At 35.3% G+C, this 286,012-nt stretch overlaps 32 protein-coding genes, 4 long non-coding RNA genes and 2 other non-coding genes across 47 annotated transcripts; 20 read left to right on the top strand and 18 right to left on the bottom strand.

Moving 5' to 3' along the window:
- Window positions 1-9,717: 9,717 nt before the first annotated feature.
- On the top strand, window positions 9,718-11,212 carry LOC105964920 (uncharacterized; the record flags this gene model as incomplete). The annotated part of the gene is made up of 1 exon (XM_088817561.1): window positions 9,718-11,212. A coding segment is annotated over exon 1 (1,368 nt), but the record flags the coding sequence as incomplete, so codon positions are not given.
- Window positions 11,213-14,471: 3,259 nt separating this feature from the next.
- Window positions 14,472-17,803, top strand: LOC105976308 (uncharacterized). Its single transcript, XM_088817005.1, has 2 exons — window positions 14,472-15,874; window positions 16,179-17,803. The coding sequence occupies exon 2, from the start codon at window positions 16,309-16,311 to the stop codon at window positions 17,698-17,700; it is 1,392 nt and encodes a 463-aa protein (XP_088673131.1). The 5' UTR covers window positions 14,472-15,874; window positions 16,179-16,308; the 3' UTR covers window positions 17,701-17,803.
- A 2,739-nt stretch (window positions 17,804-20,542) lies between these two features.
- LOC148771253 (uncharacterized) lies at window positions 20,543-23,005 on the top strand. Its single transcript, XM_088817560.1, has 5 exons — window positions 20,543-21,072; window positions 21,156-21,272; window positions 21,375-22,228; window positions 22,306-22,572; window positions 22,727-23,005. The coding sequence occupies exons 3-5, from the start codon at window positions 22,100-22,102 to the stop codon at window positions 23,003-23,005; spliced, it is 675 nt and encodes a 224-aa protein (XP_088673686.1). The 5' UTR covers window positions 20,543-21,072; window positions 21,156-21,272; window positions 21,375-22,099.
- Window positions 23,006-33,685: 10,680 nt separating this feature from the next.
- LOC105972524 (protein NUCLEAR FUSION DEFECTIVE 4) lies at window positions 33,686-38,132 on the top strand. The gene is made up of 2 exons (XM_088817004.1): window positions 33,686-34,445; window positions 36,901-38,132. Exons 1-2 carry the CDS (start codon window positions 34,329-34,331, stop codon window positions 38,029-38,031), a joined length of 1,248 nt encoding a protein of 415 aa, XP_088673130.1. The 5' UTR covers window positions 33,686-34,328; the 3' UTR covers window positions 38,032-38,132.
- A 4,021-nt stretch (window positions 38,133-42,153) lies between these two features.
- On the top strand, window positions 42,154-44,802 carry LOC105972574 (protein NUCLEAR FUSION DEFECTIVE 4). Its single transcript, XM_012997537.2, has 2 exons — window positions 42,154-42,782; window positions 43,608-44,802. The coding sequence occupies exons 1-2, from the start codon at window positions 42,318-42,320 to the stop codon at window positions 44,712-44,714; spliced, it is 1,572 nt and encodes a 523-aa protein (XP_012852991.1). The 5' UTR covers window positions 42,154-42,317; the 3' UTR covers window positions 44,715-44,802.
- Window positions 44,803-45,146: 344 nt separating this feature from the next.
- Window positions 45,147-48,250, bottom strand: LOC105972523 (putative late blight resistance protein homolog R1B-16). The gene has a single exon (XM_012997484.2). The coding sequence runs from the start codon at window positions 48,105-48,107 to the stop codon at window positions 45,429-45,431; it is 2,679 nt and encodes an 892-aa protein (XP_012852938.2). The 5' UTR covers window positions 48,108-48,250; the 3' UTR covers window positions 45,147-45,428.
- A 3,439-nt stretch (window positions 48,251-51,689) lies between these two features.
- On the bottom strand, window positions 51,690-54,267 carry LOC105972620 (uncharacterized). Its single transcript, XM_012997590.2, has 2 exons — window positions 53,165-54,267; window positions 51,690-53,018 (listed from the first exon to the last, which is right to left on the bottom strand). The coding sequence occupies exons 1-2, from the start codon at window positions 54,207-54,209 to the stop codon at window positions 51,925-51,927; spliced, it is 2,139 nt and encodes a 712-aa protein (XP_012853044.1). The 5' UTR covers window positions 54,210-54,267; the 3' UTR covers window positions 51,690-51,924.
- A 1,420-nt stretch (window positions 54,268-55,687) lies between these two features.
- LOC105972540 (LOB domain-containing protein 27) lies at window positions 55,688-57,101 on the bottom strand. Its single transcript, XM_088817675.1, has 2 exons — window positions 56,163-57,101; window positions 55,688-56,032 (listed from the first exon to the last, which is right to left on the bottom strand). The coding sequence occupies exons 1-2, from the start codon at window positions 56,987-56,989 to the stop codon at window positions 55,924-55,926; spliced, it is 936 nt and encodes a 311-aa protein (XP_088673801.1). The 5' UTR covers window positions 56,990-57,101; the 3' UTR covers window positions 55,688-55,923.
- A 3,248-nt stretch (window positions 57,102-60,349) lies between these two features.
- LOC105972522 (putative late blight resistance protein homolog R1B-16) lies at window positions 60,350-63,189 on the top strand. The gene has a single exon (XM_012997483.2). The coding sequence runs from the start codon at window positions 60,390-60,392 to the stop codon at window positions 63,030-63,032; it is 2,643 nt and encodes an 880-aa protein (XP_012852937.1). The 5' UTR covers window positions 60,350-60,389; the 3' UTR covers window positions 63,033-63,189.
- A 14,757-nt stretch (window positions 63,190-77,946) lies between these two features.
- Window positions 77,947-81,993, top strand: LOC105972561 (calcium-dependent protein kinase 10). Its single transcript, XM_012997523.2, has 7 exons — window positions 77,947-78,849; window positions 79,114-79,257; window positions 79,355-79,507; window positions 79,794-79,909; window positions 80,004-80,171; window positions 80,426-80,656; window positions 81,440-81,993. Exons 1-7 carry the CDS (start codon window positions 78,207-78,209, stop codon window positions 81,611-81,613), a joined length of 1,629 nt encoding a protein of 542 aa, XP_012852977.1. The 5' UTR covers window positions 77,947-78,206; the 3' UTR covers window positions 81,614-81,993.
- A 190-nt stretch (window positions 81,994-82,183) lies between these two features.
- Window positions 82,184-83,306, bottom strand: LOC105972562 (Nitrilase/cyanide hydratase and apolipoprotein N-acyltransferase family protein). The gene has a single exon (XM_012997524.2). The coding sequence runs from the start codon at window positions 83,193-83,195 to the stop codon at window positions 82,341-82,343; it is 855 nt and encodes a 284-aa protein (XP_012852978.1). The 5' UTR covers window positions 83,196-83,306; the 3' UTR covers window positions 82,184-82,340.
- A 1,460-nt stretch (window positions 83,307-84,766) lies between these two features.
- LOC105972612 (protein NRT1/ PTR FAMILY 2.11-like) lies at window positions 84,767-88,260 on the bottom strand. The gene is made up of 5 exons (XM_012997580.2): window positions 87,748-88,260; window positions 87,183-87,317; window positions 86,861-87,078; window positions 85,874-86,427; window positions 84,767-85,790 (listed from the first exon to the last, which is right to left on the bottom strand). Exons 2-5 carry the CDS (start codon window positions 87,304-87,306, stop codon window positions 84,932-84,934), a joined length of 1,755 nt encoding a protein of 584 aa, XP_012853034.2. The 5' UTR covers window positions 87,307-87,317; window positions 87,748-88,260; the 3' UTR covers window positions 84,767-84,931.
- A 3,658-nt stretch (window positions 88,261-91,918) lies between these two features.
- Window positions 91,919-95,681, bottom strand: LOC105972594 (protein NRT1/ PTR FAMILY 2.11). Its single transcript, XM_012997558.2, has 4 exons — window positions 95,389-95,681; window positions 95,040-95,257; window positions 93,912-94,465; window positions 91,919-92,897 (listed from the first exon to the last, which is right to left on the bottom strand). Exons 1-4 carry the CDS (start codon window positions 95,519-95,521, stop codon window positions 92,027-92,029), a joined length of 1,776 nt encoding a protein of 591 aa, XP_012853012.2. The 5' UTR covers window positions 95,522-95,681; the 3' UTR covers window positions 91,919-92,026.
- A 4,870-nt stretch (window positions 95,682-100,551) lies between these two features.
- On the bottom strand, window positions 100,552-103,740 carry LOC105972578 (protein NRT1/ PTR FAMILY 2.11). The gene is made up of 4 exons (XM_012997541.2): window positions 103,303-103,740; window positions 102,930-103,147; window positions 101,762-102,321; window positions 100,552-101,669 (listed from the first exon to the last, which is right to left on the bottom strand). Exons 1-4 carry the CDS (start codon window positions 103,376-103,378, stop codon window positions 100,763-100,765), a joined length of 1,761 nt encoding a protein of 586 aa, XP_012852995.2. The 5' UTR covers window positions 103,379-103,740; the 3' UTR covers window positions 100,552-100,762.
- A 9,138-nt stretch (window positions 103,741-112,878) lies between these two features.
- Window positions 112,879-115,654, bottom strand: LOC105972622 (Major facilitator superfamily protein). Its single transcript, XM_012997592.2, has 3 exons — window positions 115,303-115,654; window positions 114,955-115,172; window positions 112,879-114,538 (listed from the first exon to the last, which is right to left on the bottom strand). Exons 1-3 carry the CDS (start codon window positions 115,409-115,411, stop codon window positions 113,123-113,125), a joined length of 1,743 nt encoding a protein of 580 aa, XP_012853046.2. The 5' UTR covers window positions 115,412-115,654; the 3' UTR covers window positions 112,879-113,122.
- Window positions 115,655-119,353: 3,699 nt separating this feature from the next.
- Window positions 119,354-119,427, bottom strand: TRNAI-AAU (transfer RNA isoleucine (anticodon AAU)). The gene has a single exon. It is a non-coding gene; the product is annotated as a tRNA-Ile (tRNA).
- Window positions 119,428-121,011: 1,584 nt separating this feature from the next.
- Window positions 121,012-124,038, top strand: LOC105972560 (uncharacterized). The gene is made up of 5 exons (XM_012997522.2): window positions 121,012-121,567; window positions 122,247-122,380; window positions 123,089-123,236; window positions 123,329-123,435; window positions 123,800-124,038. Exons 1-5 carry the CDS (start codon window positions 121,276-121,278, stop codon window positions 123,839-123,841), a joined length of 723 nt encoding a protein of 240 aa, XP_012852976.2. The 5' UTR covers window positions 121,012-121,275; the 3' UTR covers window positions 123,842-124,038.
- A 4,294-nt stretch (window positions 124,039-128,332) lies between these two features.
- Window positions 128,333-131,639, bottom strand: LOC105972558 (homeobox-leucine zipper protein ATHB-20). The gene is made up of 3 exons (XM_012997521.2): window positions 130,835-131,639; window positions 129,695-130,086; window positions 128,333-129,136 (listed from the first exon to the last, which is right to left on the bottom strand). Exons 1-3 carry the CDS (start codon window positions 130,965-130,967, stop codon window positions 128,753-128,755), a joined length of 909 nt encoding a protein of 302 aa, XP_012852975.2. The 5' UTR covers window positions 130,968-131,639; the 3' UTR covers window positions 128,333-128,752.
- Window positions 131,640-143,835: 12,196 nt separating this feature from the next.
- Window positions 143,836-146,832, bottom strand: LOC148771251 (uncharacterized). The gene is made up of 2 exons (XR_016030890.1): window positions 146,675-146,832; window positions 143,836-146,289 (listed from the first exon to the last, which is right to left on the bottom strand). It is a non-coding gene; the product is annotated as an uncharacterized LOC148771251 (long non-coding RNA).
- Window positions 146,129-150,777, top strand: LOC105972520 (protein NRT1/ PTR FAMILY 4.6). Its single transcript, XM_088817003.1, has 5 exons — window positions 146,129-146,362; window positions 146,460-146,565; window positions 146,646-146,863; window positions 148,305-148,745; window positions 149,511-150,777. Exons 1-5 carry the CDS (start codon window positions 146,360-146,362, stop codon window positions 150,492-150,494), a joined length of 1,752 nt encoding a protein of 583 aa, XP_088673129.1. The 5' UTR covers window positions 146,129-146,359; the 3' UTR covers window positions 150,495-150,777.
- Window positions 150,778-151,035: 258 nt separating this feature from the next.
- TRNAA-AGC (transfer RNA alanine (anticodon AGC)) lies at window positions 151,036-151,108 on the top strand. The gene has a single exon. It is a non-coding gene; the product is annotated as a tRNA-Ala (tRNA).
- Window positions 151,109-158,776: 7,668 nt separating this feature from the next.
- LOC105972556 (transmembrane protein, putative (DUF1118)) lies at window positions 158,777-160,262 on the bottom strand. Its single transcript, XM_012997520.2, has 2 exons — window positions 159,934-160,262; window positions 158,777-159,332 (listed from the first exon to the last, which is right to left on the bottom strand). The coding sequence occupies exons 1-2, from the start codon at window positions 160,054-160,056 to the stop codon at window positions 158,889-158,891; spliced, it is 567 nt and encodes a 188-aa protein (XP_012852974.2). The 5' UTR covers window positions 160,057-160,262; the 3' UTR covers window positions 158,777-158,888.
- Window positions 160,263-160,913: 651 nt separating this feature from the next.
- LOC148771249 (uncharacterized) lies at window positions 160,914-162,483 on the bottom strand. Its single transcript, XM_088817674.1, has 2 exons — window positions 162,314-162,483; window positions 160,914-161,482 (listed from the first exon to the last, which is right to left on the bottom strand). The coding sequence occupies exons 1-2, from the start codon at window positions 162,432-162,434 to the stop codon at window positions 161,016-161,018; spliced, it is 588 nt and encodes a 195-aa protein (XP_088673800.1). The 5' UTR covers window positions 162,435-162,483; the 3' UTR covers window positions 160,914-161,015.
- Window positions 162,484-174,312: 11,829 nt separating this feature from the next.
- LOC105972519 (pectate lyase) lies at window positions 174,313-177,263 on the top strand. Its single transcript, XM_088817000.1, has 4 exons — window positions 174,313-174,669; window positions 175,105-175,759; window positions 176,008-176,250; window positions 176,658-177,263. Exons 1-4 carry the CDS (start codon window positions 174,482-174,484, stop codon window positions 176,877-176,879), a joined length of 1,308 nt encoding a protein of 435 aa, XP_088673126.1. The 5' UTR covers window positions 174,313-174,481; the 3' UTR covers window positions 176,880-177,263.
- A 489-nt stretch (window positions 177,264-177,752) lies between these two features.
- On the top strand, window positions 177,753-179,282 carry LOC105972554 (ubiquitin-conjugating enzyme E2 2). Of its 2 annotated transcripts, none has more exons than XM_088817002.1 (6): window positions 177,753-177,854; window positions 177,948-178,087; window positions 178,406-178,431; window positions 178,523-178,612; window positions 178,698-178,786; window positions 178,927-179,282. In XM_088817002.1, exons 2-6 carry the CDS (start codon window positions 177,975-177,977, stop codon window positions 179,053-179,055), a joined length of 447 nt encoding a protein of 148 aa, XP_088673128.1. In that variant the 5' UTR covers window positions 177,753-177,854; window positions 177,948-177,974; the 3' UTR covers window positions 179,056-179,282. The 2 variants fall into 2 exon arrangements, with proteins under 2 accessions (XP_088673128.1, XP_012852972.2); XM_012997518.2 differs by having other exon boundaries at window positions 177,772-177,854; window positions 177,966-178,087.
- A 116-nt stretch (window positions 179,283-179,398) lies between these two features.
- Window positions 179,399-187,824, bottom strand: LOC105972550 (putative late blight resistance protein homolog R1A-10). 2 transcript variants are annotated; one of them, XM_088816999.1, is made up of 3 exons: window positions 187,165-187,824; window positions 179,927-181,708; window positions 179,399-179,816 (listed from the first exon to the last, which is right to left on the bottom strand). In XM_088816999.1, exon 2 carries the CDS (start codon window positions 181,645-181,647, stop codon window positions 179,947-179,949), a length of 1,701 nt encoding a protein of 566 aa, XP_088673125.1. In that variant the 5' UTR covers window positions 181,648-181,708; window positions 187,165-187,824; the 3' UTR covers window positions 179,399-179,816; window positions 179,927-179,946. The 2 variants fall into 2 exon arrangements, with proteins under 2 accessions (XP_088673125.1, XP_088673124.1); XM_088816998.1 differs by having other exon boundaries at window positions 179,399-179,800.
- A 2,137-nt stretch (window positions 187,825-189,961) lies between these two features.
- Window positions 189,962-190,984, top strand: LOC148771248 (uncharacterized). Of its 2 annotated transcripts, XR_016031054.1 has the most exons (4): window positions 189,962-190,311; window positions 190,400-190,489; window positions 190,578-190,666; window positions 190,915-190,984. It is a non-coding gene; the product is annotated as an uncharacterized LOC148771248 (long non-coding RNA). The 2 variants fall into 2 exon arrangements; XR_016031053.1 differs by lacking the exon at window positions 189,962-190,311 and having other exon boundaries at window positions 190,324-190,489.
- A 2,856-nt stretch (window positions 190,985-193,840) lies between these two features.
- LOC105972553 (ubiquitin-conjugating enzyme E2 2) lies at window positions 193,841-197,421 on the top strand. Its single transcript, XM_088817001.1, has 6 exons — window positions 193,841-194,013; window positions 195,045-195,178; window positions 195,996-196,021; window positions 196,541-196,630; window positions 196,721-196,812; window positions 197,115-197,421. The coding sequence occupies exons 2-6, from the start codon at window positions 195,054-195,056 to the stop codon at window positions 197,241-197,243; spliced, it is 462 nt and encodes a 153-aa protein (XP_088673127.1). The 5' UTR covers window positions 193,841-194,013; window positions 195,045-195,053; the 3' UTR covers window positions 197,244-197,421.
- Window positions 197,422-197,445: 24 nt separating this feature from the next.
- Window positions 197,446-200,339, bottom strand: LOC105972518 (putative late blight resistance protein homolog R1A-10). The gene has a single exon (XM_012997478.2). It carries the CDS (start codon window positions 200,106-200,108, stop codon window positions 197,685-197,687), a length of 2,424 nt encoding a protein of 807 aa, XP_012852932.2. The 5' UTR covers window positions 200,109-200,339; the 3' UTR covers window positions 197,446-197,684.
- A 2,097-nt stretch (window positions 200,340-202,436) lies between these two features.
- On the top strand, window positions 202,437-203,892 carry LOC105972552 (ubiquitin-conjugating enzyme E2 2). The gene is made up of 6 exons (XM_088817559.1): window positions 202,437-202,452; window positions 202,591-202,705; window positions 203,075-203,100; window positions 203,252-203,341; window positions 203,442-203,533; window positions 203,639-203,892. Exons 1-6 carry the CDS (start codon window positions 202,437-202,439, stop codon window positions 203,765-203,767), a joined length of 468 nt encoding a protein of 155 aa, XP_088673685.1. The 3' UTR covers window positions 203,768-203,892.
- A 5,454-nt stretch (window positions 203,893-209,346) lies between these two features.
- LOC105972535 (cytochrome P450 94A2) lies at window positions 209,347-212,090 on the top strand. The gene is made up of 2 exons (XM_088816997.1): window positions 209,347-210,993; window positions 211,796-212,090. Exon 1 carries the CDS (start codon window positions 209,441-209,443, stop codon window positions 210,971-210,973), a length of 1,533 nt encoding a protein of 510 aa, XP_088673123.1. The 5' UTR covers window positions 209,347-209,440; the 3' UTR covers window positions 210,974-210,993; window positions 211,796-212,090.
- A 6,943-nt stretch (window positions 212,091-219,033) lies between these two features.
- On the bottom strand, window positions 219,034-220,152 carry LOC105972546 (transcription factor PRE3). Its single transcript, XM_012997506.2, has 2 exons — window positions 219,944-220,152; window positions 219,034-219,373 (listed from the first exon to the last, which is right to left on the bottom strand). The coding sequence occupies exons 1-2, from the start codon at window positions 220,067-220,069 to the stop codon at window positions 219,224-219,226; spliced, it is 276 nt and encodes a 91-aa protein (XP_012852960.1). The 5' UTR covers window positions 220,070-220,152; the 3' UTR covers window positions 219,034-219,223.
- A 19,699-nt stretch (window positions 220,153-239,851) lies between these two features.
- LOC148771247 (transcription factor PRE6-like) lies at window positions 239,852-241,025 on the top strand. Its single transcript, XM_088816996.1, has 2 exons — window positions 239,852-240,072; window positions 240,509-241,025. Exons 1-2 carry the CDS (start codon window positions 239,959-239,961, stop codon window positions 240,662-240,664), a joined length of 270 nt encoding a protein of 89 aa, XP_088673122.1. The 5' UTR covers window positions 239,852-239,958; the 3' UTR covers window positions 240,665-241,025.
- A 10,846-nt stretch (window positions 241,026-251,871) lies between these two features.
- Window positions 251,872-253,750, top strand: LOC105972514 (uncharacterized). The gene is made up of 5 exons (XM_088817558.1): window positions 251,872-251,986; window positions 252,915-252,983; window positions 253,093-253,164; window positions 253,309-253,380; window positions 253,513-253,750. Exons 1-5 carry the CDS (start codon window positions 251,901-251,903, stop codon window positions 253,748-253,750), a joined length of 537 nt encoding a protein of 178 aa, XP_088673684.1. The 5' UTR covers window positions 251,872-251,900.
- A 13,495-nt stretch (window positions 253,751-267,245) lies between these two features.
- Window positions 267,246-275,655, top strand: LOC105953568 (uncharacterized). Of its 7 annotated transcripts, none has more exons than XR_016030887.1 (4): window positions 267,246-270,089; window positions 271,797-271,929; window positions 273,244-273,626; window positions 275,030-275,655. It is a non-coding gene; the product is annotated as an uncharacterized LOC105953568 (long non-coding RNA). The 7 variants fall into 7 exon arrangements; XR_016030886.1 differs by having other exon boundaries at window positions 267,247-270,089; window positions 275,035-275,655; XR_016030888.1 differs by having other exon boundaries at window positions 267,267-267,821; window positions 269,230-270,089; window positions 273,244-275,655.
- On the bottom strand, window positions 267,726-271,827 carry LOC148771246 (uncharacterized). Its single transcript, XR_016030889.1, has 2 exons — window positions 271,014-271,827; window positions 267,726-270,860 (listed from the first exon to the last, which is right to left on the bottom strand). It is a non-coding gene; the product is annotated as an uncharacterized LOC148771246 (long non-coding RNA).
- A 932-nt stretch (window positions 275,656-276,587) lies between the features above and the next one.
- LOC148771245 (uncharacterized) lies at window positions 276,588-279,940 on the top strand. The gene is made up of 8 exons (XM_088816995.1): window positions 276,588-276,781; window positions 276,975-277,115; window positions 277,252-277,378; window positions 278,001-278,069; window positions 278,171-278,242; window positions 278,979-279,050; window positions 279,150-279,403; window positions 279,665-279,940. Exons 1-8 carry the CDS (start codon window positions 276,724-276,726, stop codon window positions 279,742-279,744), a joined length of 873 nt encoding a protein of 290 aa, XP_088673121.1. The 5' UTR covers window positions 276,588-276,723; the 3' UTR covers window positions 279,745-279,940.
- Window positions 279,941-284,293: 4,353 nt separating this feature from the next.
- Window positions 284,294-285,144, bottom strand: LOC148771244 (uncharacterized). Its single transcript, XM_088816994.1, has one exon. It carries the CDS (start codon window positions 285,086-285,088, stop codon window positions 284,330-284,332), a length of 759 nt encoding a protein of 252 aa, XP_088673120.1. The 5' UTR covers window positions 285,089-285,144; the 3' UTR covers window positions 284,294-284,329.
- Window positions 285,145-286,012: the final 868 nt, after the last annotated feature.

Genomic DNA, 286,012 nt, shown 5'->3' with positions numbered 1-286,012 from the left:
GGTCATTACAAGATTGCAATCTAGTCCATGATATGATTGCAAAGTATGTATCAAGACTGATGGATGGATGCGCAATCTACAAGGTTTTGGATTGGACATAATCCGTCCAAATTGTGTCGAGCCGTCGACAGTAAAACAGGCGTTGGATGGGAGGCAACCCATTATTTATTTTCGTCATTTATTTTGTTAGTTTTCTTTTATTTTTGCATTTTTTGGTTTAAAGCTAGATTTCACCCTTTTTTCTTGATTTTTGCCGGTATTTCGTCTCCAAGGAAAGAAGAGTAAGAAGTCGGGAAGTCTAGACAATTCCGGCAATTCACCCTCGGTGCCAAAATTCACGGCACCCCGTGCAATCAAAGAACACTTTCGCAACCGTAGAACACTGATCAATTTGCGGCACGACTGTTCAGGGTGTATTTCTTTCTCATTTCTTTTATTTTTCGCATTGAGGGCAATGCATGATTTAAGTTTGGGGGTGAGTTTAGCTTATTTTGATTTGGTCTTTTGCATGCATATCATATAATTTAGTTTCATTTATGTATTTCGATTTCCGTAATTGTGTTATGTTTGTCACATGCATTTCATTTAAGATCGAGTATAAGTTGCATTTCTGGATTCTATTGAAGCAAAGCAATTAATGAATTAGTAGATGGGCTAGTTGATTTTAAATTGAAATTATGGATAACCGGCTCATTATAGATGTACCTTCCGACTGCGTTTTTGCAACTTGTGTGGATAGCCTTTCGAATCCTTTCCGATTAAGCTTGAGCGCACTTTTATGAGGGGTATAATAGTCTGAGGTTTGGGGGGCGAGTTAGAATTGAATTATGTGTTCACGATTTCCAGTTGTTGGCTAAAATTTCTATCAATGGTCTTTACGTTTTTATTTTATGTTTTATGTTAAAAAAAAAAAAGGAGAAAAAGAATAAAAAGAGAAAAATAATAATTTGTGGTATTGTTGTGATTCACGCTCTGATTTCCCCGCCTTTCTGACTCGAGCTTAACCCGTTGGGTGCACCTCGTCGCCTAAGTCTCTCGAGCTGTCGAGCTTGGGGGTTTCTTGGACTAAAGTTCGATACATGGGTCAGGGAGATAACACAGTGGTGTCGATCGAGCCTTGCACGAGTCACAATTATGCCCGTTTCAAAAAAAATGAAAAAAGGAAAAAATTGTGATGAAAATCACCAAAAATATTGTTGTTGTCAAATCTGTTTGAATAAATAGACCTTCTTATGCCCAACTCGAGTTTTTGAATTTCAGAATCAAAACTTGCTTTTCACCCACATTTCTACTCAAAACCCTCGATGATTGTGTTTATTGTTTAATTACGGATTCTTGAGTCTATCTTTCATTTTGGTGTAGAAACAACTAATTGCGTCGGTAGGAAAGTCGAATACCTGAAGCCGTATGCCATTCTAAGATTTTAAGTTATCTAGCTCGTTTTATCTTTGGAATTAATTGCAATGCTTTGACCAATCTGGCAACTTTGTGGGTGTGTTGTCTGAAAACCCTCACGAGACACAACTCGTCCTTTGGGGGTACCCAGGGGTTCAACGGCTTGTTGCATATGCTAAATGCAATCGTGTTTCCCTACGTTAGTGGCCTAGTTTAGATTGTTGCTTTTGTTCCTTTTTGTTTTTAGTTTCGTTTTGATTTACTCGGGACGAGTAAAGATCTAAGTTTGAGGGTGTGATAAGTGTTCGTTTTGCATGATTTTTGCTTATCAAATCTTCGAGTTTTGGTCTTCGTTCGTCCGAGTTTCGGCTTTATTTGTATATATTATTGTGTTTCTTGTTTTATTTCTTTTTTTTAGGTTTTGTTAACTATTTTTGCCGATTCGAAACGATTTTGAAAGCGAAGCCGAGAACCAACCAAACAAGTGCAAAATTGCATTCAAGTTGAAGATGGAAGCGTTCGGTATTTCATGCATAACTCTCTCATATGACCTCCGATTGAGCTGATTCAAGTGGAGTTAGAAAGCCAACTGCAAGGGCTACAACTTTTGTGAAATGCATGTTTGTCGAATTCGTCCTGAAAAAGGGTCAACACGGAGTTTCAAGTTCAGACAGTCACCATATCGCGATATGGCCATCCTGTATAGCGATATGGGGAGAAATGAAACAGAGAGATTGGGCTTTTGCCATATCGCGCAATATCACCTCCCATATCGCGATATGGCGGAAAACGAAACAGAGAGCTTGTAATTTTACCATATCGCCCGATATTGCCGCTCATATCGCGATATGGGCCTTGGGATGCGTAAAAAATATCTTAAAAGGCAAAGCATACTATAAATAGATCCCTTGTGTCATTTAACAAGGAGGGACTTCTTCGTCGAATTCACTCTTCGACTTCTTCTTCGGTTTTCTCTTCGGTTCTCGCCAGTTCTTCGCGGGAAGCTTCGACGAGGGTTTCGACTCGGGTTTTTCATAAGCTTTTTCTTTACATTTAGTTTATGATTTCTCGTGTTCTTCATTTTGATGCTATGTTTGTAATGAACTAAGCATTTTCTTTTAGGGGAAATGAAACCGTGTATATATTGATTTTGATTTCCAGATCTGTGATCTATTTGTCGTTCTTTGATTCTGTTTATGTTTTCCTGTATTAAATGCTTTCGATTGTTTGGCCAACAGTTGAATTGATTGTAAATGGGAATGAACTCGAGAGAGGATTTCTCGTTTGATTTTAGAAAAACATAGCTCGGGTTGTGGAAACGGAGACGTGATGCACCTCGGGTAGCTCTTAAGGACTTGACCTAAATGCTCTCTTAATATCAGGTTCTGAACGGAGACGTCGGACCTGTGGGTAGACTCTAACTACACTGGAGACGGGGGTTAGAGTATTTTAGTGTCTGGGTTAGCGAACATAGAATCGACATTAGATTCGGATTTGTAGATCTTTATCGATAGTACACTGGTGGATTTTACCCTAGAAGCCATCACACGTCGGAATTCCTCGCTTCTACTGATGGACCGTTGTTTTTATTATTGTTGTTTTTCCTTTTAGCTTCATTTCATCCCCCACCATTTCGATTGTCTAGATAAAGTGTAGGATAGTATAATTACGGTACTTGGTAGATTTAGGAACTTAATTCACTGTGGATCGATATCTGGAATTCACTATTCTACAAAATGCGATACTGTACACTTGCGGTTTTTCATACGTAGGTTTTACGCGTATCAGTATTGTTTGAACTCTGCTCCATTATTTTTGTTTAATTTTTTATATCATTATTTCCACGCAATTCTTGTATTTTTGTCATGTCTATATAGTTTATTAAATACGTATCTGTGTGTAGATGTAATTATAATGGTTGGGAAAAGTTTATTTAATTTCTCATAATACATAGAAAGGCGTAAATAAATTAGATGGAATGTAAGACTAAAATTCAATCGAGAGAAAAATAAGACCAAAATTCAATCAAGATAAAAATAAAAGACAAAAATTCAATCAAGAGAAAAAATACGAAACTAAAATTCAATCAAGAGAAAAACATAAACGAAATTGGAAAGTAATGAAAACGAAAAAATAACGGTAGCACGCATAACAACATGCAGATGGCCGATCGTTGAGTTAATAATCCTAGTCGCGTTCTACCAAACAAGAAAGGTTGATAATGACAGAAATCAAGACGCATACGGCGTAAATAAGCGGATAGTTGATTAAAAAATTCTTCAATTTCCATCCGTTGAGCGCATTCAGCAAGTGGAACGTGCTGCTTACTATGTGCAGCACAGAGAAGCCAACCGTCATAGCATAACCAAACCACGTCATCATCGGGTTATTGTCAACTCGATAACGACACAAAACCAAACACACCGAGATAGTTGATGTGAACGGCGCCACCCACAACAAACTTGTTCGATGCTTTGCCCCACCTACTCCCATTACCAATAAGATCTCCACACCCATTGTCACACATGCCACAATCACCTGATGATTCATATAAATAATAAATAATTTTTTTTTACAAAATTATTGAATATAAATATATATCGATGGAATTTTTTTTTTTTTTGATAAGTAATTACCTGCAATAAACTAAGTAAGAACATGGCTCGTCCTCCGACTTGTGCTCCGGCAACCATCTGTGGACGCTCCCAACCAGCTTCTTCATCTCCCTCTCCCGCCATCTCTTCAACCATATGTGGACGCTCTTCTTCATCTCCCTCTCCCGCCATCTCTTCAACCATATGTGGACGCTCCCATCCCGCCATTTCAACCATATGTGGACGCTCCCAACCCGCCATTTCAACCATATATGGACGCTCCCAACCCGCTTCTTCGTTCTCTTCAACCATATGTGGACGCTCCCATCCCGCCATTTCAACCATATGTGGACGCTCCCAACCCGCCATTTCAACCATATGTGGACGCTCGTCTCCCTCTCCCGCCATCTCTTTTCGTGGACACTACCGAAGATGTTGAGGGATCCTCTCTTCTATTTTGATTTCATTTTCCTAATTGCAACTCTTTTCTTACTCTTTGATCATTTTTGCTTCATGGACACCTAATTATCAATTTGTACCTATAGAATACTAAATCCACCAATTAAAACAGAAATATAAATTAATCCATAAAAAAATCCACGTAAACTTAAACGTTGAGTGTTATTTCTACACTCCACTGTGTCTTTTGTATCTTGTGTTTTTGCTGTTGTTTGGTTATGCGCATTAAAGTCCTAGTGTTGTACTTCGTGTTTTTAAGAACGTTGTTGCGAATGCACTTTTGCGCATGTTCTTTTACATGTACGGTTGTGCATGTCCATTTGAGCGAGTGTGTTTGTGCATGTTTGTTGATTTGTATTAATGTCCTAGGATTGTAGTTTGTGTTTTCATGATCCTTTTTGCGAATGCAGTTTTGCGTGAGTAATTTTGTGCATGATTTTGTACCTTTACTTATGTGCGTATCTTTTGTAGCGAGTGTTTTTGTGCACGTTTCTTGATGCGCATTCGTGTCCTCGAACTATAGCGGGTATTTTCATGATCGCTGTTGGTATCCAATTTTGGCCATGTTCGAGTCCGAATTTGGAAATTTGACATTAGACAGGAATTGTAGCCAGCTGAAATAGCTTTCTAATGCCACCGGAAATAGTCGATTTGGAGTCCGGATGAGAAAGTTATGCTCGACTTCGTGGACACTACCGAAGATGTTGAGGGATCCTCTCTTCTATTTTGATTTTATTTTCCTAATTGCAACTCTTTTCTTACTCTTTGATCATTTTTGCTTCATGGACACCTAATTATCAATTTGTACCTATAGAATACTAAATCCACCAATTAAAACAGAAATATAAATTAATCCACGGTAATGAGAAATCAAATTTTAATCCACAATTTGAGAATTTATTAAAAAAGGCCGAAATGCTCAATCATCTGCTGCCAACTCAGCGCCAGCTCACCCATACCACCACGTGGCGACACGTCAGCTGAGGCTCTAACTTTTGAGTCGGTCCCAAATTCAATATTGCCACGTGTCGGCAGCTAAATTTGTTTCCAAATCACCGGCATTGATCCCAAATCTGATTAAGCAACCAGTTTTCTGAGCCCAATGGGCTTTGGATACTCAAAATTCATTATTTTAAAGCCCAAAATGCAGGTTTTTTTTCTTTTATTCTAGAACTTTGTTTAATATATTTTTTTTTTCCGAGTACATTCAAGTCCATTTTTTACAAGGGTAATTTTTTTGTTTAATATTTACAAGGGAAAGTAGGGGAGGGGGACTCGAATCCTAGACCGTTACTCTATTGGTAAAGGCTATGTACCAACTCTCCTAATGAGGGTTGGTTGTTTAATATTTAATTTCACCTCGATGATTTTTTGTTTATTTTTTTTGTAGGATAATTATTTCAATATGGTAAAAATTATACAAAGATGAAATTTTATTTGAAAATTCCAAAAATTCAAATAACTTCCAAATATTTTCAATTAAATTTTTGAAAATTGTTCCAATTGTGATTTTTTTTGGAATTTCGATATATTCAGAGTATTTCCGAGTTGGAATTAGAATTGTTATTTGATTTTTTTTTTTAAATGGATTTTTTTTCGTAAGACATATTTTCGATTTGATCCATTTGACTTTCAGCCGTATTACAGAGGAACAGTTTAAGCAAGCATTTACAAAATAACAAGAGCACTATAACACACAACATTTATTCATTTATAATAGTATTTTTCTCACACATTAAAATTTGGATATTCTTACTATATTGTTGTAATTTCACAATCATATATACATCTTCGTTAAGTTCATTAGGGGTAAATCGCCGGCGAAATAAATACCATCAGTTCTCGTTTCGCAATAACATATACCACCAACCAGTTCAATACATTGCTCTCGATGTTTGGATCATTGGATGTATAAAAATCGAAAACAACTTCCACATTATCCCACCAAATATGATAGAAGTATAAAGTGTTGCCAAGATATAACTATCACCAAAAATCCAATAAAAATCGTAATTTTAAGTAGTATTGGAATATTCAAGATCGTCATTTTTCGATTATTTGATTATCGAATTTTGTTTTGATTTATATTCAATTATTTATTTATTTTTTTCAACAAAGGAAAACAATAAAGCAATTTATGTCTCCGCCATCCTCCCCTCCCTCCCGCCGCACCTCTCTTACTCCGAAACCCCCGCCACCTCCCTCCTCCTCCGGCGGCGCCAACGACAACCTCTGCGCCTGGCTCTACGACACCTTCCACTCCTCCGAGCCAAGAACGGCTCCACCTCGCCGTCATCTCCCCAAACCTCGAGCCCCACGGCACCGTCCGATCCACGCGCCGCCCAAGAATCGTCGGAGTCGCCCTCGAGCTCTACTACACCAAAATCTCCCGAATTCTGCGAGTTCTGCAAGATATGGTCCGGTCAAAACTCCGACCAAAACCTTAAACGAAAACAACCCTCCTCAAGATTCCGACAACCCCGAAAAAACGACGCCGTCCTCCAAATATGCCATGGGAGCTTCTTCAGCGGGTTCTGAGAAATATTTATTGAACTTTTTATTTTTAAAAATATTCCATTGGCTTATTAATAAGGGGCAAATGCTGATAAATCCCTAAACCCAAACATAAAGTGCGGGTCAGTCCCCAACAACATATTTTAAGCGTATTGGAGCCTAAATCAAACATAAATATGCACTTAACTCCCTAACTGGTGTGCAAAGACCGAAAAACCCTTCACTTTATTTTAAAATTACCTGCAAATTCTGACACAACTTTTCACCTACTTTTCACGCGCCGGTTGAGAATCACGCTCCATACCTTTCAACAATCCGTTGTCATTCAATTTTCGAACCATTTCCTCAGCGGTTTCGGACAGTTTTTCTTCGTGCAAGCGATTCTTCAGATTTTTCGGTTTTTGTTTGCTTGTATAAATAACTCCAAAAAGGCGGAAAGTAGACAGGAAACTAAAGTAATAATTTTCGAAGTAGAAGAATGGTGAAGACAAACAAGGGGAAGGAGAAGCAAGGTTTTTTTTTTTTTTTTTTTTCAGGAATCGATAATGAAATTTGTTGTTGTTTTTTGTTGCTGTTAGCAAAAAACAAACTGCATGTTCTCATATTGAATGATTTTGAACATTTTCAGTAGTGGGTAGTATCCAACGGCGAGATTGGGGTTTTCTGAAATAAAAAAATTGAACAACTGGTTCCAATAAAATGTTGTTTTCTTGTTTATGCTTGCAAAAATTGTTCATTTTCTGTGGAATTGCATGATTTTGAACACTTTCGCTCTTGGGTATCATTCGTCTGAAATATTAGTATTTTCCCAAATCACTTTTTGTCATAACAAGGGTTTGGTTTTGGACATTAGATGTGTTTAAATAATATAAGTCTTACTACACAACGGTAGTGCTATTGTAGTTAGAAGGTATAAAAAAAGGTAATGGCAGTTCTTCTGATGTAATTAAATAGTATATGTCGTATTGCCCAATAGTATAAGTACTGTAGGTGTATGGTATTGATACAATATACTGACGGTATAATTACAATACCTACATAGTACCATTGTTATCTTACAATTGTATTTTTTCTGATTATTGTTTTTCCTTTATAATCGTAATACATTTGCAGATGATGACGCCCAACAAGCATGCAGGTGCTCTCCTAGCGCCTTCAAAGAACAAATGGACATAATTAAACCTATGATGACGGCCAGACACTATGCTGCATTGGAGGAAAATCCTTTCGGGCATTTCTTAAACATGCCTAAGATATACCATAGTTTCTTAAAGGTGTCTGTTATGTTGAAGAAGACATACAACGTGGAGACACGTACGTTCTGGTTTGGAGGTAAAACTATCACTGTCGTCTTTTGATAAGTGTTCGTTTTGCACGATTTTTGCTTATCGAATCTTCGAGTTTTGGTCTTCGTTCGTCCGAGTTTCGGCTTTATTTGTATATATTATTGCGTTTCTTGTTTTATTTCTTTTTTTAGGTTTTGTTAGCTTTTGTTGCCAAGTCGAAGCCATTTGGAAGCGAAACCGATTTTTCAAGCCGAGAAAGTGGTCAATAAGACCCAGATCGCGATCCAGGAAAGTCGGATCGCGATCTGGGGGCAAATTCCAGTAGCAAGCAAAGTTCAGACCCAGATCGCGATCCAGGAAAGTCGGATCGCGATCTGGTGACAAATTCCAGTGGCAATCAATATTCAGACCCAGATCGCGATCCGCACTTCCTGGATCGCGATCTGGGAGGCGGTTCACGTTTTTTTTGAGAAGCCAGATCGCGATCTGACTTTATTGGATCGCGATCTGGCACGATTTTCAAGGGCAGATATTTTAAATTGCAAAGCTTCTTGAGGAAGCTTTGCAATTTACTATAAATAGAAGCAAGCCCTCACTCTTCATTCTTCTTCGACTTTTTACGGTTTTCAACGGTTCTTCGCGGGAATCATCAACGGGGGTTCCGACTTGGGTTTTTCTTACGCAATTTCTTTACGTTTTGTTCTTCATTTCCTTTGTACATTCTTTTGATACTATGTTTGTTATGAACTAAGAACATTTTCTTCTGGGGTAATGAAGCCTTGTATATATTGATTTCGATCGTCATTTCTGCTATCTATTTGTCGTGTTTTGATTTCGTTTATGTTTTCCTGTATTAAATGCTTCTGATTGTGTTGATCAGCTCTCAGACTGATATTAAATAGGAATGAACTCGAGAGAGGATTTCTTGTTTGAAGTTAGGAGAACATAGCTCGGGGTGTGGAAACGGAGACGTGATGCACTTCGGGTAGCCCTTAAGGACTTGACCTAAATGCTCTCTTAATAGCAGGTTCTGAACGGAGACGTCGGACCTGTGGGTAGACTCTAGCTACACTGGAGACGGGGGTTAGAGTATATTAGCGTCTGGGTTAACGAATAGGAACGTGATTTTAAATAGCGGATTTGTCGATCGTTGTTGATTATACCTAGGTGGATTTGGCCCTAGAAGTCCCCTTTAAATCGAAGTCCCCCGCGTTGATTTGTCGTTACTTTATTTTACGTACATTCTATATTTGCATGTTTACGTTCTTGCATGCTTTTAAATTAGGGTTTCTCACCAATCCACTTATTTACGATCGGCTAGATAATATAACGATAATATAATTACACTACTCAGCAATTGAATCTACAAGGTCCCTGTGGATCGATATCCGGAACCACTGTTCTGCAAAATGCGATACCGTATACTTGCGGTAATTTATACGTGAGGAAAACGCGTATGAAGTTTTTGGCGCCGTTGCCGGGGACCAATTTGATTTTATCTTTGCTGATAGTGTTACCAATTATCTGAGTATTACTTTAGCCATTTACTTGTTTTATTTTCGATTTTTACCTTGATCTTAACCACTCACTTTGTTTATGCCCAGGCGTCGAAATTTGGAAATCATACCTTACGATCCCGAGATTGAAAGGACATTACGTAGACTAAGGGCCACGCGCAACCAACAAAGTGAACCAATGGCCGAAGATCAAGGAAATCCAGAGCACCTGGCCTTTGAGTACGATCAAGAGCCAGGACGAGATCACGAGCAGCCAAGACCGAACCTGCCACCCGAGCGAACAATGCGAGAATACCGAACTCCAGCTATGAATGAGAACTATTCGGGAATCAGGAAACCGACGATAGCCGCAAACAACTTCGAGCTGAAAACGGGGCTAATCAACATGGTCATGGCGAACCAATTCTCCGGAGCAGCCACTGCGGATCCGAATCTCCATCTTGCCAATTTTTTGGAAATTTGTGACACGATCAAAGTTAACGGCGTTTCTGATGATGCCATTCGGTTGAAGCTATTCTCATTTTCTGTCAGAGACAAAGCGAAGAGTTGGCTTCTGAGTCTTAATCCAGGATCACTCACCTGTTGGGAAGAATTATCACAAGCCTTTCTGGCACGATTCTTTCCACCCTCGAAGACCGCACAACTACGAAGAGATGTAGGCAACTTCAGACAGATGAGCCAAGAGCCGATGCACGAGTCTTGGGAGAGATTCAAGGACTTATTACGACAATGCCCTCAACACGGATTCAACCCGTGGGATCAAATGGAGTTATTCTACAATGGGCTCGATCAACCAGCCCGATCTCTAGTCGATGCTGCTTCAGGTGGATCATTACAAAACAAGACTCCCACAGACGCTCGAGACATTGTCGAGCGAATGTGTGAGAATGCGTACCATTGGCCGTCCGAACGGAGTGGTGTACAAAAGGTGGCCGGAGTCCATCAACTCGAACCTTTAGCCGCAGTTTCAGCACAATTAGCGATCCTATCAAATCAGGTCGCCCAAATTTCAGTTCGAGGGCCACAGACCGAACGAGTAGCAGCAGCAAGTACCTCACAAGCCACAAACGACGATTGGGAGCAGGCACACTTTATGAACCACCGATTCAACAATTTCCGAGGAACCAACAATCAGAACCAAAACCCTACTCATTACCACCCGGGAATTCGGAATCACGAGAACTTCTCCTATGCCAATCCGAAGAATGCTCTACAACCACCTCCCGATTTCAACCATCAAAGAGAGCAACGAGGGCCAACGTATGACGAGCGTCTTCACCGACAAGAACAGGAAATGGAGGGGCTGAAATCAACAATGAAGAACATGGAAAAGCAAATAGGGCAAATCGCCCAATCCATGTCCACAATGGCAAAGGGTGGATTCCCGAGCAATACCGAAGTCAATCAAAAAGAAAGCTGTCAAGCCATAACCACCCGAAGTGGTCTGCAAATGACCGATCCTCCTTATCTGACAGACGAATCACCAAGGCCAGCTGTACAACCGACCCCGGTCGAGCCGGAAATCACCGTTTCAGGGAGTAATACAAAAGAGGCTAGTAAGCCCAATAACATTTCTTTTCCTGATAATCCCCCTCTTATGGTAACTCCTATTCCTTTTCCAGAAAGACAGAAGAAGAAGAAGTTCAAGGATCAATTGAAGAAGTTCATTGAAAAGATCAAGCAGATTCGAATCAACATCCCTTTTGCAGAAGCCTTGGAGGTAATGCCAAACTACACCAAGTTCATGAGGGAAGTCCTATCCAAGAAAATTCGAATCGAAGAAGACACACCAGTGACACTCACGGCAACTTGCAGTGCCATTCTTCAGTCGAATCTGCCACCAAAAATGAAAGATCCAGGGAGTTACACTATTCCTTGCATTATTGGCAATTCTACTTTCGATAAAGCTTTATGTGATTTGGGGGCAAGTATTAATTTGATGCCTATGTCTGTGTTTCTAAAACTGGGCTTAGGAAATTTGAACCGCACTCGCATGACTTTACAGCTAGCTGATCGCTCATTGAAATATCCCGATGGGATTGTAGAAGATGTGCTAGTTAAAGTAGATAAATTCATTTTGCCTGTTGATTTTGTGGTACTTGAAATGCCTGAAGATGATGAAGCACCAATCATTTTAGGTCGTCCATTCTTAGCCACTGGTAAGGCGATGATTGATATGGAATTAGGATCTTTAATGCTTAGGGTAAATGGGGAAGAAGTTGTTTTTAATTTGACAGATGCATTTAAACACTCTGAGCATGTTGAGCATTGCAGTAGAATAGACGTGATCGAGGACTGTGTTTCCTCCTTTTTTGATTTGTGTGAATTATGTGATTCTGTTGAGCACTGCATTGTTAATTCTATTGATTTGCATTCTGCCTCCCCTGAAACCCCTATTGAAAATGATGTGCTTGATTGTGTGTTGTTTCTTGAGTGTGCCGAGATTTTAGGTATAGACAAGGTAGGGATCGTCCCCGAGATACCAGTTAGTGTGAAAACGGCCCCCGTACTGGAATTGAAGCAATTACCGGATTATCTTTGTTATGCTTTTCTTGGAGCAGACCAGACTTATCCGGTGATTATTTCTTCTAGTTTGAGCGAGGCCGAAACAAACACACTGCTGGAGGTCCTTAGAGAATATAGGTCAGCTATAGGTTGGTCTATTGAGGATATTATGGGAATTAGCCCATCTATTGTTCAACACAAAATTCTAATGGAAGACGTCTATAAACCGAGAGTCCAACCTCAGAGGCGGTTAAACCCGTCAATGAAAGAGGTAGTCAAAAAAGAAGTCTTGAAATTGTTAGGCGCTGGTATGATTTATGCAATTTCTGACAGTCCGTGGGTCAGTCCGGTGCAGGTTGTGCCAAAAAGGGGTGGGATGACGGTTATTGTGAATGATAAAAATGAACTTATTCCGTCTAGAACAGTCACTGGGTGGCGTGTGTGTTTCGATTACAGATTATTGAATGCAGCCACTAGAAAAGACCATTTCCCCCTTCCCTTTATCGATCAAATGCTAGACAGGCTAGGAGGTTTCGAGTATTACTGTTTTCTTGATGGTTATTCGGGGTACAATCAAATTTCAATCGCCCCGGAAGACCAAGAGAAAACTACTTTTACTTGCCCCTACGGTACTTTTGCATTTCGTAGGATGCCTTTCGGTTTGTGTAATGCGCCTGCTACCTTTCAACGTTGTATGATGTCTATATTTCACGATATGGTAGAAGAGTTTCTTGAGGTGTTTATGGATGATTTTTCTGTGTTTGGATCGTCTTTCGATCATTGTGTGCACAATCTAGAACTTGTTTTGAAAAGATGTACAGAAACGAACCTTGTTTTAAATTGGGAAAAATGTCATTTTATGGTTCGTGAAGGTATTGTTCTAGGCCACAAGGTCTCGAAAAAGGGTCTTGAGGTGGATAGGGCAAAAATCGAAACGATTGAAAAATTGCCTCCACCGAAGGATGTGAAGGGAGTTAGAAGTTTTTTAGGGCATGCTGGGTTTTACCGTAGATTCATTAAAGATTTTTCGAAAATAGTAAAACCATTATGTCATTTGCTTGAGAAGGAAGTTGTCTTTGATTTTGATTCTGCTTGTTTGCAGGCTTTCACGTTTCTCAAGGAGAAGCTAACCCAATCACCGATTATGATTACTCCCAATTGGGAGGAACCATTCGAGATCATGTGCGATGCGAGCGACTATGCTGTAGGTGCTGTATTGGGACAAAGGAGGGACAAAATCTTCAAAGCCATCTACTATTCGAGTCGTACACTTGACCAGGCACAGAAGAACTATTCAACGACCGAAAAGGAAATGCTTGCAGTCGTTTATGCTGTTGACAAGTTCAGACCGTATATTTTGGGGTCTCAGGTGATCATTTACACCGACCACGCAGCTATTCGATACTTGTTCGCGAAGAAGGACGCCAAGCCCAGACTCATCAGATGGGTACTACTACTCCAGGAGTTCGACTTGGAAATCAGAGACAAAAAAGGGAGCGAGAATGTGGTAGCAGATCATCTTTCCAGACTCATACTAGAAGAAGTTCCAGCCGAAGGAAATATTCAGGAATCCTTCCCAGACGAGCAACTGCTCGCCATTAGTACTCACACTCCGTGGTATGCTGATGTGGCCAACTTCTTGGCCAGTGGAATCATTCCTGACGATCTATCGTATCACCAAAAGAAAAAATTCCTTCACGACAGTCGTTTCTATCTTTGGGACGAGCCATTGCTTTTCAGAACCGGCCCCGATCGAGTCATCCGAAGATGTGTTCCGGAAACAGAAGTACGTGAGATTCTCACACATTGCCACTCTTCACCCTGTGGCGGGCATCACGGGGAATCTCGCACTGCCGCCAAGGTTCTGCAGTCAGGCTTCTTTTGGCCAACCCTTTTCCGTGATAGTTACGAGTTCGTGAAACGGTGTGATCGGTGCCAACGAACAGGGAACCTATCCAACAAAAGCCAAATGCCTTTGAACAACATGCAAGAGGTGGAGCTTTTCGATGTTTGGGGCATAGACTTCATGGGACCATTCCCTTCTTCGAACGGAAAGTTATACATTCTGCTTGCCGTGGACTACGTGTCCAAATGGGTCGAAGCGATTGCCACCACGGCCAACGATGCTCGTACGGTCCTCAAATTATTCCACAAGAACATATTCTCAAGGTTTGGGACACCCAGGGCGATCATTAGCGATGAAGGATCTCACTTCTGCAACAAACTGCTCACTAATCTCACGAACAAGTTGGGAATCCGACACAAAATTGCGCTTGCCTATCATCCACAGACAAATGGCCTTGCTGAGTTGTCAAATCGAGAAATCAAACAGATTCTGGAGAAGACCGTGAGCACGAACCGAAAAGATTGGGCATTGAAGCTCGATGATGCACTTTGGGCCTATCGAACCGCATTCAAAACACCGATTGGTATGTCTCCGTACAAACTCGTGTATGGGAAAGCGTGCCACCTGCCAGTGGAATTGGAGCACCGAGCATATTGGGCAGTCAAAAAGCTCAATTTCGATCAAACAGCTACCGGCGATCGTCGATTGCTTCAACTCAACGAAATGGAGGAGTTCAGAAATGATGCTTACGAAAATGCCAAGATTTACAAAGAAAAGACGAAAAAGTGGCATGACAAAAGAATTACGAAGCGAGAGTTCCGGGCAGGTGACCAAGTCCTGCTATTCAATTCTCGGCTACGACTATTTCCGGGAAAGCTCAAGTCCCGTTGGTCGGGACCATTCGTAGTCCTAAGCGCAACCCCACAAGGAGTTATCGAAATACGAGGACGAGACGGTCCGTCGTTCAAAGTGAATGGGCAACGAGTTAAGCATTACTACCCGAATGGTGCTCCCGAGGAAGTGGAGCGTGTCGCACTAATTTTCTCCCAATAAATCCAAAAGAAGTCGAGCCGTCGACTGTAAAACAGGCGCTAAATGGGAGGCAACCCATTGTTGCTCATATTCTGTCATTTTCCTTTTTTCTTGTTTTCGTTTTTAATTTTTTAGCCTTTTTCGTGCATCTTTATAATTTAGGGTTCAACACCTCTATCTCACCCATTTAAATTTTCGTTTTGCCAGGTTTTAGGTGTCCCGGATCGCGATCCAGGTAAGTCGGATCGCGATCTGGGGTGTTTTTCCAGTAGCAGCCAGTTTTGGGCCCGGATCGCGATCCAGGTATGTCGGATCGCGATCTGGGACGTTTTTCCAGAAGCGGCGGATTTTGGGCCCGGATCGCGATCCAGGTATGTCGGATCGCGATCTGGGACGTTTTTCCAGAAGCTGAAATTTTAAGGACCAGATCGCGATCCAGGAACGCCGGATCGCGATCTGGGGCCTTTTTCCAGAAGCTGCAAGGTGAGACCCAGATCGCGATCCGGGTATTGTGGATCGCGATCTGGGGACGAAAAACAGTTCAAATTCACAAATCCCCTTTCATTTCCTCATTCCCCCTTTTCTAAATTCCAAACCCTAACCCCTCCCCAACTTCAAAATCTTCAATTTCTTTCATAAAAAGCACATCAATCACACACTTGATCATCACAAATTCACGATTTGCACATTTATTCCAAGAATTTGTGGGTGAATCTTCAAGAAAAGGTAAATTTTCAATCTAATCCTCATTTCTTTTATTTTCTTCAATTTTTTTCGAATTTCACCAAAATTTCATGTTTTTTCCCCTTGTTTGTTAATTGTGTATGCTTGTCCGTGAATTTGTACTTGGTGTTGGGATTCAAAACATGAATTTGCGGGTGAACCAATGTTTAGATATAGGAATTGCCCTATTGTTCTTAATTTCGAAATAAAGGATAAAATAAAGATTTGAATGACTTGGGTTGATTGTTTAGCTACCTATTGTTGATTGTGGTGGTGGATTCTCACTTGGGTGTTGTGATTGATGTAGGAGGGATAGGTACCAAACAACCGGGGGAAATCAAAAGGATTACCAAGTTGGGCACGCCAAGTGTTCGACAAAATTCCCGAACCAACTTCCAAAGGCTTTCGACCCTCCATCTCGCACAAAGTCGAACGAAATGACGTCGCCGGCCAAGAAACTCTTAAAGACGGGCGAAACCACCAAAAAAGCCCAACCCAAGGAGAAGGCTCCGGCAAAGGGAAAAGCCGCACCGAAGAAAAAGGCAGCTTCTCGAGGCACGGGAAGCCAAGAGGGCACTTCGAGCGCACCACCACCATCTCAGGTGCCGGAAGAGCAACAAACCCCACGCACGGGAAACGTGCAACTTGAGATGGGATCCCGGGCTAATCAACACACCATCCTTGACCACGTAGTCCTCGAGCCGGGAGATGAGTTTTTGTACCTGAACGTCGAGGCCAAGAGAGAGTTTATACGTCGCCATAGCCGACCGTTTGTTCCAGAAAGAGAATTAGATATCTATGGCATGGAAAAAGAATCGATTCGAACAAACTTTGATCGTCGGAAATGGGAGTACTTGGCCAGACGACCGGACGACTACAACGAGAATCTCGTGAGGCTTTTCTATGCCAATGCCGGTTTTCACCCGGGGTCGGTGGTCGTTCTTCGAGACAAAGAGGTGCGCTATGACGCCGCTACAATCAACGATTTTTTCCACATACCCGAAGTCCCGACCGAGCCGTTTCAACAACTGAAGTTGGCAACGACCTATGAGGAGCTGATTCAGACTCTTTGCCCTAGGGGTTCGAAGTGGGAAAAAGGAGAGCACTGGTTTCGTCGGGGGGAACTGTCAAGAGAAGCGAAGGTATGGATGTACTTCGTCAGTAGCAGGCTTATGCCCACAAAATCGACGGCCAAGACCTATGCCCCACGTCTTACACTGATGTATGCCATAATGAAGAGGACACCTGTGAACGTGGGCGCGATCATACACTCGGAGATCCGACGATGCTTAGGTGATACCTCTCTAGGTCTGATGTTCCCTTCCCTCATCACTACACTGTGTAATCGTGTAGGGGTCCCCACATACGCTGATGACCGGCTCATCAGGTCACCACAGCCGATCTTCCCTTACCACAAGCTCCAGCCAGCGAGTGGACCCCTAGGCGAGGGCGACTCAGACTTACCAGATGCGGGTCCCTCAGGTGCTCATGCGGCTCGACCACAACCAAGGGCCAGAAGAGGCAGACAAGAAGCAGAACCACAGCTCCCTGAGTATGTCGGCCAATGGATGGATGTTATGGAGGAAAATGTGGGATGGTTCAAGAAAATGATGAAGGCCATGGCTGCAGCGCTTCAGTGCAGGACCGATGACATTGTCGAGCCACGGCCGTTCCCACCACGGCCTCGATATGATGTAGCATCAACCTCCGCCGCCGACGAACAAGCACAAGCGGCAGCCACTACACTGGTGGCACAGGCCTGGGAGGAGTACGAGCGGGGACGACCGGAAGAGGAGGGAGGAGCCCACGAGGACGATCACGACAACTAGGGGACGTTGTGTTTTCTATCCCTTTTATTTCTTATTCTGCTTTTGAGCATAGGGACTATGCTAGAATTTAAGTTTGAGGGTGGTGTGTGTTGAACTTGTTTGTTTGTTTTTTTTTTTTTTTTTTCTCTTTCGTTTGTTTTGGGATAAGTCGTTGGATTGATATTTCGTTTACGATGTATCTTTGCTAGACTTTGTTTTTATTTTATTTTATTTATCTTATTTTGATTTGGTCTTTTGCATGCATATCATATAATTTAGTTTCGTTTATGTATTTTGATTCCGTTTTTGTGTTATGTTTGTCACATGCATTTCATTTAGGATCGAGTGTAAGTTGCATTTCCGGGTTCTTTTGAAGCAAAGCAATTAATGAATTAGTAGATGGGCTAGTTGATTTTAAAATTGAAATTATGGATAACCGGCTAATTATAGATGTATCTTCCGACTGCGTTTTTGCAACTTGTGTGGATAGCCTTTCGAATCCTTCCCGATTAAGCTTGAGCGCACTTTTCTGAGGGGTATAATAGCCTGAGGTTTGGGGGGCGAGTTAGAATTGAATTAGGTGTTCACGATTTCCAGTTGTTGGCTAAAAGTTCTATCAATGGTCTTTACGTTTTTATTTTATGTTTTCTGTTAAAAAAAAAAAAAAAAAAAAAAAAAAAAAAAAAAGGAGAAAAATAATAATTTGTGGTATTGTTGTGATTCACGCTCTGATTTCCCCGCCTTTCTGACTCGAGCTTAACCCGTTGGGTGCACCTCGTCGCCTAAGTCTCTCGAGCTGTCGAGCTTGGGGGTTTCTTGGACTAAAGTTCGATAAATGGGTCAGGGAGATAACACAGTGGTGTCGGGCCTTGCACGAGTCACGATTATGCCCGTTTCAAAAAAAAAAATGAAAAAAGGAAAAAGTTGTGATGAAAATCACCAAAAATATTGTAGTTGTCATTTCTTTTATTTGAATAAATAGACCTACTTATGCCCAACTCGAGTTTTTGAATCTCTGAATCAAAACTTACTTTTCACCCACATTTCTACTCAAAACCCTCGATAATTGTGTTTATTGTTTAATTACGGATTCTTGAGCCTATCTTTCATTTTGGTGTAGAAACAACTAATTGCGTCGGTAAGAAAGTCGAATACCTTAAGCCGTATGCCATTCTAAGATTTTAGGTTATCTAGCTCGTTTCATCTTTGGAATTAATTGCAATGCTTTGACCAATCCGGCAACTTTGTGGGTGTGTTGTCTGAAAACCCTCACGAGACACAACTCGTCCTTTGGGGGTACCCAGGGGTTCAAAGGCTTGTTGCATACGCTAAATGCAATCGTGTTTCCCTACGTTAGTGGCCTAGTTTAGTTTGTTGTTTTTATTTCATTTTCGTTGTAGTTTCATTTTGATTTACTCGGGACGAGTAAAGATCTAAGTTTGAGGGTGTGATAAGTGTTCGTTTTGCACGATTTTTGCTTATCGAATCTTCGAGTTTTGGTCTTCGTTCGTCCGAGTTTCGGCTTTATTTGTATATATTATTGCGTTTCTTGTTTTATTTCTTTTTTTAGGTTTTGTTAGCTTTTGTTGCCAAGTCGAAGCCATTTGGAAGCGAAACCGATTTTTCAAGCCGAGAAAGTGGTCAATAAGACCCAGATCGCGATCCAGGAAAGTCGGATCGCGATCTGGGGGCAAATTCCAGTAGCAAGCAAAGTTCAGACCCAGATCGCGATCCAGGAAAGTCGGATCGCGATCTGGTGACAAATTCCAGTGGCAATCAATATTCAGACCCAGATCGCGATCCGCACTTCCTGGATCGCGATCTGGGAGGCGGTTCACGTTTTTTTTGAGAAGCCAGATCGCGATCTGACTTTATTGGATCGCGATCTGGCACGATTTTCAAGGGCAGATATTTTAAATTGCAAAGCTTCTTGAGGAAGCTTTGCAATTTACTATAAATAGAAGCAAGCCCTCACTCTTCATTCTTCTTCGACTTTTTACGGTTTTCAACGGTTCTTCGCGGGAATCATCAACGGGGGTTCCGACTTGGGTTTTTCTTACGCAATTTCTTTACGTTTTGTTCTTCATTTCCTTTGTACATTCTTTTGATACTATGTTTGTTATGAACTAAGAACATTTTCTTCTGGGGTAATGAAGCCTTGTATATATTGATTTCGATCGTCATTTCTGCTATCTATTTGTCGTGTTTTGATTTCGTTTATGTTTTCCTGTATTAAATGCTTCTGATTGTGTTGATCAGCTCTCAGACTGATATTAAATAGGAATGAACTCGAGAGAGGATTTCTTGTTTGAAGTTAGGAGAACATAGCTCGGGGTGTGGAAACGGAGACGTGATGCACTTCGGGTAGCCCTTAAGGACTTGACCTAAATGCTCTCTTAATAGCAGGTTCTGAACGGAGACGTCGGACCTGTGGGTAGACTCTAGCTACACTGGAGACGGGGGTTAGAGTATATTAGCGTCTGGGTTAACGAATAGGAACGTGATTTTAAATAGCGGATTTGTCGATCGTTGTTGATTATACCTAGGTGGATTTGGCCCTAGAAGTCCCCTTTAAATCGAAGTCCCCCGCGTTGATTTGTCGTTACTTTATTTTACGTACATTCTATATTTGCATGTTTACGTTCTTGCATGCTTTTAAATTAGGGTTTCTCACCAGTCCACTTATTTACGATCGGCTAGATAATATAACGATAATATAATTACACTACTCAGCAATTGAATCTACAAGGTCCCTGTGGATCGATATCCGGAACCACTGTTCTGCAAAATGCGATACCGTATACTTGCGGTAATTTATACGTGATGAAAACGCGTATCATCTTTGATCCTAGAGAGTTCTGCATCATGATGGGACTACAGTTTAAGGGGATACCCATCGATAAAAACCTGGAAATAGAAACTCCTTTCATTAGACGTGTTTTTGGGGGTAAATTGACCCAAGTAAAGCGTCATCAAATTGCTGAAAAATTGGAAGAGTATGCTGTTAGGACCAACCAACAATCAATTGAGGATTTTTGTAGGTTGTACATTATTTTCGCTTGCAATACTTTCTTATTGCCAAAGGGCAACTTTCAACTGCCGAGGTACGTTTATCCACATGTTGACAAATTGGAGCGCGTAGGAGATTTTGCGTGGGGAAAGTTGGTGTATGATGTGCTCATTGAAAATATTGAGGCACACTTGGCTGGGGCAGGAGGGTATTTTGATGGTTGCACCATTGGGTTGTTGGCATGGGTGAGTGAAAGGATCACTTCTTTGGGATTCGCAATAAGCGTTTTCGAATACCCAAGATTTTTTCGATGGTCCGACTCTAAAATACCAGCCGATGAACGTTAGGCTAAACATCTTTTTAGAGAACTCACACCAGACAAGGTAACAATTTTGATTTATGCATTTTCATTGTGTTATTTGCTTACCTAATAAACTAATGTACAATTTGTCTATATGTTTATTAGGTGATATCATTCTCCGTGCACAAAGAAGAGAGAAAGTTTTTGGTTTCACCTGTGGAAGAACTATCTGGTCCTATTGTTGCAGCTTTGGAGGTCGGTGGAAAAGTCGAAGTCAGGCGTGTAAGTGAAGAGTACTATTAATGAGATGGACATGTCCCATTTGTAAACCAACGTGATGTTGTTTTATTACACTAATCATTGTTTATTTTATGTGAACTGCAGCAGCATTTTGGAAATGCACAACAAGTGAAGAGGAAGAATGTGGGATTGGAAGAGACAGAGGGGAAGAAGAAGAGAAGAAGAGCTCTTATTTTTGAAGAGGAAGAGGAGGAAGGGGAAGAGGAAGAGGAGCAAGATGAAGGGAAAAATGAAGTGGAGGAGGAAGATAAATTTTTTAATGCTGTTGAAGAACTTGGAGATGAGGAAAAAAAAAGAGAAAGAAGGAGAACAAGAAGAAGAAGAAGAAGAAGAAGAAGAAGAAGAAGAAACCTTGATAAAAGTACTGAACATGGAGAGGGAGAGAAGGTCGAAGGCAAGAGAAGACAATCGAAGAAGAAAGAGTCGAGGACAAGAAAGCAGCGTAGTCTCTGCTAAACTGCCCACAACAATAATTATGCCTTATAATTTAATAATAAGTATTATTATTATTATTATTGTTATTACTATTATCACTAATGATTCCTTTGGATATAGGTTGTCGTAGATAATTCTACGTACCAGGGGAGAACAGACTATGTATGTCGAGATGAGCTTACTGATGTAGAGAGGGCAGTACTGGATGGGTACCTCGTTGATGTTGATTTGAGGTAAAATCACTAACTTACTGAACATTTGGTATATAATAACTTCTTATGTAGTATCGGCGTACTAAACAAATAGTGCATGTTTATTTCTATTGTAGTGCAATTGTGATCGAAAGAGGCCCAAACGTATTGACTGGAAAGCATATGTGCGATCTTTTGTTTGATCAGCATCTGAGTGGGGAGCACATCGACATATACATGAGCCTGTTAAATTCCGAAGCGATCATGGATGAACATGGGCATGAGATTGATTATATCGAGACCCCTGCCCAGGTATAAACTGGTTTAACAAATATGTTGCATTCTGTGTATACTGGTTTATCTTATATTTTTTTTATTATGTTTCGTAGTATGAGATACTGGCACGAGATCGAGTGGACTTCAGAAAGATGGGTGATACAGAGTTGGATACCTTTTTAAAGAGCCTAACATATTTTGGATCTACCGCAGTTGAGAAGCTTGGAATAGCACGTCTCTACAGCAAAAAATATGTTCTGATACCTATAAATCCCAAAGATCACTGGTTCTTGCTTGTATTGGACCCAAACGAAAAAGTTTTTCGGCATTGGAACTCCCTAGCCCATTCTCCGACGAGCCCAGGAATTGCAAATTATATCGTAAGTCCTTAAATCGATGATAACTTCTTTAATTTATATATTGGGGAATGTGGTATATGTTTTATTAATCCATAGTTTGGGTACTGTGATTGAACGGTACTGCAATATGGTAATGAAAATACATGTATACTAATATAATAGTATATTTTTGTAGGCGAGTTATTATAGCAGGGTGATTGAAAATAAAACCGCGTTGGATATACCTTCACATGTCGAATGGGTAGAAGGATGCAGACAACAAGAAGGGAATGATGATTGCGGGATTTTTGTCTGCATGTGGGCATATTGCCATGCTAGAGATGACGCTGAGACTTGGAGAAAGGCGAAAACTTGCTTGATCAAAAAACTCCGTCCAAAACTAGCACTTGTCTTCTTAAAGCACCAAGGCGTGGATAGAGAGGCAGTAGATGATGATGCTTTGAACATATTTTGAACAATTTTTAAAATTATTTTTGATTATTTTTGATTATTTTTGAACAATCTGTTTTATGGGTGTTTTTGGGTTGTGATTGTCATGAATAAGTACTTTTAGATTAGTGTTTGCGTGCGATGATGGTTTTAAAACTTGTCCCCTTTTTGTGGTGTTGTGACACCTATTTTGAATAGTGTAAGTGTTTTGCAAATTAGTTTTTAATACTCTGTTAGTTTCTTGTCGATGCGTATAACCTACCCCATCTATACCATTACCTAAAATGAGGAATACCATAATGTTGATGACTTGAATTGCTCAAATTTGTTTTGCATATTTGTGATCCATAAGTTTGGGAAAGACATTAAATATGTTTTAAATTAAGGTTGTAAGGTTTTTTCAGGTTAGTTTTAACTTTGGGGTTCAAAATGGAAAGAATGTATCGAATTCCTTACAAGATACACTACTAATGTGCAAGGCTTCTATGTATAAGTGATTGTTTTCATCACAAGTGACCATATTCAACAACTATCAACTCCCAAGTTGTTTCAATTCTTGTAAATGAGTCACAAAATGAATAAATGAGGCATGCGATGGTTTTCTATGGTTGTATTGACCCCAAATGATACTATAACAAGGGTACTATTAGTAAAGTACATCAGTACTATATCGTTGGCAAACAGATACAAAACAACGGTTCCGTCCATCCATATACAAGCCACCGATTATACTAGTCGTTAGACCAATCAACACCATAATATTGATGGCTTGAATTGCTCGATATTTTTTTATACATTTGTGATCCATAAGTACTATATTTGTGATCCATAAGTGTGGGAAAGACATATAATATGTTTTAAATTAAGGTTGTAAGGTTTTTTCAGGTTAGTTTTGACTTTGGCGTCCAAAAAGGAACAAATGTATCGAATTCCTTACAAGATACACTACTAATGTACAAGGTTTCTATGTATAAGTGATTGTTTTCATCACAAGTGACCATATTCAATACCTATCAACTCCTAAGTTGTCTCAATTCTTGTAAATGAGTCACAAAATGAATAAATGAGGGATGAGATGGTTTTCTATGGTCGTGTTGACCCCAAATGGTACTATAACAAGGGTACCATTAGTACAGTACATAAGGACTATATCGTGGGAACTATAATACGTAGATATTGTACGATCCATGCGTGAGTTGTGAATATGATATACAAAACAATAGAAGAACAATAACTATCACTATATTGTATGAGTACATTTCTTACGAACAACAACAATTGATTCATCGATAGAGTTAATTTATTTGTAAGTACCCAAAGTACTTACACATTGACATTACAATACGATTAACGAGCTACAATACACGACACTAACTTTTAACTTGTATTGTTACGGTGATTAGTTAACAAACAATACATAGGTTTGACAAATCTTGTAAACTGCAAATATTGCTAGGTTTAACACTATCAAACTTTGAATTACTCCCGCTTCATCTCTGGAATTCTTCACTTTACTTTCGCGATGAACTTGGTTCGTCGATCCACTCGTAGCTTCACTTTCTTCATATCGAGAATAGTTGTGGGAGAAAGTTTGCCCAATTTCAAATGGCTCACACCAATGAGAATAGCCATGGTCTGGGCAACAATAAAATAGCCTCCCTGGATTCAAAATTGTCTCCGAAACCATGATTATTGTTTTTTTCCCACAATCACGACGCTTGCAGTTATCTTTTTTATATTTTAAGCTACTCTTTTGAGAGTTGCTACTGGAAGAAGCCATGAATGAGAAGCAGACGAACATAATTACGTGCTTTTTATAAGTTCTGACGACAAAAATAACGGCTATATTATTGTAACGGTCATAAAATTCAAATCGATTCACTTATTATTCTTCTGTGAACCATATTATGTTGTACGTTATGCCATATCAACGTAATAACAATACTATTGTAACCAAAACAGTGCGCTCTATTGTAACTAAAACAGTCATATCATGGTACATACAAATGGATAAATAGTACGAAGTACATGTCAACAAAGTACAAACAACATAAAAAGAAAGTAGAAACAGAGTAGTGCTACGGGACTGGTTGTTTGCACGTACGGCGATTATGTCCAGGTTTACCACACCGTGCACACTTCGTAGCACGGGTTTCGACTTGCGATGGAATTCTTTTCGTCCTTCTACGGCCTGGTTGAGCTTTCGATGCAGGTGGATTAATAAATACATCTTCCGGGCCATGATTTGTTTGTGCATTGTACAAATCAAATTCCTCATTAAAAGAAGGAATTGGATTAATTGTGTACTTGTATACTTCTTTGTACAAATCAACCCGGAAGCAAGGATCAACAAATTCAAATACCGAATACCTTTCGACTCAATACATGCACATGCATGTTTGCACGGAAGTTTATCCAACTGCCAAGATTTGCAAGTACAGGTCCTAGTCTCTAAATCAACACCATACGACTTATCCTCTTCATACACCTCATAACGCGTACCACTGGATCTGGTATATTTTAATAAGCGAGAGGCCGTATAGTTGATTAATAATCTCTTTTCAAGTCTTGGACACACTGTACCAGCCATGACTAAAGAATCTTCCCGTCGATTACCTATCATCTTCATTATTTTGATTCGTATCATATCAATCATGGATGGAACTGGCAAAGATCGTTCATCTTTAACCCAACCATTCCAGCATTCAACTTGGTTACTGTTCATTATTCCCCATTTATCCCCAGAAAAGTATGCATTGGCCCAACGATTGGGATCCGAGTCTCGGATAAATGATTCCGCACGAGGCATTGATTGAACTATTTGAGATATATGTTCCTCAAACTCTTGCCGAGTAGGAGCAATTGCAGCCTTATGCAGAACACTCACCCAATATGATTTGTTGTGCAATGGATACGATCTTAGAACCTTTGTTCTAAAGTTATCCTCCAAATGCCGCAAACAATAAGCATGGTTGCTACCAGGAAATACTAGTGGAATGGCTTTAATAAGCCCCGAATGACGATCAGAGAAAATTGTGTAATTTTTCAATAAACCCCCATTGTGATAAACAAGAATATCTTTCAGCTTATTACAAAACCACTCCCAATTCCTATCATTCTCGGCATCAACAATTGCATAGGCCAATGTGTATAACTCATCATTTGGATCTTTGGACACAGCAGAAAGTAAGCAAACTTTGTACTTATTTTTAATATGAGTCCCATCCAAACATATCATTTGCCTACACCCACGGTGGAAACCCAAAATAGAATTTCCAAAACTAATAAAGATCCGAAGAAACTTTTGAGTTTGAGGGTCAATCTCATAATCGGCACAACTACCAGGGTTATTCTGTTTTAGTGCACGACAATAACGTCTCAGTTTATCATAACAGCTCGACTCATCCCCATGAATGTCATACATTGCTTTTTCCTTACCTCTCCACGCCGTATAGTACTTAAGCTCCACACCGTACTTTATTTGGACCTCATTCAAAATAGCAATTGGTTTGTAACCTGGCTCATCTCTCAATTTTTGTTTCATAAGTTGCGAAATCCACGTAGCATCGGCTTTGGGATGACCCCTTGTACGAAGAGTAGCATCACCACAACTGTGCTCAAGAATACATTTGCGAATGCCGAATAACTTGTCTGATTTATGAACTGATGCATAAACCCTCCATTTGCAATTTTCAACAATGCATACGGCTATGATCTTTTGTTGATCATTTTTCTTGTACTTAAAGGTTCGATTGTTAGCAATGCAGTAATTTTTTAACATAAACCTAAAATCATTAGCATCTTTGAAAATTTGATTCTCCCCGCGTATGCAATGTCTCCATGCATCAATTGAATCTCCAACCGGATTGTACTCAATTTGCAACGGACTGTTGGAACTAACAGACTCACTGGAAAATGCAAAAACAATGAAACAAATTGGATTATTACAGTGGACTACAAATAAATTGTAACAATTGAAATAAGTACTTTGAGTGGAATGCTTGCATACGAGAACTCAATTTATAAGATACTTGATATACAATCATTCCATACTATTAGTAGCCTTATATGATACTACGAGCTTAGTTATTCTACACTATCACTATAATAACACGATACTATGTAGTATTATATTCTATGCTATGATCACATAAACAAATTGAAAATGCATACAAAACATAATGGCTGCATACCCGTTGCTGGGGGTCCTCTTTCTACGCCCATCAAGTTCATCAGTGCGGGTCACCATAATGTCGACCACACTCATGTGCATTACCAAATGCAATGTAACCATATTCACCACGTCTTCGTCAGAAGTCAGTGTGACGAACATTCTTTCACGGGGAGCCAAGTATTGGAGCACCAATTTGTCGGGATGTATATCGTTCCACTTCATTAAGATAGATTCATAGATCTCCTTTAAAGTCGAATCATTCTTAATGGAAATGATGTGCAGAGAATCACTGTACCGACAACTTCCAATAATACCAGCGGCGATGGGGTTTGATTCACCATTTGCTGCCATTGTGGGAAATTACAGTTTTTTTTCGCGGTCGGAAAACAAAAAGTTGTAACAGAGAATATGAGGAAACGAAGAGGAGAGAGAAACATAAGAGAAAAAATGGAAGAAAAAGGAGAGATGAGAGAGAGTGTAGAAGAAAGAGGAGAGAGGAGAGAGAGTGTAGAAGAAATAGAAGAAAGAGGAGAGAGGAGAGAGGAGAGAGGAGAGAGAGTGTATAAAGTGAAAAAAAGTGGGGTCATGGACTGAACTGCATGTTTATGTTTGCTGTAGGGACTGACCCGCTAGTAAAACATTACTGGGGACTGACCCGTATATTAGTTTTTGAGTTGGGGATTTATCTGTACTTGTCCCTATTAATAATTTAGTTTTTAAAAATATTTATTTACCTTTTTATTTTTATTTTTATTTATATTGGGAACGTAAAAAAACAGTCCTCATTAATTATATTGTAAAAAAAAGAGTCCTAATTAATTATAGGGTTAAATACAAAAACACCCATGTACTATGGACTTTGTATTATTTACCCCCTGTACTACCCATAAATACAAAAACCCCCCTCACATTGCATTTTTTCCAGAATATGACGAAAATACCCCTACTCAAGCATATACATATATATATATATATATATATATATATATATATATATATATATATATATATATATTGAGCCATTTTCCACTATATATTTTACCATTTTCAGTCAATTTTACTTTGAAAATTTTGGTATTTATACTTTTTTTCTCCAAAACATCTAATAGCTTACATTTTTTTTATTTTCTAAATAAAACCTTTTATTTTTGTCATTTTGAGTTTCTTCATTTTTTTTCTTAAATGTCTTCCGGTAGTTCAAACATTCTAAGATTACAAACATCTTTACAATCCTATTATTATTGAGAATTTGAACTACCGGAAGACATTTAAGAAAAAAATGAATAAATTCAAAATGACAAAAATAAAAGGTTTTTATTCAGATATTTAAAAAAAAAATTAAGTAATTAAATGTTTTGAAGGAAAAAATAAAAATTTCCCAAGTAAAATTGACCGAAAATGTTAAAAAATATAGTGGAAAATGGCTCAAACAAACCCTTATATTTATAGGTTTAGCAGGGGTATTTTCGTCATATTATGGAAAAAAATATAATAGCAGGGGGGTTTTTGTATTTATGTGTAGTACAGGGGGATAAATGATACAAAGTCCATAGTACAGGGGTGTTTTTGTATTTAACCCTTAATTATATTGGGAATGTAAAAAAGAGAGTACTAATTTCTTAGATATCTATTTTTTCTCCATATATACACACGTATAGTTACAACTCCCTCTCTCAAAAGTGAAATCCGTCGTATATATTCTGTCTACAATTCCCTATCTGAAAATCAACGCCACCGCCATGGATTCAAAGAAAAACGTAAAAATCAACGATGACTTGTTGAGGGAGATACTGGTCCACAGGGGCAGAACCAGGATTAGAAAGTAGGGGGGGCTAACTAAAATTTCGGCGCCCCGAAAAAAATTTTAGGTTCACAAGACATTGAAAAAATAGGTTTATACTGCTAAAAAAATTACGACACATATCTATAATATGATATATATCTATAATTTATATGAAATTATGGAGAATAAACAAAAAATTAAGGGTTAAGAAACATATTTACAAAATCTTTGGGGGGGCCAAAAGTAATATTAAAAAAATATTAGGTCAAAATAGCTAAAAAAAAATTTTTTTTTTTTTCTTGGGGGTCAACTGCCCCCCCTGCCCCTTCATGGTACCGCCCCTGCTGGTCCACTTGCCTCCGAAAACCCTTTTCAAGTTCATGACCGTCTCCAAAAGGTGGAAGTATCTCATCAACGATCCTACCTTTCTTAAGTTCCACAACAACAAACAACGCCGCCGCTCCGCCGTCACCGGAGACGACGGCGGCCGTCTGCTGGCACTGTTCCAATTAACAACCAAACATTTGTCCGGAATATACCGCCGCCGTCCTTCGGAACGCGGAATGAACGTACTCGCCGTTTTTCCCGACGGAAACCCGAAATAATGTGTGTCGAAAAGGAACTAGGATACTTCATCAACTCCTTCGAGGGTTTAGTCCTCTGCGGCCGCCACCCGTCCACGTACCACATCATGAACCCGGTGACCAAAAAGTGGGTCCCACTGCCACCGCCGCTACGTCGTCGTCTAGACCAACAATACTACCGTGATTGGACGATCGGATTGATGGTCACCGCATGGGAGGGGGACAACAGCTACATAGTTGTTCGAGCTGCCTTAATGGATGATCTCGACCAAACATTGTCCATCGAGACCTACTCATCCAAGACGGGCGAGTGGCTCCCGTCGACGCTCGTTGGCACGGGGGGATTCGTCCTGCACCCCTTGCCCGGGCCGCCGTTGGTGGCGAACGGTGTTTTTCACTGGTTCACGTACAATTGGCAGATTGCGCTCTACGACCCTAGCGATGAAACGGGCCACGCCCAATTGATCAAGATTCCGTATTTGGATGATGCGGTTTCACGAGCTATAACAAGGTCGTCTGTCGACAACACGTTATGGTTTGGAACAATCAACCCCGACAAAATCCAAATCTATAAACTGCCCAAGCGTGAAGAAAAAGAAGGTAGAATGAGTTACAAGCGGAAAAAAACGATACCTTGCCATGAATGGGAGTTGGTCCACGATATCGACATTGAATCGTTGGGCGTGTTTTTTTATGTTCCGAATCCCGAGAAGAATCGGATGAATAGGATTCGATTGGAGTGCTTCGTGCCGAATTGGTATCCACTTGTGATTGTACTTCGACAAGCAGAAAAGATTTTTCTCTACAACTTGGGTAGTAATATTATTGAGTCGGTTCGATACTATGGATGTCCTATAATCACCACCTACATGAGGAGTACTTGTGTCCTTATCTCGAGTCTTCTTGCTTGTCCTCTTATTTTCTTTGATTAGGATCTTTGATTTGATTAGGATCTTGGTTTTGAATAATTTTGAGTATTTTTTTTATTAAAACATCACTTTTTGAAAGTTTGTGTCTATTTCATTCACAGTGCATAATTGATTTCGGCTTAAGTTAGTGACATGTCATTCTGTCGAATTTGTTGATCTCCCCATGAATTTTCGCAACTTAAAAAGAAGAGTAAAAAGCAGTTTACCCCTAAATTAATGGTCGTTTTGCACTTTGCCTCCCAAACAAAAAAAATTAGCACGTTTTTACCTGAACTAGTTAATTCGTTGTACGGTGCCCCCTGAACTGCATTTTCCGGCAATTTTGAACGGAATGTTAAATCATATGCGTTGCACGTGCAATTTACAGGGGTAAAATTGTCCATTCTTAAAATGTATATATTAAATATAAAATAACATTTATAATAAAGGAAAAAAAGGCAAAAAAACCCACCACAGGCCTTTTTTTCCTTTTCTTTTTTTTTCCTTTTTTTCCTTTTCTTTCTTTTCCTTTTTTTCTTCCTCCCCTTTTTCTGCTCTGTTCTATTTCTTCTTCTTTTCCTTTTTCTTTTTTTCTTTTTTTCTTTTTTTCTTCTTCCCCATTACCTGACCCACCACTGCCCCCTTTTTTTTTCCTCCGCTGCCGCCTCTAGTTCCCACCACTTCTGCCGCTGCAATTTACCTGACCCATCCCCAAATTCCCAGCCCATAAACTTAGACAACAACCCTTGCCCACAACCGCCACCATCCCATTGTGAAACTACTCTGTTTTGCCGGCGATGAGGCTAATGAGGAGGCGAAGTACGTGGTAATGACAAGAATTGCAGAGGCTGAGAGAATTGGTGATGGGGACACTGGAACAACTAAGGAAGAATAGGAAGATTTCAATTTCTCTCTTTAAGGAAGAATCGAAAATGACATTTATGATTTGACAGGAGAAAGAATGGACATCGGAGGTCGTATGGTGGATGCAGTGGAGATAGATGGATGAGATAATTAGGCGGAGGTAAGAGATTATGACAAGTTGTAGTCGGGATCAGAGGAGAGATAGTTGTCGTAAAGCCGGTGTCATAGAGGGTCTTCGCCGGAGCCGGAGGAAGGGGAGGAAAAAGCGGCGGAGGAGAGAAGGAGGGATTAGGGAGCGTGCCGGGTGGTCGGTGTCGGCGAGGGAGGAGAGAGGGTCTTCGCCGTCTTTGTCGGAGGAGGTGAATCAGGATTGAGCTTTGGAGATGGATAGATAAATCACGGATGGTGGGCGGGTGAGGAAGAAGATGTTGCAGATGTTTTTTTTTTTTTTTTTTTTTTTTTTTTTAAATTTAAATTTAATATATATAAAATGGAAGTGAATTTATGAATTTACCCCTACAAATTTCATGTGCAATGCACGTGTTTAACTTTCCGTCCAAAATTGCCGGAAAATTCGGTTTAGGAGGCACCCTGCAACAAATTAAGGAGTTCAGGTAAAAACGTGCAATTTTTTTTTGTTTAGGGGGCAAAGTGCAAAACGGCCATTAGTTTAGGGGGCAAACTGCTTTTTACTCTAAAAAGAATGAAATATTTTTTTCTTCAAATGACGGGGCGGGATAGCAAAACCGATTCTAGCCCCGAACCTGATTTTAAAAAATTCCTCGAGGATAACGTGCTAAGTTAATAATTCACTAAAATTTATGGGATAATATATTTATGATTGATAGAGATATTTTATAATATGTATAAGTTAATAATTTTCTTTCCTTTTTTTTTTATAAATTAATGACAGAGGATACAACCAACTATATATATATTGGTGTACTGATAAATATCTACTTTAGACCACACAAGAAACCTAAATAATATTAGGCATAAGTCATGTGTAGAATGTGTAGTATGTATTATTAAAATGTTACTGATCACAATTATTTATAGATTAATTAACTAATTATCATTAAAATACGATTTACAAATACTCATGTTTAGTATGTATAATATCAAGTAAATGTTACTTATGAATTGAGGTTCGCATGTCATTTGCACGTTGCTAGATCACAACTGGCACTCAATCATATTTTAATTAATTATTGGTATTTCATTTTTATTCACGTGCAATCTCAATTGATATTAGTTTATTTTAACCTTTCTAATGTGATGTTTCCTTACCTCTTATATGCTCTCATTGGATCAAGTTATATACGTCTCGCAACGGTTGATCTAGCGATTGGAACAAATAAATTTCTGTCAGTTGACTCAAGTTTGAGTCTACTTGTCAGCGATTGTTAGGTTGAACTTGTCACACATGATTAACTTAATATTGTTTATATCTTTCATATGCTTTGCAATCTATTATACCTAGTGTGGTTTACGTTTCTCGTATGGTTTGCAAGTTATTATATAAGAGTGTATGTTTACTCGGTGCACTAATATGATTAGCAACGAGTTTCTACATTAAAAAAAAATTATATCATAAATTCTTAAATATAATCTAATTTCATTAAAATTACTAAGCATTAATTATAACCAATAATTTTGTATCCACGAGTATTCACGGATAAGTGGAATTTTGCAAATAATAATCATAGTTGACAATTAAGGACGCATACCTCAAAGTTGTTTGTATACATGCTTAATCCACTTTACACCTTTAAAATATACAATTTTGGCATTTCGCACATTCGAAACAAATTAATAGTACTTTATACTCTCAAAACTCAACATATCATGCATAATGCATTCACACGAATTTTTAAAGCTAATAAAAGTACTTTAATATTTTTAGTATAATTTAAAAATTATATTTTTTATCACAAAAAATATTTTACGAAAAAAAATCCTTCAGCTATATTTCGTTATCAAGTTATCTGAAAATCATATTTTCTTCCAAATATTTATACATAATATTTCCACCCATTACAATAAATGATCTATCAATCAAATAAGTTAGTGGTAAAAGTTTATTTGATTTTATTTTGTAAGAAAATATAATCTTTTCAATTGTGCAGTGTGATTATTATTTTTATGCCTTTTGTGTGTTCAAATTTTTTTATTTTGCGAAAAAAAACAATAAAAAATAAATTATCATTTATTATTCAATTAATGGTGCATTGTGAATGATTTATTGTGTTTCGAGTGTGCAAAGTGCTATTACTGTTTTTCAAGGATGCAAAGTGCAAAATGCTCAATTTCAAGGGTGCAAAATGAGATTAAGCCTTTATATATCAGACACCGACACAATAAAACATTTAATTTTGGATCCAGTGCAGCTGCGGCGCATCCTACGCCTTCGGGATCTACTCTCCGATCCTCAAATCGAGCCAGGGCTACGACCAATCGACGCTCGAGACTGTTTCCGTCTTCAAAGACATCGGCGCCAACACCGGAATACTTTCCGGCCTCCTCTACGCCGCCGTATGCCGCCGCCGCAGCCGCCACGCGCTGCCGTCTGGGTGGTCGCAGCCGTGGGTCGTCCACTTGGCCGGTGCGGTGCAGTGCTTCGTGGGGTACATGTTCATGTGGCTCGCCGTCACCGGAGCCATTGCCCGGCCGCGCGTGGGGGCAATGGCGGTACTATGAAGGGGCAGGGGGGGCAGTTGACCCCCCAAGAAAAAAAAAAAAATTTTTTTTTAGCTATTTTGACCTAATATTTTTTGAATATTATTTTTGGCCCCCCCAAAGATTTTGTAAATATGTTTTCTAACCCTTAATTTTTTGTTTATTTTCCATAATTTCATATAAATTATAGATATATATCATATTATAGATATGTGTCGTAATTTTTTTCGCAGTATAAACTTATTTTTTCAATGTCCTGTGAACCTAAATTTTTTTTCCGGGCGCTGCCCCGAACCCCGAAATTTTAGTTAGCCCCCCCTACTTTCTAATCCTGGTTCCGCCCCTGCGTGGGGGTCATGTGCCTGTTCATGTTCCTCGCCACCCACGCGCAGACGTTTTTCAACACGGCCAACGTGGTGACCGCCGTCCAAAATTTCCCTGAGTACAGCGGAACCATTGTCGGCCTAATGAAGGTACTTCTTTTTCGCCATTTTTCTACTCCAATTAATTTACAGGATTGAAGTTTATTTTACTCTCAAAGTTGCAATTGAGTCTTAGATAATAGGGTAAATTACGAAAACCACCTGAACTTAGGATAAATAATGAAAAGCACCACCACCTATTCGTAACTACCAAAAACCTCCTGAAGTTTATTTTCATCCTACACCAACCCTTATAGTGTGACTTTTCATGTGGTTTTTTTTTTTTCTTTAGGGAATATACTTTACACAATTTCAGATATTTTCTTTTACTTTTCACCTCTTTAACAGAAGATATAATAGACTGTACACATTTTATGTTAAAAAACTTGATCAATAGTTAACCAGAGGGGGTTTTTGGTTATTACAGATAGGTGGGGGTATTTTTCGTTATTTAGCCTAAGTATAGGGGTTTTGTCGTAATTTACCCTAAATACTACTACTTCTAGTTTTGGATAATTTGCATCTACTGCCTTTAAATCATGTTATTTGACAATTACACCCCAAACAATTGAAATTTTTGGATCCATTTCCCATAACCTATGGTCAGTTTGACAACGATTCGACTTCGGAATAATTTTCCATTTTAATTTGTATTTTCATTTTTTCACAAACTAGTTATTTAGTTTGATCAACAAATTTGATTTTTCTAAAATTATTGATTGCAGTCCAATCCATCTGATTACGACTTTACAATAACTGTTTTCATTCCGATTTCTAAGTTTTTTTTTGGAAGTGTCCATATTTTTATTTAAAACAATGGCAATGAATTTTTATTTAAAACTTAAGGCAATGAATATTCTAAAAAAATTGGATTGTTGGGGTGTAGGTCAAAATATTTATATATAATTTATGACAGGTCTAGGTCAAAATTTTAAATATTCGTGGTACAATTGCTAAATTGCCATAATATAAGAAAAATTTAGAAGTCACTAAAAAAAGAAAAGAAAAAAAAAAGTGAATGTAATTGACGTGGCAAGATTGTTTTTATCAAGCTTTATATTTTAATCAATGGCATATACTTCCGACAGCTACAGTCATCTAACTCCTAGTCCCACGACTTAAATAAATCAATGATTGCTAAGATTTAACTAAAAGAAAATAATCCAACTAAAACATACGTAAACGTAACACTTACATTATCAAGTAATTTTTAGGAAATTCATTTTGCACCCCTGTACTATGAGAAAGGTATCGTTTACCCCCCTGATGTATGAAAAACATCAAATACCCCCCTGCCGTTAACTTTTTTCTTGAATCCGTTAGTCAAACCCTTTGACTGGCCGTTATAAAGACCCGTTGGCTTTTTTTTTTTGACGAAATTACCCCCAATATTCTCTATATAGGTTTTGTTTGATTGGCCAAACAATAAGAAACATGTTCAGTTATTTTTGAAGAATCTAAAATTAAGTTGTTTGGTTACAATCATCATGAAACATAGTTAGTTGGTTTACAAATATGTGGATCTAAGACAAATGAAGAATTCAAGAACAGAAGAAAAAATGGGTGAAAATAGTGAAAAAAACATGTTGAAAAGAGTGAAAAAAGGGTTGAATAAGTGGGAAAATTTAGTAAAAAAAAGAGCTAAAACTAGACAATCTATATATAGAGATTATTGGGGGTAATTTCGTCAAAAAAAAGCCAACGGGTCTTTATAACGGCCAGTCAAAGGGTTTGACTAACGGATTCAAGAAAAAAGTTAACTGCAGGGGGGTATTTGATGTTTTTCATACATCAGGGGGGTAAACGATACCTTTCTCATAGTACAGGGGTGCAAAATGAATTTTACCCTAATTTTTATCACTTATTCCTCAAGTGGAATTTAATTTGTTTCGTAAGTTTTAAAAGACAATAATACCCTTAATTTTTACTCAACATGTTTATATGAACGTTGTTTTAGAGGGAGATGGATCGAGGAAAATAGGGTAATTTTTGGTTTTATTATGGGAGGATAAAAATGGGAAGACAAAAATAAAACCAAAACTGTTATCATCTCTAAGTTTAGAACATGAAATAACATTGCTTGTTTGCTTTTCCATGTCAATAAGTTAGGTAGATGTTTTTCATGAGAAAATTATAGTATTCATCTCTCAAGTTTACACAAATTTCACATTTGGTCCTAATTTTCACAAAAAAAATATATTTGGTCCCTCGTATTTCAATAATTTAACACATTTGGTCATTTTCTGTAAATTTACCGTTAGTCCGTCATTTAAGGCAGTGTTGGGCACATGTTTGATTCCGTTATTACTAACGGAAAATTGACTGAAATGACTAACAATGTTGAATTTCTGAAACACGAAGAATCAAATGTGTTTTTTGTGAACATAGGGGATCAAATGTGAAATCATTGCAAACTTCAGGGATGAAAACTATAATTTTCCATGTTTTTCATTGCACTAACATTATACTTGTACAATTTCCAATTATACCCATGTTTTTTTGACAGGGTTTCCTTGGTATAAGTGGTGCAGTACTCATACAAGTGTATCAAACACTATTTGCAGGGAAACCAAGCAATTTCTTGTTAATGCTTGCATTACTACCATCTCTTTTTTCCCTTGCCCTAATGTTCTCCGTCAGAGTTCATCACACGCAATCTATCGGCGGCCATGAAAAGAAATACCTAAATGATTTTTCATTGATTTCCATGATCATTGCAACATATCTCATGTTTCTGATAATCATCGACAACATATTCGTCTTGTCTCAATTGGTTCGCGCTTTCACATTACCGGTTCTCCTAGTGCTTCTCTCTTCGCCTGTTTATATCGCGATCAAGGCAAATAAAGATGATGGTCTGCAAATAACACCGGCCACTTTGATCAAAACCCCGTTAGTCGAAAACCCTAATCGGTCGGAAGAAAACGAGAATAAGTCCGATAATATTCTTGATGATGTCGAATCAAAAGAAATGAATCTCGTACAAGCGATGCGTACGCTAAACTTCTGGCTACTCTTTGTAGCTATGATATGTGGAATGGGTTCAGGGATGGCTACAATCAACAACATAAGCCAAATCGGAGAATCGCTCGGCTACACTTCTAGAGAGAGAAGCACGTTGGTTTCGTTATGGAGCATATGGAATTTTCTCGGTCGTTTTGGTGCAGGATATGTATCGGATGTTTTCATGCATAATAGAGGTTGGTCGAGGCCGATTTTCATGGTGCTTACGTTAGCAACTATGACAGCTGGCCATGTAATCATTGGCTCGGGCTTTTACGGGAGCTTATACGTGGGGTCGGTTATAGTTGGAATATGTTACGGTTCGCAATGGTCGTTGATGCCAACAATTACTAGTGAGATATTTGGTGTGCTTCATATGGGGACTATATTTTACACCATTGCTATAGCTAGTCCTTTGGGTTCGTACATATTTTCTGTGAGGGTAATCGGTTATATATACGATAAACAAGGAACGGGGATGGAGAATTCTTGCATTGGAAGTCACTGTTTTATGCTATCGTTTTTTATATTGGCGGTTGTAAGTTTTTTTGGGTGTTTCGTGGCGTTGGTATTGTTCGTAAATACGAGGGGGGTTTATGCTGGGATTGTACGTAGAAGGAAGTGGGCAAGATGAGAATATATATATACCGATTTGTGTATGTGAATTGTGATGTTTTGAGATAGATTTTGGTTTCATTTCGGAATATAAACGTGTTTAAGAAAATATTTTGAGGATTAAAGTAATGTTTATTTGTATGATTGCATTTGATGCACTAAAATAAAAGAGATAAATCGAAGTTTCGTCGATAGCCAACAAAAGAAACATCGCATATATATATATATATATATATATATATATATATATATATATATATATATATATATATATATATATATATATATATATATATATATATATATATATATATATATATACACACACACACGTCAAACTCATTCTTGAGATGATCGAAGTAGCGTGTTTAGATTGTTGATAGTAGAACATCCAAATTAATCGAAGGTCATTTGTACATTCGCATTATTACGGGTATGACAAAGAATTGGATTGAAAACTGGAATCTCATTTATATTCCAATTATGGTCTAATAAAATTCAGAATAAGAATTTTGGAATTCAAAATGAAAAATATTTTTTTCAAAATAGGTCTTTTTCTATGTTTACTTCTCTATAATTTTGGTAAAATTAATACACTAGTGCTTTTCTTTTTCGAGTTGGTTGTTCTGAATTACTTCTCCGTTGCTTGTTGGATAGTGAGTGTGCGAAACCTTCTGTTGTCAATTTCGTAAAGCCAGGCGGGCAATGAATGAATCACAGATTATGAGATGCCTCGAGCAGTGGCAGATCCAGAATGAAAATTCAGGGTATGCCGGCTGTGGCGAATCTAGGAATTTAGTGTACAGTTGGGTTAAATTTTCGGGGGTACGGAGGCAGCGCCCTTGGAAAAAAAATTGTAAATTTTTTTTGTTGGATAAATTAGGAGAAGGAAAAAAAAAATTGAACCTTTTTTTTTTTTTGAATAAATTAGGAGAAAAAAAAATTTAGGACTTTCTTTTATATATTTTAAATTTTGAGTGGTCTAAATAATAATATAGATATAGACTATGTTTGACAGAATTAAGCACTGAACACTAAATGCTGAATATGTGACTGAATGGTTAAGATTAGTGTTTGAATCTGAATACTGAATAATTAAGTTTGTTTGACAAGTGAAAATTTATAGTCACTGAATAACATATAATTTTACTATATTGTCCCTCGTAATTTTTTTAGAGTAATTATTAAACATATATTTATTCACTAATAGAATCATCACTAATATCTAAAATAAAAAATAATTATTATCACCCTTGTAATATTATATATATTTATTTTGATAAAATAAAAATAATAATTGTAAATCTAAATCCTATAATTGAAAAATAGGAAAGTAAAATTTGAATATAATTTACAATTTTCGTCAACACCCCATAATCAATAAAAGATTGAAGAAAGGGAAATAAATTAAAAAGTAAAAATTCTCCACCGCTACTTTATCTCTCTTCCTCGCATACTCATTTGTTTATTTAAATATAACTGGCCGAACACAAAAACTCATCAACTACAATTGCTTCCTCGAATCAAGAGGCACGGATTTTATGGGGATAATTTTGTCTAATTTTCATTCAGTTGATATCTGAACCATTAAGTCTTAATGTTTTGACTGAATCGATAAGCAGGAGATGAATCCGGTCAGAGTTGTATACCAAACACTCTTAATTAGTTATCTCTGACCGAATCAGATTTTAGGAGCATTAAGACCTCATTAAGAGCTAATCAAACATAGCCATAATAAAATGTGTTCTTGGGAGAGGGGCTAAAAAATAAATTAGGATTTTTTTGTATATTTTGAATTTTGGGTGAACTAAATAGTAATATAGATATAATATAATGTGTCTCAAAAGAAATTGAGACAAAAAAAATAAACAACAATTTTTTGCACCAAAATAGATTCGAACTCATGACCTCTTCTAAAACTTGGACATCTTTACCACTAAGGCAAGCTAAATTCTTCCTATTATTTCGGGTGGTCCATGGCATACTTGGCCAACCCCTAAATCCGCCCCTGGCCTCCGTATCTCATCACACTTTGTGTCACAATGAGCAAGTTCAATAGCAAATACAACTCTTATGCCTCCATCTCCTTCATCCTTACAAGAGCAGTCAAATAAGCTATATCCATTACAATCACCAGATTACTCAACGCAAATCCAGCTAGTAGGTCTAAAAATGTTGCCTTTAACGTGTCCCTTTGCACCATGATTCCCGTGAAGTTTAGGGTGACCAGTTTCCGCTCCAAACGACCTATATCTCAATTTATGGCATCTCTTTTCTCACGAGGTTCATCCATTTTGAATCCATTTGCATTGCAAATGGAATTCAAGCTCCATCTCATCTCTCGATCCACTTCATTACATTCTTTGAAAGGCATCAACATTTCGTTCTTGAAAACACGGGCATTTTCGAGCATGTTGTCACGAGCCGCCCAATTCCCATGGACCCGAGGAGGCTAAGTTTAATTCATGAATCAAGCCCAATGGAATGGAAGATGCCACAATTAGGCCAAGTGTAGAGATCCTTAGAGGATTCAAAAGGTCTTCTAGAATCCTCCTTTGTGTCTATGGTAGAAAATCATGGAGTGTTCTAGAGGATATCTCCTAACCGTTAGATAATGATGGCCACAAACGTTTCTTGAGGAGGTGGAGTTGTATAAATAGGGGTAGCTCATTCATTTGTAATCATCAAAGAATCAAAAACATTAGAGCGGCGGGAGGGAGGGAGAGAGAGAGCGCGCTCCACCACCTACCAATGTTTTAAAATTCAATACAAGTTTCACCAGTTGGACTGAATAACTTGAGTGTTTGTTAGGTTCCAAAACAAATTACTTACAAAATGCCCCACCAAGAGTTAGCTCATTTAGATTTGGAATTTTCTTGAACAGTGGATTGATATTGTTTGCTTAATACATACACGAGACAAAATTCCTAGCGGATATAACCAAACATTAGATTTTGCAGCAGTCAGATATATCCAATTCCTTCAAGTTTTGTAATGAATTAACAACTTCAAGATTCTTTATAGCTTGAGAGGCCCTTATGCATCAATGTTCTATATGAGTACACAAGGCTATAAAATATTGATCAACTTCATCTTCAATATCAACATCTACCTCTCTAAGGGATCTTAGAGAGCCAAAAAAAGACGACTTTGCCTAATGCACCAACTACCGATATGACTAGACCGAGCCTTGAAATGTAAATTAGTAAAACCATGGACACTATTTACCCAAGTTTTGAACTTTCAAAAAATTCACAAATATCTCCATCTAGTAGCAAGAACGCTTGTTCTCACACACAAATATCTCCATCTAGGAGCGAGAACGCTTGTTCTCACTATGTATCGACAATATTTTATACGCAAATTGCAAGAAAATACTAAGAAAATAATTCTATTTTTCTTCATCCTCAAACCTCACTCTACGTACTCCTATTAATACTAACCAAATAGAAAACTAATGTATCTAGAAAAAATCGAACTCTATCTATCCATGTCATTGGGTGGTATCATTTGGGTGATTCCGTCCAACTCGGTTGAATGCAATTTCACACCCGGTCCAACCGGTTCAACCTCTTTTTTTTCTTTGAGCTGAATTGCAACAATGCCAAACACGGGTAATATAACCAAACCGAAGTTTTTGTTTATGTTTCTAGGATAAATCATTTAAAAAAAATAAATATAATACTAGATGAAAAAAATAGGGTAAATTACGAAACCCTCCTGAACTTAGGTTAAATAACGAAAGATGCCCCCACCTATCCGTGATAACCAAAATCCCATCTGATTAACTGTTGATCGAGTTTTTTTAATAAAAAATGTGTACAGTCTATTATACCTTATGTTAAATAGGTGAGAATTTATTTTTCTTAAAATTGTGTAAAGTCTATTCCCTGAAATAAAGAAAAAATCCGTGAAAAGTCACACTGTAAGGGGTTGGTGTAAGATAGAAACAAACCTCAAGAGGTGTTTGGTAATTACGTATGGACATGGGGTATTTTCGTAACTTACCCAAAAAATAATACATCTAAATCATTACTACATAATAAACAAGGCATATATACTCGTAATTAATTACCTTAAAAAAATCAAGTTTCGTACAACAATTTCTAAGTATATGTAAATTACGAAAGGACAGACAGACAACCCCACAAACAAAAAGGTACACGTAAACACAACGATATCCAATTGTGCACACATCTTTCCAGTTTTTTTGTATCTATCCAAATATAGAAATGCTCACATGAATACAGATATATAAGATAGATACATATCAGAAAAAAAAAAAACAAAGGGGCAAAAGCTTCCATGGAGTCCAGCAAATGGATAGCGGCGGTGGCGAGCATTTGGATCCAGTGCAGCTGCGGCGCATCGTACGCCTTCGGAATCTACTCTCCGGTCCTCAAATCGAGCCAGGGCTACGACCAATCGACGCTCGACACGATCTCCGTCTTCAAAGACATCGGCGCCAACGCCGGCATCATTTCCGGCCTCCTCTACGCCGCCGTCTGCCGCCGACGCCGACGCCACGCGCCGCCGTCCTCGCTGTCGGGGCCGTGGGTGGTCCACGGCGCCGGCGCGGTCCAGTGCTTCGTCGGGTACTTCTTCCTGTGGCTCGCCGTCACGGGAGCCATTCCCCGGCCGCACGTGGGGGTCACGTGCCTGTTCATGTTCCTCGCCGCCCACGCGCAGACGTTCTTCAACACGGCCAACGTGGTGACCGCCGTACAGAATTTCCCCGATTACAGCGGAACAATTGTCGGTCTGATGAAGGTATTTCTTTTTCGCCCAATTTTTTACTATCAAAATTAATTTTTTACTATCAAAATTAATTTTACCATTTTAGGGCTCTGTTTTTTAATCCAAATTCACAATCTTAAATAAGTCAAAAAATAAAATAAAAAAAATTGAGGCTTACATTTTTAATTAGTACATGTGTACTAGAATAAGACTTGGCAGTTTATAAGCTTCTCTTTCCTTAAAATTCAATCAAATGTCAAGTTAATCATTAGAATATTAGCAATGACAATAAAATAATTTTCAAAAAATAAAATAAAAAAATGAGCAGTGTGGAGGATGGAACTTGCCCGGCAAGATTAGCCGTATCAATCGTATTCATGAATAAATGGCATATAATAAATATCGACCGCTACAACTCACCCAATTTTTAGGCCCGCCCGTGAATTTATTAAATAAAACTTAAGTGGTTGCTATACTCTTAAAAAAAAGGTATGACGATGGTACTCCGTGATTTTGCTTTAGATTTGAGCCACGTCACGCGTCACTTCGAATCTTATGTTTCGTAGTATTTTATTTTTATGACTATTTTAATTTGAAAAATGTATGGGAAACTCGATTTGTTTTAGGTGTTCCCGAAATATGGCCATGTTAATGTCTTTTCTTAACGTGTGTTGGATTATGAATGGCATTGATCGGAAAGTTTCCCGGGGAAGATTGTTTTACGAATTTATAGTAATATCCAATTGGTAGATAAAAATGAAACCACAATCGACAAAATCTTCAACTAGTAGGCACCAAGGTAAATCTTCAATACTACATTTCTGAAGTTTCCGATTTCTCATGTTGTTTCCTTGACAGGGTTTTCTCGGACTTAGTGGCGCAGTACTCATACAAGTGTACCAAACACTATTCGCAGGGAAACCGAGCACTTTCTTGCTAATGCTTGCATTTGTACCGACTCTTCTTTCCCTTGTCCTTATGTTTTTCGTGAGGGTCCATCACGTACAATCTCGAGGCGACGAAAAGAAGTACCTGAACGGTTTCTCGTTGATTTCCGTAATTCTTGCAGCCTATCTCATGTTTCTGATAATCATCGGCAACATCTTCGCTCTATCTCAATGGATTCGTGTCTTGACATTAGTTGTTCTCCTAGTTCTATTGTCTTCACCTATTAAAATCGCGGTCGAAGCAAATAAAGATGACCTGCAAATTGCACCCTCCACTTTGAAAACCCCTTTAGTCGAAGAAAACTTGTCCGTAGTGGAGAATAAGGCGGCCGTTCTTGATGTCGGATTCGAAGAGATGAATCTCTTACAAGCAATGCGTACGCTAAACTTTTGGCTACTTTTTACAGCCATGCTATGCGGGATGGGTTCGGGGCTGGCCACAATCAACAACATAAGCCAAATCGGGGAATCGCTCGGCTACACTTCTAGAGAGAGAAGCACGTTGGTTTCCCTATGGAGCATATGGAACTTTCTCGGTCGGTTAGGGGCAGGATATATATCCGATATCTTCATGCACAATAAAGGTTGGGGCAGGCCGTTGTTCATGGTGCTTACGTTAGCAACTATGACGGGTGGCCACGTCATCATTGGGTCGGGTTTTCCCGGGAATTTGTACGTGGGGTCCGTTTTGGTTGGCATATGTTATGGGTCGCAGTGGTCGTTGATGCCCACAATTACTAGTGAAATATTCGGCGTGCTGCATATGGGGACTATATTTAACACCATTGCTATAGCTAGTCCTTTGGGTTCGTACTTGCTTTCCGTGAGGGTGATCGGTTATATATACGATAAAGAAGGATCGGGTATGGGGAATTCTTGCAGTGGAGCTCATTGTTTTATGCTGTCGTTTTTTATATTGGCTTGTGTTAGTCTGTTTGGGTTTTTTGTGGCGTTGGTTTTGTTCGTAAATACGAGGGGAGTCTATGCTGGGATTGTACGTAGAAGAATGTTGTCGTGAGAAGTGTAGCTTGTCTGTATACTACTATTGTGTATGTAATGATTGTACAAACTATGTACATACATTTATGTTATTACTCCTAGTTTAATTTGCTGGCTTCATATTGAACAATTGAGTTGCAGATTATTGCTTGTGAAGCTTTGAAATTGTTCCTCCCATATTTTCACCGCCGAAATCGCCGCGGAAGCGTTGCATTGGACCAATTCAATAGCGCCAAGTGTCGTGTCGGTATTTCCCCGACACCCAACGGAACCTCAGACAATTCATTCATCCCGAGAAGTTTAAGGTTCTGCACAAAGCAAGATATTATGATATTTTCAGCTTCAAACACATGTACATATTTTCAGCTTAATTTCATCTCTTATTTTTGTCTCAAGTCACTATAAAATTTCTTCAAAATATATACTTCAAATGTTCTGCACGGAATAGCTATTTTAACTTCAAGTATACTACATTGCATAATTTTACTATTAATTGCGATAAATATTACAAATCTCATACATCAATTTAAAAAATATCTGCGAGTATTAAAACTAATTTCAAAATATTGACAAATATAACCATGTATTATCAAAAATGAGCAAAAGCAAAATTATGTAAATTCATATAAACAATAATAGCTAGTACCGATTTCTCGTCGGGTTTCCATGATTTATGCAACCTATCTTAATATGTAACATTCTCGATTCGTTTCGATGGACCCGTGCCTTGACATTACCAGTACTTGTAGTACTTTTTCTGTCTCCACGAGTACAAATCGAGTTGCAGATTATTGCTTCTGAAGCTTGGAAATTGCTTCTCCATCTCCTCCTTAAACATCTCTAAACCGTCATCATGCAAGAACTTGATTCGAACTTGAAGAAGACCTTCGTTACCGAAACTCTCTTGTTCCTCCAATATTCTCACTGCTGACATGGCCGCTGACTCGGTGCATCTGACCAATTCGATTGCGCCAAGTGTTGGTATTTCTCCGACACCCAACGGAACCTCAACCAACCTATCCACCTCGACAAATTTAATGTTTTCCAGTACCGGAAAATGTGAGCTGTCCGCATTCCAGTATTTCAGATCACTACAAGAGTAAATTTTAAGGAATTTCAGCTGAAGAAATCCTCCCTCGACCGGGTCCCACTCGGATCCTACTATCGAAACATATGCTAGTTTGAGAAATTGAAGATGCGGCAAAGAACCAATCATAGCCAAGTCTTCCGAATGAAGACAACAACCTTGTAAAGTCAACTTCTTGAGTGAAGTCGGTAATGCCATCAGATTCGGTAGTGAATTGCTCCCATCCAGAATGTTCCGGAAACAACAGTTTAGTGATTCGAGTTTATGTAAGCGGCCAATGTTGTAGAGACAGTAGCGTCTTGAAGATCTCTCAGACAAAACGTCGTTGAACGTTATCTTCAGTTTCTTGAGATTGGGGATTCTCTTACACACCTCATCACTTAACCTCAAATCGATCACTCCTTCGACCGTCTGCAAGTTTCGTAAAACAAAATCGTTGCTTTTAGAAGGTGGATCGACAATAAATACCTTATTGAACTCCACATGCCTAAGGTGCACCATCTCCCAAATCTCAGATGGTGTAACAAATACTTCATCAGAATCATCTATAATAGTCAGAGTTTGCAAATTCCAAACTCGTGATATTTTTTGAAACCTTTCGAAATTATCCTCCCCGAACCCGTACACAACTGGACGTACGCAAACATAACGCAAGTTAACCTGCTTCAAAATCTCGTACAGATCATTGCTGTACCTGCGGATAGGCGCAAACAATACTCTCAACAATTTCAACTTAATCTCCATCAAATTACTGTTGGTTGCAAAAGAGCGAATAAGTGATGCCGACTCAAAAGCATCAATAAGTTGACGCCTTGGAATTTCTTGATGACATACAATACGACGCTCCTTATATATGCCTTCTGCATTAATGTGAACATCATTCACCCTCATCACAATAAGAAACTTCTCTTTCTCAGCTGCCTTTATGCATAAGTCTCTCAAAAGATCGTGGATAGTGCAGGTTTTTGTTTTTCCTGTCGACCTCAACTTACGAGGTAGAATGAGATTCCTGTCGACGAGATATTTTAAGTGATCCTCTGCAATCTCTTCCAAGGTTTGGGTTTTATTTGATTTAATAAATCCCTCTGCAACCCAAAGTTTGATGAGTTGGGACACATAGATAACACTATCTTCTGGAAAAATTCCCATGTACAGAAAACACGGTTTTAAATGAGCTGGCAAATTGCTATAACTCAAAGATAGTATGTCCACGCTTTGCTCCATGTTTTTTGAAGAATCAAGAATCGAGTTCATATTTTCTGAAATATTCTCCCAATATTCTCGTGTCTTAGAGGATTTCCCAAGAAGTGCTCCAATCACAACAATCAACAGGGGAAGTCCTTTGCATTTTTTAACGATCTTCTTCCCAATTTCCTCTAATTCAGGAGGGCAACAACCTTCTTGTGGAAATGCATTTTCGCAAAATAGCTTCCAACTTTTATATTCATCGAGAAATTTCATTGAAAAGTACGACGAGCCAAAATAAACAGCAACATTTGATAGCCTAGTGGTTAGGATAATTCGACTTCCATTGTTGTTATCCGGAAAGAAAAACATCATCTTTTCCCAAGCATCGATGCTCCAGATATCATCCAATATAATCAAATATCTCCTACCTATTAGACTTTGATACAACTCTTGTGCTAATTGTTGTTCATCAGCAGATTGACTACTTTGGCGAGAAAGAAGTTTTGAAAAGATTTCTTTCACACTATACTCTTGAGATATTGTAACCCAAGCACAAACATCAAAGTGGTTCGAAATTAGTCGATGTTCATAAGCGTTTCTAGCAAGAGTAGTCTTACCGATGCCGCCCATACCCACAATCGGTATGATTTGCAGACTCGATTGTCGTCCGGTGAGAGCATCCAATAGTTGAAACAACTCCTCGTCAAATCCCACCATCTTGCTATTTCCGTTAATACTTGATGAAGATCTAGGAGCAAACGACGAAAATGTGGGGCCCTGTTGAAGATGATCATTGAATAATACCCTTTCTTCTTTAACAACATTGAAAACCTTTTCCTTAACAGAATCCAAGTGTTCGATAACTGCATGTAGATCGAGCGAGGAAACGGAATCGGAGTCAATTTGGTCGACGACATGAGATTCGATTACATCTTCGGCCGCATGGGCTGCGGATGCGATTTGGCTCTCCAGCAATTCGTGTGAATGACCACTCTCTATGAAATCTAGCAAGAAATAGAGCTTTGCATCAAGAGACTCAACCTGTTTGTTGTCGAGAACCGAAGTCGAAAATCGATGATGATTTCGGATGTCATCGATAGTGTTCATAAGAGAAACTAGAGCTGCGTAAGCTGCCATCACAGATTTTTGTTGTGCTTCAAATTACAGAATGAGAGTTTGGATGAGAGATGTTTGAACTTTTTTTTGTAGGGTTCTTAACTCGTTCACTGTATTGGTCTAATTTAATAATGCTAATTTTAATTTGTCCCTTAGCTTCTAGTTTCTGTAATTATATATATATATATATATATATATATATATATATATATATATATATATATATATATATATATATATATATATATATATATACTAGGGGGTGTGCACCGCGCAATGCGCGGTGCTGTTTGCCCATTATTTAGGTTTTTTTTTTTTTTTTAATTATGTTTTTGAAAAAATAAATATTTTATTAAATTTCGAACATAAATATTATTTATATGGGTCCTATTTGGACCATGAATGTAATAAAACAAAAACTAATATAAAATAAAAGAAATATAAAGAAAAGGAAAAACAAATTTGTTGGATAAATAAAACAAAAGTAGAAAAATGTAGACGAACAATGAGGGGTGACTGGTGTAGATTTAAGAATAAGAAGATAAATAAAAAGAAGAGATATTTGGGACCACACAATATAAAATAATTTTAATATGTGAACACCAATACTTGTGTCGGATGAAAGAAGATGTGGGAAGAATAAGTGGGCCCAGGTAAAAATAATTTGTTAAATAAAAAAGAATAAAAGCATGAGAGAGAAATGAAAGAAGAGGAGGGAAGAATAAGTAGGCCAAGTGAAATTAATTTCTTAAATAAAATAAGACAGGAGAGAGAACCGACGGCGGGCCCCTACAGCAAGAGTACCGACCGCATTAAATAAAATTGGAAAAATAAATTGCTACAAGTTGCTTTTAGAGTGGAAAATAGTAAAACGACGTCGTTTTAAGATTAAATGGGCCGAAAAAAATTAGAAGAGAAGCTGGTAGGCAATTGATTCTTACATATATATATATATATAATGATTTTTTTTTTGTATTTTTACTATTGGCCTTAATTCAAATGATCTTGAAAACTTTATTCAAGATATAAATTATTAGGGCGGCTGCTCTAAAAGCTTAATCCCACTTTGCACCCTTCAAATATAGTAGTTTGGTACTTTGCACCCTCGAAATAAATTAATAGCACTTTGCACCATCGAGACACAATAAATCATGTATAATGCACTCCCGAATGAAACTATAGTTTTTATCAAAAATTGAGTGTGATTTTTATTTTTCTGCACTTGGTGCGCTCGAAATTAGGTTGAAAGTTGAAGAAAATAACAATTTAATTTTTTATTTTGCACGATGTGAATAAAATAAATAAAAACAATCAATAAAAAATGAAATTGCCTTTATTATTCACTTAAGTGTGCATTGTTAAGGATTTATTGTATTTCGAGAGTGTAAAATACTATTATTGTTTTTCAAGTGCGTAAAGTACCAAAATGCTTCATTTCAAAGGTGCAAAGTGGGACCATGCTCTAAACGTTGAATTCCTGGTGCGGACTAAGTGAAATGATTGCATATGGAATAATGAATAATTGAATATAACTTGTATGCTTTATGTAATCGATTTCAACAATCCATATATTGAACAAGAAAACTTGTAAAAAATAAATAAAACATTCTAAGTATATAAATTTTTTTGCCAATAATTCAACCTCTTAAAGATAGGCATCATTGTATCATATGCTAACAAGTTGGCAAAGAGAAATAGTTCAATCAAAAGGGATTAAACATAAGGGTGAATGGGTGATAGTCGGATGGAACGCTTGAGAATTAACATTTTTTGAAAATTTCCATTTTTTTCTCGAAAGTACAAAAACAATTTCAATTAAAAACAAAATCGAAATCTAAAAATTCATAGTGATTCCAAAAGTCACCGAAAATTTGGAAATCGCATTTAGTTTTAAATTTTAAAAAACATTTCAAAAAAAATTCATAAATTTTCATAAATTTCCAAAAATAAGAACGCACCCACTTTGATAAAACTAAGGGTAAATAGCACTTAAACCCCCTGTGGTTTCACCCTTTGGCATTTCACCCCCCTTTGATATCGATTTGGGCACTTGACCCCCCTGTGGTTGTCAATTGGTAGCGACCGTCTAATAAACTAACAGAACATGTAAAATGTCTGAAATGACCTCTTTTTTCTACTATTTGCAGGTCAAAATCACTGCTAAAACCCTTGTATATAAATATAAATCCAATATGATTTAATTATAAATAACCCATATTCATAGGACTAAACTACAATTTTTTCATCTTCGTCTTTTCCCCTGCCTTCAAATGGGGATTTACCGAACCAGCATCTTCAAGAAAAAGAAACTTTGTCCGTCTAAGATACGCCGGAGAAAAACAACGGTGGCGTCTTGGTTAGAGTCTAGGGCAGCCCAGAAAGCAGAAACCTCATGAAAAAAAATCAAGATATCCCCTTTGTTTGAGAATAATTGAGAATAATTCCCAGAAAACTCGATCCAAAAAATAGAGAAAATTGAAACCGAAAGACTTCCACAATACAAATAGAGGTCATGGTGTTGGTCGGCGGCGGGTTGATATCATAACTCATCGTCTTCTTCATCCACATTTTTTCGACATTTCCTTTTCCTCTTCTGGTTTCAGATTTGGGTGGATAAACAATTCATAAACTATTCAACCCTTATTAAGTCGTTAATTTATTTTTCTTTCTAATTTGTAATTTACTCTTTATAATATATATACATGTATATTTTTTTTAAAATGAAAAGCTAGAACCTACAACTAATTGAACATAATTTCGTTGAAAAAAATATAAAATAGTTATAAAAGAATTCATATACGTAAATTAAAAAATAATTAATATATAATTTAGAAATTATGTAATATAGAATATAAAATATAATTTAAGAAAAAAATATATTATTTTTCTAATTAAAAGAAAAATCAGAATAGTGTAGAATTTTTTATTAAAGCCAAAAGGGCAACATGGGTATTATTAGAAATTTCAGCTTGAAAACCTTCAACCACTCCAATTTTGGGCGAGTGTGATGCACTTGCCGTTAACTTTAACGGATTATTAGACGGCCGCTACCAATTGACAACCACAAGGGGGTCAACTGCCCAAATCGATATCAGAGGGGGGTGAAGTGCAAAAGGGTGAAACCACTGGGGGGTTAAGTGCTATTTACCCTAAAACTAATAGTTACTAAGTTTCGATTCATTAAAAAAAAAGAAAAGAAACAAAAAAACCCACTTTGATAGCAAATGAAAAGGTTTGAATTTCCAACATGGCCATTATTAAAGTACAAATTTAATTAAATATTACATTTTTGCACCGAGGAAAATAATTAATTATAAAAATAAGTTATAACAACTTATCAGTTCTTAAAACATCTTATCAGATGCAAGAGCTTAAAACATCTTATCAGACGTAAGAGCTTATCAGCTGTTTAAAATAAGCTTAGCCAAACATCCTCTAACTAATATGTATATATTTTGTTGTAGGTAAATTTTTCAGAAAAAAAAAAATTGGAATTTATTTTGGAAATTAAATCGGATCGGAAATCGGAAGTTTCAATTTTTTTACATAATTCCAATTTCAATTAAAAAAAATACGGAAAATCGAAAATCGGAATGAAAAAAGTTTTTCTAAAATCGGAACTTTTCATAGTCAAACAACCGGAAATTGAAAATTCCGTTCCAACTTTCACCTATAATTAAACACAAAATAAGAACATAAAGTCAGACAATAACAGTCTAAAACAACCATCTAATCTTTATACCCAAAAACAACTACCTTTATATATATCGACACACACACATGTACATGTTCTGCTCCGATTCGAACATGACATAGCGGGTCGAGATTTTAAGACATATCATAAATAAGGAGAGACAAGGCTCCCGACAAAGCTGCATCCATTAAGCACATGGGCCGGAAATCCATCAACAATCATATCTCTAAAAGTTTTGTCTTTCAGATTGTAAATAACCAAACTTTCCTCTTTGGTCGTCCACACAATTTCCTCATCACCCCCGATATAACACAAAGGCCTTGCAATAATATACCGCTCGTAATAGTTACAGTCGATACTGAATTTCATCCAAGACTCTGCCGATCCATACTCTCTCATAACCCAAACATCCGTTCGGTTACCATCCGTTTTTTTATTGCATCGAGCATCGACCAAACAAAGACAACCCCCAAGAACCACAAGCGTGCAGAACACAAAGTTCGCATTTATGCCACTTGGAGCGGGAATTTCATCGAACACCTCACGAACCAAATCGAAAGCAGCAATTACAGACCGATGCCTCGAATCTTTAATACTAGCCAACCAATGGGCAGCTCCATTCAAGAAAACCCCGGAGGGGGGGTCGTGAAAAGTATGGGCATAAGGAGAATTCTCAACCCTTTTCCAGAACCCCCTCTTCACGTAATACACATCCACAAACGTATCCACAAAGCCAGTGTCGTAATCTTCGTCGTTAAAAGAATAAGAAACTGAGACAATCTTATAATCATCGATAGCACTATCGTAACCGAATCCATGCATGGTAAAGCTCTCCCATTTTTCTAGAGCTACAGGCGGATCTGGTACTTTTGCCTGCTGCAAAGTAACGGGGTTCACTAGAAACTTCTCGTTTTCCTCGTTTAGTAACAAAACTAGGCCGTCGCAAGAGCCCAAAACCTCGATCCAGTTATCCTGCACTTCGATCTTTTCGGAAAATGCGTCGTTCTTGATGGTGGCAATGGAGTTCATTGAATGTGATGGGGTGATGAGAAGGAGATTTTCTTGGTGGGGTTTTCGAGCGAGGTGGGACTTGATGAACTCGGGGGTGGAAAGTATCGTGTGCCATTGTTTCGATAAACACCTGCACTTGCCTACGGATTTCGCGGGGAGACGCGAGAATATCTCGATCAAGATTTGTTGGGTGAATTCGCAGGTCACCGTTTCAAGTTCGGAAATATCTGAAAGTTTACAACCACCATTTTCATGATAAGGATCAAATATTTCTCAAGCATCGTCATATCACTCTCACGAATAAACAAGAAGAAAAAAACAAGTAAAAAGAGATAGATTACGACATACAAACGAGGAATCGAAGGGGATTTACCGCTAAAAGTTGGCGAGAGAAGACTCCCCACGAAGATGCCTCCATCGATAAAAGCGTCTTGAACTCCATCAACAACCATATCCCTCGATTTCCCGTCTTTCACATTGTGAACAACTAAAGCTTCATGGGTAATCAACACAAACTCCTCATCCCCAACAAAACACAAAGGCTTCAAAATACCGTCATACCAACCGATACCGTATTTCGTCCAAGACTCCGCCAACCCGTACTCCTTCATAATCCAAATACTCTTTCGAGCATTACATTGATAGTCAACCATACAAAGACAACCCCCACGAACATGAAGCGAATTGAACACAAAGTCCATATTCATACCACTTGGAGCAGGAATTTCATCGAACACCTCACGTGCCAAATCAAAAGCAGCAATTACAGACGGATAACCGGTCCCTGGACTACTCGCCAACCAATGGAGAGCCCCATTCAGCAAAACCCCCGACGCACGATCAGGTGCCGAGTGATCGTAAGGAGAATTCTCAACCCTCCTCCAAAACCCCTTCTTCACGTAATAAACGTCCACGAACGTATCGACGCAATCGGGCTCGTACTCGCACTCGGGATCGTAATACGAAAGCGTGACAATCTTATAATCATCTGTGGAACTATCGTACCCGAACCCATGCACGGTGAAGCTAAACCGCTTCTTCAAAGATAGAGGCGAATTTGGTACTCTCCTCTGCTGCAGGGTGACGGGGTTCACCAGAAAGATTTCGCCTTTCTTGTTTACCAACAAAATCAAGCCGTCGCAAGAACCGACAAACTCCAGCCAATCAGATCGCAGCTTGATTTTTGCTGAATTAGTGCGTTCTTTGATGGTGTCGATGGAGTGGATCGAGTTTGCAGCGGAGATGAGGAGGAGGTTTTGTTTGTGGGAATTTCGAGCGAGGTGGGATTTGATGAATTCAGGGCTGGAAAGAAAAGCGCGCCATGGCTTCGATAGGCATCTGCATTTGCCGATTGATTTTGCCGGGAGACGTAAGAAAATGTCGATCAGGATTTCTTGGTAAAGTTCGGGAATCGCCATTTCTGATTTTTTTGATTTCTGTCTAATTGACGAGGGTTTTGACTTTTTCAGTGGAGCCGGGGACAAGGTTGACTGTACTTAAATTTATAATGTTTGACTGGTTTTATTTCTGGTTGGCAAATTCTCTTAATTTTCTACCAAATTTATATAATTATAAATACTTTTCAAATTTATAATCCACCGCTCTCTCGTATTACTCCTTTTTTACTCTCATTTTTTTATGCAATAAATATTTATTACAATATATTTAAACTTTCATATAAAATTATGTACATACCTTATATTAATGCAGCAGAGCATTTCATCCAAATTTTTTTCACAATAAAATTGTGAATTTTAAATTTTAGATAGTTGATTCTTCCCTAAATTAAATCTAAAAGGGTTAAATAAGATTATTATAATCGTTCAATCTGAATCGGTTTCTGCTCAAATTGAGCTGAATGAAATTTAACTATTTCTTCAAATTTTAATCCATCGAAACAAACAATATCAAAAATCTCGAGTGTTATTTTTTTTTTTTATTTATATCTAAACAAGCACTTAATTTATTACTTCAAGAACGTGAATTCCTACTATTTTTGACATTTGAAGATGTTTTTCTCTGAGAAAGATATTGTTCACTTACGTTGGAGAATGTTGGATTTTGTGGTAAAGATTCTAGTGGAAAATGCTGAAGTTTTTTGTGGATATTCTAATTAGGGTAGTGGTGGAAAGTTTGTGAATTTATACAGTACATGGACGAAAAATGAAGGTGTAAAATAGAAAATATAATTAATTTGATGGTGAAATAAAATATTTTGAGCGTTAAAGTAGCACGTCTCTTATGTTTTTGTATACATAATATGTATTTTGGCCTAAAATTTCAACAATCTTCAAATATATATTTCTAAATTTACTGGTTTATTCTAATACAATTTGCACCCCTCTCCTATTATACTAAAAGAAAATACAAAATGCTCCTTATTTTTAACAGTCTAGGTGGATACAAAAAAAATTAAATATTTGGGGTGTGGTTGCCAAATGATCATAGTTTAGGGGAGGTAAATGCAATTACCCAAATTTTAAATATACGGATAAAATTATGATATCCGTATTTGTATATATATATTAGTATTACTGCTAAAAACTCCTCGTGTTATTCGTATTAGCTAAATTCACTCTATAATGCATTTTTTACATACAATATTACAATGGCCTTAAATATTTAGTTTGGGAGATAATTTGCTAAAAGAGTTTGATTATAAGGGAGTTTTGATAATAAAAATAACACGGAGAGTTTTTTTAGCAATTTGAGTAAACACATGGACGCTGAATGCAATAAACTTCTTCCATTTAATTTTCACGTTCTAAGCCATTTTATCTTTGAACAATGACACGACTACTATCGTTCATGTTCTACTGTAACGATGGCCTTTAAAAGTTAGACCGATTTCGATATCGAACGCCATGTAGCGAATATATATAAGTTATAACCATTGTTTTGAGAATGAAATTAACTATATATCGATAACTTGAACTAAAAAAAGATTAAAAAAAATCATCCCTCAGAGGTTAAAAAAAACATTATACTCTTCCTACCTTAAATTCAGTTCAAAATTGAGGGTAAAAAGACCCCTCCCAAGAAAAAAAATAACCGTCTTATTTTCTGCCCCAAATGGTATTCCGATTATCAACTTGTATATGCAAACAAAAAAAAATTGGCCATCTTCCTTGATTAGTTGACACTAGTAAGGCTAAAAAACGCGGCAGCACTCTTCAACTCATTCTCAGCCATTTCCTCATGAACTAGTTGTCTTGTATCTTTCGACGGCGACGAATCCAAGCTGCGTGTTGATCGAAAAATTCAAAGTTAGCTCATCGAAATCATATATATAACAATTGTGTCGTGATCATTATTGTGTGTGTTTGTCTATATGTGTATATATAAAGAAAATCAAGAATCATAACTGATACCTGGAATCGCAGGCTTCCTTGGAACCGATATAAGATTGTGTGTCATCAACACAATCGAAAAATGAATGCATCTCATTGTAATCTTGACCTATTTCTTGTTGGACACACAAAGCTTGTGGTACAATCAAGTGTGCTGGATGTACGACCATCGAACTCGTATTATTATCATTACTATTACTATATGTTTGTTGTTGTTGTTCTTGTTGATGTTGTTGTTGTTCACAGAAAGAATTCACAACATTATTATTCTCCTTGAAATCCAAATAATTAATACTATAATCGACATTTCCACTATTGGAATACGAGGCTTGTGGGGCAACACAATTGTATTGCGGGACGACATTATTGTCTTCAAGCGAAAACGGAGCGTTCCTAGGTGGGGCCACGCCTAATTGAAGTTCAGACATGTAATCCTCAGTTGCTGCTATCTGTTGTTGTTGTTGTTGTTGTTGTTGTTGTTGTTGTTGCTGTTGTTGCTGCTGTTGTCTGTAATAAGCCAATTGTTGTAAAACGGCTTGAAGTTCGTCTTCGGCCATTTGAATTTGATAATTGAGGTGTCGTATTTCGAATAAGCATCCATGCACGGGATATTTGTCGCGCTGCAATGCGTGGAATTTGATCGACTTCATCGCCGTAACTTTCTGATCGGGGCGAAGCTCCTTGAGCAAGTTCTGGATGTTCTTCACGCCGAATAAACGGTGGACGTTTTGGAACATCTTAGGTTGATCGGCCGGAAAAAACGGGGCGAGGAGGCATTCCGGCGTGCACCTCCTCCGCTGGTACTTGCAAGCAGCGCAGGCTTGGCCGGTGCCACTCTTAATGGTCATTTCTCCAAATCATCAAAAGAGATGGATATGGTTTTTGTTTTCTGATCATAAGTGACAGTGAATTTGTTAATCTTAATTTGGTGTTTGGAAAGAAAGAAAGGCAAATGGTAAAAAAGTTTGATCTGAAAGTGAAGGTTTGTTAGAGTATTAGGGACAAGTGTTGTTACTTGAGTGAAGTCTATTGTTATGGTCCCTATTATTTGGGGGTGTTCTTGGTCTTGGATTAGTCTTTATTAGGCTTAATATATACAAAGCTTTACTTGCAAATTTGATTTTTCTTTTTTAAAAGGTTTGTTGTACTTTTAAAGTTTTGTAACATGTGGGGGTTTATATACCATAGGTAAATTTAGGTTAATTTTTAATAGTTCTTCCCTATTTTTGGAAGTGTAACTTTTTTTCTTTTTCCTTTTCTTTTTGTTTTTAAATATATAAACTAATCCCTAAAAGTTAATTTGATTAAATAAATTATATTTTTAAATTTACAGTAATAGGAAATATGATGGATTAGTTTTTGTTTATATGAAAGAACTGGGAGCAAACCACATAGGGAGGGGCGGACTCAGGGGGTTTTGGGTGGGAGCTAGAATATAGGTGTAAATTAAGAGAGAATAATATTTTTATGGACTAAATATGTATAAAATTTTAATTTTGGGGGCTAAAGTACATAAATTAATAGTTAAATACCACAAAAATATAAAAAATAGTAAGAAACTAGTAAAAAAATATTTTGTTGCAGGGACCCCAGCAAGACACACTGTGGGTCCGCCCCTGCATATAGGTGTATTGGCTAGACCTCCACTCTGGTGCAATACAAAACATTACTACGAAAATTTGAAGATGGTGGGATTCGAGGAGGAGTTGATGCCACTTTTGGATGCTCTCACCGGACAATAATCTTGTCGGCAAATCATACCCCATTGTGGGTATGGGCGGCATATGTAAGACTAGTCTTACTAGAAATGCTTACCAAAGTCGATTAATTGTGAATCACTTTTATGTTTGTGTGTTGTGAGAATATTTCAAAGAGTATAAACTCGATCTTGGATTCAGAAGAGCAACACTTGGATATATTTTCGTTGACTAATATATATATTTGCCTGCTCATTTAAGACCATGTTTTCTATATGAGAATTTTTCCAGAAGACGGTGATACTCATGTATCCTGACTAATCAAAGTTTGGGTTGATGAGGGATTCATAAAACCAAATGATACCCAACCTTGGAAGAGATTGCAGAGGGTTACTTCAAGGATCTCGTTGACAGGAATCTCATTTTACTTCATAGTTTGGGGTGGAATACAAAAATTAAAACTTGTCGCAACCATGATTTTGTAAGAGACTTGTGCTTAATTGCGGTGATCAAATTCCACAAGGCATTGACAAGGAGCGTTGCATTGTATTTCATGAAAGAATTGCACGTGAGAAGCGCGACCACATTCGAGACATTTTTCCGGCCGCATTGGAGCCAACACCGCGTACTCATTCTCTCATAATATACGAGTTTTATGATTACGAAGTTCTTCCCCCATCAATTTCCCTACAGCGAAATTTGCAAATGTTAAGTACTAACGGAAAATTGACGAGAAGGACTAAAAATGTTGAATTTTTCAAATATGCGTGACCAAATATGTTTTTTTGTGAATATAGAGAACAAATGTGAAGTAGGTGCAAACTTAAGAGATAAAAACAGTATTTTTTATGTTTTATATTATATATGTAATCATCCATCAATTATACTCTTCTCCTTTTCTTCTTCTTTGAGTTTGAGTCTCTGTTGCATGATCCTCTTTTTTAACAACATTCGAAACCATTTTCATAATCATTGGAATATGCATCTCATTAGCATCTTTTATATTCTTCATTTTCGCTGTATAGAGGATAGTGTAGCTAGTTCGATACTCGTCATTTTTGAATCTATTTTTGTGACGGACAAGTTACTGAAATTCTCGGGAATTTGCTGAATTTGCACGTGTTATGAATTGAAATACTGGATAGTAGACAACTCCCATTTCCCGTGGAGAAACTTGTTCTTGTTGGATTTATTGGATATAATTAATATTAAATGATACATTTCACTAATAACATAAGCTTTCTGGTTGAGGTGGTCATCCAACATGGTACTAAAACCACGTCATTCAATTGGATTGACCTAATTCAGAAAGTAATTAAGCAAAACGAGAAGAAAGAACCGAACTCCAAAAATTGGCCGAATTTCGGGTTACGAGCCCTGAATTTCGTTCCTGGGATTCAGATTTTCTAATCCAAATTTGATTTTTATTTTTATTTTTAGTTTATAATTAATTTAATCAATTTTCCATGTTGACAAAAATGCAAATTTCGAATAGCAAGAACTATATGAATTGTGCAATAGTGAATGTATAGGTTAAAAGTAATAAATATATTGTCCAATTAAGAAACTCTCAGAAACCCCAAATCATTTCTAAACCTTCTGTGTAGACTCAAACAATGACAAAGTTTATTCCTGTAATGGTAAAATAATTTGTGGTAGTAAAAACATAAGCTCGTTTCATTTTCGGGGTGATTTTGCACTATAAATTTTACACAAATAACCACCTCCTAAGCAAACATACATATGAGTATGTGTGTTATTATGTGTTATTCAATGGTGCAGAATCACCCGATGTAGCATCTACAAAACTTTTTCATTTATGCAATTCAACGGGAAATTCTATGCTATACCCTATTATTAACACCGGATGATTATATTGTTAATTGTAGATCTACACATAATTACATACACATGTGTATGTGTACAGTGTTCTTAGTAGATGGTTATGCAATTTCATCTACGGATAACAAATACCCGGTGTAAATAACCAGTTATAGCAAATAACTTCCCGCAATTTAGCAGATGATCGGGAAAGTAGCATTTTACAGTGGAGATTGAGTCCCACCACAATTTTATCTTTAGAATTAGAGGTCATAAATCATGAAAATGATATGTACCTGTAAAGTGGAAACAATAATGGTGGAAACAATAATGCAGGCAAAAAATTTGTTCCAAATATAAAAAAATAACAACGGGAAAATTATAATTTTCGTCCCTCAATTTTGCACTAATTTCACATTTGAACCCTCATGTTCACAAAAAATACATTTGGTCCTTGATGTTTTCAAAATTTAACACTTTATTCATTTCCGTCAGTACCAACGGAATCATGTGTGTTCTCATCACTTCTTCAACCGACGACTAACGGTAAATTGACGAGAATGACCAAAAGTGTTAAATTATTCAAACACGAGGGACCAAATATGTTTTTTGTGAACTTGAGGGACCAAATGTGAAATTGGTGCAAACTTGGGGATGAAAAACTGTAATCTTCCCAATAATAATAATACAAGCAAAAATTTAAACTTCATTACTCAATTTGCAAACAACAATGGCAGCTTATGCAGCTCTTGTTTCTCTAATGAATACTATTGATCAGATCCAATATCATCCTCCCCCTTACGTTTCTCGTACAAAGAATCAGATAGAATCTCTTTCCAATAAGGTTGCTTTTTTGCTAGATTTCATAGAGACTAATCATTCTCACCAAGTGTTGGACAGCCAAATTGCATCTGCAGCCTATGCTGCCGAAGATGTAATCGAGATTTACGGATTCCAACGAAGAACCTCGCCATTCATTCGCTTCTTCGATCTAAAGAAAGTTATACAAGACATGGATTCTGTCACGAAAGAGGTTGTTAGTTTTAAGGAGGAAAGAGGAGCATTCAAAGATCATGATCATCATCAACCGGCCGCCGGCCCCACGTACTCAATTTCCGCTGCCACGTCATCAACAACGGCGCTTACTAGTGCGGAAACGAGCGCGGCCGCGGTTTCTTCGGGGCTCGATGACGAGTTGATTCAACTTATGGAAAGGCTCGTGGGACAACGATCGAGTCTGCAGATCATCCCTATTGTAGGTATGGGAGGGATTGGTAAGACTACTCTTGCTAGAAATGCTTACGAAAGTCGATTAATTTTGAATCACTTTGATATTTGTGCTTGGGCGGCAATATCTCAAGAGTATAGTGTGAACGGAATCTTTTCAAAGCTTCTTTCTTGTCAAAGTAAATCCACCGGTGAGACGGGCCGAGAAGATCAATTAGGAGAGAGAATGTATAAGAGTTTAGTAGGCCGGAGATATTTGATTGTACTTGATGACATGTGGAGTATTGAAGCTTGGGACAAAATAAAAAGATTCTTTCCCGATAACAACAATGGAAGTCGAGTTGTTGTAACTACTAGGCTGTCAAACATGGCTACTCATCTTGGCTCGGATTCGTACCTTTCGATGAAATTTCTGGATAAAGATACAAGTTGGAAGCTATTTTGCGAGAAGGCATTTCCACAAGAAGGTGGTGGTTGCCCTTCTGAATTGGAGGACATCGCGAAGAGGATTGTTGGAAAATGTAAAGGACTTCCTCTGTTAATTGTTGTGATCGGGGCAGTTGTTAGAAAGTCCTCTAAGACACAAGAATATTTGGAGAATTTATCGCGAAATATGAACTCGATTTTGGATTCGGAAGAGCAAAGCTTGGATATATTGTCTTTGAGTTATAGGCACTTACCTGTCCATTTAAAACCGTGTTTTCTTTACATGGGAATTTTTCCGGAAGACCACGTCATTCGTGTATCCCGACTAATCAAACTTTGGGTAGTCGAGGGATTTATAAAACCGAACGAGACCCAAACGTTGGAAGAGGTTGCAGAGGGTTACTTAAAGGATCTCGTTGACAGGAATCTCATTATAGTCGGTACTTTTGGGTCGACCGGAAAAATCAAAACTTGCCACGTCCACGATCTTTTAAGAGACTTATGCCTAAAGACTGCTCACAAAGAGAAGTTTCTTTATGTGGTGGGCGTTTCCGACAGTTCACAAGGCATAAATGACGAGCGTAGAATTGCAGTTCACAAAGAAACATCATCGTACCGCATGGCGTCATTATCACTCGCTCGTTCTCTTATAAGCTTTGGCCACGATCAACCATCATTAAAATACTCTCCATTGTTGAGAGTGTTCAATGCGGTTCGTGTAGAGTCAATAGACAATATTTTCGAGTCGATCTACTTGCGTTGCATTTGTGTATTCTATTCAGCGATGCCGCAACTCTCTCGCAAGCTTCCGTCTTCGGTATCCCTACTAGGGAATCTGCAGATGATAATTATCGAAGATATCATGAGAGTCGACCAGATAAGAAACATTGAGATTGTAACGGAGGTATTTTGGGAAATGCGGCAGCTTAGGCATCTACAGTTCAACTATATAGATCTTCCAAATCCTCCTCGTTTGAGAGGTGAAGAAGAAAATGATCGCGTTGTTTTGAAAAACTTGCAGACACTCGAGAAAGTAATTGATTTGTTTTTGAGCGAGGAGGTGTGTAAGAGAATCCCGAATGTCAAGAAATTGAAGATAATACTTTTTAAGGAATGGACTTCCATGTATTGCGCAAAAAATCTCCGCAGACTAAGTAAACTCGAATCACTAAAATGCGAGTTTCTTGTAATTCCGCGTCGGAGTTTATTGCTCAAGAATTTATCGTTTCCGATTTCGCTCAAGAAGTTGTCTTTACGAGGTTGTTCTCTTCATTGGGGTGATTTGACAATGATTGGTTCATTGCCATATCTTGAGGGTCTCGTCTTGGGAGTGAATTCGGTTAGCGGGTCCGAGTGGGACCCGGTTGAGGGGGAATTTCTTCGTTTGAAATTTTTGGAGCTTTACTATGTTACTGATTTGAAACACTGGAATGCGGACAGCTGTCATTTCCCGGTTCTCGAGAAACTTGTGCTTACGGAAATTAATAAATTGGAGGAGATCCCTTTGGGCATTGGAGAAATACCGACGCTTGGATTTATCGAGTTGGTTAGATGCAGCGAATCTGCGGCTATTTCGGCGGTGAAAATACTCGAGGAGCAAGAGAGTCTCGGGAATGAGGGTCTTTTTGTTCGAATTATGGTGAATTATAAGAAAGAACTACAACAATTTGAGAGCTTCACAAGCAATAATTTGCATGTTAGTAGTTTCCGGCTGTGGTAGTGAAAAAGTATATTGTGCACTTTGAATTAGGTGATTCCGAAAATATTATATGAGCTGAGTTTGATTATTATAAAGTGTCGCAACCGCCAGAGCTGTTGCGGGATTTCTGTACTCTTACGTACGTTGTTGATTTTAATTTCGAATTTGTACTTCTCAACGGTTGTTCATTAGTTTAGTACTTGGATTAAATTGTTATAGGTTAAAGTCTTTTGACCAACGTAATTCACGTAAATTTATATGAATCTTAAATGAGTAGACAAACCCTTTATTTTTTTTCCGATCGAAATCGGATTGCATACGATATTCAAATTCCAATTCAATATGACTTTTGTTTCGTATTTTGGACATGTTGGTTGGTGAGGGAGCTTCGCTTAATAAAATTTGACCGTTTCTCGTCAAAAAAAAAAAGAAAAAAAGAAGAAGTTTTTAATACGTGTGCAAATCTGAAAAACTTCAATTAATTAGAAACGGAGGGAATAGTTTGTATGTTCTCATGCTACTACTATGACTTCTAGAACCTCAAATTATTACTCCTGTTTTATTGAACTTAATTTTCTTACCTATTTATTTTGGACAACCTGTCTATTTCCACTTTTGTTTGGAAATTAATTTCATTTAAATTTCTCCATTTCCCAAAGTATAAAACCTACTCATTACAAATTACAATGACTCTACTTAGTGAAATTAGATGAATGTTAGGTCCAAAATTGAAGTCCAATTATTGTTAATTGACTTCATACAGTCTACACGATCACTTGTAGCTACTCTATCCGTTTTAAATTAAATGTCATTTTGACTTTATGACATATGTATGTACTAAAAAAAATTACTCAATTTGTTCCATATTATATGTCGTTTTGGGTGGTTGCGCGTATATTAAAATTTTCAATAAATGTGCATAAATCATACGAAATATAACATAGTAAATACTAAAATACCCTTGTCATTAATTATTTTTAATTAACTAAGTAAGAGTGTTAAGGGGCAAAATTGATAAAAAAAATCAATTAATATTTTATTGAAACTCTAAAATGACAAATAATTTGAGACAAAATAACACCCCAAAAATACATATAATGAGGGACAGAGAGAGTAATGGTGTTTGGAATTTATTAGGTTATATATATATATATATATATATATATATATATATATATATATATATATATATATATATATATATATATATATTACTCCCTCTGTCCCATATTATATGTCTTTTTAGAGAGTTTTTCTTGTCCCAAATTATTTGTCATTTTAGATTTTCAATGCATCATTAATTGCACTATTTTCAATTTTACCATTTATAACTCTTAATTAGTTAGTTGTAAAACAATTAATGTCAAGGATATATTAGTATTTTTCTATGCTTTTTACTATAATCTATACACATTTATTGATTTTCTTAATATGTGTGAAACAACCCAAAACGTCATTTAAATTGGGACGGAGGGAGTAGTTTCGAGTTCTCTATTATATTAGAAGAAAAAAATAATGGTATGGCTCGAAACCAATGGAGTAATGGTGTTTAAACAAAGCATGTAATTAGTCGCGGTTTAGGTATCTTAATTAGGAAGACTTGGTGAGACTTTGGTAATTAATCACAATCAACAAGCTAAGCAAAACATGATGTCTTTTTCAACTCTTGGTCCTAGTTTATTATTATTTTCTCGTTGTCTTCTGTTCCTTTGCGGAAAGTGAAGAAACGTAGCACATTATTATTGAATTTTGACCATCTTATATTATGTCAATTAGATCACTAGTATTTCTTAATTCAAAATAACATTATTGTGTACCGTTCCAATATTTTACTTTTCTGAAATAATTTTTACTGGACTAATTTAACGAATACGGTTCATTTAAAAACAAATCTTTTTATGTGTGAGATAGGCACTATCTCTTTTTTTTTTTTTTTTTTTGTTAATGCATATAAACAAAAATAATACATTTTTTACATTAACTAAAAATAAATATTAATTAATTATTCATTAATCATCAATTAATTATTACTACAAATTGTTAATTAATTATTATTAATTATTTATTAATTACTAATAAATTATTAGCTAATTACTAAATAACTATTAATCAATAATTATTATTTATTAATTAATAAACAATTAATAAGTTTTTTAAACATTAAAAGTTAAAATTCCTTATTACCTTTTATTTATTAATAATTAAGTAATTAATTAATCATTTTAAGTAATCGATTACTTAAAAAAGGGGGTGAACAATCATTCATGCCTATGTAGGGATGGGAACTATTGTTTCACTGTCAATTTGGGCGTGAAACAATAGCTCCCAAGCCGGGCATGAAGGTATTTATACTTCCGTTTTGGACGTGAAACATGTTATTTCACGCATGTTTTAACCTTAGTGAGAGATTTTTTTGAAAATTGAAAAGGTACTCCAAAAACTAAATCCACGTTAAGCAACTCTCTATATTTATAGACTTACTTCGGTGCACATCTATAATTATGGATCCCTCTCTATTAAAAAAAATTCATTGAAAATTATAATCGACGCATTTTATAATAAATTATAAATTTTCCATACTTATTTGGTGTGGGTAGATAATTTATACGGTTAAATACACTTTGCACCCCTATACTATGGTCATTGTCGCAATCACCCTCATGAACTATCAAATGCCAAAAATTGGTCCCTGCCGCTTGCAACCGTTAGCCATTCTGTTACTCAGTGGTAATTAATGTGGCATATTTACCATAATTTTTCAAACTTTTTGGACAGTTTTACCCTTTCAAAGTGTACTTAGTTAAAGGAAAGAACAAAATATAAGTATATAAATAAATAAAAAACAAGGCTCTATTATTTAATGAAAATGGCAAAAGAAAGTATAATAACATTTTGAGAAAAGGTTTAAATTCATAAAAAAAAAACTTGAATTTTAATTCTTGATTTAAGAATTAGAAAAGCATTTACAAAATCATATTTTATATTGCAAAAGATATGAAAAATAAAAAATAATCGAATAACTTGTACTTCATAAAAATGGAAAACAACATGAAAAACACCTTAGGGTGGGAAATCTATAAAATGTAAATAAAAAAAAAATTATATTCCAAATTTAAATTCTCGAGTTAGAAAATTATAAAAATAATTTAAATGTCATTAATTTCAAATGTTCAAATTCAAATTCTTTGAGTTAGAAAATTATAAAAATAACTTTTTATTAGTTTATGCTGGTAACGGCAAACATGTAGCACATTCATTCATGTTTAACCGTGTTAAATTTATAAGGGTTTATTGTCAAGTGCCAATCTGTCGCATTTGATAGTTCAGCGGAGGATCGAGACAAGAGTCATAGTACAGAGGTGCAAAGCCTATTTAACCCTAATTTATAAGATGCCTTCTTCAACATTGGGTTTATACTATATATACTATGAATTGGGTATACTTTGATTGCAATGGAATAATAGTAAAATTGAACGAAGTAAATTGCTTAATTGCATAGAGTCATCTAACAATTGATGTACTAGTATTTTAATTTAGGTCAATAATATTAATTTAAAATAAGAAATAAAAAAATACAATGAATGTGAAACCAAGTACTAAAAAGGTCCAAGTCAATGTTTGGCAAATGCCAAATAGCAACCCCAAATTGATCAATTATTACTTTTACCCCCAAAACTCCCCACCAACCAAATTAAAGGGAGTTGGCAAAGTCAAAATACTATTAATACCTTGAATCTCCACCTAAAAGACAATTCACCCTTCAATTCTTCAACTAAATTAAATCGGGGATGATTTATTACAATTTAAAACAAATGTTTTATAACTAATAATTAATAAATAAAAAGATTTTGATTATTAAAAATTAAAATCAATCTTCAGGTTCAAATTTCACACCTTCTCATATTTTCATTTATATGTAATTTAAATTTAGAAAAATAAATAAATATTGAATTTAAAATAATTTATAATAGACTTAATCTCATTTTACTCCCTTGAAATGTAATATTTTGACACTTTGTACCCTTAAAAAAATTTAATAGCAGCTTGCACCCTCGAAATACAATAAATCATTCACAATGCACCATTGAAATGAATATTTAAAACTTAATGAGGGTAATTCAATTTCTATTAGTTTTTTTTTTTTTTTTTTTTTCAGGATGCAAAGTAACAAACTAAATTGTTATTATTTCTATTAGTCTTTTTTCCATGATGCAAAGTGATCTAGAGGAAAACAGTTGCGTTGATGACTTTGGCTTCCGGTGACCTGGAAAAGAGAAAGCCGGACTGATGCCGGAGTTAGCACTCCGACGATCAAGTCAGTGATAGTGTGATTACTGTATTTCCTTAGGATTTAGGATTTTGTATATATCTTTAAGTAAAAGAAAAACTCCCTTTATATACCCTTCGACCCGGAACTCGAAGGCCCGGGAATTCCGCGCTAATTGCAGATGGCAGTCGTCCTTCCCCGAGCGGCCCGGGCGGCCGGGGTCATGATAACTACCCCAATAAGTCTGCTGACCTCGTTCGGTACTTAGCCGTTGAGCCGCGCCTGGTCATTCCGCCATAAATGCCACTGTCAGAGCAATAAATGCGCCGTCCAGCATTTATGATCCCCCCGACCTGTGAAAGCCCCTCGGGAGGGAAACCAGGTCCTTCGTGGATGGGCTCTTATGCCAACGGGCTGGGTGACCCCTTGGGCCGTTTGTACTGAAGAGCCCACCCTCTGATGGGCCTTGATAATTGGGCCCTTGGCCCTGGATCGGGCTAGGATAGTTCTGGTCCGGATCAACTAGTCCCCCACTCCGGGTTCTATCTCCGAGTTTAGGACCCGGAGTTTACTCGGTTTTATTTTCCCTAACTCGGGCGACGTTCAATCAACCGCGTCTTTCAAGTTAGCCGCCTGGTCTTTTGCGCCTTTCACACACAATCCTAGGTCCCTACAGCCCACGCGGGGCTCCTCGTTTTCCGTGCGCCATTACTGCCGGCGGCTCTTCGACTTTATACCCTGCTTTATCTTTGAGCGACGTCTTTTCTTCCCCACTTCTAATCTTCACACATCCCCTTCACTCTCCCTCTTAATACCTTTCTTCCATTTATCGAGTGACTCCGCCAGGTACATCCTTATTCCCTTTCCTTTGTTTATACTACGCTTGCCCTTCCTCTGATTGATTCAACCATGGTTTCTCAAAATACCTCCACTTCCTCTTCTTCGGAGAGGACTGGTTCCGCCGTCGCTTCCCCGGTTCCTCGGCGCGGTCGCCGGCGGCCGGTTCCCCGTAAAATTGTAGCCCCTTCCTCTTCTAGGGTAGGGAAGAAGAAAGTGGCGGAGAAACCTACCCATTCCTTGGTCGATAAATTCGATCTTGAGGCCCTTTATGTTACCCAAGGGATGGATCCCTCCTTCCACCTTGTGGTGCCTTCTCGCAACCAGACCCCTTCTAACCCCCCTCCGGGATACCTCACTTGGTACCTCGACCAATTTAAAGCCGGCCTATCGTTCCCTTTACATCCCTTTTTTGTCGATGTTAGTCGCGTCTATAGAGTTCCTCTTCACTTATTTCATCCGAATGCCATAAAGTTTATGTCATGTTTTTATATTGTCTGTGTGGGTACCGGGGTTGACCCACGTCCCGAGCTTTTCTTTTCCTTATTCACCCACAACCGGTCACCTTCAGGCTACTTCCATCTCTCGACCCGTATCGGCCGTCTTTTCGCTGGTCTTGTCACGAAGATCGACTCGTGGCAACGACGTTTCTTTTTTGCCCGTCCGCCATCTCCATGGCCATTTGACCCTACTCCCCCTACTAAGTCCCCCAAGCGTGCTGTTTTGGACGTGAATTTCGACGAGGAGACAGCCCGTCTCCTCGCTCGTGTTCGTCCTCGCGCTTGGAATGTAGAGAAAGTCGTCAGCACCACTCCCCTTTTTTCCCGTGCCGGTCTATGGCGTACCCCCTCACTCGATCGCCGCCCTTGGGGTATATCCCCCTTCTTCATCTTTACTCGTGCAGTGTTCTCTTTCCTTCTTTTTTTTTATTATTATTGAAATTTTTTTTTTTTTTTTTTTTTTGTAATCTTATTAACATTTTTGTTTCGTCAGCCGAGATGATGCTTGATATGCTGATGGAGATGGCGGAGGCGGAAAAGAAAAATACCGAAGGTCCGTCAACACAACCTCAGGAGGCCGGTACTTCTGTTGTTCCCGAGGCATCCTCCCGTGGAGTTGAACTTCCCTCGCACAGTTCCAACTCTCCCTCTCGTGCCGCACCGCCTTCCTCCAACTTGCAGTTGGCTATTCCTGATGTCGTGATTGACCTCTTGGATAGTGAGGCCGAAGGACGCGACCCGGTGGCTTCTCTAGGCGGCGACCCAGGATTTGAGGAGGCTCAAGGGGAGTCGGCGGGGGCTAGCTCGAAACGACCCTTGCCGAATGACTCCACCCCACCGCCTAAGAGAGCCCGTCTCGACTTGCCTTCCCTCTTTTCCGCCGATGACTCCGAGGGGTCCGTGGACTTCGCTCTTCGTCAACTGGCCAGGGTTCAGGCCGCCGGGGATTCATCCTACTTGAATAACCTACCCCACTCAACCCGCCGCGCGAAGCTGGCCCTTTGTTTGGCACAGGTATGTGTTTACTTCCCCTCGGTATCCGTGTTACCTTGTTAATGATATGATTATTTCTTTACTAATCTAATTTTTTTTTTTTTTTTTTTTTTTTTTTTTTTTTAGGCGAGCTCTATCGTGGCCTCGGGTTTTGGTGAGGATGACCCTTCGGTTCATGATCAGGCAGTTCGTGAGCTATCCTCGCAAGCCGCCAATGCTCGTACCGCTCTCGAACGAGCGTCCTCCCGAATATATGCCTTGATGGCTGAGAACGGGTCACTGTCCTAACAATGCGAGCTTGCCGAGGAGAAGCTTCAAGACGTCCAATCGAAGCTGTGCGAGACGAAGAGTGCCCTGGAGGGGCAGATTGCGCGGGCGAACGAGGAGAGGGATTCGGCCGTTCGGCAGCTGGGGGTGAAGGAACAAGATTTCCAAGAGGAACTCTTACGCCGCCTTACTGCTGAGCGAAAGAAGTCCCTAGGAGAGCTTCTGGCTACTGCCGAGGGTTTGGCAGTTCTTGATCAGTACCGGGTCAAGCTATTCCAGAGGTATCCGCACACAAAGCTCTTCCTGAAGGATGTGTGTCCTATCGGCATGTACTATGTGAAGCAGACCATTGCCGCGTGTGAAGCCTTGGCCTCCGAGCAGCAGACGGTCGTTCGCTATGAGCCTACGGTTGTCCTTGGCAAGATTAGCAGGACGCTTCCTTTATGGAAGGGCGATCCTCGTGAGCCGATCGATTATGCCTGATGGCAGTCAATTACGGACGACCTGATCTCGTCCGTTGGTTCGTCCTCTACTTCCCGACTTCCGGAGCCATTGACCACTGGTCCGGCTGGTGCGGCGTCGTCGGCAATTGCCGGTCCTCACTCGGCTCTTCCTCTGCCGCCTATCCCCGCCGTCAATCCTGTTTCCGCCTCCTCCGCTCCTCTGTCCACTCCTTCCGTTGCTGCTGAAGTTGTTCATCGTTCTTCGTCTTCTTAATTTTAAACTTTTAAAAACAAATTTCCTTTGTTATTTCCTTTCCAATTACTACTTATCGTATTTTTGAACTATCTTTGATTATTCCCGTATTATCCCTTTTTGTTGTGCATGCTTATTATTTACCTCATGCTTTGACTCCATTCATTTATTTAGTAACTTGCTAAATTTTTCATAAGTACGTTCCTCGCCATCATATCGTTGTTCGACCCGTAGCTCGAGTTCTCGGGTATTCGATCGGTGAGCTCGAGCTCTTATTTCGCACCGGGGAACGTACTTGGAAAAATTAGATTTTTCCTTAGCGTTCCCCTCAATCATATTGTTGTTCGACCCGGAGCTCGAGCTCTCGGGTACTCGATCGGTGAGCTCGAGCTCTTATTTCGCACCGGGGAACGTACTTGGAAAAATTAGATTTTTCCTTAGCGTTCCCCTCAATCATATTGTTGTTCGACCCGGAGCTCGAGCTCTCGGGTATTCGATCGGTGAGCTCGAGCTCTTATTTCGCACCGGGGAACGTACTTGGAAAATTTAGATTTTTCCTTAGCGTTCCCCTCAATCATATTGTTGTTCGACCCGGAGCTCGAGCTCTCGGGTATTCGATCGGTGAGCTCGAGCTCTTATTTCGCACCGGGGAACGTACTTGGAAAAATTAGATTTTTCCTTAGCGTTCCCCTCAATCATATTGTTGTTCGACCCGGAGCTCGAGCTCTCGGGTATTCGATCGGTGAGCTCGAGCTCTTATTTCGCACCGGGGAACGTACTTCGAAAAATTAAATTTTTCCTTAGCATTCCCCTCAATCATATTGTTGTTCGACCCGGAGCTCGAGCTTTCGGGTATTCGATCGGTGAGCTCGAGCTCTTTTACCCTTGTAAGTTTTTTAAGAAAGGGAGAGCAGTTTTCATTCATTTCGAGGAAACGTTTCAAAACGAAAAGGAGAAATATCAAAATGGAAAGTGGAGAACATGCATCTACTAGGCAAAATACTTCTTCAGGTGCCCTATGTTCCATGGCCGAGGTAGTTTATTCCCGGTGGCTGTGGCCAGCTCGTACGCTCCTCCTCTTAATATCTTCTTGACGACGTAAGGTCCTTCCCAATTAGGTTCCATCTTCCCGGTGGCTTTCAGAGCGTCCGCCTGCTTGAGTACCAGGTCGCCGACTTGGAAGTGTCTTTTCCTTACCTTCCTATCGTAGGCGTTTTTCATTCTTGCCTTGCTTACTTCCATCCTGATCGCAGCTTGCTCTCTTAGCTCCTCTGCTAGGTCCAGGTCCGCTCTCAGCCGTTCCCCGTTGTCCACTTCGTTGAAGTTCTTAATTCGCCTCGAAGGTATTCCAACCTCTAGCGGTATTACTGCCTCTGAACCATGCACAAGCGAGAATGGGGTTTCCCCCGTAGCCTCTTTAGGGGACGTCCGGTATGCCCATAGGACCGAGTGCAACTCATCCGCCCAATTGCCCTTCGCTTGATCTAGTCGCTTTTTGATACCCTCAATTATAACCCGGTTCACTACCTCAACTTGGCCATTTGCTTGCGGGTGTGCCACCGCCGCGTACCTCTGTCTTATGCCCAAACCCTTACACCACTTGGTGATCCGTGCTGAGTTAAATTGTGTGCCGTTGTCCGATACAAGGTCCCTCGGCAACCCATACCTGCAGCATATGTTCTGCCATATGAATTTCATTATCTCTGTATCCGTGATCCTTGCCACTGCCTCCGCTTCAACCCATTTAGAGAAATAGTCTACAGCGATCACTAGAAATTTCCTTTGCCCTGTTGCGAGAGGTAGAGGGCCTACTATGTCGATTCCCCACTGGGCGAACGGGCAAGGAGCGTCCACGATTGTCATTTCCTCCCCGGGCGTATGTATGCGGGGGCCATACCTTTGGCACTTGTCGCAGCTTTTCACAAATTGCGCCGCATCCTTCCTCATAGTGGGCCAAAAATACCCGGCTCTCAGCAGCCGCATCGTGAGCGTTCGACCACCGGCGTGATCTGCGCAGCAACCCCCGTGGACCTCCCTGATCGCATTTGCCCCCTCCGTTTCGCTGAGGCATCTCAAGTGGGGCCTAGTGAACCCCCGCTTGTATAATGTCCCCTTATCCAAACAAAAATTTCTCGCTTTCATCTCCAACTTACTCTGTTCCTTCCGACAGGGCAGCGTTTCTCCTTTCAGATATCCTATGATATTCTGACGCCAGTCCGGTGCTAGGCTTGTTGTCGCTACCTCCAACATCTCTCTTGGCTGCCCTTCGAGGATCGTTATCTGTCTTGAAGAGCAGTCCGCGGACATACTTCCTACCCTTGCTAGGAAGTCCGCCTTTTCATTCTCCTCCCTCGGGATTTGCCTAAGTACCACCTTGTGAAAGTTCTCAGCTAGCTTTCTTGCCTTACTGCGATATTCCTCCATTCGCCCATCCTTCGTTTCGAATACCCCGTTAAACTGCTGAACGACCAGCTGCGAGTCAGAGAATATCTCCAAAACCCTTGCTCCCGCATCGGCGGCCAACTGCAGGGCATGCAGCAGGGCCTCGTACTCAGCCTCGTTGTTTGACGCTCGGAAGGTTAATCGGATAGCGTACTCATATTTATCTTCCTCGGGGCTCACCAGTAGTATTCCCGCTCCGCTCCCCGATTGGGTGGCGGACCCATCGATGAAGATTCTCCACTCCCCGCTTTCTTCCCCTTGTGTCACCCCTTGCAAAAAGTCTGCCAACACTTGCCCTTTAATAGCGGCCTGGGCTTCGTACCCGATATCGAACTGCCCCAGTTCCACTGCCCATTTAACCATTCGGCCAGATACGTCCATCTTTCCCAACGTTCCTTTCAGAGGAAGGTTGGTTCGCACTATTACCTCGTGCGTCAAGAAGTAGGGCCTCAGTTTCCGTGCTGTGATCACAAGGGCCAATCCTGCCTTCTCAATCTCGGGGTAATTCTTTTCGGCCCCTCTAAGCATTCGGCTTACGTAATAAACGGGATGCTGGGCCCCTTTTCTCTCGCTCAGTAGTACCGTGCTTATGGCTTGGCGACCCACCGCCAAGTACACATACAGCCTCTCCCCGACCTCGGGTTTCACTAGCAGGGGTAGACGGGTGAGGGACTCTTTTAACTGCTCGAACGCACGGTCGGCATCTTCATCCCACTGGAAGCGATGGCCCTTGCGCAGGATCCTAAAGAACGGGTAGCTGGTATCGGCTGCTCGCGAGATAAAACGGCTTAATGCCGTGATCCTACCTGCCAATATCTGCACTTCTTTTACACTTCTAGGGGGTAGCATTTCTAGTATAGCCCGCACCTTTTCTGGGTTAGCTTCCACTCCTCGCTTAGTCACCACGTACCCTAGGAATTTCCCGGTCTCCACACCAAACGCGCACTTGGCAGGGTTGAGCTTCATTCCATACTTTCGCAGTGTTGCGAACGTCTCCTGCAGGTCGCTGATGTGTTCACTGACCTCCTTACTTTTGACCAACATATCATCTACGTACACTTCCATATTCCGTCCTAATTGGGTTCGGAACATATTGTCTACCAATTTCTGGTACGTTGCTCCTGCGTTCTTTAAACCGAATGGCATTGCTACGTAGCAATACGTTCCTGTGGAAGTCACAAAACTGACTTTGGGCTGATCCTCCTCGGCCAGGCGAATCTGATGGTATCCTTGCGAGGCGTCCATCATGCTAAGCATCGCGCACCCGGCAGTTGAGTCCACGAGCTGGTCGATCCTTGGCAACGGGTAGTGATCCTTCGGGCACGCTTGATTCAAGTCGCGGAAATCTATGCACATTCTCCATTTTCCTTCCGCCTTCTTTACTAGTACGGCGTTTGACAACCAAGTTGGGAACTGGATTTCCCTGATATGACCCGCCTCTAATAACCTTTTTACTTCCTCGCCGATGATCTTATCCTTCTCTGCCCCAAAATGCCTCCTCTTCTGTTTCACAGGGCGAGCGTCGGGCCTTAGGTTCAGCTTGTGGACTGCTACCGAGGGATCTATTCCGACCAGGTCTACAGGAGACCAGGCAAACACGTCTTGATGGTCTCGTAGACATGCTATCAGCTCCTCGGCCGTTTTGCTATTCATCCTTGTTCCTATTTTAGTGACCCTCCTAGGGTCACTCTCGCTGAGATGAACCACTCGCAATTCTTCCATGGGCTGGATGTGACCCTCCCTCTCGTCGTCCGGGTCCTCGCGGGCCCTTTTCTCCCTTGCCCTATCAAAGAGTTCCTTTCCCGAGCGCTCCTCCCATCCGATGGGATTGATGCGTCGCTGCCCCCGTAGCGCTTGATTATAGCATCGCCTGGACGTCTCCTGGTCGCCCCGGACTTCTCCTACTCGGTCTAGTACTGGGAATTTCATTTTCATGTGGAAAGTGGAGACGACGGCTTCAAACGAATTCATCGAAGGTCGCCCCATTATCATGTTGTACGTCGATGGTGCATCTATGATCAGGAATCTGACAGCCCTCGTGGCTCGCAGGGGCTCCGTTCCCAGAGACACAGGCAGTGTTACCTCGCCCATGGGTTGTACTACCTCTCCGGCGAAGCCAATGAGCGCCGTGTCCACCCTCCGGACTTCGAAGTTTAGTCTCATCTGCTTAAAACAGTCGTAGTAGATGATGTCTGCCGAGCTACCTGTATCCACCAATATTCTGGCCACATCATAGTTAGCTACCATGGCCGTGATGACCAACGCGTCGTTGTGCGGCTGTTGTATTCCAGTCTCGTCTTGCACTCCGAACGTGATCGGCGGGGCCATCGATACCCGGTACATCATGGCGAGCTCTCCCCTTAGCTCCTGTAACTCTCGCAGATGCGCCCGTCGGGACCTGTTTGAGTCTCCACCGATGGGGCCACCGAAAATCGTGTGAATGTAACTATTAGGCGGGCGGGCCTCCGTGGAATGACCATGCTCATTGTGGAACCTACAATAGGGCCCGGCGCTAGCAGGCTTTCTTGGAACCTCCGCGTAAGTTCGGGGCCACTTGAGTTTAGGGTGGTTAGCGATGGCAACTAGTATCTCCGAAGGGGCCGACGAGAGAGGTGCGTAGTTCTCAAAACGAGGACCTCCCCTCCTGTCCAAGCCAGGCTCTCGCCGGTAGGTCGGCTCTTGCTTCCTTATCTCCTCGCGAGCCTTATCCTTCCGTCTTTCCGTCGGCAAGGTGCCCTCTATAGTTCTACTCCTCCGGGCTTCCTCCGCGTTTATGTACTTCTCCGCCCTCCGGAGCAAGTCGTTGAAAGAGACAGGAGCCTTTTTGGAGAGGGAATCAAAGAACTCACCCATGCGTAACCCCTGGGCCAATGCATTGATGAGCACTTCCTCACTGGTGACAGGGACCTCTAAAGTTGCCGCATTAAACCTCTGCACATAGCTTCTCAAAGGCTCATTCTCCTTCTGTCGTACTGCGAATAAGGTAAGGGTGCTCCTTTTTTGTTTTTTCGAGCTGGCAAAATGGTTTAGGAACACCTCACCGAATTGCGCGAAGCTGTGGACCGAGCAGCGTGGAAGCTGGCTGAACCACCTTTGCGCTGGCCCTGCCAACGTGGTTGCAAACACACGGCATTTTACGCCGTCTGTCAGACGGTGGAGGGAGGCTGAGGTGATGAACCTCGACAAATGTTCCCATGGGTCCGTGGTCCCCGTGTACTCGTAAGTGACATGTTTGAATGTGGCGGGAAGTTCACCATGCTGCAGTCTTTCGGTGAACGGCGTTCCCGCCATTCCTTCTTCCTCCTCGAGAGGAAAGGCCTCTAACCCATCTAGACACGGTCCCGCTTTGTCTCTGCCCGGTGCCTTTCTCTTGGCAGCGGGATCCTCTATCCTCTCCTGGGGCGACTGGCCCCTAACCGCTGCGGCGATCAAGGCCTGCAGGTTCTCCAGGGTGAGCGTTATGGTGGAGTTCTCGCGTCCGGCAGGAGAACCACCAGCCGTCGGGGTTGGTTCCTCCCTCCGAGGATCCGAAGGAGGTTCGCCTCCGATGACTTGTAGCGGGGGTGGGGTTGATTCTTCATTCAGCTGCTCCGATAGGTTTCGGACTACGTCCACGGGTGTAGACATTGGTAGCATCCCTTACGTGCGTCAGTAGTGCCAGATGGTGAAGAGCTAGCCTGGCTTTACTTGTAAAACAGTTCCCACAGACGGCGCCAATTGATCCAGAGGAAAACAGTTGCGTTGATGACTTTGGCTTCCGGTGACCTGGAAAAGAGAAAGCCGGACTGATGCCGGAGTTAGCACTCCGACGATCAAGTCAGTGATAGTGTGATTACTGTATTTCCTTAGGATTTAGGATTTTGTATATATCTTTAAGTAAAAGAAAAACTCCCTTTATATACCCTTCGACCCGGAACTCGAAGGCCCGGGAATTCCGCGCTAATTGCAGATGGCAGTCGTCCTTCCCCGAGCGGCTCGGGCGGCCGGGGTCATGATAACTACCCCAATAGGTCTGCTGACCTCGTTCGGTACTTAGCCGTTGAGCCGCGCCTGGTCATTCCGCCATAAATGCCACTGTCAGAGCAATAAATGCGCCGTCCAACATTTATGATCCCCCGACCTGTGAAAGCCCCTCGGGAGGGAAACCAGGTCCTTCGTGGATGGGCCCTTATGCCAACGGGCTGGGTGACCCCTTGGGCCGTTTGTACTGAAGAGCCCACCCTCTGATGGGCCTTGATAATTGGGCCCTTGGCCCTGGATCGGGCTAGGATAGTTCTGGTCCGGATCACAAAGTAACAATTTAAATTGTTATTTTAATCTACAACCAAAATGAAGTTGAGCGTATACAATGCAAATAAAAAAATCATAACTAATTATTAGAAAAAGTATAATTACTTACCCAAAAAAAAATTCTCACTAAATTATTTGATTGACGGATATTTTATTTTAATATGTAAAAATATTTGGTAGAAAGTTTTGGAATTAACAAAATATAATTTTTAAATAACTTGATAACAAAATAGCTGAAGGATTTTTCTTCTTTTTTGTTTTTTGTAGAATATGAACGGATATTAAATATATTGATGATATGCATTTTTATATTTGCACTTTGTAGTTTCAAAAGGATCGATGAATATAAAAAAAAAAATTCATTAGGCATCCTAAAAAAATACCACCAAAAATATTAGATTAGCTTCAAAAATCAACTTGTGGTGCACTATGCACGATTTATTGTGTTTCGAGAGTACAAAATGATATTAATTCTTTTTGTAAGGGTTCAAAAAAGTGCCAAAAATCTATATTTCAAGGATGCAAATTCGAATAAAGTCATTTATAATACCAAGAAAAGGAATATGTACAGTATCTGAACCAACCTAGAAATATCAAACATTAATTCATTTTATATATAATACTAAAATTGAAGTTGAATTCCACAAAAGGTTAGATTAAAGAATTAAAATATTAATAATATTAATAATAATAAAACGTCTATTTTCAAATACCAAAATATTCGTCCAACTGACCACACCCGCGTTTTCTCTCCTCTCTCTCTCTCTCTCTCTAAACTCAGTTCACCTTTTGACTGCTCTGACCATGCTCTCCTCCGCAACCACCAACCACCACCACCACTGACGGCGGCTCAGCCGCAATACTCTCCTTCTTCCTCCTTGAAAAAAATTCCTGCTCTTTGGTATGGGGAACTGCAACGCGTGTATAAGACCTTCAGAATCGGAGCCCCCAACCCCCAAACCTCAAACCCCAAAACCAAACAAAAGAAATCGGGAACGCTACCCTAACCCTTACGCCCAATCCCCTTCTCCGATCCGCGTGCTCAAGGACTTTTCTCCGGGAACCAGAATCTCCGACAAGTACGTGATCGGCGGCGAGCTCGGCCGCGGCGAATTCGGGATCACCTACCTCTGCACCGACCAGGACACGCGCGAGGCACTCGCGTGCAAGTCGATCTCGAAGAAGAAGCTCCGGACGGCGGTGGACATCGAGGACGTCCGCCGCGAGGTGGCGATCATGTCGAGCATGCCGGAGCACCCGAACATCGTCAAGCTCCGCGCCACTTACGAGGACAGCCAGGCGGTGCATCTGGTGATGGAGCTCTGCGAGGGCGGCGAGCTCTTCGACAGGATAGTGGCGCGTGGGCACTACAGCGAGAGGGCGGCCGCCGGTGTTGCCAAAACGATCGCGGAGGTGGTGCGGATGTGTCATCAGAACGGCGTGATGCACAGGGATTTGAAGCCTGAGAATTTCCTCTTTGCTAACAAGAAGGAGAATTCGGCGCTCAAGGTCATCGATTTCGGGCTGTCGGTGTTTTTCAAGCCCGGTATGTGTGAATTCGATTTTAGGATTACCAGAATTGGGGTTCAATTTTAGATCTGATTTTCCAATTTAGGGCTTTTTTGCTAGTTCTTCATAGTTTTGTTCTACGTGGGAGTATATATAGATCTATACATATTTTACCGAGTTCTACTACTTCGATTACCCATCATTTACGCCTCATTTTATACGGTTTTTCAATTATTGAAATGATTTCCTTTTTTGGGGGTATAATCTGCCGATTATTGAATAAGTGACTTCTTTTAATCAGGCGAAACATTCACCGAGATTGTGGGAAGTCCATACTATATGGCACCGGAGGTTTTGAAGAGAAACTACGGACCTGAAGTCGATATCTGGAGTGCTGGCGTTATTCTTTATATTTTGTTGTGCGGTGTACCTCCATTTTGGGCTGGTACAATTTTTCGTTTTTTTCTTTTTTTAAATATTCAGAGTTTAATTTTATATCAGGAATCAGGATCGAGTTTATTTCATTGCAATGTTTGCTGCAGAAACCGAACAAGGTGTTGCACTGGCAATTCTCAGAGGAGTGATTGATTTTAAGAGGGAACCATGGCCACAGGTTTCTGAGAATGCAAAAAGCTTAGTTAGACAGATGTTGGAGCCGGAACCCAAAAAGCGTTTGACAGCTCAACAGGTGCTTGGTAAGTTCGTTTAATACTTTTAGGCCTCGTTTGGGAATGTTGACGAGATTGATAAAATCGATTGAATTGGTTATGATTACATTTTTCATGATAGTGTAATATGTAATAATCTTCGTAGGATTGTGTAATAATTGTGGTTGAGTTTGGACTAATTATCCTTCATATGCTTGATTATAACTCCGAGCCGTTTTTTATCACGACCTCGAAACCTAACTGCCAAACCCATCTAACTGGGTACAAAGTTAAACAGTTTTTTTTCAATTTTTATTTTTATTTTTTTGGTTAGATCACCCGTGGATACAGAATTCGAAGAAGGCATCAAATGTTCCGTTGGGAGATATTGTCCGAGCAAGACTGAAGCAGTTTTCTGGTATGAACAGATTCAAGAAGAAAGCATTGCGGGTAAGCGTAACAGTACATTGATTTTGTTCTCTATATCTTAATAATTATTCATTTATCCTTGAAATTATTTATTTATCCTTGAGTGACTGTGTAGGTAATTGCGGAACATTTATCCGTTGAAGAGGTAGAAGTAATTAGAGATATGTTTGCATTGATGGATACTGACAATGATGGGAAGGTAACGTACGAGGAACTAAAAGCCGGTCTGAGAAAAGTTGGTTCACAGCTGGCGGAACCCGAGATAAAGTTGATGATGGACGTGGTAAATTTTCAAATTTTTTTTTTTCGATTTCAAAATAAAAAAAAAAATTGACATGATCAAGATAATTGCTAATTAATCATTGTAATATATTTTCTATTGCCTGGACTATTTTCATTGCTTTTTGCTAACTAGTCAAAAATCACATTTGTTAACTGATGAACTCGATACTTCTTAGTTAAAAATAAAATAAATAAATTAAATTGTCATATGGATTGAATTTTTTAATAGGATTTTTTTTTTCGGATTTTCGACAGGCTGATGTAGATGGAAATGGTATATTGGACTATGGCGAGTTTGTAGCAGTCACTATCCACTTACAGAGGATGGAGAACGACGAACATATCCGAAGAGCATTTATGTTCTTCGATAAAGATGGAAGTGAATATATTGAACTGGATGAGCTAAGAGAAGCTTTAGTGGATGAATCGGGCGAATTCGATGTTGACGTTCTCAATAACATTATGCATGAAGTTGATACAGACAAGGTTTTACTTAAATCCCTCATGCTAAATAATATATTATGTTAGACCTATGTTTCTGGTCAATTATTGAGTAAGTGCATAATGCCACTGTGATATTATGATAGAAAAGCAATATATGTAAGAATTTGTTTGGTTTGGTTGATAAGATTAGCCAGAACATGATTAAATAATCTTATGAAAACTCAATTATATTGCTGTAGACTTTTTTTCGGCAATTGCGGGCCGTCCCGAAAAGTTACTGGACTAACCAAACATGCAATAAAGTCTAAGGCCTCGTTTGGTTGGGGAGATTAGCCATGAAACTAAATAATAGGACTTTGTTTGATGTTTGGTATCCCCAATAACTTGCCGGGTCGACCCGCAAATATTATGGTATCTTGCCTTCTAGGCGTGTTTTTTGTTGAATCATCGAAGGTCCAATAATATAATTGAGTTAGATTATTTAATCTTATCTTGGAAACCAAACGAGGCCTAATTATTTAATTAGTTACGGCTAATCTTACCAACCAAACGAGGCCTAATTATTTAATTAGTTACGGTTAATCTTACCAACCAAACGAGGCCTTAAGATTAGTTAAATAATTGAGACTTATTTAATGTTTGATTAATCCAATAATTTTCCAGGGATCTCTTAATATCTTGGCTTACTAGAATTATGTTATGTACCATCTGTTTAATACAATTGATGAATTGAACCATAATAAGATTGCAATATATTCTCATTGTGATAATTTCCTTCCTAACATCTCGATTTGTTACTTATCATTATAACTGTCTTAATTCCAGGACGGGAGAATTAGCTACGACGAGTTTGTTGCAATGATGAAAACGGGAACGGACTGGAGAAAGGCATCACGTCAGTATTCAAGAGAGAGGTTCAAGAGCCTGAGTTTAAATCTGATGAAAGATGGCTCGCTGCACCTCCACGATGGAGTTACTGGTAAAACTGTTGTGGTTTAAAAGTTCCGATCTCCTAATTGCAAGCTAAACCCGAGCTTAATATTGATCATAGAAAAATCCGAGGCTTTTGAAGTAGGAACGACTTCGAAAAAAGAGCTTCAGATATTAGTTATTACATCAGTTGGACATTTTGTGAATGCTTAGTTTCTTTATGTTCTTCTTGTTGTTCATATGATGTGTAGAAAGAAAACATGTTTCGTAGGTACAGAGGTTGTTCGTGTTTGTGTTGTATATTTCCACGTAGTGTCTGTATTCTCATTTTGTCGTCTTCATATGTATCTCATTTGTAATTTGGAAAGATCCATTAATTGAATTTGTGTTATTACGGTTTCTAAAACCGGATCGAACATAGAATCAAGGGTTTCGTGTGTTGAATTTAACTAATCTACTACATTTTCTAGAGTGATCCAAGATGACAAAAATAAGGGTCCTATATCAAATGTTATTACAATTTAGATGTATGGGTGTAAACAAATCGATTTGAGTTGAACCCATGTTCGTTCAACTTTATTTGCATTAATATCGAATTTTCAAAGTTTGGTTTGATATTCCAGTCGGACTGAACACGAATTGAGCTCGAGTAACTTGAATTTTATTTTCTTTTTTGGATACATTTTACACACATCCGTATGTATATGTGCGTGATTCTTGAGAGGAAAATACAAACTTAATTTTTTTTACAATGCTCTCAAGAAAATAAATTACCAAATTGCTTCATTCTTCGAATTCACAGAGAAGACGAAGCTGATCTCCAAAACTCAGCCGGTTTCCGATGCTGAGAAATCGGCATCTTCGATCTAACCGAATCAATCAACTCAAAATCAATATCAGCAACAGCAATCCCAGTCGAAATTCGATCCGATAATCTACCAACAACCTTCCCCCAAGGATCAATTATCAACGAATCCCCATAGCTTTCTCTCTTTTCGCTATGCTTCCCACCTTGCGCCGCAGCTATGACGTAGCACTGAGTCTCAATCGCACGCGCGCGTAGCAGAATCTCCCAGTGCGCCTCCCCAGTCACCGTGGTGAACGCCGCCGGGACAAGTAAAACCTGTGCGCCGCCGTCGAATCTCAGGCGCTGATAAAGCTCCGGAAACCTCAGATCGTAGCAAACCGTGAGCCCTACAACTCCGAAGGGGGTTTCGACGGCGGCGATTTCTGCTCCGGCCTCGGTGAAGCTGCTCTCCTTGTAAACTGCTCCGCCGGGGACGTCGACGTCGAAGAGATGCATCTTCCGGTAAGTGCTTCTGATATCGCCGGAATCGTCGATCAGTACGTGAGTGTTGCGGAGATGCGAATCGTCAGATCCGGTTTCCTGGAAACCTCCGAGGGAGAGCCAGATGTTGGATTCCTTAGCTAGGGATCGGTATTTGGTCATGATCGGGCCGTCTAGTGGTTCGGCGATTGAGAGGCTGTCGCCGGATTTGGCGCCGACGTAGGAGAAATTCTCCGGGAAACAGAGGAGTTTCGCGCCGGCGGCGGCTGCTTCCTTGACGAGGCGGGAGCAGGTGGTGAAATTGAAGGAGAGGTCGTTGATGGAGGTCATCTGTGCGGCGGCGACTCGTACGGTGCTGGCCATGGCTGCTCGGTGGAAGTGGTTGCGGTGGTGAAAAGCTCAGTCTTTGTTGTCTGCACTTCAATTTATTTGAGTGGCAATAATGAAGAACAACAGGCCTATTGGTATATGAAGGATTTAATATTTTGAAGGCCATTTCATAACATTTTCTTTTTTTTTTTTTTTTTTTTTTTTTTTTGCATATTTTAGCATTTTTTTACCTTATAAATTATAAAATAAAATTAGAATTTGACAGTTTTCACGATTGCAAAATGCAATTAAAGGAATAATTTAAAATCAAATTCACATAAAACTACATCAAGACAACTATCCATATGTTATCGGCACGATTGTTTGTTTTATTCCCCCTCATATAGTAGGGATGTTCGGTCGGTAAACCGATGGAACTGAACGAATCGAAAATTTGGTACGTGTCAAATACATGGCCGGTTCTGACTATAGGCGAGAGAGACGGTCGCCTCGACCCCCTGATTTTTCGAAAAAATTAGGGGACCCAAATGATGTTTTGTATTCTTTATATATATATATATATATATATATATATATATATATATATATATATATATATTAGTCATAGTATTAAATATTATTTAAAATATATAAATAGTTTCAAAAATTTTGAATAATTATAACTATATTATGTTACATAGTTTAAGTATTTTTTTTGGCATTTTTTACATTTATTCTTGCATTTGATGTGAATTAAATGTCTTAGATCAATTATAACTAGTTAGATATTGAATTATTATATCATTTTTTTCTATTTCAAGATTCTAATTTTTTTTCAAGCAATTTTTGCATTTTTTTTAAATCTACATTGCCTATCTTTAACTTCAAAGAGTTTCGGCAAGTTATATATATTATATTTTATTTTATTATATTTAAACAAAGGTTACATATATTTACTTGTTCAATAAAATTTCTATGACTATTTTTCAAAAAACTTGGGGGGCGCTGCACCGAATCCCGTAAACTTTTGATTTATTTAACTTCGTCGATATTTTAATCGTATTTTCTCAAAAATTCTTAATTGCTAATTAAAAAATTCTTGTCCAGTTGTGCTCGCTAGAATATATTAATGTACATGCATTTTACAATACAAATCGAATAACAATTTTTACAAATTCTTAAAACTCGCCTAGGGCCTCCAATTTCTCAGGAACGCCCCTGGTCAAATACAGGACCGAAATTTTGGTTCGGTATTCTGTAAAGGTTTTTTGAAATTCCAGTATTCAATACGGTATACGATATTGATGTCTGGTATAATATTACCGTACCGAATACCAAAATATTTAATATTTTTTTTTTCTTTTATAGTAAATTCTTGAAGGTTATAACAAATTGTAAAATACTTTTAGATTGATAATCTATTCCATTATTTACAAATTAGCTCTATTGATAATCACTTTTTATTTTTAGGAGAGACTATTGAAATTTGAATGGCAAATTCAAGAATTAATTAGTTTAAATATATATTTTTTTACATTTTTAAAAATATTAAAATATATTTTCGTTTCTTCATGCTTAACTTTCTCCCATTCAGTATCAAAATAGACAGTTCCTGCTGCTCTGCATTCTGCACAAATATGTTCACTTTCATTCAAAAATAAATTACATTATTTGAAATAAATAGAGACCTAATCTCTATTAAAACAAGAAAGAAAAAAAAAAAAAATTTAAAGTACTACAAGTCAACAAAGATTCTCCCAAAACGGAGGTTTCTGCAAACTTTCCATCTCTCAGGCAGAATGGTTTCCAGGTTTCTTCATCTCCATTTCCACACCACTATCTCCATCACCCTTATATCTATACCAATTAGCACACAAAAGAAAATATCCGAAATTCAACGCACACAAAACCGCATTAAGGTAATAAAAATAATCCAACCTCCCCTTATTGAGATCCTCCGGCAGCCAGCTCCCGCTCCGGTCATCCTCAGTCATCCTATGCACCACCGATATCAACAAACTATAAACATAATGCGAGGCGGCACTTCCACAGAAGTAAAAAGCACCACCCACGCTCCTCATATTCTCCGGGAACTGCTTGTAGTAAAACTCAATCTGTCCAATCGCATTAAACGCCTCAGCGAACCCACTCAGCGTCAGCTGTGGGACCAGCCACATCGCTGACATGGCGGAAACAGGGCCGTAGGCGGGCCCCACCAAAGACCTCCTCCTTTCCTCCACAACGGCCCCCACGAGTGATCCGAGTATGGTGAGGAATATTCCGATTCCCATTCTTTGGAGGATTGTGATGCCGCCTTCTTGTTTTGTTAGTTGGCGGAGAAAAGGGACGATGACTCGGTCGTAGAGCAGGACCCACAGGGTGAGGCTGAGCATGGCGAAGACTATGTAAGAGGCGGCGGGGATTTGGAAGCTTCCGAGGTGTCTGTTGGATTGGAGTGCTTGGAAGACTACGTACTGTTGCTGGACTCCGATGTGGTAGAAAATGGCTGTGAGTGAAACTGGGATCACTCTTAGTACGCATTTGAGTTCTTCCACTTGTTGTGTGGTGCAGAGGCTCCATGGATTCGAGGCTGATCCGTCTGGTTTTATTTCGTCTTCTGCTGTTATTATTGCTGCTTTGTCCAAGAATCTGATGAGTAATCGACGAAAAAAATCGTTTTAAGTAGATTTCGATTGAAGGATTTGATCATATCGAAAACAGTAAGTTCTTACATGAACTGCTCGGTGTAAGGCAGCCTAGAATTGATAGACTTGGGCGGTTTATAGTTGAAAAGGCTGAGCCACGGCTGCTCCGGCAACTCCAGCCGCCTCTTCTTGGCGGCAGCCACCGCTACCTGGACCAGACTAGTCATGGGGCTGCCGTCCGGCCTCACTTTCACATACATTTTTTCGCCCATAAAGTACAATACACACGACAGAAACATAAATATTGTGGGAATGGCCAAGCCTATGGACCAGCTAATGTTGGATTGAACATAAACGACTAGGGTTAACGAGACAATTTGTGCGAATGTGACTGTTAAATAGTACCAGTTGAAGAAACTAGCAATGCCCCTTTTGCCAGACTCTGTGTTGGGATTGAACTGATCGACACCGAAGGCTAAGTTACAGGGCCTTATTCCACCAGCACCAATTATCATAAGCCCGAAACTGAATAGGAGAAAGGCCATTTGCCATACATCCGGGCCCACACATTTATCGCCAGGTGAGCAGTGAGGTGGATGGAGGTTATTGAATACTGCTGTTAATGTCAAGGCCAAGAATCCCTTCAATCCAAAGAAAAGAAAAAAACAAATATTAGACAAAAAAAATCCTGATCATGATTTCCATGGCCGCCTAATTCAAGACAATTAGTACCAAACTTGCTTGGTGCACATGCTACAATCGGCGAAGTGGATGCCAGACTAACGACGTATAATGCATCCACACATACAGAGATGCGTGTGTGTAGCATGTAATGTATGTGATCTGCCTAATAATAGAGAATGAAAAATGAAAATTTCCATGGCCTAATTCAAGCCCACCAAGCTACTTATTATCAATTTTATAGTGCAAATCAAAAGAGTGAAAAACGAGATCTTGATCATAACGTTTCCACAGCCTTATTCAGGCAAAGTCCCAACTTCTTATCAATCTTAATTGTCCATGATACCAGACGATTCAACGATTATCAGATTCTAACTATAGTTTTACACTTACAAACAATGAGGCGATTGAGGCGAATCCCAATGTCTTGTAACGGCCAAAGTAAGTGTCGCAAAGATAAGCTCCGACAAGAGTTGCGATGTTGGTGGTGCCGTTAAACACATTAAGTACCGTTGTTGCAGAAAAGTGTGTCATATTGAAAACTGTGGCTAGATACAACTGCAGGTTTGATGAAGTTCCAATGGCTCCAAGCTTCTCAAAGGTCTCGTTTCCTTTCATCATCAAACATAAAATCAAAATTCAAGAATTTAAGCGAAAATTGTTACCGATAGAAAAGGATTGTTATATATATATATGTACGTATGTATAACTTTACCTATGATGAATGGCATAGACTTGATTCCCCTGTAGTTGATCTTCTCCGGTTCTTCATCATATTTTGCAGAAGCAAATGATAATTCATCCGCTGTTTTAATGCTTCTCTTTTCGTTCTTCTCCATATTTTCACACACTGCGCACACAGTACACAGACTTGTTAGCTACTTCTCTCTCACACACACACAAACACAAACAGAGATACACACATACACAATATAATTTGTATCTGTGCATGTATTATACATAAGGTATGGAATCAAAAGTGAAGTACTTATAATAGTGAATGAATCTAACTGCCCAACTCATGTTATCAGTGAGCCAGTGATTACGCACCCTGTATAATTTACATTTATTAATAAAAATTAATCGGCAGAGCAAAAAAATGGGATACACTTCAAACTTGAAAGAGCAATAGCAAACAGCAATTACTCTTATCCTAACTACGCGCATAAATTAATTGATAAAATGAGAAATTAGTGTTGCCAAAAGCTACTCAATACCCAACGTTATAAAAAATAAAAATTAAAAAATTAAAGAGAGAGAAAGAGGAAACAGGAAATTACGTAAATGATTACGCGACGTCGTTTCATAATCCGAGTCGCTTTCGAGAAATTCGACATTTTCGGTACGGCGCCTGGGCTAGAGCTCTGGAATTCTCAAATCGTAGCAAACTGTGAGACCTAGAATTCTCCAAGGGACAGCCAAATGTTCGATTCCTTCGCTAGGGAGCGGTAATTTTTCATATTAGGGGCGTTTAGTGGTTCGGAGATTGCCCAATTTTCTCCGGAATTGGAGCCGACGTACGATAAATTCTCCGGGAAACAGAGCAATTCGGCTACGGCGGTAGCTGCTTCCTTGATGAGGCGGGAGCCGCTGGTCAAATTGAAGGACGGATCGTTGACTGAGGTCATCGACGGAGACTCGTAGAAATCGTCCATGGCTGCTGCCGATCGTCGGAAGGAGATGACTGCAGGTGGCTGCGATGATGAATGAGCATGGTTGTTGACGAACAAGCTCAGTCCTTCAGTATTTCCTAATTATTTCAATGTAATTGTATTATAATTTTTCTTTTTTTCTTTTTTTTAGATGAATACTTATACTTTTTATTAAAGAGTTTATTAGGGAAAATCCACCTGTTCATATTTGCTAATGAGGTAGATTCAATTTTTTTTCCCCTTTTTGAGATACACCCAATTTTGCTAATTTGGCAAAATATATTATATAATTTCCCTTTAATACCCCTGTTTTATTATTAAACGGCATTTATTTCCTTTAATACGTGATTTGAGATTTGCTGATACGTTGCCTAAAATCACGGAATAAATTTACGTGAGATCATTGGCCGTTATATCAAATCGTGTACAATATTTTTTGAAGATTCTCTTCATCGTTCCAGCGGGTTTTATCGTCTTTGAAGATTTCTGCACCGTCGTGGAAATAAGATCGATTTTTGAACGTTTGTTGTTGGACGTTGTTAAGCGGGTATGAATGCGTTATTCGTTTTTATTTTTCGCTCAATGTCCATGATTGTCGTGTACGGTGGTTAGAAATTTTTAAGAGTTGTGTTGATACTTGATTCTATTAAGTAGAACGTTTTTTAACAAAATTATTCTGTCATATATATATCGTTTTTTTTTGGCCGATGATGTTTGTTTGGAAGAGGATTGACAGAGTTAGAAGAGGATGGTTCACGTATATCGGACCAGAGTTGTTTTATATGAACATCGTAGTTGGTTTATGCAATAATTGAAATAACTGTCCGCTGTGGTTGAGTTCATGAGTTAGATCCCGTTCGATAGTTGGTTTATTTGTGTATAACAGCAGATTTTAGGGTGCTGGGTAGTACATTAAAATATATTTCGTAGTCTTTTTTAATTTAGCGTATGGATTTTGCATTTTGAGTTTATTGTTGATCATATTAATATATTTTTTAGTATTCTGCATTTTTAATGTCGTATCATGATTCAAGGTATTTTCGATGGCGAATTTTATACGGATTTTGTTGAGATTTGGTGGTTTGGTTGCTATAAAGAGGTGTTCGAATGGGTTTACTCGCGGCTCATTGGTTGCATTTGTTATTTCAAAGTGGCCAAACTCGATGGGTGGGATATAAGCATGACATATAGGCTGGAAGGCATTGTCCGCTGTGGTCGAGTTCATGTTTTTGATCCCGATCGATAGTTGGTTTATTTGGTTATAACAGCCGATTTAAGTGTGATGGGTAGTACATTAAAATATAGTTCGTAGTCTTTTTTAATTTAGCGTATGGATTTTGCATTTTAAGTTTATTTTTGATAATATTAATGTATTATCATTCAAATGTATTTGCAGTCTATTTAATCATTTTTTAGTATTCTGCATTTTTAAATTTGTTTCATGATTTTAGGTTTTTTCGATGGCGAATTTCGTACGAATTTTGTTGAGGTTTGGAGGGTTGGTTGCTATAAAGAGGTGTTTACGATGTAATGGCTCGGTAACTTCGGTTAAGTGTTAAACCGTTGTAATAAAGTAGTATACTATTATGAATACCGTATGATACTACCATTATCATTTTATTATACTATTATGAGATTATTAATATTGTACTAGAGTTTTTTAACTCGACATATTGGTTTGATTGTGTTATGATGTGTTTTATGTATTTTATCAAAACCCTAGATTGAAATTATGAGATTATTAATGTACTATTTTATTGGTTATGTTGGAATACTTTACGTTGGTGTTGTTCTCAATGTTCTTGTCATTTCAGTGGTATATTGTTTGTAACACAATTTCATGTCACTACTATAACCGTAATATACTATCATATCAGATTAATGTACTATATTGAAATTATTAATATAGTATGTGGTTGAATAATACGGGATCCATAGTCGATTAACGAGATCCATAATCGAATTAGATCAATAAGATAGTCTATTACATGATATAAGGAAAATTACCCTAATTGATTAGTATTTCAAACAAACATATTATTCAGTTTACATATATATTATTATTTTTTCATATATATTATTATTTACTCTAATCGTTTTCATATAATAAGGAAAATTACCCTAATTGATTAGTATTTCAAACAAACATAATATTCAGTTTCCATATATATTATTATTTTTCCAATAGTCAATAACTAAACCCATAATCGAATTAGATCATGGGATAGTCTATTAAAAGATATGAGATAGTCTATTAATTTTAAAACACAAATCCACCGCCGTCACTTCTCAAATCTAGGGTTTTGATGATTCTTCGGCCCATAGTCGATTATCGATTAACGAGATCCATAGTAAAATTATACCAGTGGGATAGTCTATTAAATGATATGAGATAGTATATTAATACAGATGTAATTCGACTATGCATCTCGTTAATCAACTATGGGCCGAAGAATTATCAAAACCCTAGATTTGAGTAATCCTAGATTTGAGTAACCCTAGATTGGAGCAGTGACGACGACGGCGGCCAACGACGATATCACTTCTGATGGATGTCCTGCCCATCAATTGTTGCAATATCACTGATTTAGTGCTCGAATTCGGTATGCGATTATAACAGATCTGCAATTACACAAACGTGATAGTCGATTTAGCCAAAACATATCAACAAATCAATGGACGATAGCGATGCAACGAGCGACGAAGACGTACCTATGGCGGCTTGCTCGGAGTGCACGTAGTCGTCGTTTCACGGCAGTGCAGATATCTTCCGCGTTCAATCGGCCGTTCCGGGAAGTGGTTGTGGGAGGTTTTGCAGTTTATTTGATAGTGGGTTTAACGGGAAAATAGGAAGGAATTTGATATTATTTCAAAAGGTAAAGTAACGGGATTTGTGGGATTTGATTGAGGGTAATTATGTAATTAAGAAAAGTTTGGGTTTTTATCAAAATGGGAAATTTAAATTTGGGTCTATATATAATATATATTCATCTTTTATAAATATTAATTAAATGCTTTCTTTTTAATTTACATAAGTTTTAAAAGATATTATATGATATCCGTTTGTATAATCTTTTAAAAATAAACATTATTCAATATGATTGGTTGCATGTTATTTTAAGTTTTATAAGATGCAATACTATTATAATGGGTCAATATATCTACTTGTATTTTATGATATTTTGGATTGACTAAATAATAAATATTTGGTGAACTTCATAAATATATAGATGTAATGTGGCTCCTTCGACCCTACATCAGGTGATAAATACTGGGTGGGTCTTCTGCTGCCATGTGTCCCTTTTTTTATTTACCTAAAACCTCTAAAGGTAAACTTTAGCGGAGAATATATTATAAAATACAAAAAAGAGACACGTTGATAGCAGAAGACTCATCCGGTGTTTATCACTGGATGTAGGGTCGAACAAATCATGTAATATGGGCTCGCGTTCATCATTTCTCGATGGCGGGCTCGCCTCATTCCAAGTAAAATTGATCCTTTTTATTCTAACTGTGAAGACTCATTTATTATTTTTCTTTGTGTTTTAATTAAAAATGACTTCATTTTATTATTTTATATAAAATTGAATCTTTAAAAATTATAAAAGACAATAAATTATATATTGATATAGTAGTGAAGAAAATTAAAATTTGAGGGGTTCATGGACCATCTGACCCTACACTGACTTCGTCACTGATTATCGCGCTTCAACTCTAATGATAAATTAGATTAAAAAAAAAGTTACAGAAAATAAATAAATTTAGAAACGTAATCTAAACCTAAAAACATTACTCAAAATTAAAAGTAACACCCTTTGGCCTTTTCTATTTCTGAATCATACTTTGACAACAAAAGAAACACACACAAATACATTTAAAATTTCAGAAAATTTTCAATCTATCAAATTCAAACAGAATGAATTTCATGTTTCTTGGTCTCCATTTCCAAACCACTAACACCGCTATCACCATCACCCTTATATCTATACCAACTAGCACAAACAAGAAAATATCCAAAATTCAACGCACACAAAACCGCCACAAGGTAATAAAAATAATCCAACCTCCCCTTATTCAGATCCTCCGGCAGCCAGTTCCCGCTCCGGTTACCCTCGCTCATCCGGTGCACCACCGATATCAAGAAACTATACACGTAATTCGATGCGGCACTCCCGCAAAAGTAAAAAGCCCCGCCCACGCTCCTCATATTCTCCGGGAACTGCTTGTAGTAGAACTCGATCTGCCCAATCGCGTTGAACGCCTCCGCGAACCCGCTCAGCGCCAGCTGTGGGGCCAGCCACATGGCTGACATGGAGGAGACGGAGGAGCCGGGCGCCACCTGAGACCTCCTCCGCTCCTCCACGACGGCCCCCACCAGAGATGTCACTATCGTGAGGAATATCCCGATTCCCATTCTCTGGAGGATCGTGATGCCGCCTTCTCTCTTTGTGATTTTACGGAGGAGAGGGACTACGATTCGGTCGTAGAGCGGGACCCACATTGTGAGGCTGAGCATGGCGAAGACAATGTACGAGGCGGCCGGGATTTGGAAGCCGGTGCTGCCTAGGTGGCGGTCCGATTGGAGGGCTTGGAAGACTATGTATTGTTGTTGAGCTCCGATGTGGTAGAAAATGGCGGTGAGTGAAACCGGGATGACTCTTAGTATGCATTTCGCGTCTTCGATTTGTTGCGTGGAGCAGAGGTTCCATGGGTTCGAGGATGATCCGTCCGGGTTTATTTTGTCTTCTGGTGTTATTATTGCTGCTTTGTCCAAGAATCTGATGAGTAATCGAAGAATGATGATTTCGTTAAGAGTGCATTTGGATCGAGGGATTTTATATATGATTAAATGATTTTGGGAAATGGTTTTATCATATGTAGTATTTATTGACTTCAAACTAATTCACTATATAGTATGTAGTGTAGCTCAAACTAAAAAATATATATATAGTCAAAATTAAATTCAAAGTTAAGAATCGACTTAATCTATTGCGACACAAGAAAGATGTATTGAAAGAGGAAAAAAATCAATGCAACATTACTACTTTAAATTTAAATTGATATAAATAACAATGCAACATTATTCCTTGAAATGAATTTATTATTACGTTTCTCTTATTTTCTAAAGGCAACTATAATTGGATGATTTGACCCAATAATTAATTGGAAAATATTATAAATAGTGTAGTAATATATTAGTTGGAGATGGTACCACCCAATAATCATGGTGCATCATGAATTATATAACAAACATATCATGTTGAAAATGTCAAGAATTAGGTGCTCCACTTATCATCACTATTATTGCACAAAGCTTTGTCTTCATTCCTATAACTAAAGTTAGCCTCACCTACCCTCCCACCCAATTTTGTACATTCTACATTTGAATAGATACATCTATAAATTAATAATGTCACTTAAATAATAATTTTTTCTCGTCCTGATTCGGTGATAACCTGCTAAATAGTTAACTTTATAATTTATTATTTTGTTAAATTAATAAAATTTTATTAGTTCCGAGTGTATTGATTTATAGAGGTTTAACTATAATATGTAGTTCCGGAACATTAATCTACACACAATCAAATTTATAAGTATATATGTAAATATAATTCAAAGTTTACACATGGTGAACTTCACCAAATGAAGCTTCCCAAAAACCCCACCCACCCAACCCCACCAACCCTAAAGTGGTACCAATTCTTGACATTTTAATGATTTGGAAATAAAATCCCTTTTGCTTGATATATGTCATTTAAAAAAGAAAAACAAAAAAAGAAGTAAATTCTTACTTGAATTGCTCAGTGTAGGGTAGTCTAGAATTGATAGACTTGGGCGGTGCATAATCAAATAGGCTGAGCCACGGCTGCTCCGGCAGCTTCAGCCGCCTCTTCTTGGTGGCCGCCACGGCCACCTGGATGAGACTAGTGATGGGGCTGCCCTCCGGCTTCACCTTCACATACATGTAGGCGCCAACGAAGTACATCAAACATGAAAAGAACATAAAGATTGCCGGAAGGCCCAATCCGATCGACCAACTAACGTTGGATTGGACGTAAACGACTAGGGTTAACGAGACTATCTGAGCGAATGTGACGGTGAAATAGTACCAATTGAAGAAACTATCGATGCCTCTCTTGCCCGATTCCGTTTTCGGATTGAACTGATCGACACCAAAGGCTAAATTACACGGCCTTATCCCACCCGCTCCGATTATAAGAAGCGCAAAACCGAATAGGAGAAAGGCCATTTGCCCTACATCCGGGCCCACACATGTGTCGCCCGGTGAGCAGTGGGGTGGATGGAGATTTTTGAATACCGCGGTTAATGCGATCGCCAACAATCCCTTCACACAAAAGAAAACTAAAGGATTCAAATCTTGATCATGATTTCCGTGGCCTAATTCAAGCCAATTTTAGTACCAAACTTGTTATTGATCTGTTTGGTTAAGCATAATGCTACACTCGATGAAATATACATCAGATTATATAAGAACTGCAATTAATATGTGTACACGTGAACAACGGAGGTTGAATCTATAATATTTCACTTTGTGTAGCATCTAACATACATAGTCGTATTCTCGATATGTACATATAAACGACGTACCGATATACATGTATATTTCACAATTTTCATGGTCTAATGACCCAATTAATTGAAGCCCACCAAACTACTTATAAGATTCGAAGATTAGATCCCTAGAACTACCCCATCTGTTTTAAAATGAGTGTCTTTTTTGTTCGTGCGCGGCCACCAAGAAAACTAATAAATATGCATATACTTTAGAGAGAAAGAACAAAAACATAGGATCTGACCAAAATACCCTTGTCACTCATTACTTGTTTCTCCCCAATTATCTGTTAATTAATTAAGAGTGATAAAGGTATAAACAAGGGAGTATAGTTTTTAATACTTACAAATAAGGACGCAATCGAGGCGAATCCCAATGTCTTGTAACGGCCAAAGTACGTGTCGCAAAGATAAGCGCCGACGAGGGTGGCGATATTGGTCGTGCCGTTGAACACATTTAGAAGCGTTGTCGCAGAAATGCGCTTCATGTTGAAAACTGTGGTTAGATACACCTGCAGATTTGATATTGTCCCAATTGCCCCTAGCTTCTCAAATGTCTCATTTCCTTTCATTTCATCACAACAAAAAAAATAAAAAAAAATCATATTAATATGTTAGTAATGTAACATAAGTTAAAATTCAAGAATTAATTTAAGCAAAATTATATATATGTATGTATGTATGTATAACTAGTACCTATGATGAATGGCATAGCCTTGATTCCCCTGTAGTTGATTTTCTCAGGTTCATCATCAACATAATTTGCAGCAGCAAATGGTGTTTCATGATCCACTACTGTTTTCGAGCTTTCTTTTTCATTCTTCTCCATTTTTTTCACACACTACACACAGTGACACACATTAGTCACAGGCTGCTTCTAATTATAGAGACAGACAAATATACACACACTAAAACACACACACGGTTACAGAGAGGCAGAGTTTGGCAGCCACAAAAAGGGTCCCACCAGAAATGAGAAAATGGAGAATACTTTTTAGCAAAGAGAAGAAATAAAAGTCTGTCTTTTCACCTAACAGTCAATTATTTTTTGATTAAATTCGATTGTATTAATTCTTTATTAACAACCTAATTAGTTAATTATGCCTTTATTTATTTATTAAAGCTAGTATTAAACTTGTTATAATTTGGAATTGCATTTGATTTTTCAACAACATCCATAATTTCATAATAGCAAGTAATATCACAATTTCTGCAGTTTTAGTGATAAAATTGTAAAATTTCTTTTTACTAACTACTAATTTTATTGACTAGTAGTATTTAATTGCATGGCGTATGATAGCTACTAATTTTATTGACTAGTAGTATATTTGATTGCTTCTTTAACTTTTATTGGGGGTCTGAAATAATTTTGAATTTTATCAACAAGTGTACCAAACATGTTACTAACTTTTACTATTTAATTAATATTTTTTAGTAGTAACAATCGAACGAGACTTAGGAACTATATTATTTTCCTCTAGGGGCGTATACGGTATATCTATAAACAATACTTTTTAAGTTTTAAGAAAATGGAATTTTATTTAAGTTTTCCTCATCAATGTCAAAATCAGCAAGTTAGTGCGCTTGTGAATATGGATTAAGCGAGTGTTTCACTAAGCTTATAAGTTATTAAAATAACTTATAAGATATTTAACAGCTTCGAAGTTTTTCCAAATTTGTTCAATTTTTTCAAAAAAGATCTTAAAAGTTTAAAAAATAAGTTGTTGAGGAGCTTTTAAAGTAATTTATCAAACGTTAAAGTTTATTAACTGTTTATAACAAGTTTAGCTAAACGTGCTCTAAATCTATGGATGGGAAAATGACATCGAGCTAGTTGAGTGGAATATAAGGCACCCACCATAAATATTAATTATACATTTATACTTAATAATAAATTAATTGGCATAAGTGGAAAAAAAAAGGGGATAAATAACTTCATAGAGTATGTAGTAAAGTATTAGACTCTCACCAAATTACAAGCACTAATTATTGACAAAAGAAGATGTTTGGTGCTAATTGCTAGTCCCACGTCATCGTGAAAATGGTGGAAGAAAGGGTAAAATGGAAAGAGAAGAGAGAGAAATTGGGATTTGATTGGGATATGATCACAAACTATATAATTATATTTCAAATCATGTTTATTAATTTGACATAATGCATTTCAGTCCTCTATAAAATTTTCAGATTCACACTCCCCTCCTTTAAAAATAATCAAAAAACGAGACGATCCCTGAGAAAATATTGTTTTAGTTGCATTTTGCCCCCAAAACACAATTTATGGTGGGTAAGTTGCAACAAAAACAAGATTTTAAAGGAGCTATGTGCAGAGCAAATAATATTTTTCAGGCAACTTGCAAAATAATAGCGTTTTAAAGGAGTGATGTGTAAAAAAACACTCACTTCGATGAATACCCCATCGAAATCTTGATATTGGAGCAACTTGCAACAAAAATAACTTTTTGAGGAGATACAGTCACTTTTTTAATTTTGATGGGGGAAAGTGCAAAAATTGAAAATTTGTGGGGGTGAAATACAATTTGCTCTTATTAATAATAAGTTTTTCTCAGATATTGTTCTTGTTTTGGGCCACGTATGCTGTAATTGGGCTTTGTTTCCAATAGTAATTATATGTTTTAGTTCCGTCTTAAAAGAATTTGTCCAAAGTATAACGCCCAACACAAGAAGATCTTTTTGGACTAATAATATTCATCGGATTGGATAATTTTATTTATTTATGTTTTTATAAGTGCAAAAAGTAGTATTTGGATCAAAGGATCTTCTAAGGGAAAAAATTTAATCCAAAATAACAAATTCAATAACTTTGTTTGAGTGAGTCATTTCACAAATGATTAGAAATCTTTACCTTTTATTTTAATCTTTAATTTAAATAAATGGTAAAAAAGAAGTTAGTAACATGTTTGATGTATAGGAGCAATGTACTTTGTAAAACACAACCTGAAAAGTCTGTACTAATTCTTTTAACACGAGAGACTTTTTGACAATTCGAGATTACATGAATTTTTGTGTAGTTAACTTTTTATTTTAAGTTAGTTTTCCGATAATTATAGTCGGTTTCAAATCACTCTCAATTGGAGTGATTCTAAATTTATTTATTCAATTCATTCAACCTAAATGAGGCTCTTATTGTAAGACCAACGATGCAATGAAACATTCTAAATAAATAATTTATAGAAAAAAATTTCACTTACTCCCTTGTACTTAGTCTCGATATCACTTTATCTCATTCTATCTCGATTGTATCGATTTGCCCCCCTTACTTGAAAAATTGTCTCAATCTGGCCCTCACAATTAGTTTTCAGACATTTGACCTTAACACCATTAATTACAAAAAAAATTCATCCCTCCCAATTTAAATAATTATTAAAAAAAAAATTGTGGTTGACGTCGTGGTCTATGTTTTCTCGTTGTCGTGATTTTTTATTTTTTTTATTTTTACTTTTTGTATTTTAATAATTATTTTAAACTGGAGATGTGACGTTTTTGTAATTTCAGAGCTTAGATCAAACGGTGTTAAGGTCAAATGTCTGACAACGAACAACGATGGCCACTTTGATACAATTTTTCAAGTGCAGGGAAGCAAATCAATGCAATCGAGAGTAGAATGAGGTAAAGTGATACAAAACCAAAGTACAAGAGGGAAAGTGAAATTTATTCTAATTTTTAAGAATTTCAATTTAGAACTCCATTAATAACTATTTTTTTTTTTAAGAATTTTAATTTGCAAATAATCAAACTACTAGACAAAGATCAATATATACTAACTGCAATCACATCATATACCAATTAGATATTGAAATCAAGTCCAACATGGAATTAAAACACTTTAGTGAAAGAGTAATTAATATTGTTGTTTATGTCAATTTGTGTTCATATCTTATTGTCCTTCATGGTTTCAAACTTTCAGTGATACCGTTTGATTACACGCAACTTCTCACAATTATTTCATCTTTTTTGTTTTTTTCAACTTTTCTCAATAAAATTCTCTTGACATATGTTATCTCTATAATGTGGGTATAATTTGTTTTATATTAGGGGCCAACTTGAGTCTTGACTAATTCGAATATAATGATGTATGCACGTATAAGTGTGCAATTAGGGATGACAATCTGATCCACTTCGCCTTTAAAAAATAGTGGGTATTTCCCTTCATGAAAAATTATGGAGATTATTGCAAATTTTAAATTAGGCACGTGACGGGGACGAATTCTGTTATACCCACACCAATCCGTCCCGCATCCCCGCCCCATAGCTGCACCATGTTATTTTATTTTATTTTAATATATATATATATATATATATATATATATATATATATATATATATATATATATATATAATTGTATTATTATCATAAATTAATTTTTCATTTATATTATTTCCATGAAATTAATTTTACTTTTAATGTTTGTAACTTTTTTTCACAAGAATAATTTGTTTAATATATATTTATTGAAAATTTTGGCGGGGCGAGTACCTACATAATGTTCACATGGAGGGGGACGTGATATCTAAATGGGGTTATTACGGGGATTAGGATGGTGATTTTGAATCGGAGCAGGGATGGGGATTGCAACACCAGTCTCATCGTTATCCCTACGTGCAATTCAAATCGATCTTAACTTAACTACTCTCCCCAATTCTAAATAAAATCATTTTTTACCCTTGCATACGTATTAAGAATTTAAATAAATATTTCTTGATTTTAGAAGAAAAAAAAACACATTAAAAAGACTAAACAATATTGATCTTTTAATGAAATGATAGAGAAAATTAGTATTATAGTTGAATAAATATGGGTAAAACAGGGAAAATGTATTTAAAATGCAGTATTATAATTTTAAAGTGACAGTTATTGTGAAATAGGGGAGTATACTAATCTTATTTCGTGACACTTCATTTTTTTTTTTCAAAATCTATTGATAATTCACGGCATATTCTGTAAACAAAAGGAAAAAAAAATATAAAAACCAATTTGCTATAGTTTTCTCGAGTACAAATTAATTTTTACCAGTATGAAACTTAGCCTGTAGATATTTAATACAAGATAGAAATTATGTGGTACTGCTTCCAGCTTTTTTTCGGCAGGGGCGATAACGTTGGATACCCACTTGATGACAAAATCCAAATCTGACTTGCGTATGTATGATGATTCAAACAGATTTTGTCATAATAAATGTGCTGATTACAAGATTTTTTTTTTTTTTTTTTTTTCGTATTGTATCATTCTAAGTTATGCAAAATGCTGACGTCGTTGATTCCTTTCATGACGTGGATAAAATTGACTCGGCGCTTATGCGTCGGTTTATCGAAATTCCAATAATGCTTTCCGACCAATCGGGTAGATATGTATTTTACATAATATATATTAGGATAAATTATGGAAAACCCCCTAAACTTAGATTAAATTACAAATATCTTCCGAGGTTTGTTTCCATCTTACACCAACCCCTTTACAGTGTGACTTTTCACGATTTTTTATTTATTCCAAGGAATAAACTTTACACATTTTCATGTATTTTCTTTTATTTCTCATTTATTTAACAGAAGATATAATAGACTGTACACATTTTCTGCTAAAAAACTCGACCTACAGTTAATCAGAGGGGGATTTTGGTATATAATTATTTATACGGGTCGGTTTCAATAAGACATGTATCCCGATTTAAAGCCATCCGATTTTAAAAACTAGAACCCATTACCCGACTCATAATCGTTTAACTTACTCACATCCGCTCTAAAATGGTCGATTCTAGGTCTGAGACCCGACAAATCTGTACCCGACCATAGTATACTACCCCTATCCCCATAATAGATGGCTTTGAATTTATCAATGCAAAATTTATGAAATGAATCCATAAAAGCATCAAAGTAGTTTTGCAATGTTTACAACTTTCTACATGATTGCTACAATATATTGACAATTAATAATATTTTGATACAATAAAATTGAGATAAACTTGGACCATATTGTACAACCCTTCTCTCTATTCAATTTTCTTCAAATCTCATCACATGGTTTAATAATCCCTAACATAGTTTAATAAACTAATTAAACTACTCCTTTCTTAGGACCAATTTCCTCCAATGCCAAATCCATTTTGCTATCTCCAATACTCTTATACTTGTACCACTTCGCACAAACCAAAAAATACCCCAAATTCAACACTTCCAATCCAGCAACAAGGTAGTAAAAATAATCCAATCTCCCCTTATTGAGATCCTCAGCCAACCAATTACTCCCTTCGCCAACCCTACTAGCCCTATGAACAATGGAAATCAAGAAACTACTCAAATAATTCGACATCGCGAACCCGCAAAAAAAGAACGACCCTCCAAAGCTCCTCATATTCTCTGGGAACTGCTTGTAGTAGAACTCGACTTGCCCGATAACCGCAAACGCCTCCGAAAGTCCAGCCAATGCGAGCTGGGGGATCAACAAATTGCCCGACATGGACGAAATCGCCCCCCGACGCGCGACAAACCCTAAAGTCGGCCGCGTGAAGGCCAACGCCCTCCGATGATTCTCCACAACGGCCGAGACCACCATCGTTAGAATTGCGAATACGAATCCGATCCCGATCCTCTGCAGGATCGTGATCCCCTCGTCTCGCTTCGTGATCCGCCTGAGCACGGGGACCACGACCCTGTCGTAGAGCGGGATCCATATCGTGAGACTTATCATTGAGAAGACGTTGTAAGTCGCCGCGGGGATTTTGAAGTCGCCGCCCCACCGCCCTAGCCGCCGGTCGGTTTGCATGGCTTGAAACACTAAATACGTCTGCATTAAGCTTAAAACAATGAAGTACACGATTCCTGAAATCCATACCGGAATCACTCTTAGAACACACTTTATCTCCTCGACTTGTTGCACGCTTCGGAGCCTCCAAGGGTCTATTGCCGATCCGTCCGAGTTGATTTCGTCTTCCGGTGTCAGAATTGCCGCTTTATTAAGACACCTAAACGTCCGATTTTTCAAAAAAGATTGTCAAAAACCCTCTAACACAAAATTATTTTGCTATAAAAATATCATTAAAAAAAAATTACTAACCACATTTGATCAGTATAAGCAAGCTTCGAGTTAATCGAATCCTCGGGAAAGTGATTAAAAAGCGATACCGAAGGGTGTTCCGGTAAATTCAATTTTCTCTTCTTAAATGCAACAACTAACGTTTGGACCACACTTGTCAAGGGGCTGCCCTCCGGCAAAACCCGAACGTAAATTCTGGTCCCGACGAAGAAAAACGTGCACGACAAAAACATCAAGAAAGCAGGGATTCCTAATCCGATGGCCCAATTAATGCTCGATTGTACGTACACGATCACCGTTAACGAGAGCATCATGGCGAATGTGAATGTGAAGTAGTACCAATTGAAGAAACTATTGATTCCTCTTTTGCCTGCATCTGTGTTGGGATTGAATTGATCGGCGCCGAAGGCTAAATTGCACGGCCGAATTCCACTCGCGCCGATTATTAAAAACACGAAAGCGCTGAATAAAAATGTGAGTTGCCATGGTGAAGGTTCTGTGCAGATGCTATCTTCTTCTGATCCACATTTTTTAGGGTGTAGGTTTGGAAATGCTGCTGTCATTGTAAGCACAACCATCCCCTGAAATTCCACACACACAAAAAAAATAAACAAATTAAAAAATTAATTTCGAATATTTACAGTTTTGGAATAAAAATTTTAATTCTGAATTCTGAATATTAATTTTTTTTAACGGAATGGGAATACATATTAGATTCTGATCCCCGATACAATTTAATTTCGAAAATTCCGATTTGCTTTTTTTCTCTAGAAATTACATTTATAATATCAATATTATTATGTACTTTATATTATAGGTGTCTAAAAAAAAGAAAATTTCGAATTTTGATGGTTCCGATTAAAAAAATTCCCATTTTGGAACAATGTTTTTCATTCCAAATTCTGAAATACCCAAGTTTTCGGAACTCAATTAAAATTAGTTTTTTACTTTAAAAAAATTGGAATTTCTTTAAAAGTATTAATTATGATCTGATCCGTCCAATTTCTACCCCTAGTACATATACTATTTCATTTAATAGTTAGTTGCATGTCTTTAACTCTCGGTCGCATAGAACTTTATGCTAATGAAACTAACATATGCGATTCCAATTTATGATAATTCATTTATATACATGGGTTCGGAACGAAAAAAAATAGTTGAATAAAATTTTGCGGAACGACTGTAGTACCAGGAACGAGGATACGGAGGCGATTCCGAGAGTTTTGTATCGACCAATATACGTGTCAGAGAGGAAAGCGACGAGCAATGTTCCGAAGTTGCAAGTTCCGTTGAAGATATTGATAACATTTGTAGCTGTAATAGACTTCATATTGAAAACTGTTGTTAGGTAAACCAACAGATTTGATGATGTTCCAATTGTTCCAAGCTTCTCAAATGTCTCATTACCTGCAAATAAAACAATAAAAAGTAAGCATAAATTAAAACTATAGTTATTATATACAACGATGAGCTAGCGAAACGCCGAAAAGTACGACGGTTTGGAACGAAAAAAAGAAATGACGAAAAAATAGGAGTGGGATCCGATCGGAATATTTACGTACCGATAATAAAAGGCATGGCTTTGACTCCTCTGTAATTTGGTTCTTTTTTGGGGGCAATAATTTTGTTCTTCTCCATTGTTATGGCAAAGAAAAAGAACAAAGGTTATCTCTTTGTACCTAAAATGCTAGTGTGTGTTATGTGCTTTGGCTTGGCATTTGCCTATGGTTACAAGCTATATATATATATAAAAGATTTATGTCAATTTCAGAGGTTTCCAGGATTTCTGTGATTGCTTCTTTGATTATTGGAGAAATCATTTTTGACAACCTCATTTAATGCACTAAGAGATGATGTGAGGTTTTTCGGACAATAGTTAGTAGTGGAGTTTGTTCAATGTAAGACAAATTTTACTACTGAGTTACATCCTGGGATAAATAGATTACATGAAAAAGTTGCGTATACAGTGACGACACTTTTTGCCTAGTCATATGAAAATTAATGTTGTCACTCAAAATATTTTTTTTTTGTTTAAATAATTATCAATTGTGTGTAAATCAAATTGAAAAAAAAAAATACACATCTATAATTAAACTTTGTCTTGATTGCACAATATTATATTTTTGGAGGGCATTTGTTTTTAAATAAGACTAAAATGTTAAAGATGTGCATGATTAATGACACAACATACTGAAATAATAATTAGGTTTTTCTGCAAAACTCACCCTTGTGTAATTTTGTATTGGGATGGGAAGGCAGGTGGTGCGGCCGTGGTGGTGATGCGACGGCGGATGGCTCGATGGAAGAATTGGGTTGGGGGAGGAGATTATTAAAAATATGAAGGTTAATTTAGTCATTTCCTGTAAGTTAACTGGTAGTTTCGAAATAAGGGGCAGTGTGCTTTGTCAAAAATAATATAGGGGGCTATGCTAGTATTTTTAACTTGAGGATTTTTTTTAGCCATTCCGGGGGCTCTATGCAATTAGCTCATGATAATTATGACTTTTAAATAAACTAAAAAATGTTGTATTTAGTATCACTTTTCAATATTTAAGAAGTTAGAATTGGGTTGGGGGTATAAATTATCCGAGCTCGCCAAATTTTTCGAGCTCGAGCACGAGTCCGGTTGGAACTATAATATATGTTTGAAGTATAGAAAAATACCAAAAATGATTAAATGCTAACAAGATTTTTCTGCCTAGAGAAGTCTGCTTTCAGCCAGAAATAATTCAGGTTTATCCAATTATATTTATATATGTATATATAATTAGCTGTATTTATCTGTTTTCATTGTACAGACAAAATAAAGAAGAGGTGAATAATTAATGGTCCTAAGATTTTATAAGGGCATATGGCAAAAAGGCCCATCACATGGGACTTAAATGCATTTTAGCCCACAAAAAAACAGTCTCTCAATTAAGCCCATCCCCATGTCTTTAGTCTAAAATACCCTCAATAATATAATTCTTAACAATTCCACCCATTATGCTCTAACTTCCTTAATATTACACATTGACCCCGGATTTAAACAAATATATCACATTAACCCCCAAAACTTTTTTTTTTCAGAAAATAATTTTTTTTCTGAACTGTTTTTTTTCCGGCAAGATTCCGGCGTTGACCGCCGGAGACCGCCGGTCTCCGGCGTTGACTTTTTTTTTTTTTTGAAATTTTTTTTTTTTTTTTCCGGCCGTTCAACCACCGTTGACCGCCGGTCTCCGGCGTTGACTTTTTTTTTTTTTTTTTTTTTTTTTTTGAATTGTTTTTTCTTAGAAAAAAAATATTTTAATTAATATTACTGTCTTGACTACTAAATTACTGTCTCAGACAGTAATATTACTGTTTGAGACAGTAATATTATGAATATTATTTTTCCGAACAGTAATATTATTAATATTATTATCTAAGACAGTTAAATTACTGTTGGAGACAGTAATTTAACATCCAAGACAGTAATATTAATTTAAATAAATTTTTTTTAAGGAAAAAAATTAAAAAAAAAAAAAAGTCAATTAACAGTTAAGTTACTGTCTCCGACAGTTAAATAACTGCTGGAGACAGTAATTTAGCAACGAATACAGTAATATTAATTAAAAATATTTTTTTTAAGAATAAAAAAGTCAATTAACAGTTAAATTACTGTCTCCGATAGTTAAATAACTGCTGGAGACAGTAATTTAGCAACGAATACAGTAATATTAATTAAAAATTTTTTTTTTAAGAATAAAAAAGTCAATTAACAGTTAAATTACTGTCTCCGACAGTTAAATAACTGCTGGAGACAGTAATTTAGCAACGAATACAGTAATATTAATTAAAAATATTTTTTTAAGAATAAAAAAGTCAATTAACAGTTAAATTACTGTCTCCGACAGTTAAATAACTGCTGGAGACAGTAATTTAGCAACGAATACAGTAATATTAATTAAAATATTTTTGAAGAAAAAAAAAAAAAACAGTCGATTAACAGTTAAATTACTGTCTCCGACAGTTAAATAGCTGCCGGAGACAGTAATTTAACAGCCAAGACAGTAAAATTAATTAAAATATTTTTTTTAAGAAAAAAAAAAAAAAAAAAAAAAAAAGTCAACGCCGGAAACCCGGCGGTCAACGACCGTTGACCGACCGGAAAAAAATTTCAGGAAAACAAAATTCAAAAAACAAAAAAAAAAAAAAAAGTCAACGCCGGAATCTGGCCGGAAAAAAAATATTTCAGAAAAAAAATTATTTTCTGAAAAAAAAAAGTTTTGGGGGTTAATGTGATATATTTGTTAAAATCCGGGGTCAATGTGTAATATTAAAGAAGTTAGAGCATAATGGGTGGAATTGATACGAATTAGGGTTAAAATTGGGGTCAAAATTGAAATTTGGGTTAAAATTGGTTAATTGATGAAATTGGGCTAAATTGGGGTGTAAATCATGAAATTGGAGTTAAATTGGGTTTCAAATGAATTGGGGGTAATTTTGGTATATATAAAGGGATTTTCCTTATTTGCAAATAAGTTTGAATGGGGTGGATTTATTTGAAAGACAAAAAAGTTGGATGTCCCTATTTTAATTAAGTGCCCTTGTCATGGGCCTATTTGCCATTACCCCTTTTTATAAAATGATTAGTTAAATTGATTGAGTTCACATGGTTGTTCCACATTAGCCAACCTACGGAAAATTGAACTTCTCCACTATGTGAAAATTACGTCTGCGACTGCGTGAGTGTGTGTGCCACGTGTTTGTGCTTCATTGGTGCCATAACGAATAATTATTAATTTTGATTCTAAAATTTCCGCACAAACACACACAACCACGTAAAAATTGGTAAAATTTTATACTCCCTCCGTTCCATAATATCCATAATATTCATAATTTTGATTCTAAAATTTTCCATAATATCTGTCGCTTTGGAGAACTTTTTTTGTTTCATATTATCTGTCACTTTAAATTTACAACACTTCATTAATTACTTAATTTCCAATTTACACCCTTATTAACTATTTCCAATACTCTTTTTTCAGCTAATTTCTCTCTCTTATTAATTATAAAACAAGGTTATTTTAGTCTAAAAGCATACATTTTCTTAAAATCAAGACACATTTAATGAAATTCTTAATCTCTGTGTAAAGCTAGAAAACGACAATTAAAATGGAACGGAGGGAGTACTACGTGAAATGTACGTGCTTACGTGTCCGTGCTATATTGGTATCGCTTTTGTGAAAGTTACTATTGATACTATTTCCACGCACATGCACACACATGTGTTGTGTGCGTGTGAATTCATGAGAGGATGATAAATCATATTTATTTCTGACCAATTGGACCACATTTTGCGTCGACCAATCTAATTTTTTGTCTGACTTAATTAATTTGAATACATATATACCATTGAATTGAATCAAATTATTCCATGCAGTGCCAAAACTTTGTACAATTATTGTCGGTCTAAATCAAATAATTAAACCTATATTGTTTTCACCCTATATTGAGTAGTTTACCATGGTAAATAATACTTAATCATATGTGGTTATAAACTTTTACAGATGACCCCTATGTGCTCGTAATATCAGCATATAAAACCTCCTTTTGATTTATAGGGGTAGCTTCTGTTATTTTTCTCCGTCAAACTTAATCGCGTGTGTCAAACTTCAAAAGGTCACCTACAAAAATAAAAAATACTTTTGACGTTTGACAGCAGTTAAGTTGACCGAAAAAACTAGCGGAAGTTACCCCCATCAACCACGAAGGGGTTATGTGCTGATATTACAAGCACAAGGGGGTCATCTTTAAAAGCTTGTAACCACAAAGGGGGTCATGTGCTGATATTACAAGCACGGGAGGTCATCTTTAAAAGCTTGTAACCACAAAGGGGGTTAAGTGCTACTTACCCTAGTTTATATTGAAGATATTAATATTAAATAATACATTTCACTAGTAGTATTAGAAATATTAATATTAAATGATATGTTTCATTAAAAGCTTAAACTTTTAGTGAGATGGTCGTTTAATATGGTATCAGAGCCAGACCAAATAAAAGGTCCTGAGTTCAAATCCAACCGTCACTCATTTCAAATTTTTTAACTGTAAAAAGATATTGAATTCGAATCCCACCACCACTCAATTCAAATGTGTCAAGTGCAAAACTTTACATGTAATACGCCTGCAGTTGAGTGAAAACCGAAGATTAACTATACATTTAAACAGAATTCCTGCAAAATAACTAAAATATTAGGCGATATGTACCCGTTGTGGTTACATGTCGGTCTTAGAGTTTGAGAGACCTAAGGTGGAAACCAAAATTAGGCCCCCTAATATTAATGGATCCACTTTTAATTATTGGGTCTTTCGTATTTATGTTTTTTAAATAAAAAATTTGATGGCCTATTATTATATGAGTTTAAATTATCGGATCCAATGTTTCATTGGGTCATTTATTCCTATAACAACAAATTATATTTAAATTAGAAATTGAATTTTGTTGTGATATATCAGAAGTAGACTTCCGCACTAACTTTTGTATTGATGACTAATCTTCTAGTAATACGTCATACGTGTCAATACATAAGATAATTTTTATCTTCTTTGATGAGTATGCAGTGTAAAATTTGATGTATAAATAGATGACATTGGTAATGAGAAGTGATTACTTCCTTTATCAAGCTTAATCGATAGTTAATATATTTTTCTTTATAGCATTGTTCACCTTTCATAAACAAATCACATACTCTCTTTACTTTACTAATCACTCTATATGTGATTTAATTTATTATATATTTTATTCTATAACACATTATTAGTACGAGATTTTGCTCGATAGGGATTTGCTATTTTTGTATTCTTCTTTTTATTTTATTTTACGAAAATTCAGATTCTCGATCTATTGTCGAAAAGACAAACGAGAATGATTAGCGAATACTTCGGTATTTTATACGCTATCATTTCTCAAAGGATATGATGGATTCGTGTATATTAATCTATTGCTTATTTGTTGATTGAATTGCTGCTAAAATTATATTTGCAAGCTTGTTGATCCCAAGCAGTGCTATAAGCACGTGCTAATTTTAACAGATCTGTGGGCCGATTTAGAGGCCAAGAAATATAACTCCGAGTCTAAACTCGTTGAGACTAGAAAGCTGATTTAGAGGCTAAATCATAAATATATCTCCGAGCCTGAAGCTCGTTGAGTCAAGACGTGATAATATCCGTCAAAGGTCAATTTCCAAATATCTGAAAACAACTCCGAGCCTGAAGCTCGTAGAGTCATAGACGAGGTAAAATCCGTCAAAAGCCAACTTAGAGGCTATTGATCACAAGTCCAAATTTAAAGGGTTTTTGGGTTATTTAGTACCCACTGTATATAAATCTCTCTTGGAAAGTGTGATTCCCAAGATTGAGTTGATTTGAATAAACCCACATGTATATATCTCCCTTGGAGGATAAATACCCGAGGTCGAGCTGATTTTGATACACGTACATGAAAAACATGGACAAATATGACTATTGCCTACTCGATAGTGCAACTACACACTCAATATTCAATAATAAAATATATTTCTCGAGTGTGACTTTGTGCAAGGCACAAGTTAAAACCATAGCACGTTCCGCGGAAATAATAGATGGCTCCGGGAACGCAACAATTGTGTTGCCTAATGGTACCACTTTGCATATTGAAAATGCATTGATATCCGGTAGATCAAATAAGAATCTACTGAGTTTTAAAGATGTGAGACACAATGGGTATCATTTAGAGACATTGGTTGAAAATATCGTGGAGTGTCTATGCGTCATATCATATGTCATGGACAAAAGAATTGTTCATGAGAAGTTCGAAGCAACAGCTTCTGGACTGTATTGTGTCCAAATTCGAGCTTTCGAATCATACGCCACTATGCCATGGAAACTTGTTAATCCCGATATACACAGGTTACAGCATGATCGACTGGGTCACCCAGGAACGACTATGATGCGTAGGATTGATGCGTAGGATCGACTGGGTCACCCATGAACGACTATGATGCGTAGATGAATCTGTTGAGCCAGATATCGAAAAAGCGATATCAAATCCCGGGAATACCGAGAATCCCATAAGTCAATGAAATATGGGATAGAAATGAGATAATCATCGATAATATTTTTGCATTCTCGGTTGCACAAGAAATTATGTACGATAATTATGATAGTGAACCGCGTTGCATAATGGAATGCCGCCAAAGAAATGATTGGCCTAAGTGGGAGGAAGCAATAAAATCTGAATTGGCCTCCCTAGAAAAATGGAAAGTATTCGGGCAAATCGTTCAAACTCCGAATAATGTAAAGTTCGTTGGGTATAAATGAGTATTTGTCCGTAAGAGGAACGAGAACAATGAAATTGTAAGATATAAAGCCCGCCTTGTAGCTCAAGGTTTCTCCCAGCGGCCTGGGATTGATTATGATGAGACGTATTCACCAGTTATGGATACGATCACTTTCCGTTTTCTTATCAATATGGTCGTCCCATAGGGACTGGACCTGCGTCTAATGGACGTTGTAACGACCTACCTATATGGTTCACTAGATTCTGATATTAATATGAAAATTCCCGATGGATTTAAAATGCCATACTCTGGCGCTCCTCATGAGCTGCACTCAATCAAATTACATAGATCATTGTATGGTCTAAAGCAATCTGGTCGCATGTGGTATTATAGATTGAGTGAATACCTTATCAGGGAAGGTTATAAAAATGATCCTATTTGCCCATGCGTTTTTATTAAAAGACCAGAAACCGGATTTGCTATTACTGCGGTTTATGTAGATGACATGAACCTCATTGGCACTCCTGAAGAATTGTCCAATGCTGCTGAATATTTAAAGAAAGAGTTTGAGGTCAAGGACCTTGGAAAAACCAAACTCTGTCTTGGTATTGAGCTTGAGCATAAAAATAACGGCACACTTATACACCAATCTGCATATACTAAACGAGTGCTCAGAAAGTTTAATATGGAAAATTATAATTCATTGAGCACCCCTATGGTTGTGCGCAATTTAGATCCTCAAATGGATCCGTTCCGACCTAAAGAATTTAATGAAGAGATACTTGGCCCAGAAGTGCCGTATCTAAATGCTATCGGAGCGTTAATGTATCTAGCACAATGCACTCGACCTGATATCGCTTTTGCGGTAAATGTGCTTGCGCGATACAGCTCTAAGCCTACCCGGAGACACCGGAATGGTGTTAAACATATTTTTAGATATCTCCGTGGTACTGCAGATTTGGGATTATTTTATTCAAAGAATGCAACTAACCAAGGGTTAGTTGGTTATGCCGATGCGAGATATAGATCTGATCCGCACAAAGCTCGCTCACAAACTGGATATTTATTTTGTTATAATGGTGCAGGTATATCTTGGCGTTCTACCAAAGAGACATTGGTGGCCACCTCCTCAAATCATTCAGAAATAATAGCCCTTTATGAGGCAGGGAGAGAATGTGTTTGGCTACGATCCGTTATTTTCTATATACGAAATTTTTGCCAATTACATCCAGTTACAGACACGCCCACAATCATGTACGAAGACAATGCTGCCTGTATAGCGCAAACAAGGGGCGGATGCATAAAAGGTGATAGGACCAAACATATATCACCAAAGTTCTTCCACACACATGAGCTTCAGAAGAATGGAGAGATTGATGTTCGACAAGTTCGCTCATGCGACAATCTTGCTGATTTATTTACAAAGTCCTTACCGACTTCTACTTTTGAGAAGTTGGTATACGCAATTGGAATGAGAAGAGCCAGTGTGAAGCAAGATTGATGTCCCATTTTGGAAGCTATATGCTCATTTTAGGGGGAGCAATTAGTGCGCTGCACTCTTTTTCCCTTTTGACTGGTTTTGTCCCAATGGGTTTTCCAGCAAAGGTTTTTGATGAGACAACTTATGCACAGAACTAGATTTGAGACACTATAAATTAGTGCTACATCTAAGGGGGAGTGTTGTGATATATCAGAAGTAGACTTCCTCACTAAGTTTTCTATTGATGACTAATCTTCTAGTAATACGTGTCAATACATAAGATAATTTCTATCTTATTTGAATAGTATGCAGTGTAAAATTTAATGTATAAATAGATGACATTGGTAATGAGAAGTGATTACTTCCTTTATCAAGCTTAATCGATAGTCAATATATTTTTCTTTATAGCAGTGTTCACCTTTCATACACAAATCACATACTCTCTTTACTTTACTAATCACTCTATAGTCTATATGTGATTTAATTTATTATATATTTTATTCTATAACAAATTTCATATTGTACAAGAATTGTTTGCTTAACTTTCCTCTCTCTTTTCTTGAAAATTCTCTTATTCTTAAACATAACAATATTTTCATCGAATCAACCCTCATCAGGAGAGTTGGTATTTAACCTTTATCAATAGGGTAAAAGTCTAGGGTTCGAGCCCCCCTCCCCTACTTCCCCTTGTAATGGACTTGAATTTACTAAAAAAAAAAAAACAGCAACAATATTTTCATCGTTCTGCATACTCGATTTATCATTAAGGTTTAACCTAGGTGGTATTCGAATCTCCTCTACAGTGACGTTTGGTGGAAATTTCGAACTCAACTCTCTTTAAATGTGTGTTGTATAGTCGATTTAGTGGTAAAAGAACCAATTTCAATTCATCAAGGAAAAAAAAAATTGAAAAATTCGTATTCGTAATTTTGGAATTCGAAATGAAAAAAATTGTTTTGCGATCAAAATTAATGGAACGGAACTAGAAATGACCAAGGGTCCGGTTCGAACCTGACCCCAACCCTGAACCGGGTACGGTTCGATTAACCGAACCCTTACCATAAGTGCCGGTTACAGTTCACCCATTTCACAAAACCGTGAATTAACCGGCAGTTAACCGCCGGTAAGACCCGTCGAAATAAAAATAGAAAATAAACTGTAAATGCATTGGCAACGCTCAGATTAAAAAAAGTGGCTCAATTTTTCAAAATGAGTGGGTCGACCAGGAGCCGGCGGGTCAAATTCAAAATGTATGACCCAGATGATCAGGCCGTTGTTCGAGCTGGAGGGTTGGACCTGATCCTTAACCGGCCCGGTTAAGGTTCACAATTTTTTCGCAGCTATAACCTTATAATTAAATACTGCATTTCCACACGTATACATAATTTTCTTTTTTCAATATTATAGATCTTCTTGAAAAGAACAAAAAAAACACCCAAGAAAGAACCAAAAAATTCAAGCAATCTTCCATACTATGAACCTCATTATTTGGAAGAGCTTTCAACAACCACTCCAACACCAAAAAAAAAAAAGAAAACAAAAAGAAAAAAAAGAAAAATAGTTAACCCTAATTAATAGAACACAACCTCAAAGCAAAGAGGGAATAAAAAAATCATAACATCACTTGACATTCTCCAACTCCACTTCTTCATCTTCTTCCCCCTCTTTCACATCTTTCGAAAACGAAACATATTTCCTCGCGAAAAACAAAAAGTAAAGCAAATTAACGCCTCCGAGTCCCGCAATCAAGAAGTAGTAATTCTCAAGCCTATTATGGTTAAGATCATGCCCGCCGAGCCACGCCGTTTTCCCCCTCCCGGCCGTCAAAGAGTGCATCACGTTCACAATCAACGAGCTCAAATAGCTCGCCACCGACAAGCTAAGAAAGAAAACCGAACCGGCGACGCTCCTCATACTCTCCGGCAACTGCCTCGTGAAGAACTCCATCAATGCCACCGCGGCAAACGCTTCGGTCAGACCCGAGAGCGCGAACTGCGGCAGCAATATGTAGACGTGGAGGGGCGACTCGAACGAGCCGTTCCTCAGTGCGAGGGTCCGCCGCCTCGTCTCGGTGGACCCCGCCACGATCATGCACAGGATCGACATCACTATCCCGATGGCGATCCTATGCTCCATCTCCATCCTCGAATCCCTTTTCAGGTATTTCTTCGCCGTCGGAATGTAGAGCTTCTCGTATAGTAGTATCCATATCGACAAAGCTATCATGGACGATATTCCCATCCAACCGGGTGGGATTTGGAAGTGCTTCCCTATCGATCGGTTCATTTGAATCGCTTGCAATACTCCAAACGTACTTTGTTGATCCATTACTAAAAAGCACCCGATTCCGGCTATCCAAACGGGCAATATTCCGACCAAGCACTTCAGATTCTCGACTTGCTTCATGCTACAAAGCCGCCAACTGTTGATCGGTGCTCCGTTCGAGTCGAGCTCGTTTTGGTCGTGAACGATTATAGCGGCCTTGTTGAGCCACTTAACCTTAGATTTGCACGCTTCCTCGGTGTCGATCTCGTTATTAGGGTTGTAGTACGAGCAGCCGTTGTCCAATCTCGTCTTACGTTTTCTATACGAGGCGATGACGACCTTCGCCATGTCGGCGAATACAGAGCCGTGCGCGGGCTTGTAGATGTACGTGTGGCGGCCGAAGAGGAAGATGGTGATGGAGAGGGCGAGGCAGGCAGTGGGGACCGCGTAGCCGATCACCCAGCTGACGTTCGTCTGGATGTAGACGACACCGGTGAGGGCGAAGATGAGGGCGATGGTGAACGATAAGTACCACCAGTTGAAGAAGCTCTCGAGCTGGGCCCGCCCCTTTTTCGTGTTGGTGTCGAACTGGTCAGCCCCGAACGCGATGTTGCAGGGGCGGATGCCCCCCGCCCCGATCGCGATGAGGCCCAGGCTGGCGAAGAGTAACGCCAGCTGCCATTTGTGGGGCTGCATGCAGAGTGCTGGCTCTTGGCATGGCGGCGGCCTTAGTTCGGATATACTTGCTGTTAGTGTCATAGCTGCCATTCCCTGAGAAAATTAATTATGCAAATTTATATGCATGAGAACCTTCAAAATAACCAGCGTAAATAACCAGGTATAACCACTAGTAGAAAATTTGCTTATTACTACGAATTTTTTTGCTACGGTAAAAAATCGTAATAAAAGATATTTTTTACGACGAAACAATTTTGAAGTCGTAGGAAATACTAGGATTTACCGTTACAAAAAAGTATTTGGTACGGCTATTTACCATAGCAAAGCTTTTGTCACGCCTGTATATGCTAGGGGCAAATTTGTAGCAAATGTGTCACAAAAGCCTTTTTAGTACGAATTTGATACATTTTGCTACGGTTAATGATCGTAGTAAAAAACCATTTTTCTACTAATGAATGTCTGATTTCCCGAATGAATTTAAGGATGTAATGAAAGAAGAAGGAACATACCAAAAGTGAACAAATGGTACCGCAGAGGAGAGTGAGAAACCGTCCCAAATAAGCGTCGGAAACAATGGCGCCGACGATGGACGAGACGTTCGATGTGCCGGCCCATAACGTGACAACGTTAACCAAAAGTATGCCGCTCAAATTGTACTTTGTCCGCAAATACACCGTTATGTTGGCTATTAGGCTCATCGACGCCAATTTTTCGAACGATTCATTTCCTTCAAATTTTTATTTACCAAAAAAAAAAAAAAAAAGACAAAACATTAATTTCATGTGACGAAAACAAAACCATGCAAAAAAAAAATTAAAAAAAAATTAAAAAATGAAATTGGGCGAATTAATTATTACCAAGAATGTATTTGATGGCCCTCCAGCCACCAGGTTTCTTCATGGATTGGGATTTGGAAGGAGAAAGATGGGATTCTTTACCAGATTGAGAGTGGCTTCCGATCTCCATCTCTCTCTCTCTCTCTCTTCTTTCTCTTTCTCTCTCTTGTTTCTCTTTCTCTCTCTTCTATTCTAGGTTTCTAGCCTATTTCAAAATTCTTTGTTCGTTCCACATAAATAATTTAGAAAGTCAATAGTCAATACAAAGAACTGCATGTGACTTGTTAAAAGCATGTATCTCGGAACAGTATGTTGGCAAAATCTTTGAAATAGTTCCATCGTTATAATTCAATGAGAAACAAATTCGGTTGCTTTGAAAATTAAATAAAAATAAAATATGTATATACAAGGGTAAATTAGGAAAATCTCCCTGACCTTAGCTAATTTGCGAAAAACTCCCCCACATACGAGTAATTACCAAAATTCACCCGACATTTGTACATTTTCTATGTTACACTGACTCCCTAATTGTGTGATTTTTCCCGGATATTTTTTGATTTTATGGAATATTTTCCGAAAAATGTCAAATCTACCTATCTAGACGTGGCATTTCTTTATACTGCTTTTTTTAAGACAAAAATTACGGTCAGATTGATAATGATAATACTAAAAAGTTGTGAATATGTTATTTAAGAAGAATAAAGATTTCATGTAAATGCTCCCTCAGGGTAATTTTTGTCTAGAAAAAGTAGTATAAAGAAATGTCACGTCTGTAGGAATATAATTGGAATTTTTTAGGGAATATTCAATCAAAAAAGAAAAATCATGAAAAATCACATCTTTAGGGGGTCGGTTAAGACTTAAGACGGAACAAATGTCGGGGGAATTTTAGTATTCATGGATAGGTAAAGGGTTTTTTTTCGTAATTAACCAAAGTTCAACGAGTTTTCGTAATTTACCCTATATATAATTAGTAATTAGTTTCAAATAATTTATCTAATATATATTTTCTGTTTGAAAATATGGAATGTGCACGAAAATCCGTACGTATTTATCTCAATTTTTTGCTTGCTAACGCAAACACGTATTTATAGTGCTTTTTTTTGTTAAATCCAACAAACACATGTCGTTATTTTTGGCATTATTTGTTATGTAGTGTAGCATGGCATTCACGCTTCCACCTATTTATAAAATACACATAATTTTTCAATAATTAAAATAAAATATCTACACATTTAAATTTGTTATTATTAATTTAAGATTTGTAGCTCTATTATTTTTCTATCTAAATGCAAACTTCGATTATTTTATAGCTAAAATGATATTTTGACACCTCAAAAATATTAGTGTATGTACTTCACCTACTAGTATCAAGTCATCAACCATAAATATCAAACCAATTTTACTATCATTTTAAATATTTTTACAAAATAAATCACATTTGAATTGATCTTTTTAACATTAATTCTAAGACTGGAAGTCAGATGGAATGGATCGGAGTTAATCTTTAAAAAAAAATCAATTTTGTTTTGGAAGTATAAAACTTATTCCAATTCCAATTAAGCTATGAATATTTCGGAAATTACATGAGTATCAACATTTTTAAAGAGTTTCGAAAACTTCATAAATTTTTAAAAAATAATAGCATCCACTTTCGTAAAATCTAAAAACTAAAATTATTAATATTATAAATTCTTATTTTAAAAATAACTATAATAACTCCTAATGCACTAGGCTATTTTTTTTAAAATTGTTTTAGACACCTATTTTCAAATACCACATAAAATTCTAAACCCTCAATGATAAAAGACAAAAGTCAAAACTCTGAAAGAAACTAGATCCTTTCTTATGTGAAAAATAACAAATGCTCTCCAACATGGAGCATAGGTAAAAATATGTATCCATTTATTCTACACTATGTGAAATAAATAAAATTTTATATATATTGTTGGTAATTTTTTGGAAAACAAAATCCAATTTTTTGGAATTAATTTAGGAAATTAACTGGATCGAAAATTTAAAATTCTAACTATGTTATATAATTCCGATTCCAATCTTAAAAAATTAGAAAATACCGGAAATCGGAATTTTAGAAATTGAAATTAAAAAAGTTGTTCCATAATCGAAAGTCTTCAAACTAGAATCGGAAAAAATTGAAAATTCCGTTCCAACTTTCACCCCTAATTAATTCCCATTCTATGTCTAGCCTTTTAAAGTCTAGATGTATAAAATACGTTTTCCTTTTCTGTTGGAATCACAAAATATGCATGTGTGCAAAAAATAAAAGAAATCCTGATGATATTTGCTCAAAAGTTGGAACGGCCATAGTGTATTTCGCGGTCTTCTGTTGCTCATAAACTGAATTTTGATAAATTTGTCATTATGAATTTAATTTTCATAGCTTCAATTATTTCATTTAGATTATTTTACAGTGTCAATTTGCTAAAAATCATATTAACCACTAATATTCTTTTAAATCAGGACGGTTGAAATTTACCAATTTATTAACATTTCTCTATCATTTTCAAACGGAGTTACCAAGTTTTCTTCCCACCTGTCCATCCATTCCTTTCTTCCTATTTTCTTTTCTATTTCAGATTCAACAATATCTTCGATGCACCACCATGGTCTTTTCTCATCCCGCAACCGCCGTCTTCACCCTCCACTGTTGTCTTCCTATGTCGTCGTTGTCATCGAAAATGAATTGACTATCACACGCACACATACACACACAAACATACAAATTCACACACTCACACATTTGTTGTCTTCCTCTGTCGTCGTTGTCATCGAATAAGAATTGACTATCACACGCACACATACACACTCAAACATACAAATTCACACACTATAGTCGTTGGAAAAACGAATATGCGTTTGTAAATGCACCGTTGAAGGATATGAATGGTTGTTGTTGATTAACTTTGATTAGCTACATATATGGGGGAGAGCTGATTGTGAATAGGTAAGTATTCCATGGAAGAGGAATACTGAACATAATTAAATTAAACTCCATAACTAAAAGCTCTACTTATACTATCCACCGTATATTTTTCATGTGTGTATAGTTCTTTGTCTAAGCTCTGTAACTAAGCTCTCGTTGTAGTACTCTCCACTGTATATTTTTCATGTATGTATACTTATCTATGGAGTACATCTATTCACGGACTGATAATACTCAATCTACAGCTCTCTAAGCAATCTCTCCAGGGTCGTCCTAAATTCTCTAACTAAGCTCCCTATACTATTGAATGTCTATATTAATTTATTCTATATGTTCTACGCTCAATAACGCAATTAAAGGGTTTCAAAATTGAATTAGAGAACCTTTAGTAAAATGAGAAATATTGTCTGTCTTTTAATGCATACCAAATATTTTGGAGGAACCTCCTGCTAATACCCGTATTTTATTATTTTTCAATCTAGGGAATATTATTATTGCACTCTTTGAAGGATAAAAATAAATGGAGAATTTAATTCATCATTTGACATTTGTAACAGAAATAAAATTTGAAAAGATGAAAATGTATTAGTTATTTATCAAATTCTAAAAAAAATCTTAAAAAAATGGCCTTGAAGCGTAAAAACTAAAAATAAATGGAGAATTTAATTCATCATTTGACATTTGTAACAGAAATAACATTTGAAAAGACGAAAATGTATTAGTTATTTATCAAATTCTCAAAAAAATCTTAAAAACGGCCTTGAAGCGTAAAAATAAATGGAGAATTTAATTCAACATTTGACATTTATAACAGAAATAACATTTGAAAAGACGAAAATGTATTAGTTCTTTATCAAATTCTCAAAAAAATCTTAAAAATGGCCGATGCAAGTCTCGGTAAATTTAATTCAACATGACATTTATAACATAAATAACATTTGAAAAGACGAAAATGTATTATACCAAATTCTCAAAAATATCTTAAAAATGGCCCATTCAACATTTATAACATAAATAACATTTGAAAAGACGAATATGTATTAGTTCTTTATCAAATTCTAAAAAATATCTTAAAAATGGTCCAAAATGAATTAGTTCTTCATCGAATTCTCAAAAATATCTTAAAAATGGCCCATGCAGGTCTCGAACCTGCGACCTTCGCGTTATTAGCACGACGCTCTAACCAACTGAGCTAATGGGCCATTTGTTATGTCATGATAACATTAGAGTATTGATCATTCAAACTATTTTATAGCTTTAATTGCCTCCATAAATATTATTGTGTTAAGTGGTTAACAAAAGACTACCTTATGATATAAACTAAAAACTAAGAAAATTGTACTAAGTTTTCTATTTTATCATATTATCTCTTTCCTTATTCACATCGTATTAATATTTGGATCATGTAAGACTTCACTTTGGTTTTTAATTAATAATTTAATGTTAACGAGTTCATCTAATAAATGGTTAAACACAAATTATTCCTCTTTACTATCATCTTTGTCGCTATAAAAAAATGTGACAATGTGTCTCTTATCGTCAAGCCATGTTAGAGAATCCGTCTCTTTCCAAAGTTGGCGGGCCATTGTATTATTTGTTAGACAATTTCGGACGGAATTACGCCTCTGATTATTTATAAAAGGTGTGCTTCTTTCTTTCTCTGCTTTACTCAATTTACTCCCAGTTTTTTTTTCATGTTCCTTTCGTAATTTTATTTTCCACAACCTAAAAATTTCTAAAAAATATATATATATATTTGTAAATTTTATTTATAATTTATTTTTAAATTTATGAAATTACAATTTTGTTCCCAATCTAAAAATTTCGCCCAGAAATTATGATTTTCGAAAGGAGACGGCTAAAACAAATACCGTTTATTTCTCACTTCAATACCACCAACATAAAAAATAGAAAATAAATAGAAAATGACATTAATACCCTTTATTAAAATCAATACCACACAACTTTTATGAGTGGTATTGATTTTCATTAAGGGTATTAATGTCATTACCTATTTATTATCTATTTATTTTTCATTTTTTACGTTGGTGGTATTGAAGTGAGAAAGAAACGGTATTTGTTTTAGCCGTTCCCTTTTTGAAATTCAATAATTTCATTTTCAGCCCATAAATTCTCGATTTAAAGTGCCATCCGTAGTTCTAATATTCAAAATTCATGCATCTCATGTTTCATGTCCAAACAATACATGACATATTTTTCTAGAACCACTTGTCCATGCAACCGGAGTGTGACGTAATAAATAAAAAAATGGTTAAGTACTAAAGTCAAAAATACATATTTATATCATATAAAAGTAAGAGTAAAAACTAAAAGGTAATTACGGCACATAAACTAACAATTTTAGAGATCGGAGGGCTGACCGATAAGTTGAGGAGCCACTTTGTCGTATTTTGTAGTACATTTAGGTATATTCGACATTGAGGATAGTATACAAACTATCAGCCCTATAAAAAAAAAAGTAAATTACTATATATTTTTCATTGTTAAATATAGTAGAGTCCGGCTTATCAAGCTAACATGAGCTAGCTCGGCGCATTTACTCCTCATAAGAATCACTAATTATATAATCAAACAATTATATATATATACACACATCCAAGTAATGTCAAAATCCAAATACTACATAGTATTGTAGGGAACCAATGAAAATGACGACAATGCCCATGTGCAAAAAACAAAACCATATGTTAATGGAAACAAAAAAGTTGACAATTATCGTTATCTCGGTCATTAAATAGTAATTTAATTACAAACCTAAAAAAGTCGCACGTCAGCAGCTGAGCTGGACAAACCCCCCCACTGACGATCAAATTGCCCTTTCGAGCTCTTTAACAGCCATCTCTCATGGCTTTCAACTTCTCCCAACGGTCTTTCTCTCTCTACTCTCTCTCTCCACTGTTTCTCTCTCTAACTCTTGTTATTTCCGCTTTTAGAAATCCCACAAAATCCCAGATATATTTATCATCTGGGTTTTCGGTCCTTGAATAATCAAACAAATAATTAAAATCAGAATCCGATTTGAACCAATCATGGGTATGCAACTCCATGCCCGGTTCGGTCAGATTTCTCTGCCGCTGCTGCAGAGTCGTCCGCCATTGTTGTACGGATTATCCTCCTGCAATTTAATCACTGGAAAATGTCGATTAAAAACCAACGGAGGTAAAATTGCTTTCGTCTCGTCGTCGAAAGAAAAAGGGCTGAGAAAAAAGGAGTTGTTTGTAAGCTCATCGAGCAATGTGGGTGGGCAGCTATGGCAGAATTGGTCGCCGGAGAAGAACTCCAAATCTCCTTCCCTTAGCGATATTATTTGGCCCTCTGCTGGTAATTAGCCCAGTTTCTCTCTCTAAATATTATTATTTTTTTATTTTTTATTTTTTTTTAAACATTATTGTCATATATATATATATATATATATGCATGTGTGAAGGATTAAGTTAGTGGTTTGAAATTTTCCGATTTGATTATGAACTCTGCAACTATTTATTACATGAATAAAAAAAAAAATAATAATAATAAGAAGAAGGGTAAATTACAACCAAACCCCTGAGGTATGGTTAAATTATGAAAACTCCCCTCATGTTTGGGTAATTACAACCACCCTCAACTATAAATCTTCTTACACGTCCACCCTTGCGGTTTCAAATTTGGTGGAATCTTCTAGATTATATGGAATATTCTCAATTTTGTACCCGTTTTATCCCATTCGAGCTCCACATTTTGAAGGAAGATGATCACAAAATGTGTTTTTTGGCTTGTATATATCAGATTGTGGTGCATCATAAACTATATTTTTACATATTACGATTACAAACTAGAGAACATTCCACGGAATCTAGATGATTATGTTGAATTTGATACCATAAGGGTGGAGATGTAAGAAAATTCATAGTTGATGGTGCTATATGCAATTATCCAAACGTGAGGAGTTTTTTCGTAATTTGACAATATGTCTGGGGTGGTTGTAATTTACCCTAATAATAATAGTTATAATGTAATTCAGGGGCTTTTGCTGCAATGGCAATATTGGGGAGGATTGATCAAATTTTGGCACCAAAAGGAATTTCAATGACAATTGCACCAATGGGAGCCGTTTGCGCCGTTCTTTTCGCCACACCGGCTTCTCCCGGTGCTCGGGTAAAACTTTTTCTCAATACACCTTTCCGTTTTTTATTCGAAAATGTCTAATAATTTTATTCGATTTTGATGCATTTCGATTCATTCTATGATTATATGTGAAGAAATTATTTTATTGGCCTTTTAATCTCGAGAGCTCTAACGTCTCAACCTTGTGTTAGTTAAAATGATTTTTTTCGTTTTCCTTGTGATTTAGATACACGCGATTCTCCTTTGTTCGAAAATTCTCGGCTACTTCAAATTTACGAGAACTAAAAATTGTTGTTCAAAACCCTCGTATCGATTAAGTGCACGATCTTCGTTAGTGCGATAAGGCTTTTTTGTAATAAGAGGTCTAGTTTTTGCCACTTGATGTAGTTATTGTATCTTACATTCTCACTTATATAAAAGTTCTTGGCATTGCTAAGCATCTATTGCATGAAAAACAAATTCACGGTCCTCGTGTTTCAGGGTTTTATCTATCCTACACCCGGTGAAGGTTACACCGGGTGATTTTTTACCGTTGATCTACACATACCAATGTGGGTGTGTGTGTGTGTTTGTGTGTATATGAATGGTAAAGATCTACCCGGTGTATTTCACCTAGTGTAGGATCTCAAAAGCCGTGTTTCAGATATGATCGAACTTCTCATTCTAGTGCAATTATTATGTATTTTGAAATAAATAAGCTATTAAATATCGGCTTTTTTTTTTTGCTTCGATTTGCAGAAGTACAATATGTTTTTAGCACAGATTGGCTGTGCAGCAATAGGTGTTTTGGCGTTCTCGATATTCGGGCCTGGTTGGCTAGCTAGAAGCACCGCCCTTTCTGCCGCCATAGCATTCATGATTTTCACCCGATCTGTACATCCTCCAGGTAATTAGTTTATTAACTCTACATATTTCTTATCTATAAATAAATTTATTCATCATTAAATAACGCAAAATTATTCAAAAATAATTCTGCAGCTGCAAGCTTGCCGTTGCTATTTATCGATGGTATGAAGCTGCACCATTTGAATTATTGGTATGCTTTGTTCCCTGGTGCCACTGGCTGCATTATTCTCTGTTTGATCGTAAGTTTTCTTTAATCTTTTTTCCGCATGATTCGAATTTTTACGTTCGTTTTAATCTTGTCCTATTATTTGAAAATTTCATAGACGAGCATCAATACATGGTCAATAATTAAACGAGAAATAAATAGTTACACGCATGTTATACTATGCATCAGGTATATCACCCATCATTCATTTTGTTCACACTAATTTAAATGTGCGTGTTTTTTTTTTTTTTTTTTTTTTTTTTTTTATATATGTAAACGGACCGGAATATTGATTATGATTAAAAGTCCGTCTTTTTTTTCAAACTTCTCGATATGTAAAATGCCGTAAATGAATAGTGAACCTCACTCTAATCGATCTCGACTTTGGTCTTATGCAGCAAGAGATTGTATGTTACTTGAAGGACAATTTGAAATTTTGAAGGCATTTTCGACTCTCAAGTACAGAGGAAAAGGGAGAAGAGATAATGATCCATTGTTTAAAGGAAATGACCATTCTACCCCCCACCAAGCTTATTTACGATGGCCGATAAATTGCATCACTATCAATTATGTGATTGCATGATGGTTAAATATTGTAATTTAACCTTTGTAAATTTTACCATCATTTTTTTAAAAAGCAAGTTCTTGATGAGGGCAAAAAAAAGTGTCTTCAGAATTAGCAAATAACACACAATTGAATTTTAATTTTCAAAAGTTGGGACCCGAAATAGGGTCTTATAACTGCTACACACGTTTGGTGAAATACTCTTTTTTCTTTTTTTTTTTCATTATAAATCTACACACTTAGATATAGGGTAAATGTCAGTCACCTCCTGAGATAATGTGGAATTACGAAAAAAAATATTTATGTGTGGATAACTATAACCACTCTAATTATGAATTTTCGAGTTGCACAGACCCCTGTGTAATGTTTAATGGATGAAAAAACTCTTATATTAAAATAATTAGCACATATCCCTCTACGTCGTGTTTTATTTAATACACCGCCTCATACATAGCTTTGGCCTGTTGAGTTAATTAAAATAACATGTTGACCCCTAATTAAAAAAATAAAACAAAAATACAGAAAATATATAAAAATCATCTTCTTTCCTCCGAAGTGAAGGTCTTGTCTTACTTCTTTGAGGTGTTTGAACACGACGTTTTTTTCGAGGGCACGAAATACTTCGACCCGACCCGCAGTGTCCGGGTGTGAAATTTGGAGCGGTACGGATCTTCTGGGTTCGTCCATGGTGGAATTTGTGGAGTGAACGGTGCCTGAATCTGCAGAGGCGGTGGAACTTGTTGAGTCAACGGTGGTTGATTCTGCAATGGCGGTTCTGTGAAACCCTAATCTTAGGGTTTTGAAATTGGACGAGAGTATTGGGTTTGGCTAGGAGTTGGAATAGGAAAGTGGGTTTGCGGGTGTTGGATGGAGAAGGGATGAACGGGTACGGGTACGGGTACGGGTCGGATTTTGAAACAGAGGTGCACAACCTTCGGAGCAACATCGAATGTACTGCAACGATCAAGAAACCTGCTCAATCAGTGTATTTTTGGAAGATTGTAAATCACTCGTTGACTTAAGAAGAAGAGGGCCTTTCTGAAACTTCAAGGGACTGAATTGAAAAAAATTTGTAAACTTTATTAGGGGCTATTTTTGGAATTTATAATGTAAAGGGTATTTATGTCTTTTCACGTCAAAAATCGAATCTCAACCACATATTTGACGAGTGTATTGTATCACACGACCAGCTCGGAGGGACCTTAATGTCGTTGACTATGTAACAGAGGAGGGTTATGTGGTAATTGTTTTAACATACGGTGCATGAGAAACTGCATTTTCGCATTACACGAGTACAAACTAGAGAACATTCCATCGAATTTAGAAGATGTTTTTGAATTTGACACCATAAGGGTGGATGTGTAAGAAGATTTGTTGGAAAAATAGCAAGAACCCCTCATCTAGGAAATGTAGTTAAAGAAACACCCCCTCCAAACAATAATTAGAGAAAACCCCTTAGCTAATATTCCACCAAATGATATTTTTATAATTCCAAAACTACCCTTATTTGATTGTAACTATTTTAACACTAATTATACATCATCTTTTCCCGACCCTTTTTTCCCTTTGCGCCGTTTCTATCGTTTCTCTTCTCAATATTCAGATCTCAGACCACTCTCTCCCCCTCCGCCATCACCATGGCCTAAACCACGAACAACTTCTGTAAATCCACGACGAAGACTATGGCGACGACGTGGCGGAGGATTTCACGCTCGTGAATACCCCAAGTAGCGTTTCTCTTACCCACAGTTTCTTGATTTTGCGAAGATTTCTTCTTCGTCGCTGCAGATTATGGATTTTTTATTTGATTTTGCTACCACTTTTTACATATGATGGTGGTCATGTAGAAAATTGGGTTTGGGTGGCTTTGTTTTTATGGGTTTGGTGATGGTGGTTTTGTTTGGGCTCGTGTTGCGGGTTGTAATTTACTTTATTTGTCATTAAAACCCATAAGAATACGGAAGTGTGGTGGTGATGGAGTAGTGTGGTGGCGACGTAGTGACGCCGAGGAATAGATCTAGGGTTTTTTGGTAAATCAGGCGGAGGACGGCGCAAGTAGAGAAATCTCGCAGGCTGGACACTTAATCGACTATGTTCTTTTTCGGTAGTCGATTAAATTAATCGACTATGCTCTAGTAGTCGATTAAAGTGTTAATCGACTGTTTTGGTAATCGATTAAGGTTACTTGATTTCATTTTTTGAATTCATTTTTGGATTTTTGTGGATTGATTTCGATTTGTATAAATGATCTACAATTTATGTATATTATTTGTTATGTAAAAATAGTGTCCATTTTCGTTTTTACATAGTTGTGTGGTTTTTATTTTTAGTAGTCAGTTTCTTAATTGACTATGCTTATTATTCATAGTCGATTAATATACCTGATATAGAAAAAAAGTTAAAAACTGAAAAGAAAAAAAACGGCCGATGAGATGGCAGGGCCATAATTTGTGATAATGTTGATGAGGTGGCATGGGCATAATTGGAAAAATAGGTGGCTGAAATTAGGAAAAAACTTTTCTCAAATGGTGCAATATATGTTTGACATTTCCCTATTAAAAGAAGTATTGAGGGGTTGTATCAAAGAGTCTCAAGATTCATAGTTAAGGGATAGTTGTACTTACCCAAACATGAAACATTTTTTCGTAATATGACGATACCTCAGGTGTTGCTGTAGTTTACCCTATGGGGGCAACTATTTCAAATACTAACTTTTGCTTACTTGAATACTACCAAGTTTAAAACCAAAATTGAGTACATATTTATCAGTTTTTTCTTACTTTAATACCAAAATAAAAAGAAAATTACAAAAACACCCTTTCATACAAAATATCAATTATATCAAATTTTATTAAAAATTACCTATTCAAAAACCAAATAAAAAAAAAGAAAAAAAATCCTTTGTTGTTAAAAAAAAACCTCCACCATTTCTTCTCCTCTCCAACCCTCACCGCCGCCGCCGCCGTACGTGCTCGTAACTGCCGCGACAACCCAATTAAACCCTATCTTTTTCATCTTCTTAAATCCTCCAAAACATCTCCAAATTCAAAAAATCAAAACCTCACAAAACTTATAAAATGGAGTTATAAGACAATAATATGGTAGTATATGTGGAAAGAGAAGCCATTAAGGTAAGTATCGATGTCTTTTTTGAGCTTCGAAGTCGATTTTGAAGTTTTTTTGTTTGAAACCCGTCGGCAATTTTCGACACATACAGGTCGATTTTTTTGTCAATTTTCGACACCAACGTGTCGAAAAAAAAAAAAAAAAAAAATCGACACATACCTGTCGAAAATTCTCCCAATTTCGACAGGTATGTGTCGAAAAACACTATTGGTAAAAAAAAAAAAAAAAAAAAATAATAATAATTTTTTTTTTTACCAACAGTATTTTTTCGACACATACCTGTCGAAATTTGGAGAATTTTCGACAGGTATGTGTCGAATTTTTTTTTTTTTTTTTTTTTTTTTTTTTTTCCGACACGTTGGTGTCGAAAATTGACCAAAAAATCGACATGTATGTGTCGAAAATTGCCGGCGGGTTTCAAAAAAAAAAACTTCAAAATCGACTTCGAAGCTCAAAAAAGACATCGATACTTACCTTAATGTGTTCTCCTTTCATATATACTACCATATTATTGTTTTATAACTCAATTTTATAAGTTTTGTGAGGTTTTAATTTCTTTAGTTTTGAGATTTTTTAGAAAGGTTTGTTGTGAGATTTTTTAGAAGGGTTTGTTGTGAGGAAGATTTTTTAGAAGGGTTTTTGGGGAGGGAGAAGAAGGAGATGGAGGAGGTGAGGGGTTTGTGAGTAAGGAGGGAAATGGTTTTTTTGAGTTTTTGATTATTTGGTATTTAAGAAAGAAAATAGTATTTGTAATATTTTTTTTGGTTTTAATTTCATTAAGGGTATTAAAGTAATTTACAATTAATTATTTATTTTTTATTTTTTTGGTATTCAAGTCAGCAAAAGTTGGGATTTGAAATAGTGATCCCCTTACCCTATTCTTTATTAATTGTTGTGAAAATTCAAATAATAATGTTTTTTTTTTTGGGAAAATATCAATGGAAAATTAAGGAAAAAACATGATTTGGAATTTAGATTTCCTCCTAATAATCAAGGTTAGATATCAACTTTATAACGATGGTCAAAATTATTGCTATTTAAACAACTGGTATGAAATACATATTGGTGGGGAAAAGAGCGCGATGTCTCGAGTCAAAATATTTTTGTCACACTTCTTTTAATTTGCTTAGCGTCGTTTACATCTCTTGTGTGATTTGCAAGTTTTTGTACAAGAATAACAATTTTTCCAGTACACTTATATAATTGGCTGTTATATTCAACTTCCACCCTTAAATAATTGAAAGGATATTATATTTAAAAATTGGACTTGTTCTAAAAACATGAAAGAATTCACAAAACATGAATCCTTCAAAGGAAATAAATAATACATCACAACATAACATTAACAATGTCAATTACTAAAAGCAAATCCAAAATCACCAAACAATAAAATATAAATAAACAACCAACTTATTTAGATGTGGACTTAATACCTACACACATGATGAGATTCAAACTCAAGATCTCAATCTCTTCTTCGTCTTCGATTTTAGTCAACAAGGGTTGAACTTCCGATTTTTCGTCCTCGAAAAACACAAGAAAGAAGAAAAACAAACCGTTCGGCTATAACAAGCCGCCATATTTACGCTCTTTTGTATTGGTTTAGTCGGGCATTTATTACTAATATAATATTATAATACCTTAGGAATAAAGAAATACATCACCAGAAATCGAAAGCATGATCTTCTTCAACTGGAAATCCATAATAACGAATGTCTTCAATCGTAGGAAAGATGAAATCGAGCTGTAAAAACTCCTCCTTAAGTTCATCTTCACCGTTCTGCGATATATCCGAGTGATCGGGTTCGATGGAATGAAAAGAGCTAACCCCATTGGTCAAAAGGGGACTCTCTTCATTGGTCGAATCGCTCTTTGCCGAGCTTTGTTCTTCGTTCTTAAAAGACACTTTCGCTTCATCGTCTTCGGAAATCAAATCATCAATGGCTTCTCTCGGAATAGCTTGGGAGATTTCTTTAGTGTCGGAGAATTTAAAATTTGATTTCTCCGTGCCGTTGTTAAGACCATTCTCTTTCAGACGAAGTACCTGGTCGGAAATAGGAACATCACATGATTACTTTTTTGTTGCAATGTTGCTAGTATAGATATATCACTAATTAATTGCAGTGACAACAAAAAATTGAAGTGGCGACAAAACGGAAGTATTAGTAACATAAACACAAAGCATTTTATATCGTCAAAATTGGTGTTTGCAAAAAATTTCATACACAAGCAGAAGGAATTAAGCTTATTAGGATAAGTGCTTATTTCTTAATGTTGAGGGCAGGAATTTTGTTTTACATAAGCAGGAATTAGTGATTATGAGTTAAGCTTATTAGGATAAGTGTTTATTCCTGAAAGTTGGGGGTGCCTGCAAAAAACTTTTACGTAACAGAACAGAAATTAGTGATTATGAGCTAAGCTTATTTAGATAAGTGCTTATTTTTAAAAGTTATAGGCGTTTGCAAATACTTGTGAAAAATCAACTTTAAGCAACTAATAAAGAAGCTATCGTTTTTGCAAATGAACTTTGATTTTTAGCTTATTTTGATGAAATATCTAAATAATATAGAATAAACATATTCAAGATTGATGGATGAATCACCTCGGTTTTGAGTATCTCGTTCTCCCGGAGAAGATTATCGTAGTCACTTTTCAAGCTCTTAAAGCTAGCGTGCAACGTCTCGTAATCCGTTTCGACCCGCCTCGTCTTCCATCGGGCCCGGCGGTTTTGGAACCATATCGCGATTTGACGAGGCTGTAAGCCGAGCTCCTTTGCCAGCTGGACCCTCCTCTCCGGTTCGAGTTTATTATCCGCCTCGAAACTCCTCTCGAGAAATTCTACTTGCTCCACTGAAAGACGCCTCTTTTTCTCCGGTTGGCCGAAATACTCGTCCAAGTATTCACCTCCAATATTCTCTTCTTGATCGAAAGATTGGAATAACGAGTTTCCTGATTTGTTTACCCCGAAACTCAGCATTGTCCTCGAGCCCGAAGCTGTTATACACACACAAGTATGGATTCGAAAATCGTTAGCTCAAATCCTTACATCGAAATGCATATATACATATTAAACTAAATACATATTACATGATTATGGATCAAAACAGAGATTATCGCCACCGAATTATGGGCCAATTTAGAATCCAAATGTGTTGTCAATTAAAAAAAAAAGGTTAACTTATGGCCACCCCTGAGGTTAGGTCAAATTACAAAAAACTCTTCATATTTGGGTAATTACAACCAACCCCCTCAACCTAAATCTTCGTACATGTACACTCGTATGGTGTCAAATTCAACAATATCTTCTAGATTCCGCGGGTTCTCTAGTTTGTCCTCGTTTTGTGCAAAAATGAAGTTTCTGATACACCATAATATGATATTTACAAGCTAAGAGACACATCTTATGATCATCTTGTTTTAAAATCTGGAGCTCGAATGGCGAAAACGGATATAAACTGGAGAATATTCCACATAATCTAGAAGATTTCACTAAATTTAACACCACAGGGGTGGACGCCTAAGAAGAATCGAAATTAAGGAGTTGGTTGTATTTACCGAGATATGAGAGGTTTTTTCGTAATTTGACCTTAAGAAATATATATAAAAAAATAAAAAATACAAATAGTGTTGGAACATTTTTTTGTGATCTATGCATACAAACCCTTTGATCTGCAGAAAGGAATTGCTCAATCAGATTTTGTACAAATTAAAGGAAAAAAAAAAAAAGTCAACAATCACATACCAAGATAACACTTCGCCGGAGCCGAGGCAAACACTGATTCAAGAGGCCGATCGCCGGAACAAATCTTGACTTTCTGATTTTCATCATCACCGCCGCGGCCCCCGCCGCCGCCGACCATCCCCCGTTTCCCCATAATCGGAATATTTTCTCACTCAAAAGCTACACAAATTAAAAATATTATTAATATTATTCAAGAATCCGACATTTTTTTTACGACCTCTTGTACTGTTTTTTTTTTTTTTTTTGCAGGTATTAAAAATTAAATCTCACTTGCCCCCTTCCAATTTTTTCCTTTCACCCGAATCGATTGCGAGAGGTGTTTTTTTAAAGAAAGAAAATTAAGACTCAAATTTATGGCGAAAGAAGCTTGTGATTATGATTTCGGTGATATGGGAAGTGTGGGAACACCGGCTGCTCATCACATTCACACCCATCATTTCTCAATTCTCAACACTTTATTTTTTTCCACCAATGAAAAAAGAAGAAAGATGAACACACACAGTATAGTGTGTGTTGTGCGTGTTTTTTTGTGTGTGTGCAGATCAAGAACTTTAGAAGCCCCCTTAATTTCTGCAGATTGAAAAGTCACCGGCGATTATTTCTGGATGGAAAAAGAAAAAAAACAAGCATGAGAGAGTTTTTAGAGAGAGAGAGAGTGTTTTAGAGAGAGAGAAGATGAGATTGTTTTTGTTGTTGAGTTGATATGTTATTACTTATTGGAGCTAAATGTTCAGATTAGCTGAGCTAATATGGAGAATGGATTTTTGGCTGCATCTTTCACGCCCAGCTGTGTTTCTAATCGAATTTTCATGTGTTATGTCAATATTAGGAAAATTACATTTTTCACCCCTCAAATGTGCACCAATTTCACATTTGGTCCCTATGTTCACTAAAAACACATTTGGTCCCTTATGTTTCAAAAATTCAACATTTTTAGTCATTTTTGTCAATTTTTCTGTTAAAACTAACGGAATCAAGCGTGTGCCTGTAAGTTCCCTAACTAACATACTAACGGTGAATTGACAGAAATAACTAAAAATGTTAAATATTGGAACATGATGGAATGTTTTTGTTTTGTGAACATGAGAGGACCAAATGTGAAATCAGTGCGAATTTGAGGAATGAAAACTAATTTTTTCCCCGTCAATATTTAAAATATGTTTTTATTTATTTAATTATATGTCTAAACCAAAATGGAAATTGATTTATAATTGATTTTGATTTGAGTTTTGAATGGAAATCGTCCATAATCGACATATTTAAGTACAACCAACTATATAGGTGTATTGAATAAACTTATACTCTTATATTATAGTTAGGGAACCATACGGAAGATATAAACCACATTAAGTTACTCATGCATGATAAATTCAACCGAACAACTGTTGGCAAGTGGATTCAAATTTGAGTTAACAGATATAAACTCGCTTGCCCCAATCAATAGTACAACGGTTCCAACGAAAATCATAGAAAAGACTATAAAGTACACACGTTTTTATCATTATTAACGTGTCTTATAAAATGTGTTCTATTTATATCACTCTCAAAATTAATAATTAATAAATGCTCCAATGGAAAAAAATATCCTATGAAAATGGGAAACTATTTTCTTCTTAAAATAAGATAATATTTTCATTATTAGAAGTTAGAATATTATATGTTACAAAAAGATTATTTTTTACATTTATTTCTAAACATATTATTTTTAAACCAACTTTTTTTTTTTTGCAAGGTATACTGAAATTAGTTGATATTTTCAATGAAATGTATTATCGAGAAGAAAATATAATTGAAAAGATATATATTCAATAGAAAATAAAAACACGTATATGAATTGATATTTTATTTTTTTGCAAAGTATATTGAAATTAATTAAAATGATCATATATCAAGTACCAATCTTATTATAGTGTGATATATTAAAATTGAAGAATGTGACATGTATATGTATTGATCGAAAGGAAAAATCAAATTTGATTAGCTTGTGATTAATTTAAAATTCGAGAATGTGAAATGAAAATTACGGCTTCTGATTGAATAACCAATGCCCGATATTTTATTAAAGGGCAAATTACGGCTCTTCGAGATAAGCTTAAATTATGGAAAAGTTCATTATGTTTAGATAATTACAACTACTCCTTTAATTATGTACTGTTTTACGAAAAAAGTCCCTTATTCAGTAAGTAAATTTGACACTTTAAAAATAGATATGTAAAAAATATATAGTTAAAAGATGTTGTAATTATCAGAACACGAGAGATTCTTCTCATAATTTTAATATATCTCAGAGGTTGCCGTAATTTGCCATTTATTATATTAACCCCACTTATGTATAAATAACATGTATTAGTGGTTGAAGTCGATGTCACACTCTTGAGATAGTGCAATTCACATGGACAAGCAAGAGCGACTTTTGGTAGTATGCAAATTCTTGTTTTAATTTTGGACGTGTTACGAATTTCATTATGACAAAAGTGCCCCTATCGTGGCTTTTTATATAAATATAAAATATATATATGAAGAACCAATATAATTATGTTATTCCATTTATGAATTCAATATAAACAAGTGGAGGTACCACAAGGTTTATCTAGCGGTTGAAGAAAGTAAATCTGTGTCAATTGACCGAGTTTTGAATTTCATTGTCAACGGTCGCTAGGTCAAGTTTGTCTCACATAATTAGCATAGTGTGGACCTCTCATATGATTTACAAGCTATTATACGAGAGTATAGCAAGTGCAATTTGACTTTACTGAAATGAAAATAGTATGTATGAGTATTTTGATGAAATGACTCAATTTCTTATTTTTAATTTTGAGTAATTAAAAAATGACGAAAAAACAATTTACGAATAAGATAATCATTTACACATTCACTTAGGTCTCGTTTACTTGCCTAAGTCAGATTACATTGGATTAGGTGATAATGAATTAATATCCCACTGATTAAATAATTATTTAATTAATAACATATTTGATTCATAAGCTTCAATATGAAATTCTTGATTTACTTGTATTAAATTCTTGATATTAAATATGAAATGTCTAAAAAAGTCTTTTAATTAAAAAAAAATAAAGATATGGTTTTAAGGATAATTTTTTTCTTCCTTTTTAATCACCCCATATAAACTTAAATGCGGTGAGAATGGGCGCTACTAATTCAACAAATAGTAACATTTAATGGAAGACTTTAAATATGGTAGCGGATTTGATTAAATACGAATCACCCGATGTAATTCTATTTTTAGGTATTTTCAGTCAAAATGTCTCATGTAATAAATATATTATAAAATGATTGATATTTTCGATCATTTATAAACACGTGATTTTTCATATATCTAGGTGATATTGGCATTGTTTGCACCCAAGAAGAAATTTTCAATTAAATGATTAAAAGTTTAGAAATAAATTCATAAACTACAATAAAATATGACATAGTGGCGAGTATATATATATAAAATGGTAAATTACACATACATCCCGAAGGTATGCTAAAATAACTTTAAGACCCATATAATATCAGTAATTACAATCACTCCTGAACATTGCTAGAAACCCTAACGGAATAATACATTGGATAAGTTATTCTGTGAGGATTGTAACGAACTATTAGTTTCAAACAGTGGTGGAGACAACATAGAGTTATGGGGTGACATGACTCTCATAATATTTCTTAAATCCTTATTATTTTAGATAATGATCTATAAATTTTCGTATATGGCAGCATTAACAGTTCTGCGGGAAACAAATATAATGCATATCGGTCCTCACGACATGAAATCTTGACTCCAGTAATTGTTTCGTGGGTGTGGCTATAATTACTAATACTATAAGGATCTTCAAATTATTTTAGCATATCTCAGGGGCGTAGGTATAATTTACCTTAAAAAAATAACAGTCACTTTCTTATACGTTTTATATTGGTTTCCTTTTTGGACTTCAATAAAGATAAGAAATCATATTATAATTCTCTTTCACCACCACCACAAGATATATAATATAGTTTATTTAAATAGACAAAAAATAATGAAACTATAGTGTAAAATAATAGTGGGGATGTTGGAGTTTGACAATGAAAGGGGAAAAGAATAGAGTGAATAAAACAAAGAACCAAGTTCCAATCAATCTCTAAGTGGGGATCACAATACGAATTGGCATTTGCTACTTTTATTTTCAATATTCGTGTTCACCGGTCAACACAGTATTATTATCGATTCATATAATATCATCACCGATAAAAGAAAATATTGTTCATTTTACCGTCAACACAACAACATTGCAGTAAGGAGGACAAGAAAATTAAAAAAAGTCAACATTGTTGACCTATGGTTAACAACAATCAAAATCCCTTAATTGGTGAAATTAAAATTGAATTGGGATTTAAGGAATGTAATTAGAATAAATTAGAATTTGAGTGGTATTTTTATCATTGATGGTCTATGATATTCTTCTAATTTGACTTGGTACCATTTTGCAAATAAGTAGGTTTTATGCGAGATTATTTTAATATTTTTAATAATGATTACTCAAAAAACTAGTGGTGTCATACTATTTTTTATTGATTATATTTAATTAATTAATTAGTTTTCGGTACAAAGTGAGAAAAAAATAATATATCCTTTTTGAAATTTCAGAAAACGATGCTGAGTACAAGTCTACCATGTTAACCCAATTTTCAAGTGCAATGGAAGGGTTGACTTTATCATAATGTAACCAGGTCAACTCTATATTTAATTTAACACAATAGATTTCTTATAGTAATTATAAAATTATTTTGTCCATCAACAAATAATTGCCCCTGTTGCTCTTATAACATGTACACCGACAACGTATTCCCCTTAAATTGTGATTTTATTTTAAATTTTAATCCCTCTAACTATTATTATTATTATTCTTTTTTTGTTTATTATTATAATTATGAAAATTCAAAACATGCTACAAATACAAATGGAAAAAAAAGGAAAAAAAATGATTTTAAATTTAGATTTCAACCTAATAACCAAGGTTATATAAGAACTTTATAACGATGGTCAATTCAATATTGCTATTTAAAATATTGATATAAAATATTTGTTGCTGAAGAAAAAGAGTGCAATGTTATATATCCGAGTTTAAAATAAAATTTGCCAATATTTTCAGGTCGAACTAGTCACATATCTCTTGTGTCTAGTAAAATTTACATTTCTTGTGTTGTTTGTAAGATTTGCTCATGAGTGAAGATTTATTTAATGCAACTATATGATTGGCTGCGAACTATCTCATTATAAAAATATAAAATATCCATTGAGATTAAAAAAATATATGTTAGATAGATAGGAATTAAAATTATTATCACAAAGGAATTCATACATAAAAACATTATCATGACAATAAATAATTCTTAAACATTTGAAGTCAATGGATCTCATTTTGTTGAATCTATTTTGCTTACACGCTTGATGAACGTGAGTGTCACAATGTAATTAGATGAGCAAATAAAAGAATGAGTAAAATATTTTCAATTTTTTTGCTAAATTAAAATAAAATTGTTTCATGATAATATATAATAACCCAATGGTAAATAGTCTCTCTTTATTTTTTCTTCGAAAAATGAACATTTGTTTTTCGAATCTCTTTAATACTTATTAAAAGGGGCATGTTGAAGATGGATCTATGACATATTTGAATGTCTCCCACATGATCTATGACATATTGCATAAGTGTTTTATATCTTCTATTCGAGATCTTATAAAATAGTATGATGTAGTCGTTCGCCGACCTACAAAACAATATGAATTTGACTGGTGATTTACGATTGCCCTCTAACGCTCGAGTAAAAAATTGGGCATTCAAATTAAATAGAAAGCTCACAGTAAACCAAAATAGAACCTCTAGAAAAAAATAATAAATGAACTCACATAATTATAAGGTAAAGTATATCTACGCCCCTGGGATGATAAAATAACTTTAAGGTCCCTGTGCTAGTGGTAATTACAATCACCCCTGAAACATTGTTAAAAACTCTAACGGGATAATGTATTGGATATATTATTTCGATAGAGTTCTAACGGACTATTAGTTTCAGTAAGTGGTCTAGACATCATAGAGCTAGGCGCTGACATGGTTTCTCCAACATTTCTTAAATCACACATAACTCTATGTTGTTTTCACCACTTCCTGAAACTACTAGTCCGTTAGAATTCTATTGGAATAATGTATCAAATGCATTATCCTTTTAGAGTTTCTAACAATATTCCAGAGGTTGATTGTAATTACCCATACCATAAGGATCTTAAAGTTATTTTAACATACCTCAGGAGTGTGGATGTAATTTACCCTATTTATAACTGAGATTGAAGAATGATTTTTAGTATTTGCAACCAACATGAAAAAAAAAAAAAAAAGTAATGCTAGTATTTGTACATGACCTTGATAATAAGATTCAACGAACAATGAAATTTAAGGTTTATGGAAAAAAATAAAAATAAAATCTAATGACTGCAAATTTTGTTTATGGAATTTTGATACGACAATGAAACACTATTTTCTTTTCTCACTTTCTAGTTGTTGTTTATTTTTTTCTTTTATTTTTTTTTTTTTCGTTTAAATTTGAATATGCTGCGTGGAGTTAAATTTGAAAGGAACGTGGATAGCGTTTTGTTGGGCTTGACTTTGTTCATTGGGTTTAACCCAAGTTTGAGGGCCTTAACCTTGGGTTAAACCGATAAGTTGGAGAATGTTTATCTTATCACGTTTATACTTAAATGTGTTACATTTTAGGCTATTTTTGACGGTATTAAGCATTGAATGCTGAATGTTGAGTAAATGACATAATCATTAAGAGCAGTGACTGAATAGTGAATGTTGAATGTTTAAGTTTGTTTGATAACATAAAATGTTATTGTATCTGAATAATGTAATTTTACTATATCAAGCCTCATAATTGTTGAACGTATATTTATTTACTAATGGAATTATTAATACTACGTAAATAAAAATAATTAATTACGTACCTTTTAATTATTTTATTACATTTATTTGTTCAATATTTTGAGGGCTAATATAGTAAAATTGTGTCATTAAAGAAATAATAGGCTTTGATTTACCAACATTGAGTATGCAGACAATGCTCATAGCTATTTATTTGTTTATTTAACTTTCAATGTTCAACGCTTAATTCTATCAAACACAACCTAATAAATAATAAATAAAAGAATTTTGCTAAAGAATTAGGACTGGGCATGGGTCGGATCGGGCAATTATCAATCAATTATTTACCCGATAATTTTTGTTGAATATTAAAAATCATTACTGACCCGACCATTATTGGTCAAATAATGGTCGGCACAACCGACTTTGTTGTGTAAAAAAAAAAGGTAAATTGGTTGATATTATCGACCATTTATTTATGGGGCTATTAGTGAGAACCCCCTCTAGTATTTTTTTTTCAATAAAGATGTGGCCAGCCCCATTTCCTTTAGCAATATAATAAATCCCTTGGATGAATAATAAATGGTGATATGTTCAACCCTTAAATCTTCCTTTGTGATAACCCCCTATAAATTTTAATTCTAATACTACCCTTCAGAAATTATAAATTTTCCTACCCAATAATTCCTCTCACCTTCCTTAATAATGCCAATATAATAGGGATATTTCCCCACTCAATATCCCAGCTTCGCGTGTGTGTGTGTGTGTGTGTATATATATATATATATATATATATATATATATATATATATATATATATATATATAATATGAATACAATTGGTATAGTCACATATAGTCATATCCAACTATAGTCATATTCGGCGTAGTAAAATTATCAGGGGAAAATTCATTTTTTTGTTTAAAAAGAATTTATAAAAATTATTTTATATATATATATATATATATATATATATATATATATATATATATATATATATATATATATATATATATATATATATATATATTAATAATTCCGATTATATAGTATAGTACAGTCATTTTTACCAAATTATATAAAAAAAAACGAAAATTGCACAAAAACAATCCAATCAACATCCATAAAATAAATATGAATCTTATTATTACAAATCAGCTTGAATGAGAAGATATAACATATTCGAATATGACTACAGTCACATTCAACAATAGTCATATTCGAATATGACTATTGTCATGTTATTATTAATTTTTTATGGGAGATATTCTTCGGAATGCACGGGGATGTCCTTGTTAATTCCTCTTGAAAACTGTGCGGCAAATTCCATCAAAATTGTAGCAACAAGAAACAAATCTATATGAACCAAACTCAAAGTCATAAAACAAAAGGCAAAGAGAAAAAAAAAAAAAAAAAAACGTAGATGCTAAACATTCATTCACATAAACATATTATTAGATACAAAAAAAAGAAAAAAAAAATCATTTCCTTCAGAATTTTCAACATTCTTGATGTTGCTCAAATTCTTTTTGTAAAGATTAAGGTAAAAAGAAATTGAGATAACGGCTAAATTCTTAATTGCATTCGACAACGCCGAAACCGACGAAACACCTTTCCCTCCACCCGACATATCCTCTCCTAGAAGCAACTTTGCAAACTTCTCCTTCATCAATTACATATCTATATTATCGCCACCAAAACAAACGAAACATAATCGAAAAGGCCGTTTTTACGACCAGAATTCAAAAAAAAGAAAAAAATAACGAAACATCGAAAATAATTTTAAACAAACTTGCATGAATGCCTATCTTTTGCAAGAGGGCTGGGAGTACTTGAATTATTATTGGCAGAATCCATTCTTTAGCTGATATAGCGTGGTTTTCAATTTTTTGATGTCATCCAATCATATTTCGCGTACTATTATATCCCATTTCCGTTCGAAACGCCGCAGCTCCAATTAAATCACCAGATTAATTACCTCTTCCTCCACCACGAGGGCTCAGCCACCATTTATCTAACCTTGTTACTATCTAATAATTCAGAGAAATCACCAATTATTAGAGATTACAATTCGAAAGAAAATTTGAAATTCATAGAAGTAGAGAAAACACTAATTTACCAAATTATATATAAAAAACCAAGATTCCCTATTGTTTACGAAAACAATCCAATTAACATCCACACAAAAAAACATAATTTGAAACGAGAAGATAAAACATGTTCGAATATGACTACAATCATATTCAACAATAGTCGTATTCGAACATGACTATAGTCATGTTTAATGTGAAACTCTATGTTCAGATTTGGTGAAAAATAAATAAATAAAATGTATCTCTTTTCCCTTTCAATTTCAATTGCAACTTGAAATCAAACTCATTTGTAGAAAATAAAAGCAAAAAGAGAAGAAATTAAACACATGACACCACATGACTGATTCTGCACATTTTCCAAAGTAGACTCGAATCTTGGCGGCAGTGGCGGCAGCGCCGGAGGTGTAGGACTCAACAACTGCGGTTGCGCCCTCAGATCAGAATTTCGATGTCGCCGCCTTCTCCATCGTCTCATGCGTCGTTGTCGTTTCTCCATCGTTCATCGATTTGCGTGCACTTGCTTAGCAATCGCACATTCTCCAGCCGCCATCATCAGCCTCCCGTCGCCGACGCCGAGAGAGATCGAGAGGAGATAGATACGGAAATTGAGACAGAGAGAAAAGCGAGAATGTGGGTTTGATATTGATGGTAGGCTGGGAGATGAATAACCAGAAATAAAGAGAGATTGTGAGTTTGAGATCTAGGGTTGGATGTGTATTAAAAGGGTAAAATAGGGATAACATATCTTTAAGGGGGGTCTCACTAATTTAAATTGACATTTGAGTTTTGAAAAAAGTCTTTAAACTAAATTGGGTTTAGTGCAAAATATTTTTCATTTGAGGGGGTTATTGCATATTTCCCCTTTTCTTTATTAGTGATAGGTCCAACCTTTTTTAATTCTCAAATTTACCCTTCCGTACTATTTACTCTCCACTACTTTAATATCTATATCATTTTTTTAATTAATAATTTTCGTTTATTTATTTAAAAATTAATAATTTTGAAAAATATTTTTTTTCCAATTTTATTATTTTTATTTTCCAGTTTTTTGTTTTCATATCAGTTATAAAATTCCGAAAACAACTATAAAATTTTCGGAATCAACTATTTCCGAAATCAATTATTTTCGAAATCAATTATTTTCAGTATCAACTATATGTTATTGAAAACAACTACTTTTTTTGTTCGTTTATTTCCCAAATCAACAATCACAAAAATAGTAATTTTTAATAGCAGGTTTACTGAAATTATATCAACTACAAATTAACGAAAATCAACCATAAAAAAATAAAATCAACCAAAAAATTATCAAATCAATTTTAAAATTACCGAAACCAACTATAAAAATCGAAAACAACTATAATCTTATATATAAAAGAAAGAAACGCTGGGCAACCCTAAAAATTCTAATGGTATTTCTGTAATTATTTATTTTAAATATTTTTTCTCTACTAATTTTCAACAATTATCAATCTCCTATTTTTCATCAATATATCTTAAAACTTAAGAGATAAATAGAAATTCGATTTGTTAAATCTAAATCTATATATTTAGATTATAAATCTTCATATGTAAGATTTAGAAAAACTAATGATACATAAAATATGAATAATACTACATTATAAATTTTTATTATGTTAGTGTACTATATTTTCTTATTATGTATTAAATTGATTATTTTATTTTTCACTTTAGTTTATCTAAATCAACTATAAAATACAAAATCTCAATTCAAGAGAAATTATAATCAACTATAGTTCAATCCAGATTCATGACATTACAGTCGCAGTTCCATCGTGAAAGGGCTATATCTCCACCGACCATGGGTTGAATCCGAAGGCTGTGAGAGTGATTTGTTCCATCGCCGCCGTCTCAACCACTCCCCAACTTCTACGTGCCAATCACTCTCAGGTGAAGAAAGGTTGCAAATCCCTTGCGTTATAATATTCTGCCACATCAGATCGCCGCTGCAGATGTCTAAAATGGTGTTCCCTGCCTCCCTACTCGAGAAGCTGTCGAGGAGTTCTGTTTCATCTCCGCCGCTGCCGCCACACCGCTAGTCCTCGTCTGGGCAGATCTCGTCCAAACCGTTTTCAGCTCAACAACGGAAAAAAACCCTAGTCGGTGAAGGAACATAATTTTGCCACGAGCACATCCTTGAGGCTGTTGTCAAAGTCATCGGCTCCTGCTACGATTTTTCAGGGCGGGCGGCGGCGGTGAAGATGTGTATAAAAGAAGAGAGAAAAGAGAGATGAAGAGAAAGTGGAAAGAGTTAAAAAAATGATAGAAAATAAAGAGGAGCGGATAGTTGGAGAAAGACAAATAGGTCAAATTTAAAATAATATATAATTTAAGGGTAAATAAAGAATAATGTATAACACTTTAATAAAAATTAATTTAATTTAATGATTAAGGGGGGTTTCACTAATATTAGAAAAGGGGTGAATCCACCTTCATATAAGCAAATGTATTATGGTGTTCTCACTAATAATTCCTTTATTTATTGATTTTTTTAAAATTTCTTTTCATAACAAGGTGTTTTTAAATGTTTTTTCATAAGATATGAAAATTTTAGGGAAACTTATTTTACAAAAGTCTTAACTTATTAAGAGTCTCTTTTTACTAAGTTTCTACAATAAGTAAATATTTAATAAAGAATGTGAAATGAGAATTATAAAATAAAAATAGTAGGTAGAGGTTTATAAATTTTGTGTTTTGAGTTTTAACTTTTTTTATATATTATATTAAATTTAAGAAAATAAAAATTACAATGTTATATTTATAATATTTTATTATTATTAAACAAGTAGGTTAACAGATATTATCCGATCAATCGATTTTTGAGTAAATTGAAAACCATCGATCGACTCATTTATACATGGATCGGTTAAAATTACTGGCCCGACTATATGAATCGGTTACAAGCCAATAAAAGTGGGTCAAAAGTAAATCGATTGGTCGATGAAACCGACTATTATTAAAAAGCACAAATTAAAACCCTAATTCAATGATAACCCCTAATTTTATTTAAAACCCATCTACTCTCCCTAACATGCATCCTTAAACCTACACCCACATTACTTAATTTAAACTTTCATTTCCTTTAGTTGAACCCGAAATTTTTAAACAAAGTTCGGCCTTCATTCTAAACGGTGGATTACTTAAATAGGTCGGGCATTTACGAAATTCCTCAGGAATGAGACCAAATATCGAGGAGGAGCAAGAGAGAGTGAAATGGAGTGTGTTTTTTTTCCTGCAATTGTGGAGAGAGTGGTCCAGGTGATGTGTTAAGAGAGAAAGACAAGAATATTGGTTTTTCTCGACATTTCGAGAAAGAGATGGGTCCCACTCCGTACCTCTATCAACATATATAGCAAGAGAGTATTGAAAAAAAGGACTTTTACCGACATTAAAAATGATGGTGAGAAAATTCAAAATTGTGGTGATAGAAACCGCACCATAACCGGCCATAGTCCTTGACCCGATATTGTTGATAAAATGGTCCCACTCCGTACACAAAAACCTTGCAACACTTTTAAACCTTGCACATCATCCAAGCCCGTGGTCCAGCCCGGTACATCACTCTTGGCCGGCTGATTACAGCTAGCACTCTACCGAACAAGGCCCGTAAATTTTGCCTTGTGGGGCCCGTAATAAAACATTGTCCTTTGACGTTCCGCATTCGCACCAAGTTTTTGTGTGCTTTCACTTCACTTCTTACGACTCTTTCCCCTCGCCCCAAGTTGTTTACACACTATCATGAGCTCTTTTAAGGTGGGGTTTGAAAAAAACTTTTGAAAAGTGATTCTGAGCTTTTTTGGGCTCATAATCACTTTTGAAGTGTTTGCAGTACCTGCTTCCGGTTCTACTTCTCTAAAAAAAAATTGTTTTAAGCTAACATTAAAAAAAACACCTCTAGTCCAACTTCTTTAAAAATAAGTTGTTGGGAATTGATTTTTCATGTATGTAAACACCACCAACTTATAAACATAAACACTTATTTATTGACTGAACTCATAATCACCAACTTCTGTTTTTCTAAAAACTTTTGTAAACACCACCTAAGTCGTACATAATTTGCAAAACAGTTAACTAACTAAATTTATTTGACTATAACCAACCAGATTAGTTGAAAGTCAGAAAATATATAGACAAGAAACGATCGATAAAAAAGTTGAGAAAACGACGGAGCGAGTTCCCCTTGTCTGAAGTAAGAGGATGCGAAGCCATATATATATGGGACCAGTTCGAAGATCCCTTTATGTGCAGCCAAACCACCTGCATTGTCTTTCTTCACCACACGACTATCCAAATTCTTTTTTCGTCCTAAACGAAATAAGTCAAAGAGTAAATAAACGCAGCTGGGAAACGTGAAAGTGATTCACATTTTACGTATTAGTCCACATAATGATAAATTTCCGAATCTACCATAAAACAGAGAAAACTCAAAGTATAAATTTATATCAATAAAAATTGTGCAAAATCTTCACTATTACAGTATTACTGACGTATTTATATTATCAGGAAAGACTTTAAATCTTTATAGAACTAAAAAATCTAACAAAAGAATACGAAAACTACCGAAAATGAGCTAAATGGCTAATTGTAATGGAAATAAAAATTCAAGTTCCCACAACTAAAATTCGAAGATTCTAAAAATGAAAATAAGCCCCAAATTATTACCAAACATGGTCAAAAAAATTAAGTTTTGAGGACCTAAACAACATCGGATAGCCACCTCTTGAGAGTTAATTAAGACTCGAGACTAATAGAAAGTATAGCCAAATTACTATTCTGCCCTTCTGCATACAATACACTCGAAAAAAATCACTGAGGACATAAGGTTCAGGAATTGCAAAAAAAAAAAAAAAAAAAAAATATTGCGATTTTTTTTTTTTTAATTTCGTGAAACTGATGTATATATGTCTTGTCATTCAAAACCGAATAGTCATCGAAAAGTCTAGTTGGATGCAATATGAATTCCAATGAGTTTCCACTAACACAGGCTAGCGGAGTTTCCAGGTAAAAGCATCAATTCCAAAACCGACATACTGTAAATCTAACTGAAGTTAAGGTTGTAGTTATTATAAGCTAAACCATAACATATTCTAAAATTAACAACCGATAAAACCGATAACTTCTGGACCTTTCATCCCAGGCTCGACTGACTGCTGCTGCGTGTAAATATAAATGAAATAACAGCGACATAAGCAATGGCGAAAGAGATGTTTAGCTAAGTTCCATGTGATATAAATAAATATCGTCGTCGTACGTGATTTATTAGAGCCTTCTACGTACTTTTGTTTTTACTACAACTCCTACTGAAATTTAAGGTTACTGCAGAACAAAAACATGTTCTTATGCCTTAAAACACAATAATATAATACATGAAGGAATTTCATTAATTCAAGAAATTGAAAGAAAAGCTATTAAAAGGACATTAAAAAGATAATTAAAAAAAAGAATTATGCACAACCAGATTTCAGCGTGTTACGGACTCGTAATCACTCTTTCATGAACAAGAAAGCTCGAAATCTAGTGGCTCAGAATGGACACTAAAAAAAGGACCAGATTTTCATCAGATGAATCTAGTAGCATCAAGAAAAGAAAAAAAATACTATATCAGAATTGAAAGGTATATGAGAACAAAGATACACGTGAATCGGACAATGACTCGTGTCGGTAAGAATTCGTTTACTGAAGAAGCTAATGTATGTTAAAGACTGAAAGTACATATACTACAATTTTATGATAATCTCTCTTTATTATGAGTGAGTAATTATGTCTCTTGTGTTAATTACTAGAAAAGGAAAAACAAACAAACAAGTGTCACTAAATTTACTTAGAGCGCAATAAGAAACACAGGGCAATGTTTTATTGTTACAGTATAAAATGTCTTCACTAAAAAACAAACAAATATTACTTTATTTTTCAAATTCTTCTTCTAAAATACTTTTCCTCCAACACATTTAAACATGATTTGACTGATGTAGTGTATTTTGTCTCATCCAAAAAATATAAACAAAAAATACTTTAATTCTTAAATTATTCCCTCAAAACAAATTTCCAAAATTCATTATGGCTGTGAGTCCACATTTCGACTTTCCCTCGAGCACAAGCACTTGCTATCATGAGAATCTTCGACGATTAAGCTAACCGCGTAAAAACTTTCAACAAATTCTAATTTTTTCAATATAGAAAATTCTAAAATGAAAGATTATCCGGATTATGATAATCGATTACTTTACGCATCATAATTATCTTTCCTTAAGGAAACCATTCACAAACACATGAATTTGAGTCCACCACAATTAAAGAGTAAAACCAACTACATCACGGTGTGTGAAGAGGGCATTATCGAATGTAAGGTCAGCATCAAATGAATTCTAGATTTTTCCTTTCCGTTCGGACAATGCACAACTTTCCAGTATTTAAACGCCACCCCCCTGCATAACTGCCGATCACCATAGCCCGATAAGGTTTCACACACACAAATATAATTCGCAAACATCGGAAACAAGAAAATGGTTCGTTTTTATTTAGTTCCTCTGTTTTTTCCCCCCGAAACCATTGCAAAATATTCTGATTCATTTCTCCTTATATTTTCGTGTTACGACATTGTAGGATAAAGGAACGAACTTAAACGCGTGGGAAGGGTACGCAGATTGGAGAAATAGACCGGCCCTTAGAAGCCATCATGGCGGTGTTATTGCAGCTTCGTTTGTCCTAGGTTAGTTTGTCTTAAAGTCGATATATATACATATATTCTCTCGTTACACTCGATTTCATTAGTGTCTTAAATTTTTATAGCTGTTGAAGTCTTGGAGAATCTCGCGTACCTTGCGAACGCTAGCAACTTGGTTCTATATTTGTCGAAGTTTATGAAGCTTTCGCCGTCAAATTCAGCCAACACTGTCACGAATTTCATGGGGACGGCGTTTCTACTAGCTGTACTCGGTGGCTTCTTGTCCGATTCCTACTTCACTACCTACAGAATCTATCTGATAAGTGCTGTTACACAACTTCTGGTAAGGTTTTACGGCATATTTTCAAAACCAACAACGAACGATATTAAAAAAAAACCGTAAATTTGTAGAATTTATTAGTTTCAATGTTAGCCATTTATTAGAAAAGAAACAACCTCTTGAGGCTAAAACAATTACCTTATACTGTGGATAGTAAAATGATGAATAAGCGTCGATTTTTGGCAGGTAAGTCCTCCGAACATTTCTCAAAAATCTCTATTAGTTTTTTTTAATGCATTTGGCCCACTGGAACTTAAAATTCTGGCTCCGCCAATGGACAACACTGCAGTATTTCTGAATGAATGCAAGGATTTTTTTTGCAGAAGTATGTAGAAGAGCTCGAAAGCGCGAAATCTGAAAAATTAATGCGATAATAACGGCTCAATGGCTCATGGACCACTAACAAGTTCTTGATCACAATACCAGATTAACTATTTGTCCAATCAAATTTCAGGATTGCCAAACTATGACCCACCAGGGTGGCGGAGTCAGCATAGGGTCAAGGGGGCCATGGCCCCCCAAAAATTTCTCATATCCCTATTAATTGGCTTAATTCCACTTTGCACCCTTGAAATATACCATTTTGGCACTTTGCACCCTCGAAACAAATAAATGGCACTTTACACCCTTGAAATACAATAAATCATGCACAATGCACCCCAAATGAATTTTAAAGCTAAAAAATGTAATTTAATATTTTTAGTGATATTTTTTTAGGATGCCAAATGTCAAATATTTTTTAATTCATCAATCATTTTGAAACCATAAAGTGAAAAAATAAAAATACGTTTCATCAACATATTTAAAAATTACATTTTTTTATCAAAATAAAATATTTTACAAAAGAAAAATCATTCAGCTATTCCGTTATCAGGTTACATGAAAATCATATTTTATTCCAAATATTATTACCTAATAATATTGTTAGCCTGTTACAATAAAAGATTTATCAATCGAATAATTTAGTTATACAAGCTTATTTTATTTTTTGTAAGAAAATATATTTTTTTTAAAATAATTTGGTGTAATTTTTTTTTTTTCTACTTTGTGATATCGAAATTAGGTTGGAGGTTCAACAAAATAACAATTTATTTTTTTAATTTGCACCGCGAAAAAAAAAACACCAATGAAAAATGAAATATTATTTATTATTCAATTCGGGGTGCATTGTGAATGATTTATTGTATTTTGAGGGTGCAAAGTGCTATTATTATTTTTGGAGGGTGCAAAGTGCCAAAATGGTATATTTCAAGGGTGCAAAGTGGAATTAAGCCCTATTAATTTATATAGAAAAATAAAAAAATTGTGTACAATAGAATTAACAGCCCCTTCAAAAAGAAATTAATACATTCTGTCCCGCGGACTTAAAATTCTGGCTCCGACTCCAATAACTATGATTATAACATAACGTTATTAATCTTGAGTTTTTGATGAAATTAAACAGGGTTTAATGATTCTTACGGTGCAAGCTCATCTCCAGTCACTGAATCCACCGATCTGCACCCCAACCAATAGAAACATTTCATGCGAAGAAGTCGACAGTGGGAAGGCGGTGATGCTGTACGCGGGGCTGTACACGGTGGCGCTGGGCGTCGGAGGAATCAAAGGCTCCCTCCCGCCACATGGCGCCGAGCAATTCGACGAGCACACGCCGCATGGCAGGAAGCAGAGATCGGCCTTCTTCAATTACTTTGTTTTCTGCCTCGCTTGTGGAGCACTAATTGCAGTCACATTTGTCGTGTGGATCGAAGATAACAAGGGCTGGCAGTGGGGTTTCGGAATCGCAACTGCGTCGATATTGATCTCGATCCCGATATTCGTTCTTGGATCAAATACCTATAGGATCAAAATTCCGGTAGGAAGCCCTATTACAACCATATTCAAGGTACAATTAAAAAACAAAGCTGTAGTACACTAGCCCATGATCATGTCTAGGGGAAAAATTTGAACGAAATTTTTCCGATTCGAATATTTTCGAGTTTTGAACAATATTTTCATTCCCAACACCAAAATGTTAGATTTCCAATTCCTCCATTTTTTTGATTTTTTAACAGAATTGGAATACATAGTAGACTCCGCATTAGATTCCAATTTTCAATCTGATTTTAGTTTTTCAAAAAGAAGAAAATCATAAATTTTGAATTTTTTTTCCGAATATTACACTTTTAATATATAGTTTTTCAAATTATAGGTGACTGAAAATTTGGAATTTTCGAATTTCGTCCGAATCCTGATCGAATTTTTTTCCAATTTGGGAATTAACAAGTGTTTTCATTCTTTGCCAAAATATGTTTTTGAGACAAAATTGGAACATATACTAAATTCCGATTTTCGATCCGATTTTAAATTTCTTTTTTTTTTCCTTTTTATAAATTTTGATATTTTTCCGGAATATTACACTTTTAGTATCAAGTATTTCATATTTGATGTAACCAGTAAATTGGAATTTCTGAGTTCCGCCCATATCTCCATCCAAAACAATTCAATTTGAGAACAAGTGTACTTTTCATTCCAATTCTCGAAATTTCGATTTTCCCGAAATATATTTTCCGTACATAATTGACTTAGTTTTCGACTTCCGAAAAAAGCTGGAAATTTTCGAAAGTGCTCTTGTTTAAACTATTAACCACTTCCACTATTGTCTTAACAGGTTTTGACAGCAGCAACATACAACTTCTGGACATCAAGAAGATCCAACGCGGCCATTGACGACGTCAGCACAACCCCATCAACCGCCATCGGAGAAACTCCCACACAAGATCTCGAGTTTCTCAACCACGCGTTATCACCAAACACCACTGAAACCCCACCGCAGTACCTCCACTGCACAACAAAGCAAGTCGAAGAAGTGAAATCAGTCATAAAAATCATCCCAATATTCATGTCAACAATAATGCTCAACTGCTGCCTAGCCCAGCTCTCGACATTCTCCGTCCAGCAAGCCGCCACCATGAACACCGTGATCGGATCTCTACGCGTCCCGCCCGCTTCCCTACCCGTTTTCCCCGTACTCTTCATAATGGTACTCGCCCCGGTTTACAACCACATAATGGTCCCATATTCGAGAAAGCTGACCAACACGGAAACGGGTATAACTCATCTCCAAAGAATCGGAACCGGTTTGGTACTGTCGATCGTCGCCATGGCTGTAGCTGCTCTAGTCGAGACGAAACGGAAGCACGTGGCTTTAAAGTCGGGGCTTATCGATTCGACCGAGCCGTTGCCGGTTACGTTCCTTTGGGTGGCTCTGCAGTATCTTTTCCTCGGCTCGGCTGATCTTTTCAGCTTGGCTGGGTTGATGGAGTTTTTCTTCACGGAGGCTCCGTTTAGCATGAGGTCGTTAGCGACTTCGTTGTCGTGGGCCTCGTTGGCGATGGGTTATTACCTGAGTTCGGTTCTTGTTGACTTGGTCAACTTTGTCACGGGGGGCTTTTGCGAGACGCCGTGGCTGTACGGAGCTAACTTGAACCACTACCGGTTGGAGAGGTTTTATTGGTTCATGTGCGTGTTGAGTGGGTTGAATTTGTTGCATTATCTGTTTTGGGCGAGGCGGTACCGATATAAAATGTTGGGGAATGGAAATAAGAAGGAGGGCGACGAGACGAACGAGTTATCGTCGCCCCCCGAGGTTTGAGTAGTGTACGTACGGTGTACCCGAAATGGAAATTAGGTCTTTAAGTAGGGATGTAAGTAAGTGAACTGAACCATGTTGTCATATAAATAAACATGAAGAATCTAGTAATGTGTGTTTATTACCTTGTTATCGAGTAAAACTATCGAAGTTTTCGATCGGTCAAGTAACATCGTTTTCTGCACGACTAAAAAAGTCGTAGTACAGTAAGTGATCCTTATTTGTTAAAATGACAGAATCCGATCGAAAACTATGGAATTAATAAACAGTTTTTCAAGTTGATGAATTCTACACATAAACTTAATTATAAGGTATCCAACATTTTTTAAAACAACATCTCCACTTGTCAGGTGTCATAGGAACACTTGCCTAACTTCAAAAAAAAAAAGGAATCGGCCTGTAAATTAAACTAAGAAAACAGAATGATGGTTTCCATCAGCGGCAGCATAGTCCAAAACCGTCCATTCCTGGAGACGTGGAATCATCTCTGTCTAATGAGAATATGTATTTTATATTGTATTGTTACATATTAATATCAACAAATGGGGATGTAGCTCAGATGGTAGAGCGCTCGCTTAGCATGCGAGAGGTACGGGGATCGATACCCCGCATCTCCATTAATTTTTTCACCTATTCCGACTTTTTATTTGGGCCCAGAAAATCGTCTCTATTTTGGGGGCTCTTTATGCTATTTTACCTGCCTAATTTACTGTGAAATTAACATTAAATTGTTTCTTTTCCTTTTTACGTTCCTCTTCGGAATTTGTTTATATTATTAAGTAATATTGTAATGTTTAAGATCATTTTCATAATAATATTTTTCTTTCACTTGATAGAACATAGACGTCGTTCACCTTCTTTCCAGAATTCTACAATTTGATATTTTCGAAAAGATAATGGACAAGAGATGGTCAAGCCATGGTTCGTCTGAACGGAACAGTGCATTGACACGGAAAATGGTATTTCAGTTCCGTTGCAACGTCGCGGCCGGAACGGACACATTTTAATTAAATTACTAAAAATGTTGCGACCACCATCTTATTATTTATTTATTTTCCCCTAATTTTTTTAGTAAAATTAGTTAGGGGTAATATGCTAGAGGTCCCTAGTTGGAAGCATAATTAGATGTGGAATACAACCTTGATATTTTTTTATGAACTAAATTCTTTTTAGAAAAATAAATAAAAGTCACATCCTCAATTTTTCCTTTATCCCTAATTTATCATTAATCTAAATTCATAAATTCTAAAGTGACGTTTCTCTCAGATTTTTTTTTTCTTTTTTCTTCTGGCTCTCAATCTCGCTCTCTCTGTCTCTCAATCTCGCCTGCAATCTTGCCCTCTCTGTCTCGTCTATTTCTCTCACTCTCTCTCACAATCTTTATCTTTCTATTTTTCGATATCGCTATCTCTCTCTGTCTCTTTCGTTCTCCACCACTCCAATCCACTATTGAGGGGGCGGTGGTTATGGCGGTGGAGACGGTGGCAATAAGCGAATGGTTGTAGAGGCAAGGAGACTGCGGCTATGGTGGTTCAAGGTCAGATCCATAGTGGAAAGCGCGGCGATGGTGTTGGGCATGGATGATGGCGTGATGGCGGCGCTCGGTGATGGTGGTGGTGGTGGATGGTGGTCGATGGTGGTAGTGGTGGATGGTGGTGGATGGAGGAGCGGATCTAGGGTTTGGTGGGGAAAATTTAAAAAAAAATCGATTTGGATGTCTATGGATGTCTATGGGTCTGACGGCTAGGGTTTGTAGGAGAAGTTAGGGTTTTAAGATGTCTTAGGGTTTCAAGATGTCTATGGGTGACTACGGATTACTACGGTTTCCTATGGGTTTCTGAAGATGTCTACGACCGAAATAATTAAAAAAAAAAATCATAATTTTCACTTTATGTAAAAAAGAAGGGAAAAACAATAGATTTTTATATAATGATAAAATACGGAGAAAAAAAAACGTGTTTCACGTAAAAAAAAAATGCTAGATGCAAACTTAAAAATGTTAAATAATACCATAGTTCATCATAGTATATTTACAATTTGGTGTAATTTCGAATTTGTGAGTGGAGGGGCATTTTTGGAATGAATTTAATAAAAGATGTGAAGCAAATTTTATTTAGACTTGTCATTTAGTTCTAATAAGGTTTGTCACAAGAGACTTATACCTTAAGACCCCAATTAGTTAAACTGGTCTTTTTTTCAAATTCTTTTCTCCTATTCCGACGTCCTTCCGACCGTTCCGGCGTCGTCCCGACCGGGCCCCGGCCGTGGCCCGTCCCGCCCATCCCACCATTTTCTCGGCGTTCCGGTTACGGATTCCGGAACGGAGGGCACTGTTCCCGTTCCGGCAAACTATGGGTCAAGCAGTTGGAGTAAGTGCATTGGTGTCAATTGAAACAACTAAGCTATACTTGTCAATCGAGTAGTTGTGATTTTGGGATCTCGGGTTGTTTACTCTCTTTCAGACAGTAGATTGTTCAACCATTTTTGCAGGAGCGATGACGTCATTCCTTGCGGCAACAACTGGAATATTACAGGAACGATCTAAAGAGGGTCATAGCTTATTCAACCTGCAGTCAATTAGGCTATACGATCTTTGCTTGCGTCATCTCTAACTATTCGGTTAGCATCTTCAACTTAATGAATCGCGCGTCCTTTCGTTCTGCAGTACTATTACAATGAGCACAAGATCAACCAAAAAAATATCCTTTAATTTGTTGTTATTATGTAACCTATAGTGGATGTCTATAGGAGTTACAAAGTCATTAGTGTGTGTAATTAGAGGTGATAATGGTGGATGTTAAGACCATTTATTCCCTTGTAACTCATGTCCTTTTGAATGGTCTTCTTGTACTATAAAAGGGACACCATTGTATGGAGTTGAGACACACTTGAATAAGAATACAATACATGCACACACTTGTTCTCTTCTTGTCTTTCCCTTGTTTTATAACACGTTATCAGCACGATTGTTCTATCTAAATTTTCGTGTAGAGATGGTCCAAGAAAGATGACTCCTTATCCATTGAAGATGAAAGGGAGTTGATTTTAAATATTTTATTCTTGTTTTGAATTGATAAAATATTAACCATCTTACTTTTGTTGTAGGTGATTTTTCGTGCAATTCACAAAGTTTGTACTTCGATGTCTGTTTTGGACCTAATAATGTCTGAATTTCAGAAAACGCAAAATACGAAACTTGTAGCATTTTCTGTTGGCTTTTCGGAACATTTTGAATCATCAAAATCGGATCTCAATCGAGAGAGATATGCTTAAAATACTCAGCTCTGCCAGAGCTGTCTCTTGTGCGAATTTTGAACATGATGTTCTAAAAACAAAAGGGACGATTAAAGGCATAAAGCCTAGATTATATACGAGATCACAAATCTCGATTGAGTATATTAGACTTGAAGTCTAAATAATAAGACTCTTGAACATTTGAGTTAGAGGGTATTCCCCATTTATAGTACTATTCGTTTATGATCAATGTACTATAACAATTTTATTATATATTGAGGCTTGAGGCCCAAATCGAGCACGTGCAATCAAGTGACTCGAAGATTTGAGTGATATATTAAAAAAAAAAAAACAAAAGCCACATGCTCTCTAATTTATGCAACTTGAAAAGCTCCACCAATCGAAAAAGAACTCGAAGTTCACAAATTTTAGGCTCGAAGCCTAGTGTAAATATGAAAGCTTGAAAGTTTATGTGGAGGCATATCAAATATAAAGGCTTGAGGCCTAGATTAAATTTGAAGACTAGAATTCTCAATTGAAGACATTAGACTCAAGGTCTAAGTGATGATAATTAACATTGAATATTTGAGTTCATGGATATTTCCCACTCAAGGTACTATTATTTTACGATTAAGTACCAATTACAAAGGCTTGATGCCTAAATCAAATTCAAGGTATAAAACTCAATCCTTGATATTTGAATAGTATATTGTACTCGAAAGAACTATTAAGTTTGTGGTTCAATGATATATATGAAGATTTGAGTTAATTATAGTACTATTATTTCATATCAAGTACTATAATGATTTATATGAAGCCTTCAGGCTCAAATCGAGTACATAATTTTAAGCAATAAAACTCAAACCTTGAGATTAGATATGTACTTGAAAGGACTATCCCTTTGTAATTCAATGAAATGAGACATATCACACAATTCAAAATTATTTTTGATAGTTCAAGAATCAACATAACTATAAAATTTGGATCATTGAAGTTAAAGATCCATTTATGTCTCATGATATCACAAAATATTTTTGTGTTATTGCTATATGCCTTGAGAACACAAGCCAAATATTTCATAATGAAAATGTGTCTATAAGACACCGAGCAAAATATTATTGTTTCATTTTTCAAGAAACAAGTACTTAATTTGAGGTATGTGTCTTGAACACATAAGTAAAAGTAACATTACATGTAGTTACTTATGAAAAAGAAGAGAGATAGATATTTGATCCTCTCTATAATTTGCTCCTCTTTAAATCTTGACCTTGTTGTTTTGAAAACGACAAGAAAAATATTTCGATATATGTGTCTTGAAGATACATATAATGGAGAATTGTAAGAGAAAATATTCTCTAAATTAGGATCTATATTATCATGATGAAGTGACAACATAAAAACTCAAGTTGCACTCGTAATAGCAAAATAAAGATTTTTCATAGCATATCGTACTATAATACGAGTTGTGAGCTAATATTAAACTCGTTCAATTGTTGTTATTCTTTGAAAGTGAAAACAACAATTAAAAAAAAATCAAAGAGATATGTTGACATGAAAACCTATCATGGTGCTCAAAGTTTATTTATTATAAATTTTCTCATCATTACAAGTGGAAGAGAGATGAGAAATATGAAAAATAATTGGTCATATATCCATTTCACGACAAAGCATTTGATAAGCTTTATGAAGCACCAACACAAAAGCAAAAGAAATTGCTTTGATTTTGGAGTCGACCAATTCAATGAAAGATTTTGAATCACAAAATTTTAGTGATGCAAATTTCACTCCAAATCCATATCTATGGAGGTATGTATATGTATGTTTTTTATACTTGGTCTAGGTGAGATGATATGAAATTTCAAACCAAACGACAAAAAGTGGGATCTCATTTTCTTGTTAAAATTCGAAACCTCTGCATATTCTGATTTTTTAAAATTTACAGTTCACTCCTCAGAATTTTCAAAAATTTCATTTTAGTCCCCTAGATTTGAAAATTTTACAATTCAGTCCACATGTTTTTTCTGAATATGCAGCTCCTACCTTTCATCGTCTACAATTATGAATCTATTCCAGCATTTTCAGGTTTCACTGAAGTTTTTAAAATTGCAGCCCTGTCCCTGAAATTTTCAAAATTTACAGTTTGGTCCCTAGATTTTCAAAATTTTGCAGTTTGGTCCCTGAATTTTTAAAAGTTTTGAAATTTGACCATTTATGTTCAGAATCTGATAGATTCTCAAACGAAGTTATATTCAGCCACATAACATGATCACGTGGTTTGTTTACTATTTATGCTATGCAATATTTTGCACCCCTAATGGGAGATATTTATATGGCATACATTGTCAATTGCCATTTTAATGAGACAATTTTCCCGCCGTTAAGGGGAAGATAAGAAGCCGGTTCTTGTATAACGACGTGAATTATATGAAATGATATTTGTCTCATCTAAATTTGTGCATGGAAATATTTAAGCACAAAAGAAAAAAAAGTCATTTGCAACAATTTAAATGTGTAAAATGCTAGATGCATTTATCGACAAAATGACAACTTGAAATTATTACATATGTTGCAAATGAGTGCAAGAGAAAATGTCCAAGAATGACACATTGCACATTAGATGTTGCCATGAAAGGCTTATAAACGAATGTCCTCAAAGGACAAATTTCACATTGTGATTGCATCGTGAATCCCTAAATGGGTGAAAAATGATTGTGGTACACAACTAACCAATTAAAATTTATACATATAAGAGGGGGAGATATATATGTTGGTTCGAATGATTAACACCCAAATAAGTGGGTGAATATCTTGTAACTAAAGTCTACTAGCGCTAGTAGCATCATACTCTCATCCTATTAATTATCTCATTCATGAAAGGATTCGTCTCAAAGACGATGTTGGGGGACGCCTCAACACCAATATCCATTACTATGATATGAGAATATTTGCCACTTATGGTGGCATAAATGAAATACATATTTGGATGAGAAAATCATTGATGATTACATGGTAGTTACCGAGATCATTTTAAATCGAACCATTATGTGCCAATAAAGAGTTGATTGGCAAATAAATCATGGTTAGCTTGCTCTCTAAGTGAATAGAGAGGCATTTGAGACTATTAGTTCTCAATTTTGTTGTTGTACCGATATAATATCTTAAAGTGTTAAAAATTCTTTTCGAACGAATATTCATGTACCAAATTGAATGTTAATATTGAGTTTGAAAATAAAGTGGACAAGTAGTCCTCAATACCCCCTCCACAGTGTGAAACTCAAAAGCGCGCATTTTGTCCATGTGGGACATTTTTATTGAAATAAATAATGAGCTCAAGCACATAAAGTATTATGAAAAACTTTATTGATGCAATATAGAAAATTCTCTATAAGAGAAAAATACATGGTACATGAAAATATATGGATCTCTACAAGAGATCGTACCCACAAAGGCTACAATCCCCATTTATATGAATATCCGGTACCGGAAAGTGAAATAGTAAGCTCTTGATTGATTATAAAGAAATATGGGGAGTACGAAAGATGTTATCGAATAACTATATGTACAATTATTTTTATAATGTGAAGAGCTTGAAGCTCGTACATTTTAATAGATGTCGACATCTAATTGGTCATTAGTATATGCATTCACAAATGCAATTGACCATGATTATTTGAAATTATTGATGAAATGAATTGTACATTGACTTGCGGTCATCACACATAAAGTTGTGAAAGCCTTTAGTACAAAAGTGGGTAAAATTATTGCGGTACATTTGAATACCTTTGAAAAATAAAATTTCGATGCAATCAACTTATAATGGTATTCAAAATTATTTGATATGCACCATATGAATGCAATTACCGCATATTTATATGGATCATAACTTTTTATTTCAAAGAATTGAAAATGCTTGAAGCATATAATAAGATGGAGGTCTCATAAGTTAGACTCTACGAATGATCCATTTACATATTAAAAAAAAAAATTGGTATTGTCACCTTAGTGAATACCTTGTTTACAAAATGAATAATCAAATAAATTGATGTCCATTATCAATTGGGGCGAATTAAATCTTGTGGAGACTCGTGAAGAGCTCACAAAGATCAGCAATTATTTGATGAAAGAATTCGAAGTGAAAATATCTTGGGATGATATATTTTACCTTGATCTGCAGATCGAGCATTAGTCGAATGAAATGTTTATCCATTATTTGTTTGTATATGATAAAGCTCATTCGTTGAGTAAAGATATGATTGTCCGATCTTTGGACATAAGAAATATATTTCCATCCTCGAGAAGATAATGAAGACCTTGGTCCTAATATATGAGGATAATGTTGTCTAAATTGTACCAACGAGATTTTGCCTATATCAAGTGAGGTGGCCGAAGAATTATTGAAGTTTTCTAAAGTACTCGAGAGTTAAAGAAGAAAGATGACATAGACAGTTATTGATGACAATCAAATAACGAGTTTGCAAATCCATATGTCGGCGATCTTACTCCAATATCTCATGCTGAAATCAGGGGGAGCATGATCTACAACATTGGAATGCGTCGGCTTAACGATCTATTGCCAGCATCAGGGGGAGTGTGATTAATAACCCAACACTGTACTCTTTTTCCTTCGACCAAGGTTTTATCCCAATGGGTTTTTCTTGGCAAGGTTTTAACGAGGCAGTGTATCACACTCTCAATAGTCATAGACATCCAAGGGGGAGTATTATGTAACCTATAGTGGATGTCTATAGGAGTTACAAAGTCATTAGTGTGTGTAATTAGAGGTGATAATGGTGGATGTTAAGACCATTTATTCCCTTGTAACTCATGTCCTTTTGAATGGTCTTCTTGTACTATAAAAGGGACACCATTGTATGGAGTTGAGACACACTTGAATAAGAATACAATACATGCACACACTTGTTCTCTTCTTGTCTTTCCCTTGTTTTATAACAGTTGTACCCATTATTTACCTACCTACAATTATAAGATAGATATAAAATGTAACATCATAATCAAATTAAAACGGTCATTCATTCATTCTGCAATTTAAATTTTATAAACCAATTTATATAACTTTTTCCCACTTCTTGTAACTTAAAGTACAAGTACTCACAATTCTAGTACACATCAAATAAATACATTTTGTCTCTTAGTAAAAAAATCTCAATCAGCCTCTTGTAACCCCTCCAAAACAATGGAGGCCACAAACAGCCCAACACCCCCAACTCCAAGCAACCCACCAAACACCGCCTGTGCCGCCACCAGCACCGCCGTATCATCCGGAACCACGATAAACACCGCCAGCGAAGCCACCAGCAAAGGAAGAGCAGCCGAAGCCAGGGCGGGCGGCGAAGAACCGGCCACCGTTTCCAGCAGGCTCAGCAGACCAAGATCCTCGGCTTTTGACAAAAGCCCCAGCTTTTCTATGGAAGATAATGTGACCCCAAATTCCTCGGCTTTTGAGAGTAGGCCAGCTTTCTCGACTGTGCTTAAAACTTTTCGCTTCTCCAGCTTTTTGAATACGTCCACTTCTAGCTCTTCGCTTCCCTCCACGAATATTCCCGCCCCGAACCACTCCTTTTTCCACCCCGCGTCGTACTTGTTCACCTTAAACGGAAACAACAAAAATTATCAGACGAAGCAACTCTAAATTCAACAAATATATGAATCAATGAAATTATTTATTTATTGATAATTGAGTTAATGTAACATTTTTTTTCTTTCAATTCAACACAAGTTATTCTTTTCGTAGTAATCAATAAAGAATAACTTTAACTATAAAGAAAAAAACAGTAAATAATCAGTAATCAATAAAGAAAAAAAACATAAATACAACACTCCCTAACTAATTGAAAAAATATGAATATAATAAAATGGTAAATTAATATAGTTTTTCGAAATATTAAATTATCAAACTAATAATTTAGTAGATTTTTACTGAGTCTGGGAAAAAAACTATTATCTAAACGAGGTTATCAATTTATCGAATTCTCCTGTGTACTAGAATTCACTAAAACTTTCAAAATACTACACAAATTTCCTATTCTAAATTAATACTCATTGATTAATTCCCTTATTAGTACACATATGTAACACAAAGTTGAAATGAAAATATTAAAAAAATCAACTTAAATTAACTAACAAAAAAATAGGAAAGAAGAAACAAAATGGAATATTCTTCTAAAAATTAGCATAATTTAGCATATACCTTCTTCTTGGGTGCCATGGCTATGAACCGGGGAGCATAATTCGCTACGAACCGGGGGTTTGACTGAAACAGACCGTTGACCGGCGTTTTCAGGCAGTTGCCGGCGGTTGATGCCACTGCCATTTCCGGCGGTTTTTTTCGGAACCGGCGGTGGGAAAATGATTTTTGCTTTAATTTCGCTGTGAATTGCTTTTCCAACCGGAGAAAGAGAAATTACTTTTGGTAATGAAGATTTTGAGGCCGACCAATGAAGGAGCTGCTTGCTTATCCTATCATCTATGGATCAATGGTGGATCTTTTATTTGGAAATAATGCCTTTACCAAGTGGCTTGAAATTACGATTCTACCCTTAGTTTATAATTTGCTGCTCATATTTTATGTATATATTTTTTTTCGAAAAAAGATCTTATTATTAATTATTATTCATAATTTAAAAACTAATCTGAGCTATGTTCCAATTTTTTTTTGTTGATAAAATTGGGAATTCAGAATTTGGAAAATGGAATTAAAAACCTTGTTCCAAAATTGGAATTATTCGAATCAGAGCTGGCAAAAATTAGTTACTTTAGTTTTACCTATAATAAAAAATGCATATTAATATTGATATTCAAATTTATTTTTCGGACCAAAAAATTGAAATTTCAGAAATTATTTTTAGAATTATTGTTCAAAGTTACATTTTCACGTATGCGTTGTAAAACCATGGGTTTAGCTTTGACATTTACGACCTTCCGCAACATGCTTATGAACGTAGTGTGTACCGTTTTAGTACGAAACTCTGGCTTAAGGATGCTCTTGAGCCGACGGTCGTCATGCTTATTGCAGTGACTGCGCAAAATTAAATTAACAAATAGATGCATATTATAAGGCCCAAATATATATATATATATATATATATATATATATATATATATATATATATATATATATATATATATATATATATATATATAAATAAAAGGGAGACTTTTAGTCTATTATTCCAACAATATATACACAAGGCATGCATCATTTAGGAATCTTACACGGTAATTTATATACAAGGAATGCGAAAAGTTTCTTAAAGTAGAAATTAAACCTTATCAACGACGATGAAATTTGAGTGTCAAAACCACAGCAACAACAAATAACGCAATTAATACTGACACGAAGAACGCAATTTTCTTCTTGGGGAACTTATCCCTTCTAATCACTTGCAATGGATTATTTTTAGTGTTGTCACGCTTGTGGATTATCGAACCAGTTGTGATTATACTATCCCGCGGCTTGGGATTAGTATTAATATTATTATTATTATTATTATCGAGCTCATGAGGGATCGCGATTGCATGCCCAGTTATTTTTCTTCCCTTAATCGTCTTAGGGATAGTAACGCAGTAAATTTGATCTTGTTCGAATATTCCGTCGGCATTCTCAAGATCAGCATTGTTTGGAACATCGAAAGTTTCTTCAAAGGTTATGTATTTGTGTTCGCTAACTTTCTTGTCTCCGCGTACCACTAAATGGCCGTATTTGTCCACGCGAAGATGTACATCTTTAGCTTCAAATCCTTCGATTAATTAAGTGCAATTTGATTATTTACTATATATATTGTCCCTAATCGAAAATTTCAAGATATGTAGATAATTTAAATGCTAATATAGAAATAAAACAATAATAATAAAAAATTTAAAAATAAAAAAAATTGCATTTCTCTTGAAAGGAAAACATTATATATGCTATCAGCTATAATAATGAATGAAGGGAATTTATGTGCATCTTTCTGTTGTTCCAAATAATCAAAAATTAAACTAATGCCCTTCAATAAGAATCATATAAATTTAAGGGTAAATTACAACCACCCCAGAGGTATGCTCAAATCACGAAAACCCCTCTTGTTTGGATAATTACATCTACACCTTAATTATGATTTTTTTTCTTACAACTTCATCCTTATGGTGTCAAATTCAACATAATCATCTAGATTTCGTGGAATATGCTCTAGTTTGTGAGTCGTTTTGTGTAACAATACAGTTTCTGATGCACCACAATATGATATACACAAGCCAAAAAACACATATTACGATCATCTTGCTTCAAAATGTGGAGTTCGAATGGGATAAAACGGGTACAAAAGTGATATTATTCAATATAATCTAGAAGATTCCACTAAATTTGAAACCGCAAGGGTGGACGTGTAAAAAAATTTATAGTTGATGGGAGGTTGTAATTACCCGAACATGAGGGAGGTTTTTGTGATTTGATCATACCTCAAAGATGGTTGTAATTTACGCTAAATTTAATAATCAAACTTTTGAAAAGTAGAAAATTAAAATTAATTAAGCATCATATCACACGAATTAATTAATTAATTTTGAGTTATATATGTAGTCGTTATTACCTGGAAGAGTTAACCGTAAGTAATGAAAATCCAAATCATCCTTCCATCCATGAGGAGGCGTCATCTCTATGAACATCAAGCTCGATTTTTTCTTTTCGATACCTTTCATCGGAGCTGCCATTGATGAATATGTGTGTGTGTGTGTGTGTTAATTTTTAATTATTAATGTAATGTTATATATATGATTATGAAATGCAGTTGTAGGTATTTATAATTGGAAAGAAAAGTGGATAGAGGTTTCTTGGAAGAGAGAGAGAAGATAGGAAAGAAATTGTTCGTTTTGTTTGTTTAATTCGTTACTTTGCTTATGTTAATTAAAGAATCATATGTGAAAAACATGCATGTAGTATTCGTTGCTTCAGGCACATGCATATTTCTGGTGTCATGTTTCTTGTTAATAAGTTCTTGTTAAATCTTATTGTTTACGATTCGATTAATCTAGTCATAAATGACTGTATAGCACGGACATGGGAACGCCGATACGGCGAAACTGGAGAACTGACACGGGGAAATCCCATTTCCCAAAAAGTTCGATACAGGGAAGCGGGGAAACATATAAATATTAAAAATTTAGGGGTACATCCATGATTCTTAAAAAAATATTGTTGGCGCCAGATTTCCACCAAGGCAGAAATCCGCCTCACTTGGGAAGTAAAGATTGGCTAAAGATTTGTTCCCATGTTTATTTTGGAAATTTAGAGTCCTACCTTTGTAATACTTTAGGACTTAGATTTATTTTCTTGTACTTTACTCTTGTTAGGAATCTTTTATAGTTATCTAGATTAGAACTAGATATTGACTAGGATTTTGTTTCCTAGTTATTCGGTTCCTTTGGAAGACAGGTCTTTGGAGGCCGATCTCACGCCTATATAAGGCTTCTCACTTCACAAAGACCGTGACACTTTTTGTTGGGAGAATAATCACTCCGTAGCTTTGAAGAATCGCTGAAACGTTCTGCTGAACAGAATTGTGTCATCGTTGGATGTGTCAACATATACAGATTGGCTGTATAGATCTCTTGAGAGATCAACCGCGTCACTGAAGGGAGTTCAGGCCAGAAAGGAGTTCTAGGCATGCGGTGTGAAGCTGCTGTTGGAAGAAACACGAAGTTCAAGTTGTGTGCAAGAACGGCGTATTACATAAAGAGTGAAATCGTGTTCTAGGCATGCGGTGTCAAGCTGTATAGATCTCTTTAGTGTTTTTATTAAGTCCTATTAATGTACACTATAAATCTGAACTAGTGAAATCGTGTTTGCAGGTCCACGTGGATGTAGGGCACAATTGTGTCTGAACCACATTAATTCTTGTGTTCTGTTTATTTACTTTAAGTAGAGTATAACTGTGCAAACACAAGATTTACAGTTGTAACTGAATATTGTTTCCACAACTTAACTGTTACAACTTAGATCAATTGATTTCTATAGGCATATAAATCAACAATTGGCATCAAGAGCCTCTCACTAGATATACATAGTGTGTGATTTTGGGAATTTGATTTATTTGCAATTTATTGTTCATAGGTACTATGACTTCTCATATGGAAGGAGGTTCCACTACTCGCCCACCACTGCTCACGGGAACCAACTACTCTTATTGGAAAACTAAGATGAAAATGTTCATAAAGTCAATGGATAAAGATGCATGGCGAACAGTGTTAACTGGATGGAAGCGACCCGTTGCTACAGATCAGAAAGAGATTGAAACTGAAAAGCATGAGAAAGACTGGAGCAAAGCCGAACAAATTGCAGCAAATATGAATTCCAAAGCCTTGAATGCTATATTCAATGGAATTGATATCAATCAATTCAAGATAATCTCGGCGTGTGAGTGTGCTAAAGAAGCATGGGAGAAACTCCAAACAGCTTACGAGGGAACTGTTTCAGTCAGACTATCCAAACTTCAAATGCTTGCCACCCGGTTTGAAGATCTTCGTATGGAAGAAAATGAGACCGTGAGCGAATTTAACTCCAATTTATGTGACATATCAAACAAAGCTCATGGCCTCGGTGAAACTTATCCTGAAGTTAAACTTGTACGAAAAGTGCTCAGATCCATGCCAGACAGATTCGCGTACAAGATCACTGCCATAGAGGAAGCAAGTGATGTGGACTCATTGCGACTTGAGGATCTGATTGGAAATCTACAAACTTTTGAAAACAAGTTGAACATCAGCAGAATGGACAAGGAAAGGAAAATTGCTCTGCAAACTGTATCGGACACCACAACATCTGTGCCTACTGTTCCTATGTCAGCACTTGAAGTCAAGCTCACAAAATCCATGTCCTTAATAGCAAAAAATTTCAGGAAATTCATCAAGAGAAATGGACATCCTACAAACTCTGAGAGAAAACCCAGGACCTCTACAGATAAGCCAGAAGTCAAGAAGGGAATTCGATGTAGAGAGTGTCATGGTTATGGTCATATCCAAGCAGAATTTGCTAACACTCTGAAAAAAAAGGAAAATCACTTGCTACAACCTGGAGTGATGACACCTCAGAGTCTGATGATGAAAGTGAAGCTAGTGACGATGATACAAACAATGATTTCTGTGGAACTTGCAGAATCACAGAAGCCACACTCGAGGACATCACGTGCACAGAACCGCCACATCTCAGGTATGTCACACAGGAAAATGAAAATTACGAAAATCTAAATATACCTTTTCTGTCCACAGGGAGTGACGAATCAGAAGATGAAGGTGAAGAGTCCATCCAACAATTTCAAAAACAATTGGATGATCTCCTGAAGCAATGTCATGAAGTTAGTAATGAAAATAAACTCCTGAAAGAAAGAATCAAAGAACAAGAGGAAGAAAACAAAGGAGTTATCACAAAACTGAATGACAGGATTGATGAACTTGAGATGGAGATTGAAGTCTTTGAAGTGGAACAGGACTTCGCACAAAGAGACATCAACAATCTCAAAGATTTGTTGAAGTATTGGCAGGACTATGATGGTGAAAGAGAAAAAAGAATGAGGAAAAATCTTTTTCCAAAAGTGCATGCTGATGATCACCAAGATGTTTCACCGTCTGTTAGCACAATGTTTGAGGCTTCTGTCAGTAAGTTAAATCGCACTGCATTTCTTCCCTCAAATAGATTAGATGAAATTATAAATGCTCATCCTTCTAATTCCAAAAGAATTGGGTTAGGGTATACTGATGAACAATCTAATGCTAACACTGGTTCAAACCAGAAAATCAGATTTGTCAATTCCACATCTTCTTGTGTGAACAACCAAACCTATCCGACTAAGTTTATTCCTATCTGTCACTTCTGTCACAAAATAGGGCATGTCAGGCCTAAATGCTTTAAAAGATGGAAAATTGATAAATAAACAGTTAGCATATCAGACATCCAAATCCGCTGCGTGGGTTACTTACTCTCAAAGTAACAACTCTTATAAACAAAGGATGACAAATGATAGTACTAACTGCTGGTCAGCTATTTTATCTTTAAATGCATGTGCTACTAACTCTTGGTATGTTGACAGTGGATGCTCCAAACACATGACAGGTGAAAGGAATTTCTTATCAAATCTGCATAACATGTCTAGTGGACAGGTTACTTTCGGAGATGGAAATAAGGCTTATGTAAAGGGAAAAGGGAACTTAAATGTTGGAGGTCTGCCAAACTTGAACAATGTTCTGTATGTGGAAGGATTGAAATCAAATCTTCAGAGTGTAAGTCAGTTGTGTGATCTATACGACTCTGTATTGTTCACAAAGCGTAAGTGTGAAGTATTTGATGAAAACAAAAATTGTGTTCTAACCGGATACAGGTCATCAGACAATTGCTACAAAATTGACCAGATTGACAAATCGGATCAATGTCATCACACTTCTTCTGATCTCACTAATCTCTGGCATCGGAAATTAGGTCATTTAAATTTTCATGATCTAATCCGTCTTGTTAATACAGGATGCGTGAAAGGGGTACCACAACTGAAGACTGACACACCTGAGTCATGTGGTGATTGTCCTCTGGGAAAACAAGTACGGACATCTCACATGAACACAGATCATGCAGGGACTAGCAGGACCTTGGAACTCATTCACATGGATTTAATGGGACCAATGCAAACCGAGAGCATAGGTGGAAAAAGGTATGTTCTAGTTTGTGTTGATGATTTCTCAAGGTTCACTTGGGTACGTTTCATTAGGGAAAAGTCAGAGACCTTTTATGAGTTCAAAACTCTGTGCAAGAAATTGCGAATTGCAAAATTCAGCAATATTGGAAGAATTCGAAGCGATCATGGGAGAGAATTTGAAAACTCTTCATTCACAAAATTTTGTGATAAACATGGTATCTCTCACGAATTCTCAGCACCAAAGACACCACAGCAGAATGGTGTGGTAGAAACAAAGAACAGAACTCTCCAAGAAATGACTCGCGTAATGCTCATCTCAGCAAGAGTGGCCACAAAGTTCTGGGCTGAAGCTATGAGCATTGCCTGCTACACCATAAACCGTGTACACCTTAGACCAGGTACCAAGAAAACTCCATATGAAGTATGGAAAGGTAAGAAACCTAACTTAAGTTACTTTCACGCCTTTGGGTATGAATGTTACATCCTGAACGATAGAGAACAACTCGGTAAGTTCTCTGCAAGAGGAGATAAAGGTACCTTTCTTGGTTACTCTTTAAACAGCAGGGCATATCGCGTTTATAACGAACGTACAATGACTGTTATGGAATCCATTAATGTAACCTTTAACGAAGTTTTATCTGCAGGAATGGATGAGGAAGACGCTAATCCTGGAAAAACCATTGTACCAGTACAAACACCAGTCGTCAGCACAGAGGAAGTGACGGCAGTGAAGGAAAGCACAGAAGGAGTGACAGTAGCGAAGGAAAGCACATAAGAAAGAAAAAGACCATCAAAACGAGTTGTAAAAAATCATCCTTCTGAACAGGTGATAGGAGAATTTGATGAAGGTATGAAAACTCGAAATAAGCCCAAAGTTGATTACCAAGAAATGGTCAGGTATGTTTGCTATACTTCTACTATAGAACCAAAAAACATCAAAGAAGCAATTCTTGATGAGTATTGGGTACAAGCTATGCAAGAGGAACTTGAGCAGTTCACTCGACATGAAGTGTGGGAACTTGTTCCACGACCCGACAGGTAAACGTTATAGGTACAAAATGGGTGTTCAAAAACAAAACGGACGAACTTGGTAATATAACTCGCAACAAAGCCCGTCTTGTTGCTCAAGGATACACCCAAATTGAAGGAGTAGATTTCGATGAAACATTCGCTCCGGTAGCACGTCTTGAGTCAATACGTCTTTTACTCTCAGTTGCTTGTGCTTTAAAGTTTAAACTCTTTCAAATGGATGTAAAAAGTGCGTTTTTAAATGGTCTCTTAAATGAAGAAGTGTATGTCGAACAACCAAAAGGTTTTCAAGATCCACTCAAACCTCAACATGTCTATAAACTTAAAAAGGCCCTATACGGTCTCAAACAAGCCCCTCGGGCTTGGTATGAGCGACTTACGACCTTTCTAGTTGAGAAAGGATATAGAAGAGGTGGGGTAGATAAAACACTATTTGTCAAAAATTTTAAAAACGAAATCCTTTTGGCTCAAATCTATGTGGACGATATTGTCTTTGGGTCTACTTCTGACCACAAGAAAGATGAGTTTATCTCTCAAATGTCAAACGAATTTGAAATGAGTATGGTTGGAGAGCTAACATACTTTCTTGGCTTGCAGGTAAAGAAGATGAAGGATGGAATTTTCATCACACAAAGCAAGTATGCCAAGAATATGGTAAGCAAATTTGGGTTAGATAATGCAAAGCCTCTAAAAACTCCGATGAGTCCTACTGAAAAGCTGGGACGCGACTGTGAGGGCACAGACGTGGATCCCACATTATACAGGAGTATGATTGGAAGTTTGCTTTATCTTACTGCCAGTAGACCTGATATTTGTTTCAGTGTAGAAGTATGTGCTAGGTACCAATCAAATCCTAAAGAAAGTCACTTAAGTGCAGTCAAACGCATCATACGATACGTGAGTGGAACTCTTGAACTAGGGATATGGTACTCCAAAGATACTAATACTTGTCTTGTAGGATACAGTGATGCTGACTGGGCAGGAGATGTGGATGACAGAAAAAGTACTACTGGAGGCTGTTTCTACATGGGAAACAACCTAGTATCTTGGTACAGTAAGAAACAAAACTGCATCTCTTTATCAACAGCTGAATCTGAGTATATAGCTGCAGGTAGTTGTTGCACTCAACTTCTTTGGATGCAACATATGTTAAATGACTATGGCTTTCATGAAAAACTCCTTCATATATTCTGTGATAATGAAAGTGCCATAAATATCTCAAAAAACCCTGTCCAGCATTCTAGAACCAAACACATAGATCTTCGACACCATTTCATCAGGCAATTAGTTGAGCAGAAACGTGTGACTATAGATTATGTGTCCACAGACAATCAATTAGCTGATATTTTTACAAAGCCCCTCGATTTCCTTAGGTTTGATTCCTTGCGTAAAGCGCTTGGAATTTGCCATGTGCAAAACTGAATTTTTTATGATAAGTACAATTAATGTTTGTGTCCGGATTGCACTTGAATATTTTTTAATCGGACATTATATGTGTCACCTACAAATGTGATATCATTGTTTTTGGACTAGGAATGATTGGAGGTTCATCTTGACTAATTGTTTGTGTGTTAGTTTTTGTGAATTAATTTTAGTTTCCGCAGATAACCATGATAGAAGTGTGCTGCCCCCTCTATCGGGAGTGATCAATGACTATGACCTCATTCATCTCAAAGATCATACCTCTATTGGGAGAATTATGCTACCGCATATGCATCTCTGACTTCTATTTAAAAGTTATGTGGATTCTTAAGGAGGTTGCCCACCTAATGTTTGCTTGAACATCATATCAACAAAAAAAAAAAGGAGGAGAAGAAAAATAGTTCGAATTCCTAAAAAAAAAAAAAAAGAGAGAGAGAGAGAGAAGAAAAATAGTCCGAATTCGAAAAAAAAAGGGGAGAAGAAAAGTTGGGATGATATTCAAGCATATATTAGGAAATTCTCCTTGAAGTCCACGATCGAATTGCTGTGCTAATCGCATACGCATTCATAACCCTTAAAAATTACTTAAATTATGATTTCTTGAGTATGGTTATGGGGTTATAGTTATATCGTGCATCCAAGAGTTTGCTTGGTGGCCTTCTATTGTGATTCTCTTTGAGATTATCTAATTAATTCTTGAAAACCAAGCCCTCAACTTTTAATCTTGTGATCTTCTTGATTTTCTTTTTCTTAAAAGTTTTTTTTCTTTTAAAATTTTTTTTATGGGCTTTGTGAATTTTTTGGCTGCTAGTTGTCTCTGGCCACGTGGCTATAGCCATGTCATCTACCTTCTTTATTTTTTTGATGTTTCGTGTGGAGAATATCTTGCTTGTTATTGATGGCGGATTTTGTGGGATCTTTTTCCGATTTGAAAATATCCAGTATCCGAAGAGTCCTCTCTTTTTCTGCCTATTTTCTCGGTCCCTATGCTTTAAATATCCGCCTCTTTTAGGGTTTGCTTCTCACACTTTGTTCTTTTTCTTCTTCTCTTCCGCCGTTCCTTTTCTATTTTCTTGTTTTTCTCTGTGTTCTCTATTCACCATGGGCAAGAATCGATCTGCTGAGGGCTCCAAGAAACGACGCCACACTCCATCTGCCTCGCCTGCTGAGAAGAAGTCCAGAAAATCCTCGAAGAAAGTTCGCCCTACTGTTGTGGAAGTCTCTCCTGTTCCCGTCACCACAGATCTGGACCCCGTCTCTACTCCCGTAGCTTCACCATCACCAAGTCTCAAGACAAGTGATGTGCCTGACCCTGTCGACACCGGCGTGGCTGATCATGACGGTGATAGCCTCTCTGCAACCCCACAAGAAGATCTGCCCTCAGATCCAGAGGTTGCCCCCCGCAATGTTGTGTTTCCTGCTCAACTCCGCCGCTCTAATCGAAAACACGAAGGCCCATCTGTCTCCACTCCTCTCTCCGAGTCTGAAGATCATCAATCCTCTTCTTCTGAGCCTACTCCTGAGGATGACCCTTTGCGTTCTGAATCCTCTGATTCATCTGTGGGCTCTCAACTCTCTGCTGGTAATTGTTTCTCATCCCTCTTTTATTCCGCTCTTGCTAAAGAAAATTGGGATAGTATGAGTAAGCGTGCGTGCTCTCCTGAGCGTGTGTTGTCTAGGGCTGTGTTACCTTTGTCTGGGATTTTCCGTCTTCTTAAATCTCAAGGGTTGCTGGGCACTATTGTGAGTGCACAACCTTTCGAAAGGTCTGTCATTGTTGAGTTTTATGCCAATCTTTCTGATCGGTTTTCTGTTGAGGGGTCTCGTGGGTATGGGAAAGTGTATGTGAGGGGTTCCTTCTATTCTGTGACTCCTGCCTTGATTAATGAGTTTTATAAATGCCCAAACGAGGTTTCTTCCAAACCCTCTGTTTCAAAAGATACTCTGGCCTCTGTTCTCACTGCCAAAGTTTTGAAAAAATGGCCTGGTCCAAAGTCTGCTTTTCATGTTTCTAAGCTGACTCAGCTGTACTCTGTCCTGTTTAAAATAGGCATTTCCAACTGGTTTCCCACTACTCACAATGCTACTCTCAATCCCACCCAAGCTGAGTTTTTATGGTGCATCACTCATGATCTCAAAATCAATATTGGTGAATTGATTTTCACTCAGATTGGTGCGTTAGCCAATTCCCGCACCGAGCGTGAGCATCTGCCGTTTCCTTCTCTGATCTATCAGCTTCTGATCAAACAAGGCCTGCCCACTCGTGATGCTACTCTGTTGGATCCTCCTGGCCGTCCAATCACTATCCACAGTAAGGTCCTCTCTGGACATTTTGCTGATCTACCTCCTGTCGATCCTTCTGTTGTTCAGACGGTCCCTCGTGAGAAGAAGGCTCCAATTGTCTCTGCCTCTATTCCGCCGCCAGTTGATGTGGTCACCAAGGATGAGCTCACTCGTTTTCAGGAGACTATCCAGGCTCAGCTTGCTCAAGGGTTTGCGTCTATTCAGGATCAGCTGCTTAGGACTTTTGCACATTCTGGTCAGAAAGGGGGAGTAGCAACAACTCCAACTCGTGCGGTTTCAACCAAGACCAAGGACAAAGGCAAAAAGCAGGCATCCCTCCTCACTCCTCCACAGCCCAGCTCTCGTGATGATGATGATTTGTTCTCTGGCTTTAGTTACTAAGGCAGAGATTTATGTTTTTGCTCTTTTATGTCTTTTATCTTAAAACTATCTCAGCTATTACTTTTGGTTTGTAATAGCTAGTATTGTTTTTTTTTTCTGCATCTTAGACTCTATTTGTTATCTTTTTATCTGCATTGATAACTATTTTTGAGTTAATTTTGGAGTGATACTATATATCTCTCTTATTTGTCTCACTGCAGGAAATACTTATGTAGCACTGCTATTGTGCTAACAGTATGTGATGTTATGTGCTAACAGTATGTGATGCAGGGGGAGTTTTTTTTTCTCTTTCCGTCTTATCTGCAGGGGGAGTTCTTGTTAAACATGGGTTCTGACCAAATCTATGCCAAAGGGGGAGAATGTTGGCGCCAGATTTCCACCAAGGAAGAAATCCGCCTCACTTGGGAAGTAAAGATTGGCTAAAGATTTGTTCCCATGTTTATTTTGGAAATTTAGAGTCCTACCTTTGTAATACTTTAGGACTTAGATTTATTTCCTTGTACTTTACTCTTGTTAGGAATCTTTTATAGTTATCTAGATTAGAACTAGATATTGACTAGGATTTTGTTTCCTAGTTATTCGGTTACTTTGGAAGACAGGTCTTTGGAGGCCGATCTCACGCCTATATAAGGCTCCTCACTTCACAAAGACCGTGACACTTTTTGTTGGGAGAATAATCACTCCGTAGCTTTGAAGAATCGCTGAAACGTTCTGCTGAACAGAACTGTGCCATCGTTGGATGTGTCAACATATACAGATTGGCTGTATAGATCTCTTGAGAGATCAACCGCGTCACTGAAGGGAGTTCAGGCCAGAAAGGAGTTCTAGACACGCGGTGTGGAGCTGCTGTTGGAAGAAACACGAAGTTCAAGTTGTGTGCAAGAACGGCGTATTACATAAAGAGGGAGTCTTTAGTGTTTTTATTAAGTCCTATTAATGTACACTATAAATCTGAACTAGTGAAATCGTGTTTGCAGGTCCACGTGGATGTAGGGCACAATTGTGTCTGAACCACATTAATTCTTGTGTTCTGTTTATTTACTTTAAGTAGAGTATAACTGTGCCAACACAAGATTTACAGTTGTAACTGAATATTGTTTCCACAACTTAACTGTTACAACTTAGATCAATTGATTTCTATAGGCATATAAATCAACAAATATTATAACGTTTAACTTATTGTCAATTACATACTTGGATCTATAAAATATATATAATTTACAAGCTTTAATCGGAATTATTATTCCACAAATTATATTCGGGTAGTATAGAATCAGCATCTACAAAAAATATTAAAAGACCACTATAAGTGAAAAAAAGACATAAGATTTAAGAACTTTTTTAAGCGCAAAAAATTCCGAATTTTTATTTAAAACGGGTTTTGGATTATTTTGGGCAGGTACGCATTTTCATTCTTTCATTATTATCAGAAACGTCCCCAAATTTTTAAATATTTATGAAAGTATCCCCAAAACGTTTCTGAACGTGGAAAAGCGTGTGTATAGAAGTATTCGTGCATCATTTATAGATGAATGATAATTCTTTAATTTGTTTAATCGTACCAAAAGGCGAAATGTCTTGCCCCTAGGGCCCCCATCCTTTAGCCCGTTTGGTGCCCACAAGGAACAAATCCTCATTTGAATTGAAATTCCCACACTGCGGCTGCCATGATTCAATTCCAGGACCTTGTACAACTTACACTAGTAGAAAAATGGTTTTTTACTACGATCATTAACTGTAGCAAAATGCATCAAATTTGTATTAAGGCTTTTGCTACACAATTGCTACGAATTTGTCCCGTAGCATATACGAGCGTGACAAAATCTTTACTACGGTAATTGGCCGTACCAAATATTTTTTTGCTACGGTAAATCCTAGTATTTACTACGATTTCAAAATTGTTCCATAGTAAAAGTACCTTTTATTACGGATCGGGTTGTTACAATAGCAAAAAAATTTCGTAGTAATAAGCAAATTTTCTACTAATGTTACCACCCCGGAACCAGTTGAGCTACACTCATGCGGACTTAATTTGTTCAATTAATTATAAGAAAACAGCAACACAAGTTATTACTACGTTAACAAAACTAAGAAATTAGATTCACACCGTGGCATTAATTTCAACAAGGTAAAAAAAATGTACTATGCATAAAAAAAGTTAATAATTTATATATATTATTTTATAAATTTAACGAATTATTAAATTACTTGATGGAAATATCTCTGTTAGTTATAAAAACAATATATATATATATATATATATATATATATATATATATATATATATATATATATATATATATATATATATATATATAAATTTTCCTCCGGAAAATAATACATTTTTCGTCCCTCAAGTTTGTACAAATTTCACATTTAGTCCCCATGTTCACAAAAAATGCATTTGGTCCCTTATGTTTTAAAAATTCAACACTTTTAGTCATTCGTCAATTTTCCGTTATTACTAACGGAATCAAGTGTGTGCCCACCACTGCGAGTTAACGGTAAAATGACGGAAATGACCAAAAGTGTTAAATTAGTGAAACATGAGGGACCAAATGTACATTTTTCTGAACATGGGAGGCCAAATGTAAAATTGGTGCAAACTTGAGGGGTGAAAAGTGTAATTTTCCCATTTTCCTCCACATTTCCCTCAGAAGTCATAAAAACAAAGCAGGTAGACAACTAACCATTCTCCACATTTTCCTCCAAACTTCTCATTCTCATTATCCCTTTATTTCCACAGATATTGCAATAAAATCCATGTCTTCACCAGATTCGCATATTTATTTATAACTTTCGTTTTTGTTGAATGTTCATACTTCAATCCTACATTCAAGGATGCCACCATAAATTCGTATAAATTACGATAACAAACCAGAAAAAAAAAAAGGGACACAATATTCATTCCATATTTAATTATCTTGTCATTAATTAACAATAATGGACACCATTAGCTATAGTTTAGTTTTCTTGATTTTAGTTGTGGCTTTCACCACCGAGGCAAGTTACCACGCTAAAGACGATGTCTTCTGGCAGAAGCGCGCGGAAGAAGCCAAGATAGCCGCTCGCCGGGCCTACCATCCAGATCCTTTGTCCGTCTCAAATAACCTAAACCACCATGTTCATAAGTAAGTTACTAATTCTACATTATATATATATATATATATATACACTCCCTCCATTCTATATTATCTGATATCGAGATTTTTTTTTTTTTTTTTCATATTATCTGTCGTTTTAGTTTTTCAATAATGCATTAAATGCATTTTTTTCTCCTATTTTACTCTTGTTAATACAATTGTATTAAGCATTGACACTCTCTTATCAGGTCATTAAATAGTAAATGATATTTTAGTTTTTCTAATTTTTTATGTCTCTTTCCTAAAATTCAACCATATTCAATAACTTTTTTTAATATGTATTGTGTAAAACCTTAAAACAACATTTAGTATGGGACGGAGGGAGTATATTCTTTTTCTTTTTTTAATAATTCCCTCGATTATTTCGAGCATTATCGTGGTTCTTTCGACTAACAACGTTACAATTTTATGATGCATATGAAGGTCAACGGAAGGTAGCAATAGTACAAGAAGAGGCCTTGCCAGGCGCGGTGGTAGTAAATGCCAAGCCACGAACCCTATCGACCAGTGTTGGAGGTGCCAAAGAAATTGGGAAAGAAATCGCCGGAAGCTCGTGGATTGTGCCCTAGGGTTTGGTCGCCACGTCACCGGAGGCAAGGCCGGTAGGACCTACGTGGTGACCAACTCTGCAGACGACGATTTGGTCAACCCTAAAAAGGGAACCCTAAGGTACGGTGTGATTCAGAAAGAGCCGCTCTGGATCATATTCGCGCGCAGTATGGTCATTAGGCTCTCGCAGGAACTTATAATGACGAGCAATAAGACGATTGACGGGCGGGGGGCGCAGATCCATATAGCGAACGGTGCGGGCTTAACCATACAATACGTAAGCAATGTGGTCATACATAATATCCGAATACACGACATTAAGGCGGGCAATGGGGGGCTAATTAGGGATTCGGTTAACCATTATGGTTACCGTAGTAGAAGTGACGGCGATGCAATTTCTATGTTTGGAGCTACGAATGTTTGGATTGATCACGTTTCTTTGTCTAAGTGTGTCGATGGCCTTATTGATGCAATTGAAGGTTCCACGGCAATCACCATCTCCAATTCCCATTTTACGCACCACAACGACGTAATTCTCATCCACACGAAACTTCAATACAATTTTAGATTGCATATATATATTTATTTAACTTTCGCCCGAAGTAAGGGTGAAACTAGATTATACTTATTTGAATTCCATCGATTCTGATCTAAAAACAATATTCAATTTTAGAAAGAAAAATAAATCATTCCATGATTCGAAAATCCTATTTCTTTCCAAAAAGAGAAATTACGATCTGATCCGTCCAATTTTCACCCTCTAGATGGAAAATGCAGGTGATGTTGTTCGGAGCAAGCGACAGCTATTCAGGCGACCAAGTGATGCAAATAACGGTAGCATTCAATCACTTTGGGAAAGGATTAATTCAAAGAATGCCTAGGGTTCGATGGGGTTTCGTCCACATAGTTAACAATGACTACACTCGTTGGGAAATGTACGCCATTGGAGGTAGCCAACACCCCACCATACTCAGCCAGGGCAACAATTTCGTTGCTCCTCAAGATCGTTTTGCCAAAGAGGTACTTCTTTTCGGTTTTTTTTTTTAATATAGATAGCATCAAAGTCTTCGATTTTCCGTATCCAAATATTCAAATTTACTTACAAAAACACACTCATATACATGTCGCAGATACATCGCATTAGGATTTCTTTTAGAAAAATACACTTATATGGTGTTTATATGGAAATTGTTTAAAATTAATTATAGATTTTGTACAATTCAAATATTGGCAATGTGGCACATATAACTAAAAAACGTTAAATTAAAAAAAATATTCAATGATATTAAAATTATTAAATACCCGCGCAAAATTTTAAGAAAATTATTGGGTCCATCATATGACGAGGTCTAAGTGATTGTTTTAACGTACTTATGAAAGAGACGACCGGAGATTATTTTTTTTATTAATTTTCACGGAAAATGTAGGTGACGAAGAGAGACTACGCACCGGAGAGCGTGTGGAAGAATTGGGTATGGAAATCGGAGGGAGATGTAATGAAGAATGGTGCATTTTTCAAACAATCCGGAGATCCGAAACACAAGTTTGCACTGGGCTACGGTACCATCGCTCCTAAACCCGGAGGATACGTGCCCTCCCTCACCAAATTTGCGGGACCTCTAAAATGTATCAAGGGAAGACCTTGTTAGCTATATATATATATATATATATATATATATATATAAACACACAAGTGTAGCTACCAAGTTGATTGAGCTCACAAATATATTATGCAAGCTTAGTCACAAGTTAAAAGTAGAAATTGTGCATAATTTTAGTTTTTTTTTTTTTTTTTTTACTTTCTTTTTTTCGACTTCCCTCTTAACTAGAGTTTCTTTGTTGAGTGTGAGAAGATTAATTTTCTTCTTTTTTTTATTTGTAAATTGTAAGTATATAAGCTTCTCTATACATAATAATATATAGGATACAAAAACATGTGGTATGTATTTTGCAGATGAGCCCCGTGTCAATTTAATGTAAGCACATAACCCGAGTAAAGGTTGTCTATTTTACTAACATAAACCTTGAAATGATGACTATATTGCCCTTATGTTTTTCCTTTAAACTTCACTCATGCCATGTACGTAGGCATCAATCAAACTTCCGTTTTTCTAGTTTCTCTGTCATTACGAAGTTCTTAATACTTTAATCTCCAAAACCGAACGTCCTCTTTCTACTGCATCGGTCGCAGGTCCTTCTAGTTCAATATGACCACTATGGTCTACGTTGGTCCTAATTTTAATCTTGTATTTATTAGTCGAAAATCTGCTTTGAATGAATTTGCCGAGGCGAGTTGTGTCTGTCCTTAAAGACCAAATTTCCCCGCTACATAAAAATGTTGTATTAAGTATACGGTAGATGTTTAACCTCAATCAAACATTACAGGAGATTCGTGTAATGTTATAAAGTTAAAGGGTGCATCTGAAATTACACCTATTTTATGGGGAGTTTAGTGTAATTTACTAGACATGTTTGCCGCCAAGAAAAACAAAGTTACATAGCAAGGGGGGGGGGGGGGGGGGGGGGGGGGTTGGTGTAATTTATAATCCGGCCATTGACTTTTTTTTTTCCTGTAGTAGAGCTCTGCACCAACTAGATTTCGCCGGAACGACGTCGGATCAGAGGTATACTAACTTATACAGTAATGTACGTTCTTTCATATAATTGATCGTTTGTAAGTAGATCTTTGCATTTAATTTAATTTGATAAAAAATCAGCTGGTTTTCCATTACAAGTCAATAAGTATGTCTGGGAAGCTGATAAGGAACTTGCGGAGTTTGAAGAGGGACCCACCTCTAGGTATTATTGCGGCACCTGAAGAAGATAATATTATGCTCTGGAATGCAGTTATAAATGGGTACTTTTCTTCATTTATTTATTTAGCAAACATCAATTAGTAATTATCAAGAATTATTTAGGCCTCGTTTGATTGGATTCATTACTTTGAAGTTTTGAACTTATCTTGATTAAGTGAATCTAGTTTAATTTCCACCACCAATAACTTTTTCAGGCCAACTGTATTGTTGGGATGTAATAATAAGATTATTGCAATATTTAAATTTCTGGAAAATTCCGTTGTTGCAACCAAACTAGGCCTTAGTCTGTAGTTGGATTTACATGTTCCGTTTATTAATGCCGTCTTTTTTTGTGGTTTATTATCTTGTGTCGAATGTAGCCCTGAGGATACACCGTGGAGTGGAGGTCAGTTGTAATTCTTGTATTATATTTGTCGATTTCTTGCATGCTTTAATTTGTTTTAGGTCGCAATATAGTCATTGTTCGAGTGCGACAGGTAAGTTCAAATTGACCCTTGACTTCCCATACGACTATCCGATGAAGCCCCCAAGAGTTCGATTTGTTTCTCAAATGTTCCATCCGAACAGTAAGATCAAATTTCTTGCATATACAATTAGCTTAATTAGTTTAATTATTACGAACTTAGCTTTGAAACTTGATATTCCGATCAGTTTATGAGGATGGAAGAGTGTGCGTGGACTTTCTTGAAGACGAGTGGACTCCTGCATTACTCGTTGAAACTATACTTATATCAATCCAGGTACTGCGTAGATTCTCAATTAAAAGATGATAAAAACTTAGAAGGAATGAAATCCCGTTTGAGAATTTGAAGCACAGATGGTGTAGAAAATGACAATAGTGAACATATTTGATGATGAGTTTATTTCGTTTCATTTGCAGTCGCTGTTGAGCGATGCGAATCCCGATACTCCAGTAAACTGTGACGCTGCTAGAATGTTCGTTGACAATCGGAGAGAATACAATCGCAGAGTCAGGGAGATTGCCGAGCAAAGCCGGATGGCCCAATAAACTATCTAGTCTGATTACTCTTTTTGCCGATTTGTTCTTGTGGTGCGTTTTATTTTAAGTCCCGATTGAAAATGTATGTTTGCGCCGCAATTATATTGTTCAAGACTGTTGGATTTTTTTTATCTTGTACCAGACATGCTATGGAATTGTAACCGAGAAATTGTTGGACATAAAAACAAGGTTTTTGGCGTCAACGCGAAGATATGTAATTTCTAATTTGATTGCTATATTTAAGTGAGATTTTGAATGTGGTAGAATGAAGTGTATAGTCATATTCATCAAAACTCATATTTTGAATCCCTTAAAAGAAACCCAAAAAAAAAGAAAAAAAAAAAAAAGAATTAGCAGTTTAATGTAACAATTGTTCTTGTAGTAGATTACAAATATATGTCAAACATTAATATTCTTGAGGAAATACAGAAAGAGCCAACTTCAATTAAGTCTGGAAGTGGTATAGAGAAACAACACATACACAAACACACACAGCCACTATGCTTGAAGGTTAAGTGCAAATTTCCATATTCGTTCATCCCACGAAGCATTAGACACGAACACCACTCGAGTAATTGTCGAAATTATTTGCTCAATTGACAATCAAAGGATTGAATTTAACCACTTAAACTTTGCCAAGACAGAAAGTGAACTTTTGGGGCATCTCTTGCAATTTGTGGCAGTGTTTAATGCTCGGGCAATCAAGAAATCGGAAGCTCTTCTTTCCCGGCGATCTAGTGCACCAATTCGCTCTCTTCAACCAGAGTTAACTTGAGTTGCATTACATGAACAATATTCGGAAAAAACGAAAAAAAAAAAAAAAAAAAAAAGAATTGAGAATTTTAGTGGTGATGACTGCGAAATATAATTGATGACTTACTTTGGGAATCTTGTTGATAGTCATTTCTTGAGGGTCTTATCATCCCACGAAGAATGGACACGAACATCAATCTTCGTCAATTTCTTTGCCCAATTCACAACCAAAGGAGTACAGTCAACCAGTTGAATCTTTCCAAGATCGAAAGAAAATTGCCGGGGCACGACTTGTAATTTGTAGCAGTGTTGAATGCTCAAGCAATCAAGATAAGGGAAGCTCCTGTTTCCAGCCGTCCAGTGCACCAAGTCACTATCTTCAATCAGAATAAACTCGAGTCTCAAGAATCTATTATCTTCCACATCCCACTTTGGTCCTCGAAAAGCACAGCTTCGTAATTTGAGCACTTCAAGATTAGGCAATAAAGCAATCTTGCTCATTTCTTCCCACGGATATCCTAACCCGCTCAGGCTTAACTTCTTAAGACCCAATGGAAAAACCGAAAGAGGGGGTGGTGGGCAGACAGCAATCCCAGTAGTATTGAATATAGGATTCACAACGACACATTTAAGTGATTCTAGTTTCTCGAGACGTGAAATATGATCGAAGCAGCTCGAGGGTTCTTGATTAGTGGCTGCTTCGGGCGATAATTCAATTTGAATTCCAAGTTTCTTTAGGTTAGGGATGCTTTCAAGAACGCTCCTAGTACAACTGCGAGCACTCATATCTGAAAGCGTTAAGAGATTTGGTAAGTACGATCCTTTAGAAGGATTTGGTAGTTGATTGCTTCCCATGAACTGAACATGCTTCAGTTTCTTCATATCCCATATTTCTATAGGCAGACACAGTGGTTTCTCAACGGAAATGATGGACAAAGGTCGGCTGACAATCAAGCACTCAAGGTTCAAAAGTTTGGATATGGAAGAAGGGAGATTCCGATTATAATTGAGGGAAAGGTACCTTAACTCGACTAGTTTTACGACATCGATTGGAAATAAGTAGAAACGGACTGTAAGAGCGTCGAGTATTCTGAGCAAGTTCGAATGATCCAAACATATCAGTACTGGATATTGATGGTAAGGACCGGTACATAGGAGAGAAGACACATTTGAAGTGGATGCAATTAAGTTATTCAAATCTTCGATGCCAAACAACATGTTGTGGATGCAAAATCGAGTCTGGTTCTCTACATCTTCTGCTACAATATCAGCATAGCGTTTCACGACATGGAAAAACTTGTTCTTTCTAGCTTCTTTGATGCAGAGATGCCAAAATACAGAATGTAGGCGACACGTTTTAATTTTGTTACTTGTGCTCTGCTGGGGAACCATTACAACACTTCTTGAAATAAGGTCTTTCAAACATTCTGCAGCAACATTTTCTGGAGTACTCAATTGATTTTGTTCGAGAAATCCCTCAGAAATCCATAAATTGACAATCTTGGAGTGGGGGATCGATTTCTTCACAGGGAAAACTCCCAAATAGAGAAAGGGTTCTTTCAAATGCTGAGGCAAATAGTCATAATTTGGAAATAATACATCCGACATTTTTTCGTAAGCATCCATAAACACGGAATTTTCTTCCTCGTCAGCTATTTTCTTCCAGCAATCCGGACTCTTCTCGAGTTTCGATAGGAGATCAGCAACAGTGATGATTGTGAGAGGAAGACCTTCACAATTCTCAGCAATCTTTTTTCCAGCCTTCACAAGTTCAGGTGGGCAAGGCATTTCATCGAACACCTTGTGCCGAAGAAGAGACCAACTATCTTCTTCATTGAGGAGGCCCATCTGATCGATGAACTCTATAGCTCTGAGGAAACACAGCTACTTGTTCAAGAGTGGTCGTCACCTGTTGAGGTGCAAACAATGTCCCACATCGGTTAAATATGGGAAAGATCTATCCTTTATAAGGAGGGGATAGTAACTCCATTGGTATGAGGCCTTTTGGGGAAACCCAAGAGCAAAACCAGTTGGGCCCGGCCCAATCTGGACAATATCATACCAATGTGGAGTTCGTGCTATCCCGACGGGGGCCCAACAGTGGTATCAGAGCCATGGCCCAGACTTAACCATGTGGTGGAAATTGCCGGAATCTGTGTGAAATTCCTGAATCCTCGGTGCCGAACAAATATGGTGAGCTCCCGGTGCGCAAATGGAGGTGGCTCGACGAGCTCCAGGTGGGAGGCTCGGTGTTCCTTTGTTCGAGGCTCGGTGCGCTCTGTAACAAAGATGGTGTGAGCCCCAGGCGCAAATTGAGGGGAGGCTCGGTGGTCCTTTGTGGTCCGACCTATGTGGTACTTTGTTCGAGGGGAGGATTGTTGAGGTGCAAACAATGTCCCACATCGGTTAAATATGGGAAAGATCTATCCTTTATAAGGAGGGGATAGTAACTCCATTGGTATGAGGCCTTTTGGGGAAACCCAAGAGCAAAACCAGTTGGGCCCGGCCCAATCTGGACAATATCATACCAATGTGGAGTTCGTGCTATCCCGACGGGTCTTGTAGAGAAATAAGATAAAATAATACACTTTTTGATTACTGCAATTTTCTCTCTATTCCACATTACATTGGCCTCATGCCTATTTATACATAATAAAGGCGGTGGTTTGGGAGCAGTAATTAAATCCACCAACCTAATTAATGTTATAATTAAAATTAGTTAGCATAATGAACCTTCTAGTGCAAAGACTTCTGGAGAGTTTTCTAGAATAATGGAGTTCTTGCTAATCTTAACACTCCCCCTCAAGAACTGCTCTCTTTTAATGTGGAACTTCGGTTGATTCCTAACTTTTTCCGAAAATCTTCGAACTTGAAGCCATTGACTCCTTTTGTGAATATATCTGCAAGCTGCTCTCCTGTTCTTATGTGTTTGATTTCAATTTCTCCTCGTAGTACCTTCTCACGTAGGAAGTGATAGTGTACTTCAATGTGTTTCGTCCTTGCATGAAACACGGGATTCTCCGCAAGACGAATTGCTGACACATTGTCACAGTATATTTTTGTAGAGGTATTATCAGATTGCCCAAGATCTTTCAAAAGTTGATGCAACCATGTGCATTCTTGAGCTGCCGTAGCTGCCGCACGATACTCTGCCTCGGTGCTTGATAATGAAACTGTGGGTTGTCGTTTGCTGCACCATGAGATTGGTCCAGATCCAATATTAAAGACATAACCTGATGTCGATCGCCGTGTGTCGTGGTCACTAGCATAGTCAGAGTCACAATATCCAATAATCTCACATTTTTCACATTTCTTGTACAATATCCCGTAGTCAATCGTGCTTTTCACGTACCGCAATATTCTCCTTACAGCTTCCAAGTGCGGTTTTTTTGGGGTCTGCATAAATCGACTCACTATGCCTACTGCATATGATAAATCTGGTCGGGTTATAGTGAGATAGATGAGGCTGCCGACTATTTGTCTGTACATTGTAGCGTCTCCTAATTCTTTTCCTTCGGTAGAGCATAATCGCACATTTACTTCGATAGGAGTAGAGACAGGTTTGCACTCCGTCATCCCGTACTTTTCAAGTAATTCCTTTGCATACTTGTGCTGACATAAGAATATTCCTTCGCCGACTCTTTCTACTTCAAGACCGAGAAAGTGATTTAATTCTCCGAGTGCTTTCATGTGAAAACGTACTGATAAGTTGGCTTGAACTTGATGTATTTCCTTCTCGTCGTCTCCGGTTATGATTAGATCATCCACGTACACTAGCACGATTGCCTTCTTTCCATTCCGAGTTCTCACAAATAAACTTGAATCAGCTGGTGCCATGGTGTAGTTGCTCTGGATAAGGAACTCCGCAATTTTTCCATACCATGCTCGTGGTGCCTGTTTTAAACCGTAAAGTGCCTTCTTTAATTTGCACACATAATCTGGATCAGTTTTGCTCTCGAAGCCTTGAGGTTGTTCCATGTATATTTCTCGATCTAGTTCTCCATGCAAGAATGCATTTTTCACGTCCATCTGGCACAACTTCCATTGTTTGCTTGCTGCGAGGGCTAGCAAAACGCGCACTGTAGTCATCTTTGCGACTGGGCTGAATGTTTCTTCATAATCGATGCCATACTTTTGCGAAAAACCTCGAGCCACCAACCTTGCTTTACATCGTTCGATTGAGCCATCTGGCTTACTCTTTACTTTGTAGACCCATTTGCATGATATGGGCATTACGTCTTTTGGTTTAGGTACCAAATCCCATGTTTCATTTTGCTCCAAGGCATCCATTTCTTCTTTCATGGCTCTCTTCCACTCGTCACTTGAAGCTGCTTCCTCGTACGACATAGGCTCTTTTATCATGTGCTCCTCTACCATTGCTGCATTGGCATATTTTGGATTTGGTTTCCGTTGCCTAGTAGACCTTCTAAGTTGTACCTCATTTTCACGTGGTTCTTCTCGTGTCTCCTCAAATTGACTCATTTGTTCTTCTTCGTGAGTTTGGTGTACTCCAGTTTTCCATGGTGACTTGTCTTTTTCCGGTTGCATGGCATCTACATCTGCCTCGGCTGGCGAATGCTCAGTACCTTCATTTCCTTCAGTATTCCTTTTCAATTCTTCCTCAATTTCTTTTGAATCCGGTAATGTTATTGCTTGGGGCGACCACCATGACGATAACTCATCGAACACCACATTTCGAGAAGTATAGCATCTTCCTGTACTTGGGTCGCAACATTTCCACCCTTTTCTTTCATTATCATATCCCACAAATATGCACCGTATTGCTTTCTTATCAAATTTATTGCGTAGATTGTCTGGAACAAAAACATAACATACGCACCCAAATACGCGAAAATGACTTACCGTGGGCTTAGTCTTCCATAACTTTTCGTACGGCGAGACAAACCCAAGTGTTGCTTGAGGCAGCCTGTTAATCACGTGGGCAGCAGTCTTCATACATTCTGCCCAGAATCGTGGTGGCACATTCTTCGCATGTAACATGCTCCTACATGTCTCAGCAAGGTGTCTATTTTTCCGCTCTGCCACACCATTTTGTTGTGGAGTACTCGGACAAGTCAGTTGTCTACGTATCTTACACTCCTTGAGATAGTTTATGAATTCCAAAGATGTGTACTCGCCTCCGTTATCGGTCCGTAGACATTTTATTTTATAACCAAATTCATTTTCCACATCTTCTTTAAATTTCTTAAACTTGACTAGTGCCTCAGATTTTTCTTTCATGAAGTGTACCCACACGTACCTGGAAAAGTCGTCAATAAATGTGACCATGTACCGAGAGCCACTTATAGATGATTGTTTCACCGGACCGAATACATCTGAGTGGATTAGCTCGAGAGGATCCTTTGCTCTGAATTTTGACTCCTTGTAAGGTAGCTGGTGTGCTTTCCCATATTGGCAGCCTGCACAAACTGTACTCTCTCGAACATCTAATTGAGGAAGCCCCTTTAGCAAAGATTTCGTCATCATGACCTTCAACTTGAGATAGTTAACATGCCCTAATCGCGCGTGCCATAGATCCGCTGTTTCATGGCTTCGAGCTTTATCAACATAGGCTTCTTGAGCTGACATCACATAGACGGATTCTACTTTTCGTCCTTCCATAAGAGGTGTACCAGTTACCTTGATCTTTGAATATAACTTCACGTCATTGGGCCCAAATAATACATAATTTCCCGACGCCGTTAGTTGTGACACTGAGAGTAAATTCTTTGTCATACCTGGTACATGATATACATTTTGCAAGTGTACTTGGCCCGGGCTGTGGTGAGGTGTAACCACTGTTCTACCAACATGGGTAATTGGTAGCTTGGAATTATCAGCCGTGACTACGACTCTTCCTCCTTCATATTTAGACATGCTCAGTAGTTTTTTTCTATCTCCAGTCATGTGATTCGAACATCCGGAATCTACAATCCAATCATCATCATAATTGACCTTTTTCGGGATTTCCGTGACGAGTGCAGGTTCTTCTTCTATGCAGGAAAGTGCCATTGTCTCAACTGGTTCTACGTATAATGCTTCGACGGCAAACGATGCTTGAAAATCCCATTCTTCTTCGCTCTCATTTTGAGGGCATAAAGAGGTCGCTATATTTCCTTCCTCCCGTTTATATCGGCAATCTCGTGCATAGTGATTATTCCTCCCACAGTTGTAACATTGATTATTTTTGCGACGTAATATCTTTTCTTTTGATTCAGTTTGGCCCTGTAGTCCTCCCCCTTGTTGTGGACTTCTTTCTTGTGGTCTTCTATCCCACTTTCCCAGGTTTTCATTAGATCCATCGTTGTTATATCTAGCACTTCGTTGCTCTTTTTGGCTATATCTTCTTCCACTGAAGAGAGCCTTCTCTTCGTCATTGATCGAGGTTTTAGACATTTGTTTATCTAAGGCCTCTTGATTCGCCAATATATTCTCCAACTCATTTAATGTTGGTTCTTGAGCCCATCCGCGAGTTGCCGTAACCAAACCAAGGAATTCGGGCCGTAAACCATGAATAATAATTCTTCTTATCCTCGTCTCAGTAATTGAATTTTGAGGATCTAGCTTCGAAATTTCTGAGCATAAAGATTTTACTTTGGTAAAGTACTCACTTACCGACGAGTCACGTTGCGAGATCGACAACAACTCGTTCTCGAGCTGCTGTAGCTTGGCGTCATTTGTTCGAGCAAATATACCAGAGAGAGTATCCCATGCTTCCTTTGGTGTTTTAGCATCTTTGATGCGGTGCAGTAAGTCATCCTCCACGGCAACTGAGAGAGCATACATTGTTTTTCCGGCTCGAACCTTCCATTTCTTTAGTTCTTCTTCTTCGGTTGGTGGTTGAGTCTCGCCTCCTCCAACAATACTCCAGAGATCTTGTCCAAGCAAGTAAAATTGCATACGGATGCTCCATGTATTGTAATTGTTGTTATTCAATTTTTCGATTCCATTTACCGACGTCGCCATATCTGTCATTGTAACTTGGTGAATCCTAACCAAGTAAGCTCGATCCCTGATCGATTAGCTTCACAGTCCCTGACTGCTTTTTGACGGCACTTGGACGTGGCAAAGTATTTTAAGCAGCACCTCGAAGACGATCCCAGAAAGCCTGCTCTTGATACCACTTGTAGAGAAATAAGATAAAATAATACACTTTTTGATTACTGCAATTTTCTCTCTATTCCACATTACATTGGCCTCATGCCTATTTATACATAATAAAGGCGGTGGTTTGGGAGCAGTAATTAAATCCACCAACCTAATTAATGTTATAATTAAAATTAGTTAGCATAATGAACCTTCTAGTGCAAAGACTTCTGGAGAGTTTTCTAGAATAATGGAGTTCTTGCTAATCTTAACAGTCACCAAAACTGCACTTCCATTCTTGATCTTATCTCCGGAAAACCTTAGCAAATAATCAAACACCTTTGTGTCCCAAACACCATCCAACACAACGAGGCATCTCTTCGAACTCAATAACTTGAATAGATGCATACTTAGGTAACCAGGCATTTTGTCAAAATCAGGATCTAATTGAGCTACGATGTCGTGCATGATGTTTTCAGGTCGGTAATTCGGTCCTAAATCGATCCATGCACGACGGTCAAACCGATTCGTAATTAATGGATGTTCGAAGATTTGTTTAGCGAGAGTGGTCTTACCGATGCCTGTCATGCCGAAGATCGAGACGAAGAGGAGAGATAGCTTCCAATCTTTCAACATGGCGGTGATTTTGTTGACTTGGTCCGATAATCCGACCAGCATTGACTTGTTTTCGTCGGAACTGATCGCCGGCGTAGCATGATCTTCGCCGGAGTGATCCGTCATGATCCAAGGCGACTCAGGTGGCGGCAATGGCGGCGGCAGTGGATTGACCGGAGAATTGGATTGGAATGCAAGATTGCGTATTTGGGAATTGAAATTTGGGAATTAAAATGGAAGTTATGGACTTATGTCAACCCATGTGTTTTTCAAGTGGTGCATTTTTCAAACACTTTGGAGATCCAAAACACAAGTTTTTATATTATACACGTTGAGCTCACAAATATATTATACAAAGGAGTAGAAACTGTGCATAGTTTTTGTGTGTGTGTGCGCGCGCGCGTGTCAGTTTTTTTTTTTTTTTTTTTTTACGCTTCCCTCTTAACTGAAGTTTCTTGATTGAGTCACCAGTGTGAGAAGATTCAGTTTAGGGAAAATTTCACTTTGCACTCCTGAATTATGAGGTGTGTCACAAATACACCCCTCAATTACGAAATGTACCAAATACTCCTCGTGTTTGTATTCTATTTAAATATGTTGACCTCACCTATTGACTTCTTATTGCTTTTTTTTTTTTTTGACATTTTTACTCTTATTGTATGAGGGTTCAAAGCTTATATGTGCCTTATTTTTTTACCTTTATTTTTCCTCATTTTTCATTTGAAATTAGTTCATTTTTGCTCCTTTTTTTTTTTAACTTCACTATAATGTCTAACTCCAGTTGTTATCATGAGCTCAATTTTATATCGCAATCCTAATCAAACCACATTTACAACTGGATACCTAATTTCTTTAATTAAACCAAGTATCTCAAAATAGGAGATTAAATGAAGAAAGCTTCTCACTCAATGTAAGTCAAACCCCAAATATATTCAAACTGCGTAAAGATCTCCTTTATAGGTTTTAATTACAAAAAATGACCTGTCATTATAAACTACAAAAAAATATGCTCAACTTAATAAAATATTAACATAAGCTAAACAATTGCTTACATAGTTATTGTTTGCAAGATGAGTTATATTGGAAAAAATTGAACGAGAATGGTGACTTTAATTTGTATTTTTCATTTTGGCTGAACTATGTCTAAGTACTAAAATTCACATAGATTTTCCGTAGACTAAAGGTGGGGTAAGATTGTAATTGCTCAATAAATCATTACAAAACCAATGTATTTACATTTTTGCAAGTTTGACCAAAAAATATTGAGGGTATTTGGTACGTTTGGTAATTGAGGGGTGTGTATGCGACACATCCCATAATTCAGGGGTGCAAAGTGAACTTTGCCCTTCATTTTTCTGTAAATTGTAAGTAGAACCCACACTATGCATAGCAATGTATAGGGTAAATAACAGAAAAAATACACTTTTCATCCCTCAAATTTACCTCGATTTCACATTTTGGTCCCCAATATTTAAAAAAAATAGATTTAGTTCTTGTTTCTATAATTTAACATTTTTTGTCATTTCCGACAGTTTCCCGTAACTAACGGAATCAAGTATATGCCCATCAGTTTGTTAACTGACGGACTAATGGCAAATTAACGAAAATGATCGAAAATGTCAAATTGTTGAAACGTGGATGACCATGTGTATTTTTTGTGAAGATGGAGACCAAATGTGAAACTGATGCAACTTAAGGCACAAAAACTATAATTTTCTCGATAAATAACATATAATCCCTTTGTAGTTAGCCTATTTACAGATGACGCTCTTGTCAATTTAATCTAAGCACATAACACCTAGGCAGTATCCAGGGTAGCCATCGTGTATTTTACTAACATAAAGCTTAAAATGACTATATTGCCCTTATATTGAAGAAAAATCGTATTTCTATTTTGCAATCCGAAATTTATTAATAAAGGAAAAACTTTCACAAAAGAATGGAAATATTTGGTAAGGGTAAAAATGTCTTATTAAATTTATGGTAGATGTTTAACATCAATTAAACCTTAAAGGAGATTTTCGTAAGCTCTTAATTCTGAAGGGTGCAGCTCTAATTACACATATTTTATGGGGGGTTTAGTGTAATTTACTAAACATGTTGCCTCCAAGAAAAAAAATTATAACATCGGGGGAGTTTAGTGTAATTTACAATTCGGCCGTTGACCCCTTTTTTTTCTGTAGTAGAGCGCAGCACCCCACAAGACTTTCACCGGAACGGATTCCGATCAGAGGTACAACGTATATAGTCATGTTCTTGAATTTAATTGATAACAAATTTGTTTAATTTGATAAAAATCAACTCGTTTTCCATTACAATAATCCTGAAAGTTAAGGTTGTAAAAACTTAGTGTGTTTCTAGGAATTGAATATGTCTAAGAAGCTGATGAGGAACTTGGAGAGGTTGAAGCGGGACCCACCTCCGGGTATTAGCGCCGCACCGGAAGAAAACAATATTATAAATGGGTAATTTCTTCATTTATCACAAATCAATTAATTAGCAAAGAATTAATTAGGCCTCGTTTGGTTGAGGAGATCAGTCATTATTAACTAAATAATTCGACTTTGTTTGATGTTTGACATGCCCAATAACTTGCTGGGTCGACCCGTAAATATTATATTATCATGACTTATCCTGCTTTATCTTGCATTTTAAGGAGTTCTTTTGTTATCTTTTGGAAAATTCCATTGTGGCAACCAAACGAGGCCTTAGTTTGTAGTTGCACTTATACATGTTGGTTTATTAATGCCGTTTTTTGTGGTTTATTTTCTTGTGTCAAATGTAGCCCTGATGATACACCGTGGAGTGGAGGTCAGTCATTCTTGTATTATATTTGTCTATTTCTTGCATGCTTTAATTTGTTTTAGGTCGGAATATATTCATTGTTCGAGTGTGACAGGTACGTTCAAATTGACCCTTGAGTTCCCACACGACTATCCATTTAAGCCTCCAAGAGTTCGGTTTGTTTCTCGAATGTTCCATCCAAACAGTAAGACGGAACTGCATATAATAAGAAACTCGTATTCTTGTATATATATATTCTAAACTTAGAGTTTGAAATTTGATAATCCGACCAGTTTACGAGGATGGACGTATATGCTCGGACTTGTTTGGAGATCGGTGGTTTATAGGATATTTTGTCGATCAGATACTTGTATGTATCCAGGTAACCTTCTATTTGTGGAACTAAACATACAGTAAGTGATATTGTGAATGAATTCAGTTAGCTAAGGCCTCTGTTTGGATGGTGAGATAAGCCATGATTAATTAAATAATTGTACGGATATATATATATATATATATATATATATATATATATATATATATATATATATATATATATATATATATATATATATATATATATATATTTTTTTTTATTTTTTTTTATTATTATTATTTTTTTTTTTGCAGTCACTGTTGAGCGATGCGAATCCCGATTCTCCGGTAAACTCAGAAGCAGCTCGATTGTTCAGTGAGAATACAACCGTAGAGTCAGGGAAATCGTGGAGCAAAGCCAGGCGGCCGATTAATTACTATCTTGTGCACAAATTGTTGGTGAATGTATGTATGCAAGCTTTTGATTCAAATTTTCAATCCTACTAAAGATGTTTCCACCATCTTCTTCATAATTTTCTAGAATACCTTTTTTTTTTAATAACATTAATTTCATATAACGATAGATTTGAACAAAAAATATATATAATGACTGTTATTATTCCAATTTTAGTTGTTCAAAGTTAATTCTTCTGCCAACTAATCAACTAATTTCAATTGAATAATAAGAGCCTTTATTAGTGTCAAATTGAGTTTACTTGGACAATGATTCTCTTTGTGGTAATTTTGTTACAAATGGCGACATAAAGCCTATTAAGGTCAGCTATTTTTGTTACTAATGTGGTCAAGAATCAATGTTCTTGGCCCACCTTGATTTAATTTTCGAGTTGTATTGATACTTCTTGAAATTGCACGTAGATCGCTACCTTGAAGCTCAAGTTGGTCCTTATCTGCCACCATGGAAACAAACGTTAGGGCGGCGTCAGTTTGGTACCGGCGAAAGCTCTCTTGCGCTTAAGTCAGTTTTTAGACCTCAAAAGAGAGAAACCTTGAGACCTTATGAGAGATGGATTATAATGTGTGTATCTTTATTTAAGATTAAGTAGTATTTATACATTATACTTGAGATTATGTGTAATTAGGACCAAGGTCGTAAAAAGCGGAGATTGGGTCGGAGGCGGTTAGGCACTGACTTACGATTAATCGGTGCGGCGGTGATTAATCGGCGATAAATCGAAATAAAATCGATTTTTAAAATTTAATGTAATATATTTCTAGATATTATTTATAAATACTCAAAACATATATAAAAAGATATTTAAACATAGTTATATCTTCATTATGTATATATCCTAATAGCATAATAAAAAGTTTAATAATAATAAAATCATAATACAATAAAAATTCTTTTAAAATATAAATAAAAAGGTAATTTTTTGAATTTAAATTTATTCTTGAACATTCCAAACATATATCATTAGGTTACGTTCTTTAATAATAACAGTTAATATAAGCAAAAGGGAAAAGTACAGTTTGCACCCTTGAACTATGGGTGTTGTCGTAAACACCCCCTTGAACTGTACAAAACGTACCAAAATGATCTCTCCATTTCAAAACCGTTTGTGTATAATGACGTGGCGGGTTGACTTTCTCCTCTTTTAATTACTTTTGCAGCTGCAATATTTTTTTGACCTTTTTACCCTCAATATACTACATTTACATCTAGGGACCGGAGATTTGGGATCAGAAGAGACGGCGCAGGTGGCAAAAAATTCCGGCCGACGTGCGATGGAACCATCGGAGCTTTGGGTTTATTCCAGGTGGGAAGAAGCGTGCCCCTTCACGTTAACTCAGAGATTCCATTAACACAAACCCTCTAAACTTTACTTTCACAAAAGCCAATTGAAGAAGAGAAGAAGAAAGAATTGACTAGTCCAATTTTTTAAAATTAAATACATTTAAGGGCAATTAAGTAATTGCCCAGAAAAACTAACGGTGTTAGTTTGTCAAATTTTACCCATAAATGATAGGGGCCGTTTTGTCACGTTTTATAATTCAGGGAGGTGTTTGGGACAAACCTCGTAGTTCAAGGGTGCAAATTGTACTTTCCCCTAAGCAAAATAAAGTATAAACTAATTTTTTTTGTTAAAGTCCAACTATTATTATGAATTAAAAAAGGTAAAATAGTAAAAAAAAAAAAAAAAAAAAAAAAACACCGATTTTTATTACCAAAGTTTGAACCACCTTCAAGGTTTGACCGTCTCGGACCACCTCAATCCGCCTCATACCGCCTCAACCCGCCTCACAGACCAAAATCCAATTTTTTAAACCTTTACACCAAAATCGTAAAGGTTTGGGACCACTTCCGCCTCGAAAACCGATTAATCGTTCGATTCGGTCGATTTTTAGAACTCTGGTTAGGACCCATAACTATGTTTAACAGTTGAGCGTAAAAATATAATACGAAAATAAAATTAAAATATGAAAAATTAACCGTTCACGTGCAATTTAAGTGCATATTTCTAAGGGTTATATACAGTTTACACCCCTAATGTATACCCTCTGTAACATTTACTCCCCTAAAGTATCATTTGTAACACTAACCCCTCAAGCTCAATTCAATTTATGTTTTAAATCCTAATACCTTAAAATTTTCTTTTTTATTTAAAATAATAACTAAATGAATAATTTATACAAATAAAAACATTTGTTGAAAAGGATGTGAAATAGTTGTATTTAATTATAATAAATTTTGTCGCGTGGACCTATATTAAAAAATATTTTCACCGAAAAAATAGATATTATTTATAAAAGTAAAATCAAAAGAAAATATTAGGGATAATTACACTTTTGGTCCCTCATGTTTGACCCGATTTCACTTTTGGTCCCCCTTATTTGAAAGTGAACAAAGTTCACCTCGAAGTTTCAATTTTAAACACTTTTAGTCCCCGCCGTTACATACCCGTTAACAAGTAACGGAAAACACTATTTTGGGGTGGAAATTGAAATTTTAAAATCTTTTGGGGCTGAAAATAATTGTAAATTTATAATAGACTACTTATAAATAAACTTTTAATAATATTAAGTACAATGAAATTTATGTAGTTAATTTCTGTTTTTATTATTAAAAAATAATCATAAGTAGTATAACTAGAGGTGAACTTTGTTCACTTTGAAACAAGGGTGACCAAAAATGAAATTGAGCCAAATATGAGGGGCCAAATGTGTAATTACCCCGAAAATATTAAAAAGAAGAGGAGAGAGAGAGAGAGAGAGAGAGAGAGAGAGTACAACTGTACAGCCAGAGAGTTTCATCGAAACTTCAAAATTACGTGTTACTACGAATTCATAGATACTATTGGCAAGAGGGACTTTTCTTAACTCCCCCTTTGATTTTTTATTTTCTTCTCCTTCGCCTGCATCTTACAATCAACTCACTCAGAAGGCCACCCAGAGGTAACTTGCGTAACCATCTATTTATTCATTCCGATGATGTATCTATATATATATATATATATATATGTATATATCGGTTATTTAATTTTCTAGCAAATTGGAAGTATATATCAGAATTTCAAGAAACGATTCAAATTCATGATTTTGTGAACCGGGGGGAAACGCTTGAATTTCTTTCAGCCCTTGGGTTTTTCATATCTGTCAATAATTAATTCAGATTTTCTTCACTGTAATTCGAATGAGTGAGTTTAGCTTATTAGTATATTTTTTTTTGGGAATGAATAATAAGACTAGGTATTGGAATTTATATGAATATTCATATACCGGATGACCTATAATCTTACTTTTTCTAAAAAAAATCTATTTTTGAAAATGTTAATTATATTTAGACTAACTAGTATTTATTCCTGTGCGATGCACGGAGTAGCATTTCAAAATTGAAAAAAAAAGTAATTATTTAAACATATGACAATAACAATTGTAATAGGAGAATTGTGCTCATTTTGTATAGTTCAAGAGCTGGCTCGTGAGTTTTGTTTATTTATTATTATTATTATATAGTACAAATATGAACTATAGTATTAAAAATTCAAAAATTAAATTTCTCTAGTTTTAGGAAAAAAAATTGTATCCATATAGGATACCTTCATTTGCCCTTCCGATCATGGATTAAGGATTTTGCGTTGGTAAATGCTATTAAGAAAAAATAATTAGAAGGAAAAAAATCGTCTCTGAGTAGTGGATCAGGATTCCGTAATCATCTGCTATCCGATTTGCTATGAAAAATATGGAGTCAAAGATTTCATTGCAGAATAATTAGAGAAAAATAGCTGAAAAATAGAAGATTGAGGTTGAAAGGATTTACATGAATTTTGAACTTTTAAGACAATATAATTTAATTTTAAAAAATTAGTAGAGGAAAAAAAGTTAAAAACAATAATTACAAAGATGCCATTAGGGTTTCTTAGATTTTCCTCTCGTTTATTACTTTTATATATAAGGTTGTAAGTTGTAAGTTATTGTGTTTACAGGCATTCAAGATGTCAGCTTATGCTAGGAAGTGGATGATGAAAAACATCGAGAAGTTTCAGCGGGACCCACCTCCAGGTATTAGCGCGGCACCAGAAGAAAGTAATATCATGCTCTTGAATGCGGTTATATCCGGGTACGTTCTTGACTTAGCACACGTAAATTAAGCATGAACCGTTTTAAAACCTCATTCAGTCGACAGGGCCGGTCCGGCGTATTCGGGGGCCCGGGGCGAGAATATTTTTTGTTCCCTTAATAATATGAGGTCTCAGTCCGACTTTTTTTTTTACCTTTTTTTTTTATGAAATAATATAGATAAATATTTATTAATTTAAATTTCATTATCAATAAAATATTGAAAGTATTAATGTATATCTAAATTTTTTTATAAAGCAAATGTTAGAAATGTATGAAATAATTTTTGTTTGAATAAAATAAAAAAAATTAAATTGTATATATTGTAAACTAAGTTTTAAAATTTATAAATAGATAAATATTTTGTTTTTAAAACAATAAAAGAATAAAAAAAAATATACAATAGAAATATATTTTTTTTCACACAAAAAATGTTAGTATATATATATAAAAACACTGAAAATGGGCCCCTAGTAAAACTGGGCCCTGGGCGTGGGCCCTGCTCGCCCCACCCCAGGGCCGGCCCTGTCGGTCGATTAGATATGGTATGATTAATTAAATAGCTGAATATAAAAATTAACTTTTCGGACCGACCGTAAATTTTGCTCTAATTAGTCCTTACCTTAGCTTTTTCGGAATCGTGCATTGGGCGGCTCGTGATGCAACTATATAATTGGGCTATAATAAGATTAATATTGCAATGTTATCATGAATAATTATATCGCAGCAACCAAACGAGGCCTTAGTTTGTAGTTGCGCGTTTATATGTTTGTTTAGTTACGCAAATTTTGTGGTTTATTTTCATGTATGGATCGTAGCCCTGAGGATACACCATGGAGTGGAGGTCAGTCATTCTTTTAATCGAACATACACTCAATTTAACGATCTTCTCTTTCTTTGTATTGTATTCCTTGAACCTATACATTTCAATTTAACAATGATTTCACATTTGGCCCCCTCACAAAAAACATATTTGGTCCTTCATGTTTAAAAAAATCAACACTTTTAGTCCATTCCGTCAATTTCCGTTAGTACTCACGGAATCAAGCGTGTGCCCATCCACTGCCTTAACTGACGGACTAATGGTATATTGACGGAAATGACCAAAAGTGTTAAATTTTTGAAACATGAGGTACCAAATGTGTTTTTTGTTAACATGGGGGACCAAATGTGAAATCAGTGAAAACTTGAGGGATGAAAACTATAATTTCCCCAAATAAAAATTAAAAAAAATTAAAAAAATGAAGAAGTTCAATAGTGAGTAGAAGTGAAGGAGCAAGAAGAATCCCTTCTTCACAATTTATTCACCGTTGATGATTTACTAGGCAACTTACATTCAAGGACATGTTTTTGAGTGCGACAGGTACGTTCAAATTGACCGTTGAGTTTACTGAAGACTTATCATTTAAGCCCCCAAGGGTTCGATTTGTTTCTCGAATGTTCCATCCAAATAGTAAGACACCGAAGAAACTCGAATTTATTTTGTATAATAGCTTAAATGATTACTCTGAGCTCATACTTTGAAATTTGATCTTCCGATCAGTTTACGAGGATGGAAGAGTATGCTTGGACGTTCTTCAAGATCAATGGAATCCTGCATTATCACACATCGGATCTATACTTCTATCTGTCCAGGTACAAATCTATTTGTTCAACTAATCTATTATTGCTTCGGGTTGTTAATAAAATTAATATAATATTTGAAATCCATGCATAATAGACCGGTGTGATGCATAAGCTCGTGTAGATTCGAAATTAAAATATATAAATATTTTTTTTGATTTTTTGCATTTTTGTTTGTACGTACCGACCGCATATTAGCATGCGTATGTAGACCAATTCAAATGGGGGTAAAAATAAGAATTATGAATAACTGTACAATGTAACAAACAACTGATATCTAGAGAAGCCATGAATTTGTTTCGTTTAATTTGCAGTCACTGTTGAGCGATGCGAATCCCGATTCTCCAGTAAATTCCGAAGCTGCTCGATTGTTCAGTGAGAACAAACGAGAATACAACCGTAGAATCAGGGAAATCGTGGAGCAAAGCCAGGTGGCAGAATAATTACTATCTTGTGCACAAATAGTTGGATTGTGTCCCGTAAAAAATGCAATGTTACGCATAGAGATATGGAATTGTAATGAACATATTGTTGGATTACAGGCTATGTAAATTTAACTGCGCGTTTTGTAAAGTGGTTATATCGAGATGATTTGAAAGAATAAAAAATTGCAGTTACATACGCGCCGAAGGGATGTGAATATTCTTGATGAAATTCAAAAGGAGCCATCGTCAATTATTTTGGAAGTGGTATAGAGAAACAACAAATACACAAATACACACAAACAACTCTTACATATACAATTAGAACTTCCTTTTTTATTTGAAGGTTAAGTGCAAATTGCCATATTCATTCGTCCCACGAAACATTAGACACGAACACCGCTCTCGAGTACTTCTCTGAATTATTTGCCCAATTCACAATTTAAATTCTCATGTTGATATTCATTTCTTGAGGGTCTTATCGTCCCACGAAGCATCGACACGAACATCGATCTTTGTCAATTTCTTCGCCCAATTCACAACCAGAGGAGTGCAGTCAACCACTTGAATCTTTCCAAGATCGAACGAAAATTTCCGGGGCATGACTTGTAATTTGTAGCAGTGTTTAATGCTCAGGCATTCAAGAAAAGGGAAGCTCCCGTTTCCAGCTGTCCAGCGCACCAAGTCACTATCTTCAATCAGAATAAACTCGAGCCTCAAGAATCTGTTGTCTTCCACTTCCCACTTTGGGCCTCGAAAAGCATAGCTTCGCAATTTGAGCACTTCAAGATTAGGCAATAGAGCAATCTTGCTCATTTCTTCCCAAGGATATCCTAACCCGCTCAGGCTTAACTTCTTAAGACCCGATGGAAAAACCGAAAGAGGGGGTGGAGGGCAAACAACAATCCCAGTAGTATTGAATATAGGATTCACATTCACACATTTAAGTGATTCTAGTTTCTCGAGATGTGAAATATGTTGGAAGCAGCTCAAAGGTTCTCGACCAGTTGCTTCATCGGGCGATAATTCGATTCGAATTCCTAGTTTTTTTAGGTTAGGGATGCTTCTGAAAACTCCCGTGTTACAACTGCGAGCGCTTATGTCTGAAAGTGTTACGAGGTTTGGTAAGAACGATCCTTCTCCAGGATCGGGCACCTGATTGCTTCCTGTTAACTGAAGATGCTTCAGTTTCTTCATATCCCATATCTCTACCGGCAGACACAGTGGTTTTTCAACGGAAGTGATAGCCAAAGGTCGACCGACAATCAAGCACTCAAGGTTCGAAAGTTTGGATATGGAAGAAGGGAGATTGCCATTATAAGTGAGGGAAAGGTACCTTAACTCGACTACTTTTAGGACATCGATTGGAAATAAGTAGAAACGGACTGTAAGAGCGTCGAGTATTCTGAGCACATTCGATTGATCCAAACATATCGGTACTGGATATTGATGGTAAGGACCGGTACATAAAAGGGAAGACACATTTGAAGTGGATGCAATTAAGTTATTCAAATCTTTGATGCCAAACAAAACGTTGTTGTGGATGCAGAATCGAGGTTGGCTTTCTACATCTTCTGCTACAATATCAGCACAACGTTTTACGACGTGGAAAAACTTGTTCTTTCTAGCTTCTTTGATGCAGAGATGCCAAAATACAGAGTGTAGGCGACAAGTTTTAATTGTGTTACTTGTGCTCTGCTGGTGAACCATTACAACACTTCTTGAAATAAGGTCCTTCAAACACTCTGCAGCAACATTTTCTGGAGTTTTCAACGGATTTTGTTCGAGAAATCCCTCAGAAATCCATAAATTGACAATCTTGGAGTGGGGGATCGATTTTTTCATAGGGAAAACTCCCGAATAGAGAAAGGGTTCTTTCAAATGTCGAGGCAAATAGTCATAATTTGGAAATAATACCTCCGACATTTTTTCGTACGCATCCATAAACACCGGATGTTCTTCTTGTTCCGCTATTTTCTTCCAGCAATCCGGGCTCTTCTCGAGTTTCGATAGGAGATCAGCAACAGTGACGATTGTGAGAGGAAGGCCTTCGCAATTCTCAGCAATCCTTTTTCCAGCCTTCACGAGTTCAGGTGGGCAAGGCATTTCATCGAACACCTTGTGGCGAAGAAGAGACCAACTATCTTCTTCATTGAGGAGGCGCATCTGATGAACTCTGTAACTCTGAGAAAACACAGCTACTTGTTCTAGAGTGGTTGTCACCAAAACCGCACTTCTATTCATGATCATATCATCGAAAAATCTTTGCAAGTAATTGAAAACCTCCGTATCCCAAACAGAATCCAACACCACGAGGCAGCTATTGGAACGCATAAACTTGGATAAATACTTAATTATATTATGATGCATTCCGTCAACATCAGCATCTAATTGAGCTACAATATCGTGCAAGACGTTTTCCGGTCGATAATTCGGTCCTAAATCAACCCAAACACGGTGGTGAAACCGATCCGAAATTAATGGATGTTCGAAGATTTGTTTGGCGAGAGTGGTCTTACCAATGCCTGTCATGCCGAAGATCGAGACGAAGAGGAGTTGGGATAGCTTCCAATCTTTCAACATGGTGGTGATTCTGTTGACTTGGTCCGATAATCCGACCAAATTGGACTTGTTTTCGTCGGAATACGGCCGGCGGAACATAATCTTCGTCGGAGTAATCTGACGGTGGACTGGACAATTCGATGGCGTATGCATCCACACTATCGGCAGGGAACTGAACTCTTGGCTTACTTCCCTCGATTCGTTGTTACAGTCGGGGGTTTCTTCGTCTTTCCGCACGCGCCGCCGCAAAAAGCCGCAGCAGCACCAGCGGCGGTGGGGAGCTTTTGAGGTCTCTTCCGCCGGTTCGTCGTTCGATTCACGCATTGCCTCGGCGATTTCTCTCTCTCTCTCTCTCTCACGCACACATACACATACAGAAACGTAGACACCAAATTGGGAGAAATTTATTCGCAAAAACAAAAAAAAAAATAATAATAATAATAATAATAATAATTTGGTAGAAATCTTAGCGATGAGGTTTCTTTAATTATGATTCTAATTTTTTTTGGAATTTACGATTGGACAAAGTGTTGTGTATGCAAGATTTAGTTGTTTGACATATCTGACTGGTTGGAGTGATGTAAGTCTTTGAAAATGGGTAATTGGTACTTTGCACCCTTGAATTATATGAGTTTGGTATTTTGTACTCTTAAATTGGAAAAATGGCATTTTGCACTCTTTAATTGTAAACTTCTTGGCACTTTGCACCCTCCTCCACTTTTTGCCAATAAGGGTATATTTGTCTTTCTCTTATTTCTCAGCTAATTAAAATCGTTTCACCTTTTTTTTTTCATTCATATCATTTCTCTGCAATTTATTCCTTTCTTCTCGGCTAAACAACTAAGAAAATTTTATTCTCTTCTGCTTGTCTTCTTCATGGCTAAACCAATGTCATCCATTCAGTAGCACTTCCATATGACAATGGTTTGATGTCCAATATCTAGTGCCAGGGCCGGCTCACAGCCATACGAGCCCCTAGGCAAAAAAAAAAAATTTGGGGCCCTTTACATTATTTTTTTAATATAAAATTAAATATTTTGAATATTTTTATTTTAGTATAAATACACATATTAAGATTAGTAATCAGTATATTATATTTATACAAAATTTATGCTATATGTATATTAATTTTTTTATTTAAATAAGAAGATATAAATTTTATTTTGTATTTGAGGGCCCTAATTATAGTAAGCATAATTTTTGGGGCCCTAATTATAATACATATAAGTTGCGGGCCCTAGACAAAGGCCTAAGTTGCCTATAGCCTAGGGTCGGGCTTGTCTAGTGCAATAATCGGTCAAATTGTTAAACTTTAACAATGAACGGATATTTGGCTTGACGGCAAGGGTCACTTTATCGCATTTTATGGTACAGGCAGGGGCAGAACCAGAAAATTTGATTGGAGTGGCCAAGTTCTTATGAAATGATACAACGGAGGGGAATTAAATTTTTTGGAGCTTTAACAATAATTCATAAAAAATAAAGCAAAAATAAGTATTATTTTATGTAAAATGGTATGACTTTAACAATAATATTATATATTGTAATAATAAATATGAAAAAGTATATAAATATACATAAAACAATAGAGAAAAAAAATATGAAGAGTCAAAACTTATATTTACACAAGATTAGGGGCCGAAACCTATATCATAAAAATATAATTACTTCAAAAAAATTCTTTTTTTTTAAAGAAAATCTTGGGGTGGAATTTGTATTTAACACTTTTCTTAATCCCCTTGTATATTTTTTCTTTTACTTTTCTTTTCTTGTCCTTCACTTGACTCACCGACAAGACTCACCGAGAAAGCCACCACCACAGGTAACTTGCGTATTTAATACTTTCATTCCCATAATTTTGTTAACCAATTGGAATGTTTAATTTTCTTAACCAATAGGAAGTAGTTATTAGAAATTTCAAGAAATGATTCAGAATCATGGTTTTATGAACAGAGGTGAAACACTTCAATTCCTTTATTTTCTTTCAGCCGTTGGGTTTTTCATATCTGTCCAATAACTAATTCAGATTTTCTTCACATTAATTCGAATGAGTGAGTTTAGCTGATTAGTATATTTTTTTGGGAATTAAGCTTGTGGTCATTTTTATCTGTTAATTTATATATATTGGGCAAATTACGGTCTACCCTTAAGGTATGGCCAAATTACGAAAAAACCCCTATGTTTTGGATAATTACAGCCACCCCTCCTTTTAAATAATTTTACATAAAATTTATGTAATTCGGTTATTTACCGAACCAAATCGTATATTCAGTGGGTTAACGGTATGAAATGTTGGCGTACCGAAATTTTGGTTCGATTTTACCGATTTAACATCCCTAAATTTACCTCTGGAGATGTTTTTTCGTAAGATAATAAATAGTTGAGGAGTGACTGTAATTACCCAAACAGAAGGGAATTTTTTCGTAATCTGCCCTTTATATATTTATACAGTTAAACCTCTATAAATTAATACAGTTGGGACCATCAAAATTTCATTAATTTAGCAAAATATTAACTTATCGATAAATTAATAATTGTTAATTTATACATTAATTATTAACTTATTAATTTATGAAATTATTTTTATTATTATTTTCAATAAATGTATTTTTTTTTTTTTACATGTATATTATTCATTGTATCATTAGTTCAATGCACTATAGAGCCCGTTTCACAAACAGAAGCTCTTAAAGCAACAATGGTATAAAACGATTTTATGTTGAGCTATGACAAAACTATACCGAAAGTTTTAACCATGTTAAGAAAAGTGAGGGACGAGATTGATGATAATGTGAACTTCAATAAGAAACAAACGACAATAAGAACTTAAAGGACTTGCAGCGGGATCCTCATCCACCTCCAGGTATTAGTGCGGCACCAGAAGAAAATAATATTCTGCTCTGGAATGCGGTTATAAACGGGTAATTTCTTGATTTACCGCACATCAATTGAGCAGTAATTTTTTGAAGACTCGTTTGGTTGACTAGATATGTTATAATTAATTTAATAATTGAACCTTTATCGCGTGTTTCTCAAAAAACAAAAAATGGTGATAACTTTTCGGGCTGAACATAAAATTTGGTCTAATTACTTATTATGTTATAGGTTCTTAGGAATTGTGCATTGAACTCGTCTTCGTCCAACTGTATACTGGGACTGTAGTATAAATTACAATCTAATTCTATTGTGGCAACCAAACGAGGCCTTAGTTTGTCGTTGCACTTAAATACGTGTGTTTATTTATGCTGTTTTTTTTTTTTTTGTGGTTTATTTTCATGTATGGATTGTAGCCCCGAGGATACACCATGGAGTGGAGGTGAGTCATTTTTGTAACTCGAACACACACTCAATTTAGCGATTTTTTTTCCTTCTTTGCATTATTCTTGAATTTGTTTTGCTCACATTTTTTATATTCATCGATGGACTATGCGACGTACATTCAAGGACGTATTTTTTGAGTGTGACAGGTAGGTTCAAATTGACCCTTCGGTTCGCAGAAGATTATCCGTTCTATGCCCCAAAAGTTCGATTTGTTTCTCAAATGTTCCATCCAAACAGCAAAACACTGCATAAGAAACTCAAATTATTTTTATATATTAGCTTAATTAATCACTCTGAGCTTATTATTATACCTTGAAAATTTGATCTTTCGATCAGTTTATGAGGATGGAAGAATCTGGTTGGACATTCTTGAAGATCTGTGGACTCCTGGATTATCACGCGTTGAATCTATACTTGTATCTATCCAGGTACTATGCTATTTGTTGATATTTGCTGGGGGTACCAATGTAAATACACACCTGATATACTATCTGGAGAAGACATGAATTTCTTTCATTTAATTTAATTTGCAGTCACTGTTGTGCGATGCGAATCCTGATTCTCCAGTGAAATCTGAAGTAGCTCGGTTGTTCAGTGAGAATAAACGAGAATACAATCGTAGAGTGCGAGAAATCGTGGAGCAAAGCCAGGATGCCAATTAATAATAATGCACAAATTGTTGATGAATCTGTGCAAGCTTCTGCGAATATATTAAGCAAGACTGTTCGATTTTTGTCCCGTAACAATTGCAATGTTACGCGTAGAGCTATGGAGTTGTAATGAAGATATTGTTAGATTACAGACTATGTAAATTTAACCGCTCATTTTGTAAAGTGGTTAAATCGAGATGATTTGAATGAATTAAAGCTTGTAGTTACATACGCTCCGAAGGGATGTTTTCAATCCAATTCTTGATTTGAAAGAATAAAAAATTGGAGTTTTCCTATCAATAACAATGATATCCCTGTAAACATTAGAAAAATCATTCTGTCTGAGATGAGTTGTGAATAAAATTAAACTTGTTTCAGGATAATTACTGTTTTGGTTCTTATACTATATACCAAAAATGATTTTAGTTCCTATATTATTTTTGGTACGATTTTTGTCACTTTTAAGCAATTTTTGTATGCGGTCTGTTTTGGGTGTTAACTTTGATGGAAAAACCACCTGTGGCCTGTGGGGGCACATGACCGTACTTCTCAACCCCCTTCCGCCCCCACCACTCCAACATTTTCTCCGACAAAATTCGGTTCGGTTTGGAGCTTTTCCGCATCCTTTTGTCATTTTCCATAAGTCAAGAAATAATTTTGAAGGGGCCATGTGTCTTGCAAAACACAACGTTGAGGAGTTATTGCTAATATTTTTAATACTAGGTTTTTTTTGACAATTATAGATTATGCAGGGGTGATTGGGGCTAAAAGCTCGAAGCAAAAATGACTCAATCATAGTTAGAGTTACAGTCAACAAGTAACACGAGAATCAATATCATTACATGGTTAACACAACAATTGTCAAATAGCAGGGTATATACTTGGATAGATACAAGAACATTATCAAAATAATTATGATTTCCAGGCAATCTCAATTTTCTTCTTAACCGGCTCCCCGAAACACTATAACTTTTGTATGTAATTGGCGCCCACCTCATATTGACTGGTTTAAACTAAATGATGGTGCATCAAATTTTAACCCAGGTAATGCAAGTATTAGTGGAATCATTAGAGATCCATCTGATTGGTTCGTTTTGGCTTTATCTAAAAATGTCGGCATTTCTTCTCATAATAAAGCTGAGACGTGAGTCTTTTTTGAAGGACTTAAAATGGCAAGGTATCTTGATATTAAGAAACTTATTATTGGATCCGATTCCTTATTTTCGATTATTTATGTTTCTAGGCAGGATGTTGTGCCCAAGTACTTCAGCGTTCTCCTCCAGGGAGCTTTAAAAACATTGCCTAGTTTTGACAAGGTTACCTTGCTGTTTGAATATCGCGAGATCAACAGAGCTGCAGACGCACTTTCTAAGATGGGGATTTTCTTGGAAAGAAACGAAACCAGATATTTTGAATCATGCCCATCTTTTTTAGAAGATATTTTGGCTTGTAATATATCTGAATCATATACTCCAAAATGTTCTTATCCTTATACCAAAACTGTTATCCTAAACTAATATATTAGTTGTGGTTTCTGTTAAAAATATATATATACAAGGAAAAAAATGTTAGACGTAAATCTTTAATCAGATATGGGAACATGCATGTTTAGAAATAGTTTGAACTTCAGAACAATATTTTTTTTTTGAATTAGTATTAACTATTTTTAATTGATAAATGATCATAGCGAGTGACACTGGTCAGAATGTGCATAATTTTACTCAATTTTTTTTTAAACTAAACTAGGTGGCCAGTATATCCATTAATTGACCCATTTCGTAACCAAATAATCAATTATCAACAATCAACTGATCCACAAAGGTTGGGTTGGCAATGATTTTTAAATTTGAGCAAAATTAGTTTGTCGGATGGGTCGAGTTTTAGGCAGGTATTCGACCGACCCAACACAGTCCCAGTTCTAATTCAAAGTACATGTGAATTTTATTAAACAAAAGATTGTACAGACACATTGTTGTTCCCGGTATATAAAACGGATAGTGAATTTAGTAAAATGGTCGAACAAATTAATTAGTAAAAATACGAAAAGATTAGCCGAGACGAGAATATTCTTTCCTTAAGACGATGTTGCACCTATTTGATCAAATAGGTGCCTATTCATTCAAAAAATAATTTTATTTTAATAATTAAAATTTCCAACACACATCAAATATAATACCGTAATTTAACATATTTAATACGAAAACATTCTAATGAACCGGCCGTCTTATTAACTAAAGGGATTATTTTGTAGACCCCCCTCATTCCCAAATTATATAGAACTAACTACCAAGTGGATTACACTCTAAGGGAAACCCCCTAATTTCGAAAATATTTTGACATACCCCCCGGGCCCCTCTGAACTACCTATAATACCCTTTTAAAATCAGTTTTAAACCCTAGACACTCACATTTCGGTCTCTCTTCTTCTCCCAAATTCAAAATCCCGCCTCCACAAACCTCCCACCGGTGAAATTGCTTCCCGGAGCCACAACTCTCTGTCTGGTGGTCCGAATTCGATGGTTTAACTACTGTTGGAATCCTCTCGTCGAGCTCTTTCTTTTGGTGGTGATTTCGTTCAGTTTGGAGAACATATCTGTTTCTGCAATTTTTTTTCATTCGACGACGGTGGTCTTGCCGGAGGTGTTCTTTGTGTTCCACCAGTCGAAATTCGACGGGCTACCCACCGTTGGATTCCTCTCGTCGAGATCTATATTTTGATGGTAATTTTGTTTATTTTTATGTTTACATATTGATTTCTATAATTTTTGCATTTGTGTGTGCGCGAAACTGTGGGTGGTTAGCAGGGCCGGCCCTGGCCCAGGGCGAACCGAGCCCAGGCCCAGGGCCTCATTTTCTTTAGGGCCCCAAAACTAGAAAACATTAGTTATATTATTATATATTTTATTTATTTTTTTAATTTTTTTTTGGCTATTTCCTTCTAATTTCTCACGACTTGAAGACTTCAATGTGACCCACCACCACCACTCTCTCTCATCTCACATCACTCTTGGTTAAATGCAAATAATTATGAAGTATTGGAATTTGGGATCAATAAAAATAATTTTAATTTATAGATTTAATAATATTTATTTTATACCCGTACGTAATTTAATTGTTCATTAGTATTTTTATTAGTTCAATGTAAATATGGATGATTAAACTATTACAATAAAACTTAATTGCTAGGATAATTTCCCCATTATTTATCATTATGATTCGATATTTTGAATTCACATTGCATCTTATATTTTCTATATTTAGAAAATATTGTATACCCTTAAATATAGTTGTGCAATACAAAATGAATATTGATATTCTTCTTTTGAGTTTTATATATTTTTTTGTATTTAGAAAAAAATATTTTATACCTTTGATTTATAGTTTTTTAGCTTGGCCTTAATATATAGAACAAAATATTTGGTAAAACTAATATAGATTTGACTTTTTTTAATAGGCATATAATAGGGGAATACAATTTTTCTTTAAGATAAAAAGGTAAATATATATATTTTTCTTTTAGTTAAGGGCACATTTTTTTTCTTTTCGCCCTGGGCCTCTAAATACCCCGGACCGGCCCTGGTGGTTAGTAGCGGCGCCTAGGGTTTTGATAGGAGGCGGGGGGTGAGGATTCACTGTATGTTTGATTTAAAATTTGTAGCATTTCCCAGCAATAACCTCTCTCTCTATCTCTCAATCTCTTAGTGTTTGTTGATTTTTGAGTGTTTTGATGTTTCATCTTTTGTTGATTTGCAACTAAGTAATTTTTTTTCTTTTGATTTTGCAATTGCAGCTTATGAAAGCCATTGATCCTCTCCTTGAAGGTGTCAAAAATTTGGTTCAAGTCACATGTGAAACAGTGTTTGACAAACTGTATACATTACTATACATATATAGTAACATGTAGTTATATATGCATATATTTGTGTATTTTCAATTTTTTATTTTTTTTGGTTCTGAGGTGATTTATAATAAAAATATTGACATTTGTAAATTTTTATTGGGGTTTATGATTTTCTTTTGTATAAGCCAGTATTCGTGTGTGTATACAATTGGTCGACTAAAAATATGGGGGAAAAAAACGAACATAACTACGAATTACTATAGGTACTATAGTTACATGTAGTTATTTTCAGTACAACAAACATATTATTTTGAAAATTAAAAAAATTAAAAAAATTAAAAAAATTAAAAAAAATAAAAAATTTAAAAATTAAAAAAATTAATTTTTTTTAATTTTTTTTAAAAAATTAAAAAATGAAAAATATATATATATATATATATATATATATATATATATATATATATATATATATTTAACAAACAGGTTTATTATTATTTATAAAAAAAAATAATAATAAATAATTTAGCGAAAATGATAAATACAGTACCAGAAATGCTGAATGCAGTTTGGCCGAAAATTGCATATAAGGGCATTATAGTACTTTCCCTTCTCCAGGGGGTATGTCAAATGATGATTTGGGCTTGGATTTATCCCTAATTTATTTGGTGGCAAGGGCATGTAAAATAATCCCTTAACTAAATAAGTAATTGATCAGTAAACCGTATGCATAAAGATAACATCTGAAAACAGCATTCCGAAAAAGAAAAAAAAAATTGACATTTATCTTTCAAACAAGTCGATCAGAGCAGTCTAATTAAGTGTACTTTGCTAATCACGTAGTGGGTTTGGTTTTGAGTTCTGATAACATTAATTTTCAACATCTCTCGATGCTTATGTCACTTCCATCTTTTCGGTGAAAAAAAAGTTGAACACTCCTTCCTTCACTTTATGAGATGATATACCTCGTGGATATCATGGGCTAATTTAAATTATAGATTTATATAAAAAACTACCTTACTAAGTATACCTGACTATGGTCAAGTTCCGAGCCAATTTTGTTCGAACTCGGCAGTTCACGTTCAAGTTTTGAGTGAACCTAAATTGGATTGTGAATATGGAGGTTTATGACCGATTCGAATGAACTGTCGGTCCGTTTCGGCGGTTAACTGGCAGTTAATCGTCGATCCATTCAGTGGCGAGTTTAAGAATTTGTTTCGGGTGGACTTAAATTTTCGGGTTTCAGGAGCAGCGCCCTCAAAAAAACAATTAAGATCTTTTTGTGATAAAATCAGAAAATAGGAAAAGAAAAGAAAGAAAAAAAAAACAAAAGGAAAATAGAGCTTCTTTTTATTAATTTAAAATTTTGGTGGGCTGATTGATAAAAAATTAATGGACTTAATAAATATATATAAGTATAATATAGAGGAAAATTTATAAATTGAGGGTGGGCTTGAGTCCACCATGCCAAAGTGGTGGACTCGCTCCTGGGTCCATTGACCCGGTGGTTCCCGTTTAAAACCGGAACAGTGGTCAGATCTACCTACTAAGCTCACATATACACATATACATGAATGTGCGTTACTATGTGTAGATCAATGATGCAGGATCACCCCTTCATTTCTCGTGATTTTATATTTAAAATAAATAAATAATAATAACTAGATCGAAAAGTTAAAAAGTCCAGAAAGTTTTGACTTTTCCAATCCAAAATTACAATTTTGTTTCAACAACATATACCTCCTAATTCTCCTATATGAATGATATCATACTTATATAAATACCAACAACTAACATATATCTCCTAATTCTCAGTCACAATATTGATTACTTTTCTTTGCACAAAAATGATGTATATGAATTTCGTAAATTCAATTATCTTCTGCATAGCAATTCCTCTATTTTACTTCATTTTATCAATATTCAAAACCCTAATCACTCCTCCCACCAATCTACCAAAATCATACCCTGTATTCGGTTCGTTCTTGACAATCTTGAAAAACAAGCATAGATACGTGCAATGGACGGCTGAGATTGTTACATCGACGCCGAACCTCACTTTCTCTCTCTACCGCAGCATCGGCAGCCCGGTGCTCGTCATCACGGCCAACGCCGCCAACGTCCGCCACATCCTCAAGTCCAACTTCAACAACTACGTCAAGGGTGACTACTTCACCACCAACATGCGCGACTTCCTCGGCGACGGAATCTTCAACGCCGACGGCGACACGTGGAAGTTCCAGCGCCAGGTCTCCAGCCACGAGTTCAACACCAAATCCCTCCGCAGGTTTGTCGAAACCGCCGTCGACTCCGAAATCTCCGGCCGCCTCGTCCCGGTCATGAAACTCGCCGCTGCCGATAAAACCCACCAGCTGGACTTTCAGGACATTCTCCAGAGATTCGCGTTCGACAACATCTGCAGGATTGCGTTCGGGTACGATCCGGCGTACCTTTCGTCGCTGCCGCCGGAGGAGGAGAAATTCGCGGCGGCGTTCCAGGAAGCGATAGAGCTCTCCAGACAAAGGTTCGCGTCGATCACCCCTTACTACTGGAAAATCAAGAAGGCACTCAACTTCGGATCGGAGAAGCAGCTGAAGATCGCCGTTGACCAAGTCAGAGAATTCGCCAAGGAGATAATCCACCGGAAAAAGAAACAACTACTAATTCAGTCGGGACACTCCGACGACGACGAGGATATCCTGTCCAGATTCTTAGTGTCGGGACACTCCGACGAAGACTTCGTCGCGGATATAGTGATCAGTTTCATACTGGCTGCCGCTCTGACGTGGTTCTTCTGGCTGCTCTCGAAAAACCCGAAAGTGGAAGCCGAGATATTGATAGAGGTTAATAAGGATAAATCATCGTCATCGGAGTTATCTTCGGCTTACGACGAAGTGAAAGACATGGTTTACACGCACGCTTGTCTCTGCGAAGCGATGAGGCTTTACCCGCCGGTGCCAGTCGACACGAAAGCTGCTCTGAACGACGACGTTTTGCCTGACGGGACGGTTGTGAAGAAAGGGATGAGGGTTTGCTACCATCCCTATGCTATGGGGAGAGTTGAGGAGGTGTGGGGTGGAGATTGGGCGGAGTTCCGCCCTGAGCGGTGGCTGGAGAGGGAGGAGGGAGGTGGTGCCGGGAAGTGGAAGTTTGTGGGGAGGGATTCGTATACGTATACGGTGTTCCAGGCTGGGCCGAGGATTTGTCTGGGGAAAGAGATGGCTTTTATTCAGATGAAGAGGGTGGTTGCCGGAGTGTTGCGGCGGTTCAGGGTGGTGCCGGTGGTGGTGGATGGGGCGGAGCCGGTTTACATAATGGATTTCACTGCAAAAATGAAGGGTGGTTTTCCGGTGAAGATTATCGAGAGGGAGGGAGTTTGATCTTCATAAGAGTATTTTTAGTTGGGTCCGCATTTGGGACGGACTCCCCATTTATTGAGGATTATAGGATGCCATTTAGGGAGTGACACGTGTACAAATACATTGAGAATTGGTGTACCATGTTTGCTACACGGCTCAAGTGCGACACTGATTTTAAAAATTAATTTTTTATTTCTATTTTTTTTTTTGTCTTTCTTTTTGAATAAAAACTTGTTTGTCAACTGTAGAAATTATAAGTTCTACATGATTTTTTATGTACCATATAACATTATATTATATATGAAAACTTAGAATATATACTGTAATAGATTACATACTAAAAAATAAAATAAAAAGATATAGTGTTTATTAAAATTTATTTAAAATAATATTTAATTACTTAGGTAAATAAATAAATCAATATATTTTATTTTCATTTTTTATTAAAACATTAACTTATATGTATTTATTTTAATTATTAGCATGATGCTATTGAAATTACTTCTTTAACATGTACAAAGTAAAAATATTATTAATTGATAATTAAAATATAGCATTATTTGCTAGTATGTGAAATTAAATTAAATAATTAAAAGTAAGATAATTTGTTATGAGGAAAAAATAAATTTTTATTTCAAGATAAAGGAAAAAAGGGAAAAAAATAAAAAGAAAAGAAAAGAAACAATAGAGAACTAAATAACCGTCCAATATAATAGCGAGGAGAGAGAAACTAAGACTTAACACCATTATTTCATTGGTTAAGGAGACAGGTGTCGTAAGGTGAGTGGAATCCATTTTCTTGAGATTTTCGGAGCGTCCGTTTTGAATATAATCCCTTTTTAGTTTCATAATAATCAGCAGTAAAATAAAAAGAAACGGAGAAATTACAGTTTTTATCCCTTAAGTGTGCACCGATTTCACATTTGGTCCCTCATGTTTCAATAATTTAACAATTTTGGTCATTTCCGTCAATTTACCGCTAGTCCGTTAGTTAAGGTAGTGATGGGCAAACGCTTGATTCCGTTAGTTTTAATGGGAAATTGACGGAAATGACCAAAAGTGTTGCACTGACGGAAAGGACAAAAACTGTATTTTTCCCAAAAGGAAACATATGTCGTGTGTTTATTTTTAATTAAAATTAAAAGTGCATATCGGAATTGGTAACATAATCTGAACAATTGGCCTCATATATATTACATAGAACCTCGATAAATTAATAACCTCGATTAAATAATAGTTTCTCTCGGTCCCGATTCGGTGAAAACGTGTTAAATTATTAACTCGATAATTTAATAATTCGCTATATTAATAGAATTTCCCTGGTCCCGACTGTATTAATTTATAGAAATTTAACTGTATATACATAATTTTAGAAGCTTAATTAACTAATGTATCATTTAATATTTTTATCGCCAATACGCCTGTGCAATACATATAAGTGCAATATTTTTTAAATGAGTTATGTTATGATTCGAACACATGACATTTTATTTGCATTGACTTTTTGATCTAGTGTGTAATGGTATTCTCAACTAAAGACTTAAATTTTTAGTATAGTGAACCATCCAATATTTATATCTTCAGCATAATCTATTACTTTGTGATAGAGGTCTATAAGACCAAATTTCTTTGATGAGCAATAAATTCGTAGAGGTTCATCGTGTACCCGTATAGTTGGTGTCGAAACAAGCCCGACCTAGGCATAGGGAAATTAGGCTTGTAGTTAGGGCCCCCAAACTTTTCGTAGCGCTAATTTGCACATGTACAGCTTATGAATCGAACACAAGATAAGTATAATGCATTATGTATGGTCGTTTCTTGTATTCTTCGTCTCGTTTGCACTTGCCATGTTTTTATGCATGTTTATAGATAATAAATCATCTAATATTATTATGCCTTCAAATTAAGCTCATTGGGCCATTATAGAAAACGTACTTGTCCATAAATAATATCAGTTGATAAAAACGGCCTTACGGCCTAATTTGTTTAATTAAGCTCGAATACTATCGGGTTTCATTGGTATAGGCTCAAATTCGACTCATGCATTTATTCGGGTTTCATGTTTATATCGAACTTATGTCGAGCCATATATAAATTACATGTTTTACAACTTTGTAAACTAGTGTATGTGTTAAAGAAAAAAGAAAAAAAAAAAAAAAAAAAAAACTTTGCAGACAAGAGAAAAATCTAAAATATTCATAAAGAGAAAAATAAGATAAAAATAGTAGTTTGTTCCATAAATTAGAATATTTACTTAATTCTTATTTTACTATTTGCCACCCACACCATTTAATTCCTTTATCTTTTATCTTTTTTAGAAAATAAAATGATCATATACGGTTGTAAATTATAAATTTTACGTTGAACCATATTATTAAAATAAGAAATATATTCTATATTTAATTATTAACTTAACCGGGTTGGTTTAATTTAGTTTGGGTTGAGCCATAGAAGACTCAAGTTCGGCTTATAAATAAGTCAAGTTTAATAAAATGGTTCAAATTCGATCCATCTCATAAAAAACTAGATTCATTACTCATTACATTGTAATGAAAGTTTGCGTCCAAATTTGTTTGATGACCAAATTACTTTGGTAAACGTTCGATGTGCGCAGGAGTGTCTGTATCGTTGGTGTGGAAACATGGCCGGCCCTAGGCATACAAAATTAATATTAGGGGTAAATTACGGCCACCACCTTGTGCTAAGATCAAATTAAAAAAAAAAATCTCATGTTTGGGCAATTACAACCATCTCACAACCATGAATCTTTTTACACAGTCCACCATTGTGGTGTCAAATTTAGTAGAATTTTCTAGATTATGTGGAATATTCTCAAGCTTGTACCCATTTTACCCTATTCAAGCTTCACATTTTGAAACGAGATGATCACTCTTGGTTTGTAAGTATCATATTGTGATGTATCAGAAATTACATTTTTGCACAAAATAAATACAAACTAGAGAACATTTCATGAAATCAAGAAGATTGTGTTGAATTTAACTTTATAAGAATGAACTTATAAGAAGATTTATAGTTGATGAGGCTTAGGTTGTAATTATCAAATATGATGTCTTTTTGTAATTTGACTTTATGTCAGGAGGTGACCGTAATATACCCTTTTGTTCCAGCCCGATAAATATTCACAGCTAATAGAACCCGCCTAATTGGGCCCAATAGGCCCACTGACATCGAACTTACTAAAGAGAAATATATACATATATATTACTATATATGTATGTTATATATATGTATGTTAAAAGAATAAATTCAAATATATACATATATGTTACTATATATGTATGTTATATATATGGGGTTTTACATACCCCCATAGCCACCAAATAAACTAGGGATAAACTCAAGCTCAAATCATCCTTTGACATACTCCCTGGAGAAGCAAAAGTACTATACTACCCTTATATGCAATTTTCGGCCAAACTGCACTCAGCATTTATGGTCCTGCATTTATCATTTCGCTGATTTATTTATTATTATTATTATTATTATTTTTTTTTTATAAACATGTTTGTTAAATATATATATATATATATATATATATATATATATATATATATATATATATATATATTTTTTTTTTAATTTTTTTTTAATTCTTCTTTTTTAATTTTCAAAACAATATGTTCACAGTACTGAAAATAACTACATGTAACTATAGTACCTATAGTAATTCATAGTTATGTTCGTTTTTTTTCCCCATATTTTTAGTCGATCAATTGTATACACACACGAATACTGGCTTATACAAAATAAATTCATAAAACCCCAACAAAAATTTACAAATTTCAGTTTTTTTTTTATTATAAATCACATCAGAACCAATAAAATACAAATCAAAAATACACAAATATACGCATATGTAACTACATGTTACTATAGTAATGTATAGTAATGTACAGTAATGTATACAGTCTGTTGAACAAATCAGATGTAACATCAAAAAAAAATTGACACCTTCAAGGAAAGGATCAATGGTCTTCATTAAGCTGCAATTGCAAAATCAAAACAAAAAGAAATTACTTTAGAGCAAATCAACAAAATTTGAAGAAAAACATCAAAACACTCAAAAACCAACAAACACTAAGAGATCGAGAGATAGAGAGAGAGGTTATTGCTGGGAAATGCTACAGATTTTAAATCAAACAGACAGTGACTCCTCACCCCCCTCGCCTCCTACCAAAACCCTAGACGCCGCTAATAACCACCCACGGTTCATCGCGCCCACAAATGCAAAACAAATATAGAAATAAATCTGAAAACATAAAAATAAACGAAACTACCATCAAAATATAGATCTCGACGAGAGGAATCCAACGGTGGGTGGCCCGTCAAATTTCGACGGGTGGAACACAAAATAAAGCTCCGGCAAGACCACCGTCCTCGAATGAAAAAATTTGCAGAAACAGATCAGCGCTCGAAATTGAATGAAATCACCACCAAAAGAAAGAGCTCGGCGAGAGGAATCCAACGGTAGTTAAACCATCGAATTCCGACCACCGGAGAGAGAGTTATGGCTCCGAGAAGCAATTTCGCCGGTGGTAGGTTTGTGGAGGCGGGATTTTGAATTTGGGAAAAGAAGAGAGAGACGATTGTAGTGGCTAGGGTTTAAAACTGATTTTAAAAGGGTATTATAGAGACTTCAGGGTGGCCAGGGGGGTATATCAAAATATTTTCAAAATGAGGGGGTTTCCCCTATGATGCAATCCACTTGGTAGTTAGTTCTATATAATTTGGAAATGAGGGGGGTCTACAAAATAATCCCTATATATATATATCCACAAGTGAATTTTTTTTTTAAATTTGAGTTTGTTAATATGCGTTAAAAGTTATATCAAGAATTAATTATATCTTTTTGCGTTGGCAAGTTACTTTTGAGATTGTGGTTATTTATTTTTCCTAATAATTGATGTTACCAAATAGGTGATTATATCTGCTTAATTATGTTGCGGCATGTGGGTTAAAACTAAAGCGTCTGTCGATTCATAAATCTTTTTTTGTCTTCAACCAATAGATCCGGTTACAAAAGGCAAGATCCGTTCGTTCACCCACGACGAGATCCGGCCATCCACTTCTTACATTTGGTCAACCACACCAACATCCGGCATCTATATACACTGTTTTTGAGCAAAAAAAGGGGTTCTTCAACCGGTTTTCGGTTTTTTTGGGTTTTTAATTTTTCCGGGTTCGGGACACCAACTGGACCGTTCGGTCCCGTCCGGGTTTAGTGACCGTGCCCAAATGACAAAATATCAATTTATTAACTTATCAAGTTTCAGTGATAAAAAAAATATAAAATAATAAAATAATGAAAACAATATATATATATATATATATATATATATATATATATATATATATATATATATATATATATATATATATATATATATATATATGAGTGCAAGTTGGAACTGATTTTCCAATTTCCGCCGGTTCCGATCCGAAAAGTTCCGATTTTGGAACAACTTTTTTCATTCCGACTTCCGAAATTCCGATTTCCGAAATTTTCCGATTTTTTTGGATTGGAATTGGAATTATATAAAATAAATTTGGAATTTCCGATTTCCGATCCAATTTAATTCCGAAATTAATTCCGAAAAATTCCGATTTTTTTCGGGAAAATACACCTATAAATAGTATATATTATATAATACTTATTTTCCGAAAAATACACCTATAAGTTTTGTTTTAGGATTTTGACATAATGAATTCTTATTAGAAGTTTTATTGGATATTATGTTGTGTTTATTTTTATTTATTTTTTTGAACTGAAATTTAGTAGTTATTAGTTTTACTTTTATCGACGTGGATGCTCTTATTTTCGAAAAATTATGAATATTTTAGAAAATTTCGGCTAAGTTTTGAAATTTTAAAGCTTATGTGATTTCCGATTTTTTTCCGAAATTCCGAAATTTCCAGGCCTTTTGGAATTGGAATGAATTTTTAGATTTCGAAAACTTTGGAATTGGAATTGGAATTGATTTTGTACTTCCGATTTTTTTGGAAATTTTCCGAAAAGGCTAATTCCGATCCGACCCATCCGACTTTCACCCCTATATATATATATATATATATATATATATATATATATATATATATATATATATATATATATATAAAATATTGTTTTTTTACAAATATGTCATTAAAGTTTCTTAGCTTGTCGTAATGTTTTTTTTTTCTTTTATATATAAGATAAGATTAATTAATGCACTTACAATAATAATTTCTCAGTATTTTTTTTTTATAGTTTTTTTTCTCAGTATATATATTACCTTGGGAAAGATCATCATATATGTAGTTACTACCAACAGTCAGCAGCTTTCCCGCCATATTTTCTTATGCTGGTCTTTCAATGCATTTACTCTAAACGGTAGGGCTGTGCATGGATCGGTTTTAACCATCAACCAACCCATTTTCGACCCACAATTTGTGATGGTTAATCAACCATCAACCGACCCATTTAAGTTGGGTCGATAATGTCAACCAACCCATGTATAGTTGGGTCGATAATGGTTTCTAATATGCTAAAAAGTTGGTTAGTCGGTTAATATCGGCCAACCAACTTTATTCATTAATTTATTATTTATTAATTTTAATTAAAATATTTAATATTTTTAATTTCAAATTTCTATTTTATATCACATTTATTAAATTGTTTAATATTAACCAAAATCCTAAAAGCAATAAATCTAACATAATTATCTAATTTGAACTATTTTAATTTTAAGACATACAGTCTAAATATTTGGACGATTATTATTTGTTGAACTATTTATGTTTAATTGCAATATATATGCCTGTAATGTTTTGAATCTTTTATTTGAATATTATTGAAGTAGTCGCATTTAATTTATAAAAGATATGGCGTTGTAACAAGTAATAAAATATTAAAAAAAATTAAAAAATATTTAGATGGATGACCCATCAACCAAACCACCAACCAACCCATTAAATTGGTTTACAACCATCATCCAACCCATGTAAGTTGGGTCGATAACGGTTTTCAATATTTACCAAAGTTGGTTGGATGGGTTGGGTTGGTTTTATGCCTGGTTTTTAACCAAACCAACCAACGCACAGCCCTACTAAACGGTTTAGCTACATCACTAACATAAATAAAAATAAAAATACCAATAATAAATTTTGAGCTCCTAATTCACAGCGATATTGTTTGGAAACAGTTGCACTACGGTTATTTATATACTACATCCCGTAAAACTGAAGGTTACACCGAAAGAATTTTTATCATTAATATGCACATAAATACACAGACGCCCACATGTATGTATGTTTATTGGGTGATTATTTATGTATTGAGTGAAATATTTATATATCTTGTGATTTTGCACCACTGATTGATACTCAATGGTTAAATGGGTTTTATAATTTAAGTGCATAAAAATTTAACTTTAGATATTACATCATTAATTTTTTTATAATTTTTGACCTGTTTATACTATTGAAACAATGAAACTCAAATGAACTAAATTTGGAGCGAGTCTGGTGTTGATAACCCTGGAATTTGGCAAAAGTCAAAATACAGAATTCGTAATTCTTTGAATTGGCTTTTTAATTAAACTTAAATCCAAAGTATTGAATGTCGGTGAGGATGCATTAATGAATAATATTATTGACTTCAACTTTGATTTTTTTAGTCTTTCGTGTAACTCATTCATGCATAATTTTTTCACACGATATTTAGTCTAGTTTATTTAAGTTGGATTTGAAAGCCAACTCGAATAACTATAATTTTTTTTGTATGTTGACAGCTTTTACCAAATTCTAACCCAAATGGTCAAAATCACGTCTGAAATTGTAATGATATCCGTAAAATTGAAACAATGTTTAGTATTTCAGCCCGCATAGGTGTAGCTCAACTGGTCCGGGGTGGTAAGTTGGAGCAATGTTTAGTATTTCACATTTATTACTTATAGTTTTTTAGACGTCAATATACATCCTTCAAAAATTAAGGGATAATGACAGAAATACCCCAACACTATTTCTTTTCCTTCAGTGTTACCCCAACAATATAGATCTATGATAATAAAAAAAAAATACATCAAAAATTGGAAAAATATATTAATTAAATCCATCTTATTGAATAAGATCCTCGTATACCGATCGATGGAAATCTAAACAAACAATTACTGGAAAATCGCATTTATTAAAAAGAAAAAAAGGAAAATAATAAAAATGTAGAAAGTAGAAAATGGAAAAAAAAAAAAAAAAACATGGAATAATTAATTAATTCTACTGCATAAGTAAGTTTCTGATAAGAGCAGCTTGAGTGGTGTCTGTGTTTTCCAACAATTCAGACAGCCTCTCACTTAAGTCATCAACCTCTCTGTGCAAGCTTCTAATGTAGTTACATGTCTCCTGCAATACTTTGGCTGCTGACCTCTGCAATTTAAAATATAATTAATTTAATGGTTGGCTACAGTTCCTTCATTACAAAATAAAAAAAATATATATATCATGATTTTAAATTTGAAAAAAAAAAATATAATTGTAAGAAATATTTTTTCTATATATAATTTTTTTTAAATAATAACAAATTGTGGTGTGCTGATACTATTTAAAGATATATTAAAAAAAAAAATTAAAAGACCCCCACATGAGGGGGTGAGTGGATGTGTGTACATGGTTGTGATAAAATAATTAAAGGAATCTTAAGTTTAATATTTAGCATCACACAATTCCAAGGTTATCTTCAAAACCCTGAAAACTTCAAAATAATAATAATAATTATTATATTAACATTATATTGGGGCTTGTGAAAATTAAAATTTTAATTAAATTTAAACTTGGGAAAATCAAGAAATATGTATCCTTACACTTAAGCTTAATTGGTTAAATTATACATGTGAAATTTAACAGGAATCTTACTTATGTTTTCCAAGAGATCTACAATATAATGTATTGATAATTAAGCAAAAGCAAGGGGAAAAAAAACGTAAAACGAAAATGTACCTTGTCCGATCGTCTACTATGCATCTCCGGAAGAAGTTGCTGCAACTTGGAGACGAGCTCGTTGATCTGATCATCGGTGACTCTTGAAGATCCCGAGTGCCTCGATCGTGTTCTTCGACTAGACATTATTATATATGTATGTATTTATTTTTTTTAAATGAAGAATAATTACTTGAAAATAGATACAAAGATATACCAAGTGCAAAGAAGGGAAAAAAAACACAGTACTAGGTTTTTGTAGTAGAAAGAAACAGTGATGTATGTGTATGGAGTAAGGAAGAACTATACTGCATGAGAGTGTGGAATGGGCACACTTGCCTTTAAATAGGGAGCCAATAAACTCTTGCCCATAATTAGCAAATGAGATTTACATATTTTTTTTAATTTTAAAATTTTTCTTTTATTTATTTTTTAATCAGTAATAGATGTCAATTACTGTTTAAAACCATAAAACCATAATTATCACTAAATGCACCATAATTATCAGTAAATGCAAACATAGGAACCTGCAATCAATTACTCCATCTGTTCCACAATAACTGTCTATTTTTAAAAATATTTTTGTTCCACATTATCTGTCACTTTAGATTTCCAATACTGCATTAAATATATAATTTGTTTTGATAAATAACCGAATTACATAAATTTTATGTCAAAATATTTAAAAGGAGGGAGTGTTTGCAATTATACAAACAAACCGTGTTTTTTTTTTTAATTTGGTCATACCTCAAGGGGTGACCCGTAATTTACCCCATATATATATTAATAACTTGAAAGGATAGTAGTAGTAGTACAGATGTAACATAAATATTGGATTTAATTTCTAGTAAAAAACCATTGATGTAATAACAGGTATTGTCCTCAAAAGGAAAGCACAACAATTGACACGTAGAGCCCTTGCAAGGGTTTGACCGACCTTGTAATTGTCACAGAAGAACTAGGAATCTTTTTTATTTATTTTTATTTTCGCAATTTTAATTTTGCAATGGTGTCTTCATAAGTGATCACAAACTTCTTTTTTTTTATCGAATTCTTTATAATATCACATGCCTTTGAATAAATAACTATAGAGTAACATATAACTATCCTGAAGTATGGTCAAATTTCGAAAACCCTTCTCTTATTTGGGTAATTACAATCATCCTCCTCAACTATAAATTTTCTTATACGTTCACCCTTACAGTTTTAAATTTAGTGGAATCTTCGAGATTATATAGAATATTATCACTTTTGTACCCGTTTTATCCCATTCTAACTCCACATTTCGAAGTAAGATGATCATAATATGTGTTTTTTGGCTTCTATATATATCAGATTGTGGTGCATCAGAAACTGTATTTTTACACAAAACGAGTACAAATTAGAGCACATTCCACGAAGTCTAGATGATTATGTTGAATTTGACACCATAAGAGTGGAGATGTAATTGATGGGGTAAATGTAATTATCCAGATAAGAGGAGTTTTTTTTTTAAATTGACCATACATGAGGGGATGATTGTATTAACCCATAATTATATTATGTCATCCAATTTCAGTCACAAGTTGAATCGAGTCCTCACAAACCATGACTAACCAAGACGAAATCAACCAAAACAAATGGATAAACAACCAAATACCAACGAATTACCACATTACGGAAAACGAAACCAATTCTAAGAGAACCAAATACCAAAGGATTACCAGATTATGAAAGAACCACCGAACCTAAAACGACAAACAAAATCGAATTATGACTAACGCAATCAAAACCACATTGTGATCAACGAATACCAAATTGAGATTATAGACATGTGTGAAATATACATAGACAACGATGGGCGGAAACAGTCGATGTCGTTTACAGCAGTTGAAGTCACTTATAGTTCCACGGATCGAGATAGGTAAAACAAGTAAAATAATAAGTATGTAATATATTAAAGTAGCCTAAACTTAGTGCAAAATATTCATAATTATTTATTAAAGTAGGAATTTTTAATAATTAAAAAAACATTTTGAGATTGTAAAAATTAAAAATAGCACTAACTCACATGATTATAGATTATAACCAAAAGTAGGATTCAATGTTCGAGATTCTCATATTCAAACTGAATAATAGTAAGAGACCAATTGGAATCTCATGTATCCAGCATATCTGGATATTTTTAATTTACAATCACACCTGGAATTAATTAACTTTAATTTATGTGTATTCATCACTTAATTAATTATTAAATACTACTTTCTTTTTTCTTCTGATTTGTATGTTGGCATTTCAACATGGTGTACGTGCTGCTAATGTACAATTTATCTTATTTTTATTCGAATAATTAATATTGGTACATTGATTATTATTTTATTTTATTTAATTTTTATGTACTATTTCGTGATTTATTTATTTATAATTTTTGGGAGTAGAAATAAGATCTTAGACATGAATAAAAACGTGCATAGAAGGCATCCAATGGTTGCGGGGTATGAGATTCCATGTTGAAAGATGATATGATTTGTTCAAACTTCAAAGTCTGGTCAAAATTAGTTTATAGGATTTAAATTTTATGAATTCAATTATTATTTAATTTAATTTTTTTCTTCTTCATCAGATTTGTTTTTTCATATGATAGTTCAATTTTTATTATTTACTTTTAAATTTAATAAGTCATTAATTTAATTTAATGGTAAACCAATGAAAAGTGGTCCAATTGTTTTTTTTAGAATAAAAAAAATAGTTCATTAGCTTATTTCCGAGTAGCGGATCGACTGAATCTTGACAAGAACACCCAAATTACATAGACATTTCTTAGACAGTGACGCTACTTCGTGAGCTATCCGATTACCTTCCTAAAATATATGTTGGACTGTAAAAGCGGCAAAAGTTTCACTTGTATGTTTAATATCCTCAATGACATTTCTATATTCGGCTCGTGAGCTTGATCTTCCCCAGATAACTGCAATAATCTCTTGTGAATCGCCTTCTAAAATGATTGTCGCCCAATTATTTTGACGAGCCATTGAGGACACCTGTCGGCCACCTTATATGCCATTTTGCAATATCTAAAAAGTTAAAAACATGTTTGAATAGCGAATTTCCAAATATTTTGTTGCTTCCCTACTTATTTACATGATTTTACTGATCAATTGCAAATTGATAGATGATAATATTATTTATTTTGAATATATTTATATGGAAATATATAAAAAATAATTTATATAATAAATAAAATATTATAAATATTTATATAGCATATATATAAATATACCCCCATACTTTTATTATTCACATAATTTCCTCAAGTTCCCATATCCACATTTTTCAAATATGCCATTTCCCCGTGTTATTTTTCCTGTATCGCCATTTCATGTGCCCGTGCTACATAGTTTATGACCTCTTAATCTAATTGTCACTAAATATTTTCTTGAAACACTTTATTTAACACGTCATATGAGCTCGTTCACGAGTCACGACTCATTGTTAGAAATTAGAGTTATGTATTCTTGTTGATATAAAAGCAATTTCTTTTCCAATTCAAACACCATTTAAATTAGGAAATTCTTGTTAATGCACGGAAAATATTAGTTATTTTATGTAATTTTTCGTTAATGCCCCTAAAGAACTTTCGGGGTCGCCTGCCCCGAATTCCCATTATCTTTTAGCCCTCATGTTGAGTCTCGGCTTCGCCACTATATAGCGATCGACAAAAAATGAACTAATAATGTATTTTTCTATTTTTTATTTTTATTTTTATTTTTATTTTTATTTTTATTTTTATTTTTATTTTTATTTTTATTTTTATTTTTATTTTTATTTTTTTCTTAATTTTTTCATCTCATCCTAGAATCAGTCGAGAGACCATAGTTTCAGTTCAAACAAGACTCAGAAAAATAAAGGAAAAAGGAAAATATAATTAACTAAACAGTGGGAAGAACATGTTTTCACAGTCAATAGACAACAAATTAAATAATAGTAACCCTTTATTGAATTATAATATATATGATAAATATATACAATAAAAAATTGAAGAACAAATAAACAAGTGTAAAACCTGTGATTGGGATTAAATAAAATTTAAAGATTGGTCAGCGTGCATCCCGGGGGCACATGACTTGGATCCAATGGACAGCCAAGAACCCTAATATATAATTTCTTAATGAATTTTTTTATTTAATTAAAGGGTTTTTTTTGAGTGTCCAAGAAAGATATATGATAATCTTCTCAGCATATGCTGTCCTAATGTTTTACATTTATTTTATTAATTAATAATGACATTTTTTATTTATTTTAGTTTTTCAGACATTTGATTATTTTATTTTATTTTCGTTTTACGCGGTTAAAAAGGTCGGTGAGGGGATATAAAAAAATTAATCGAAATACGAGCATTAGACGAGGGTTTAACTGCCAATTAAACCGTCATTACCGACCACATGCAAGGCAAAACATTGGAACTTGGAAGGCTGCGTGAGGTGATTAATTAACGTATTAGCTAATTAATCTCGTGTGTATTTAGTTTAATTACCCTAAACATAGATGATAAGACTCTATTAGAATGTCGGCGTTACATAGCGACATATTTTTACTTTAAAATATCCATCTTTTGTATGAACAAAACTATTTTTAATTTGACCTTTCCAATTTACACTGCTAAATATACTCAATTTTTAATAATAATAATAATAATAATAATAATAATAATAATAATAATAATAATAATAATAATAATAATAATAATAATAATAATATTATTATTATTATTATTATTATTATTATTATTATTATTATTATTATTATTATTATTATTATTATTATTATTATTATTATTATTATTATTATTATTATTATTATTATTATTATTATTATTATTATTATTATTATTATTATTATTATTATTATTATTATTATTATTATTATTATTATTATTATTATTATTATTATTATTATTATTATTATTATTATTATTATTATTATTATTATTATTATTATTATTATTATTATTATTATTATTATTATTATTATTATTATTATTATTATTATTATTATTATTATTATTATTATTATTATTCAGTGCAAATGCCATTTTTTTAAACAAGAAAAACCAATGAAAAAAAGGAGGGGTGCGGTCGTAAAATTATTATAACTTAAAGGAGGTGGATGTCATAATTTTAAATATTTGAGGGAGTAGTTATCAAATGAAAAGGTTCAGAAAGGTTGATATCAAAATTTAAATGTGATTGTCAAATGAGCATAGCTGCCCATTTTTAAATTTTATTAAGAGACTGATGAACTAATTGTATGTTAGCTTGTAGTAATTGTAAGTACAGTTAAACCTCTAAAAATTAATACAGTTGGGACCATCAAAATTTCATTAATTTGGAGAAATATTAACTTATCGATAAATTAATAATTATTAATTTATATATTAATTAATAACTTATTAATTTATGAAATTACTTTTATTATTATTTTCAATAAATACATTTTCTTTTAAAAAAAATTACGTTTATATTATTCATTGTACTATTAGTTCCATGCACTATAGAGCTCGTTTCATTAATTGAAACTCTTAAAGTAGCAATGGTATAGAACGATTTATGTTGAGTTATGTGAAAACTATACCGAAACTCTAACCATGTTAAGAAAAGTGAGGGACGAGATTGAACTTCAACAAGAAACAAACGACAATTAAATTATAGTGTGTTAAGCCTTCATAGATCTATAAAATATGTATTGTACCACGTAATTAAGAATTATATTTGTGCATTATAAATTTATATATTACATGGGGCTTCTTAAAATTTTCGAATGTGTATTATCTTATAAATTTAGCGAATTATTAATTTAGCACGTTGTTCCCGAGTCGGGACCGGGAAAATTTATTATTTAAGCGAGGTTATTAATTTATCGGGTTAATTTATTGAGATTCTACTGTATACAGTCGGAACTAGTAAATTTTTATGAATTTAAAAAAATATTAAATCATCAAACTAATAATAATTTAATATTTTTACTACTAGTCGGGAGTCGGGACCGGCATAAATTATTACTTAAATGAAGTTACCTATGTTTGAATCTAAGGCACTTCACAAGTGATACCTCTCTCTCATGTGCATTGCGTTTCTAACTTTCCACATATCTTTTATGAATTTAATTACATAACCAGAAATAAATGAGAAAAATAGTACAGAAGAAAAAAAAAAGATGTAAGTGATCGATACATGTGGACTTTAATTCAACACCTTTTCCTCTACTTTCCAAGCTTTTAACAGTAGAAAAAACTCAAAAAGTATTTATTGTGCAAATTTCTATAATTATCTTTTTTTTTCTTTCTTTTTTTGCTAATTCCTATATTTACGGCAAACATTAAATTAATTTGTCCTATATGTCTAAATATTTTAATAAGTTTGAGCTACTTGAGACAATATGAGTTCACAAGTTCCAACATACGTTACTTTGGAAACTAGGGGTGTTCTCTCGGTTGGTAAACCGACCGAACCGAACCGAAACTTCGGTACCAAACACCGAACATTTGCCGGATACCGAACCAATACATGTTGAATATAGAACCGAAATTTTGGTTCGGTATTCAGTAACTAATTTTTGGAAATTTTTTATTCGGTACGGTATACGGTATTGATGCCCGGCATAATGTACCGTACAAAATAACGAAATATTTAATAAATACTTTTTTTCACATTTTTTAATATATTAAAAATATTTTCAATTTTATCAGTGCCGAACCGAAAAACCGAATTAATTCGGTAAAAAATCGTACCCGACCGAATAGTTGATAAGATAAAGGGTACAAATTATTGAAATACCGAAATTTCAGTTCACCAAAATTCCGATACAATATTACCGAATGAACACACTAGTTGAAAGTTTATTCAACACTTATTTTAAATATTAATTGGAAAGTCAATCTAATAGCTTAAAATTGTATCTTGTGTTGTTAACGTATAACCTTCAAAAAAGCAAGATATTAAAAAAAAAAAAAAAAGATATAATTCATTCTGGTCCATCTAATTCTCACTCAATATAACTAACGACTAAGAGGCTATGTAACACATAAACTTCAACTTCTTAATGTTTTTGTTTTTCGGATATATTTCGTTGGAAATTTGAAGACACCTGCCGGACACCTTATAGGTCATTTTGCAATTTCTATAAAGTTAGAAACATGTTTGAATAATCCATTTTCAAATATTTGTGTTGCTTCCGTAATTATTTACAATTCAATGATCAATTACAAATTGATAGTTGATAGGTAAATTTATTTTCAATATGTTTGTATGAAAATAAATAAAAAGAAATAAAAACTTATATATGTTTATATAGTATATTTATAAATATACCCCTATTTTTAATATTTTACACATTTCCCCTAAGTTTTCGTATCCTAATTCTTGGGACATGCCGTTTCCCCGTGCCCGTTTCTCTGTTTCCCCATATCGCTGCTTTCGTGTTCGGGCTACATACATATGTTGGTTTAAAATGTTCACGGGGAATACAAATAAATGATAAAAATTGGCTGAAGTGAAAGTAATTGTCAAGTTACAAAACTCTATAAAAAGTACCCCTTCGTTTCTAAATAAATGTCTCTTTTCATTTTTTCACAAAGATTAAAAAACTCAATAAATGTGTTTTGATTTTAGGAAAAATATATAAAAATGACCCAAACAACATTTATCAGTTAATGATTTATAAGAGAGAATTAATACTTAGAATTGCATTAATAAGGTTAAAACGGGAAAAATACATTTAATGCAGTATTGGAAATCTATATTAATATATGAGACAGCTATTATGGAACAAATTAGTAAATTGTAGATGATCACAAATGGTTGATAAATAGGTTACTATGATTAGCAAATCATTATAAATACCCATTTAGTAAATTCCAAATTTAACAATTATAATTGAACTTATCGAGTTGCTATGTGTTTGATAAAATTAAGCACAGAATACCGAACGCTGAATAAATATCTGAATAATTAAGAGTAGTATCTGAATGCTGAATGCTGAACGAATAAGTTTATTTGATAACCGAACATCTTTAGCGTCTGAATGATATATAATATTGCTATATTAGCCCTATCCATAAATTTATTTACCAGCTGAATCATTAGTACTTCTAATTTTACAATAAAAATTTATAAAACTAATTACAATATTATAAGAGCTCAACAAACATGGCCTAAATTTCACTTAATTAATTTAATTATAATTTCTGACATGCTAAAAGGGGATTGGTGGACACAAATCTTGCAAACAAGCTATATATAATAGAATACAAGCAAGTGGAGACTGCCTCATACGTGGAAACATTCATCTCATTCATCCTTAACCAAGACCATCATATTCAACAGCTATATATGATCACTTAAGACAAATTATATATATATATATATATATATATATATATATATATATATATATATATATATATATATATATATATTTATATATATATATATATATATATATTCTGAATATTATTGCAAGTGGAGATATAAAATTAATTATATGAATTTGGGATCTTGGTTTTTGTCTTTAAAAAGATTAATTAACCATATATTATAAATATTAGGGTTTTGGCTCTACGAGTTTAAGAATGTCTAGATGGTACGTACTGGTTGTCGTCTAATGCTAATGGTGACTGTTCATACTTGTTTTGAAGGGGCAATTAGCTAATTTTATTTTGTCTTTTTATTTTTTATTTTCATTTAGGGTTTATTAGGGATAACCCCCTTGTTCATATTTTCTAATGAGGTAGATCCAATTAATTTTCGCCTTTTTGAGATACACCCAAATTTGCCAACTTGGCAAAATATATTATATAATTTCCCTTTAATACCCCTGTTTTATTTTTGAACGCCATTTATTTCCTTAACTACGTGATATGAGATTTGCTGACATGTTGCCTAAAATCACGGAATAAATTTACGTGAGTTTATTGGCCGTTTCTATCAAATCGTGTACAATCTGTTTTGAAGATTTTCTCCAGCGTTTCATCGTTTTTCTATCGTCTTTGAAGATTTTTTCACCGGCGTGGAAATAGGATCGGATTTGAGCGTTCATTGTTGTACGTTTTTAAGCGGGTATGAATGCGTTTTTTTTCGTTTTTTTATTTTCGCTGTATGTCCAGGGTTGTCGTGTACGGTGGTTAGACATTTTTAAGAGTTGTGTTGATACTTGATTATATTAAGTAGAACGTTTTTTAACAAAATTACGTCGTCACATATACATCGTTATTTTTGGCTGATGATGTTTGTTTGGAAGAGGATTCACAGAGTTATAAGAGGATGGTTCACGCAGTCGGACCAGAGTTGTTTTATTTGAGCGTCGTAGTTGGTTTTTGCAATAATCGAAATAAATGTCTGTTGTGGTCGAGTTCATGAGTTTGATCCATATTGATGGTTGGTTTATTTGTTTACAACAGTCGATTTTAGTGTGCTCGGTAGTACATTAAAATATATTTCGTAGTCTTTTTTAATTTAGCGTATGGATTTTGCATTTTAAGTTTATTTTTGATGATATTAATGTATTGTCATTCAAATGTATTATGATCACTATTTAATCATTTTTTAGTATTCTGCATTTTTAATTTTGTTTCATGATTTTAGGTTTTTTCGATGGCGAATTTCGTACGGATTTTGTTGAGGTTTGGTGGGTTGGTTGCTATAAAGAGGTGTTTACAATGTAATGGCTCAGTAACTTTGGTTAAGTGTTAAACCGTTGTAATACAGTAGTATACTATTCTGAATACCGTATGATACTACCATTATCATTTTATTATACTATCATGAGATTATTAATGTACTAGAGTTTTTTAACTCGACATATTGATTTGATTGTGTTATGATGTGTTTTATGTATTTTATCAAAACCCTAGATTGAAATTATGAGATTATTAATGTACTATTTTATTGGTTATGTTGGAATACTTTACGTTGGTTTTGTTCTCAATGTTCTTGTCATTTCAGTGGTATATTGTTTGTAACACAATTTCATATCACTACTATAACCGTAATATACTATCATAGCAGATTAATGTACTATATTGAAATTATTAATATACTATGTGGTTGAATAATACGGGATCCATAGTCGATTAACGAGATCCATAGTCGAATTAGATCAATAAGATAGTCTATTACATGATATAAGGAAAATTACCCTAATTGATTAGTATTTCAAACAAACATATTATTCAGTTTCCATATATATTATTATTTTTTCATATATATTATTATTTACCCTAATCGTTTTCATATAATAAGAAAAATTACCCTAATTGATTAGTATTTCAAACAAACATATTATTCAGTTTCCATATATATTATTATTTTTCCAATAGTCAAATAACTAAACCCATAGTCGAATTAGATACATGGGATAGTCTATTAAATGATATGAAATAGTCTATTAATTTTAAAACACAAATCCGCCGCCGTCACTTCTCAAATCTAGGGTTTTGATGATTCTTCGGCCCATAGTCGATTAACGAGATCCATAGTCAAATTATACCAGTGGGATAGTCTATTAAATGATATGGGATAGTCTATTAATACAGATGTAATTCGACTATGCATCTCGTTAATTAACTATGGGTCGAAGAATTATCAAAACCCTAGATTTGACTAATCCTAGATTTGAGTAACCCTAGATTGGAGCAGTGACGGCGGCGGCGACGGCGGGCAACGACGATATCACTCCTAAATTGATTGTTACGACCTTGGATGCGGGAGCGGCGGAGGTCTTGGTCGTTTTTGGCGGTCTTGGAGGTGGAGGTGGTCGGATGTGGTGGTGGTGGAGGACTAGGCGATGGTGGAGGTGTTGCTTATGGCCAATATCGTTGTTATCGTCGTTGGCCACTGGCGACAACGGTGACAGAGGTGGCGGCGGTCGGAGGTGGAAGCAGCGGGAAAATAGGGAGGGATTTCGGAGTGCAGAAAATCGTCAATCGCCGGTGTATAAATTTCTGGTTTTCTTTGGGACGTTTGCAGATTTTTATTGTGGTTTTGTGGGATAGTGTTTTAACGGGAAAATAGAGAGGGATTTGATATTATTTCAAAAGGTAAAGTAACGGGATTTGTGGGATTTGATTGAGGGTACTTATGTAATTTAGAAAAGTTTGGGTTTTTATCAAAATGGCAAATTTATGTTTGGGTCTACCCCTATTATTTAAATGTTTAAGGGGGTTATATCTAATAGACCCTTTCATTTATTTATTTTGCTAATTTTGTAAATGAGTTATTTTATTTATCTATGGAAGAAAATCAACGTTGATTAAATTCATTAATAGAAAGTCTGTTGATCTCAAACTTCCCATATGTCCTATATATGTGTGTCTATTTATCTCAATTTCCTCCATTTAGCAAATCCAATGAATTATTTATTAACCTGGAATACTAAATTAATCATAATCAGTTGTCTCAATGAACTATAATCTTACCATTCGAATTGGGTCGAAGATGTGTCAATGAGAATTTATTATGAACAAAATATTAACGCGCGAGTTCCGATAATGAAAACCCAAGGAATATATATTTCTAAAGTATAATGCCGTCATTATAACCAATACGACGAATTGACTGAAATGTTCTTCTACCAACGGTTTAATTATCTAAGAAATATATCAAAACCTCATTAGGAGAGTTACGTTGGTAACAAATTGTGGTGACTAGGTGACCGGGGTTCCCCCTCAACGGCAACAAAAGATTTTTTTGCGGAAAATACACACATGCAAGTGTACGTCTCGTAACAAAGAGTAACAGTGTTCTCAAAAGAGTCAAATGTCGATCGCACAAGAAGTATGCAAACTAGGGGTGGGAACGAGCCGAGCTCGGCTCTTTTGGCCAGCTCGAGCTCGAGCTCGAGTCCATGTTGCCGAGCTCGAGCTCATCGAGCCAATTATTTTTGGCTCGAGCTCGAGCTCGAGCTTATTTAATTTTTTTTTTATTTTTTTATTATTATTATTTAATTTTTTATTAAAATCATTTTATTTTTTATTAAAATTTATTCATAGGAAAAAAAAAATTATAAAATAAATAATGAACTCTAGTTATATATATTTTTTATTTTTTCTATTATTATTATTATTATTATTATTATTATTATTATTATTATTATTATTATTATTATTATTATTATTATTATTATTATTATTATTATTATTATTATTATTATATTATTATGAATTATTTAAGTAATATAGATTTGTTTCTATTTAAATACTAGATATATTTATTATTATAGACTATTTACTATTTAGTTAATAATAATAATAATAATATGAATAAGAATAATATATATATATATATATATGTAAAAAGAAAAAAAAAAAAAAAAAAAAAAAATTAAGAAGGCAGCTCGCGAGCCGGCTCGCGAGCTGCCGAACAACTAATTTTGGGCTCGAGCTCGAGCTCGTCCGAAGCTCGAGCTCGTGAGCTCGAGCTCGAGCTCGAAAAACCCGAGCTCGAGTTCGAGCTTTTTTCGAGCCGGCTCGTCGAGTTCGCGAGCCGGCTCGGCTCGTTTACCACCCCTAATGCAAACTATCTAATCCTAAGTACTAAATTCTAACAATTATCTTCTTATCCAACATAATAAAAGTTTCAAAATTGTAGTGGTGGATCGGTAATTAAATCGTAAATGAAGTTTAATAGAGCGGGCTCAAAGATTACAGTGTTTGGGGGCAGCAACCCCAAATTATTTTTAGGAATGTTTGATTAATAAAACAATGCTCTCTTTCTTGGCGGATGTATGTCTTGTTCTTGGCCCAATTACCACATTAATTTTGGTGTTCTTTATTCTTTATTTTTAGGGCAAATGACAAATAGGCCTATGACAAGGGCACTTAATTAAAAGAGAAACATCCAATTTTTTTGTCCTTCAAATAAATCCAGCTCATTCAAACTTATTTGCAAATAAGGAAAATCCTTTTATATATATCAAAATTACTCCCAATTCATTGAAACCCAATTCAATTCCAATTTCATCATTGAAACCCTAATTTCAATTTTCACCCCAATTTTGAACCGCCACCACCGGAGACGGCCGGTCGCCGCCGTTGACCGGCGTTGACTTTTTTTTCCGGCCAGTCAACTGTCGGGTCTCCGGCGTTGACTTTTTTTTTTTTTTTTTTTTTTTTCTTAAAAAAAATATTTTAATTAATATTACTGTCTTCGCTGCTAAATTACTGTCTCCGGCAGTTATTTAACTGTCGGAGACAGTAAATTAACTGTTAATTGACTTTTTTTTTCTTCAAAAATATTTTAATTAATATTACTGTCTTTGCTACTAAATTACTGTCTCCAACAGTTATTTAACTGTCGGAGACAGTAATTTAACTGTTAATTGACTTTTTTAAAAAATATTTTAATTAATATTATTGTATTTGTTGCTAAATTACTGTATCCAACAATTATTTAACTGTCGGAGACAGTAATTTAACTGTTAATTGACTTTTTTATTCATCCAGCAGTTATTTAACTGTTAATTGACTTTTTTATTCTTAAAAAAATATTTTTAATTAATATTACTGAATTCGTTGCTAAATTACTGTCTCCAGCAGTTATTTAACTGTCAGATACAGTAATTTAACTGTTAATTGACTGTTTTTTTTTTTGATTTTTTTTTCTTAAAAAAAGTTATTTTAATAAATATTACTGCCTTGGCTGCTAAATTACTGTCTCCAACAGTAATTTAACTGTGTTAGACAATAATATTAATAATATTACTGTTCGGGAAAATAATATTCATAATATTACTGTCTGAGACAGTAATTTATTAGCCAAGACAGTAATATTAATTAAAATATTCTTTTCTAAGAAAAAAAAATTTCAAAAAAAAAAAAAAAAAAAAAGTCAACGCCGGAGACCGGCGGTCAACCACCGGTCAACGGTGGTTGACCGGTCGGAAAAAATTTCAGGAAATTTTTTTAAAAAATAAAAATAAAAAAGTCAACCACGGAATCTAAGCGGAAAAAAAAAATTCAGAAAAAAATTTATTTTATGAAAAAAATAATATTTTGGGGGTTAATGTGATATATTTGTTTAAATTCAAGGTCAATGTGTAATATTAAGGACGTTAGAGCATAATGGATGAAATTGATAAGAATTATATTACGGAGGGTATTTTAGACTAAAGACATGGGGATTGGTTTTATTGAGAGACTGTTTTTTTTATGGATCAAAATGCATTTAAGTCCCATGTGATGGGCCTTTTTGTCATTCGCCCTTATTTTTATTGTTGTTCATCATACAAACATAATTTGAGATTTGTATGATTTTGTGGGTTGATTGTCTCAACAGCTGATTGTCTCGACAGGTAGTTGTCTCAACAGTTAGCTTGTTACAACAATTGACTGATAATTCTCAAACAATATATATATATATATATATATACTTATATTGTAGTCATTGAAGTCTTCCCCGAAGTTCCTAAATTCTTAGCTTAAACTCTCAACAAATGTAGGTTCTAACACTATTTTGAGGTCAATTTATGAAACATTTCAACAATTCAACGTATGTAGTTTTTTTTTCTTTTTCTTTTTTTTTCTTTTTAATTTTTAAAACAGCCCATTAAGTACCTCAAAGTCTTATAAGCCTTCTATATTTTCCCTATACATATACTTTCTGATGATTTGAAAGAAAGCCCATGAAGGAAAAAAAAACATTTATTTCTTAGAAATGTTTTAGTTATGTAATTATGTTATATACCAAAATAAATAGAGAGAGAAAGATAATGGTATAAATGACAAATAAAATTTGTATATATATGTTTTATTCTTCAATAAGATTTGGAGTTATAACCAAAGTCAGTTTTAGGTACTGATATACCTAAGTGGACCTTTAATATGCCAACTAATTATTTCATTATATTGGGCTAGAAGTTAAGGTCCAAAAGAACAAGCCCACTGGATTGAGGGCTCAAGCCCATCATATTAACTAAATACCTAATTAGAGCTATATTCTAAGTGGAAATAAATCATACTTTAATTAGGATTCAACCACTAATTATGTAATAAGACCTCAGCCTCATTGTAAAAGGCGTGTTCTAGCAAATCTCTTGAGTTCTATTGATCTCGTGCTCTCTACCCTATTCTATGTGCTAGCATCTGATTTGAGCGTCGGAGGGGTTTCCGGGTTTGATAGTCAAGTCTTCATCTTTGAGTGCTTGGATCATCTGCTCGCGTGCAAGAAACTTACCCCATGTTTCTGTATCATTCTATCAAGGTGATCTACACACCCCGTGTTCCCGTATCAATTTATCAAGGTGATCTACACATCATCAGGTACTAAAAAAAACTAAGAAATATAGTCAATAAATCAAGTTACTCGAACTCTAACGCCTTAATTGAAACTGATCCTAAAACACATTTAAGTTTGATTTTAATTGCCAATCTAATCTTGTACAGTGCAGTTCGTTAAGGAGTCGACTCAATCCATCTACATTCGTAGGAATCACGCGAAAGATAGATAAGAAACAAGAGCTTCTAAGCTTCAATGAAGAAGAAAAATCATGTTGTTGCATTGTGACATATACCAAAGATTATTACCATAAGACAATAGAGAATGGCAGTTTTGTTCTGTACAAGTTTGAAGTTCGAAATGGTAGGATATATATACAAGAGAAAATCTAAGGAGTGAGTTCACACAACAATTTTGAGGTGTAAGTAATTATTGGTTTTGTGAATAGAGCCAAGATCCATTTAGTAGATTGTTTACTAATTAATACCATCAATAAGCCCAAAACAATGATTTTAATAGTGATGTGGGACTATTATTTTTATAGTTTATAACCCTTTTCACATCTAGACCAAACTATAGTTTATGTTGATTGATGCATATTTTAAGGCAAACTTTTCATATGTAGATTGTTTTTATTAGTTTACTAGTTAAGAGTTAAGGTTTTGTAGAACCTACACCTGGTGAAATATTGATGATGCTAAAAATAGATCACCTTAAGTAATTGAGACCGAGGGAGCTGGGAGAGCAAAGTGGATCACTGCTCACGTGCTAGATGGCCCTGAGATACCTGTGAACAAAGAACACGTGAACTAGGCCGGGGTTGATCCGGCGGAAACCCCTCCGACGCTCAAGTCAGACGTCAGGATTGTGGAAATAGTTGAGAGAATACAAATTATAGTATTACTCAGATAATAGGACGTACCTTAAGGAATGAATTCAAATGATTATTTATAGCTTAGTAGAGATTGTTGGGCCCAAACCTTACTTGAAGGTGATTGGGCCTCGGTGTTAGTGGTCTTAAATATTGGGTTCGTGGCCCATTAGGTAAAGAAATTGTAGGCCCATTGGGTTGGCCCAATTAGACATATCAAATATACTATGTAATGTTACACCACTGATCTACATATAATAAGACACACTCATGTGTATGTATGCTTAGTAGGTACTTATTTATGTAGATCTACTATTCAAAACCGCATGGTGTATTTCACCAGGTGTAGGATCTCATAAGTCAACAGTTAAGACCTTTTTTTCATTATTATGGATATTTTCATTTATTCGTATGGAAGTACATAATCAAATAGTTTGCTCGAAAATAAATCAACTCTACCTCCCCTGAACTATGGTTTTTGGCAACTACACCCTCGAGTATTTAAAATTTGGCATCCATCTTCCATAATCTATAACAATTTGGCAACCCTACTCATATATATATATTTTTTCCATTGCTTTCATGGGGAAAACATTCGTTTTTCCTTGATGTCAATAGTAAAAATAGAAAAATTGTTTTCCTTCACATTATTTGGGTGTGAAAATTTGTTTTCATTCGTTTATTTAATTCTAATTTATAAGATTTGTAATAACAGTTAACTCTTTAAAAAAAAATGTTTTTTTATGAAAATGCTAAATTTGAGTCGATCCTTTTAGTTTTCACACCTAAATATATTAAAATAAAATAAAATAAAATAAACTCGCCTACTTTTATTATTGATGTTTACAGAAAATATGTATTTTCTACAAATAATTGAAAGGGTCATTACAAATAAGTCCATCAATGGGTACTTATTTATAAAGAGATCCAGAATAAAAACTCATTTACCAATTGGTCCAAATTTTTGTAAAGGACTAAAATAACCCCTCATACTTTAATATGCTCCAATTTCATCCATAACTTAATTTAATCTCAATTTGACACCAAATTTCACAAATTATTCAATTTTGAACCAAAACCTTTTTTTTTCAAAAAAAAAAAATTCAAAATTTTTTTTCCCGCCGGATTCCGGCATTGACTTTTCAATTTTTTTTTTCTTCCAGATTTTTTCGCCTGTTTCCTGCGTTGACTTTTATGATTTTTTTTTTATTTTTTATTTTTATTTTTTATTTTTCTTTTCTTTCTTTTTGTAACTTCTTTTTTTCGTTTAAACAGCAATATTGCTGTGATCGACAGTAATATTAACTATATTACTGTTAAACATAGTAAAATTAACTAAACTACAGTTTAACACAATAATATTGGTATATTAATCTCTAGCACATCTCTAGCACAATAATATTAACACAACAAAACTCATTATTATTGTGTAATAGAGTAATATTACTATGTTGACCGTTCAACAAATGTAAACATAATAAAAAGCCAAAAGCATTAATATTACTGTGAGTGACAGTAATATTACTATAACAACAGTAATATTACCGTCAACCACAATAATATTACAATAATAGACAGTAATATTATTACATTACTCCGTGAATAACTGAAAGAAACAAAAAAATCCAAACAAAATAATAATATTGATGTGGTTGACAGCAATATTACTATAACAACAGTAATATTACTTTCAACCACAGTAATATTATTGTGTTTACAGTAATATTACAATAACAGACAATAATATTATTACGTTACTCCGTGAATAACTCAGACAAAACAAAAAACCCAAAAAAATAATAATATTGATGTTGTTGACAGTAATATAATTGTGTTTACAGTTATTTTACTGTCAACGACAATAATATAATTACGTTGCCTTGTTAACAAATAAAAAAAAAAAAATAACAAAAAAATAAATAATAATAATAATATTACGTTAATTTACTGTCAACGGCAGAACAATTACATAATTGTATTGTCAACGGCAGTACAATTACGTTAATTAACAGTCATTGACAGTATAATTACGTTAATTTACTGTCAGTGACAGCACAATTACGGTCAACATTTAGCGGCGGACGTAAAAAAAAATACAAACAAAAAAAACTTGAAAAAACACTAAAAAAAAGTCAACGCAGGAAACCGGCGAAAAAATCCGGAAGAAAAGAAAAGGAAAAAAAAAAGTCAAAATCGGAAACCGGCGAAAAAATCCGGAAGGAAAAAAAAATCGAAAAGTCAACGCCGAAATCCGGCGGCAAAATCTTTTTTTTGAATAAAAGAAGTCAAAATTTGATTTTTGTGGACAAAATTGATTAAATTGGGGTTACAATTAAAAATTTGGGATAAAAAGGTTGCGGGTAATATTGGCATATACATGAATGTTTCCTTTATTTATAATAAATATTAAAGGGATGAGCGTATTAATGAAAGAGATATAACCCCTAAACCTAGAATAATAAAGCTGCTTGGTTGGGGACTTATGCACAAAAACCCCATAATTGAAAAGAAAGTAATGAAAAATTAGATAGAAAGGTGTGGTTGTCAAATTATTATAGTTTAGAGGTGGAAGTTGAAATTTTAAATGTTTGCGTATAGTTGCCAAATGGTTGTAATTCAGAGGTCAAATGCCAATTTTTTTAATGTTTGGGGTATTTTTGTCAAATCACTTGGGGAGGTTGATGCAAACTGCCGTATAAACATGTGTTGATATTTGCAAACTGCCCTATAATCAATTGAGGACTATGTAAGACGGTAACATAATTTGGGGGGATTATCATAATTACAGAAACATAAAGAAGATTTTTGTAATTAAACCTTACCTTAGGGATTTCTCGTAATTTACCCGATATATTGTCACTCTCTTTGCGCATTCATATAGTTTGAGCACACGCAACAAATACTGCAATTCATTAGTATCTGCGAATGCCTAATTTCGAATATAGACCTATCAAAGACTTAAACTATTGAATCATGTTATTCGCCCACATTTAACACATGCCAGAAAGTAAATCCAATATATACACATATAATTCAAAAACAAATGTTGTAATTTTTCTTAGCTTACTTATTATTAAGTCAATTATTTGTAATATTGAATTTATCACAATTATTTATCCTTTAATAATGAATTATGGATCCTAAAATATTGAGCGGATTCGAACACGTAACATTCTTGCATCAAATCGTTAGGTTTTGATTGACAAAACTTAAAACTTGACAAATCTTATACGTTCAGAAATCAGAAAAATTTCCCGATAGAATTGATTCAAAATTTTGATATTTTTCAACATTTTTCAAATAGCAAACAAAGAAATCCCCATTACTACATCCTCAATTTGTAACATGATCTGAATACTGTTCGGAAAAAAAAAAAAAAAAAAAAATGGGATGGAAAAGACGAAAATACCCCTATTCTCCAACAGCCCCCATTGTCAAGGAAATAAGAAGCAAAGGTATCTTTCTGGTGGTGATGTAACCACTAACCATTTCTATTAAATAACACCGATCGACCAACCGTGTGCCTACACGTGTCAAATTCCCCAAGGGGGGAATTGTACAATTTAAACCAGTAGTTGGGAGTGAAATTAGGGGAAAAAACCCTCTTCAGACAATGGGTCTTTCTAATTACTTCTTTTGCAAAAGGGCCAAAACCAAGTGGGCCCACTTACACTGTTGTGTAAGTGTTGGACAATTGGGCCCCCCCAAAAATGACCCCCCCACCCCCACCCCCCCTTGTGTTAATGGCCTTTTTATATATGACCAACTCTCCACACATTGATTTCCTTTTTAAGAGCCTCATTCTTGGGTAGTAAGCGTTATACTAGTGTGTGTGTGTGTGTGTGTGTGTGTGTGTGTGTGTGTGTTTATGTGTGTAGTGTGTGTGTATTTTCTTTTTTGGTAATTAGTTGAAATTAAAAATGTCAAATAACAGAAGAGAAATAGTTTCAAGAATTACAGAAAATGAGATCAATGATCTTCTATTGAAGCTGCAACAATTTCTTCCAGATTCTACTTCAAGATGTACCAAAAGGGTAAGTTCTTTTTCCTTTTCTTTTAATTTATTTATTTTTTATTATTATTATTTTTTATTTTTATTATTATTATTAATGTTTTGTTTCCCACCCTTTGATTTAAGTTGATTCAAACTGCAGATAGTTTTTTTGTTTCTTGATCAAAGGGTTTTTTCTTTCGTTCAAAAAATCGAGCTTTACGAAAATCTATGTATATCGATAATCATGCAATTAAATATATATGAGCAAGACAAAATAATAATTATTGGTCCCTCATTTTTCAAAGACAAGAAAATCTTTTTAGGAGAAAAAAAAATAAGAAAAAAAGGTGTAGCATGAGATCATGACTTTTTTTACTGGCTCCCATTGGTAGTTTTCACACACACTGTGCGTGCATTGTGTGTATTTATACATACATACATATATGTATGTAATGTGTGTGTATATGTGTGTGTAGGTATCAGCATCAAAGATCTTGAAGGAGACAAATAATTACCTCAAGAAACTGCACAAAGAAGTGGATGACCTAAGTGAGAGACTTTCTCAACTTTTGGCTTCTGGAATTATTACTAATATTGATGAAGATGCTATTAGGACACTTTTAAATCAATAGCACCACCCCACAAAAACAATTTCAAAAAAAATAAAAAAAATAATAATTAATTACTAAAAAAAGGATAGATTATATTATTATTGTATTGGATTGGATTATTGCAAGTGTTGAAACATGTTTGAAATGGTTTGATTATGGTTTGATTGTGTTTCCCGGGGTTCATACTTAGCTCTAGCTAGTTAGGTGTGTGGAATTAATGCTTGTTGTCTTATGTAGTTGTTGATGTTGGACTCTATGAACATTGTAATTTTTATTTAGGATGATATCGGTCTTTATTGTCGTGTTTCAGTTTTACATGTAGTACTTTTTTTTTTTTCAAATGTAGTGTTATATATTTTAAAAATATTGCGCTTGATTTTTATTTTATTTTACCAGTTGATTGCTGATGCGGCTAACAAATGGTTTTTACTTATATGAACAATATTTGTTCGCTGCCGTAATCGAAAAAGTGCTTAGTTTTTTTTTGTAACAATGGGTCATTAACGGGAAAATTAAAAAATTCGGGAGCGAAATAAAACCAAAATTAAGAAATTTTATGAAATTATTGCATATAAAATGGTATAAAAGAGAGAGCAAAATCGGGGTTCTTGCATTCGGGGGTTCTTACGTATTACATAGTTTTTTTTCATTAGAAAAGCCTCCTATGATATTTTTGTTGTTCCCGGTATATAAAACGGGTAGTGAATTTAGTAAAATGGTCGAACAAATTAATTAGTGAAAATACGAAAAGATTAGCCGATGCGAGAAAACTCTTTCCTTAAGACAATATTGCCTCGCTACGGTGCTTACGGTTATTTGACAATGGTCTCCCAAGATACAACGGCTAACTCGGCATATGAGCACTCAAAATCCCGAGTACAACGAACGTTACTTTGTGTCTCAAACTCTCGAATCGAATACGGAAGAAATTATTCTACGAAGAATATTTTCGGGCTTAAGAAAGAAGAATTCCATAGAACAAAATTATGGAATTGAATTAATTTTTATGTTGTTTTTAAATCAAACATGTGGAGTTTCGATTTATAAGTTTCCAATGGTTGTGATTAATGAACACAACCCTTAGGAAATTAAACAAGTGAAAAGGTGTGGCCACACCTCTTCATATTGTCACACCTATTTGATCAAATAGGTGCCTAAAAATATTTTTTTAATTTTCATTCAAAAAATAATTTTATTTTAATAAATAAAATTTCCAACAATCCCCCACATGAATGAAATTAACGAAAAATGATGGATTCTATCGAGAGTTCAAGTGGAAACTATTGCAATGGGGATAGGTAGCTTTTGGTTTTGAACTTTCCTTAGCGGTATACCATCGGATTTACTTGGCTAGTTAGTGAACGCGAACTGACAGCCGTTTGTGTAAACCAAGACAATGATATCCACACAATAGTTTTCCCACATTTCATCAGTTCTCATGGTTGCGTCCATTTTGGCCCTGGAGCACATCTTGGATTCATAAGTGTTTGTCATTTTGAAGCGGCCCAGACTTCTACACTTAGATAGGTGATGTCCTATTAAAGGTATCCTGTCAATACCTCACATTTTGTCAAGGTTTTGGAATCATTAAAAACTTTCGCTTATCCTATACTCTCTCTGCAGGCAGCACTAATGTCTATCACGGGAATGAGTTGGAAATATATAATTTCATAGAAATATATATTCCTTAGTGCATCACTGAATTTCCAAAGCTTAGTTGTCCCTTTTGAACCAGTTCTTGGGATCTCCAATCATCATGGTTGGGTTACCACTATAGAAATTCTTAATGTGTGGGTTTTAATCTCACTCCCCTAGACAGGCAATATGTTTAATCTCTTTAGTTGACTTTTAGTCGCGGATCCGCTATTAACAATTGATTTGCATAATCAATTTTAATTATTTCTTTTGAGATCAATTGCCTAATGGTCTTATATGTACGACGAGTGTGTCGATACTTGACATTATACATGTCGTTTGTGCCCTTATCGTAACCGATTGGCTATCACAATTTATTCATAATTGCAGGCACCGACTTAGTCCAACACGGAACATCCTCCAATAGTTTTATGAAGTTTATTCAACTTCTTTTCTAACTTTATCTAAAGCTATATATTCGAATTCAACCATAAATCGAGATATTCATTTTTCTTTGAGGATTTCCAAGATACATAATCTTAGTAGACTCATATATCCAATGTACTTTCCTAATACAATTTGATATTTTCTTTAATATAATCCATTTAAATGCCATACTTACTAAGAACCCTTATAGTATCATTGAATGGTTATCTATTTTGGGATTATATATAAGAAATATATTGCCAAACTATCCAAAATTATTTGTAATTGAACCATTGTTCATCATTATTTTTGGCAAAGTAAAGACTTGGTTTTTAGACAACTAGATCAATTTTCTAGTAGTGTCTCAACATGAGACTTTCAATAAGACTATCTTTGTCTTAGTGAATTTAATCTTGTAAGATTACATCGTCTAGACCCTCGTCTTTCACATCAAAAATTTAATTTATTTTTTTAATTATTTTTTTATTTTTCTCAACATTTCAAAATAATATCATGATCACTATCTCATGATTATAATGTCGTCTATAGACATATACTTCCATGTGCTTTTAATATAAACACACTGGTCACACTCGTTATTACGAGAATTATTTGATAACACGATTTTATCAAATATTATGGTCAAATTACAAAAAAAAACCTTCTATTTGGGATATCACAACCACCCCTCACCTATAAATAATTTTACAAGTCCACCCTGGCGGTGTCAAATTTAGTGAAATCTTCTAGATTATATGGAATATTCTTAATTTTGTAACTGTTTTATCCCATTCGAACTCCATATTTTGAAGCAATATGATCATAAGATGTGTTTTTTGGCTTGTATATATCAGATTGTGGTGCATCAGAAACTGCATTTTCGCACAAAACGAGTACAAACTAAAGAACATTCTTCTAGAAGATTATGTTGAATTTGACACCATAAAAGTGGACATGTAAGAAGATTCATAGTTGATGGAGGTAAATATAATTATCCAAACATGAACGATTTTTTCGTAATTTAAACATACTTCAGATGGTGGTTGTAATTTACCCTATTTTTTTAGCTAACTATTCATAAAACTACCAATTAGGCGATATTTTGTAAAAGCACCGTGAGAAAGTTATTGTCGATGTTAATAAAGGTAAACAATATACTAGAACCTCGATAATTAATAATCTTGCCTAATTCGTAATTTCTTTCGGTTCCAACTCGATAAAAAACGTACTAAATTATTAGTTCGATAATTTAATATTTCGGTATATTAAAAGAATTTTGCTAGTTTCTACTATATTAAGGTTTAAGTGTACTTAACTCCCTTATGGTTACAAACTTTTGTAGACCCCCTTGTGTTGGTTATATCAGCTCAAAAACCCCTCGTAGTTGACGAGGGTTGCGTCTGTTAGTTTTTCTATCAAATTTAACTGGGCACATCAAATTTCAATGGGGATCATTTGTAAAAATTAAAAAGAAAAATATAAACATAACGGAGGTAATCTACAAAAATGTAGTATTTTGACATTTAACCCACACAGTTAATTTCCAAAATTTCAATTTTCGTTATCCATTTGATTCATTATCTATCTTTTCAATGTTACTATTGATGGACATGTTGCTAGGTATTTCTCTGACAAAATAATGGTTCTTTGGTCCAACATAGAGCTTGGGATCTATATATGTGTAGCTGACACAAGTGTTTTGGTCTTGGATTTTTTTAGTCATATTTAATCACCAAATTAATAGAAATAAAAATTTAACAAATAGGGAGACCCTAGTCAATAATTTAAAGTATACAATGATATTTACTAACCCCAAGCAGTTCTACTTAATTATAAAAATACTATTTAGGCTGTATTTGGTTGCATTAAGTAGTGAATGCTGAATGACTAAGAGTATATTTGATAACTGAATATTAATAATGTATGAATATATTTTTTTTTAATTATAATGCATGAATTGTTGAAACATTAATTCAACCAATTATGGAACGAAGGAATTAGTTAATAATAACAATAAAGAAAAATGCATTTATATTTTCCTCGAATGCTGCACTGATAAATTAAATTTGGTGGATCCCTCGGTAGATGGATGTTTGATGTATGTACAATATCTTTGAGACAGAATGGAGGTTGTCACTTTTAGTAAACCAATTGTGAAAGAACGAATTGCATTTAGGCCTTAAATAATTAATTTTTTTTATGAGGTCAATCGACTCAATCAAGAAGATAATAAATAATTTTATCATTGATAATTCGTTTTTACGTCATATTTATGTCTTTCCCGTGTTTATTTGGTAATCGTTCTCGGCCAATAGACATGTTCAACGGAGGATTTACTTCGTCGTAGACACTCCAACAATCAAGTTAGTAAAGAAACATACAAATGTCGCTAGATCGAACTTTTCACACATAGTTAATCTAATATAGCTTACGTTTCTCGTATATAGTTTGCAAGTTATTATACGGGAGTGTAGGTTTATTCAGTGCATCTTTATGGTGGATGCGGGTTCCATCGTTACAAAAAAGTGGACAAACTATGCTCCTTCATTGTTAATCATCAACAGACAATATTATTACTTTGTTCCGCAATAATATTTCTTTTTAATTTAATTTTTATTTTATATTGACCAGTCAATGCAACAATATTAATTTTTTAGGGTAAATTCCACTTTTTTCCTTTGTATTTTGGTTCGATATCACTTTACACTATTCTACTCTCGATTGCATCGATTTGCCCCTTGTACTTGAAAAGTTGTCTCAATGTAGCCATCGCTGTTAGTTTTAAGACATTTAACCCCAACACCGTTTGATTTAAGTTTGAAAATTACAAAAAAGTCACCACTCTCAGTTTAAATAATTATTAAAAAAAATTAAAAAAAATTAAAAATAAATTAAAAATAAATTGTGGCAAGTGCCGTGAACTATGTTTTATCGTTGTCTTAAATTATTATTAATATTATTTTGTTTTTTATTATTTTTTGTTTTTTCTAATAATTATTTAAACATGGGGAAGTGACGTTTTTTGTAATTCATAGCTTGGATTAAACCGTGTTAAGGTCAAATGTCTGACAACTAACAACGAGGGCCACATTGAGACAATTTTTCAAGTGCATGGCGATGCAATCGAGAGTAGATTGGGGTAAAGTGATACATAACCAAAGTCCAAAAGGGGAAGTAGAATTCACCCTTCTTTTTAATATTACTATGTAAAATAATAATATAAAAATATTACTGTGTAGATAGTGATATGTAATATTGAAATACATAGTAATATTACTATATTGACAAGGGAAAACACAACTTAAAAAAAAAAAATTATTTAAAAAAAATTAACATTGAAGGAGTCAGGGGGCAATTTGTTTTTTGGGGTTGTTTTGTTTTGGAGTTTTTAAAATGGGGTTATTTTTAAAGTAGTAAATAAATTGGTGTTGGCCGCCACCGGGAACGGCGGCATCGGACGGAGACGCCACCGCTGGTGGCGGCACCGGGAGGAGACGCCGCCACCAGTGGCGTCTTCTACTTTTTAAATTATTATTTTAATAATTTAATATTTTAATATTTTAATATTTTAATATTTTAATATTTTAATATTTTTTAATATTTTATTATTTTAATATTTTCTTATTTTATAATATTTTTTATTATTTTTTAATATTTTAATATTTTCTGATTTTTAATTTTTTTTACAAATAAAACAATTCTAACTACATTTTATTAAATTTATTACATTTTATCAATTAGATTTATTACATTTTATCAATTAGTGTTAAATTAATCAGTGCATATATTTATCTAATGAACACAAAAAAATATGTAGACAAAAACAAAAGGAGTTTCTAGAAAATAAATAAGTTATATAAAATAAATAGGTCCAATAAAAGAGTTATATAAAATAAATAGGTCCAAAATGAGTTAAAAGACAAAATGAGTACAAGAAAATAAAATTGGCACTATGAAGTCAGTGCCTATGTGAACCAGTGCCACATGCAAGTGCCCGTCTAGTAAAATTCTTCTGATATTTATTTTATATAACTATTTTATTTTCTAGAAACTCCTTTTGTTTTTCTCTACATATTTTTTTGTGTTGATTAGATAAATATATGCACTGATTAATTTAACACTAATTGATAAAATGTAATAAATATAATTGATAACATGTAATAAATTTAATAAAATGTAGTTAGAATTGTTTTATTTGTAAAAAAAATTAAAAAATCAGAAAATATTAAAAAAATCAGAAAATATTAAAATATTAAAAAATAATAAAAATATTAAAAAATAAGAAAATATTAAAATAATAAAATATTAAAAAATATTAAAATATTAAAATAATAAAATATTAAAATATATTAAAATATTAAAATATTAAAATAATAATTTAAAAAGTAGAAGACGCCACTGGTGGCGGCGTCTCCTCCCGGTGCCGCCACCTGCGGTGGCGTCTCCGTCCGATGCCGCCGTTCCTGGTGGCGGCCAACACCAATTTAATTACTACTTAAAAAATAACCCCATTTTAAAAACTCCAAAACAAAACAACCCCAAAAAAAAAATTGCCCCAGGAGTCAGAGCACTAGCGTTGAAAGTAAACATAGGTATTTTAGATTTGACATATTCAACATGAGATGGAAATTACAATTGATTTGCAAAGATACTTGAAATATTCCTCTTATGTTGATAAAGTAAATGAAAAAATGGCAACCACAGCCTGTGTTAGCTCACTTGGACAAACTGTTTATTAAAAACAAAAAATCGTCATAATTCAAAAAATATTGAAGTTGACATTTTTAGATGTGACAATATTGATTAGCTGAGAAGTAAGATTGTCATATTTATATAGACTTGCTAAATTGTGTATAATTGAATTGTCATTACGTCGATCTATTGTGACGACTAAGTTATGGTGACGCTGAACAAAAATTCGTCGCGTAGGTTGGTTTTTTTTGGCTTTTTCCGCCCTTGAATTACACCATTTCGGCAGTTTGCACCCTTAAATTGCAAAATTGACAGATTGCATCATTTATACATATATTTATTGACAATTTACACCCCAAATCACTTCGGCTTGAAAATCTACCGGCAACCTGTTAAGAAACCTGACAGGAGGGCAAATTATTTATCATTCTCTTATCATCCTCCTAGCCCAACTCCTTTAACGGTTCCCCATTTTTCATCCATATCCTTCGTGAGCCTAATGCAATCCAACCAGTGAAGAACTTGGGCATCGGGGTCTGCCCCATAAACGACATCGAAAACAGTACTATGAAACTGAGAAGCAAGTTTTCCGCCATTGATGCAATTGATCAAACACCTGATGGGTCATGCATGGAGAAGTAAGGAGAGGTAAGATGGTTGAGCCAGATGTTGCTGGTAATACCTACACGCAAGTGCACGTATCGTACAAGTAATAAAGTGGACAATTAAGTCCGGATATAGATCCCACAAAGAATATTTAATTATTTAATCCTAGACGCTAAATTCTAGCAATTATTATCAAGCTCACTCTACACAGTCGACTTTAGAGAGAATTAACTAAATTAAACTAAATTAAAAAGCAAGCAAAAACAAGAAAGCAGTTTAAAACGAAGATTTAATCAGAGAAAACGATCCTAGGATTTTATTCTTCCCCCTATGTGATTATTACTCCCCCAATTCCTTCAATTATGCAAACAATTAACCCAGATTATTAACCTGAGATGCTAAAATAATCATAACCCGCTTTCGCGTGTATTACAATTCTAATACTCTAGATTCAATTATTATATTCCTATGCAATTAATTCTAGAACATATCATTAAACACAAATCTCAATAATGGCTACCTAAGAGATTAACTATATTCCTATGTTAATACCACAAATGCTCTTCTACCACAATTCTAATTATTAACCCGATCTTCCGATTCATGCGATTAACAATAACATAAAAGTACATAAGGTGATCAAGTTCATGCACCTAATAAAACAAGTAGAAGAAATAATCCGGAATTAAAACTTGCATAAAATCATAGAAAAGGGTTCATAAATCCCACATAGGGTTCCAAATAAAATCCTAGAAACTAAAGACTTAGCTACTCGTGATTCTTATGATAAAGAAAATAAAAGAAATAAATTAAATAAGAAAAACTATGCTTGAGTCTTCGTTGATCTTCGTTCCTCACGTATTGTGGTGTAAAATTCCGTGCTTATGGTGTAGGGACTTGTTGCTTTTATAGGCTTTTCTTGATAAAGAAGTAGTGGAAACCTAATAGGAATCAATTTCCGCCACTTTCCTCCATCAGGATTTGTTCTTCGATTTTCGCCATGTTGGAGTCCAAATTTTGGAATGTTGCGTAAATAAGAATTGTAGCCCTTGAAATTAGCTTTCCAGTGCCGCCAAAATCAGCTAATTTGGAGTTTGTATGATAGAGATATGCTCGAAATGGTGGACACTGCCAAAGATGTGGCGAGTTATCTTCTTCCAATTTGATTTATTTCCTTATTTGCAACATTTTCCTTTCTTTTTGATCTATTTTCTTTCATGGACACCTAATTCTCGTTTTTCACCTATAAAACACAAAATCAATCAATTAAAGCACAAATATAATTAAATCTAAACAAAAGATACACGTAAAGTAAACGTATTGAGCGTAAAATCTACACTCAACACCAGAGGACACAATGAATGCATCTAGTTCCATCATCAATAGTGAACCTGTGGAATCTTTCCCTCCTTTTATATTTTCGGACAAGTTGCCAGTGATTTTTTCAAGCCAAAAGTGATTTGGGTGCAGAATGCCAAAAAATTAATGTTTGAAAGGTGTGCCGATTTTGCAGTGTAAAGGTGCAAAGTGTCAAAAATGTGTAATTCAAGGGTGAAAAAAAAAATAGGTGTTTCCAAAGCTAAAATATTATAGCGCCTTACGCATGCCAATTGCCAAATGCTTATAAGCGTCAGGTTATTAATTCCCATATATTATAACAACTTGTTTTTGTGACAGTTGTAGGCATCCTTTTATTGGATATAATGACATTTGATTGTCAATGTCTTAAAAACTACTTGTTGTGTTACTGTATGTCCTAGAAGGGTAACTATTTTGCATAGACACGAAAATGCGGACACTTGGGAATGGATACGAGAAAACAACATATTTCAAAAAGTAGAATTTGGGAATGTGGGGACACGTGTAAATATTAAAAATAAGAGGTATAATAAAAATACAATATATACAGCAACTTAGAAAATTTTGTAGTCGTAAGTTAATCGACTAAGAATTTTGTAGTCGGGTTACGTTAATCAAGTATCCCTTCATCGACTATGAATTTTGTAGTCGAGTTACGTCGATCAACTACGACGTCCTCCCCGTACACCAACAACTATCCCACCATCGTCGTTGCCATCACAAATTCACCCTTCTCCTCAACATCTCGCCCAAATTAGGAAGACTCGATAATCCAAATACAATGGAGATTTGTAGATTCGATTCCATGGACTAAGGTACACTTCCATTTTTATGCTTCTATATAACTCTCGTTAATTATGGATGTTGGTTCTTGGGAATTCGTATGTATTTACGATAAATTATTTCTAAGATTTCATCTAATTAAAAAAGCGTGACGAATCATTCTATTGCTTATAAACTAGGTTTGGAATCCTCTCACAAACCAGTACCCCACTACCTAGCCTTTAGGTCATGATGAAAGATTATTAAAAATACTTAACTGGTCAATTAGTACCAAATGACCAAGTTTATGGATAATGCACATATAGTTGGTTAACTCATTTTCTTAATTATTGTCAAAAGAATAATGTAATTACAAAAAAATTGGCAGTTTGCATTAAACAAAGTAAAGTCAAATATAAATATGTATATAAATTAATATTTAATACAGTCGCAACTGACAAAATTATATTAATTTAGCGAAATATTAAATTATCAAGCTAATAATTTAAACGTTTTTACCGAATCGAGAGTGTAAAAAAATAATTATTTAAGCGAGATTATGAATTTATCGATGTACTACTGTACATATATCACGAGAAGTCAACTCAGAAACCCCATAAAAAATAACTTGTTTACCGTACAATCCATTTGGTCAAACACTCAGATAAATCTTCACATATTCATATGTTATTGATCGTTCATCCCATTTAGTTCTTTCTAGGGGTGTGAACGAGCCGAGCTCGAGCCGAGCTCGCCTCTTTTGGCTGGCTCGAGCTCGAGCTCGAGTTTATTTTGTCGAGCTCGAGCTCGAGCTCGAGCTCGTCGAGTTCTTCTTTTTCTGGCTCGAGCTCGAGCTCGTGTTAATTTTGTCGAGCTCGAGCTCGAGCTCGAGCTCGAGCCCAATCCCTTTTTTTTTTTTTTTTCTTTTTTTAAATATTATTTTATTATTATTTTATTATTATTTTATTATTAAAAAATATTTTAAAAAATTACAAAATAAACACAAAATTGTGATTATATATTTTTTTAATATTTGTATTTATTTCTATAATATTTTATATTATTATACATTTTTAAATAAAAATAACATATAAAAAATAAAAAAAATAAAAAAATATTAATAAATCCGGCTCGCGAGCCGGCTCGCGAGCTGATGAACAACTAAAATCGGGCTCGAGCTCGGCTCGTCAGAAAGCTCGAGCTCGCGAGCTCGAGCTCGAGCTCGAAAACCTCGAGTCCGAGTTCGAGCTTTTTACGAGCCGGTTCGTCGAGCTCACGAGCCGGCTCGGCTCGTTTACCACCCCTAGTTCTTTCTATGAAGAAAACCATGCCTACCTATCTTCTCTCACTTTTCTTCACATTCCTTTTTTTCTTTGCATCAGCTTATGGTAATATATATAATCCTTTGTGTGTGTGTGTGCGTTTTTCTTTCAATGTATATATATATATGTTTAAAGTTGCTAATTTGTTTCTTACATTATCGGGACAAAAAAATAATTCAGGAAGGTCGTTGCAGAAGACTAATCGTACCGGTCACGATAAAGTACTCGATCTCCAACGCAGTTTCTTCAACGCGACAAATTACAACGATGGTTTGTATCTATTATAATTACATACATACATACATACATACATATGAAGTTATAATAATATGATCAATCTGATTTAATTTGTCTTAACAGAAATTAATTATAGAACTCGTATTTAATTTATTTATTTTTAATGTGTTGATTCAGTATTAGGGATGGTTCTAATTACCAATTACTATCCACTGTTGATGGAGTATAATCCGGACCCATGCGTTATACCCAGATGGACTTGGATTGTATGTAATTCTGATGCCAGACCACGCGTAATAGCTTTGTAAGAATTTTATTTAATTATTTTAATATACTTCAATCCATTTATTATTACTGTTTATATATTTAATAGGAAGGTTTTCGTCTTCTTTTTTAATTACAGTTTCTTTTAATTATTGTTCATGGTTAATCTAGTACTATGTAGCAGGAAAACTTCAGATTCTCAACGTTTCTGTGTTTCGGACACCTGCCGGAAACCTTTTGGGCCATTTTTGTAATTTTTGAAAAGTTAGAAACATTTTTGAACAGGAAAAAATTTCAAAGATTTTTGTTGTTTCGCTGATTATTTACACGATTTAATGATCAATTGCAAATCGATAGTTGATAGTAAAGTTTATTTGAATATGTTTGTATGAAAATATGTAAAAATTATTTATGTATGTTTATATAGCATATTTATAAATATACCCCTATAATTTCAATATTTTCACGTTTCCCCAAACTCATGTTTTCCTATATTTGGGATACTCCGTTTCCCCGTGTCGGTCATTTTCGTTTCCGTGCTACGTAGGTCTAATGTGATTTATGTCTTTCGTATGATTTGCAAACTATTGTACGAGAATGTAGGTTTAATCAGTGCACCTATATAGTTAGTTGGCTGCAGCTTCCTTAATTCCCAAAAAAAAAACACTAAGTTAGTAATCAATTCTTGAAATAGAAAGTTGGTGCTCTTTAATTTTCCAGGGGTCTTTCGGTGTGTCATGTGTGTGTGTGTGTGTATATATATATATATATATATATATATATATATATATATATATATATATTTACTATTATTATTATTATTATTATTATTATTATTATTATTATTATTATTATTATTATTATTATTATTATTATTATTATTATTATTATTATTATTAATTTATTATCATTATTAAGTTATTTATCATTCTTTAAATGTTTACTAATAATGTGAAAATGTGAAACAGGAAACTTAGCGCCAGATATTTGGTTGCGCCAATTCCTGATTTCAGTATCATGAATGCGCTTCAGAAAATGTAAGCATGACCAATTTTATTATCCCACTTCATTAAATTACTTTTTTATTTTTTTTTATCCTTTTTTCTTTTTACTTAAATTTTAACTCTTTTTAATATTTAATTGCAGCGATTTATCCTGGAACATGATTAATGGACAAATTCCTTCATTCCTGGGCACATTTCCAGATCTTCATGAACTGTTAGTCAACTCCAAAACTCAATCACACACATTTAGATATATATATATATATATATATATATATATATATATATATATATATATATATATATATATATATATAAACATTGATTCTTCATTTCTTCTTAATTATTTTGGCAATAGGAACTTGGAATACAATGGTTTCAGTGGACAAGTACCAAATACACTGGCATGCAACAAAAACTTGAACTTAAGGTAATCTATCCCTAACCCTATTTAATTAATTTATCATATTCTTAATAATTAATTAATCTCTTCAATCTTCATTTATACATATACATATACATATAAATATTCATATATAATATTTTCTTGAACTACGATCAGATTGACCGGTAACGGGAACTTGTACACATCGGGTTCGTGCTCAAATAATAATCCATCTCCTCCAGCAAATACTAGACACATTGGTAGCTCCTCCGAAAATAAGAGTAATGCGGGTGCAATAGCCGGAGGCACAATTGGCGCTCTCGCTTTTATCGGTATTTGTGTCGGTATTTTCGCCATTTATCACCACAGAGCTAGAACAGCAGCTGCCATTGCTGAAGCTGCTTCAACAGGTTAGTCTTTTCGTTCGGTTACGGGTCAGGTTCGGTTAGTTTTTTAATTGGAAAACTGACTAAACTTGGAAAAATACGAAAAATGATTAAATACGGCAAAAATCGATTGAAATACTAATTCTAATATAACTCAAAATTTTATGAACATCCCAATGTTTGGAATTGCAATCCGGATTTTCTACATAAATTTGACAAATTTTTATTTTTTTTCTAAAAATAGATAGTTAAAAATGGACTCTCCAGGGCCTAAAATTACTTATCGTAATATCATTTCACTCCAAGTAGAGTTTGTTCAACACAAAATATTTATTGTGTACGTCGAATGACCTATTCAACCGAAAGTTTTTTCAAACTCAGGACCTTTCATTTGGCATACATATACTGCATATTGAATGATCGATCACCTCACCCAAAATCTTAAATTGTCAGCGAAATATATTATTTAATATTAATATCTTCAACAGGTTACACTAATGAACGTATATATTCATCGACTTACACGTACAAAAAATTAAATGAATGAATGCACAACCAACTTAATGTAATTCTTTTATTTTCTCCCCTAGAAAAGGCGTGTGAGGAAATATATATAAGTTTATGCATTCGTATCATTATTCGTTGACATGCTTATGATGTTTTACAGGGCCCGACATCGCCAAAGGCAATTCATCCGTAGAGCAGGCGCCCATGGATACTCGTTCCAAAGGCAATTCATCCGTAGAGCAGACGCCCATGGATACTCGTTCCAATAAGACGAACGCAATATAATGGTGAGTGTCACTACTAGAAAAACGCGTTTTAGCAACGTCCATATCCATCGCTAACCAGTATACTTCTGTCGCTAACGTTGTATTAGAAACGGAACTTCGCCGTCGCCACCTCCGTTGCTAAAGGGCGCCTCGCTAATTTTAGCTACGACGAGATTAAATCCCTCGCTACATTTAGCGACGGTATTTACGTCGCCAATGTCTGTTACTAAGGTGGAGACAGAATTACAGCGTTGCTATAGTCGTGGCTACTGTAGCAACAACACTTCTGTCGCTGTATGCGTTGCTACGGTCGCAACAACCTGTTCGTTGCTAATATCGTGGCTAACGGAGCAACGACATTTCCATCGCTACACCAAATACAGACGTTGCAAATATCTGTGGCTACTTCGTAGCAGTATTCGTTGCAATTTTTATTCCGTGAAAAAGGTCGTAGCTATCTTTGTTGCTATTGTATCCCAAATTCGAACAATTAGTTTCTAAATCTGTAGCTAAATTCGTTGCAATATATTACCAAATATTACTAAATTTATATACAAATATCCGCGGCTAAATCCATTGCAGAATATATTTTCAAATAACCTTTTTAAATGTGTTTTTTTACCCATTTTAATTTATTTTTTTATCAATAAATTTACACCTGTATTTAAAAAAAATGCAAAAGAAAAAACAGTGTAATACTAACGAGCCATGCTAAAATTTGAATCACAAAAATCATACTAATTAACACCGCAATAACATCAAAATAAACATGTTCACAAAAGAAACAACATAGTCAATACTAATGAGCTCAACTACAATCCGATTCACAAAACCAAACTAAAACCTGAAGAATATCAACATAAACGTGCGAATACTAGCCCCGTAAAATTAAATAAAACTTTATTCTATAACTGTGATTCAATCTATAATTATTATTCTGACCCGAATATCTCTAGCAGATCCTTGTCATTGACTTCGGTTCATTGCTTGAGTGGCTGCCTCAATCCTGGCTTGCAATTTCTCTTCTAATTTGTCTTCTATTGCTCGATTAACTGCTTCTTGAAATATATGAGAATTGACGAAGCTTTGAGAAGAATTGGGTGGTGCTGATGAAGAACATGTTGGAGCATTAGATATATGGTTAACTCCGTGCAAAATGTTAGAAGACTCGGACCCGACGCCATAAATTCTTCCTTTTGTTGGTCCTCCAGTTACCTCGAGCCAAACATTGTCAACTAGTTATTTGGGTAGAGTAGATATCGTTGTCATGAAAGCCTCATCTCCACTGTCATCTTCTTCCCCATCTTCATCATCTATTGTTACATCATCATTTTCGTTATCTTGTGTCTCAGACCTGTTATCTAGACGACGTTTCTTCATGTTATTCTTAATTTTTTCCTGATACAACACAAATTCAATAATAAATATACATGACATAAATCCCACAATATATATATACATAAACGAATTTAGTTATTGTATCATAACACGTCAGAATGCATAAAAGTCAGGAATACCAAATAAGCTGAGATAATAAACACATACATAAACATTTCAATAATCCATCTATATAAAAGGCTTAATCATGCATTGAATAAAATATTTCAATGATCCATCTAAATAAAAGGCTTAATCATGCATTGAATAAAAAATCTTGTACTCCAATCAACTCAGATTCATAACCAAATCCAACCTTGGGTTGAATAAAAAAGCATGCAATTGTATTATGTTAATGAAATGAGATGCTTACCCATATCAATTTTGACTTCTTGTTGACCCAATCTTTATTTTCTTTTGTCTTATGAGTTATCAGGAATAACTCCGAGGCACTAGGTTCTTTCCCATTTCCTTTCACCTAAAATAAACATAATAATTAAATGCATTTTATATAATTAAATTGTAGAAAATACAAATAAAAAAGGGAAGAATACTTACATATCTTCTTTTATATTCTGATATTGGAATTGATCCTCATGTATGCAGCGATTGACCTGAACCATCCGGACCATTTTTTCTATTATTAGCATTAGTTTCTGACTTGTCCTTAAACTTGTTGCTATTCCAATAAGCCAGTAATTCATCCCAGTGATTTCGATTGATCCACTTTGGTGTTATTTTTTTATCACTGAATTATTTCCTGGCTTTGTTCAAACTATTGCTCAAGCTCGTGCTTCCTTTTTGTTCAAAAAGTCTTCTTACTACCTGGTGATCCTCACTAGACCAATAATAGAGTTTCTACAAATATTAACTATTAGTAATAAATAATAATAATAATAACATTGCAGGGATCAGAGATATTGGTAAAATATATTAGGAACCTCTACTCAAAACAAAATGCCAGAATCACGAAATCATTAATGAGTTAATCATCCAAATAAAGTGTGAATGCTATAAAATGAATAACATCACATAATTCAAAAAAGAAATCATCAGATGGTATTTATGATATCCTCGTAAAAACAAATTCGATATTTCACCAAGTTGTCTAGAATTATTAGCAATTTCCTTTAATGAAGAAGAATTAAAGTGAAACGAGCAGAATTAAAACATAAAATTATATTGAATAATAAGCTAGCGATCGTGATATCATAATATCCAGCATGTATTATCAGCAATCAAATCATATATACCATCAACAATCAAAACACATAAGCAACTAAACACTAAATTTGTTTTATTTGTGTCATTCAAGCTACCATTATGAGGTTCTTCGTCAGACGGGAAAGGAGAATCAGTAGCCTCGACAAAAAACCTAGTAAAATTCTCAAACTTCTAATTCAACCCATCAACTAGTAAAATTCAAGTTTTTCCATAGAAATATAATTCAGGAACACAAGAGATTGAGACATCCATGTTCAACAATGACTCTATACAATACAGGCATCTTAACTAAGAGTTTAATCTAGAATTCCTCTCCAAACTACGCTAAGAATATGACTTAAACAAGCGTCAATTATGCTTTAACCCCTAATTAAATTTCAAAACAGAACTTTAAAACCCTAACTTATAACTCATGGGTTTAATACGAAACGAATGGGAACGAGTGGGGGACGGGTGAGATAGTGAGGGAGAGATTCAGGTTACCTTAATATGTGGAGTTCTTCGTGCGCCGGACGTGTGGGCAGAGATGGTTGTGTTGGTGGTTGCCGTCAGCCTCTGTTTCTCTCCTCTAATTGCCGCTGTTTCTCTCCTCTAATTGTAGAGGCAGAAAAGGGTTTTTTATTTTATGCAATTAGCTAATTAATGTGTAGGACTAATTTAGGCAATAAATTAATCAATAAAATTATAATAAATAAATTCTTTTTCTATCACATAAAATACTAATAATTAGGGTACACGTATATATAAAGATAAATCAATGAAGCATAGAAAATATAAGTATTGTTACAAGTTTAATTCAATCTCTTAAAAGTAGACTACACGTATTATTATTATTATTATTATTATTATTATTATTATTATTATTATTATTATTATTATTATTATTATTATTATTATTATTATTATTATTATTATTATTATTATTATTATTATTATTATTATTATTATTATTATTATTATTATTATTATTATTATTATTATTATTATTATTATTATTATTATTATTATTATTATTATTATTATTATTATTATTATTATTATTATTATTATTATTATTATTATTATTATTATTATTATTATTATTATTATTATTATTATTATTATTATTATTATTATTATTATTATTATTATTATTATTATTATTATTATTATTATTATTATTATTATTATTATTATTATTATTATTATTATTATTATTATTATTATTATTATTATTATTATTATTATTATTATTATTATTATTATTATTATTATTATTATTATTATTATTATTATTATTATTATTATTATTATTATTATTATTATTATTATTATTATTATTATTATTATTATTATTATTATTATTATTATTATTATTATTATTATTATTATTATTATTATTATTATTATTATTATTATTATTATTATTATTGTTATTATTGTTATTATTATTATTATTATTATTATTATTATTATTATTATTATTATTATTATTATTATTATTATTATTATTATTATTATTATTATTATTATTATTATTATTATTATTATTATTATTATTATTATTATTATTATTATTATTATTATTATTATTATTATTATTATTTGCATATTTTATTCAAATTGATAAAAATTAACATTAGCAATGTATGTTGTTCGTCGCCAATTTATTTGTTAAAATTTATGTTAGTAACAACTATGATGTTCGTAGCTTAGTTTCGTTTCTAATATATTTGTTGTAGTAACGACTATGATGTTCATTGCTAAATCTATAGTAAATTATTTAATTTGGAAACGGATTTATTTTCCATTACTACCATCGTCGCTAATTAATTACGTTTGCGACGGCTCAACCTTCCGTTGCTAGAGATGTTGGTAAATATTTATGTTTGACACGGACTTTGTATCCATCGCCAACAGTTGTCACAAAAAAAAATATGATAGCAACGACCTTTATTTTTATGGCTAAAGCTAACGCTAAATTTAACTTTTGCAACAGACATGATGTGCGTCGCTAGAAGCCGTTGCTATCGATGAACTTTCACAAGTAAAGGGACGAATTCGTCTTCTGTTGCCACCTCCGTTGCTGAACAACGATGGTAGAAACGGATTTATAGTCCGTTGCTAACGGACGTTGCTAAAACACGTTTTTCTAGTAGATGTGAAGAAATATTCTCTTTATTAATTTTATGGATTGTATATATGTTAATGGTTGTGTTTAAGAAATTCTCTTTTTGTAATTTTCGTTTTTGGGGACGTGTATTGTTCGTTATTTCATTGTATTTGTGAACTATATACATTGCATGAATGTCAAATATCATATACTTGATAAGTTTTTTTTTTTAATTTTTTTTTTTGCAATATTATATACAAATGTATTCACACAAATCGAACTCTAATATGTAATACAGTTCCGTTTGAAAAAGATCAAAACAAATCGGAAATTGGAATTCCAAATTTTGGAATGAAAAAATTGGTCCAAACTCGAAAATATTTTAAAACCCCATTCCAATTTCCGCTTATATTACGAAAAATTCAAATCTATATTGGACGTTGATATGCCTAATTGGGCCGGTCCAATAGGCCTACGATTTCTTAACCTATTGGGTCACGAGCCCTATCGAAGACCACTACAATCGAGGCCCAATCACGTTCAAGAAAGGTTTGTGCCGACAATTACAATTAATTACTTTCAGCCCAACAAGCTCAGTATAAATAAAAGTTATAATTCATTTGTTAAGATACGTTTAATATTCGAACAATACAACTGTTCGTATTCTCTCTACGACTTTTATAATCCATACACCTGACTTGAGCGTCATAATGGTTTCTGCCGAATCAACCCCGGCTTAGTTTACGTGTTCTCTGATCGCAGGTATGTCGGGGTCATCAAGCTCGTGAGTCAATGATCCACTTTGCTCTTCTAGCTCATCATACTTCAATTACGTAAGGTGATTTATCTTTAGCATCATCAGGCGCATGAATGACAAAAGTTTTTATCTTTTCGAGGAAAGAAAGTTGTTTTGGCTAGCATTCTCATTCTCGTGTTTTAATCAATATATGTGGAGTTTGCAAGGAAAATGTTTAGGACTTGATGTTCTTGAGGGTCAGACGCAGGCTGACCCAAGCCCAAGTCGAGCAATTAGACAACCGCCCACACGTAGGAAAGTTTAGCTCTTTTCACTTATATAAGAAAAATACATTGAATGGGTCTTTTGCATCAAGTGATGATTAAGTTGGGGTTTTCCCACTCACTCGTAGATTTAGTTATGTTACGCGTGATCACGATCTCTTATTCTTTCGTGCTCAATGGTCGCTCCTTTGGTTTGCTTCCGGCAGAAAGAGTCATTCGACAAGGTGACCCTTTATCACCGTATAATTTTCTCTTTTATGCTGAAGCCTTAAGGGCCTTGTTTATAAAAGAGGAAAGTCAAGACCATGTTGAGGGTTTAACCGAATGCAAGGGGGATCCTAGGATATCTCATCTTGTGTTGGACGATGATACAACGATCTTTTGTAATGCCAATCTTCCATTGGCAAAATGTGTCAAAAATATTCTTCACATATATAAAGAAGCATCGGGCCAATAATGGTGAATTTTCAGAAATCAAGCATTGTTTTCATCAAATCCACTAGTTCAACAAATACTAATCTGATCCAATCTATTCTCTCCATGGAGTTAGTAGACAAATATGATAAATATTTGGGGCTTCAGTCGGTGGTCGGAAAAAGTAAGAGAACAACGTTTGCCAACCTTCGTGATAGGGTTTGTAAACATGTTCAAGGATAGAAAGAAAAATGGTTATCAAACGGTGGGAAAGAAATTCTTGTCAAGGCTTTGATTCAAGCTATATATTTCGACTTATGCTAAGAGTTGTTTCAAGCTCCGTAGATACTTTACCGAAGATCTTGAGAGTCTTATGGCCAATTTTTGGTGGGGAAATACTAAAGGTAAAGGTATCCACTGGGCTCGATGGCGATAGTTGTTCATGACTAAAAATTTTGGTGTGTGGTGAGGCAGAATCAAATACAAATCAAATCCTTGATTGATCCTCAATCAAATCCTTGATTATATAGTTTAGCCTTAATTGTCGTATAATTGTAGCCTTTAGAACATCCCTACAATTGTATATATAGCCCTCCAATTATCAAAGAATAATATAAGAAAAAAACTACAATTCATATGTCTATCATATTTATCTTATATGGTATCAGAGCCAATAGCTCTACAGTAATAAACAATTATTCCCTCAATGGGAGATTCCACCACCACTTCTGCTACAACACCTACATCTTCTGAAAATGTCTCAACCACCACACCCACAATCCTTAGCACCCCTGAATCATATAATACCATTATCATCATCAACACTGCTACTCAAATTCCATTAAAACTCACCTCCACAAATTACACTTCGTGGAAATTCCAATTCCACACTCTTCTCGTTGGTTTTGATTTGTTAGGTTTCATTGATGGAACAAAACCTTGTCCTTCTCCGTTTCTCTCAACCACTGAATGAGAGATTCACAATCCTAATTACTCTTTTTGGATTCGCCAAGATAACCTTATTCTTAATGCAATTGTTGGTTCTCTATCCCTTACCTTGATTCCATTTATTGCTTCTGCAAAAACTTCACACGAGGCTTGGATGATTCTAGCCAACACATATGCCAGACCATCTTGTGGTCGCATTAGTCAATTGAAAGAACATTTACGTATCCTCACGAAAGGAACTCAATCTATGACTGAATATTTGCAAACCGTGAAATCCATTGCCGATGATCTTGCCATGCTGAATGCTCCAGTCAATAACGAAGATCTCATTCTTAAGATCCTCGGAGGCCTTGATGATGAGTACAAAACTCTAAGCGATGCCATCCGTGTTTGTGAGACAACCACTACATTTGATGAGTTGCACGAAAAATTAATCAATCACGAAGCTTACCTTCAACTTGAAACTGCAAAAAATCTAAAAATCCCTGCCAGCGCAAACCCGACACACAAATCATTACCATGTTACTGAAATTCACCAAATTCACACCCAATCCGACCAAACTCAACATATAAAGCACCACCTTATCTACCATCTCAACAACGCCCTTACGCACAACCTAGAACGACAACCCCTCCCACAAACAATTTTAATCCATGTCCGTACCTAGGGAAATGCCAACTTTGCAATCAACAAGGACACTCTGCTCGTCGTTGCAGTACTTATCAGTACTCCTTCTAGAATTCCAATCAACCACGATCACCCGGTCCAACCTATGCACCACAAGTCCACTACACTGCTCCAACCAATCCATCAACCTCTGATTGGCTTCTAGACAGTGGTGCATCTCACCATGTTACAGCTGATCTCCAAAACTTATCACTCCACTCACCATACATCGGATCCGATGATATCCTTATCGGTGATGGAACTAGTCTGCAATTACACACACTAGTTCTTCATCTATTTCTTCATCCTCTCACTCTTTTAATTTATCTAATGTTTTGTGTGTGCCTAGCATGAAAACTAATTTAATTTATGTTTCTCAATTTTGCAAAAATAATAAAGTATCAGTTGAGTTCTGACCATTTGATTTTCTTGTGAAGGATCTTCACACCGGAGCAATTCTAACGCAAGGAAAAACTAAAGATGGTGTTTATGAATGGCAAAAATACACTTCTGGCAATCCTCCTTTAATTGTATTTTCTTCCATTAAAGCATCGTCATCTCAATGGCACTCTCGTCTTGGTCATCCATCTGCTAAATTTCTTAATCACCTTGTCTTTTCTAATATTCTCGACCTATCTTCTAATATGCCCTCAAAATTTTCGTGTAATTCCTGTCATTGCAATAACGGCTGAGGAAGGCTAAGGCAAGAGAGAGCAACAAGAATGGCTCTGACTAAGCATCTGGTGAGAGAGTGAAGCTAGAAAAGCCAGATGAGCCTGCCTTTAGTCGAATTTCCAGTCGGGTTGGAGAAAGTACGACGTGTGTCTCGATCTTGACAACTGAATCACGGTCGGATGCTCTTTTTTTCCAGGGTCTCGTTCATGCGGCGATGAAAGACTCAGAGTGGTTCTCTGTATGTGCCCCTTTTTCCAGCCATGTAGGTTTTCTTGAAGCAACAAGCCCTCACCCCCTTTCAGCCTATTGGACCTAGCAAGGAAAGCAAAAAACTCAATACTAAAGCTTTGACTCGCTCTTTATGGAGGAGTGAAAGGCATAACGAGTGGAATCCATTGACTGCATTACTAGATGGACCAGCATTATCATTCCCATGCGAGGGAAGCGGATTCTGCATCACACTCGACTTCTCTTCCGGTGGTTCAAACTTAAGAAGTTCTTTGTCAATTAAGATCTTGCACCCGGTGTCTCAGATTGTAACATTTATCAGTCCAGTGCTCTGCTCCTCCCATGTGATATTCACGTCTGGTATTAGGATTATGATTCCTGGGAGGTGGATCTGATACTGGTCTGGGAGGTATGGGTGTAACCAACTTGGCTTTCAGCTGCTGCGGAAGCAATTGTGATAATGATACAGGAAGAACGCGGAATTTGGAGATTAAGACCTCCATAAATTACCCTTTTCAGAATCGTCTCTCACAAGCAATGCTCCTTTGGAGTTAATATTTTCGGATGTTTGGAGTTTTCCAATTTATTCCACTGATAATTTTAAATATTATGTCATCTTTGTTGATCATTTCACTCGATATATTTGGCTTTACCCATTGAAAAATAAATCTGAAGTCTTTAACATCTTTGCTCGATTTAAATCCATTGTCGAAAAGTTTTTTAAACGACCTATCATCACCTTATTTACAGACAATGGTGGTGAATTTATCTCACTTAAATCTTTTCTATCTGCTAATGGCATCTCTCACCTCACATCTCCACCTCATACCCCCGAACATAATGGTTTCTCTGAACGGCGTCACCGCCATATAGTTGAAACTGGCCTCACTCTTCTCGATCATGCGTCTATGCCGCAGTCCTTTTGGCCTCACGCCTTTGAAACTGTAGTTTACTTAATCAATCGTATGCCAAAAGTTCAACTAAACATGATTTCGTCTTTTGAAAAATTATTTGGCCACCCACCCAATCTGTCCAAATTGAAAATATTTGGCTGATTGTGCTATCCCTGGCTTCGGCCATATGTTTCAAGTAAACTTGATTCTAACTCCAAATCTTGCATTTTTTTCGGATATTCCCTTACACAAAGTGCATATAAATGTTATAACTCCACTAAAAAGAAAATTTACATATCTCATCATGTCTCTTTTGTCGAAAATATATTTCCTTTTCTAACCTCTTCTCATACCTCTACTCCTAATTCAACAAATGAAACCATACCAAATACTTCTACACTTCCTCCATTTTCTATACTTCCAATATCTAAACAAACTCCACTCACTAATGTTATCCCTAATACGACATACTCTTCACCATCCAATACAAATGACATTCCATCTTTCTCTCAAGACCAATTCCGATCCACTTAATTACATGAAGAGGTTATTGAAAGTATTGCTAATACTCCCATTTTAGAAACCCCATCTTCAACCACCTCTCACAATTTGTCCAGTCCCTCTATATCAACTTCCCTTACTTCTTTACCAAGTGCTTCATCACCATGCTCATCATTGCCCGTCGAAAATTCGCACCCACAACATATTCCTATTTCCAGCACTGTTAATGACCATCACATGCAAACACGCTCAAAAAATAATATCGCTAAACCCAACCGAAAGTACTTCATGCACACAACTACTACTCAAATGCCTATTGAACCCATATGTGTCTCCCAAGCCTTAAAAAATCCAAAATAGCGGCAAGCAATGTCCGACGAATTCAACGCTCTAATCCGCAATGGCACGTGGGATCTTGTTCCTTCCGAAGAAAGTCAAAACGTAGTTGGCTGCAAATGGGTTTTCCGTATTAAAAGAAACTCGGACGGCTCTATCGACCGATACAAAGCACACCTTGTTGCTAAGGGCTTTCATCAACGCCCTGGTATAGATTACCATGAAACCTTTAGTCCTGTGGTTAAACCAACCACAATTCGTCTTCTCATCAGCCTTGCTATCACTAACGACTGGCCCATTCGCCAACTTGATGTTAACAGTGCATTTTTACACGGTACCCTTCAAGAAAATGTTTTCATGGCTCAACCTCCAGGTTTTGTTGACCCACACCATCCTCATCATATTTGTCATCTTAAGAGAACATTATATGGTCTCAAACAATCGCCAAGAGCTTGGTACAATGAGTTGAAACAATTTCTCATTTCTCGTGGATTTGTAAATTCAAAAGCAGATACCTCATTATTTATTTATAAACGCAGTAATCTAACAATTGTTGTCTTAGTATATGTGGATGATTTAATTGTCACAAGTACAAATGCAAAGCACATTCAACATTTTATCATCAAACTTGCAGCACGATTTTCCGTCAAAGATCTTGGCCCATTATCATATTTTCTCGATGTAGAAGTCATTCCAACATCAGATGGTGTATTTCTCTCTCAACAAGAATACATTCATGATCTTCTAGTGAAAGCAAAAATGAGCAATGTCAAAGAGGCCACTTCTCCTATGTCCCCGAACCACACTCCAACGCTTCATGATGGCACCTCTCTCACAGATGCAATAGAATACAGATCGATCCATTATTGGTGGTCTACAATACTTATCTTTTACACGTTTGGATATTGCTTTCGTGGTTAACAAATTATCTCAATTCATGCATCGGCCAACCACTGGCCATTGGTCATCTGTCAAACGTTTATTAAGATACTTACAGGGTACTCTCCATCATGGTCTTCATTTTCGACGGGACTCTTTACCATCATTACATGCATTCTCTGATGCCGACTGGGCCGGCAACATTGATGATCGTACTTCTACCAGCGCCAATGTCGTCTTTCTAGGATCAAATGCAATCTCGTGGAGCTCTAAGAAACAACGATCAGTAGCTCGATCCTCGACAGAAGCTGAATATCGTGCAGTCGCATCAACGGCTTCTGGAATCTCTTGGATTCAATCTCTACTTCACGAACTTGGTATACTAAATTTAACCATACCTGCTATCTATTGGGACAATGTTGGCACCACCTACCTGTGTGCCAATCCAATATTTCACTCGCGCATGAAGCACATCGCCCTTGATTTTTTTACTTTGTTCGAGAGAAGGTTCAACGCGGCAGTCTCCGTGTTTCACATGTCTCCTCCAAAGATCAGCTTGCCGATGCCTTAACGAAACCACTCGCAGGCCTACGACTTCAAGATTTACGGAGCAAGATTGGTGTTCATCCCTTGAACTCCATCTTGAGGGGGCATAATAGGGAAAATGAGGCAGAATCAAATACAAATCAAATCCTTGATTGATCCTCAATCAAATCCTTGATTATATAGTTTAGCCTTAATTGTCGTATAACTGTAGCCTTTAGAACATCCCTACAGTTGTATATATAGCCCTCCAATTATCAAAGAATAATATAAGAAAAAAACTACAATTCATATGTCTATCATATTTATCTTACAGTTTAGACTTTCGCAATTTAGATGCTTTTAACACAACTCTTTTCGCTAAGCAAGTTTGGCGTTTGTTGGTCAACCGAGTCATCTTTTGTTGATTGGTCAATAGATAGAAAGCTCAAACTCAACTCATAAATTGATTAGGTTGAACAAGATGACTCAAACTCGATTTGACTCGCTATAAATTATGTAACGCCCCGCATTTTCATAAGCATATTATATGAAATTATATTGAGTAAATCGATGATTTCCATTTCATGAATTATCTAGTGGATGTTTATTGCATCCTAACTGCTTATGTGATCTATAATATTTTATTTAATGTGATCGACTCGATTTGGTTAGATAATTGAGTAACTCTATCTATGTGATTAAATGAATTATGTGCTTTAAACGAATAATTAATCTATGCTAATATTGATATTAAATTTAGATTATAGTGATTTGTTTCTCATGTACATGCTTAATTATAATTTATATGGTCTCATGAAAATTATGATATGATAATTAATCTATGCAATGTATCTTTAATTGTTTTACGATTTATGGTTTAATGAATGTAGATACATATATGTGAATGTTGTGCTACGTGAGTTATGATGTAGTAATTAAGCTATGCAATTTATCCCTAAATGTTTTATGATTTAACGAGTATAGATATATCTGTTTGAGCTGTGTATATATATACCATGTGTGTGCCTTATGTGTGTAGTGTGTGTATGTGCCGTATATGTGCTGTACTATATATGCGTATTAAGTTGCCAGGTATTAAAGGATTAAGGAAATCATTGAATTGCAAATATTTGATTAATTGCTATTAAGACCCCAATGGTTTTAGATATTGCATTACAGTCCTTGGGAAATTTCCTCCTAATTTCCTAGTATAAGCCAAGGAAGATTCCTCCTCTTTCCTTCTCAATTTACCTGCGGCGGTTCCTTCTTCTTCTTAAAGAAGAAACGAGGATTTTGGTCTGGACTCTTCTTCCTCTCATTCCACGGCAGCTTCACCCGAAGACTCAATGAAACTCATCAAAATTTCCCCTTCTTCTCTGGGGAGTTTGACATCTAATTAATGGGATTGATTTCCCTATAAAATTCCCCAAGACCATCAAGAGGATCGGACAGGGGATAGCTCCAAGTTCAGCCCCAAAAGCCTTCAGCCAAAGCTCCGAGAATCCTTCGGTTTCCTCTTCTTCCTTGTATTCGATTTTCTTCAAAGAGGTAAGGACTTTTGGTCCTTCTACTGAATTAATGATAATAATAAGATGATGTTTATGTGATTTAATTGATTAATATGCTTAGGAATCGGATTTAGGGATCTAGGTCATGAAACATAGATTTCAACGAACCCTAATTCGATTTCCAGATTCGTAGCCTCAAGTTCCAGTGCATGTTTCATCGATGATTTATTTTCTGAAAATTATGAAATTAATTGTGCGTGTAGATATTTCTGTTAGCTTCGTTTTGATATACGGTATGCGTAATTTGGAATTATATTGATCAAGTTATGAACCGTTTTCTGAAACTGCAGGATTTCTGAGTCATCTATGATTTATGTGTTAAATTATATTTTATCTTGTTCCGATTCATGCGATTCTAACTGGATATGATTATAGACTTATAAATCTGATTCTCAGAGGAGTTTCATGGCGTTTCGTTGAAAGAATGATTTAATTGGTATTTTTAAAGTTGAATGCTCTGTTCTGAAATTCTGCTGGTGTTACTGTACTAAATGAATTATTTCTCTCCCATGGATAAGTATTTTACTGAACTGTTTTAACATGGTATAAATCATATACATGTGGAGGTTTTGTGGAAATTTCATAATGCTTGTATGTACGGTTTAAGAGATATGAATTTCCAAAGTTGAAGTGCCGAATCTGCCAGATTTCCTTGTAGTTCTTTGAAATAGAAAATGTGGATTTGGATTTCATATATTATATGCGTACGTGCTATTATGATTATCGTATGCTTATATGTTAACATAAATGTATAACCTAGAAAACGCATGAATTGCATTTAAGATAATCACGTTGGTATGTTATAATTATGAAAGTGGTTATATGAAATAATATGATAATCCCCTTCTCTTGTATGTGATACCTCTTGTATGTGGTACGTGTATGTTGAATAATATATGTGAATTAGAAGAATGTTTATTTATGCAATTTGAATTGATTATGTGAGTTATTTGAAGAAGAAACTCTAAGGGAGAAAATGGTTTGAATATGTTTGTTAGCTATTTGGTTATGTGTTATATGGTTACGTGTTTTATGCTAAGTGTAAGTTCGATCTAACATGCTTATATTATTGGAGTCCAATGATGTGTCATTTATGGTACTGCATGGTCAAGTGTAGGAAAGTCAGAATCGTAATATGGTTATCGGTCGAGTAGACACGGGAATACGAGGGGCCAGTATTCCAACTACGGTACTATAGACTAGAGTGGGTAGCTCCCCTCAAAACAGGCTCAGAATATCGACGTCTATTACCGATAACCATGTTATGAATCTGCTAGGGATACCGTCACATTATAGTAATTGTATTGACATAAGTATGATTATGTTTATTTATACGTTTTGAATTGTTTATATGATTTGTCATTTATGATATTGCATGGTCAGTATAGGAAGTCAGAATCTTAAATGGCTATCGGTCGAGTAGACACGGAAATACGGAGGGACCGGTATTCCAACTACGGTACTATAGACTATAGAGTGGATAGCTTCCATTAATAAACGGGCTCAGAATATCGACGTCTATTACCGATAACCATGTTATAAATCTGATAGGTATCCCGTCATATTGCATTTATGCGTTATATATGTTAATACAGACTATAGAGACTTGATGTCTATATGTACTACAACTAATTGGTCGATGCATCCCCATGTTAATACAACATTTTGTTTATGTGAGTACACCTTGTGAGTATACGTTAAGCAGGGGAAACTCGTCGCCCATGTCAAGGTTGAGGTTCTCGAAGCGGTTATGGAAACTGGTGGAGCGGAGTTCGAGGAATCACGAGCTTTTATACCGACCGACTATTTTCAAAGATTATATCAGTCACTTTCTCTTTAAGTGTTTTAATTTGAGAAGTTTTTATAATGTACTCTCCTTAGGAATCTAGTCTATTAAACCGGGGTGTATGTAAAATAAAGTTATTTTGTGTTCCGCTGTATTACAAGTATTGCTTTAAAACCCCGTCTATGTTGAAGTAGCACTCTTTATGAAAATTATATCTTTCAAATGTGGGTTATGTTTTGAAGAAAGAAAAATGCTTTGACGATTTCCAAACTTATTTTCTAAAGGATCAAATAGGATCCGAAGGTTTTAATAAAGTCCATTTTTCTAAAAACTATTCTTAATTATATAAACGACATGGAGGGTGTTACAAGTTGGTATCAGAGCAGTGTTTAATACACTGGATTCCTGATTATGGTTGAAGGCATTCGTGATCTCTCCTCCAGCTCCTGGCCGTAATACGAGGTTAGATTTATTGTTGTTCGAAATTATCTGATCTAATATTTGAAGTAGAGAATTGGAATTTTATATAGACTTGTCTTTATATTCAATTGTGATATGTTTAGTTGATCTTAGTAAGTGATATATGTATATACTTGCACTATGTGATATAAAGAGTAGTTCATATTATGTGATGCTCGAAGTAAAACTGAATTTAACAAGGTATGATATGTCCTTCTTTCAATTTTACAATTGTTGAGAGTTTGTTTAAATGGGTGTGCTTCGTATATGTTGGGATCTTGAACATCTCATTGGATTGACATTTATATGACTAATCTTATCTCTTGATAGTAAACTTGAGTTAAATTATATGATCATGATGGTCGATTGTGCTAATCCTTAGTTATGTAGAATTCGAGCAATACTTTTCCTTTATTATCTTTAATTCGATCTATTTGATTTTAGAAATTAATTGGCTGATCGCTTGAGTCCGAATTATGTGGATTGAGTAGAGTATTATATGCTCTTTCTTTTAAATTGAATTATAGAATTCATGTTTATGCTTTGGGTGATATTTAACATGAGGCTTGTATGCTTGATATATGTCAATATTTGAGTATAACTTCTCGCTTGTATGTTTATTTGATGAGAATTAATTTCTTGTTAATATGCTTGAATCTATGTATGTGACCGTAAGAGTAGATTGTGCCAATCTTTAATTTTATGAATTCGAGTGAATTAATTGTGTTGTTACTTGAGTATCCTTAATTTGAGACATACGACTTTAGGAATTAACTATCCTATCTCTTGAATCGAGTTATGTGAAATTTTATGTGATCATAAGTGTAGAGTGTGGTAATCTTTGATTTTATGAGTTCGAACTACATGCTTAAATTATATTGTTATTTGAGTATCTTTAGTCCAAGGTATGAGACTTTAGAACTTTACTATCCTATCTTTTGCATTTAATTATGTCGATTTTTATGTGATCGTAAAAGTATGTAGTAATCTTTGATTGTAGAGTTCGAGCTACGTGATTAAATTATGTCGTTACTGGATTATCTCTAAATTGGAAGTTCGAGATTTTAGAAATTAACTATGCGGATTATATGTGTTCAATGTTTCAAATTTCTTGAATTATCTCATGCTATGTATGATTGGACGAAAGGTTATGATTTGAGTATTTGTTTGATGCTATTGTATGTTTGAATTATGTGGTAATGTTAAATCTATGAGTTTGTTATTGAATGACTGAGAACTCTTTTAAGAGTATAATATATGGGGAGAATGGTTTTAATTATGAAGTATAAGGGCTCAAATGTTTTGATTTTGGAACTTGAGTACCAAATTGGGATTTTAATAAAGACTTTTGAAACTACTGACAGATTTCAGATTTCATTTCATTACTCGATTGACTATTGTGATGCCTCTACATGGTCAAGATTATTTTGATAAGAGGAAATTTGTAAAACCTTCTTCGAGTTATTCGAAATGCTCGAATGGATTTAAAAACTGATTTCTTACGAAACTTTGAGTTTTAAAAAGAATAAAAGCTAGTAAGAAGTATAAAAAAAAAAAAAAAAAAAAAAAAAAAAAAAGTTTCTTTTTATATACATTCGAACCACTGTTGGTCATATTTATCTTTATCGCGAAATCGAAGAAGCTATACAGGGGTTTTCTCAGGCTTGTTCATATAGTACCTAACTTTGATAAGGAATTCTACGATATCAGTAGGAATTCAAATCTCTTCACTTCAACTAGGCCCACAGTTACAGAATTTCTACGGGAATCAAGATCGAGAAAAGGAAGTTTTCCAATCACCGACTCAAACCCATTGTCAAATTGTACTCAGCAGAAAATGGAGGTATGCAATTCATATCCTTAAGTTTTGAAATTATGTTCTAGCTTTGGTTTATGTGCAATTATGTGTAGGTGATTATCTATTTATGTGACTTGAAAAGATTGTAGCATGTCCTGATTCTCGTTATTAACGTTTAATGAATCAACGATATATGATATGATGAAACCTATTTGAGTTAAACTATGTGATGCATTTTATTGATTGGTGATGCCATACATTACAAAGTGTTTATGTGAATCTTATGTGAACATTAGGACTAAGCATAATTAATATGCATCCAGGAGTACCATGCGGCAAAATGCTTTTGTGAGGGCAAGAGAATTTTAACTGTTAAAGGGTATTTCTAAATCGGATTTTATGTCAGAAAATTTGGAAGTCTCACTGAGACTCGATTTTGATTTTCCTCGAGTAATGATACTCATGCTAAAGCTCTTTTCGAAATATCTTTTTAAGAATCTTTTACCAAAAGCATGTCTCAGATTTTAGTCATGAAATGTTTTTGCCAAGAGTTGATGAACTATTTTTCAAATTATTTGGTAACCTCAATCAAAATGTTATTTACCCGATCTTGGGTACAAACGGAATTTTTGTCATAACTTGATATCATCATCTTCTATGAATGATTTCTCAAATTTTGAGGACAAAATTTATTTTAAGGGGGGAAGATTGTAACGCCCCGCATTTTCATAAGCATATTATATGAAATTATATTGAGTAAATCGATGATTTCCATTTCATGAATTATCTAGTGGATGTTTATTGCATCCTAACTGCTTATGTGATCTATAATATTTTATTTAATGTGATCGACTCGATTTGGTTAGATAATTGAGTAACTCTATCTATGTGATTAAATGAATTATGTGCTTTAAACGAATAATTAATCTATGCTAATATTGATATTAAATTTAGATTATAGTGATTTGTTTCTCATGTACATGCTTAATTATAATTTATATGGTCTCATGAAAATTATGATATGATAATTAATCTATGCAATGTATCTTTAATTGTTTTACGATTTATGGTTTAATGAATGTAGATACATATATGTGAATGTTGTGCTACGTGAGTTATGATGTAGTAATTAAGCTATGCAATTTATCCCTAAATGTTTTATGATTTAACGAGTATAGATATATCTGTTTGAGCTGTGTATATATATACCATGTGTGTGCCTTATGTGTGTAGTGTGTGTATGTGCCGTATATGTGCTGTACTATATATGCGTATTAAGTTGCCAGGTATTAAAGGATTAAGGAAATCATTGAATTGCAAATATTTGATTAATTGCTATTAAGACCCCAATGGTTTTAGATATTGCATTACAGTCCTTGGGAAATTTCCTCCTAATTTCCTAGTATAAGCCAAGGAAGATTCCTCCTCTTTCCTTCTCAATTTACCTGCGGCGGTTCCTTCTTCTTCTTAAAGAAGAAACGAGGATTTTGGTCTGGACTCTTCTTCCTCTCATTCCACGGCAGCTTCACCCGAAGACTCAATGAAACTCATCAAAATTTCCCCTTCTTCTCTGGGGAGTTTGACATCTAATTAATGGGATTGATTTCCCTATAAAATTCCCCAAGACCATCAAGAGGATCGGACAGGGGATAGCTCCAAGTTCAGCCCCAAAAGCCTTCAGCCAAAGCTCCGAGAATCCTTCGGTTTCCTCTTCTTCCTTGTATTCGATTTTCTTCAAAGAGGTAAGGACTTTTGGTCCTTCTACTGAATTAATGATAATAATAAGATGATGTTTATGTGATTTAATTGATTAATATGCTTAGGAATCGGATTTAGGGATCTAGGTCATGAAACATAGATTTCAACGAACCCTAATTCGATTTCCAGATTCGTAGCCTCAAGTTCCAGTGCATGTTTCATCGATGATTTATTTTCTGAAAATTATGAAATTAATTGTGCGTGTAGATATTTCTGTTAGCTTCGTTTTGATATACGGTATGCGTAATTTGGAATTATATTGATCAAGTTATGAACCGTTTTCTGAAACTGCAGGATTTCTGAGTCATCTATGATTTATGTGTTAAATTATATTTTATCTTGTTCCGATTCATGCGATTCTAACTGGATATGATTATAGACTTATAAATCTGATTCTCAGAGGAGTTTCATGGCGTTTCGTTGAAAGAATGATTTAATTGGTATTTTTAAAGTTGAATGCTCTGTTCTGAAATTCTGCTGGTGTTACTGTACTAAATGAATTATTTCTCTCCCATGGATAAGTATTTTACTGAACTGTTTTAACATGGTATAAATCATATACATGTGGAGGTTTTGTGGAAATTTCATAATGCTTGTATGTACGGTTTAAGAGATATGAATTTCCAAAGTTGAAGTGCCGAATCTGCCAGATTTCCTTGTAGTTCTTTGAAATAGAAAATGTGGATTTGGATTTCATATATTATATGCGTACGTGCTATTATGATTATCGTATGCTTATATGTTAACATAAATGTATAACCTAGAAAACGCATGAATTGCATTTAAGATAATCACGTTGGTATGTTATAATTATGAAAGTGGTTATATGAAATAATATGATAATCCCCTTCTCTTGTATGTGATACCTCTTGTATGTGGTACGTGTATGTTGAATAATATATGTGAATTAGAAGAATGTTTATTTATGCAATTTGAATTGATTATGTGAGTTATTTGAAGAAGAAACTCTAAGGGAGAAAATGGTTTGAATATGTTTGTTAGCTATTTGGTTATGTGTTATATGGTTACGTGTTTTATGCTAAGTGTAAGTTCGATCTAACATGCTTATATTATTGGAGTCCAATGATGTGTCATTTATGGTACTGCATGGTCAAGTGTAGGAAAGTCAGAATCGTAATATGGTTATCGGTCGAGTAGACACGGGAATACGAGGGGCCAGTATTCCAACTACGGTACTATAGACTAGAGTGGGTAGCTCCCCTCAAAACAGGCTCAGAATATCGACGTCTATTACCGATAACCATGTTATGAATCTGCTAGGGATACCGTCACATTATAGTAATTGTATTGACATAAGTATGATTATGTTTATTTATACGTTTTGAATTGTTTATATGATTTGTCATTTATGATATTGCATGGTCAGTATAGGAAGTCAGAATCTTAAATGGCTATCGGTCGAGTAGACACGGAAATACGGAGGGACCGGTATTCCAACTACGGTACTATAGACTATAGAGTGGATAGCTTCCATTAATAAACGGGCTCAGAATATCGACGTCTATTACCGATAACCATGTTATAAATCTGATAGGTATCCCGTCATATTGCATTTATGCGTTATATATGTTAATACAGACTATAGAGACTTGATGTCTATATGTACTACAACTAATTGGTCGATGCATCCCCATGTTAATACAACATTTTGTTTATGTGAGTACACCTTGTGAGTATACGTTAAGCAGGGGAAACTCGTCGCCCATGTCAAGGTTGAGGTTCTCGAAGCGGTTATGGAAACTGGTGGAGCGGAGTTCGAGGAATCACGAGCTTTTATACCGACCGACTATTTTCAAAGATTATATCAGTCACTTTCTCTTTAAGTGTTTTAATTTGAGAAGTTTTTATAATGTACTCTCCTTAGGAATCTAGTCTATTAAACCGGGGTGTATGTAAAATAAAGTTATTTTGTGTTCCGCTGTATTACAAGTATTGCTTTAAAACCCCGTCTATGTTGAAGTAGCACTCTTTATGAAAATTATATCTTTCAAATGTGGGTTATGTTTTGAAGAAAGAAAAATGCTTTGACGATTTCCAAACTTATTTTCTAAAGGATCAAATAGGATCCGAAGGTTTTAATAAAGTCCATTTTTCTAAAAACTATTCTTAATTATATAAACGACATGGAGGGTGTTACAAATTAAACTCAACTAAAATATAACCAGACCGACCCATCGGATTTCAGTTAGGCCCGACTCAATTGTTGGTCCTAAACATTAGTGCAATTTGAAATTTTTGTTCGTTTTTAATATTCTTCCAGATACAGGTAACTTAATGTTGGTTGGGCTTTGGATTAGCTTAAGCATGTCACATGATTCACTATAATTTATTTGTATAACAAAAATATCTTTTTTTTGGCTAAGAATATGAAAATAGGTGGTCACTCAAAATAAATTTTTTTTTTAAATAATACTAAATTATGATCTTTAACAACCTCCTTTGATTCTAATATTTTTGCATTATTAACTAACAATCTCAACTGTCCGTCTTACATTATTTTAAATAACCTTAACCCATTTTTTCCACAATTTAATTAATTTTATAACAAGACATTAGTTTGACTCTACGTGCCAGTCACTTTAATCAGCAATTATTAATCTATATAATACCAATTCCACTCTTTTTGAGTAATAAAGAATTCGCATTAAACCAATTATATAAATATATCGGGTAAATCATCATTCACTATAATTTACAGATCATACGAAAAACGTAGGGCTTTCTCACCCAGGATATATACTAATTCCACTCTCCCACCACTACGACGACGTCGTCTTAGCTGTTGACACAGACAGCTAGACCTCAGCTCATGCAAACAAAGTCAAATTCATGACATGTATACATAAATTAAAATATTAAATAATTAAAAGAAAAAAAAAAAAACCTCACCTATATATACATACACACATACATAAGTCAACTCTAAAATCCCATGAAAAATATATCATTGTACAATTCATTTTTTCTTCAATATCCAATTAGATGCAAAGCTAGTAGCATTTGGTCAAACACTCACATATTTCTTCATAAGTTCAGATCTTATAATTCATCAATATATCCATGGCCAATTTTCTCTCTCTTTTCTTGACATTCCTTTTTTTCTTTGCATCAGCTCATGGTAATATATATATATATATATATATATATATATATATATATATATATATATATATATATATATATATATATATATAATAATGCTTTGTGTGTGTGTGTGTTTCTTTCAATGTTTTGGTGTAGATTTCTTTTCCTTTACATATATATGTTTTAAGTTGCTAACTCTTTTCGGGAAAAAAAAAAAAACAATTCAGGAAGGTCGTTGCAGAAGACTCATACGGGTCATGATAAACTCGATCTTCAACGAGATTTCTTCTCCGACGATGTCGACGTGATGAAAGGCGTTTCCCTAGCCTCGAATCCTAATTACACCGGCAACACAAATTACAACGATGGTTTGCATACATACATACATATACATATATATATATATATATATATATATATATATATATATATATATATATATATATATATATATATATATATATATATATATATATTATTAATTAATTGTTTGGTTTGATTCAGTATTAGGGTTGGTTGTAATAATAAATCAATATCCATTGTTGGAGGAGGATAACCTGGACCCATGCATTACACCCAGATGGAGTTGGATACTATGTACTTCTGATGCCAGCCCACGCATAATAGCACTGTAAGAATTGTATTAATTATACTTCTATTAATTAATTAATTAACAATTAATAATTAAGTAGGGTATAATTTATTTAAACACCTTATATTATTAATTAAGTTGCTTTATTTATCTAGGCACAACCAAATGAACATGATGAATAATCTTTCATATCCTCGGTCAATGTTTGATGCATATTTACCATAAATTTATTTTTGCTTTTCTTCCAACAATAAATATTTTCTAGTTTTAAATGGAACAATGGCGGAGCCAGCATAGTGCCAAGGGGGCCATGGCCCCCAATATTTCTCAATTCTGTATTAATCTATATAGAAATATAAAAATTTGAATACAATAGCATTAACGGCCTCACCCAGCAGATTTTTTGTAACGCATTTGGTGCTTCCGAACTTAAAATTATGGTTCCGTCACTACCTGGATCTATCGATACTAGAAATTATTTTGATCGAAATTAATTTTAAATCGAATCGTGGCAATTTTGTAATATTATATATCCCATCATAAAATAATTTTATATGTTCTTGTTCCTAATTTTCCTTCCTTTTTATTAATTTATTTGTGTATATATTTATTTATTTATGATTCTTTAAATGTTTACTGATTGGTTGAAAAGGTGAAACAGGGAACTTAGCTCCAGGGATTTGGTTGCGCCACTTCCTGATTTCAGTACGATGGATGCGCTTCAGAGAATGTAAATATTACCATTTTATTCAATTTCATTAAATTCAATTATTTATTTCATTTTATTATTACTTAAAAATTAATTAAGACTCGTTTATTCTTTAATTGCAGCGATTTATCCTTAAACACTTTATACGGACCAATTCCTTCATTCCTGGGCACATTTCCAGATCTTCAAGAACTGTTAGTCAACGCCAAAACTCAATTATTCCCTTTATCATATGCTTAATATTTGTTTTTGACTAAAAATATTAATATTATCAAGTAATATTTTTATTATCTTCAAATTATTTTTTTAGAGGGAAAAAAATATTATGTGCTACCATCATTAATTTATAAAAAAAAAAAAAAAATCAACGATAAAATGGGTTATGTATTAGCAAAAGTCAAGGTTCAAGGGAGGTTTAATTTGGGTAGTATATCAAACTTGAACGGGGTTTAGAAGTAATTTAATCTAACTTAGAGGGGTGACAGTGTAATTTACTAAGGTATCATGAAGTAGTTTGTTTCCTATTTTAAAGCTATATTTTAGTTTGATGTTTCCTACTCGTAACATTCACAGATACATGTCGACCATTCAAATAGTTATAAAAGTTAAACTTCTATAAATTAATTTAGCAAAATATTAAATTATTGAACTATAAATTTAGTACGTTTTTATCGAGTCGGAACCAGAAGAAATTATTAATGAAGCGAGGTTATTAATTTATCGAGGTTATATCAAATGCTAATATCAGGTGACAATATTTTGTATCTTGTTATTAGTAATTCATATTTCAATATCATCAAATTCGACGAAATTATATATTAGAAATGAAAACACAATTATATGATACTATGTAGTTCAAAGTACATGTAAATATGGGTTTTATATATTTATATATACACACACATTAATTCATCTTTCTTCATGCTATAGGAACTTGGAATACAATTATTTCACTGGACAAGTACCAAGTTCACTATTATGCAACAAGAACTTGAAATTAAGGTAAACTAAAACAACCCTATATTTCTTACCATTTTCTTAATATTATCATTAATATAGTATATTAATAATGTTTTATTGGGATACTTATTAAAATGGCAGTTTAATCGGTAACACCGCATTGGACACAACGAATACGTGTTCGGGTTCAAACTATACTCCAAATCCTCCGACAGCAAGTAATAGAAATAGTAATAGTAATAATAGAAGTGTCTCAAGAAAGAAAAGTAGCACTCCTGCAATAATCGGAAGCATAGTTGGTGTGTTCGGTTTTATCGGTATTTGTGTCGGTATTTTCGCCATTTATAACCACAAAGCTAGAGCAGCAGCTGCCATTGCCGAAGCCTCTTCACCAGGTTAGTATATATACTTTCGGTCCGTCGTATAATCATTGCTTTATTTTATTTTTTTCTTTCTTTATCGATGTTCTTAAATATACAATCGATTGAATCAATGTGTTCGCCATTAAGTGACGCGACATTGAATTAATTAGCGTGAAAAGAAGTAATATTTTCCACGAGTTAACGATCGGAAACAAAGAAGATACGGTATATATTCACCGTATTTTATATATTCGTACGATTATTCATTGACATGCTTACGATCTATGTTTACAGGGCCCGACGTTGCCAAGGGGGATGTACCAATAGAGGAGATGCCCATGAATACTCGTTCCAATAATACGAGCCCAATGTAATGTTGATTTTATACGAATATTCTCTTTATATTTTTAGGTGTTCTATATATATATATTAATGTTTGTATTTAAGAAATTCTCTTTTTTATTTTTGATTTTGTGGACATATTTTTATTATCCATTATTTCATTATACTTGTAAACTAGAAATACAAACTATTGCATCAATGTCAAATATCATACACTTGATAGATTACAATTTTTTTCTTTCTTAAATTGATTTATAATAGGGATTTACAAATGCTCGCGTTCAAATGTATTCGTCAAAAGCATTCGCAAAAAGCATATACAAAACTCCAAAAGGTCAGACATCGGAATTTCAGACTTTAGAATAAAAAATTATTCCAAAATCGAAAATATTCTAATCGAAATCGGCAGAATTCGAAAATCCTCATTCCAGTTTTCCGCTTAATTAATTATCTAGGAGTGCCTTTCTTCCTAGATAGGCCAAAAGCTAAGCACTACTCAAAAGAGTCTCGGGCTTAATTTCCATTTTTAATAAATACAAATTAAAATTAAGTACCAATTATATAATTAATTATTGAAATTGGGCAAAAAATTGCGGGAAAATTGAAAATGTATTAGAGGATTAATATATACGTAGAAGCAAGCAAAACAAAAGCACCAGCACAAACAAACTCACCCTGAGCAAATCTTCAACAATCCGATCTCTCGAACTCGGATCACTCGCCAAATACCGCCGGAAATTTTCGATCGCGAAGTCGGAATTCGCAAGAAATTCTTCGCAATAACCCACCAATTCCGATACCTCAATCAGCGCATCCAGATCCTTCGATTGAACCTTCCCCTCGCAACCACCGCCCACGCACCTAGCCAGATCCTCCGCCGCCGCGCCGATCCACCATCTCAAATCCCTCCGCCTCATCGTCGGAACGACGGTTACTCGTTTCGATTTGACCCGAAAGGCGTCCAGGGCTTTGCCGAGCTGGCCCAAGGCGAGGGCCGACGAATTCATGCAGTCGGAGGGTTCGGGTCGGGTTCCGTCGGAGGGCGGCGGAACGACGCCGGAGAGACGCTCGACGGAAGTTTCGAGAGAGAGTAAAAAGATCGAGTTGGGGTCGGAGTCGGGTCGGAGTTTATTGATGATGGTGGAGGATAAGGAGTCTATGCAGGAGAATTGGGAACTAGACGACGAGCAGAACGCTCGAATTGCCGGGCTCCGATTTACGGACCGGAAGTTGGATTGGTGTGCGTAGGAGGTGATCATCACGCCGATGATTAGTGCTAATACGATGATTAAGGAGAAGAAGATAATGATTAGGGTTTTGTTCCTTGAACGCAATGATTGGAGGAGCCTGGATTTTTGGTCGGAGTTGAAGGTGGGATTTGCGGAATCCATGGCTGCTAATGAATAATGAAAGTGCGAGATTTAAAGTCTTTAGAGTGTGATTATATTGATGTGGGAAGTTTCGTCCTCTTGGCGGCAATTTTTAGTTGACTCTTCTTTGTTGAATGTTCTTTGTTGAATGGTCGTCACTCACTGATCAGTCAATTCGGGAATTAGATGATATGTCTGATTATTTACACCAGATGGATTTGAACAGTAAATTTGATTAAATAACTATCCACTAAGTATACGTACGCATGAATATATGTGTGTGTCACTATATGTAAATTTACAATACGGTTCAAATTCATCCAATGTAAATAATCACGGGTAGTATCTAATTTTCCCCGGTTGACCACAATAAAGAAGTCGCTTCAACGAGGTTGAAAACTAATATTTTCCTACTTTCCTATTGTGATATATATATATATATATATATATATATATATATATATATATATATATATATATATATATATATATATATATATATATATATATATATATATATATATATTCTGAGTTTTGATTCAATTTTAAACTTTTGTGAATTTCAAAAATGAAATACCCAAAATTGACATCTACAATGTTAGTCTTGTTGTGCATTTTACATTGTAGATGCATACATATAACTTCTGAATTCCCTCGATTTCGAAACAATTTTTTTTATTTTAGAACTAGTTCTTTCATTCCAATTTTTGAAGTATTGATTTTGATTTTTTTTTTCTTCTATTTTTTTTTTTGGAATGTAATGTAATTGGAATGACATTTCATTTCTCAAAAAAAAAAAATACAATCTTCAAATGAAATTTCAAAGAGAAAAAAATATAAGTACAATACATTGAGGGATTATATGTCTCTTTTATAATTAAATAACATAATAATTTGGAGTGTAATTTTCGGGATAAAAATCAGTTTTCTTTTTTTGGAATTACTTTTCAAAAATTATAATTGGATCGAAAATCCAAAAACAAATCAAAATTTCAAAACCCGGAATTTTTCAACATTCGGAGTTATATGTAATTTCAATATCGGGATAGCTTTTTGTATCGAAATCCGACAAAATTCATAAATTTCATTCGAATTTCCACCTCTACGGCGTACCTACAAATCACAATAGATCACTTGAAAAACAAATTAAAAGTGGTTGCACCTTTGCGTTAATAAATCCTTAGAAGCAAGCAAAACAAAAACGCCATCAACAAGTACTCCGACCCAAACAAACTCACAGTAACCAAATCTTCAACAACCCAATTTCTCGAACTCCGATCACTCGCCGGTGAGTCCCAACGGACAGTCGTATTCACATTGCCGTGATTATGATCGAGAAATTCTTTGCTGAAACGCACCAAATCCGCCACCTTGTACACTCCATCAAACACCTTCAATTCAACTTTCCACATCTCCCGCACACACCTCGCCAGATCCTCCCCCGCGGTGCCGATCCACCCACTCATATCCCTCCTTTGATAATAAGGCCGCATTTCCAGATCCGGGTCGACCCGCATTAAGTACATGGTTTTGTTGAGCTGACCCAAAGCGTGGGCTGACGAATTCAAGCAGCTGGCGAAAGCGGGTTCGGGTCGGGCCCCGTTGGACGCTGCTGAAATGATGCCCGAGAGGTGTTCGATGGAAGTCCGCAGAGAGAGAAGGAAGACTTGGCTGGGTTTTGTCATTGCGTTGGATGAGGAGAATAAGGAACTCATACAGTATGATTGAGAATTGGCGGCGGCGCAGAATGCTCGAATTGCTGGGCTGTAACTGGGTGGTGGGAACTGCGAATTGATCTTCTGTGCGAGGGAGATGACTATGCCGCCGATGATTAGTGCTAATACCATGATTAAGGAGAAGAAAATTATGATTAGGGTTTTGTTCCTCCGCCGCACTGAGTGGAGGCGGTCGTCTCGGAGGAGGAGGCTGGCTTTGTCGGAAGAATCCATTGCTGGATTCAATTGAGAGTGGGGGATTCTTCAAGCCTTAGTTCAGTTATGTGCAACTTTTGTTGACTTTTCTTATTAATTGATCTCAATAAAGAACGACTAATAGTCATGGAAAAAAAAATATTTATAAATTTTAAATACTTAAATGGGGAAAATATAGTTTTCATCCCTTAAGTTTGCATCAATTTTACATTTGGTCTCCATGTTTATAAAAAATACATTTGGTTCCTTATGTTCCAATAATTTAATATTTTTTTGTCATTTTTGTCAGTTTACCGATAGTCCGTTAGTTAAGACATCGATGGGCACATGCTTGATTCCGTTAGTTTTAACGGAAAATTGAAGGAAATGACTAAAAATGTTGAATTTTTGAAACATAAGAGACCAAATGTGATTTTGTGAACATGGGGACCAAATGTGAAAACTTGATGGACAAAAACTGTATTTTTCACAAATATTTAAAGATGATCGCATGTTTGTTTACTTACCTCAATACTTTATTAGGTAAACTGTATAAAATTATTTTTATGCCCAAAATCCCTTTATGTTTTATTTTATCTTACATGAAATTCCCTATTCCGTAAACAATACCGTTAACTATTGAGGAAATTTTATGCAATGCTTTAGTAACACGCGGGGTTTCATGCAATCCTAATTTCATTTACAGCCAAAAAAACCTTGATTTAAAATACTTCAAGTAGTTATAATTCTTAAAATTCATGCATTTCATTTTTTTACGTCCAAACACTACATGACATATTTTTCCTAAAACTACTTGTCGATGATCCGTAAAATGTAAATCATCACTTTTAGGAAAAATAAAAAGAAAAGGTAAATTACAATCAAATGTATGGTCAAATTACGAAAAAACCGCTCATGCTTGGATAATTACAATTACCCCGTTAACTATGAATTTTCTTACATATCCACCTTTATGGTGTCAAATTCAACATAATCTTCTAGATTCCGTAGAATGTTCTCTAGTTTGTACTCATTTTGTGCAAAACCACAGTTTTTGATGTACCACAATCTGATATATACAAGCCACGAAACACATCTTATAATCATCTTGCTTCAAAATGTTGAGTTTGAATGATATAAAATGGGTACAAAATATAATCAAGAAGATTCCACTAAATTTGACACTGCAAAAGTGGACGTGTAAGACAATTTATAGTTAAGAGGTACGATTGTAATTACCCAAACATTAGAAATTTTTTCGTAATTTAACCATACCTCAGAAGTGGTTGTAATTTACACAATAACAAAGTACAAGAAAGATTTTTTACTTTTTTAATTTAGTAAATTCGTAAAAGCAAGCAAAAGAGAAGAGCCAAGACAAAATACTGCGGCACAAAAAAACTCACAGCGATCAAATCTTCAACAATCTGATTCCTCGACCCCCCTCCATTCGCCAAAGCAAATCGGAAACTCTCATTCGCCACATCGGAACTCGCCAGAAATTCTTTGCTGTACCCCACCAGCGCCGCCACCTCCACCGCCCCATCCAACGCCGTCGATTCAACCTTCCCCATATCACCACCCACACACACCGCCAGATCCTCCGCCGCGCCGCCGATCCACTCACTCATCTCTCTCCTCTGATTGGAGGTCCGCGCTTCCAGATCCGGGTTGACCCGCACCGCATCCAAGACACTACCGAGTCGACCCGCCGCGCGGCCCAACGAAGTCAAACAGTCAGCGAACGCGGGTTCGGGTCGGGTTTCGTTTGACGCCGCCGAAATGATGCCGAAGAGCTGTTTGAGAGTTGTTTTTAGAGAGAGAAAAAAGACCCCGTTCGGGTCTGTGTTGGATCGGGTCTTAATCGCGGCGGATACGGAGTTAATGCAGGAGAATTCAGAGTAAGATACGGTGCAGAATTCTAGAATTGCTACACTGGGATATGGAGACGGTGAATTGATCTTCTGCACGAGGGAGATGATTATCCCGCCGATGATTAGTGCTAATACGATGATTAACGAGAAGAAAATTATCATTAGGGTTTTGTTCCTTCTTCGCACAGATTTGAATCTTTCGGTGGGATTTGCAGAATCCATGGCTGCTTCTGATCATGAGATTCAAGTCTCATGGTGTCGAATCTTTCTTTTATCTTTCAGTTGTGCTAAAAATATACATTATTTTGATCATGCTGAATTACAGAGTTTTTTATTGTTTAATCAAGAAGTTTTTCTTCTAGATGTTTTTCTTTTAGATTATGTAGAATATTCTTCAGGTTGTACCCGTTTTACCTCATTTGAGCTTTACATTCTGAAATGAGATAATCATAAGATGTGTCTCTTGGCTTCTAAATGTCAGAATTGTGGTTCATCAGAAACTGTATTTTTGTACAAAACGAGTACAAACTACAAAACATTACAAAACATTCCACGTAATTTATAAAATTATGTTGCATTTGATACCATAAGAATGTACGTCTAAGAAAATTTGTATATAGTTGAGTGGTGGCTGTAATTACGCATAAGAGGGGTTTTTCGTAATTTGACATTACCTCAGGGGTGGGTGACTGTAATTTACCCTACTTTTAACTATTTAAAATCTTCATAAATCGAACTTATATTATAAGTATATGGAAAAAATTCAGTTTTAGTCCCTCAAATTTGCCATAGTTTCATATTTTGTCGCTTATGTTTACAAAAAATACATTTGTTCCTTCAATTTTAGTCATTTTCGTCATTTTTTTGTTAGTGCTAACGGAATGAAGCTTTGTGCCCATCACTGCTTTAACTGACGGAGTAACAGTAAATTAACGAAAACGACTAAAATTGTTAAATTATTGAAACATAAGAGACCAAATGTATTTATTATGAATATGTGAGACCAAATATAAAATCACTGTAAACTTGAGTTCGTAAAAAATGTAATTTCTGTATATAACAACCAACTTCACAAGACAAACAATTAAAAATTTAAATTCCTTTAAACATATAATTTAATTCCTCATACGAACACCCTCAAAACAG

This window comes from Erythranthe guttata, chromosome 4 (genome assembly GCF_056151865.1).
Source record: "Erythranthe guttata isolate IM_541 chromosome 4, IM_541, whole genome shotgun sequence".
NCBI classification, from domain to species: domain Eukaryota; kingdom Viridiplantae; phylum Streptophyta; class Magnoliopsida; order Lamiales; family Phrymaceae; genus Erythranthe; species Erythranthe guttata.
This window is presented reverse-complemented; position numbering and strand designations above follow the sequence as displayed.

Excerpts from the sequence above, each read along its gene's own strand:
- LOC105976308 (XM_088817005.1), top strand. The coding sequence starts at position 16,309 with ATGACGTCGCCGGCCAAGAAACTCTTAAAGACGGGCGAAACCACCAAA.
- LOC148771253 (XM_088817560.1), top strand. The coding sequence starts at position 22,100 with ATGTGCGATCTTTTGTTTGATCAGCATCTGAGTGGGGAGCACATCGAC. Across the intron at positions 22,229-22,305 it reads ATATCGAGACCCCTGCCCAG|TATGAGATACTGGCACGAGA; the intron begins GTATAAACTGGT and ends TATGTTTCGTAG. Across the intron at positions 22,573-22,726 it reads CAGGAATTGCAAATTATATC|GCGAGTTATTATAGCAGGGT; the intron begins GTAAGTCCTTAA and ends ATATTTTTGTAG.
- LOC105972524 (XM_088817004.1), top strand. The coding sequence starts at position 34,329 with ATGTGCCTGTTCATGTTCCTCGCCACCCACGCGCAGACGTTTTTCAAC. Across the intron at positions 34,446-36,900 it reads CCATTGTCGGCCTAATGAAG|GGTTTCCTTGGTATAAGTGG; the intron begins GTACTTCTTTTT and ends TTTTTTTGACAG.
- LOC105972574 (XM_012997537.2), top strand. The coding sequence starts at position 42,318 with ATGGAGTCCAGCAAATGGATAGCGGCGGTGGCGAGCATTTGGATCCAG. Across the intron at positions 42,783-43,607 it reads CAATTGTCGGTCTGATGAAG|GGTTTTCTCGGACTTAGTGG; the intron begins GTATTTCTTTTT and ends TTTCCTTGACAG.
- LOC105972523 (XM_012997484.2), bottom strand. The coding sequence starts at position 48,107 with ATGGCAGCTTACGCAGCTCTAGTTTCTCTTATGAACACTATCGATGAC.
- LOC105972620 (XM_012997590.2), bottom strand. The coding sequence starts at position 54,209 with ATGGCGATTCCCGAACTTTACCAAGAAATCCTGATCGACATTTTCTTA. Across the intron at positions 53,019-53,164 it reads TCTCTCGCCAACTTTTAGCG|ATATTTCCGAACTTGAAACG; the intron begins GTAAATCCCCTT and ends GTAAACTTTCAG.
- LOC105972540 (XM_088817675.1), bottom strand. The coding sequence starts at position 56,989 with ATGACCATTAAGAGTGGCACCGGCCAAGCCTGCGCTGCTTGCAAGTAC. Across the intron at positions 56,033-56,162 it reads AAGGAAGCCTGCGATTCCAG|CTTGGATTCGTCGCCGTCGA; the intron begins GTATCAGTTATG and ends ATCAACACGCAG.
- LOC105972522 (XM_012997483.2), top strand. The coding sequence starts at position 60,390 with ATGGCAGCTTATGCAGCTCTTGTTTCTCTAATGAATACTATTGATCAG.
- LOC105972561 (XM_012997523.2), top strand. The coding sequence starts at position 78,207 with ATGGGGAACTGCAACGCGTGTATAAGACCTTCAGAATCGGAGCCCCCA. Across the intron at positions 80,172-80,425 it reads TAAAGTTGATGATGGACGTG|GCTGATGTAGATGGAAATGG; the intron begins GTAAATTTTCAA and ends GATTTTCGACAG. Across the intron at positions 80,657-81,439 it reads ATGAAGTTGATACAGACAAG|GACGGGAGAATTAGCTACGA; the intron begins GTTTTACTTAAA and ends TCTTAATTCCAG.
- LOC105972562 (XM_012997524.2), bottom strand. The coding sequence starts at position 83,195 with ATGGCCAGCACCGTACGAGTCGCCGCCGCACAGATGACCTCCATCAAC.
- LOC105972612 (XM_012997580.2), bottom strand. The coding sequence starts at position 87,306 with ATGGAGAAGAACGAAAAGAGAAGCATTAAAACAGCGGATGAATTATCA. Across the intron at positions 87,079-87,182 it reads GTCTATGCCATTCATCATAG|GAAACGAGACCTTTGAGAAG; the intron begins GTAAAGTTATAC and ends TGATGATGAAAG. Across the intron at positions 86,428-86,860 it reads CCTCAATCGCCTCATTGTTT|GGATTCTTGGCCTTGACATT; the intron begins GTAAGTGTAAAA and ends TTTGGATTGAAG.
- LOC105972594 (XM_012997558.2), bottom strand. The coding sequence starts at position 95,521 with ATGGAGAAGAATGAAAAAGAAAGCTCGAAAACAGTAGTGGATCATGAA. Across the intron at positions 95,258-95,388 it reads GGCTATGCCATTCATCATAG|GAAATGAGACATTTGAGAAG; the intron begins GTACTAGTTATA and ends ATGAAATGAAAG. Across the intron at positions 92,898-93,911 it reads CCCTACACTGAGCAATTCAA|ATTCTTGGACAAAGCAGCAA; the intron begins GTAAGAATTTAC and ends ATTACTCATCAG.
- LOC105972578 (XM_012997541.2), bottom strand. The coding sequence starts at position 103,378 with ATGGAGAAGAACAAAATTATTGCCCCCAAAAAAGAACCAAATTACAGA. Across the intron at positions 103,148-103,302 it reads AGCCATGCCTTTTATTATCG|GTAATGAGACATTTGAGAAG; the intron begins GTACGTAAATAT and ends TTTTATTTGCAG. Across the intron at positions 101,670-101,761 it reads GCTTATACTGATCAAATGTG|GTGTCTTAATAAAGCGGCAA; the intron begins GTTAGTAATTTT and ends TCGGACGTTTAG.
- LOC105972622 (XM_012997592.2), bottom strand. The coding sequence starts at position 115,411 with ATGGAGATCGGAAGCCACTCTCAATCTGGTAAAGAATCCCATCTTTCT. Across the intron at positions 115,173-115,302 it reads GGCCATCAAATACATTCTTG|GAAATGAATCGTTCGAAAAA; the intron begins GTAATAATTAAT and ends AAAAATTTGAAG. Across the intron at positions 114,539-114,954 it reads GTACCATTTGTTCACTTTTG|GGAATGGCAGCTATGACACT; the intron begins GTATGTTCCTTC and ends TAATTTTCTCAG.
- LOC105972560 (XM_012997522.2), top strand. The coding sequence starts at position 121,276 with ATGGGTATGCAACTCCATGCCCGGTTCGGTCAGATTTCTCTGCCGCTG. Across the intron at positions 121,568-122,246 it reads TATTATTTGGCCCTCTGCTG|GGGCTTTTGCTGCAATGGCA; the intron begins GTAATTAGCCCA and ends AATGTAATTCAG. Across the intron at positions 122,381-123,088 it reads CGGCTTCTCCCGGTGCTCGG|AAGTACAATATGTTTTTAGC; the intron begins GTAAAACTTTTT and ends TTCGATTTGCAG.
- LOC105972558 (XM_012997521.2), bottom strand. The coding sequence starts at position 130,967 with ATGGGGAAACGGGGGATGGTCGGCGGCGGCGGGGGCCGCGGCGGTGAT. Across the intron at positions 130,087-130,834 it reads TCCGGCGAAGTGTTATCTTG|CTTCGGGCTCGAGGACAATG; the intron begins GTATGTGATTGT and ends TGTGTATAACAG. Across the intron at positions 129,137-129,694 it reads ACGAGATACTCAAAACCGAG|GTACTTCGTCTGAAAGAGAA; the intron begins GTGATTCATCCA and ends ATTTCCGACCAG.
- LOC105972520 (XM_088817003.1), top strand. Across the intron at positions 146,566-146,645 it reads TGCAGCTTCGTTTGTCCTAG|CTGTTGAAGTCTTGGAGAAT; the intron begins GTTAGTTTGTCT and ends AAATTTTTATAG. Across the intron at positions 148,746-149,510 it reads CTATTACAACCATATTCAAG|GTTTTGACAGCAGCAACATA; the intron begins GTACAATTAAAA and ends TTGTCTTAACAG.
- LOC105972556 (XM_012997520.2), bottom strand. The coding sequence starts at position 160,056 with ATGGCAGTGGCATCAACCGCCGGCAACTGCCTGAAAACGCCGGTCAAC. Across the intron at positions 159,333-159,933 it reads CCATGGCACCCAAGAAGAAG|GTGAACAAGTACGACGCGGG; the intron begins GTATATGCTAAA and ends TTTCCGTTTAAG.
- LOC148771249 (XM_088817674.1), bottom strand. The coding sequence starts at position 162,434 with ATGGCAGCTCCGATGAAAGGTATCGAAAAGAAAAAATCGAGCTTGATG. Across the intron at positions 161,483-162,313 it reads CTTACGGTTAACTCTTCCAG|GATTTGAAGCTAAAGATGTA; the intron begins GTAATAACGACT and ends AATTAATCGAAG.
- LOC105972519 (XM_088817000.1), top strand. The coding sequence starts at position 174,482 with ATGGACACCATTAGCTATAGTTTAGTTTTCTTGATTTTAGTTGTGGCT. Across the intron at positions 174,670-175,104 it reads CTAAACCACCATGTTCATAA|GTCAACGGAAGGTAGCAATA; the intron begins GTAAGTTACTAA and ends ATGCATATGAAG. Across the intron at positions 176,251-176,657 it reads AAGATCGTTTTGCCAAAGAG|GTGACGAAGAGAGACTACGC; the intron begins GTACTTCTTTTC and ends CGGAAAATGTAG.
- LOC105972554 (XM_088817002.1), top strand. The coding sequence starts at position 177,975 with ATGTCTGGGAAGCTGATAAGGAACTTGCGGAGTTTGAAGAGGGACCCA. Across the intron at positions 178,088-178,405 it reads TGGAATGCAGTTATAAATGG|CCCTGAGGATACACCGTGGA; the intron begins GTACTTTTCTTC and ends TGTCGAATGTAG. Across the intron at positions 178,432-178,522 it reads GGATACACCGTGGAGTGGAG|GTAAGTTCAAATTGACCCTT; the intron begins GTCAGTTGTAAT and ends CGAGTGCGACAG.
- LOC105972550 (XM_088816999.1), bottom strand. The coding sequence starts at position 181,647 with ATGGGCCTCCTCAATGAAGAAGATAGTTGGTCTCTTCTTCGGCACAAG.
- LOC105972553 (XM_088817001.1), top strand. The coding sequence starts at position 195,054 with ATGTCAGCTTATGCTAGGAAGTGGATGATGAAAAACATCGAGAAGTTT. Across the intron at positions 195,179-195,995 it reads TTGAATGCGGTTATATCCGG|CCCTGAGGATACACCATGGA; the intron begins GTACGTTCTTGA and ends TATGGATCGTAG. Across the intron at positions 196,813-197,114 it reads CTATACTTCTATCTGTCCAG|TCACTGTTGAGCGATGCGAA; the intron begins GTACAAATCTAT and ends TTTAATTTGCAG.
- LOC105972518 (XM_012997478.2), bottom strand. The coding sequence starts at position 200,108 with ATGCGTGAATCGAACGACGAACCGGCGGAAGAGACCTCAAAAGCTCCC.
- LOC105972552 (XM_088817559.1), top strand. Across the intron at positions 202,706-203,074 it reads TGGAATGCGGTTATAAACGG|CCCCGAGGATACACCATGGA; the intron begins GTAATTTCTTGA and ends TATGGATTGTAG. Across the intron at positions 203,342-203,441 it reads TCAAATGTTCCATCCAAACA|TTTATGAGGATGGAAGAATC; the intron begins GCAAAACACTGC and ends TCTTTCGATCAG.
- LOC105972535 (XM_088816997.1), top strand. The coding sequence starts at position 209,441 with ATGATGTATATGAATTTCGTAAATTCAATTATCTTCTGCATAGCAATT.
- LOC105972546 (XM_012997506.2), bottom strand. The coding sequence starts at position 220,069 with ATGTCTAGTCGAAGAACACGATCGAGGCACTCGGGATCTTCAAGAGTC. Across the intron at positions 219,374-219,943 it reads ATAGTAGACGATCGGACAAG|AGGTCAGCAGCCAAAGTATT; the intron begins GTACATTTTCGT and ends TTTAAATTGCAG.
- LOC148771247 (XM_088816996.1), top strand. The coding sequence starts at position 239,959 with ATGTCAAATAACAGAAGAGAAATAGTTTCAAGAATTACAGAAAATGAG. Across the intron at positions 240,073-240,508 it reads CTTCAAGATGTACCAAAAGG|GTATCAGCATCAAAGATCTT; the intron begins GTAAGTTCTTTT and ends ATGTGTGTGTAG.
- LOC105972514 (XM_088817558.1), top strand. The coding sequence starts at position 251,901 with ATGGAGTATAATCCGGACCCATGCGTTATACCCAGATGGACTTGGATT. Across the intron at positions 252,984-253,092 it reads ATGAATGCGCTTCAGAAAAT|CGATTTATCCTGGAACATGA; the intron begins GTAAGCATGACC and ends ATTTAATTGCAG. Across the intron at positions 253,165-253,308 it reads TTTCCAGATCTTCATGAACT|GAACTTGGAATACAATGGTT; the intron begins GTTAGTCAACTC and ends TTTTGGCAATAG.
- LOC148771245 (XM_088816995.1), top strand. The coding sequence starts at position 276,724 with ATGGCCAATTTTCTCTCTCTTTTCTTGACATTCCTTTTTTTCTTTGCA. Across the intron at positions 278,070-278,170 it reads ATGGATGCGCTTCAGAGAAT|CGATTTATCCTTAAACACTT; the intron begins GTAAATATTACC and ends CTTTAATTGCAG. Across the intron at positions 278,243-278,978 it reads TTTCCAGATCTTCAAGAACT|GAACTTGGAATACAATTATT; the intron begins GTTAGTCAACGC and ends TTCATGCTATAG.
- LOC148771244 (XM_088816994.1), bottom strand. The coding sequence starts at position 285,088 with ATGGATTCTGCAAATCCCACCGAAAGATTCAAATCTGTGCGAAGAAGG.